Source organism: Ascaphus truei, chromosome 13, assembly GCF_040206685.1.
Source record: "Ascaphus truei isolate aAscTru1 chromosome 13, aAscTru1.hap1, whole genome shotgun sequence".
In the NCBI taxonomy this organism is placed as follows: domain Eukaryota; kingdom Metazoa; phylum Chordata; class Amphibia; order Anura; family Ascaphidae; genus Ascaphus; species Ascaphus truei.
The window spans coordinates 3808986-4065117 of NC_134495.1; the positions used below are offsets into that span (position 1 = coordinate 3808986).

Here is a 256132-nt window from a genome sequence, read left to right on the forward strand (position 1 = left end):
CAGGGGAGGGGGGAGAGGCAGAAGTTGCAGAAGTTGTTGCTGTAGCTGAGAGAAGCTGCAGTGTCTGCTGCTGTGCTGGTGCTGGGCCTGGAGTCCTGTCCCAGGTGGCACTGCATGGAAGGGCAGGGGAAATCTCTGCAAGGAGGTCCCTGCAACTAGGTGTGCAGGGTATCCCCAGTGTTCCCCGTTTGGGGTATGTGTGTGTTGTCTGTTTTATGTCAGCTTGTTCATGGCCCTTGCAGAAGATACAGTAAGGCAAAAATAACACAAAGATATTGTACATCACTAACTATTTCAATATTTATAGCATTGTGGTCCAGCGCCAGAAGGTGTCGTATGCAGAAGGCTGTTCAGTAAAAATGGGCCTATATGGACACAAATGAGATATCCTCAATACAGTTAATGATATTAAAAGGTGCAATATCTGCAGGGGGAGAGGCTCGCTGCAGGGGAAGGGGGGAGAGGCTCCCTGCAGGGGAAGGGGGAGAGGCTCGCTGCAGGGGAGGGGGGTGAGGCTCGCTTCAGGGGAGGGGGGGAGAGGCTCGCTGCAGGGGAAGGGGGGGAGAGGCTCCCTGCAGGGGAAGGGGGAGAGGCTCGCTGCAGGGGAGGGGGGTGAGGCTCGCTTCAGGGGAGGGGGGAGAGGCTCGCTGCAGGGGAAGGGGGAGAGGCTCGCCGCAGAGGAAGGGGGGGAGAGACTCCCTGCAGGGGAAGGGGGTGAGGCTCGCTTCAGGGGAGGGGGGAGAGGCTCACTGCAGGGGAAGGGGGAGAGGTTCGCTGCAGGGGAAGGGGGGGAGAGGCTCGCTTCAGGGGAGGGGGGTGAGGCTCCCTGCAGGGGGAGGGGGGGGTGAGGCTCGCTGCAGGGGAAGGGGGAGAGGCTCGCCGCAGGGGAAGGGGGGGAGAGACTCCCTGCAGGGGAAGGGGGAGAGGCTCGCTGCAGGGGAGGGGGGGAGAGGCTCGCTGCAGGGGAAGGAAGAAAGAGGCTCGCTGCAGGGGAAGGGGGAGAGGCTCGCTGCAGGGGAAGGAAGAGAGAGACTCGCTGCAGGGGAAGGGGGGAGAGGCTCGCTGCAGGGGAAAGGGGAGAGGCTCGCTGCAGGGGAAGGGGGGGGAGAGACTCCTTGCAGGGGAAGGGGGAGAGGCTCGCTGCAGGGGAGGGGGGAGAGGCTCGCTGCAGGGGAAGGAAGAGAGAGGCTCGCTGCAGGGGAATGGGGAGAGGCTCGCTGCAGGGGAAGGGGGGGGAGAGACTCCCTGCAGGGGAAGGGGGAGAGGCTCGCTGCAGGGGAGGGGGGAGAGGCTCGCTGCAGGGGAAGGAAGAGAGAGGCTCGCTGCAGGGGAAGGGGGAGAGGCTCGCTGCAGGGGAAGGGGGGGGAGATACTCCCTGCAGGGGAAGGGGGGAGAGGCTCGCTGCAGGGGAGGGGGGGAGAGGCTCGCTGCAGGGGAAGGAAGAGAGAGGCTCGCTGCAGGGGAGGGGGGAGAGGCTTGCTGCAGGGGAGGGGGGAGAGGCTCGCTGCAGGGGAAGGAAGAGAGAGGCTCGCTGCAGGGGAAGGAAGAGAGAGGCTTGCTGCAGGGGAGGGGGGAGAGGCTCGCTTCAAGGGAGGGGGGGAGAGGCTCGCTGCAGGGGAGGGGGGAGAGGCTCGCTGCAGGGGAAGGGGGGGGAGAGGCTCGCTGCAGGGGAGGGGGGAGAGGCAGAAGTTGCAGAAGTTGTTGCTGTAGCTGAGAGAAGCTGCAGTGTCTGCTGCTGTGCTGGTGCTGGGCCTGGAGTCCTGTCCCAGGTGGCACTGCATGGAAGGGCAGGGGAAATCTCTGCAAGGAGGTCCCTGCAACTAGGTGTGCAGGGTATCCCCAGTGTTCCCCGTTTGGTATGTGTGTGTTGTCTGTTTTATGTCAGTTGTGGATAACTTTTTTCCAAGAAATTAATTTGATAAACTCTTGTGTTTCTGTCTGGTGAGTTGAATCCCTGGTATTAGTCCCGGTCTCCCGTGTCAGCCTGTCCCTCCCGGAACACGGCGAGTTGAATCCCTGGTATTTGTCCCGGTCTCCCGTGACAATCACCCAGATGTGACCCCTTGAACATGTCGTTGGAATGTGTTCTTTTTGGTATGAGGAGGGATTTCCCCTTTTTAGCAGAGATGGATGAAAGCTTTGTCCAATCTCACAAATGTATATATTTGGCCATAATCACCAACTGGCCGAGGTTCAAGTGTGATGATACCAGAGCAGGGCTGGCCAACGCCAGTCCTCAAGTGCCACAAACAGGTCAGGTTTTCAGGATATCCCAGCTTCAGCACAGGTGGCTCAATCAGAGGCTCCGTCTTCGACTAAGCAACTGAATGAGCTATCTGTGCTGAAGCAGGGATATCCTGAAAACCTGACCCATTGGGGGGGCTTGTGGACTGGAGTTGGCCGCCTCTGTACTAGAGGGTATAGGGAGCATTTTTATTTTCATACCCAGAGCACCCCGACTTTTTCATTTACAATCTTACAATTCCATTTGAAATAAAAAGAGCATTATTTTAAAGCCCCAGCCCAAGCTGCCCCCCCCCCCCCCCGTAATATGTGCATCAACACAATGCACACAATGAGAAATAATTCGCTAAATTGCCGATCGATCTGATCTCCTGTGATCGATCGGCGAAGATTCGGCTCGGGGGTTCACTAAATGGCTGCAGAGTGTAGTATTGACTCAGGATCTGTGACTTTGTAAATGGTTGCTATAGAAACAAGAAAAGCTTGTTACATTATAAATGTCATTCAGAGTTTAAAAAAAGCAAGTATTTTCTCATAGCAAAGAACTGATTTATAAAAAAAAGAAACAATACTGCAGCATTAATGTAAGGCTGCGCTTATAGTGCCTTGCGATGGCGACATGACGTCGCTCCGAAACAAATCCATTTACTCCGTCGCAAGCTCTTATAGTAAGCGCGATGGAGCGACGGAGCGACCAAAAATTTTGAAGCCGGGTAAATTTGATTTTTTAGAGACAGTCGCCACGTGACTGTCTCTAAACCAATCACATTGCGCGGCCCCGCCCCTTTTAGTGACGTCACTGGCCTTGTCGCCAGCGACGTCGCTAAAAATCAAATTACAACTTTCGCCAGTGGCGATGGCGACGGTTGACGCCATCGTTCGCGTCTTCATTGCCAGCACTATAAGCGCGGCCTTAGGCTGCGTTCAGACAGGATGCGATGCGCCGCACGTTAACGCCGCTGTACTTGAAAAAGACAACTGAAGTTGTAATTTCAAGCGGCAGAAGCGTCACGTGTACTTCGCCAGCCAATCACAAACACACACACACTTTGTTTCTTTTTTAAAAATTAAATGGCTGACGTGGTCCCGCCTCCAATCGCGTCATTCTGTCTGCTGGGCATGAGCACACATCGCCCAGCAGAGAGGCGCGCGGACGCGCGGTCGTGTAGCAGCCTGTCTGAGCTCAGCCTAAGGCTGCGCTTATAGTGCCGGCGATGGCGACAGCGACGCGACGTCAAAACAAATGCATTGCCGCTATCGCGTGCGCTTATAGTAAGCGCGACGGAGTGACTGCTTGGTCGCGATCGCTGGAAGTCATCTCTATTTGATTTTTCCAGCGGCCGCAGCCTGACGTCGCCGGCGCTATAAGCGCAGCCTTGGTACTCCAAACCCTGCTTGCTAATTTCATGAATGACATTTCTCAACACTATATGTATCCATTCCAAGTAGATGAGTTTTTAAAAAGGCTCTGAGAGTGCAGATGGCTGCTGATACTCAATTTATTTTTCATTATCATAGGTTTTGCTTGTCTGGCAGGCAGACTGAAAAACTAATTATTTTGTTCCTTGGGTATCTGTCTTAATCAGCTTAGCCTGCCTTCTCTGCTGTTCTAGATCTATCTGCATGAAGGCCCCCGTGTCTCCCATTTATTCCGCTTGAACTCTGCGGCACTTCTCAGAAGTCTCCCAAAGTGGGACTTTGCTTTCCATGAGGAGGATGGAACCAACACAGAGATTAACTTCCAACACGAAGTCATCCAACTCCAGTCCTCAAGGGCCACCGACAGGTCGGGTTTTAAGGATATGCCCTGCTTCAGCACAGGTGGTACAGTCATTGACTGAGCCCCTGATTGTGCCACCTGTGCTGAAGCAGGGATGTCTTTAAAACCTGACCTGTCGCTTGCTCTTGAGGACTGGAGTTGGCCGCCCCAGATCTACAGATAGAATAGTGTAGGGGCTTATATAGGGTCCTATTCAAGTGTGTGTGTGTGTGTGTGTGTGTGTGTGTGTGTGTGTGTGTGTGTGTGTGTGTGTGTGTGTGTGTGTGTGTGTGTGTGTGTGTGTGTGTGTGTGTGTGTGCTACCAAATGAGTATGATATGGAATATCAGTATCTGGATAAAGAGACATTGGGGGGTCATTTATCAGTGCCTCCTAGCTGCAAAACGTGGGCAGAAATACTGCACCAGATTTATAAGAGAAACTTGTATTTGGAAAATGCTAATCACTGAAACCAATGGGATTATTTTGCTAGATACATTTGGTGATGTCTTTTGCCCTGGCTGTGCCGCCTCTCTCTCGCCCTCTCTCTCGCTCCCTCTCTCTCGTTTTCTCTCTCGCCCTCTCTCTGGGTGGGGATCACGGCAGAGTTACTGTAGGTATGACTTAAATTAAAGCTTGTCATTTAGAATAAAAAGGGTTAAGCCTTAAGTTTGCTGCATAAATATAAGAATCAATGTTTCATAGCACAATCATAGCACAATCATAGCCCAATCATAGCACAATCATAGCACAATCATAGCACAATCATCCAGCCATCAGCAATGGCCAGTGAATTATCTAGGCCAGTGATTCTCAAACAGTTATCTCCAAGGGCGCACGTGGTGCTCTCTGAGAAACATCAAAATTCCTTTACAGACAGCTCTCTCCTGCAGTCTGTGCACTTCCCATCACTACTAATGGCTGATTTCCTGATCCAGCATTTTATAAATGGCACATGTACCGTACTGTATACAAAATTATATGAATGAACAGAGCAAGTGAAGTGTATGGTGGATCTCCAAATGATTATTAACAATGAAGTGGCCGCAGTATGGAAACGTTTGAGAAACCCTGATCTGGACACTAAAGTCCTGGAGCATCTGACGTTAAAGCTAATAGCTTTCACCCAGCAATTTCATAAATGAGCGCCCTTCACCTGCGTCCCATGGCCCAACCTTGCCTTGCGAGGGGCCTCTAAATGGTCCTTAGGCCATCTCCTTGTAACGCGTTCAGGCAGCGCAGTGCGCTGTTTCACACTGAAGCGCCCTTTTAGTGTAAGGTCCTGTAAATACAGTATACATGGTGCAGATGTTCTAAGTATTCACAATATGTTGACACTGCTATTACAGATGTAGCCAGACTTTGTGTCCCCGCTGCCGAAGAAAGCCGCGGCGGGAATGCTGCAGCGGCGGGAATGCTGCAGCGGTGGGAATGCTGCAGTGGCGGGAATGCTGCAGCGGCGGGAATGCTGCAGCGGCGGGAATGCTGCCGCGGCGGGAATGCTGCCGCAGCATCCTTCAGCATCTCTCGGCTGCAAGGACTAACACAGCGGGAGGTCCCGTACAGGAGTATGGACCCCACACAGGTTACCTCGGCTTTTACCGTCTCCGGAAACGCAGCATTTTGCTTTCTACTGGAGGCTCCAGTACTTATTTACAAATGTTAGAACAGGGGTGTGCAAACTTTTCCCCCTGCAACCCCCTGCATGCTGTCCCCCCCTGCGCCCCCCCCCCCCCCTTACCTTGGCTCCGGCGTGAAAGGACGCCGCAGGGTCACGTGACATCACTTTACCATGGTAACATGACATCATGTGACCCCGCAGCATCATTTGATGCCGCGTTACCATGACGGCGTGTCGCTGGAAGCCAAGGTAAGGTGAAGTTACAGAGGCCTCGCGCGGTTCCCGGCATTTCATTTAAATCCTTTGGAGAAGAGCGTGCGCACCCCTGCTGTAGAATGCACGCAATACGCATCTCGGTACCAATACTGCCCACCACTTTACCCCAGTTTGGAGGCTTGGATTTCAGAATCCCAAATACTCCCGCTAACACCCTGGCTGTTAGAACCATCCTCCTATCTCACAGTATATGAGCTTTTCATTGATCCTCACCGTAAAATTGTTCCAATCTTATGCCAATGCAATGTATGCGTATTACTGGCAGTTCAATCAGAGGTTACTCACGAATGAGCGTGTTATATTGTGAGTGGGCATTATGCCACCTGAACAGATGTGGAGGCTCCGCATACACGATCACACCTTTCATTTGGTGCATCATTAGCTTTTCAACAGAAAATGAGGAATATGGGCTCTGGAATGCACAAGCATACTGTACTTCCAGACCACACTCGTTTGTCTGTGTGTATATATGTATACATTTTCTTTATCAATGTTTTGAATGCAAGACTCGTAAAGACCGGACTGATGTTTTTATATCTAAAAAAAACAGAGAGGAATTTTAAAACACCACAATCTATATCAATTGTAAAATGGACCATGTGGTGTCGCCTGGAATGTCCTTGTGGACTTTTAACCAGACCATTAAAAATGAGGATTTTAGAACATTTATATATACGGAATATTGAAAAAGATTTGGTATCTCCGCGTCCCAAGGCATTTCCAGATTCCCCATGGTTCCAATTCTTCAAAAACTAAGTATATTGGTATCGATCCCGTTCAACCGTGGGGCAAAAAGGTTCAACAATGGTCCCACCATGAGACGTACTGGGGATACATGTTGGGAACTCTCCAAACATCAAGGATTACATAGATATCGACCTGAACTCCTTTATAGAATAATACTCAGTTTCGCTGTTAGAAATATTTCTAGAATAGTTCCGTTTCGGACACAATTTCTGCTTTTAGGTTCTAGTTTTGTTTTTCTTTTAGGGTCTTTTGATTCTCTTTTGTTTCCTCAATATGTTTAATGTAATTTATTATTCATTTTATTTCACTTGTGCATTAGATGGGAAGAGCATTTCTCACTTACAAATAATAATAATAATAGCATGTTCTTGTATAGCGCTACTATTTTTACGTAGCGCTTTACAGAGACATTTTGCAGGCACAGGTCCCTTCCCCATGGAGCTTACAATCTATGTTTTTGGTGCCTGATGCACAGGGAGATAAGGTGACTTGCCCAAGGTGACACGGAGGCTCCCCTGCTTCAAACTCTCAGTTTTTACTCACTGAGCCACTCTCCTTAAATCACACAGTGAATTAAATAAGTATATATATCTTCTGATTCACTGTATATAGATTTATACATTTATGAATTTATTTCCTATGGAAATGTAAATTGATATTTTTGCAATTCTAGTCTTATATGATGGATAGACTCTGTATGAGTTTGACAAAAAAATGATAATACTTTTTTTACATCATTCTTTGATTTTTCTCTAAATGCAATTGCTGCAGACGGATTTTTTACCCTTTGTATGGAGTCTATAGATCAGGGTGCGCAAACGGAGGGGGGGGGGGGATCCCCTGCTTTCGCTGCATGAAGCATAAACACGTGGCCCTTTTTATGTTGTTAATTATAGCAGTAAGAGTAGATCATTGTGGGAGATTTACTGTGGTAAACGTAGCGACGAATGGCTTTTTATTTCAGCGTAGACCCGCCTCCCGCGCACCCCTGAGGAAGCCGTCACAGGAACGGAGAAACGCGCTGGACGCCATCTTGGATCCGGGCGAGCGGTGCCGTCACACACCTAACCTCACGATACCGCCGAGCCCCCTCCCGTGATCTCCTGAAGTGCCGGAGCAGACACTGATGCAGACGCCGGTTGGAGGAAAGTCCCGACAGATCGCGGACCCCCAGCTCTGGATCTTTTCAAAGCTTATTACAAAGCTAACAGATTGTGAGTTTAACCCTTTTCATTCTTCAATCCTGCTTTTAATTATGAAACCTCTTGCGCTATGTTCTTGGGTGTTTTTCTTGCGCTTATTTTTTGTAGCTTTACATTTGAACCACGCGTGGTAAAGAGGACCACGACACTACAAGCAGCACAAAACGTTCCATGGAGATTCCCCACCAGGCCCGCAGACAGGTTTCCTGGGGCCCAGGACTAGGGTTTCATCCGGGCTCCCCCACCCCATGACAGCGGGCTTGCAAGCCCCCCTTTCTTACCTCCTCACGAGCCCCCTCCTCTATCCTCCTCACGAGCCCCCTCCCCTATCCCCCCTCACACCTCCTCACGAGCCCCCTCCCCTATCCCCCCTCACACCTCCTCACGAGCCCCCTCCCCTATCCCCCCTCACAACTCCTCACGAGCCCACTCCCCTATTCCCCCCCTCACACCTCCTCACGAGCCCCCTCCCCTATCCCCCCTCACACCTCCTCGCGAGCCCCCTCCCCTATCCCCCCTCACAACTCCTCACGAGCCCACTCCCCTATTCCCCCCCTCACACCTCCTCTCGAGCCCCCTCCCCTATCCCTCCTCACGAGCCCCCTCCCCTATTCCCCCCTCACACCTCCTCTCGAGCCCCCTCCCCTATTCCCCCCTCACACCTCCTCTCGAGCCCCCTCCTCTATCCCCCCTCACACCTCCTCTCGAGCCCCCTCCTCTATCCCTCCTCACAAGCCCCCTCCCCTATCCCCCTCACACCTCTTCACGAGCCCCCCCCTATCCCCCCTCACACCTCCTCACGAGCCCTCTCCTCTATCCCCCTCACACCTCACGAGCTCCCTCCTCTATCCCTCCTCACGAGCCCCCTCCTCTATCAACCCTCACGAGCCCCCTCCTCTATCCCCCCTCACACCTCCTCATGAGCCCCCTCCTCTATCTCCCTTCTCTATCCTTCCTCTTCTCATGTATTTCTCTTCCCCCCGCACTCTTTCCCGATTTCGTCTTTACTCACTCCCCAACCACACACACACACACACACACACACACACACACACACACACACACACACACACACACACACACACACACACACACACACACACACACACACACACACACACACACTACCCCTAAAAAATACAATACTCCCAACATACAAAATACAATACCCCCCACAAAAAAGAGAATCTTAGCCTGGCAGCGAGGGGCCCACAGCAGCTGTGGAGAGCCGGCGCCTGCAAACCAGAGGCAATACAGTCGGACACAAAACTTCCAGCGCTGGCCGGCCAGGTTTCCAGCAGGCGCCGGGCCCGGGACACTTGTCCCGGCTCTCCCCCCCTGTTGGCGGCCCTGTTCCCCACAATACCAAACAGAGCTTATTACAAGTAACTGGCTCTGTGGCTGGTTCTATGCGAGTAACTGTGAGATTACGCACTGCATGCGCCCGTTGGTGGCGTTTGAGGACTGGAGTTCAGAACCTCGGAATTCTATGTAAAGTGCTGCGTACGCTGTCAGCTCTCTATAAGAAAAAGTATTATAAATATATAAGAACTTGCCAGCCGCCTACATTTAACTTATTACAATGCCTGTGCCATTGTTTCACTTTGGTCTAGAAGGGACTGGACTTTACATTCTTCTGCTCTAATAAATAGCTTATGGCACCAAGTATGACACAAGAGTTGACTAAAGCATGGGAGGTATGTGCTTTAGATCATTACTTTTTACTTACCACAAAAACACAAAATTTCCGGATATCTGGTTTCTTATCTTATTTGGAAATACATAACTCTTATCATAATGAGACCAGATGATGCAGGGAGTTATAGTATATAGATTATAAAATTGATAAAAAAATGTTTTCATATAAATGTATAGATTTATTTATTCTGAAATGAAGAGGTCTCCGATAACGGGATGGTGTATTTTTCGTTTTGTGGCAATATCTGGTGTTCTTGCAAGGTTCTTAGATAATACTGGAAAAACAAAACAAATAAAGTGCGCAAAATTACTATTTCTATTGTTTATACCCTTCACCACCTTTGTGTTAAATATAAAGAATAATTCAACCTCTAAATCGATTGGTGATCTGCAGCTATGTGATTAGGGATATAAACCCTTAGGCAACTGAAACACAAAAAAAGACAACAGCGCAAACACCCATAGTGAAGTTTGTAAACATATATGAATATATATTGTTAGGGTATTATATCTGCGTACATCAGATAAGTAAGTTTACAGCATTTCATGTGCAATACTGCAATATATTGGTAACTCATGTATTGCACATGAAATGCTGTAAACTTACTTATCTGATGTACGCAGATATAATACCCTAACAATATATATTCATATATTTTTACAAACTTCACTATGGGCGTTTGCGCTGTTGTCTTTTTTTGTGTCTTAGATAATACTGTATGAGCTATTGTGGGGGGTGGGAGTGGGTTGTGGGAGTGTAGGGGTATAGTAGTTATTGATAAGTTGTTTTTTTCATGAATTATTGTATTTATATTGTTTCACGTTATTCGAAAACTAATAAAAAGATTTTAAAAAATAGTTTATGGGGGTTTAAACAGAGTCCTTTATGTCTCATTATAACGAATAATGAATGGATTGAAATTATTTTTCTTATATGGTTTTCTTCCTTTAAGCAAGTGGACAATTCCTGGCTTCATTATAAAGGACTCTACACTACTATAAACCATGAGTATGGTTTAAAAGTAGTCTCCCACTTTCTGAATACAAGAGGTAGACGGCACATGACACACAACACCTTTGTCACAGATCTACTCCAGTTTGTACTCACAAGGAACTATTTCCTTTTTAACAACAAGATATACCATCAGATAAGAGGTACCGCAATGGGAACCAAATGTGCCCCTACATATGCGAATCTCTGCCTGGGATGGTGGGAATCCCAGGTAGTCTTCACTGAGGAGATGGAGGAGTACACAGAACACATTGACCTCTGGGTCCGCTACATCCATGATGTGCTCATGTTGTGGCGAGGCCCAGAGGGAATCCTCAACAGATTCATTGACATACTCAATACCAATGTGTATAACCTACACCTAACTCTGGATCATGATAAAAACCATGTATGCTTTCTTGACCTACGTATCTCAAGGGGTGTAGATGGCACCTTAGATACCAGTGTATACAGAAAAGCCACAGCTACTAACAACCTTCTGGAGGCCTCTAGCCATCATCCTAGGTCACAGATCAATGGTATACCCACTGGCCAATTTCTTAGGATTCGGCGCAATTGCAGTACTGATCAAGAATTTGAAAAACAATCTCAGAGCATGACCCAACTATTCCTCGAAAGAGGGTATAGCAAGAAGAGCATTAAGAAGGCCTACAAAAGAGCCAAACATACGACTCGTAGGTCTCTTATAACAGACAAACCACACAAGTGATACGCTTCATTGGCACATTTAATAGAGAATGGCCTAGGGCACGTGCCATTCTCCAAAAGCACTGGCATATTTTGAGGGCAGACGAACTACTGAAAGGAGTCACCAAAGAATACCCATCAATGGCCAGTAGACGGGCACGCAATCTGCGTGACCTATTGGTCCACAGTTATTTTACTGAAAAAACATCAAGGACATGGCTACCACCTAAACCCACAGGGTCCTACACCTGTCAGAGGGGTAAGGCGTGCCAACATACGAAGATTACGAAACAGTTTACAAACTGGAATGATACCCAAACATATCAGTTCCGTACCTTCATTAACTTCCTAAGTGTTGGCGTTATATATCAAGGCATCTGTATCTGTGGGAAAAGCTACGTTGGTAAAACCAGACGCTGCCTAAAACAGCGAGTACCTGAACATATTGGCACAATAAGAATCAAAGCTGATAAACCTTTGTCCAGGCACATCAATTTATGTCATGGAGGGGACATTAGAGCCGTGAAATTTTGTGGGATCGACCATTTCACTAGTGGCCAAAGGATGGGGGACTGGGACACAGCCCCCCTCCAAAAAGAGTCCAAGTGGATCTATAAACTTGGAACATTAGCACCAAGAGTTCTGAATGAGGGGTACCTGTTTACCCCATTCATTTGATCTAGTAGCTAAGAGCATCTTACTTTACTCTATGCCAAGGGAATATGGACAACATACCCCTCTCCACCTCATATGTTCTGCCTATTTCACTAAATCAGAGATATCCACACTCCATGACTATATACTATTCCAGGCTTGGAAGCTTAAATTACCAGGGTGTCTCTGGAACCCTCAGGTTTCAATGAGTTGAACCTATGACCAATACACTGTTATCACCAGTAGTCATATTACTATTGTGTAACAAAGACCATCTACTACCCTTGAATTTTCAGAGGGATATACATGGTTTATTTCCCTCTGAACAACCTGACTGCATAATTCACTAATATACTACAATTATGCACCTAATACGAATAGGAATAGGTATATTATAATCTGTTCCGATCGTGTGCATACATTAGGATTTCTTGGCTGTGAATATAGACACAGGATTCCATACACGTATCTGGCACAGCAAGGGTTAACACTGAAGCTACTTACCTGGAGGACCTATAAATACCTGCTAGCCTGCAGGGTTCCCTCATCATTACTTGCAACTTGCCTTGAAGAAGCGTCTCTCGCGAAACGCGCGTCGGCTCAGTCTCAGACGTGCACGTGCAGGGATCGATCACCACCGCACCTGCCTGTCTCGCACGGCGAGCTGGTGCGGTTTCCTGCTCCTGCTCGATATAGGTTTTAATGTGTTCCGACGGACGTATATAAGCCTCCAATCTGACTAACAGGGACATTATTCTCTAAGATAAATGTACTGTAGCAAGACTGAGACACCATATCTCATCAGCCTGCATTGGGACACACTCCGGCTCCTGCTATTAAAAGTGAAGCGCAAGAGGAGCTTATCTCAATTAGGAGTATATATATGAGCATTTCTTTCCTAGGGGGTGTTGTTTCAAGTACATATTCATCATTGATCATAGCATCCGTTCACTCCAGGATCAGCTTTTATTTTAGCTGACCCACTACCTATGTTAAATGGTGTTCCAAGGACTAAGATATCATTACACCACCTCTGACCTAAAAGGATATTCCCTGCATGTGATACTAACCCCAGGATCCAAAAAAAGGGGGCTGCTATTGACGCTGTGATTACATAGCTAGTATCACTTTTTACAAGTTGTCCTGTAAGAGATTGTATATACTCAAATTGATCTATACCTACGGTGAAAACACACTGAGACACAGTCGGACACTGGCAAAGTATTATAGTTATACAAAGATCTGCCTGGTAACCCTGCTGCACACTCTCTCAGTGTAAGGTTACGCGAGGTCATATCAGCCATTATATTGATTTGTAAAAAACCCACATTAGATATCGCAGCAATTGTAGAACTGCCAGGAAACACCACTGCACACCGCATAAGTGCAAGGTTTATGTGACGTCATATCGGTCACACATTGATGTGAAAATCCTATACCTCATCCTCTCTTTATGGAGGACTCAGACTAGCCCAGATCAATTAAATATATATACTGGTTGAATTGTGATATACTAATTATACTATAAACTAGATACCACACTTATCATACCAGTAACTGTAAATCATTTGATCTACACTGCAGTAGCTTATCAGTACGACTGCTGATTGATTTACCTAAGGCTGAGTCCATGGTGACTCAGCCCGTGCGGAGGCGCGCTGACGCTGAGGGAAAGCGGGTGCTTTCCCTGGCCTTGGTTAGCGCGCCGTCCGGGGGCGTGTCGGGGGCGGGCCAGTGACGTCACGGAGCTGGTTCGCCCTCATTGGGCGAACCGCTCACGTGACCAGCCCTGCGCTCCCTTGAGCGCTTGAATTAAAAAAAATTCTAAGACTTACGCTTCCGCTCGCTTGCGTAGGCGAGCCCCGGCTAAAGCCGCTCTCATTGCGGCTGCAGGGGCTCAGTGCCGAGCAGCAGCGCGCCTCAGTTCGGCGCTGACCATGCCTGAGGCCTTATCCTGCATATAAGCTAGAGAATTCCCCGGACGTCTTAACGGTTGACAGATCCTTTACAAGGACTGTCATTTAGTGTAATTTAGCAATGGTCTACTGATACACGTTGATTTACGGGAGCCTGAGCCAGGCGGCTATCAGTCTTTAGATCCAAGTCACCTCCAGTTCATTCTTTTAACACCCATTATTTTATCCATTGTTTACACAATAAAGAATATTTTAAATACTGCACTCACCACCAGAGGGAGAGCTTGAGTGCTACATTTGGGTCACTTTTCTTTTCACATTATTCCTTATAAAGCACGCATTACATTTTAATTGGAGTAACTGAACAGCAAGGAGTAAGGACGCTTTTGTTATAACTGGGATCGACAGCATAGATATTCTAAGCATTGCACTTTGCTCTCATAATAAATACTGAATTCAGTGATGAACAAATGCAGCAATTGAATAGAAGCCGCCTGCATCATTTCAGTTATTTCTAACACTATTCAAGAATATTATTCTACAATGCCGTCATGCCAACACAAAAGGCAGTTGATACATACGGGCTTTTTTCTTTTGCTGTTTCACCTCTAAAATGTGTCACCATAGAAGATGAATAATGTATTACTGCCCGCAGATAAAAATCTCAAGCACCACTGCATTCTGCAGCAATCAGGATGCTGGAAGTAAGAATACAGTATGAAAATACTGCTGTTACAGGGGCAATCCCTCCTAGGAACCAAGGGAACACATTTCAGTGACATGATTAGTGGGTTTTGTCTGGGTAATTGATTTTTGTTTTTTTACCCAAATATGACACCTATAAATATTTTTCATTTATTTTATTTAGGAGGGGTGTGATTTCCTCTGGCTGCTCCTTTCTGTGTGAGTTCACTGTGTGAGGTCACTGTGTGATCAGCGAGCGCTTGTACAGCCAGCGTCTCCCCTCCCCTTATCTTTATTGAGTCTCTGATAAGGACAGGGTGGGATATGAAGAAAGAAAACACTTGATTGACAAACACTCCCCCATTCAGAGACCCCTAAGAAATTCAACTGGCCGACAAGGTGGGATTGCAGCTTTAATACCTCTCTATTAGAATCCTTCCCCTCTCCTGAAAGTTATAACGCTTATCAAAAAGCAATATTGTTTTCATGATCAAATATCCCATTTTGCAGGTGCATTATACAGCGTATGGTAAAATGAGATTTTCAGTTTGCCTCGGAGTGTATACACGCCTATTTGTACTGAGGCGAATACTTGTACTAGCATAAGTGCCTTATTTCCAATGGGACTACGGATATCAAGTAATGGGAAAATACCGTCCTGTGGACAAAGGCTCCTTATCCCTCACATATGTCCTGATATCCATTGGAATGGTTATAAATAATGATGCTCAAAAAGTTTCTGCTTAAACTAAATATTGGTCCCTTTGAGTCATAAAAAAATGAGCCTCAATTCCACAAAATGACATAGTGTTTGTTATTAATTGTGCCTTTATTTCCCCCCTGGCTCCACGTGAAGCTCTTCCCCGACCAGTCTCTGTTTGTTGGAAAGAATGTGACTACAAACCAAATTCTGCCACGAGTGCCAAAATTCTACTGCTATCCAGATGGTTCCATTATATGCACCCAGACACATTATATATGCACCCAGTCACATTATATATGCACCCAGTCACATTATATATGCACCCAGTCACATTATATATGCACCCAGACTAGATTGGTCATCACTCGAGTCTAGGCGCAAAGTTCACCTTTCCTGTCTTGCCTTCAAATTCTTTATGGGCAAGCTACCCAGCTACCTGAACAAGCTCCTCCCCCTACCACATGCAGCACCTATCACCTGAGATCAGACTCCAAAAGACTGTTCATGGTCCCAAGGCTCAGCAAAGTATCCGGCCGTTCCTCCTCCTATCGTGCACCCCAAAACTGGAACAACCTAGCGGAGACTCTCACATCCAGCACCAGTTTAAGTTCTTTCAAAACTAAAGCTGTCTCACATTTTAATCTGGTCTGTAACTGTTACATACGCCTATAATATATATTATAATTAACTGTGCATACAATGTATTGTATATAATGTATAACCCTGCTCACTCATTGTAACTACAGTAGGGCCCCGCTTCTCGGCGTTCCGCTTTTCACCGAGAAGGGGGCCGCCATGTTGGAGCCTAAGTCGCGCATGTACAGAACGGGCGGTTGCGCCTGGCGCGCATGCGCAGACCGTAGTTTGTGCGCGCAGACCACAGGTCGCACATGAGTAGAACGGAAAAAATGCCGCTTTCCGGCGATTTTCACTATACGGCGGGCCCCTGGAACGGAACCCGCAGTATGCCCGGGGCCCCTGGAACGGAACCCGCAGTATGCCCGGGGCCCCTGGAACGGAACCCGCAGTATGCCCGGGGCCCCTGGAACGGAACCCGCAGTATGCCCGGGGCCCCTGGAACGGAACCCGCAGTATACCCGGGGCCCCTGGAACAGAACCCGCCGTATACCCGGGGCCCCTGGAACGGAACCCGCAGTATACCCGGGGCCCCTGGAACAGAACCCGCCGTATACCCGGGGCCCCTGGAACGGAACCCGCAGTATACCCGGGGCCCCTGGAACGGAACCCGCCGTATACCCGGGGCCCCTGGAACGGAACCCGCAGTATACCCGGGGCCCCTGGAACGGAACCCGCCGTATACCCGGGGCCCCTGGAACGGAACCCGCCGTATACCCGGGGCCCCTGGAACGGAACCCGCCGTATACCCGGGGCCCCTGGAACGGAACCCGCCGTATACCCGGGGCTCTCCTGTATTACTTCCTGGTAACACACGTTATAAATAAATAATTGTCCCTTCTGTGTAAGGAACGCAATGGAAGTCATTTTCAGCCAGCTCCCTCTTATTAAACTGATGGCTTCATTGACACACTTAGGCTGAGTCCCCGCTGGCCCTGAGCGCGCTGATGCTTGGAGAGCTCTCCAAGCATGAGCGCCGGGTGTCCTGGCATTTGCGTGCGCGCGCGGGGGGGGAGGCGGCATTGAGCGCGCTGGAAAGTATAATTTTTTTGTTAACCTGAGCGCGGATGAGCATGTGTGCCCGCGCACGAGCACCGCGCGCACTGCGTGAGCGGGGACTTACATATATCTATATATGTAAGTAACCGCCGCAAGCACCGCCTGCTCAGCGCCAGCGGGGACTCAGCCTTAGGCGTGCAGCCTTATTGATTAAACTGAGATAATGCCATTAGGGGCACTATTGCATGGAAACTCCCATTAATATCAATAGGGGTATCTGAGCACTAGTGACCCGACTGGCACTATTGCAGTTTAATAATAATAATAATAACCCCCCAAACCTCAAGCTATAGATAGGCTAATGTCCGGTCATTCCCTTTACATTAATCACAGTTTGTATAAAACATGGTCCCTAGCATGTGGCATTTGTACAGATGAAGCCTGTATCTCCCCCCCCCCCCCCCCAAACCCCTAAACACGGCGGCTTCATTCTGTGCCGCCGGCACCTTTCCCTGCACTCAGGTTTTGCTATTGTCCTTTTTTCCAAGGCAAATCCCAACCAAGGAGAACATAAGATGGACTATATCGGCCGAGACCCGGGGAGGGTGTATTAAAGATGGCCACAATATGGCCCTAAGTCTTTGTTATGAGGCTTGTAACAATAACAGAGAAGGGAAGAAGAATAGCGTGCTAGAACAAGGACCCCACGTGTGATATAAACGTTGGGAACAGGCTGCATCCGATGCCTCTGTTAGGCCTGGGACCCGCTGAGCCCGGCGGCGCGGGCGGCCGCACGAGCGTTCCCCACCAGCAGGGGAATCCTCCCGAGCCGGTCCCAGTCCCCCCTGGCTGCGTGTGTGTATGTGTGTGTGTGTGTATGTGTGTGCCTGAGTGCGTGAGTGCCTGTCTGTGTGTGTATGTGTGTGCCTGAGTGCGTGAGTGCCTGTCTGTGTGTGTATGTGTGTGCCTGAGTGCGTGAGTGCCTGTCTGTGTGTGTATGTGTGTGCGTGAGTGCCTGTCTGTGTGTGTATGTGTGTGCCTGAGTGCGTGAGTGCCTGTCTGTGTGTGTATGTGTGTGCCTGAGTGCGTGAGTGTGTGTCTGTGTGTGTATGTGTGTGTCTGAGTGCGTGAGTGCCTGCCTGTGTGTGTGTGTGTGTGTGAGTAGGGCAGCCCTCAGCAGCTCCGAGCCCGTGGAGGGGGGGTAGCGGGTCCCTCCGCTAAAACCACGCCCCCTCTGCTTAAACCACGCCCCCCTCTGCTTAAACCACGCCCCCCTCTGCTTAAACCACGCCCCTCCCTCCCACTCCAGCCCCGGCTCCCGGCTCCCTACAGACCGCATATCGCGGTCTGTGTCTGTCAGCGCCCCGGTCTGCAGTGCGGGCGCGCTGACTGAGGGAGCGGGGCCTTAGCCTTAGGAGAAGCACGCCACGCTATCTGCGGTCCATAGGGAGCATTTGTGCGTGCGGGGGGGCGTGGCCAAAACGGGTTGTGGGGGCGTGGCCATGACAGGGGGCGGGGACAAATCAAGCACAACCAAGCAGCTCACACACACACGGGTCGCTGTTACCCCCTCCCCCCCCCCCCGTGGGGATTGGATCTGCCTCTCTTGCCCGTGCTGCCTCTGGAACAATATGTCAGACGGAGGCTTCCGGGGGGGGGGGGGGGGAGCGCGAGGGGGACAAACTAATTAGGGAGGCGCGCAACAGCATTGCTCTATTAACTGCTAAAAAGTGCAACACATCGCTGTTGTTCAATGTTGAAGCAGAGTTCAGTGCAGAGCAGACTTCTCCCCCCGCCCCCGCGACACACAGACCTCAGCAGACTTCCTCATCCCCCCTTCCCTCGCTCCCACTCCCCCGCCTCTCTGATTGGCTCCCTGCCACACCACGTGATGCGTCGCTGCTCGCTGTAGCCCCTGCCAGCTGACGCGTCACAGTGCACAGTGAGCCTGGGAGCGAGGAGGGACTGGGGACAGCCAGGGAGCAGGTAAGGGGCTGGTGAGGCGCGCGCACAGCCGCACGCGCCGCCGGCTGCTCTGGGGACCTAGCTTTAGGCCACGTTTATAGTTGGTGCGCGCACACACGAGACACCGCGGGCGCTGCGAACGAAAGGCTTTACCTCTATGAGGCAGGCCATAAAGCTCGCATGCGCGTGCTGGAGCTGACCCAGCGCGCGATTCTCCACCAGACTTTCAATTTTGTATTTGTGGCGCGGCGGCCGGGTCACGTGCCACGCCTCCCCACGCGCACGTGACATCACGTGCCTCCCCTCCCCACGCGCACGTGACATCCCGTGCCACGCCTCCCCACGCGCACGTGACATCACGTGCCACGCCTCCCCACGCGCATGTGACATCACGTGCCACGCCTCCCCACGCGCACGTGACATCCCGTACCACGCCTCCCCACGCGCACGTGACATCACGTGCCACGCCTCCCCACGCGCAACCACTATACACAGAAATTGCGTGAGCGATAGGCGTGCGTGACGTCGCACGCACGTGCACGAACTATAAACGAAGCCTTACTATTATATAATGTGAGTGTGATACCAGCATATCAGCAATATTACACGATTGGCATTTTGCACTTTTTCTCTTTTTCTTTTCTATGTCATAGTAATGAAACAGCATTGAGTGCGGGAGGGAGGCACGTTCTTGGGCTGTATGGGGGTTTCTGACGCCCAAAAGTGTCCTTTGGCATAGTATTGCTTTGTAAATATGGGCCTTAGTGTTTTCAGCTTTGATCACAGAGATCAAGAGACGGAGGAAAGAAAAGAGGGCAAGAGAGACAACGAGGAAGAGGGAACACATGTAATTACAGACGCCTACCTTACGTGTCCTCGCCCTCTAGATAGATTATTTAATTGACAGTAGGGTCATTATTTGAACTTTACGAAGAAGGGAACGCTAGTGTAGGAATAGTACTCTGCTTGTTAAAGCGTGAGCAATTGCAGCTGTTAGGTGTTCGGTATAGCAACAGTGATCAGACAGTCATTACCTATCACATCTGTTAATATTACTTGTACCATCATTTTATAAATATCCGCACTGTTAGGGACCATTTCTTACCTTCTGCATGTGGTGTGTGAAAGAACAGATAAAGGAATGGTCATTAAAGACGGTGTATACAGAGCAGATACTACAATACATACCTCCCAATCAAATGATCCATCAGGTGTAAGCTCTTGGGCACAGATCCCCAAAGCTCTGCGAAGTCAGGTAACGTGGCATTGACCTAACTTAATGTCACGTTACGACTAACTGTGTATCTTCATGAGACAATAACATTATGTGGGGCCAGAGCTCCTCCCATAAAGGGTAGCGCTTTAACAAGAATGGTCGCTAGTGATAATGACATGCAAATGAGGCGCAAAGCATCACAGATCCACTAAAGTTAATTAGGGTTAATGTGGGGAATTAACATGATGTTATTTAAGTTATACCTACACGTGAAACAACACACAGAACCCCAGCAAACCCTTTTTGGGAACCCTTGAGCCCCCACAAAATATATATGTATACAAGTGTCAAAAAGGAGAGCTATCGAGTGTGGCAAATGTATACAACAAGCGACAGAGAAGCGCAATGCTACATCCTATATGACAAAAATACACAGTAAAATACTAATATATCTCTATTGGGATTAAAATGAGGTATATTATATTTTATCTGGTAGTGTTAGGACCTGTGAACTGGGTCTGCTTTGTCGTGGCTCACAGGCTTACAACGCTTTGGCCAAAGGGTTAAACTAAATTACCCTTTTTCAAGAGAATATATAAGTATTTTACTGTGTATTTTTGTCATATTGGATGTAGCATTGGGCTTCTCTGTCTCTTGTTCTATACCTACACGTGCCGTTATTCCTATTCAGACATTGAAATAGGGCTTTTGCGGGATCTGTATAGGTGTAATGTTAAAGTTTTGCCTCATTTAAATACCATAGCATTATTTCCCATAATGCACAGTTCCTGTTTTAGGTAACGTCACGTTATTAGCGTTAGCCCTTAGTCACTCAGGTTCTGAGCACCTCAGTGATTCATTCTATGGATGTTATATTAAACAATTGTGTCTGTGAAGGTGTAGATTAGTTGCAGTTACATTTGTACCACGCTGTGGTTTTCCTGGTTAGTGAAAGAGTTCAAATATTTCTTGTGCCCTAAACATCTTGAGTGTTCTACAGTATGCCTAATTTATCTGCAGACACCATAGTCTAGATCAGGTGTGGCCAACGCCAGGCCTCAAGGGCCACCAACAGCTCAAGTTTTAAGGATATCTCTGCTTTAGCACAGGTGGCTCAATCAGTGGCTCAGCCATTGACTGCACCTCCTCTGCTGAAGCAGGGATATCCTTAAAAACTGATCTATTGGTGGCTCTTGAGGACTGAAGTTGGCCACTCATGGTCTAGAAAGATGATTGCAAGTGTGCAACACCAATATTATAATGGATAGAACAACACAATGTTGAGAACAAAAACAGGGGATGTTCCCAGCACTCAAAAGAATAAAGGTATAGCAAGATCAGTCACGGTATCAAACAGCAATGCTGACATAAGCAGCAGAGATACGCAGGAACAGGAAACAAGAAATGAAATACATTTAAAGAAACAATGATGATCTCACAACAAAAACTGAAGATAATGTTCCTATCTAATTGAATATAAATTGTGCAACAGAAGTAGAGATACTTATCCTATCCTGAAGGTGGTAGGTACCTATAGGTCCAAAAGGAGGTAAGTGCCCCAGCGGCTGTGACTGGACATCTGTAAAAACCAAGGGGGAAAAAGGGGAAAAAAAGAAAAAAGAGGGAACAGATACAGCAAACACGGGGGGCACAGTTTGGGGGAGAATAGCCACCTTCCAGACCGTTCCCACGCGTGGTCACACACACACGTCGTACTTCCCTTTAAACTCTCGGGAGTGGAGAAAAAAGTCCCCAATAGCACAGGCGCAATAACAGCGACACTTCCTGTGATGCGTCCGACAGTAACACAGCTGTTATTTCATTTCTTGTTTCCTGTTCCTGCTTATCTCTGTTGCTTATGTCAGCATTGCTGTTTGATACTGTGTTTATACACATGTTGCACTTATGTATTAATCATATTTAAAATAGTAAAAATTCATTTTGGCGGATTCTTGTTATACCTCTTTCCTCTGCGTGCTGGGAATATCCCCTGTTTTTGTTCTTTTCATTGAGGGAAATAGGGTTCCCTTAATTGCTCCCGCTGCGCCCCCTTCTTATATTAAAGGGATTGTGCTATTAGGAGTGCTGTTTGACCTCTATACATTTTGTAACACAATGTTGAATACATCATAGAAGCTGAGCATGTGAGCACCATGCTGGACTGGATCACAGGAGAGGCTCAAAGCATTGGGTGAGTATTCTGGTATTTCCCTAACATGATAAGCAAATGACTGGCTGACCACTGACTGCGCAGAAAGGTCTGTACACTTCCCATTGGTCTTCCTCCTCAGCTGAGCTACTGAGCTGCAAGGAGTCAAATAGCCCAGCTGTGCGCAAACTGGGGGGGCGGGAGAATTTGTAGGGGGAGGCATGGGTGGTTGAAGAGGCCCCACGCTCTTCCCCACAGCATTTAAATTAAATGCCGGGGGAGGCGTGAGACCTCTGTAACTCACTTACCTGCTATGCGGGTCTTCGGCGATGCATCGCCATGGCAACATGCGTCAAATGACGCGGCGGGGTCACGTGACATCACATGACCAACGACATCATTTGACGCCGAGTCATTGGGAGGGATGGGGGGGGGGGGGGCGCAGAATGTGATACATCTCATAATCTGTGCACCATGTAACTCCCCCCCCCAACTCCTAATACTGACTCTCCCCAAGGTGCAAGCTGGGGCAGAGACGCAGAATGTGATACATCCCATTATAATCTGTGCACCATGTAACTCCTCCCCAACTCCTCCTACTGACTCTCCCCAAGTTGCAAGCTGGGGCAGAGACGCAGACTGTGATACATCTCATTATAATCTGTGCACCATGTAACTCCCCCAACTCCTACTGACTCTCCCCAAGGTGAATCAGGGGCAGAGACACAGAATGTGATACATCTCATTATAATCTGTGCACCATGTAACTCCCCCCAACTCGTCTGACTCTCCCCAAGGTGCAAGCTGGGGCAGAGACACAGAATGTGATACATCTCATTATAATCTGTGCACCATGTAACTTCCCCCAACTCCTCGTACTGACTCTCCCCAAGGTGCAAGCTGGGACAGAGACGCAGAATGTGATACATCTCATTATAATCTGTGCACCATGTAACTCCCCCCCCCAAACTCATCCTACTGACTCTCCCCAAAGTGCAAGCTGGGACAGAGACGCAGAATGTGATGCATCTCATTATAATCTGTACACCATGCAATTCCCCCCAACTCCTCCTACTGATTTCCCCCAAGGTGCAAACTGGGGGCAGAGACGCAAAATGTGATACATCTCATTATAATTTGTGCACCATGTAACTCCTCCTACTTACTCTCCCTCTACTGACTCTCCCCAAGGTGCAAGCTGAGGCAGAGACGCAGAATGTGATACATCTCATTATAATCTGTGCACCATGTAACTCCCCCCAACTCCTCCTACTGACTCTCCCCAAGGTGCAAGCTGGGACAGAGACGCAGAATGTGATACATCTCATTATAATCTGTGCCCCATGTAACTCCCCCCAACTCCTCCTACTGGCTCTCCCCAAGGTGCAAGCTGGGGCAGAGATGCAGACTGTGATACATCTCATTATAATCTGTGCACCATGTAACTCCCCCAACTCCTACTGACTCTCCCCAAGGTGCAAGCTGGGACAGAGACGCAGACTGTGATACATCTCATTATAATCTGTGCACCATGTAACTCCCCCAACTCCTACTGACTCTCCCCAAGGTGAATCAGGGGCAGAGACACAGAATGTGATACATCTCATTATAATCTGTGCCCCATGTAACTCCCCCCAACTCCTCCTACTGATACTCTCCATGGAGCAAGATAGGGCAAAATTGGAGCAAAATATGATTCAACGGTGCAGCATGAAAATGCCTTGGTTTTGCTACAAAATTGCCTTGATAGGCCCTCTCTGCCTTTTTGTTGTTATTCAGGTGCTGTAGTGATAAACTCAGCTTGTTGCTATCCATGGTACTGCAAAGAGTCCTGACATACTGTACAGTAACTATATGACATACAGTAACTATATGACATACACAGTCAAAATATATATAGAAGCGTTTTCAAGTCGATAGTTAGAAAAGATGTTGAAATCTCATTTAGAGAAGTTCTTCACCCAATTGCTTTTCCTATGTAATAGATGAAGTGAATGTTAACAAACATTTAAAATTGTTTTTTTTAATTATATTACCTGTTTATATTTAAAAACACTTTGTGGCAGATAGAGGGCAATAAGAAATACATATGCATGCAGGTCTATGGGATGGAAATGTACTTAATTACATCATATACAGTAACTCGCCTTTACTAAAACCATTTCTGACTAAGGTGGAAGTCAGTGATGTAATGTGCACTGTTAGCATTACTAAGCAATTCCTGGGATTAAGGTACAGTAATTTGCTTATTGTGCTATCAATAGTGCTAGAGGTGACCTACCAACATAACCATCTATAAGCAAAGAATTCAACACACAATGTAACTGTGCCATGGTCAGAGTATTCTATTTATTTCACATATCATTCGGTGCATTGCATTTTTGGATGGAGCCATTTGCAATCTCTAACATGCAACTGTATTATTCCCAACAACAAAAAAATGGTTATTCCCAAATTCCTGTCTAAGTACAACACATTTCTGAATGAATTCTTATTGTACTGGGTTATCTCTGTTCACACTTGTCTAAATAACTCTTCATTCACAATTCATTGCGAAAATCTCAGTTACATTTCTTAGATAAGATTGGTTTCATTTGTGGTGTTGCTAGAACCTAGAAAGTAGAAGCCATGTGCATGAAACACTTTATTATTGTATATTATGATTGCACTAGCCCTTATACAGTAGCTCACTTAGAATGAAGTCCTGATTAAAGACCTCAGAGCTGTTTGATAGATTTGTGTTACACCAGGATAGAGGTGTATAATAAAGGAATTATACTGGGACAGCTCTTGATTCCAAGATAGCTACAGTATTTACCAAATGTCTAGCCCGACTACAGCACTCCAAGATCAAGCAGCACATTGTGTGCTGCCCTTTCTGGATATTCCAGGAAAGGTAATAAATGTGCAGCTGTAAAGTGCTTGGCCATAACTTCCAACCGATCTCCATTTAATATGCAGTGAATCTGTCTTTTCCTTGCTCCAGAAAATGTAAGCTCTATTCAAGGTGAAGATAGCTTCACATCGCATTGAAGTATTGTTTGAAGACACTCATAGTTGGTCAATTAAAGTTTGGGTCATCACCATGTTTAAAACCTATGCTGGCTCTGATTAAAACCATGGCGAATTCCATGATGCAAACTCTGGCTTCACCTATTGTTATGTGGGACCATCTTTCTGGCTAATCTTCAAAGTATCCAGTGAAGGGCTACAAAGGAAAAATCAGGAGGCCTAAGGTAATTGGAGATACTACCTTAGGAAGTCACACGAGTGACATAAAATCAGGACTTTTTGACTTTTCTCATACTAACTCTGAGCCAACTAGTCATACTGTCTTTAATCTTCTGTTTAATACCTGTTTTGGCTGATTTTCAGATTTTGGAAAATTACACAGACAAGATAACTTGCATACACAGGGACATTGCTACAGTGAGCCATATGTTTGCTATAAATTGTTGTTTATGGTCATTTATGTTTACGCTCCTTGCACTTTATTGCAAAGTAAACAATGTATACAATTTCTATATGCACAATGGGTGCACATATGTTACAGTATGTCTTTGGTTTTTAATTTAAATTATCCAATCACTCATGAAAGGACCTCATCATAATGACAGAAGGCAGACTTCTTGGACTATTCAGTTTAAGCTGTTAAGCTGTTGTGTAACCATGGTTATTTGTACATTGGGACCTAATTTCACATTTCATCTTATATCTTGAAGGTCAGTGTCAATCTACCAGAAGACTGCCTACATTTAAAGTATTAAGAATTACTTGTACAAATACTAAGTACTAAGTTAACTAACTTAGCAATGATAAAATGAACAGCAGTGCGCTTATGAATGTTTCCCATAAAGTGAAGAAAGAACCGCTATTAATGAGAAAATGTGATTTGTTTCTATATATAGTTCAGAGAATAATGAAGGAGAACATGTATTGGACATAAGTACCACGTCATGCATTTACTGCTATTATTCTAACATGTTAATGCTTTACCATTATCAGAATAAAATGAATGTCAGTGTGCTTCTCAATGTATCTAGTGTGCTGCAATCCACGATAACAGATACTCTGCTTAAAGTCATTGTCACAGCTAACTACAGCTATAAATATTGTTGAATCTTCTGCTCTATAAATAAGTTATTACTTCTAGCATTGAAGTCAGGTAGAAAGTTTAGTGTTCAAACCTTACGCAATAAAGGTTACCGCTTCTGCATGTTGGGTTTATCAAATGTTTGTCTAATACTGCTGTTCCAATTGTTTGCTTCCGCAGCTGTACACTCTGTATGGAGAAATACCAAATACAATACTACAAAAGTATGTTCAAGTAAAAATTAGGATAGAGGAAGATAAAATGTTCCTACAGTCATGTTTTTTTCTCCTGGTCCTAAAGGGCAGCACACACACAAATGGGTAATAGAGGGTCTCCCCCTCATGCTAGGACACTGGATGCCTCTTTGTTTATCTGTCCTGGGACCTCTTCTCTTTTCTCTGTACAGACTCTCTCTAGGTGACCTAATAACATCTTTTGGGTTTAATTATCACCTCTATGCTGACGACACACACATTTACTTTATAACACCTGACCTTACACCTGCTGTACAAACCAAAGTTTCTGAATGTCTCTCTGCTATATCATCCTGAATGGCCATCCGCCGCCTTAAACTCAACATGGCTAAAACAGAGCTCCTCATACTTCCTCCCAAACCTGGCCCTACTACCTCCTTCCACATTACTGTTGGAACTACGATCATTCACCCAGTAGCCCAAGCACGCTACCTAGGGGTCACACTCGACTCCTCTCTCACATTCGCCCCTCACATTCAAAACATTTCTAAAACTTGTCGCTTTTTCCTCCGCAATATAACAAAGATACGCCCTTTCCTCTGTTGCTCGACTGCTAAAACTCTGACTCAGGCCCTCATTCTCTCCCGTCTTGATTACTGTAACCTCCAGCTGTCCGGCCTTCCTGCCTCTCACCTGTCTCCCCTACAATCTATCCTAAACGCTGCTGCCAGAATCACCCTACTCTTTCCTAGATCTGTCTCTGAATCTCCCCTCATGAAATCCCTCTCCTGGCTTCCGATCAAATCCCGCATCTCACACTCCATTCTTCTCCTCACTTTTAAAGCTTTACACTCTTCTGCCCCTCCTTACATCTCAGCCCTTATTTCTCGTTATGCACCATCCAGACTCTTGCGTTCTTCTCAAGGATGTCTTCTTTCTACCCCCTTTGTATCTAAAGCCCTCTCCCGCCTTAAACCTTTTTCACTGACTGTCCCACACCTCTGGAATGCCCTTCCCCTCAGTACCCAACTAGCACACTCTCTATCCACTTTTAAGACCCACCTTAAGACACACTTGCTTAAAGAAGCATATGAATAGCACTGTGGATATTCTGGACACGTTACATAAAGCTTGGCCCCCTGCAGACGCACTTACCAGAACTCCCTCCTGTCAATGTATGTTCTCCCTACCTACCAATTAGACTGTAAGCTCCTCGGGGCAGGGACTCCTCTTCCTTAATGTTACTTTTATGTCTAAAGCACTTATTCCCATGATCTGTTATTTATATTATCTGTTATTTGATTACCACATGTATTACTACTGTGAAGCGCTATGTACATTAATGGCGCTATATCAATAAAGACATACCATACCATTAAGAGCTTCCTCCCGTAGCGCTCTACTGTTCTATAAAGCAATACCTAGAATACCCACCACCAAAAACACCTTTACACAGCAAACAAAGGATATTTAGGGATGGGGATCTATGGGTGTGTGCTGCCCTAAGGGCAATGAGAAATAATTATTGACGGTAAGAAAATGTCATCTTTCCTCCATGTCCTGGAAGCACACACCGGTGGGATATCACATAGCAATATAATAAGGGCTGGAAAACCAAGCTACTGCCTTTAGAACCTTCCTACCGAAGGCTGCCTCTGCGGAGACTTCAATATTGCATTTATAATTCTTTACAAATGTAGATAAACTAGCCAATGTATCTGCCCTAATTAGTTCAAAAGGAGGAGCTTGAGAATTCTCTGCCCAAGATGATGCCATCGCCCCAGTGGAATGAGCATGGATTCCTTGTGAGGCTACCTTTGCCTTTCAGGAATATGGTAAGGAAATAGCTTCTCTTAGCCATATGGAAATTGATGATTTAGAAGCAAAAAGACCTTTCCTGTAACCTGAATGCTATATAAAGAAATAATCTAACTTCCTCCATGGCTGCGACATTTGAAGGTAAATTGCAAAGCATCTAATTAAATCCAGATATTGTATTTCTTGTTTATTCCTTGGATTCGCACAAAGTGATGGCTGTACTATCTCTTAGTTCATATGGAACAAAGATATCTTTGTTCTGAATAGTGGTATGGTTAGATTGATAGAAGGATTCAGCTCAGACAGACATATCTGTGTGAAGAACTGAAATCAGAATGTTAGTCCGGGTATTCAGTATGCATGCATGTTTAAAGATATAAAAAGAAAACATCCACAGATGAGAACTCCAGTATTAACTCCACAGATACTTAAGATATTACCAATACTCAGTTTTCTGCTGGATCTCTGTACATAGTATGCAGAAACGAGCTCTGCTTAATCTCAGGGTCTCTTCTTACGGTATAGGACATTGGGTCGCGGACGTTTAGCTGAGACAGAATGGCCACCGCTTCTTACTGCTACTCACCCCACCACCAGAACTTGCTGCCACCAGCCACTTCACTGCTAAGGTAATGTCCTTAAACCCCCTACTCTAAACCCTTACCCTAAAATGCCCTTACCCTAAAACCCGCTACCTTAAGCCCTTACCCTACAATCCCCTACCTTAACCGCTAAACCTCCTTAAACTAACCCCCTACCCAACCCCTAAAACCCCTTTATTGAACCCACTACTCTAAACATTAATAAAACTTACCTTAGAAGCGTCCACTGGCGGAGATTCCAGCGACGGAATGGCTGTGGCGGAAGGCCGTCTTCGGCGAAGAGACAACAGTCATTTGGTCGCGGAGAAACAGCCGTGACCAAAAGTCCCATTCTGCTCTTCTTAACCATAGAAGGCTCTTACCAGCTCCTTGCAGTATCTCCCACCAATAATTTTGTTCCCCAGCACTGGGATGACATCATAGCGTGCGCAGCACTTGCCTTTGCCGCACTACCATGCAAGCATACCTGCATACTACTACTGTGCCATCCCTCTCCCGGCTCCAACCGACCCTTACACACATGGGCAACACCAATTGTATAGTAAGTTTTATTCAAGAAGTAGTTATAATAAATGCAAAGCACTCACAAGATTACAGTGTTATTATGCACATAATCATGGTCCTGTGAAGTCAAGGTCAAGTCAAGGTGTCCCCAGGCATGTGTCTCAGATGGATACCATGGTGTGTCGTTCACCGCCTCACTCCCGCAATTCTGGGTTCTCTTTGTATATTCTATATGGTAAATAAATTCAGCTAGTCCTGAATGTCATTTGAATGAGCACAGGATCGCACAAAGGTGTGTGTTAATAAAATAGACAGACAGAAACAGGTGATAAGAAGAGGGACATTTTATCCTAGAGCCAGAACCAAACCGTTCCAGAAAATGCGGACAAAAATATATGGACCCTATGGGGGACATGCAGTGGCAGGAAGAAAGTATGTCCCCAAGGAGTATGGGGGGACATGCAGTGGCAGGAAGTAACTCTGTCCCTAAGGAGTATGGGGGACATGCAGTGGCAGGAAGTAACTCTGTCCCTAAGGAGTATGGGGGACATGCAGTGGCAGGAAGTAACTCTGTCCCTAAGGAGTATGGGGGACATGCAGTGGCAGGAAGTAACTCTGTCCCTAAGGAGTATGGGGGACATGCAGTGGCAGGAAGTAACTCTGTCCCTAAGGAGTAGGGGGGACATGCAGTGGCAGGAAGTAACTCTGTCCCTAAGGAGTAGGGGGGTGTAGACGGACGTTCACAGAGGTACACAATTGGAGACTTTTTGTAAGGTGAAATTATAACAAGGCTTTATTGTGCCTTTTCCTTTTCATCAGGAAACCATCCAAACACGGGGGGGGGGGGGGGGGACAAAGCTTCTATTCACTTGGGAGTATTTCTAGTGAAACACTATGCAATTAATTCACATCTCCCTTAGTCAAGCATTTCTCCCAGCCCCAAACACATAGCATGAAATAAGCATATATAAGAAGTCTCTTAAGAATGAAAGTCTTATCTGTTAGCTGCTGTAGAGTAAGCTTTTCTGCTCTCCTGGAACCGCACCCGTGTGTGCACAGAAAATGTCAGCATCCAGGTTTAGAAGTCTTATTTGTCAGCTCCAGAGATCTGTGTTCTCTTGGTCAGTCTCTCCTGGGAGACTCAAGAACCACTGCTCTGTCTCCAAAGTTCAGCTCACAAGTGAGCTAAGGATTCACTTCCTGTCTCAACAGACAGGCTTTTGTAAGCAATCTAAATCAGGCAGGTTGTGTTTATTAATTAACTACCAGCAGTTAACCACCACACTGCTAGATTAAAGGCACATTACTTGAACAGGGATTACTCCCCTGTTACATACCTCCCCTGTTTGTGGGAAGCTCGGGCTTGCCACGGCCAAAGCTCTTCCTTCCACTCTTATTCTAGATATCTCTGTGACTTGAATGAGAGTGGATGGAGGAAGAGAACTCCCAGTCCTGCTGGGATTGGAGCCCCTTCTCCAGTTTATTCGTGTCTCCTCCTGAAGGTGTTTGAGATCAGCACCCCTCAGTCGCTCGAGGAGGACTTTTTCCAAGTATAGTCTTTTTTCTACGTGCGTGGTCATGAGATTTCCCTCGTGTCGGGTGCTCGTCTTATTGTAGGCATACTGTATGGCAGCAGTTGCAGAGCGTTTAAAAACAGCCCTTTGAGTTTTCCGCTCTTGAAGCTGTCGCTCTGCCCTTTTCCCACTCAATGGGGTTGCTAGTTCAGCCTCTTTGAGATTAAGTTGCAATTCCACACCCACTTCCAGAGAATGTCCCATCTTTTCAGCTTCATCAGCTAAGGATTCTTCTGGTTTTAATTCAGCACGTGTACCTTCTTTTGTTGCCTGCTGGGTGGCTGAAGGTTTTGCTAGTGCTTGTATAGGTGGTTCAAATTTTGCAACCTTGTCTTTCAGATGAGCGGTATTCCCAGCTCTCACTGTACCCTTGTCTTCATGGGTTTTTGAGGCTGTGGGATACTGACGCTTAGTCAGGGTCAATACTTGTCCTTGTAGGACTGTAATCTCATCCGCGAGAGATCCCTGGTTTTTGAGTGCGTCTTGCAAGTCTCTTCTCAGGGAATTTATCTGCGCACTTTGCTTTCTCTGAGTCTGTATCAGTGTCTCCTTCATATTCTGGAGCTCTGTAATTTTTGTCATTAAGGTTGCCGCTGCGTCTGTTTTCTCCTTGGTATACTGACTCAAGGGAATGGAACAGTCTCTCCAGCTCTTGCTCCAGTTTCTGAGCCTTCTCACGCTCCCTCTCATACAGAGTCACCTGGTATCGAAGCTCCGCCTCCAATGATGCTCTGAAGACATGCAGCGTGGCCTTTAGCTCCTCATACTGCTCTGTGGGGACGTACTGGGTATTCAGACGTCCCTGTAGCGCTTGTACCTCTTTAGCAGCTTGCAGCTTTTCTTCCTGCAGCGTTTGCTGCTTCTCCTCAGCATACTGGAGGTGTGTACACAGACCTTGCAGTTGGTTCTGCAGTCGGTGCTCTGCTTCAAACTTTTCCTTGACTTCTTCTGTCAACTGAAAATTTTCTTCTTTCAGTTTTAAGTTTTCTCTTTTTAATCTTGAATGTTCTCCTTTTTCAGTCTTTGTATTCTTCAGGGCCTCTTTGCAGTCCTCCTTCCATTTACGCACATCTGCTTTGAGAATGACAATCTCCTGGTGTGAGACTTCCTTCTCTAGGTTGAGGGTCTGAAGCTCCTTCTGAGAGACTTTGAGATCTGTATCAAGATTGACAGTAGTTTCTTTAGCAATGTCCAGCTCCTCAGTGAGACTGTGTAGTTCCTTTCTGGAAACTTCCAGGTCTGTGCGGCAGCTGTTGGTCTCATGATGTGAGGTATCCAGTGCTCTACGGAGTGTCTGAACCTCTTTCTGAGATACGTCCACCTCTATCCGGACACTGTTGACCTCCTGTTGTGAGGCATTCAACTCTATGCGAAGAGTGTGAACCTCTTTCTGGAAGACTGTAATCTGCATCAGTGCCTCCTCATACTTCCGCTTTAGCGTAGCCACCATTTCATCAGATTGGCTCTGCTTTTCATCCATGGCAGAAATAGTAGCCTTTGCAGTATCTAGCTCAGTCTTGAGATCGTCCAATTCTGTCCTGGCTAAAGAGTACATTTCGAGCACATATTCCTGTAGCTTCACGTTATTTTTCTGTAGCTCTGTGTAACCATCTTCCTTTGTTTCAATTGTTCACGGAGCATATCACAGTCATGCCTGGCATTTTTCAGGGCATCTTCAGGGCTGGTCAAGAGATCGTCACTCACTGGTTCCGGCTCCACTTCCCTGGGATGGTTGGTTGAGGGTTCCTCACTGTTGACACCGGACAGACACTTATTTGGGGTACACGACTTCTGCCTTGGGCCCTCTGGATATTCGGTTAACCGCGGGACGAATTCTCCATTTTCTCTAGGCTGCAGGGCAACTCGGTCCCCCTTTTCCTCCACCGGATCTGCGGACGTGTCTGTTCCTTCCACGGTAAGTGAAGAACCGCTTTTCTTTTTCCGCCTTTTTGACTTGGATGACACAGTCCCTTCAGGGATATTGGGGTCTCCATCTTCATTTGAAATTTTAGCAGCGTCACTGGATCCACCCGGCTTTTCTTGCAACTGTAATAGCTGACGGAAATATTCGGTGATCCACTGCTCCCGCTCTGTCTCCTGCTGATCATATTCGTCATCAAAGAGAGCGGTCTTTTCTGTTCGTGCCGAGTTCAGGCACCCCCACCATTCTTGGGGTGTTTTGTGGGTGTGACTCGGTTCGGGTTCCCCGTAAGAGATGTCTTCCTCTTTATTGGACTGGAAGGGCCACTCTTCCGTGGGGTAGGGTTCATTACAGGAACGCTGCATCTTGTCCTCCATTTTTAGGCTATCAGGTGTAATTTTCTTCCTGACCTCAGGAGGCGCTATTGCAGCGGTTGCCACTGTATTTGCTAGAACCCCCAATTGTGGTAGTCCTACAGATGGGCATATTTTGCTTGTAGAGGTCGTAGCTCTCACAGGCATCTCTGTAGACTTTTCTTTCTTGGGTAATTTTTTTTTCCAATATCAGCAGTACTGTGCATGCATTTTCTCCCATCAGGTATACAAGATGTGCAGTTGCTAGGTAAAAAAAGTCTATTTGCTTTACATCATTTACTTGCTATTTGTAATCTCTCATTAGGTATGCTGAATGTGTAGTTGCTAGGTAAAAACTTCTGTTTGCATTACACCATTTACTTGCTAGGTGCAATCTCTCTGCTTCAGCAACAGATTTTGGTTTTCTGCCTTAGTTCAGTAATTTTCAGTCTCATCTTTGGGTATTATGGCATTCACACTTCACTTCACTTCACTTCACACTTTTGGTTTTGCTCCTATGATATATATAGGCAGACTTTTTTTACTTGCAGAAAAAAAAACATTCTTTTCAGTGGACTATTTCTTTCATTCCCGGCAGGGTGACTCAACACTCAGCAATTGGCTTGCTAAAAATTCCCCTGCTTCAGCACAGACTTGTATCAATTTTCACACTTTTCTGCATATACTCAATTCACAGCTGGTAGCCCTATGCGGTGTGGCAACCTTTATTTGCAAAATCAGTACCACTCATGGGTAACAATCTGTATTCACTGCTTCAGCGAAACTTTTGAATACAACAAACACCTATCCCTTTTTAAGGGCTGACTCACTTCTTGAACCCTGACTATGGCTGGAAGGCAAAACCCCTATTTCAATGACCATATTACACTTTGTGATAGGCAAATAAGGTTTAGCTGTTTCAGCAGTCTCTCTCCTCTTGGGATTGGGGCAAAGAGTCCATCTGTGGTTTTGTAAGTTTCAGTGGTGTGTATCCCTTTAACTCTGATCTCTGCTGCTTGAGATTTTTTTTTTTTTTTTTTTAAGTTTGCTCAGACTGTTTGTAGGCAAAAAGCATAAAAAAAAAATTCACATAAAAAATCTCCGGTCCTTTTTAACTTCAAAGACACTTCTCGTCCCACTTCTGACACCATATGTAGACGGACGTTCACAGAGGTACACAATTGGAGACTTTTTGTAAGGTGAAATTATAACAAGGCATTATTGTGCCTTTTCCTTTTCATCAGGAAACCATCCAAACACAGGGGGGGGGGCGGACAAAGCTTCTATGCACTTGGGAGTACTTCTAGTGAAACACTATGCAATTAATTCACATATCCCTTAGTCAAGCATTTCTCCCAGCCCCAAACACATAGCATGAAATAAGCATATATAAGAAGTCTCTTAAGAATGAAAGTCTTATCTGTTAGCTGCTGTAGAGTAAGCTTCTCTGCTCTCCTGGAACCACACCCGTGTGTGCACAGAAAATGTCAGCATCCAGGTTTAGAAGTCTTATTTTTAGCTCCAGAGATCTGTGTTCTCTTGGTCAGTCTCTCCTGGGAGACTCAAGAACCACTGCTCTGTCTCCAAAGTTCAGCTCACAAGTGAGCTAAGGAGTCACTTCCTGTCTCAACAGACAGGCTTTTGTAAGCAATCTAAATCAGGCAGGTGGTGTTTATTAATTAACTACCAGCAGTTAACCACCACACTGCTAGATTAAAGGCACATTACTTGAACAGGGATTACTCCCCTGTTACAGGGGGACATGCAGACATGCAGTGGCAGGAAGTAACTCTGTCCCTGCTTGACAGATACATTCAGATGAGATTTATGTTGGACCAGATCATCAACTTCCTCTCTGTATATATTCTGTATGTAAGACTTTGTGACATTTCTAATTTTATGTTTTGTATTCCCAAAACATATATGCATCCACCACAGAGATAGAATCAAGATTTGATGAACACAGGGATAACAGCATGATAATTGGTGTTACCATAGTGGAAAAGGTTGGCATACCCTGCACCACAAGGAGTCCTGAGCCCCTCACCTGGTCGGGACTGCCAAGAGTTGGCAATGATTTTGGCCCTGTACCAAACAGTGTAACAGCTGCCAGATATTTCAACCTAAAACCTCCACACTACAGCCACTCCATCTCGGCCTTTACAACGGTCTGCCATATCTCTGCCATTGTTTTTATTTCAAAGCATATACCGTAATTTCAATAGCCATGTCCAGAAACCTTTGGCCCTCTTTCCACAAATACGTTAATGGTGTCCTTTGTCATTTAATGGCACCTTGATGCCATTACCAGGCATTTCTTGACCCGCACTGCAGAAATTAACTTGCACAGGTATAACCAGGGAGACGTATGTGAGGGAAAGTAACATTGGCTTTTATTTAGCCAGCGGCTTTAAACATTACAGCTTCATGTCAGCATACAAAACAAATACAGGCCTAGCCCTTTGTAAGGCTATCTCACACTTCCCAATCCCTATCTGCAGGGCTGGGAGGATAGACTTTTTACCAACCTCTGACCCCATAGTCCAAAGAGGTCCCTGTAAGCAGGGGCTCTTTACATCTGTCTCTGGGTATAGGTTGGTCCTCGTGGGGTGGGGGGGGGGGCTCCCATGTGGGTTCCAGGGTCCGCTGTGCCCTGGAGTAGAGGGTCTGGTTCCCTGTGATCTCTCTTTGGCAGCACAGTCCTGCTGTGCTAGAGAGATCTGTTCCTTGTGATCTCTCTCTGGCAGCCCAGTCCTGCTGTGCTAGAGAGATCTGTTCCTTGTGATCTCTCTGGCAGCCCAGTCCTCCTGGGCTAGAGAGCCCCATGCAGTTTGTGCAGTACACTGTTGAACCTGCCTGATGAGCCAGGTGGAGACTGGTTAATTGATTCTAACTGCAAGTAACCAGCTCCCTGCTGGACTCATCAGCTGCAGACCGGATTAAAGTGTGCTGCCTTATTAAACCAGGGAAAGGCCCTGTCACAGGTACACACACACACACACACACACAGATTAACACACTGATACACACAGACATTGCTAAACACAAAAAGGCATAATCAGATACACTCAAACTGTATGTACAAATGTTATGCGCATATTTGCACATGGACACTGTCACATACAAAGATACACAGACGCACACGTGCTTACATACCGTTATATACTGCTGAAATTGTGTCTTTTTCCCTGTGCTTATATGGGTGCCACGTCCCTGACTGCAAATTCAGAACATAAAAATTCAACACAAACCTTTTTCATTTCAGCAGAAAAGCGTTTCCCGGCAGACGATGCCTTGACATGAGTTGATGGCAAATAATATAATCTAAACTTGAATTTATTTTGATTTAAAATACGTCTGAATAAGATGAGCGGGCAAGTAAAACAGTGTACAGGCTTCAGAGGATCTAAAAAAGGCAATACAGATTTTTATTGCTACTTCTTCCTTGGAGTCTTATATTTTCTTCTTGGATATACTGCTGCAGTAAGATTCCTTTTTCTTCTTCAAATATTTAATACAAGTTTGGGGTTATATTAAAATATAAAAAATGGAGGAAGACTGCAGTTACGTTTTATATACACAGTAAAATTCGCCTGGCCAGTGAAAGGCTGAAAAGTTGTTTTTTTTCTCAGCGTTTTTTGTGGGTTCAGAAAAAAATATATATACAGTACTTGGTATTTTTCCTATAAGTGTATCCCTCGTGAACATGTCTTTCTGCAGACATGAAACTGAGCCGAGAATTTACCCGTTATACATCAAAAAACGTACCTTCTGGAATAGCTGATGCTACAGCACATACAGTGAATGTTGCTTATGCATTATTCACCAATGCTGTCTAATACAAAACATATGATTTGGTAGCAGCTTTTTCTTAGAAGACAGAGAGCACAATGTATTTCCGACACACTGTTTGCAGTTACACCCTCCACTGTCCTCCTCTGTGTTAGGTGCCCGTATATTATTGATGAGGTTTCATTAATATGTAAATGTTTGCAGGGTGATTGGTTTTTCTGGCTGGTTTCCAGGGTTCCTATAAATGATAATATAAGAGCCGGGCTGACGCAAGAAGGCATTCTGCAGATTAATATTTATATGCTCCATACTCTCTTTTTAACTTCGATCAACACAGACATGACGCCGGCGGGCGCTGGTACTAACACAGACATGACGCCGGCGGGGCGCTGGTACTAACACAGACATGACGCCGGCGGGCGCTGGTACTAACACAGACATGACGCCGGCGGGCGCTGGTACTAACACAGACATGACGCCGGCGGGCGCTGGTACTAACACAGACATGATGCCGGCGGGCGCTGGTACTAACACAGACATGACGCCGACGGGCGCTGGTACTAACACAGACATGACGCCGGCGGGCGCTGGTACTAACACAGACATGACGCCGACGGGCGCTGGTACTAACACAGACATGACGCCGGCGGGCGCTGGTACTAACACAGACATGACGCCGACGGGCGCTGGTACTAACACAGACATGATGCCGGCGGGCGCTGGTACTAACACAGACATGATGCCGGCGGGCGCTGGTACTAACACAGATATGATGCCGGCAGGGCGCTGGTACTAACACAGACATGACGCCGACGGGCGCTGGTACTAACACAGACATGATGCCGACGGGCGCTGGTACTAACACAGACATGACGCCGGCGGATGCTGGTACTAACACAGACATGATGCCGGCGGGCGCTGGTACTAACACAGACATGATGCCGGCGGGCGCTGGTACTAACACAGATATGATGCCGGCAGGGCGCTGGTACTAACACAGACATGACGCCGACGGGCGCTGGTACTAACACAGACATGACACCGGCAGGGCGCTGGTACTAACACAGACATGACGCCGACGGGCGCTGGTACTAACACAGACATGATGCCGGCGGGGCCGGGTACTAACACAGACATGATGCCGACGGGCGCTGGTACTAACACAGACATGACGCCGGCGGGCGCTGGTACTAACACAGACATGACGCCGACGGGCGCTGGTACTAACACAGACATGATGCCGACGGGCGCTGGTACTAACACAGACATGATGCCGGCGGGGCGCTGGTACTAACACAGACATGATGCCGGCAGGCGCTGGTACTAACACAGACATGATGCCGACGGGCGCTGGTACTAACACAGACATGATGCCGGCGGGCGCTGGTACTAACACAGACGATGCCGGCGGGGCGCTGGTACTAACACAGACATGATGCCGACGGGCGCTGGTACTAACACAGACATGATGCCGACGGGCGCTGGTACTAACACAGACATGATGCCGGCAGGCGCTGGTACTAACACAGACATGATGCCGGCGGGCGCTGGTACTAACACAGACATGATGCCGGCGGGCGCTGGTACTAACACAGACATGATGCCGGCGGGCGCTGGTACTAACACAGACATGATGCCGGCAGGCGCTGGTACTAACACAGACATGATGCCGGCGGGGCGCTGGTACTAACACAGACATGATGCCGGCAGGCGCTGGTACTAACACAGACATGATGCCGACGGGCGCTGGTACTAACACAGACATGATGCCGGCGGGCGCTGGTACTAACACAGACATGATGCCGGCGGGCGCTGGTACTAACACAGACATGATGCCGGCGGGCGCTGGTACTTACACAGACATGATGCCGGCGGGCGCTGGTACTAACACAGACATGATGCCGGCGGGCGCTGGTACTAACACAGACATGACGCCGGCGGGCGCTGGTACTAACACAGACATGATGCCGGCGGGGCGCTGGTACTAACACAGACATGATGCCGGCAGGCGCTGGTACTAACACAGACATGATGCCGGCGGGGCGCTGGTACTAACACAGACATGATGCCGGCGGGCGCTGGTACTAACACAGACATGACGCCGGCGGGCGCTGGTACTAACACAGACATGATGCCGGCGGGGCGCTGGTACTAACACAGACATGATGCCGGCGGGGCGCTGGTACTAACACAGACATGACGCCGGCGGGCGCTGGTACTAACACAGACATGATGCCGGCGGGCCCTGGTACTAACACAGACATGATGCCGGCGGGCGCTGGTACTAACACAGACATGATGCCGGCGGGCGCTGGTACTAACACAGACATGATGCCGGCGGGCGCTGGTACTAACACAGACATGATACCGGCGGGCGCTGGTACTAACACAGACATGACGCCGGCGGGCGCTGGTACTAACACAGACATGATACCGGCGGGCGCTGGTACTAACACAAACATGACACCGGCGGGCGCTGGTACTAACACAGACATGATGCCGGCGGGCGCTGGTACTAACACAGACATGATGCCGGCGGGCGCTGGTACTAACACAGACATGACGCCGGCGGGCGCTGGTACTAACACAGACATGACGCCGGCGGGCGCTGGTACTAACACAGACATGACGCCGGCGGGTGCTGGTACTAACACAGACATGACGCCGGCGGGCGCTGGTACTAACACAGACATGATGCCGGCGGGCGCTGGTACTAACACAGATATGATGCCGGCGGGGCGCTGGTACTAACACAGACATGATGCCGGCGGGCGCTGGTACTAACACAGACATGATGCCGGCGGGGCGGGGTACTAACACAGACATGATGCCGGCGGGCGCTGGTACTAACACAGACATGACGCCGGCGGGCGCTGGTACTAACACAGACATGATGCCGGCGGGGCGCTGGTACTAACACAGACATGATGCCGACGGGGCGCTGGTACTAACACAGACATGATGCCGACGGGCGCTGGTACTAACACAGACATGATGCCGGCGGGGCGCTGGTACTAACACAGACATGATGCCGGCGGGCGCTGGTACTAACACAGACATGATGCCGGCGGGCGCTGGTACTAACACAGATATGATGCCGGCGGGCGCTGGTACTAACACAGATATGACGCCGGCGGGCGCTGGTACTAACACAGACATGACGCCGGCGGGCGCTGGTACTAACACAGACATGACGCCGGCGGGCGCTGGTACTAACACAGATATGATGCCGGCGGGCGCTGGTACTAACACAGACATGATGCCGGCGGGCGCTGGTACTAACACAGACATGACACCGGCGGGCGCTGGTACTAACACAGACATGATGCCGGCGGGCGCTGGTACTAACACAGACATGATGCCGGCGGGCGCTGGTACTAACACAGACATGATGCCGGCGGGCGCTGGTACTAACACAGATATGATGCCGGCGGGGCGCTGGTACTAACACAGACATGATGCCGACGGGCGCTGGTACTAACACAGACATGACGCCGGCGGATGCTGGTACTAACACAGACATGATGCCGGCGGGCGCTGGTACTAACACAGACATGATGCCGGCGGGCGCTGGTACTAACACAGATATGATGCCGGCAGGGCGCTGGTACTAACACAGACATGACGCCGACGGGCGCTGGTACTAACACAGACATGATGCCGACGGGCGCTGGTACTAACACAGACATGACGCCGGCGGATGCTGGTACTAACACAGACATGATGCCGGCGGGCGCTGGTACTAACACAGACATGATGCCGGCGGGCGCTGGTACTAACACAGATATGATGCCGGCAGGGCGCTGGTACTAACACAGACATGACGCCGACGGGCGCTGGTACTAACACAGACATGACACCGGCAGGGCGCTGGTACTAACACAGACATGACGCCGACGGGCGCTGGTACTAACACAGACATGATGCCGGCGGGGCCGGGTACTAACACAGACATGATGCCGACGGGCGCTGGTACTAACACAGACATGATGCCGGCGGGCGCTGGTACTAACACAGACATGACGCCGACGGGCGCTGGTACTAACACAGACATGATGCCGACGGGCGCTGGTACTAACACAGACATGATGCCGGCGGGGCGCTGGTACTAACACAGACATGATGCCGGCAGGCGCTGGTACTAACACAGACATGATGCCGGCGGGCGCTGGTACTAACACAGACATGATGCCGGCGGGCGCTGGTACTAACACAGACATGATGCCGGCGGGCGCTGGTACTAACACAGACGATGCCGGCGGGGCGCTGGTACTAACACAGACATGATGCCGACGGGCGCTGGTACTAACACAGACATGATGCCGACGGGCGCTGGTACTAACACAGACATGATGCCGGCAGGCGCTGGTACTAACACAGACATGATGCCGGCGGGCGCTGGTACTAACACAGACATGATGCCGGCGGGCGCTGGTACTAACACAGACATGATGCCGGCGGGCGCTGGTACTAACACAGACATGATGCCGGCAGGCGCTGGTACTAACACAGACATGATGCCGGCGGGGCGCTGGTACTAACACAGACATGATGCCGGCAGGCGCTGGTACTAACACAGACATGATGCCGACGGGCGCTGGTACTAACACAGACATGATGCCGGCGGGCGCTGGTACTAACACAGACATGATGCCGGCGGGCGCTGGTACTAACACAGACATGATGCCGGCGGGCGCTGGTACTTACACAGACATGATGCCGGCGGGCGCTGGTACTAACACAGACATGATGCCGGCGGGCGCTGGTACTAACACAGACATGACGCCGGCGGGCGCTGGTACTAACACAGACATGATGCCGGCGGGGCGCTGGTACTAACACAGACATGATGCCGGCAGGCGCTGGTACTAACACAGACATGATGCCGGCGGGGCGCTGGTACTAACACAGACATGATGCCGGCGGGCGCTGGTACTAACACAGACATGACGCCGGCGGGCGCTGGTACTAACACAGACATGATGCCGGCGGGGCGCTGGTACTAACACAGACATGATGCCGGCGGGGCGCTGGTACTAACACAGACATGACGCCGGCGGGCGCTGGTACTAACACAGACATGATGCCGGCGGGCGCTGGTACTAACACAGACATGATGCCGGCGGGCGCTGGTACTAACACAGACATGATGCCGGCGGGCGCTGGTACTAACACAGACATGATGCCGGCGGGCGCTGGTACTAACACAGACATGATACCGGCGGGCGCTGGTACTAACACAGACATGACGCCGGCGGGCGCTGGTACTAACACAGACATGATACCGGCGGGCGCTGGTACTAACACAAACATGACACCGGCGGGCGCTGGTACTAACACAGACATGATGCCGGCGGGCGCTGGTACTAACACAGACATGATGCCGGCGGGCGCTGGTACTAACACAGACATGATGCCGGCGGGCGCTGGTACTAACACAGACATGACGCCGGCGGGCGCTGGTACTAACACAGACATGACGCCGGCGGGCGCTGGTACTAACACAGACATGACGCCGGCGGGCGCTGGTACTAACACAGACATGATGCCGGCGGGCGCTGGTACTAACACAGATATGATGCCGGCGGGGCGCTGGTACTAACACAGACATGATGCCGGCGGGCGCTGGTACTAACACAGACATGATGCCGGCGGGGCGGGGTACTAACACAGACATGATGCCGGCGGGCGCTGGTACTAACACAGACATGACGCCGGCGGGCGCTGGTACTAACACAGACATGATGCCGGCGGGCGCTGGTACTAACACAGATATGATGCCGGCGGGGCGCTGGTACTAACACAGACATGATGCCGACGGGGCGCTGGTACTAACACAGACATGATGCCGACGGGCGCTGGTACTAACACAGACATGATGCCGGCGGGGCGCTGGTACTAACACAGACATGATGCCGGCGGGCGCTGGTACTAACACAGACATGATGCCGGCGGGCGCTGGTACTAACACAGATATGATGCCGGCGGGCGCTGGTACTAACACAGATATGATGCCGGCGGGCGCTGGTACTAACACAGACATGACGCCGGCGGGCGCTGGTACTAACACAGACATGACGCCGGCGGGCGCTGGTACTAACACAGATATGATGCCGGCGGGCGCTGGTACTAACACAGACATGATGCCGGCGGGCGCTGGTACTAACACAGACATGACACCGGCGGGCGCTGGTACTAACACAGACATGATGCCGGCGGGCGCTGGTACTAACACAGACATGATGCCGGCGGGCGCTGGTACTAACACAGACATGATGCCGGCGGGCGCTGGTACTAACACAGATATGATGCCGGCGGGGCGCTGGTACTAACACAGACATGATGCCGACGGGCGCTGGTACTAACACAGACATGATGCCGGTGGGGCGCTGGTACTAACACAGATATGATGCCGGCGGGGCGCTGGTACTAACACAGATATGATGCCGGCGGGGCGCTGGTACTAACACAGACATGATGCCGACGGGCGCTGGTACTAACACAGACATGATGCCGGCGGGCGCTGGTACTAACACAGACATGATGCCGGCGGGCGCTGGTACTAACACAGACATGACGCCGGCGGGCGCTGGTACTAACACAGACATGATGCCGGCGGGCGCTGGTACTAACACAGACATGACGCCGGCGGGCTCTAGTACTAACACAGACATGACGCCGGCGGGCGCTGGTACTAACACAAACATGATGCCGGCGGGGCGCTGGTACTAACACAGACATGACGCCGGCGGGCCCTGGTACTAACACAGACATGACGCCGGCGGGCGCTGGTACTAACACAGACATGATGCCGGCGGGCGCTGGTACTAACACAGACATGATGCCGGCGGGCGCTGGTACTAACACAGACATGATGCCGGCAGGGCGCTGGTACTAACACAGACATGACGCCGGCGGGCGCTGGTACTAACACAGACATGATGCCGGCGGGCGCTGGTACTAACACAGACATGATGCCGGCGGGCGCTGGTACTAACACAGACATGATGCCGGCGGGGCCGGGTACTAACACAGACATGATGCCGGCGGGGCGCTGGTACTAACACAGATATGATGCCGGCGGGGCGCTGGTACTAACACAGACATGATGCCGGCGGGCGCTGGTACTAACACAGACATGATGCCGGCAGGCACTGGTACTAACACAGACATGACGCCGGCGGGCGCTGGTACTAACACAGACATGACGCCGGCGGGCACTGATACTAACACAGACATGATGCCGGCGGGCGCTGGTACTTACACAGACATGATGCCGGCGGGCGCTGGTACTAACACAGACATGATGCCGGCGGGCGCTGGTACTAACACAGACATGATGCCGGCAGGCGCTGGTACTAACACAGACATGATGCCGGCAGGCGCTGGTACTAACACAGACATGACGCCGGCGGGCGCTGGTACTAACACAGACATGATGCCGGCGGGCCCTGGTACTAACACAGACATGATGCCGGCGGGCCCTGGTACTAACACAGACATGATGCCGGCGGGCGCTGGTACTAACACAGACATGATGCCGGCGGGGCGCTGGTGCTAACACAGACATGACGCCAGCGGGGCGCTGGTACTAACACAGACATGACACCGGCGGGGCCGGGTACTAACACAGACATGATGCCGGCGGGCGCTAGTACTAACACAGACATGATGCCGGCGGGGCGGGGTACTAAACATTGCATGTGTGTGTGTGTGACTATGTATTAAACTAAAATGTCTCCATTTGCGCCAGCTGCGGTATTTGACTTTGGCGCACAGAAAGTGACTGCGCTGGGCGAACGGCATGTACTAAAAACTAATATTTCTGTGGGCCACAAAATCAATTCAAAGTGCTGCTCTAAAGTGGTTACAAACCATGAAAGACTCGAGCACCCGAGTAACGAGGTGGTACTTGGCACTGCAGCCCCCCGCCCTTAAAGTAGGGCACAGAGCTGGTAAGATAAATGGTATGGCCAGTGAGGGCCGTGTCTATCCGCTGTGAGCCTCTCTGTCTGGTGACAAGCCTGGAGAGCGCATGCCGGGGCTCACACCGCGGGACAGATACTAGATTTAGAGAGGGCTGGAGGCCACACATGTCAGTCATGTTTAGACAGCGCATGTAGGCGTAGAGACGTGCAAAGACTCAGACTCATTACTCTGTTTGTAATGCATGTGCTGCAAAAAAGGCTGCTCTGAAGCGTGGCTGTGTTTCAGATACGCCCTGTGCCGTGTCTGCATCTCCCACACAACCCTGAATACATCCCTAAGAGCAGAGTGGATATCCCATCAAGAAGGCTATTTACTAAAGTAAACTCAGAAAAGGGATTTCTCAGTTGTCGGCCCTTTTTTGCATTTGTATTTTTATTTTACACTATTGATATTATCCCATTGTGATTTTTTTGGACTTTGTACCTACTTTTTAATACAAACTTTTAACAAATTGGACAGAGTTTTTCCCTGACTAAATCTTGTGCAGTTCTCTTGCACTAATTTTGCAATCAGACATTTATTGAGATGTAATGTATATTATAATGTCTGTAAATCATTTTGTCTCTGTTTAATTTGAATAAAAAAACCCTCATATTTATTAAGAATTAAATGGAAATAGCCATGTTAGGCCAGTTGAGATAGTGCAGAATAAATTAGCATTTCAGTATTAGGTAATACTTTTTGTTATTTGTTATTTGGACTAACAATTGATAATTAAGGACTGGCTTTTGAGAGAAGTAGAATACTCGAAAACTTAAATATCGATGGTTAGTCCAAATAGAAAGTGTATTACCTAATACTGAAATACTCGTTTATGCTACCATATTTATTAACAATTTTCATACATTTGATTCAAGCACCAAAACCTATATAGTACTTACAAAGCCTTCTTCCATCCTAAAACATTGGCACTGAAAGATAAATGGGGATAAACAGGGGGGCAACGTTTCGGAGACAGATCCCTCCTTCAGGCCCATTCTCTCTTGTCCCCAAAGGGACAAAGAAGTACTTCCCTTACCCCAGTACCCCAACAACAATAAACAGCGCCCCTGATGAATAAGCAAATGAGTAACCTTATAAGCAATAAATGCTACCAGGATCTGAAACAACAGTAGAGAGAATAGCCTATGTAGCAATCCCAAAAATAGTTTAAAGTCAAACCACAGGGTATTAATCAGCAAACGTAGTCTCAAACACTTCTCCTCTCCTGCTGCAAGGGGGGCTGCTTGTCTCCCCCCCCACACTTGCTCTCCACTCCTTATCCCTGGGTTTTTGTCCTTTTGCTACCTATTTTTTCATTGTGTATTTTGTATTATTGTGTCTGTGTCACATAGTCAGTGAGTGCAGGAACTATTATTACTGTTTTGTAATTTTTAGGAGGAATTGGGTCCTTCTTTTGCTCCTCATTTTGCACCCTGCACCTTGCATTTATTATAAGTAATTTTTTTGAGTGCTGTCTATCATTACTTTCTTTCAGATTGTTACAGTGTTTCAAAGCACCATCGTTTTAGCATTGATGCAAAGTTTACTTACACGCAGAGAAGTTAATGTTCCGATTTTTTAGTAACGAAGCCGGCAGCATACGAAGGCCCTCAATGCAAGATTAGATTATGAAACCGAGAGGAAACATAAAAACCTTTTGGAATCTGGTTCTGTCTTTGACAATAGTGATATATTACCGCTAAGGCAAAGCGCTAACATATCAATGAGGAAAATTGGCTTCCAAGGTTCTCATGTATGTAAAAGCATAATTAAACCAGAACCAATTCATCTAGTATTTTCCAGCAGCTTTTGTCAATATCAGCCGTGGCACAGCGTGTACACCTCGAAGATTGTGTCTTGTGAATACTCCTGTAATCACACAGTAAGGAAACTGAGATTACATGCCGCCCTGCCACTATGTATAAAAGATGAGTGAAATGTGTTAGAATCCTAATTACGAGTTGGAAAAAAAGCAATTAAATTGCATAACTACAACCTCCTAGGGTGGATGTTCCACGAAACAACGCATGATACAAGAAACTCACAGAGGCACACTCACATTTTTCTCAGTAATCTGAGGAGAACAACAGACAAGGAAATTGTTTCCTGAACTAATGTTACAGACAGCAGGTGCTTCAGTGTTCTTGCTGGAAGAAGCAGTAAAGAAACAGATATTTAATAATTATCACTCTTCTAGGGCCGCTCTGTTAGGAGAAATTTGCAGTGAAGTGACATGCTGGTATTAGAAACAAGAAGTAGATAATTACCTTACACGTTTAGTTGGCAAATGCTGTTGAATGTCAAAGTTGAAGGAAAGTACAATGCTAGAGAAAATGTTCTAAGACATTGGTTTACGTCCACAGCCGGGTTCCATGAAATGGTCACTCAAATCTCAAACCTCAAACCTCAATCCTCAAACCTCAATCCTCAATCCTCAAACCTCAATCCTCAATCCTCAAATCTCAATCCTCAATCCTCAAACCTCAATCCTCAAACCTCAATCCTCAAACCTCAATCCTCAAATCTCAATCCTCAAACCTCAATCCTCAATCCTCAATCCTCAAATCTCAATCCTCAAACCTCAATCCTCAATCCTCAATCCTCAAATCTCAATCCTCAATCCTCAAACCTCAATCCTCAATCCTGATATTTTATAACAAAAGATGCTGGTCCTTAGTTACTAAGCGGTATTCCATAAGACTCCTTTCTAGCGTGCGCTTAAAGGTGTCTGGGTGGGAAAGTCTCCTCCTGCGCTAGGAGAAGTCACATGAAATATTAGGGATGCTTGGCCGTGTGTTTTTGTTTTGAATCTCAAACTTTTTGAGTTTAAGTTTTGGTTTTACTTAAGGTTGGTTGGTTGGTTTTGGTTCTGGTTTAAGATTATGTCAGAATATATTATTTTTATCATCATAAACTGTGCGTGTGTGTGTGTGTGTGTGTGTGTGTGTGTATGGGTGTTATTATATCAAAATAAATCATGGCCCCAGCACTCGCAGGTCTGATGCAGACATACAAAGGATTTATTTGTGCCGTTTCTATGTATCGTTTCTATGTATCGTTTCTATTTATCGTTTCTATGTATCGTTTCTATGTATCGTTTCTATGTATCGTTTCTATGTATCGTTTCTATTTATCGTTCCTCCCTTGGAACCTTTGCATCAGACCCGGGAATGCCGGCTTCACTATTTGTTTACATTTCAACACTTTGAGGAGCACCCAGTCATAAAACACAACGTCAGGATTATTTATTACTCAGGATTATCAGGAATTATTTTTACTACCGGTATTTAATTAATATCTATAAAGAGTATTTCTAAATAGCAATTCAATCTTGGTTAATTAAATCAGATTCCACTGAGGTCGTATTTAACATATATTTTTATATAAAACAATATTGTATGATTGGCAGGCACTCATGGCTTGCTCAAATAAATACATTATATACACATGCTCAAGTAAATACAATAAATAGTTTGATGCTACTATTTGGGACTATTATAAGGATCTCGATAGTGGTCTTAAATGTCGATATAACATATTAACTCACAAATGTGAGAAGTGAGTACTGCATTTAGTCTTTGATGTTCAAGAGGTAAATACTCTTTCATGAATTTCTTATATTTGATTGGTATGCTTGCTTACTTATTAAAGTGTTCTGCACCCTAGAGGCATGTTATCCTGTGCTTATTTGCTAAGATACATTTTTGACATAACGGAGAAAGGACCATCTCATTCAATCTGCAAAAAAAATCTACATGGACTAAATACTGGACTTAATATCTCTTTTATGGAAGAAGAATTTTCAGCCACAGTGCTCATATATATGTATTCATCTAAAAAGAGATCTTTTAGCATTTGAGTTTAACGTCACACCAAAGCGAAATATTATTTGATTTTAATAACATCACTCAAATGTTGTTATTAGTTAGAAGTACTAATGACATAGAAAAAGCCCCAAAGAGAGAGAGACATTTGCCCAAGAATATGTGCCCAATTAGGTTGTTGTGTGTATTGGGTTACAAGTGCCAGCAATCCCCACTCCCAAAACCAGACAGAAAAAACAATTAATGTCAAGTACACAGTTTCAAAAAATCTCACAGATTTGGTGGACTCCAGGGTCCGCTGTGCCCTGGATGTAGAGGGCCTGGTTTCTGGTTATCTTGCTGGATACAGTCCTTCTGTGCTCAAGACAACTGTTCCTGTGAGTCTCTTCTGGCAACAGCGTCCCTCTGTGCTCAAGAGATCTCCTGCAGTGTAAGCCGGAGGCTTTCCTATTTGTCTGATGAGCGAGGTGGAGACTGGTTAATTGTCTGTAGCTGCTATTAACCATCTCCCATTGCTCAGACCAATACAGGCTTCCTATTGAACCGCTTTTAGGCAGGGGTTAGTGCCCTGTCTGTAACGAGTGCTCACCACAAACAAGGCGGGACCACGAGGCTGAGGTGGGGATATTGATAGCCACCGACCAACAACCGAGCAGACACGTCCGGAGTGCAGAGTGGTAGTCGTGTGGCCGGGTCAGGGTAGGAGAGGTCAGGTTGCTTGAGGTACTTGCCGTGGTGAAGGAGTGGAGATATCGGATAGTTGTTGATGCGGTGCCGGGGTCCAGGGGTAGAGAGAGTAGAATAGTCGAGTCCGTAGCCGTGGTCCAGGGGTCAGAGAAGTCAGGAGTCCGGGTGCAAGCTGAGGTCAAACAACAAGGATCAAACAAGACAAGGCAGGGCAGCAGGAAGCTTGAGGTAAGCACCAGTCACAAGAGATTATGCTTGGCCAGTTTGCAGGCGGGCTGCCTGAGCATTTAAAGGACAGTTAGCCAATGGTGAGGCAGCACACAGGTGCAAGGTAACTGATAGTAGGACCGCCCACAGCTGCAGGGTAATGCAATCACCGTCACAAAGCATGTAGCTTATCACCATAGATCTGACTAGGGGTCGCCATATCCTTCTGCCAGCAAGCATCTATGGTACATAGATGCCAACTTGCAGTTATACATCACTGCCTCTATCCAAGCATATCTGATGTTTGTATCAAATTGAGACTACTGGTCTTGTCTCTCAACAGGACATCTCAAATCAGCAGTAACAACCACACCGGCAATGAGACGACTCTGATGCGGTGTATATATACAGTATAAATAACAACACCACAGGGCAATTATCCCCTAGGGTGGACTAATAACCACCCTCTGACCCCCCATTAAAGATCTATTAGTGTCAATAACTAGAGCTGCTGAGACTTTGAGCACTAGTGTATACAATACCTAATACCAAGCAAGGAAACCATTTTTAACTTTAATCGAGTATAACATATTGTGTAGACATTTGGTCTTAATAAAGTGTAAAATTTTAACAGACTCAATGTGAGCATCATTGGACCTATATAATTTATGGTCTGTTGTGCACCAATAATAGGGATTTCTACTAGTGGCAAGTACTCTCTAGTTACAAACCGCTATTCTCTAATGCAATCACAGGTACGTGCACCGATAGGCAGGGGCGGAGTCTGTAGCAGCTGTGGGATAATGGATGCAGTTAACCCCTTGTTTGCCTATGTCTGTGCGACGTCTGCGCGTAGAGGGTGCGCGCTGTGCGCTGCCTATGTTGTCACAGGGGCGGAGCCTGGAGACTGCCCCTGCAGTGTCTCTGGTCCTAAGAGCGCGGCACATGCGCGCATGTTGCGGCTGACGCACGTCACCCATCAAGTCGCGGGATGAGTGACGGAGGCAGGGTTTCACGGCGATCCTCACACTGTCATACTTTGTATTAAAGTGCAAAATATATGCAGTACATTACGCCTGTTTTTTCACGTGAAAGCTCCGCATACATACTGCTTCCGGGGATGCTTTGGCCGTGGCTTGTTGGAAAGGCGGCTACGGTTCCTGAAAACCCTTCTAGAGAACCTCTCTATGGCCACTGAGTTTCCACTATCTTCTGTTTCTTTAAATCAGCATTGAGTGTCATAGAATAGGGCTGTGAGCGAGTACAGGTATAGCAAGCCAGTGCTTCTATAACGAGAAGGCGTTTACACAAAACCCTGCCCCCAATCATCTAACATGTGCACACAATCCCGCGTTTGCTTTCACCGGTGTCTTGTGGGAACATGAGGTCTCAGAATAAATTAAAGGTTTCCACCATTGCAGTGTAGTTAAACGGTGTTGTTTGCCTAACACAAAGTAGCGATATTTCTGTCACTAATTCGTTTACTGTGAAACATGACTATGTGACTACTGTAGAATTTATTTCATTTGTTATAAATGAAGTTCACACTGGTTAGATCTCTAATAATATAAAATGCTGTTCACAGAATAAGGCTGGGAGAACATTTGGAACAACAAGCCAAGATGAAAGGATATAGTGATATATACAATACATGGAGAGAATAAAGAGAGGAGAAGGGGAGACAAGAACAGAAGAAACAGATGTAGAAAAGATTGCCTGGAAGGACCAAAACGCAATTCAATGTGTCTCCTCATTCTTCTGATACTGCTTTCAGTGACGTTGATTACATTCTTGATATGAAGAATTCTTCTAATTAATTTCCCCATTTTAACGGCTTAAATCATCAAGAATCCTGTGAAGAATAAAGCCACAAGCAAAATCAATCGTCTGTGTTACAGACAATGCAAATGTACTTTACAAAACGGCGACTGAAACAATTACAATATGAAACTGTACAGTATATCATATACATAAATTATGGCAACAAAAAATATAGCATTGTGCCTGTGAGCAGAATTTACGCTTTACTTTTTGGACAAAAGACTTTTCCCTTACTCCAGCTGCCGTGGGCATTATTACAGATGGCACAAAAAAGATGCATAATAGTATGTAGCCACCTCCGGGGATGACCATAAGCAATGTAAGGAGGTAACGGTCATAATGGGTTAACCAGGTCGGATCACGCTGGTATTGCCCCTCCCCATCATGATGTAGGATGACTGTGCAGAAGGGATTGCCATTCCCTTGTATGTTTTGTGACCAGTAATTTCACCATAGGGAGATAGAAGGGTACATGTAGCTCCACCCGATGTTCTAGAAGCAGGTTCCTCGGAGTTCTGGCAGAGCGTCTCACCGTGAGTCCTGTAAATATGTTTAAGTATCCAGTTATGTATGTTAAGAGTGTCCTTTCTCTGTTGATTGTTTTCAGATAAGGAACGTACCCTATATAGTTTGTGCTTATTGTAATGCCCAAGATTGCTCTCATGCAGGAAGAGATGAGCATGGGCTTAGTAGAAGTTTTCAAAGTAGTAACTCTGGATCGGCCCCACCAGGAGGTTCTTAGTAAAGTCCCGATCCAATATGCATGGAGGAGGTATGCAGTACTGATACTGATCCCCGAAAGCAGTCTCTATTCACAACAGGGGCCCACTTCAGATGGGGCACTATTGATGCTATGCAAGAGATTGCCAATCTAATCAATCCCCAGCACAAGAGTGAGAGCTACCAGGGGAAGAAGCACAGAGTAACTCAATAATATAATATGAAGTCTCTCCTTGTATAGTGAGCCTCATAAATAGATGTGAATAAAGTTATTTTTCTACTATAAAAGTTCCTGGCGCCCATCCTTATTCTCTCTGCATATCCACGCCCAACCTGCACTGACCCAGCACCCTGACCAGGTCTGAGAGACTGAGCCCTGCCTGCACTGACCCAGCACCCTGACCAGGTCTGAGAGACTGAGCCCAACCTGCACTGACCCAGCACCCTGACCAGGTCTGAGAGACTGAGCCCTGCCTGCACCCACCCAGCACCCTGACCAGGTCTGAGAGACTGAGCCCAACCTGCACCCACCCAGCACCCTGACCAGGTCTGAGAGACTGATCACTGCCGTCTGCATGAGGTCTGGATCACAGAACTCCCACAGGAGAATCACCCACTGCACACACTCACATACAGGATTTGGGCACACTAAAAAGAAGGTATCACTCATACTGCTGCTCTGAGGATCAAAAAGAACTTCACAAGGAAATACTTGAACTGAGAGAAAGCAACCTAGCAACCCAAATACTGTAAGTAGTTTGGTTTGTGATGCTGTACGTGAGGATGTGAGTGATGCTCCTGGATGAACAGGTACCACCACCTCTGCTGAAGCACAGCATCACTATGGCAGCCCCCTCCTGTTTGAGGAGAAGGAAGAGGAGGAAGACTTTATAACTATAAAGCCACCGTGTACACGTACAGGGGAGCTGAGCGGCTGAAACACAATACTCGGTTTGGTAACTAATTAAGAACTCAATTAAATAAGTAAGTAACATAACATTAATTCTAATATTACATATCATTTTACATCCCCTTTTCTTGTAATTACGTAAGGAATTGCCGCCTACTGGGGGAATCACAACCCGGTATCTGCTCTCTACTTTACATGATACATTGTATCAAGTGATATGGGTAAATGTTAAAGCAGCAATCACCCCCCCCCCCCCCAAAAAAATATATTTTTAACTTACCTGATCCTGTTCCCTAAATATTTGTAGTTTATTTGCCGAATTTGACACCAAAATATGACAAAGGGGGTCACATATAAAAAGTGTCAATGTCCTCTACTGACCCTCTCGTACTTTCCATTGGTCGACCCGAAGCCATTATGTGTTCACTGAGCAAGTATTTGTGCCTAGTGGGCAAACCCTACTCTCCGGTCGTGAACCTGGGGTCCCCGGAGGTCAGGTGACCACCATCGGGTGAGCTACAAAACGAGAAGAATCTGTGAGAACTGCTGCTTTATTGAACGACGTCCTTGGGATGAAAGTCCATTCCCTGCTTTTTCTTACAATCCAAACATTTCTAACGTCAAGGTGAATACGGAATCAAGCTTCGGAAGAAATTGTCAAATCTAAACCAAACTTGAACCAAAACCGGAGAAAGGCTCATCACTGCATGAATTAATCTGCTTAAAAAAACAACATCAGTATGAAGCCAGGGTTACTGCTTCTGCCTGTGCGTCTTGTTGGGACATTCTGTGATATTCTGTGTTTTCACTGCCATTATATACAGTGGAATCTCTGCCATGTTCTGCATTACAATGAGATATTCTGCATTTACTGTAGGTAAAATAAAGCTTGGCATGTCTATAAACCGGGCTAACTTTGGCAGTGACGAATGAAAAAAAACATTCACACCCCACAAGTTTTTATCCCCAGCCTTAAAAAAAAAAAAATCCAAGACTGAAACCTATCAAGTTCTAAAACACAAACTTTCTTGTAGAACCAAGACCAAAACAGGGAACAGGCCTCAGCATAACATACAGATTTAGCCAGTGATATGGGCCCCGCTGGTGTTCCTCTGTTATTGGAATAGTACAGCAGCCCTGCTCCCTTCCTGCACGGGGCTGATTCAAAACAAGGTCCACCTTGCTCACTGGTGCGTTGTGTATGTCCCACTGCAGCGTTTGAAATAGCGTGGCTACATTTCTATATTTCCAAAGTACTGGACCTATATCTGAGAATCAGGCTTTTGTAAAATGCACAGAATATAGGCGAAAGCTGCGTGAGGTTAATTTGAAAGGGCTTCATGGTACAGGCCGCCATTAAAGTCTTCACGGAATCCAGTTTGGAACCATTTGTCTAAACACTGACTGTGTTATCATGTCTACTTAAGGCATTCAAATATATGGGTGGAGGAGGCAAAGCAAAGAGGTCTTTCACCTCACCGACAAAAACTCACTAATGACACCACTATTCCTAAACCCGGATTGTACCCGAGGTCTAAATAGACAAGTATTTATGAGTTGGTGATCAAGGGGGTGACCAGAGGGGTCGATCTCTTGGAAAACTCCACTACTAAAACATTTCAATCCCTAATCTCGGATGAGGGAATTGAATTGTTTAGATTTATTCAGAGGAGGGGATTCATTGAACACTCTGGGGTTAGACCCTCCTTCACTCAGTTCGAGGAGATCTGCCTCAGAGATCCAAATCAAGCTAAAATTACCTATAGGCTATATAAATCCGTATTACTGGATATCCCCCAGGGGAAGACGAAATATGTAGCCCAATGGGAAGATGATATTGGAGAGGTACTGGAGGCCGAGGACCTGGGGGACATATGTGATGTGCATCAAAGAGTTCCATTTATACAACAGTGAGGGAAAATGCTTCCAAATTCTGCACAGGTGGTATATGGCACTGCAGTGACGCCCAAGCAAGGTAATTGGTACCTCCCCAGTGTACCCAAAGAGGTGTAACCAACGAGCAGATCTCTTCCACATGTGGTGGTCCTGCCCCAGGTAGCCCAGTTGTGGTCCAAGGTCCATAGTATGACACAAGGGTCACTTGGTCCTGCCTACTAAACAGAATATGGATAGAGACTCCAATAAGCTAATAGTGCACATGATAACCGAAAACCAAATGTACTATTGCACTATACTGCAAGATAGGGGATATGCCAAATCTGACACAAATTAAGGACAAGATATGGTATAACTATCAGATAGGAAAACTGACTATCTTATTGTAACGGGTATTCCACCCCACCCAATCTCATATGTAGTGTGGGTGAGTAGAACATGTGGTGTTACCGGTGTGGTGCGTATACCTGCAGGCTCACAGGAGGTCTGAGCCTCCGCTAATGAGAGCCTGGGGTGAATCCTCTGGAACGGATCTTCGTTTACAGCGCCTCCACCTATGTAGGATTCTAGGGAAGTGTAGAATGACCCTACATAGGAACCCAATAAGAAACTACACACACAGTGATTATATATAACTAAGGGCTTTACTACGAACATAGAGAATATCATAATCCATTACATAACATCATAACCTGTGTCCCTCTCACGAGGAGACACTACCCTTGGTGACGTCTCGCAGGACGATTCCCCGACACCAGGTGATCCCACCCAGTGTCCCAAGAACCCCACCCAATGTCCCGTACTCCTACAGAGATAGTCACTGGGTGACTGCGCAGTCACTAAAACCTCTAGGCCTGTTGGTGCACATATAATATTGATACCTTCCGAGCACTCCGATGCTCGGGCCTGCAACACTCTTCTCAAAGGGTCAGACGTCCGTCTGATCCTTTCCAGGTACTCTGCCGGTGGACCCCAACGAGGGTCCCACCGCTCCACGGGAACTGCAACCGATCACGGCAACACCAACCGCATGGGAACAGCAACCGCCGTTATCAGCTCCTAGGGCCTGTGGAACATTAACCTGCCCCCCTTCCCCTAGCTACCCAGTCTCAACTGTAACTGCTAATCCTAACAGCCTAACGCACCTGCAGCCAACACTCAGCTCACACTGTCAGCCTGCAGACATTCACACACACTTCACACACACTGCACGCACTGCGCCCAGCACATGCAGCGACACACACACAGACAGCTGCAATCACACACAGCCACCTGGATCCCGTAGCAATCCACTACTAGCACACTGTGCCTATTTGCCAGTGCACACAGCCCTCTCCGCTGTGGCACTGCCAAACCTGCACCTTACACACACTAAGGGCGACCTCCCTATCTAGGGCCGTCCCTTATCAGTTACCCACTAACCTGGTGGGGAGTTGGGGCCTACCTGGAGGGTGAGGGTACCTATCTGGATGCAGGAGCTGCACTCACTCCCTGCATCCTTCCTTCCCCTTCAGCTCCGTTGCTCCAACTGACGTGACTCATGCAAAAGCCCGGGAAATGTATCTCTTTCCTCCAGGGCAGTCCTACAGCCCTATTGGCTCCTATCAAGCACCTGGTGCCTGCCTCGCTATGCCTCATGGGAATTGTAGTCCCGAGGCCCTTACTATAACATTGGGGCCGTGTGCGTTCCTCCCCTCTGCCTACACTAACTCCTAATGGCCGCCTCAAGCTCTCCCTATGCTTCCCTACTCTCGCGCAACCTCCTAAGAGCTGCCTTAGCTCCCTACCCCTATCTGCGCATGCGCGACCTATCTGGGGCTCTCCTGCCCTCGCGCGACTCTTCCCTGCCTCCCGCAGCCTCCCTGCGCATGCGCGAGCTAACTGGGCCGCCGGGGGCTCACTGCGCATGCGCGACTTGAAGCGCAATGGTGGCGCCCTGCTCTGCGGCCGCCGGGACCTTAGAGACGCGATCGCGGCCTTAGCAACGGCCCGATCGCGTCCCCGGCAACCGGCCGCAGGCAGGAGAAGCCGCGCTGCTCCCTGCTCCAGCCCCCACCCTTGGAAGCAGCCGTCGGGTTGTTCAGTACCCGCGATCGAGCTGCGCCAGGGGAGGGGGGTCTCCAGGAGCTGCTGGGGACCAGGGTTACATTATTGAGAGACATGTGCCAAAACTCACAGAATACGGAGCTCCTGGTTAATATATAATAGCTTGAACGCCCCTGGGAGTTCTGGGTAATTAGGTTGGGGACAGCCTAAGTCGGACTGCATGGGCTGCAGTAGAGTTACCCCTGTTACGAGTCGTCACCTTGGGGAGTTGCTGGGTAGGGATGCTAGGGGATTCCCCTGAAGGATTAGACCTATCTCCTTCACAATAATGTGACTATATCTAATATCCCTTCTGTCTTTTGTACCCCCCTCCCCATGAGACATTAAAAAGCAATAGAAACTTATGTGAAATTAAAATATATGGGTTGATTGATTTTGTTAATTGCAATAGGTCAGTGTTACTGGGTGTTAAAAAATATTACATGTATGTCTTGATGTTTTATTATATTGCATGTATTGGTGTAAGAACAATAGCGTATACACCTGTACTATCACAAATACAACGGAAAACAAACATTACCAATACAAGGGTTTTTTTTTAACTTGTTCCATCAAATTCATCCTGTGACAAATTTTGTGAGCTGGCTCTGATTAAACAAATAATATCCTATTTTCTGCAAGGGAGCCTGACACACACGGCAGAGTCTCTGACACAAACAGGGTTGTTTTTTGCTCTATAAAAAAAATCTGTGATGCTGCTAATTACTTGAAATCAGTGGTGTATGTAAGAAATATATAAATGATTGACTCTCTCAGCAGGGTGAGTGCTGAATGTATATATTTATATTCACAGCGGGGTATTGTACTGTATTCTTCCCTTGAAGTTACCAGCTCTTTTCTTATCCTGTCCGCTTCCGTGAATGTCAAAAATAATTAGCTTGTTAATCGAGTTTTTTTGTATTTAATGAAGATCTGTTTGAACTGAGCTCGCCGAGCTGTTTTTTTTTACAGCAAAATGGTAGAAAAATTCTAGCAAAAACGATGCACCACATTGTAATACACTCCATTATAATACACCCCATTATAATACACCCCATTATAATACACCCCATTATAACACACCCCATTATAATACCGCACTGATTAACTCTCCTCCTGCTGCTCTCTCACTGTATATATATATATTATATAGTTCCATCACTATACGCATAGCTTTACCGAAGAGTCACCGGATTACAATAGGTGCAACTAACATAAAGGAAAACATTACAATGGATTGTTATCCCAAGGAGCTTGCAATCTAAGGCCCAGATCCACAGAGTTCCATGATTGCGTTACTGGGGCGTTGACTTACACATGTAGCGCAATTTACTTTCGGCGTGGGCTCACTTTGAAGTGGATTGAGCACAGTCTGATGCGGCCTGTTGGTAGCCCTCGGGGACTGGCGTTCTCCAGCCCTGAACTAAGTGATCGAATCCCCAAAAAATGGTGACACTGGTGGCTCAGGTCCTCCGGCGCGGCTGAAGAACTCAGGTGTTTATTATCCCGATGAAATGATATTGAATATATTGTGCGGTGGACAAGAGCTGGGATTATTTCAATGAAATTCTTCCTGCTGCCAGAAGATGTAATTAACCTCCACAGATGTGTAAGATTAGCATTATATGCAAGTACAGTATGTATTCTGAGCACCAGCTCTGCATACATTACTGCAAAATGGGGACATGCAAAGGTTTTGCTTGTATAATTTCTGCTAGTCTTGCATCGTTTAATTAATTTGCCCAATGTGTTTTGCACTTTGTGATTCCTGGGTGAGGCACACAGCTGCCTAATGCCATTTAGTTTTTAGCATTGATGATTGAATACTTTGAGGACCTTTTAACTAAACAATTTATTTGCACATTAAACATTGTAGCAACTTTGTCCTTCTGACTTAACCCCTATTCAACATACTGCGAAACTGATTGGTTGCGGGAGAAGATTGTGTCCTCTATATTAGAAGGGAGTTGAGCTTTTGTCTATCTGACTGTGTATGGAACAGTGGTCTTCATATTGTATCCCAAAACAATGCAATGCTACATACAGGACACAACATGTGTTACATAAACGTTATTACTGAGCTCCAGTATATGCATCTTTGCCATTGCCAATGTTAGGACATATTTTATAGGCATTTGCCATTATTGTGGTAATGAAAGGTGTGCAAAGTTTTCTAAAAGTTGTCAAATAGCAACAAAATGTGCCGTTTTCTGCAAATGTTTTTAGCACAAGATTTAGAAAAAGCGTTTGCGAGGTCACATGACCAATGTTCACGTTGAATGTTTGGAATATTGGAGTGAAAATGTGTCTAACCGAAGCCTGAATGACATGAATTAATCGTCTTCTTAAAGAAAATCGGAATCGTGTGTGTGGACTGAGGTCTATTAATGCTTTGGGTGCCCTAGGACAGGGGTGAGCAGGGGGTGAGAACAGCAGGGGGGGCGCAGGGAGAAGAGTTTGCGCACCCCTGCCCTCGGACATAGGGCCTCATGCAGTAAGCGTTGATAAGGGAATTATCACCATTTTATAGCCAAAATTGGGTTTGAGATTCAGTAAGCGCCGATAAGTGCTTGATTTCGCCAGGTTTCGGAGCCGATTATTTTGTTATGGCCAGTCGGCTGCCGATAAGCCTGTTTTCGCCACTGATCGCCACTTTTTTAAATCGGCTGGATTCAACAAAAAAAAACAGCTTATCGGGGCTGATCGGCACTACGAAATTGAGATGTTATGGCCGATTTCTCCCGCCAACTAAAGTTGGCAGTTTGGACGGGAGAACGATCGCTAAGGCTGCCGGAACGGCACTTAGAAAAAAAAAATCTTCTGTACATCAATGGAGTCAATGGAGCGGGGACGTATAACAGTATAGTACTGTTTACGTTTCATTGCTCACAATACAAACGTCATTTGCATTACAGTGTGGGGGGCATTCCCTGCATTGTGTCACGGCTGACGTGTATTATTTGCATAACATTATACTTTTACATGTTTGCAGCATTTGCGGGTCACATTACTCATCATGTGATGATGTGGCAAGGGAAAATACTATACTCAACTCTTAAAGGAGAACCTCACATCATAGCACACATTTTACTGAATTGATCGACAATTGTTTACATGATGTTACACATGTCACACATGTCACACATACACCGTATATTCATGTTCCTTTACATTACACAATGCTTGTAATGTGTCACGCATCTTTAAACCTTCATGTACATCTAAATTCTCATGTTTACATCTAGGTTTGGTCCTCCCTATTTTCATGACGTCACTTATTGGACGCGCAATCACATTGCATATTTACATTATAACCGTTGCATTACAAGCACTTCAACCTAACTTATACGCACATGTACAGTAATTCATCATTGGGACACCTTGTAAACTCATTCTATAGCAACTATCCTCATTACAGAAATGCATGCATATGCACACGACTATTCATTGTTGGCAACATGTCACAATAACATGGCTAATTACACATGTTACACAAAACTTTTCCCACATCAATCTCAGCCTTTTTGTCTCATTACATGACTGACTCTTGCGTTCACAAGTTTTACATGCATTGCACATGCAACTATTTATTTGCAAGCAATGTTTGTACAAAGCATCACGTCACATCATTGGCAAATATCATCATTCCCTGCAGAATACACACAACAACTGCACACAGCTTGCCACACAAGTACTTTATTATGTTAATGTAAAACCTTGCATTTTACTATGTCACCTGACATCATCACATACCTATTTAAAGGACGCCCATTACCTGCTCATTCACAGCTACTCATTTCAAAATGTTGAGATTGTTTAGGAGACGGAGGAACATTCTTTTCTATGACATGCTTGATGATGAAGACAATCATATAGGGCAAGGGAGGGACACACCGAGGGACAGTGACAGGGACAGTGACGCGGATACGACAGGGACAGGGAGAGGGACAGGCCGAGGGACAGGGAGAGGGACAGGAGATCAGAGGAGAAGACAGAGGAGACAAGTTGTGCCTCGTCCGCGTCTGTACAGGGAGAGAACCCTGTTAGATGGGATGAGTGAGGAGGAGATTGTAAGTCGCTATCGTTTGAGTTCAGCAGCAATCTTAGCTCTTTATCAGGAGATAAGGGGAGATTTAGATTTTTTCACAGCCAGAGGTCGTGCAGTCCCTGGGCTTGTTAAAATGCTGTGCTCATTACATTATCTTGCTTCCGCGTCATACCAGACAACTGTGGGCATAGTGGGCGGGGTCTCGCAATCTACATTCTCGCGGGCCTTGACCCAGTTTCTCTATGCACTCAATAGACGCGCTAGGAATTATATTCATTTTCCTACAGAGGCGACAGAGTGGCTGGAAGTCAGGACTGGCTTTTCTAATATAGCAGGGATACCATGTGTGCTGGGTGCAATCGATTGCACACATGTTGCTTTGATTGCACCTAGTCAGAGTGAGCATGTGTACCGCAATCGGAAGCACTACCATTCACTCAATGTACAGGTGGTATGTGATGCGACGATGAGGATAATGCATGTGGTACCCAAATTCCCTGGTTCCAGTCACGATTCCTCTATCCTGAGGAACTCTTCAGTCTTCCATGCGTTCGAAGAGGGACATTTTGAACATGGTTGGCTGCTGGGTGAGTACACATTTACATGTTATAACACAAAACACATTTTTATTTAGGAATGTTGGCATTGTACAATTTGATCACTAATGTCAGCTTATGTGTGCTCCATTCATTATAGGTGACTCAGGATACGGAATTAGGCCGTGGCTCTTGACTCCGGTGCTAAACCCTCAAACTGAAGCAGAGGAGAGGTACAATGCAGCCCATATATCTACAAGATCTGTTATAGAGAGGACATTTGGCCTACTCAAGACCAGATTTAGGTGTCTGGACAGAACTGGTGGGGCTCTTCTATACAAGCCTCAAAAAGTCTCTGATATTATCCTTGCCTGTTGCATTTTGCACAATGTTGCACTCAGGCACAATGTACAATCAGACCTAGCTGAGCCTTTGGTAGACGAGCATCCCACCCATGTAGCTGCTGAAAATGAACAAACAGCCAGTGGTGGCCAGACACGCCAGAATCTCATCAATTCATTTTTTTCTTGTAAGTAAAAACATATATGTTCCAAGTTCTACTTTTATACTTACATTATGTTATCTTAACAATAATGTTTTTTTATATAACCTTCTGTTAGGACACAGATGAATATGGGTTGCACACCTTTCTTTTCTCTGCTGTGTGCACAAAGGGATGTGGCACCGGTATGTTATTGTTGCACAGGTTATATAATCCCTCTTCAATTGTACTTTAGTTGTGTGTATGTGAATACAACTGGGGTAACAAAGCACTAATATTTTAGCATTGTGTTGTTCCTTATGCTAACACAATACACATATTATGCCCATACTCATTCATGCTTCTAGTATGCTTACATACAATGTTATTGGTGCAGTGTAACATGTACATCCATATGATGTGTACACCAGGCTCATTTACATTTTGAATGTGATTAAATATACATGGTGTTGCACATTTAACACCAAATACACACTTTGCTGTGTTGTTTACGGTACTGAAGATGGCATGTCAATGTTTGCAATTTATATATTGTTCCTTTGCATTATAGGTATATCTCCAGTATGACTGATCATGGTATGTATATTTGCTGACATCTCTCATAAGATGTGCCTACCTCAATCTTCCTATAATTATTTGAAGTAAAAACACAACATATTGTTTTAAAGACAAATGTAACATACATGTACTTTCTGTATCATGTATATGCATTTAGCTACTCTTGAGCTTTCATGTGCATTGTATTAGAAAATGATTACTCACATTTTATCACATTTTATGTATGTTTCCTTATAAATTCCATTCATGTAATATAGAGCTGTTTGGAGAAAAGGGGATAACTGTACTTATTTGTTTACTTACGGGAGCTCATTCATCACGGATGAAATTGACTGATCATAACACTCCATGCATGAATGCCTGTAATCACAACAATGCGTACTACATCTTATATTTAGCAATGTAGGTGTTTTTTAATGCTAGGAATTAATAGTCAACATGAATTTAAATTTGTGACATGTGTATGTATAAGTCACACGTGTGTGGATGTGTCCTACATGTACCAAGTGTAAAACTGTGAACAGAAAACACAATTTTGTTGCAAATGTTACTGTCATTTAGCATTTCTAATTTACCTATATGACAATGTTGGTAATATTTTTGCTATATAATTCACGTCACTTCATCATTATCATGATGATAATTATCAAGTATTCTCACAATTGTAACGTCAATCACGTGCACATTAGCATAGACACACTTTTTAAGACAACTGTTTGTGTCTGAATCAATTTGTGTAGGATCCATGTATAACACCGACAAATGATAACACCAGCTTTATTATGGTAGCTTATATCATCATATTGACTATACGATGTATTTTTAGAAAGTTTAATAAACACAGTAAACTATAGTTAGTTAGGTTAATGAAATATACACAGAAACGTACTTCATTACATGATGTTGATGTCATATTCAGAACATCATGCATTGTAGGGGACCACAACATCTGGCCAATAACATTAATTGCTACAGTCCCAAACCATTTTATCAACATACCCATGTAACAAGAGATTTTTAACAATAAAGGGCTAGTTGGTTGTAAGTGTCCTTTACATTGGGAGAAGGAGTGGCTCAGTGAGTAAAGACACAAACTGGCACTGAGAGTTTGAAGCAGGGGAGTCTGGTTCAATTCCCGGTGTCGGCTCCTTGTGATCTTGGCCAAATCACTTTATCTCCCTGTGCCTCAGGCGGCCAAAAATAAATTGTAAGTTCCACGGGCCAGGGACCTGAGCCTGAAAAATGTGTCTGTAAAGCGCTGTGTACAACTAGCAGCGCTATACATGAACATGCTCATATTATAATTATTCTTATTATTCTTATTATTATTGTTACATAGTTTCGACAGTCATACTTTCCATTACACAATAGAATACACAAATGTGTTAGCAGAGTGGGAATGGTTGTTATATATAAAACACACCATGCCATAAAATGATAGTAGTCATTAAAGAACACTCAATAAAAATTCATGAGGCACTATTTTGCAACATCATTATGTTAATTAAGTGCTTATGCAATATAGGCATAAGTGTATCACATTTTTAATTGTTTGTTAATAAGCGCTGCAAGCAATATAAAATTAGTTCCATATGTAGTATAGTAGTCGGTGGCTCCTCCTCACAATCATCTCATATAAAGGTAGACTCTTCTGAAATCATACATTGATCCGATTGTATCTTCCCCGACATCTCTGAAATACAGCAAACACATGATGGTCAAAGATGGCACCTTACTATATATGTATCCGTGACAACGCGTTACACAGCTCTATATGATTGTGTACATACACACGTCACTCACTTATATTTTAGAAGTACAAGTGTACATCAGTATGTAATGTTTCCTTAAATTTGTAGCAGGCATAACTATGTATATGATGTGAACGTTGCCTGTATACTGAAAAATGTGCGCGCACATCTTAGTGTGCGCACGCACTTCAGGCTTGGCTGCACTAACTGTTTGCACATGCGCAAAACAAAGCGTACGTTGTGCGTTCAATACAGGTTGAAAATATGATTAAACATACAATCTTTATTTCAAATACAATGAATACGAAACTACATTCGTTCTAAACGAGTACATCTGTATTCTTTTTAAACAGACGTGTTTGGACAGAAAGGACGGCCGATAACACAATGCGCAAATGCAATACGTGTGACGTCATGTTAAACCAGCGTGAAACGCACGCTAACACTCCTCCCACTCAATTAACATTCGGCTAACGCCCAGTGTACGCCCCCACTGTATGACACACTGCAGTTACCGTTACTATAACAAAACATGACAGCCAATAGGCTTTGAGGCGCGCACGTCGCTTGGGGGCGGGACTTACATCCGTAATCCTTTTTAAGGACGCCTTGGGCCATGACAAGGGTCCCACGTCATACGTGGTGGACCCGCTTTTAAATGTTGTAGATGTAGCATGATAACAAAACAGGTATGTGTTAGAGTTATGGTAAAATTTTGCTAATATGTTTAAAGTGATAGGAAAGTACGTATATTTATTCCGTCAGCAATGTGTACTACTCTTTCAGGTTATACTATATTGTATTCGGAAACAATTTGTTTGTGATCGCTACATGTTATGCAGTCTGCTATGTTACGCTGTATCCACGCATTGAAAGGGAAAATGGTGGTTAGACAAAAAAAAAAAATGTAAACGCAGAGTCAACGCATAACGATTGTTATATTTACCATTCTTCTAGAATTAACTCTTCGTCTGCCTGCAACTGGTCACTCCAGAAATGCAAGGCATTTTCATCCACGCTTGACCCAAACGCTGAATCCAGTATGAAACACATCTCCTCCATGAAGCGCTCATAGGAATCGGCACTGCTTTCTTCAAACAATTGGTCGGGAGGTATGTTCATTTCTTCGGGTACCCATTCCAATGCATTTTCAGCTGAAAGGCTTGGTACAGAATCATAGTAGTTATGTTCATGTACAATGTGGGTTTCAGGAATGGAGGGTGCAGATATTGCAGCAGCTATCGATTCACACGGAACAGTAGTAGCGGATCCATTGCTATTGGCATTAGGAATAAATATGCCTTTAACCACAATATATGTGCCTTCTTTCACGGTGAAATGTTTTTCTTTGGCAATCTTCCAGAAACCATAGTTGTGTTCTAGCTTATCCTGCACACGTTCAAAAAAGTCATTTGTTGATAAAGTGAATCTTATTGATGAATTAAAATTGCGCGCATGCCGACGGTTTTGGTAATAAGGATATTTTGCTCGAATCAAATCATAGATTTGGCGTGTGCTTGCTTGATGTCCGCAAGTTGATAAAATAGCTTCTGAAATCATGTATTTATAACCTAAATTCGGATTCATAATTGTCACCAATTCATCAGCCATTGCAGAGTAGCACAAAAGATGTGTGCAGGTATCTGTTCTTTGCTCATCAAAATGAAACTGCTCAGTGGCTAACAAATTGCTGTGTTTCCTTTTCAAGGTCAACAAAAGTATAAACTGTAACTCCTTATTTCAAACGCCAATTGGATTTCTAGTTATAATTGCTTGAACATTTGTGGTTAGTGATAGCCGCATGTGGGACAAACATGTATCCTTTTTTTATCTCGTTTTTGAAAACATTAGTACACTTTTCATTCAGTAACATTGAGTTTTCTTGCAAAATAACAAAGACCACTGTGTGAAAATAGTGCTTAGACAGCCATATCAGTAAATACACACACCTGCAAAAAGAAATGTTTTTTTCCCACATACATTTCTGTGTGTATTTGAAAGTCTGGTTAAGTCCCTGTCTGCATGAGTTTAAATACGTGTGTATCTATATATATATAAATATATCTATCTCATAAATATATATATATATAAAGTGTATATTGTACTATATGTATATTGTGTGTATGTGTATGTGTATGTGTATGTGTATGTGTATATGTATATATATATATATATTATATATAAAAAAAATTTTTTTTTTTTTTTTTATATATATATATATTATATATATATATAAAAAGTAATATTTTTTTTTTTTTTTTAAATATTGCTGGAGTACACACAACATATTGATGGCAGTAAGTAGGCCTTGTATGAAACCTATTTAAATGGTGATAAACATGAGTGAATTAAGTAATAAACATTTGTTTGCGCCCAATAATGTTAGAGGCTCACACTTAGTATAGTTGTCAAACATTAGGCCTGTATTATAAAAATACTGTGTTTTCACAAGGAAGCATGAAGTGTATGTTTTTTGTAAATACATCTATACCAGTTTAGATAGCACTATATATATACACACACACACACACACACACACAGTGTGTGTCTGTGTGTGTGTGTGTGCATATATCAATACATACTACATATATATTAGTATCAATTCAGAGATGTTCTTGAAACAAGAACACATAAATGATTAAAGGACAACATTACAATGGCCAGCAAAGGTAAGTAATATTTAACACAAAATCCTGCTGTACACGTACAAGAAAGATGTTTGCAGTTAAATAGGTGCTTTTATAATTGCATGAAAATAATATGCACATGCAATGATTACATCAATTAACACACCCAAATGCAATGTTTTGCTGCTAAGTCAATGGCAGCTTCTCTAAACTTAGCAACTGGCTCCTGGTGGACCATTACTGAACAGACGATTAAAACATAAATATTTATAACACTATTCATTAATTAGGAGTGTTCACATTTCCAAAACTTCACGTGTACAAGAACATACTTGAAAGTTTGGAAACAACACAGTCTTCAGCATACATACAATAGTAATTAGATAATCTGAAGTCAACAAAACAAGGCCAAAGACATATTTTCTGAATTATAACATTTATTTTTTTTGTTCCTTTTGCGAGCGAGTAACAGGCCTGCTTGTTGTCTCTTGAATTTTCCTTTTTCTTTTGCCACCAACTTTAGGCACAACAGAGCCACTTTGACTGGCCTCTGGCACTTCACGGGCAGGGCTTGTGGCCAGTGACTCACCTACAGGGCTTTTGGGCAGTGACTGTTCACCTACGGGGCTTGTGGCCAGTGACTCACCTACAGGGCTTTTGGGCAGTGATTCACCTACAGGGCTTTTGGGCAGTGATTCACCTACAGGGCTTTTGGGCAGTGATTCACCTACAGGGCTTTTGGGCAGCGATTCACCTACAGGGCTTTTGGCCAGTGACTCACCTACAGGGCTTTTGGGTAGTGACTGTGAGCAAGTTGGTAGACACTGCACAAGTGATGGTTGGTCTGTTTCATGTGTGTCTTTTGTTGTTTTTGACCAAAAACTGGTCAGTAGTAACTGCTTGTGTTTTGTTTTTGTGGGCTCCTTTGTAGGTGTCTGCTGCTGAATTTGTACAGATGGCAGCGGTAGGATGTCATCAGGAACCTGCACAGCAATGTCTGCTACTTGACCGGTAACATTTGGGCCTGGTGAATGAATATCAGATGAATGTGGTGAAAACTGACCTGCATGAACAGATCCTGGCTGGGAGGTGTTGAATTGTGGTACATTAGTCATTCTCCAGTAATTAGCTTGTGTTTGCTGAACAACTAATGCTTCGAATGAGGTGTTGATTTTTTGCAACTGTTTCGGCACTTCAATGAAGACTCTGTGGAGATGTGCCAATTGTGAAACTGTTTCTTCCTGCAGTGCAATCATCCTTTCCAGCACTGTCATGAAGTCAGAATGGCGACGATTTTCTGCTTCCACAATTTTTCCCTCAGAAGCTACAATTGCATCGTATGTCGTATTTGCTGGACGATTTGCCGGTAAAACAGTTTCAATTGGAACGTCTTCATGGTCACTTGCTTCTATTTGTGTGTGTATGGCGGTGGCGTCATCATCATCATCATCATAATCCTCTTCATCATGTTCTACAAATAAATGTACAAATTATTAAATGTCATGTTAATCTCTGCTGTGTTACTATGTAATTGTACTGTGTCATAAGTAACAACTAACATGTTTCCATACGTTTTATAACCTCACATTAAAAACTACCTTGACTTAAGAATAATGTTTGGACTCAGTATGAAATATGAGTGAATGAAAACTTGCTGTAAACTCAAAACTCCTACATGATAGTTAACATCACTAACACAATACAAGTTGCCTTACACTTCATTTTCACTGACACTAAGTAATCCTATTTAAAGAAGATGTGCAAAACAAATAATGAACATGACAACATAACATATAGAAGAGCACATATTATATGGCCACCAGCTGATACACTCACCTTCTAGGTGTGTTGAGCTGGCTGACCCAGGTGAAGACACTTGTTCAGTCTCAGGTGACACATGTCCTTCAGGGGCAACTATATATAACAATAACATAAGTTTTACATTTACATGTGTAAATATTGAACAAACAGTTATTGTATGTTCTGTATTTATGAGTATCTAACAGCATCATTTCCTTAACCCAAAATGTGTGTGTGAAAGTGAACATAAATAGTTGTAATAACAATGTACATGCCTGTGTACTTAGAAGTTTTGAGTTCCCTAACATACAACATACTATGGTTCTGCAGTAATGCGTGAGGAAAAATACATTAAATTTTTACATAAAAATCATATGTTGTGTAGTGATATCAGTATCATAATGTACATAACTATCATGAGATGACCATTCACAATGGTTATCATGAAGGTGGTCATATTGCAAAAAGTGTTGTTTTTGGTAGAGGATATGTGTGGTACATTAATATAAGATGTGGCACACATGAATGTGGCTGTGACTAAACAAGACAACACATGCAGTGTGTGATAATGTGTCGTTGATAGTAGTTCAACTATAGATATGAGTGAACTAATGTGTGACGTACGGTTTGATAAGTAATGAGTTGTTGGGGCATTTAGTAGCTAAAGTGAAGCTTTCAAATGAGTGTGATTAACTTCAGTTGTGCTAGTGAGGTTGTAAGAACGGTTTTCCCTTCCCCAAAAAGCCTAATCAGCCACACCTTTCAATTACTTGAAACAGGTGAAAATGGTGTGAACTAAGTTGCCCCTAAAATGAGGCTGTAATTAGTGTGTGTGCTGAACCCCACCCCCTCTGTTGAAGTGTATGCTGTGATGAGATATTAATTGCAGCTGCTTTAACACAATGGTAGATGAGCTAAATAGTCGTGTGCAGTTTTTAAGTTATGAAAACAATGACATAAAATATGATACGTGTGCCTCATTATGCTGTCTGTATATGACTTAAATCAAAAATGGACCTTTTCATTAACAACTATAGATGTGTTAGTGCAAGTGATGTTTGTAGGCCGTTGCATGCAATATATTTGATGCATGCTTAAAATAGGCAGTAATGTCATGTTTGTCGGAGTAAAATAAATAAAATACACAATAATATTCTACATATTTCTGTTCTGTACCTGTAGCTAGTAATAATTTCTCATTAACATGTGTTACACATGTGTACTACCCTGTTGTTCCCCATCTTCGCCCACCATCAATTGCTTCCACTGCAGCAATGCATTTTGGGAATTCACATGTAAATGAGCACGCAATGGCACGTGCTATATTAGTTACTGCTTTTAGTAGGACTACAACATATATGTCTATTTTGAGATATATATGTATACAGAATCAGACATATACATATATAGATGCAGGTATGCTTATATTGTGAAGACAGTATAAAAAGCAGTGTAACTATGCAAAATAACTGTAAGCAACGACACGCCTAGTACAGTAATATTTCTCACCTGGTGGAAATTGTGAGGGGTAAATTCCTATATCACGGTCACCAGGTAAGCCTTCCACGACGACGGGAAGTAATTTTGCCCGAAGCAGCTCCTCCAATGGACTTAATATGAGACGTTGTGGTGTGGGCCCACCTCCAGTGCCAGTAGCATGCACGCGTTGGTGTTGTATTTTCTTTTTCAATTTGGACCTAATATCATCAAATCTCTTGTGACAATTCCGCTTGTCCCTCACATGATTCCCACACGCATTGACACCAATGACTATTGTGTCCCACATTTCTTTTCTGCTTGCTGAACTTGTCCGCCCTTGAAAAACATATCAAATATATGAGGTAAATGAATAATAATATAAGCACCAGTTTCCTACACTGCTAGCTGTTCCAAGAGATAGCAAACATGCTGTTTTATGTGTAATATGTGAAGCACATGAGCATTCACTACTAAACCTATACATGTAAGCAAGGTTGCATTCATATTGTATGCAGTTATGGCAAATTGACCGCCTGTGTTTAGTTGTCCTTGTAAGGCATGATAAAAAGCTGTGTTTCCAGACTAATTAACATAGAAAGATATTGTGAAGCCATATTTGCATATGAACAAAACTCAGATTACCTAGGATCACATGTATTTGAATAATAAATGTAAATGTACACTTACCTAGTAAATGTCCATATATACTGTCATAGTGCTCCAGAATGCCAGTGACAAGAGCTGTATTTTCCTGGTCATTGAAGCGAGGATTACGTGGCTTCTCCACACGTTTCTTCCGAGCAGGTTTAGGGTCAGAGCTTGGCTGGTGCTGACTGGACTCTCCTTCTTCCAATGGAAGAGCCTCCAAAAGCTGCCCACCAGCAAGCACGCCACCACCATCCACCCCATCAGCAACTGCGCCACCAGCAGCACTCCCAGCACCAGCACTCCCACTCCTAGCACCAGCACTCCCACTCCCAGCAACAGCACTCCCACTCCCAGCACCAGCACTCCCACTCCCAGCAACAGCACTCCCACTCCCAGCAACAGCACTCCCACTCCCAGCAACAGCACTCCCACTCCCAGCAACAGCACTCCCACTCCCAGCAACACCACTCGCAGCACCAGCACTCCCACTCCCTGCAACACCACTCTCACTCTCAGCAACATCACTCCCCTGAACAGTACGTTCACTCCGACGCGTACTCCCACGAGTAGCACTCCCACTCCCACCAGCATCACTCTTCCCACGCTTTGCGGGCATACTTCCAGCACTCACAAAAAACAGACAATAAATGTACAGCCAATCACACGAAACACTTCCACATATAAAACAAGACAAAGATGTAAACAAAACAACAATGGACAAAGCTCACCCAATACACAACAAGTCTCTCAGTCAATATGCAAATGTTCAAACAGCCAGCTCTGTGCGTCTCTCTCTCTCTCACTCCCAACAACACAGAGAATGAATAGCAGTACACGTTGCCTTTAAATATGGCGCGCAATCCAAAACATGCTTGTTTCGCCTGATTCAGCAAGATTTGTGATTGGGCAACCTATCAGCACCCCGCCACGCACGCCGATACACCTGTGTGTGATCGGCTAATCATCGTGAGAGTGGGCGGATTTGTTTTCGGGTTGATTTTGAATGTATTCGGCACTTACTGCATACGGAGAGGAAAAAACGCCAATAACATGACTAATCGGTAAGATTGCCGATTTCACATAATCGACGCTTACTGCATGAGGCCCATAGTCACTACGCCATGGTGACTGGAACTCCGTGGGTGCCATGGCATAGTGACTACATTATGCCCAAAGAGGTTTGGTTTTCCGTGTTAGATCGCGTCCTCCGTTCCCACGGAGTGCAGGGCGCGATCTGCACGGTAGTGAAACAGAAGTCGAGGAGGGACGCTCCGTTTCCTGTGAAATGGCCGCCGCGGTCTTGTTAGTCCTATCTTGCTTGTGTGTACTATGGTTATTATATACATAGGCAGCATGAGCTAAACCAGCATGGAGCCGGTGATAAAACATCACAAAGGACACATGGTACTTAAGTATAACTCTGTAGTAGCCCAAGGGTTCTGGTAGTCACAGGTTTCCATGACTAGCTGACCACTAAGGGCTACTAAGAGGTTTGTATTTAACTCAAACTACACTAAACTCCTTGACTAACTAAGTGGTTGGTAAGGCATAGCATAGCAATGCTTTAATAGTTGATAAGGGAAACAAGGGGTTAACTTCAACCACCACCAATCCCGGGGGCCTAACCTCTGTAGAGCCTCAGTGCATAGGCAGAAGGAAGGACCCACCTGTGAGACAACCGCTTGCACAGCTACCTGCATCACAGGGAGACCAGGTTATGCCACCACCAGTAGTCTAGCCGTGCATAGTCCAGAGGGTCACACCAGCACCACTGCACCCCCCCAGAAGAAGGAGTCACCGCCAGAAATAGGAGCCATATGGCTCAGACAGACAGTCCTCCTCAACCAGTGCTGTTGTTCACATCTACACATTCGGTATCACCATTAGAGATAGGCAAAACATTTTGGGCGGATTTGGATCTCCGCGGATTCCTTTGGTCTGCATATATCCGTGGATCAGTCTCAAAAAGGGTGATTCGCTTTTTCCAGATTTTTATTTTTTAACCGACAATCCAATCCGTGGATTCCGTAATCCAATCCGTGGCTTCCGTAATCCAATCCGTGGATTCCGTAATCCAATCCGTGGCTTCCGTAATCCAATCCGTGGATTCCGTAATCATTGGCGGAAATAATTAAATCTGCGGATTCCGCAAGTATTACAAAACTACATTTATCTGCCTCTGACCTTACACCTGCAGTCCAGTAAGAAAGAACAAATTGCTATCAGAAATCTCTGCTATCAGCAATCTCTGCTCTGCTTTCAGCAATCTCTGCTCTGCTATCAGCAATCTCTGCTCTGCTATCAGCAATCTCTGCTCTGCTATCAGCAATACCTGCTCTGGTATCAGCAATCTCTGCTCTGCTCCTACCTTGAGAAAGCGCCAGCCCCCGAGCACGAAACGTACGTCGGGATGACGTCATCGCGTTGACGTCGGAGGTCACGGGTGAGATCGCTCCTTTACAGGGAAGGGAGGGTGTCAGTTGTTGTACCGCATGCTCTCAACCGCAGCTACTTTGCCAGTTTCTGAGCACTATATCGGCCTTTGCCGCTGCCTGTGAGACAGGAGAGTAGGGGCTGCATAGGCTGCACGGGGTGACATTGTAAACCGACAGAATATTGTGCTACACAGCCACACTGATCTGCAGCTCTCATGACCAACATTGATTGAGGCTCATTCTTCCGGTACTACCATACTATCAGCATAACAGACACCCATTACACCCTCCCAGGCTTCAGGTGTTTCACTAGCATCTATTGCTATCTACATTAGGTATATTTACCTCCACCGCTTACCACCCCTATCGGAGCTATCCAAGGAGGTATTTATTTAAGCAGTGGTATATCTGATATTTATCCTACCACCACCTCCTTATATAACCGTGCCTGTGTTTTAGTTGTTTTTAATACCCACTGATTTATTGCATCGTGACAATGTGCGTCTACATATATGTTGAATAAAAGTTTATTGTTTTGCCCATAGGGCATTTTAGGCTATTGCTCTATCCCAATTCTGGGTGCAATTACCAGGATCCTCCCCTCAGTCCACTCCCTTTAGTAACACAAGCACTTTATTCCTGCTATATATTCTATTAGCCTGTGTGCAGTGACCTGGGATCTGTGGAAGATTAACCTCTTGTCTTCCTGTTTACTTGCTATGTCAGTACCATCCCTTTGCACCGGCTACATTATCTGCTATCTGGTGAGCGGTGTACTACTAGTTAATCTCTGCTCTGCTACCAGCAATCTCTGCTCTGCTACCAGCAATCTCTGCTCTGCTATCAGCAATCTCTGCTCTGCTATCAGCAATCTCTGTTCTGCTATCAGCAATCTCTGTTCTGCCATCAGCAATCTCTGCTCTGCTATCAGCAATCTCTGCTCGGCTATCTGCAATCTCTGCTCTGCTATCAGCAATCTCTGCTCTGCTATCAGCAATCTCTGCTCTGCTATCAGCAATCTCTGCTCTGCCATCAGCAATCTCTGCTCTGCTATCAGCAATCTCTGCTCGGCCATCAGCAATCTCTGCTCTGCTATCAGCAATCTCTGCTCTGCTACCAGCAATCTCTGCTCTGCTACCAGCAATCTCTGCTCTGCTATCAGCAATCTCTGCTCTGCCATCAGCAATCTCTGCTCTGCTATCAGCAATCTCTGCTCGGCCATCAGCAATCTCTGCTCTGCTATCAGCAATCTCTGCTCTGCTATCAGCAATCTCTGATCTGCTATCAGCAATCCCTGCTCTGCTACCAGCAATCTCTGCTCTGCTATCAACAATCTCTGCTCTGGTATCAGCAATCTCTGCTCTGCTATCAGCAATCTCTGCTCTGCTATCAGCAATCTCTGCTCTGCTATCAGCAATCTCTGCTCTGCTACCAGCAATCTCTGCTCTGCTATCAGCAATCTCTGCTCTGCTATCAGCAATCTCTGCTCTGCTATCAGCAATCTCAGTCCCTAACATGCGGTCGCCCGTCTCTACTCTTAGGCTGAGTCCCCAGTCTTCACTGTGGCACACGCGCCCGGCGGGGGGGGCGGCGCGTGCACAGCGCTACACCGCGATCGGCGGTCTGAGGGAAGAGGGAAGGTTTGCTATGGGAGGGAGTGTGGCTATGGGTTTGTGGGGGCGTGGCCATGACAACCCGCGGCTGGTTCGCCCTCATTGGCTGAACCACCGGCGGGGGCGTGGCCACGACTCCGTCGCAAACACTGAACTCAAATTCCCATGCCTGCCTGAAAAAGGTAGGAACAGGGACCGGAGGTACTGGGGGGGCGGGGCTTGATCGCCAGCGCACGCGTAGTAGTTAGTGGGACCGCAGCCTTACCTTCAGACACTAACATGCGGTCGCCCGTCTCTACTCTTACTCTGAGTCCCTAATATGCGGTCGCCCGTCTCTACTCTTACTCTCAGTCCCTAACATGCGGCGCCCGTCTCTACTCTTACTCTCAGTCCCTAACATGCGGTCGCCCGTCTCTACTCTTACTCTGAGTCCCTAATATGCGGTCGCCCGTCTCTACTCTGACTCTCAGTCCCTAACATGTGGTCGCCTGTCCCTACTCTGACTCTCAGACCCTAACATGCGGTCGCCTGTCCCTACTCTTACTCTCAGACCCTAACATGCGGTCGCCTGTCTCTACTCTTACTCTCAGACCCTAAGATGCGGTCGCCTGTCCCTACTCTTACTCTCAGACCTTAACATGCGGTCACCTATCACTACTCTGACTCTCAGTCCCTAACATGCGGTCGCCCGTCCCTACTCTTACTCTCAGTCCCTAACATGCGGTCGCCCGTCCCTACTCTTACTCTCAGTCCCTAACATGCGGTCGCCCGTCCCTACTCTTACTCTCAGTCCCTAACATGCGGTCGCCCGTCTCTACTCTTACTCTCAGTCCCTAACATGCAGTCGCCCGTCTCTACTCTGACTCTCAGTCCCTAACATGTGGTCGCCCGTCTCTACTCTTACTCTCAGTCCGTAACATGCGGTCACCCGTCTCTACTCTTACTCTCAGTCCCTAACATGCAGTCGCCCGTCTCTACTCTGACTCTCAGTCCCTAACATGCGGTCGCCCGTCTCTACTCTTACTCTGAGTCCCTAACATGCGGCGCCCGTCTCTACTCTTACTCTCACACCCTAACATGCGGTCGCCCGTCTCTACTCTTACTCTGAGTCCCTAACATGCGGTCGCCCGTCTCTACTCTTACACTGAGTCCCTAGCATGCGGTCGCCCGTCTCTACTCTTACTCTGAGTCCCTAACATGCGGTCGCCCATCTCTACTCTGACTCTCAGTCCCTAATCTGTGGTCACCCATCTCTACTCTTACTCTCAGTCCCTAACATGCGGTCGCCCGTCCCTACTCTTACTCTCAGTCCCTAACATGCGGTCGCCCGTCTCTACTCTTTCTCTCAGTCCCTAACATGCGGTTTCCCGTCTCTACTCTTACTCTCAGTCCCTAACTTGCGGTCGCCCGTCCCTACTCTTACTCTCAGTCCCTAACATGCGGTCGCCCGTCTCTACTCTTACTCTCAGTCCCTAACATGTGGTCGCCCGTCTCTACTCTTACTCTCAGTCGCTAACATGCGGTCGCCCATCTCTACTCTTACTCTCAGACCCTAACATGCGGTCGCCCGTCTCTACTCTTACTCTGAGTCCCTAACATGCGGTCGCCCGTCTCTACTCTTACTCTGAGTCCCTAGCATGCGGTCGCCCGTCTCTACTCTTTCTCTGAGTCCCTAACATGCGGTCGCCCATCCCTACTCTGACTCTCAGTCCCTAATCTGTGGTCACCCGTCTCTACTCTTACTCTCAGTCCCTAACATGCGGTCGCCCGTCCCTACTCTTACTCTCAGACCCTAAGATGCGGTCGCCTGTCCCTACTCTTACTCTCAGACCTTAACATGCGGTCACCTATCTCTACTCTTACTCTCAGTCCCTAACATGCGGTCGCCCGTCCCTACTCTTACTCTCAGTCCCTAACATGCGGTCGCCCGTCCCTACTCTTACTCTCAGTCCCTAACATGCGGTCGCCCGTCTCTACTCTTACTCTCAGACCCTAACATGCGGTCGCCTGTCCCTACTCTTATTCTGAGTCCCTAACATGCGGTCGCCTGTCTCTACTCTTACTCTCAGTCCCTAACATGTGGTCGCCCGTCTCTACTCTTACTCTCAGTCCGTAACATGCGGTCGCCCGTCTCTACTCTTACTCTCAGTCGCTAACATGCGGTCGCCCGTCTCAACTCTTACTCTCTGACCCTAACATGCAGTCGCCCAACCCTACTCTTACTCTCAGTCCCTAACATGCAGTTGCCCATCTCTACTTTTACTCTCAGTCTCTAACATGCGGTCGCCCGTCCCTACTCTTACTCTCAGTCCCTAACATGCGGTCGCCCGTCTCTACTCTGACTCTCAGTCCCTAATCTGTGGTCACCCGTCTCTACTCTTACTCTCAGTCCCTAACATGCGGTCGCCCGTCCCTACTCTTACTCTCAGTCCCTAACATGCGGTCGCCCGTCTCTACTCTTACTCTCAGTCCCTAACATGCAGTCGCCGGTCTCTACTCTGACTCTCAGTCCCTAACATGTGGTCGCCCGTCTCTACTCTTACTCTCAGTCCGTAACATGCGGTCGCCCGTCTCTACTCTTACTCTCAGTCGCTAACATGCGGTCGCCCGTCTCAACTCTTACTCTCTGACCCTAACATGCAGTCGCCCAACCCTACTCTTACTCTCAGTCCCTAACATGCGGTCGCCCGTCTCTACTCTTACTCTCAGACCCTAACATGCGGTCACCCGTCTCTACTCTGACTCTCAGTCCCTAACATGCGGTCGCCCGTCTCTACTCTTACTCTGAGTCCCTAACATGCGGCGCCCGTCTCTACTCTTACTCTCACACCCTAACATGCGGTCTCCCGTCTCTACTCTTACTCTGAGTCCCTAACATGCGGTCGCCCGTCTCTACTCTTACACTGAGTCCCTAGCATGCGGTCGCCCGTCTCTACTCTTACTCTGAGTCCCTAACATGCGGTCGCCCATCTCTACTCTGACTCTCAGTCCCTAATCTGTGGTCACCCATCTCTACTCTTACTCTCAGTCTCTAACATGCGGTCGCCCGTCCCTACTCTTACTCTCAGTCCCTAACATGCGGTCGCCCGTCTCTACTCTTTCTCTCAGTCCCTAACATGCGGTTTCCCGTCTCTACTCTTACTCTCAGTCCCTAACTTGCGGTCGCCCGTCCCTACTCTTACTCTCAGTCCCTAACATGCGGTCGCCCGTCTCTACTCTTACTCTCAGTCCCTAACATGTGGTCGCCCGTCTCTACTCTTACTCTCAGTCGCTAACATGCGGTCGCCCATCTCTACTCTTACTCTCAGACCCTAACATGCGGTCGCCCGTCTCTACTCTTACTCTGAGTCCCTAACATGCGGTCGCCCGTCTCTACTCTTACTCTGAGTCCCTAGCATGCGGTCGCCCGTCTCTACTCTTACTCTGAGTCCCTAACATGCGGTCGCCCATCTCTACTCTGACTCTCAGTCCCTAATCTGTGGTCACCCGTCTCTACTCTTACTCTCAGTCCCTAACATGCGGTCGCCCGTCCCTACTCTTACTCTCAGACCCTAAGATGCGGTCGCCTGTCCCTACTCTTACTCTCAGACCTTAACATGCGGTCACCTATCTCTACTCTTACTCTCAGTCCCTAACATGCGGTCGCCCGTCCCTACTCTTACTCTCAGTCCCTAACATGCGGTCGCCCGTCCCTACTCTTACTCTCAGTCCCTAACATGCGGTCGCCCGTCTCTACTCTTACTCTCAGTCCCTAACATGCGGTCGCCCGTCTCTACTCTTACTCTCAGACCCTAACATGCGGTCACCCGTCTCTACTCTTACTCTCAGTCCCTAACATGCAGTAGCCCGTCTCTACTCTGACTCTCAGTCCCTAACATGCGGTCGCCCGTCTCTACTCTTACTCTGAGTCCCTAACATGCGGCGCCCGTCTCTACTCTTACTCTCACACCCTAACATGCGGTCGCCCGTCTCTACTCTTACTCTGAGTCCCTAACATGCGGTCGCCCGTCTCTACTCTTACACTGAGTCCCTAGCATGCGGTCGCCCGTCTCTACTCTTACTCTGAGTCCCTAACATGCGGTCGCCCATCTCTACTCTGACTCTCAGTCCCTAATCTGTGGTCACCCATCTCTACTCTTACTCTCAGTCCCTAACATGCGGTCGCCCGTCCCTACTCTTACTCTCAGTCCCTAACATGCGGTCGCCCGTCTCTACTCTTTCTCTTAGTCCCTAACATGCGGTTTCCCGTCTCTACTCTTACTCTCAGTCCCTAACTTGCGGTCGCCCGTCCCTACTCTTACTCTCAGTCCCTAACATGCGGTCGCCCGTCTCTACTCTTACTCTCAGTCCCTAACATGCGGTCGCCCGTCTCTACTCTTACTCTCAGTCGCTAACATGCGGTCGCCCATCTCTACTCTTACTCTCAGACCCTAACATGCGGTCGCCCGTCTCTACTCTTACTCTGAGTCCCTAACATGCGGTCGCCCGTCTCTACTCTTACTCTGAGTCCCTAGCATGCGGTCGCCCGTCTCTACTCTTACTCTGAGTCCCTAACATGCGGTCGCCCATCTCTACTCTGACTCTCAGTCCCTAATCTGTGGTCACCCGTCTCTACTCTTACTCTCAGTCCCTAACATGCGGTCGCCCGTCCCTACTCTTACTCTGAGTCCCTAACATGCGGTCGCCCGTCTCTACTCTTACTCTCAGTCCCTAACATGCGGTTTCCCGTCTCTACTCTTACTCTCAGTCCCTAACATGCGGTCGCCCGTCCCTACTCTTACTCTCAGTCCCTAACATGCGGTCGCCCGTCTCTACTCTTACTCTCAGTCCCTAACATGCGGTCGCCCGTCTCTACTCTTACTCTCAGTCCCTAACATGCGGTTTCCCATCTCTACTCTTACTCTGAGTCCCTAACATGCGGTCGCCCGTCTCTACTCTTACTCTCAGTCCCTTATCTGTGGTCACCCGTCTCTACTCTGACTCTCAGTCCCTAACATGCGGTCGCCCGTCCCTACTCTTACTCTCAGTCCCTAACATGCGGTCGCCCGTCTCTACTCTTACTCTCAGTCCCTAACATGCGGTCGCCCGTCCCTACTCTGACTCTCAGACCCTAACATGTGGTCGCCCGTCTCTACTCTTACTCTCAGTCCCTAACATGCAGTCGCCCGTCTCTACTCTTACTCTCAGTCCCTAACATTCGGTCGCCCGTCTCTACTCTGACTCTCAGTCCCTAACATGCGGTCGCCCGTCCCTACTCTTACTCTCACTCCCTAACATGCGGTCGCCCGTCCCTACTCTTACTCTCAGTCCCTAACATGCGGTCGCCCGTATCTACTCTTACTCTCAGTCCCTAACATGCGATCGCCCGTCTCTACTCTTACTCTCAGACACTAACATGCGGTCGCCCGTCCCTACTCTTACTCTCAGTCCCTAACATGCGGTCGCCCGTCCCTACTCTTACTCTCAGACCCAAACATGCGGTTGCCCGTCTCTACTCTTACTCTGAGTCCCTAATATGCGGTCGCCCGTCTCTACTCTGACTCTCAGTCCCTAACATGTGGTCGCCCGTCCCTACTCTGACTCTCAGACCCTAACATGCGGTCGCCTGTCCCTACTCTTACTCTCAGACCCTAACATGCGGTCGCCTGTCTCTACTCTTACTCTCAGACCCTAAGATGCGGTCGCCCGTCCCTACTCTTACTCTCAGACCCTAACATGCGGTCACCTGTCTCTACTCTTACTCTCAGTCCCTAACATGCGGTCGCCCGTCCCTACTCTTACTCTCAGTTCCTAACATGCGGTCGCCCGTCCCTACTCTAACTCTCAGTCCCTAACATGCGGTCGCCCGTCTCTACTCTTACTCTGAGTCCCTAACATGCGGTCGCCCGTCTCTACTCTTACTCTCAGTCCCTAACATGCGGTCGCCCGTCTCTACTCTTACTCTGAGTCCCTAACATGCGGTCGCCCATCTCTACTCTGACTCTCAGTCCCTAATCTGTGGTCACCCGTCTCTACTCTTACTCTCAGTCCCTAACATGCGGTCGCCCGTCCCTACTCTTACTCTGAGTCCCTAACATGCTGTCGCCCGTCTCTACTCTTTCTCTCAGTCCCTAACATGCGGTTGCCCGTCTCTACTCTTACTCTCAGTCCCTAACATGCGGTCGCCCGTCTCTACTCTTACTCTCAGTCCCTAACATGCGGTCGCCCGTCTCTACTCTTACTCTCAGTCCCTAACATGCGGTCGCCTGTCCCTACTCTGACTCTCAGACCCTAACATGTGGTCGCCCGTCTCTACTCTTACTCTCAGTCCCTAACATGCAGTCGCCGTCTCTACTCTTACTCTCAGTCCCTAACATGCGGTCGCCCGTCTCTACTCTGACTCTCAGTCCCTAACATGCGGTCGCCCGTCCCTACTCTTACTCTCAGTCCCTAACATGCGGTCGCCCGTCCCTACTCTTACTCTCAGTCCCTAACATGCGGTCGCCCGTCTCTACTCTGACTCTCAGTCCCTAACATGCGGTCGCCCATCTCTACTCTTACTCTCAGTCCCTAAAATGCGGTCGCCCGTCCCTACTCTTACTTTGAGTCCCTAACATGCGGTCGCCCATCCCTACTCTGACTCTCAGACCCTAACATGCGGTCGTCCGTCTCTACTCTGACTCTCAGACCCTAACATGCGGTCGCCCGTCTCTATTCTTACTCTCAGTCCCTAATATGCGGTCGCCTGTCTCTACTCTTACTCTCAGTCCCTAACATGTGGTCGCCCGTCTCTACTCTTACTCTCAGTCCGTAACATGCGGTCGCCCGTCTCTACTCTTACTCTCAGTCGCTAACATGCGGTCGCCCGTCTCTACTCTTACTCTCTGACCCTAACATGCAGTCGCCCGTCCCTACTCTTACTCTCAGTCCCTAACATGCAGTCGCCCATCTCTACTCTTACTCTCAGTCCCTAACATGCGGTCGCCCGTCCCTACTCTTACTCTCAGTCCCTAACATGCGGTCGCCCGTCTCTACTCTGACTCTCAGTCCCTAATCTGTGGTCACCCGTCTCTAGTCTTACTCTCAGACACTGACATGCGGTCGCCCGTCCCTACTCTTACTCTCAGTCCCTAACATGCAGTCGTCCGTCTCTACTCTTACTCTGAGTCCCTAACATGCGGTCGCCCGTCTCTACTCTGACTCTCAGACCCTAACATGCGGTCGCCCGTCTCTATTCTTACTCTCAGTCCCTAACATGCGGTCGCCCGTCTCTACTCTTACTCTCAGTCGCTAACATGCGGTCGCCCGTCTCTACTCTTACTCTCAGACGCTAACATGCGGTCGCCCATCTCTACTCTTACTCTCAGTCCCTAACATGCGGTCGCCCGTCTCTACTCTGACTCTCAGTCCCTAACATGCGGTCGCCCGTCCCTACTCTTACTCTGAGTCCCTAACATGCGGTCGCCCGTCTCTACTCTGACTCTAAGACCCTAACATGCGGTCGCCCGTCTCTATTCTTACTCTCAGTCCCTAACATGCGGTCCCCCGTCCCTACTCTTACTCTCAGTCCCTAACATGCGGTCGCCCGTCTCTACTCTTACTCTCAGTCCCTAACATGCGGTCGCCCGTCTCTACTCTTACTCTCAGTCCCTAACATGCGGTCGCCCCTCTCTACTCTTACTCTGAGTCCCTAACATGCGGTCGCCCGTCTCTTCTCTTACTCTCAGTCCCTAACATGCGGTCGCCCGTCTCTACTCTTACTCTCAGTCCCTAACATGCGGTCGTCCGTCTCTACTCTTACTCTCAGTCCCTAACATGCGGTCGCCTGTCTCTACTCTTACTCTCAGTCCCTAACATGCGGTCGCCCGTCCCTACTCTTACTCTCAGTCCCTAACATGCGGTCGCCCGTCTCTACTCTTACTCTCAGTCCCTAACATGCGGTCGCCCGTCTCTACTCTTACTCTCAGTCCCTAACATGCGGTCGCCCGTCCCTACTCTTACTCTGAGTCCCTAACATGCGGTCGCCCGTCTCTACTCTTACTCTCAGTCCCTAACATGCGGTCGCCCGTCTCTACTCTTACTCTCAGTCCCTAACATGCGGTTGCCCGTCCCTACTCTTACTCTCAGTCCCTAACATGCGGTCGCCCGTCTCTACTCTTACTCTCAGTCCCTAACATGCGGTCGCCCGTCTCTACTCTGACTCTCAGTCCCTAACATGCGGTCGCCCGTCCCTACTCTTACTCTCAGTCCCTAACATGCGGTCGCCCGTCCCTACTCTTACTCTCAGTCCCTAACATGCGGTCGCCCGTCTCTACTCTGACTCTCAGTCCCTAACATGCGGTCGCCCGTCCCTACTCTTACTCTGAGTCCCTAACATGCGGTCGCCCGTCTCTACTCTTACTCTCAGTCCCTAACATGCGGTCGCCCGTCTCTACTCTTACTCTCAGTCCCTAACATGCGGTTGCCCGTCCCTACTCTTACTCTCAGTCCCTAACATGCGGTCGCCCGTCTCTACTCTTACTCTCAGTCCCTAACATGCGGTCGCCCGTCTCTACTCTGACTCTCAGTCCCTAACATGCGGTCGCCCGTCCCTACTCTTACTCTCAGTCCCTAACATGCGGTCGCCCGTCCCTACTCTTACTCTCAGTCCCTAACATGCGGTCGCCCGTCTCTACTCTGACTCTCAGTCCCTAACATGCGGTCGCCCATCTCTACTCTTACTCTCAGTCCCTAAAATGCGGTCGCCCGTCCCTACTCTTACTCTGAGTCCCTAACATGTGGTCGCCCATCCCTACTCTGACTCTCAGACCCTAACATGCGGTCGTCCGTCTCTACTCTGACTCTCAGACCCTAACATGCGGTCGCCCGTCTCTATTCTTACTCTCAGTCCCTAATATGCGGTCGCCTGTCTCTACTCTTACTCTCAGTCCCTAACATGTGGTCGCCCGTCTCTACTCTTACTCTCAGTCCGTAACATGCGGTCGCCCGTCTCTACTCTTACTCTCAGTCGCTAACATGCGGTCGCCCGTCTCTACTCTTACTCTCTGACCCTAACATGCAGTCGCCCGTCCCTACTCTTACTCTCAGTCCCTAACATGCAGTCGCCCATCTCTACTCTTACTCTCAGTCCCTAACATGCGGTCGCCCGTCCCTACTCTTACTCTCAGTCCCTAACATGCGGTCGCCCGTCTCTACTCTGACTCTCAGTCCCTAATCTGTGGTCACCCGTCTCTAGTCTTACTCTCAGACACTGACATGCGGTCGCCCGTCCCTACTCTTACTCTCAGTCCCTAACATTCTGTCGTCCGTCTCTACTCTTACTCTGAGTCCCTAACATGCGGTCGCCCGTCTCTACTCTGACTCTCAGACCCTAACATGCGGTCGCCCGTCTCTATTCTTACTCTCAGTCCCTAACATGCGGTCGCCCGTCTCTACTCTTACTCTCAGTCGCTAACATGCGGTCGCCCGTCTCTACTCTTACTCTCAGACGCTAACATGCGGTCGCCCATCTCTACTCTTACTCTCAGTCCCTAACATGCGGTCGCCCGTCTCTACTCTGACTCTCAGTCCCTAACATGCGGTCGCCCATCCCTACTCTTACTCTGAGTCCCTAACATGCGGGCGCCCGTCTCTACTCTGACTCTAAGACCCTAACATGCGGTCGCCCGTCTCTATTCTTACTCTCAGTCCCTAACATGCGGTCCCCCGTCCCTACTCTTACTCTCAGTCCCTAACATGCGGTCGCCCGTCTCTACTCTTACTCTCAGTCCCTAACATGCGGTCGCCCGTCTCTACTCTTACTCTCAGTCCCTAACATGCGGTCGCCCATCTCTACTCTTACTCTGAGTCCCTAACATGCGGTCGCCCGTCTCTACTCTTACTCTCAGTCCCTAACATGCGGTCGCCCGTCTCTACTCTTACTCTCAGTCCCTAACATGCGGTCGTCCGTCTCTACTCTTACTCTCAGTCCCTAACATGCGGTCGCCCGTCTCTACTCTTACTCTCAGTCCCTAACATGCGGTCGCCCGTCCCTACTCTTACTCTCAGTCCCTAACATGCGGTCGCCCGTCTCTACTCTTACTCTCAGTCCCTAACATGCGGTCGCCCGTCTCTACTCTTACTCTCAGTCCCTAACATGCGGTCGCCCGTCCCTACTCTTACTCTCGGTCCCTAACATGCGGTCGCCCGTCTCTACTCTTACTCTCAGTCCCTAACATGCGGTCGCCCGTCTCTACTCTTACTCTCAGTCCCTAACATGCGGTCGCCCGTCCCTACTCTTACTCTCAGTCCCTAACATGCGGTCGCCCGTCCCTACTCTTACTCTCAGTCCCTAACATGCGGTCGCCCGTCTACTCTTACTCTCAGTCACTAACATGCGGCCTTGACTTTTAATACTGTACTTGGCGACAAGTTTTTAATGTTTCCGTTTTATGCAAAATGCTTGAGCTTAGTTAAACATTTGGTATATCTTGAACACGTTAAGGCCTTGCCCCCGCTGCCTACTACTGCACGGACAAGAGCCCACCCCTCAATGGAGCCGGGCCCACTGCGAGGGGGGGCCGCAGCGCTCGGGCGAGAGTTGCTCCTGCTCTCATTAGAATTGAGAGCAGGACTGGCGTCGAGTGATTAGGCACGCCCCCCGGCGGTTCAGCCAATGAGGGTGAACCTGCCGGGTGACGTCACGGCCGCGCCCCGTCACTCCCCCGCCATGCCCCCCCCCCGATCTCTCTGCCTGCAGTGAGCTGCAGACCGGGGAATCGGCTGAACGCGCCGCCAATCTCGGAGGCGCGCGTTACAGCGGCGTTACCGGGGCCTTAGCCTAACAAGTATTAGGTAACCGAAACTGAATAGTGTGATTGCCATTTGCCAACTCTTCTTTCATTGATGATTAGGCCATCATGAATAACATCCAGTAACACCCACTGTACAGTGAATCCCATATATCACTTTGTAAATCCCACACTGCACCTTCTACTGAAGCAGAGCATTTCCCCCCCATTAATCCACTAATCAATTACAGCATGGATCCATGGACTATACGTTGTACTTACCACTGAAAGAAGTATGTAATAGACCCCATATGTCATGCGCAAACGATCACATTTGTCCTGTTATATGCCTGTGGTGTTAATGGAGGTAAAAGCTTTTCTTATGACTCTGTCACTCTGGTGTCTGCGGTTGTGGATCGACTGGCTGTTAAATGCCTCATAAATCTTAATGGTAATGTCCTGGGTGAGCAACAGTGTCTCTGGCCGTGTGTGCTACAGCTTCTCTGTGAAACAGTGACAGTTATGTCTGCTGATGTACAGTATGGGAATTTTAGGGTTGCTATTTTTAAGAACTAACGTATTAAAGCAGCGTTTCCTCCTGGCCGTTATTGTGTGCTCGTTTTAATCACTGCAGCAGTTCCTTACATTTACGGTGAGATAACTCTCTCAGCTGCCGTTCGATCCGTTCTTTCGTGATCGATCGTCGAAGACGCTGCTTCCCAGGGCACGCATATGGCCGCCTGTTTCAAACGAGGAAGGGGGTGTGGTTTCCTAAATGGTTGCTATAGCAGAGGAAGATTAACAGATTAAAAATCATCACAAATGTAATAATGAGTGAAAGAAATGCAGTAAGTATTATCTAATACTACACAACTGATTAATAAAAACACATAGAGGATCTTTTTTTGTAATTTAAAGTTATATTGAGTTTTCACATATTAAACATATGACATAACATCTACATTTTCTGAAATCAACAAATATTGTCAAATAATCACAACAACTCAAAATCCCTGTAGAGGGGGGGGGGGGGGGGTAGAAATGAGGGGGGAAAAGGGGGGGGGTGATTCGTAGGTCCTCTTTTATCTCTTTGGTCCAGGTCATCCATCTTTTGTCATCACTTTGTATCCATCCAGTGCCTTATCCTCTCCTGTGCGGTCTCAATCTCCTATCTCCGTCACTAGGGTCAAGTTTTACTCTCCTAATCTTCAATGTCTTTGAAACTGTGATTCCCTTAGTCAAAGGAGAACACATCTAATTCAATCAGAGCAGAACTGTGGCGCCGTTCACCCATGGGATATCCGTTTGGGCCAGCCACGGTAGCCAAACTTTCTGGAATTTAGCGCCAGTGTCATTAACTAAACTGGTTAATTTTTCCATCTGGCAGACAAACCAAATTCTATTTGAATTTGTAGTAAAAGATGGAATTTCATTTTGCTTCCATAATGCTGCGATCTCGCATCTCATTGCAAAATAAGCAACTAACTTCTTTCCGACCCGGGCTAATCCCTGAGCTGTCTGTTCAGCAGGAAACGTCACGGGTCCATGGGAATGGTGCGGCCTAAGATTATCTGTAGCCAATCGCTAATCTGCTCCCACAGGGGCACAACAAAAAACAAACAAAGATGCCCAAAGCTAATTCCAATGTGACAAAAATACACAGTGCAATACCTATATATTCTCTTGAAAAAGGGTAATTTAGTTTAATCCTTTGGCCAAAGTGTCTTAAACCTGCTGACACTTTCAAGGCCTGACCGTTAGCAGGTCCTAACACTACCTGAGTTAAAATTCTTATTTACCGGTATATAAGGTCTGTATATATCTGCATTGGATCTGTCGTAACCCAGCAAAATGAAACTGACCTGCCAACTTTTTGTTGTTGTATAGATTTAGCCACGCCCACTAGCACTCCTTTTGACAGTTATATACATATATATATTATGTGGTAATGTTTGGGGTTTCCCAGTCAGTCAGAATGCCGCTGGATATAATTTCTGTAGAAAGCCAAACAATACAGTAATGTGCTCAGAAACGTGCGGGAATAATGTATGTGTGTGTGTGTGTGTGTGTGTATGTATGTATGTGTGTGTGTGTGTTTGTGTGTGTGTGTGTGTGTGTGTGTGTATGTATGGATGTGTGTGTGTGTGTGTGTGTGTTTGTGTGTGTGTGTGTGTGTGTGTGTATGGATGTGTGTGTTTGTGTGTGTGTGTGTGTACGTGTGTGTGTGTGTACGTGTGTGTGTGTGTGTGTGTACGTGTGTGTGTACGTGTGTGTACGTGTGTGTACGTGTGTGTACGTGTGTGTACGTGTGTGTGTGTGTATGTGTGTGTATGTGTCTGTATGTGTGTGTGTGTGTGTGTGTGTGTATGTATGTGTATGTATGTGTATGTATGTGTGTGTATGTGTGTGTGTGTGTGTGTGTGTGTGTGTGTGTGTGTATGTTGCAGTTATTATGAATTCTGTTTGCAAATTAAGTTAAAAGCAAATTAATTTGTTTTTTGTATCCACCGTTGGCTTAATGGAAAGATAGCGAAAACATAAAAATGGCCTTATTTCACACAAATTAGACACATTTGTATTACTCAGTTGAGATGTGTGTGTTCTGTTATTACTCTACTTTTTCCATTTAACTTTAATAGGCTTCTGGGTTTGCAAAGTGGAGATACTGTATATATTAACGTAGTGGCTCAAATCCAAATGTATAAGGAAGGCAATAATTATGTGGGCTCACATACACTGAAACTGAAATGTTATTTTACTATAAGAAAGTTATGTAAGACTTGGGGGCTTATTCTGGGAGCAGCAATGGTGCAGATTCAGCCCTATCGCCATGACAAACCCCATTGACTTCATTGGGGCTTTCTATACCTTATTACTGGATCAGCGCTAACGCAGCTTACAGAATAAGCCCCGTGCTGTATGACAGCATCCACTCCTGTGCTTCAGGATAATGAGGATAATGAGAGACTGCCATATACAGTACACTCAATATCCAATGCACTATTTGTGCAGATGCAATGCCATGTTTGCCTCCTGGGGCTTCTTATTAGGGACTCATAGAGCCCAGTACAATCTGATGGCAGTGCTAACACATCACAGCACACACCAGTCCCTCCCTTTCACCATGGAAAAGGAATGTCGACTGTGTCTAGAAATATTGATATCTTAAAGCAGCAATCCCCTCCAGAATCATATATGAGTTTAACTTGATTAACCCAAGATCATGGATGGGAAAGAGAAATGGCAGAGGCCAGGACTCCGCCATAGCCTGAGCTCTTGCAAGTTGTGGAGTGGAGAAGAGGGGGAATGGTGAGGCCGTAGGGCTCTGACATGTTGTAGGCCCTGGGAAATGGGAACAGGGAATGGCAGGCCCAAGGATTCAGCCACATCCTGAGTGGTCTTACAAGTTGTGGACTGGATGAAGAGTGAAAAATGGCAGTGCACAGGCCCCATCACAATTCAACATGGCTACTTGATTAACCCAAGATCATGGATGGGGAATGGAAGAGACCTTGGACAGCCAAAACCTGGGCCTCTATGAGTTGTGTCATGGAGAGGGGGGGGGGGGGGGAGGAGGGGGTGGCAGGACCCAAGCGGCAGCATGCACATGGCAGCCATAGCCTGTGCCACTAAAGTTGTAAAGAACATGGGGTGAGGGAGGGGAATAGCTTGGGCCCCTACAATTTGTGGCGTGCAGGAGGAGGAGAGAATGATGGTGCCCAGGACTCACCACAACCCAATATTATCTCATGATGAGCACAGGATAATGGATGGGGGTGGGGGGGGGGGGAATGGCAGGGTACAAGACTCAGTCATAGTCTGGGCCCGTGTGAGCTGTAAAGTGACAGAGTGAGGGTGAATATCAGTGTAATGTCTGGGCCTAGAATTCATGGCCATGATCTGGGCCCCTGCAATTTTTAGAATGGAGCAGTGGAGGATAGATGGGCCCAAAAAATACACAGCTATGGCTTGGGCCTGGTAGGGTTCCGCCTGCTCCTTCTATAAAGGTAGTGTTTCTCCTGGTTGAGAGGGTAATACTTGAAGGTGTTGGAAAAATCACCCCCCCCCAGGCGGAATATGCCTGGAATTAAACATTATATTGTCAATCTTCAATATCTTCAGTCTACGTTCATATCTCCAGTCTCTTCAATTTTTATATCTTCAGTATGAATTCATATCTTCAGTCATTATCTTCAGTCGTCATATCATACAGGTGTAGAAGTAATGAGACTCGCGGTTACATTTGCAAACATTACACACACCGCCCGGGACCTGACTGATCAAGTGACAATCTGGAGTGGGGTTCATATGGTAATTTCAGATGAATCCAGGGTTATCGCACCTGTCAGCAGTTAGGCCCCAAACCCGTGATTTGAAGTGCATGTCGGCTCCATTGTACTGAATTGTAAATGGCATGATTGCGCATACAAACTCACACTGGTGAAATAATTGGGGCAATAGTGACATCTGTAGGTGTAAACATAATGGTACTCCCCGTTGTATTAGCAAAAATTACAAACTGTTTCCGTGATCTGGTTGGCCAAGAGACAACAATGAACAATGAACACGTGAGAATGCCAGACATCCATGGCTGCAACTTCACCCAGAGGCTTCTGGGACAGAAGGGGAGATGTGTCCTGTGGGACTGTATCCCTGGGAGGTCCCTGCCCTCCTAATTGGCTATCTCCTGGACCATAAGAGAATTGTGGATGTACTAGTCTCTCCATGATCCAAATTTGGGATGGGCGGTGTTTCAATATAACACCCCCTTCCCCCTCACACACACAAACATTGTGTAGGTTCGGTATCAGCGAACCTATTAGATTAAGTGGAAAGCGGGACATCGGAGTTAATAAAGTGGGTCTGAATAGGACTTGAGGGGAGACCAAGGAGCCCCCCCTCCCCACGACTGGGAACCGTGACCCAGGATTACAGCCATTATACACAGGGAGGGGTTTTGTGTCAGCAGGCCCAATAGAGGGAGGTCGTGCCAGGTGACTGTGTAAGGCTGGGTCCATGGTGTGCGCGCTCGCGTCCGTGTGCGTGACGTCGCCCGCTTTTTAGCTCCAGCGATTTGAGGCCAGGGTAGACGCGACTTAATAGAGGCCAAATAGATTGGCAAGGATATATATATGTCTATTATATATAATCTGTTTGGCCTCTATTAAGTCACAATTCTACTTGAATAAATGAAATGTTAGGCAAAATTAGTGGGAGACGTTTGGTGCTATGTTCCACTACTTTTATTTATAGGTTCACAATACCACTACTTTGTGTTGCACTCTATACCAGTACTTTGTGTTGCACTCTATACCAGTACTTTGTGTTGCACTCTATACAAGTACTTTGTGTTGCACTCTATACCAGTACTTTGTGTTGCACTCTATACCAGTACTTTGTGTTGCACTCTATACCACTACTTTGTGTTGCACTCTATAACAGTATTTTGTGTTGCACTCTATACCAGTACTTTGTGTTGCACTCTATACCAGTACTTTGTGTTGCACTCTATACCAGTACTTTGTGTTGCACTCTATACCAGTACTTTGTGTTGCACTCTATACCAGTACTTTGTGTTGCACTCTATACCAGTACTTTGTGTTGCACTCTATACCAGTACTTTGTGTTGCACTCTATACCAGTACTTTGTGTTGCACTCTCACTGTTCCACTTTCTATTGAAAGAATAGCTTTTTCTCCAATGTTTGATGAATTCTGATTTTTTTTTTATGTCAGGCAGTGCCACTCCTTTATTAAGCTCATTTGAACATCGGGAAAAATGTCTGTATTATTTAATACTTCAAAACAAATAGCTAACTGCTGCTATTCTGTGGTATAATACAGAGGAGTATAGGAGTGAGTTAATTATTTGTCATCAGACCAGATTGAGGTTGGGCAGACTTGCACAGGAACACTTAGATAACGTTTTATATAAAATAACATCAAACTATAAAATGCTATTGGAGATAATATAAAATAACAGCAAGTTTATTTACAAATGTATTCAGTTTTGCATATTTGTGATTTAATCATTAAATGTTTAATGGCTCTCGCACACTTATCATGCCGCACGCTGCAGGCACTGCGTGTTATTAGCAGTTATTATAGAGTGATAAGGTTCACTTTTAAACGAAGCAATAAATATCAGTGCAAACAGTAATGAAAGTGTTTATTGTACCTGTAAGCTCTAATAAATAAACACACTGTGATTACCCCGGTGTTATCGGGGTTTAGATGGGGCGGGGAAAAGAAAAGGGGGGAGGAGAGGGGGAATTCAATCAGGAATCCAAACAACAAGACTATTTCCCAGTTATAGATGAGCCAACATTATTGCAACAGATCTCGCACGATAACTCCTTTCTGCTGGTGCGAGAAATAGCCGCGCGGTGCAAAACCGCCTTAGCGCACGATAACTCCTTTCTGCTGGTGCGAGAAATAGCCGCGCGGTACAAAACCGCCTTAGCGCACGAGAACTCCTTTCTGCTGGTGCGAGAAATAGCCGCGCGGTGCAAAACCGCCTTAGCGCACGATAATTCCTTTCTGCTGGTGCGAGAAATAGCCGCGCGGTGCAAAACCGCCTTAGCGCACGATAACTCCTTTCTGCTGGTGCGAGAAATAGCCGCGCGGTACAAAACCGCCTTAGCGCACGAGAACTCCTTTCTGCTGGTGCGAGAAATAGCCGCGCGGTGCAAAACCGCCTTAGCGCACGATAACTCCTTTCTGCTGGCGCGAGAAATAGCCGCGCGGTACAAAACTGCCTTAGCGCACAAGAACTCCTTTCTGCTGGCGCGAGAAATAGCCGCGCGGTGCAAAGCCGCCTTAGCGCACAATAACTCCTTTCTGCTGGCGCGAGAAATAGCCGCGCGGTACAAAACTGCCTTAGCGCACAAGAACTCCTTTCTGCTGGCGCGAGAAATAGCCGCGCGCTACAAAACCGCCTTAGCGCACGATAACTCCTTTCTGCTGGCGCGAGAAATAGCCGCGCGCTACAAAACCGCCTTAGCGCACGATAACGCCTTTCTGCTGGTGCGAGAAAGAGCCGCGCGCTACAAAACCGCCTTAGCGCACGATAACGGGGGCAGGAACGTTGGCTTCATCTGCATATGGCAGCAAATGTATTAAGTTAATGGAGAAGAAAAACTGAATCAATGAAATGGGCTAAGTTAGAATAACGGGGTACAGTAGCTTTGGTGAGAAATATGGAGGTTCTGTGTAAATATCAGTAATAAATCAATGTAGTACTGTTGTAGATGTATCGATTAACCTAGTATGGTTATAAGGGATCATGATTAATTAGGTAGCCAGTGGTGTTACCCAGAGGGACAGAGTGGGTTTCCCACACCTCTATAGAGTCCTAGGGGCTTATTCTCATAGCCCCGAAGCTGTCATTGGCAGACCGGGCTGATCGGCGTGTTCAGAAGTAGTGGAATGAAATGTGAGGGAAAAAAAACTTATTTTCTGTTGCAAATCGCATCTTCTAAACCGTGTGTATAAAAAGGGACAAAGGCGCGTCTGAGATCAGATGCATTGTAAGGAACCCCAACCCTCTCTAATAGCGCATCTGAGATCAAATGCATTGTAAGGAACCCCAACCCTCTCTAATAGCGTGTCTGAGATCAGATGCATTGTAAGAAACTCCAACCCTCTCTAACAGCGCGTCTGAGATCAGATGCATGGTATGGAACCCCAACCCTCTCTAATAACGTGTCTGATATCAGATGCATTGTAAATTCTTCTGTATTTAATCCAATTTTCATATGACCTGACAATTGCAGGGAACCCTTTAGGGATGCCGGAGGAACCCAAGGGTTCCTAGAAAGCCTGGTTAAAAAACACTGTCCTTGGCAGTAATTAGTACAACAGAAGGGAAACTTCTGTACACTTACTACTGTAAATGACTTGTCCTACTGCATGCATCTTTGGTAGCATCTGCTCTGTTTGGGTGATTAACTTTGGCTAAGTAACACCATGACATAAAGTGGTTTAATGTTCTAATCAGGTCTTTCATTGTCAAGTACTGTACTTTCCATGGTACTCTACATTCATTATAGGCACCGCAGACCTTTAGAAGTGACTGTATTAGGAAAAAGATGACACGTTTATAATTAAGGGCCAGAACCCTACATTTATTTAAACACATTACACGGTGCAGTTGGATGCCAATTTAGCAGAAACTGTTTTGTGACATATTATGGATAGATAACTTATTCACACTTCCCTGGGTCTAATGAGGTCAATAGAGCAACTTATATTCACTTCCCTGGGTCTAATGAGGCCAATAGTGAGAGAGGACTGGGAACAATTGGAGAGTTAGAGTATAAAATACTTATTAAAGTTACTCAACATCATCTGTCATGGAATGAAAAGACTTTTGAGCAAGGGTCAAAAATATAAAACAAATGTAAGATGAGAGATGGGAAGCCACAGAATAAAGGGTGGGGGACACGGGCACGACCTTTGGCCAAGAGAGTCTCCCTTGGATGGTTGTCTTATGGTAAGTTTATGGAGGGATGAGAAGTTATAGGACTCAGAGCTGTATAAAGAGGAAAAGAGGGGAAAAAACCTAGTGAAGAAGGAAAGATTCAAAGAGGGAAATGCATAAAAAAACAAATGAATAAATATAATGAATAGTAAAAAAATGGAAAGAGCAGAAAGATCTTGAAATAAGTATGTAATGGATTGGGTAAAATTTGTCACAGATTGGCGGTTGTTTAATAAAAAAAAGGGGCAGCTTTGTCAATGTCCCCAGATTTTCTGTCTGCCTCTCTGATTTTTGGTCCAGTCCTACCGATTTTTAACATGGGCGTCTCATAGAGTTCTGTGAAATCTCCAATAAAATTCAATTTTTTGATCCAGAACTTAGAAATGTTGCTGATGTGTGTTCTTGGAGGTTCGCTGAGACAGGTTGGATTAAGTCCTAAAAAGATGGAAGTTTTGCAGGTGGAGTAAATACCTCAATCCTTCCATTTGGTTAGATTCATTTTGACTTCTCCTGTAACGGGGCAGGTATAACAGGACAGGTGTGGTGAACCCTGGCAGTTTGAAGTTTCTGTACATATTGAGTAAAGTGTGACAAACAGCAAGTGTCGAATGCGTAACACAGACGGCACAATCGGTGTGAAGGTGGCTAAACCAATCTGGCAAAAGTATTGTCGACACAATGTGTGTTCTTCCAATAAAAACTGTGCTCATTCATATACCTTAATGGTTACATTATAACATTCCTTCAAATATGTTGCAATATTGACACATGTTCAAAAGGATTTTTTGGGGCTTCCATTTAGTGACTAAGGAGAAGTATAGCAATTAAAAGTTGATGAAATGAATTATATTTGTGCATGGATAAATGGACCAGTGTTTCGGTCTTCCGAAAGAATCGTCTCTTGGCGGACCTGAAACATTGGTCCATTTTTCTATGCACCGATGTAATTCAGCCACCAAATTATTAAAGGGGAAGGACGATCCAAATTATGCGGAAAGGCTAGCTAAATTAGATTTCTTTACATTAGAAAAGAGGCTTCTAAGACGGGATATGATAACTATATACAAATATATTCGGGCACAATACAAGGAGCTTTCAAAATAACTATTTATCCCAAGAGCAGTACAAAGGACTCGGGGACATTCCTTAAGTTTGGAGGAAAGGAGATTTCACCAGCAACAAAGGAAAGGGTTCTTTACAGTAAGGGCAGTTAAAATGTGTAATTCATTACCCATGGAGACTGTGATGGCAGATACAATAGATTTGTTAAAAAAGGTTGGACATCTTTTTAGATGGGAAAGGTATACAGGGATATACCTAATAAGTATACATGGGAAGGATGTTGATCCAGGGATTAATCCGATTACCAATTCTTGGAGTCAGGAAGGAATTTATTTTCCCCTTATGAGATATCATTGGATGATATGACACTGGGGTTTCTTGTTTGCCTTCCTCTGGGTCAATAAGTAAGTATAGATATAGGATAAAGTATCTGTTGTCTAAGTTAAGTGTAGGTTGAACTTGATGGACGTACGTCTTTTTCAACCTCATCTACTATGTAGGTTTCTGTAGGAGCTCAAATGCTTGGTCCCTTTTAATAAGTTCATACATCCAGAGGTAACCACACAAGGGGAATATAAATGACTAAAGTACAGTTCTCAAATTCCAATTTCGCATATATTGACACAATAATCCCTGGAGATAGCTAGTGAGGGTGTTGTCACTTCTCCTTCTCCTTAGGGTGGCCCATAATTAATGAGAGTACTCACTGTTGTTCCCCTGTGGTTCCTCAGGCATGCAGCCGCATCCAAAGTCCAAAGATATCCAAAATGAAGTATGTGTGGGGGCTGGGGCACAGCAGCAAAGAACAGGTCATGTGGCAATAAAATAATTATTTATTTAGGCTGCATTAAAAAACGGTGGAGGGTACAACACTCCTACGCGTTTGGTGCTGTGAGGCACTTTATCAAGGAGTTACCTGATACTAAGGACATAAAAACAATTTATACACAACCTCGTACCAAAAATTCACGCCAAAACAGTGATGTCATACCCATAATGCATTGCGTTCCAGAGTAGACCAATCGCGCAAACTCGTCAGTAGGTGGGAGGTGGAGCGCGATGCACGTAACCAGGACGCTCAGCCGCCACCAGGTGCCTAGTAACAGAGGCCGACGCCATCGGAGTCCTGCCGCCCATATCTCCGCCCACCTCGGCAACCAATTCGACGCGCATGCACGCACATCTACTATGTAACTATGTAATTATGTAACTCAGTAACTATTGTATTTAACATTAACAAACATTAATTGCTGCATTTCTCTTTATTCCATATCGTTTCATGTGAGCTCGGGTGATTTGCGACAATTCGTACCACTGTGTATTAATTTATTAAGTAGGGGACACATTTTTTATTTCATGTTACTTTTAATGGCAAACACAGTTTTGAGCTTCGCACACGGACCCAGCATATTTGTATTTCTCTGGGTAGATCATTATTATGCAAAAAGCTATTTGTTTTTTTCAATGTTATCTACATACGGCAGCTATTTCTCATTAGCACTGAAAGTGCTTCTGATCGTAGTACAGATATGGCATTTCATAGCACAACTGCCAATTATAATTTGTGTTGCACATAACCAGTATCTTTGATATGTGGAGATTCACAATTTGACTTCCTTCCAGTCCTGCAAACATTTGTTCCATTTATAATCTACAATTAGACGCCCTTGTATTTCTTTGCAGAGTAAAACAAACTAGGTTTTCATATCTATGTTTGATTTCCACTTAATTGAACTTGGAACAAAGATGAAATAGTCTTTACAGGCTGATACATTATAATTATTTCCCTATTATAAATAATTATTTTCAATAAACATGTTGTACAATTACTTATTAGAAGCAGAGTAAAATGATTTAATAATCAGGATGAAGAAAAAGCAATTTACATGTACCCTACCTACATCGTACATATTTCTAAGCTAAAATGTAGTTATACATACTAGCCCATATTATACTCACGATTCCGTTTAATCTGAACCACGAGTTCTGATCTACATAACTGAATCGAAACCGGAAAAAAAATTCCTTACTGGTACCCGCTCAGATGGGACATTGCAGCATCTCCTCCTGCCGTAGTCATGTCACATCGTCCCTGGAAGGGAGTAGGAGGAGAGCTACGCATGGAAACTATCATTTACTTTCTTATAAAAACAAAGAACATTTCAAAAGTTGAGACAGAAAAAACCAAAACAGAAAAGGGACAACAAAGGTTTAGATCAGTGTTTTTTAACAGTGGTTCCTAGAAACCATTGCGTTCCCCGGGCATCCTTAAAGGGTTCCCTGCAATTTTCAGGTTATTTGAAAATTGTACCAAATACAGAAGAATTTACAATGCATCTGATCTCAGACGCGCTATTAGAGAGGGTTGGGGTCCCTTACAATGCATCTGATCTCAGACGCGCTATTAGAGAGTGTTGGGGTCCCTTACAATGCATCAGATCTCAGACGCGCTATTAGAGAGGGTTGGGGTTCCTTACAATGCATCTGATCTCAGACGCGCTATTAGAGAGGGTTGGGGTTCCTTACAATGCATCTGATCTCAGACGCGCTATTAGAGAGGGTTGGGGTTCCTTACAATGCATCTGATCTCAGACGCGCTATTAGAGAGGGTTGGGGTTCCTTACAATGCATCTGATCTCAGACGCGCTATTAGAGAGGGTTGGGGTTCCTTACAATGCATCTGATCTCAGACGCCTTATTAGAGAGGGTTGGGGTTCCTTACAATGCATCTGATCTCAGACGCGCTATTAGAGAGGGTCGGGGTTCCTTACAATGCATCTGATCTCAGACGCGCTATTAGAGAGGGTTGGGGTTCCTTACAATGCATCTGATCTCAGACGCGCTATTAGAGAGGGTCGGGGTTCCTTACAATGCATCTGATCTCAGACGCGCTATTAGAGAGGGTTGGGGTTCCTTACAATGCATCTGATCTCAGGTGCACTATTAGAGAGGGTTGGGGTTCCTTACAATGTATCTGATCTCAGACACGCTATTAGAGAGGGTTGGGGTTCCTTACAATGCATCTGATCTCTGACACTACTAGAGAGGGTTGGGGTTCCTTACAATGTATCTGATCTCAGACACGCTATTACAGAGGGTTGGGGTTCCTTACAATGCATCTGATCTCTGACACTACTAGAGAGGGTTGGGGTTCCTTACAATGTGCTCTAGGTGGTGTTTTAGTCGGCGTTCCCCCTGTGAACATGCGGTTCAGCTCCAAAGACCCCCTACTGCATTATTGTAATGTTTAAAATGAAATAACCCCCCCGCGATCGCCTGTGAGAGGCGCGCAGTTAGTGTGACTGATTCAGCCTATCTCACTGCGCCCCTATTACAGAGAGGCAGACCCCGGTATGACTCACACAGCAGGGACCCCTGACGTTATGGTCAGATCATTTATAAATAACTTGCCTACAGTGATACAGGGCCATGACGAGCAATACTGCACCCCCCTCATCCTCTCACCCGGCCAGTGCTGGTCGGTGCCTCTTGTTGCCGCCCGGCATCTCCCCAGCTGCTGGCACGCCTCCGGCACTGTCCCACGCCGGGCCTCTCTGACGTCGACGCGCACCAGCTTGAAAGAGGCAACAAGAGGCCTGGCCAGCGCACAGCCAGGAACCCCGCAGCCAAGAGCAGCCACATGCGGTTCGGAGCCGCAGCCTGCATACCCCTGCCCAAAAAGGTATCCTAAAACCTAAATATAGATTGGTTAAAGGCTCCGTTTAGGAGACATTCCATTTCTTACTGTACAGCGCTTTAGAAACCCTACAGCCTGTAGGTTTAATGCTGCAATTCTTCTTGGTAATTTAGTTGATTTTAGCAGGCCCCCACTGATTACTGTATTTACTAAATTCAAAGAATGCTTCTACCTCTTCACTTCTTGTACTGTATAGGAAAAAACAGCATTGTTTCTCCGATACATTTCACAGGTGAGTATTCAGGGCAGAAGTACTGTACAAACTAGCAGTTCCTTGGTTCTAAAGGTTACACCAGCCGATGAATTATTCAGGCTGTTGTGCTGTTAGTTTTGTGTTTCTCGAGCTTTGATGGCTGTGCAGACAGTGATATATGAAGCCAGTAAAACACTTGGAGGCTTGCAGGAAATTTCTTAATCATAACTCACTGACAAATGTGGAGGTTATGTATAGTGACACCTTATGCATTTGTCGCATCAACATTCAGGTCTCTGGAGCAATATATATATACTAATGATGCAAAACCTGGATACTGCATATAATTCGTCATTCATTTCTAACATTTACTGGTAAACAAAAGCCTTAAAATACCAACAGATGACAACATTGTGGCGCTTACTCTGACAACAGCACAACATCCAGCCCCAAGGATTCTGTTGGATAATCATAGCTCTGAGTCATATACATGTAGCCAGGTCACCTGATGGCTACTATTCTGCCCTGTACTGGCAGTAAGCCCTGGCACAATCAGGTTGCCAGTAGTTGATATGGGGTTTCCCCCCTCCTTGGTGCGGCACTTGAGTGACAGTGGGAGGCGGTGACATCCGGCCTGGGCATGACCAATCATGAGACAGACCTGGTGCCCTCCTCCTGGCTGTACTTAAGGGCAGTGCCGCCCTAATTTCGGGAGAGCCTCTACCCACTTGAGAGGGGCAGGTCACACAGCCGAGAGCCTGATTATTGGGCCTACTCTAGTCCTTTTCCCACCGGGGGAGAGTGAGTGTGGACCATACTGTAATTGTGATGCACTTTCAGTCCCATTGGGAGAAAGGTGCTATATGACTCAGGAGTCCTGATTCCTACGTCATTAGGAGTTGCCGTGTCCGCAGTGTGAAGCCGTCACGTGAGGTGAAAGACTGAGTGAGGGATTGAACCCGGAAGTCCTGTGGTGTCTCATAGCGGAGGAACCGCCGGCGCAGCTAATCCTCTGCAGCAGCTAACCACCTACAGGTTCCAATCTCCTCACAATGGACACTATTGTGTGTATCACACACTTTGCCCATTAATTGGGGCTTCCCACTGCATCCATTCTCATGTTGTCTGTATGAGCATTATATTCAAGTGTTGCTCTCACTTTTGTGGCTTTTCATTTGTCTCACTGTGCCCCCCACTAGTCTTAGTGGCTTAAGGCTCTCTATTTACTTCGAGATCTTAGTGTCGAGTTGCACTATTATTTGTGTGTTTTGTTCCCACATGCTTCCACTGGTGTACTGCGCTCCCTGACTTCTCGACATCAATACAAATAGAGGATCAACAAGGAAGATCCATTGAAGGTTGAGCTGCGATCCATCACCGGTTGTATATTTTCCTTTTTAATATCGTCTGTTATTTCGTTTATTTTGTTCTTATCTAGGACACAATTAGGAGCGCCTGGTGATTTCTGTGTCTACACTCCCATTTCTAGAACATGATGTATTGAGCAGCACTTCATTCTCTGAAGTGGTCCTCCCCCCCCCAGGACCTTGTTGAAAGGTTTGATGTACAGTATTTGAAGTTTATTTCGTGCCTCCCCTCTTTCCTCCAAGCGGTACATGTTGAGGTCCTCTAGTCTTTCCTTATACAGTAGGTTTTATATTGCAGAATTCATCACTCGCATGGCAAATTAAATATTTAACAAAAGGAAGACAAACCGAGAAAAGAAAAACGCGGAGAATATAATGGTCAAGATTTTAATACAAGGCTTTTGTAAGTGTCACCCTGGGAGTTTTTAACAACCGCTGGAGATAGAACATTTCTAGCGTTCATGCTTTAAAAAAAATCTCTAACAAAGGGTCTGCTGAGGCATTTAATCTTTGCATACTTATTGAAACTATTATATGCTTTCCCCCAACTTCTGACTGATGTCCCAAATTGGAAAAGCTATTTTATATTCACCATCAATCTTCTACAACACAAGTCACTGAGGAGATCCTGTTGAGAGTTCTACAGATTAATTGATTACGGCATTTGTACGCAGCTTATAGCTCATTAGCGAAAAGCTCAAAGCTTTTCGTGAACATATGAGTTTTATTGTTATAGGCTACCACATGGCAAGATCATTTAGGGCATCCCTGCGTGCATGCTTCTGGGTAAAGGCTGCTCCGTTTGGCTTTTTATCCCACTGAAATGTCTGATCTGGCACTGACAGACCAAGTTTGTTCACTGCTTACTTTTTGTTAGGGCTATTACCTCAGGCTATATTACAATTATGTGTATGGCAAATTGTGTACAGGGGTGGAATATGTGAGTACGATAACATAGAGGGGTCATCTAATGATCGCAAACCAAATGTAGAACCATTTTTCCCAGTTTTCCTTTGAGTTGATCGATTGGAGTAAATTGCATCAGATTCGTTTGAACGGACTGTAAAGTATTTTATGGCTTTGCCGCGCTTAGTAAACATGGCCTTACGGAGGCTACGTATAAAGGTACGGAAGTGATCATGTAGAGACAAGACTAGAAGTGTAAGTGTAATTAGATTGTAAGCTCCTCGGAGCAGGGACTCCTCTTCCTTAATGTTACTTTTATGTCTAAAGCACTTATTCCCATGATCTGTTATTTATATTATCTGTTATTTATTCGATTACCACGTGTATTACTACTGTGAAGCGCTATGTACATTAATGGCGCTATATAAATAAAGACATACAATACAATTCAAGTGGCTTACAGGATGCAGCCGGCCCTGGCAAATGAAGCACACACATTGTTAGTATTATTGTGAGCGAGAGGAAGAGGCTGCGGACCAGAGGAGTATATTCCTGAATGTTGACAGGCCCCAACCTCTGGGTGTACAGAACAACCTGTGAGGGAACGGTCAGAGTTAGGTACACTGTAAGTTCATTTAGGATATATAATATATATATTTCCACTTAATTTTTATTAACAATTATTTTTGAGGGGAGGGGTACAGAAAAATTGTGTATTTTTATTTGGGGGGGGGGGGGGTTGGGATACAGTTACCATCTATCTTCATTAGTACAAAGTAATTTGTTGCAAATACATCTTCTATTTACAGTGCATATACATGTTACGTGTGCCGGAAGGGGGACCTTTATGATTGTTTTGTCATATGACCACGGAGTCTATAACCAAGGTCGGTTGTAGGGGTAATTTTCACCATGGTTCCCAAGTTTTGGTAAATGTATGCATTGTGTCCGGTAGGAACCCTGTGATCTTCACTGTTAATGTATATATGAGGGGTAGTGTTAATATATATCAGTAGGTCCTCCATTTTATTATAACAGGCATTTTTGGTATAAAAGGTGTGTCACAAATATATAGTCAGGAACCGAAAGTATTTTTACTTACAGTTGTTTTCTGCATAGAATTGCTTTCGGCTGCTATTTAAATGAAGGTCAACACATGATAGTCAGGAAACTGCCCTGAGACCAAGGATGAAAGGAAAATTAACTCAGTAACTATCAGTGACTGCTATCTATCAAATGCCACGTACTGTTTGAAGTCTTGTGATAATGGACATATGCATTCCAAGAATACGCCCTGAACTAGCTATATAAACAGGCTGTGTTCTATAATAAAATAGAGACGTAACTGAGCAAGACTACTGCGTGTCTGGACTTATTTGCTTCTCTCCGGACGTCTGAGTTTCCTGAAACAGCGCACTAGATATCGTAGGGTGTCCTCCCGGGAGGCTCTCGGACCAAGGGAGAGAGTCGCAACCGTATGGCGGAAAGCGAATAATTTACATTCTCCATGTACATTATTCTCCAGTTCTTGTTGGGAATTGAGGAAAGTTCAGGAGACGGTTGCTTCCAATTGGCCGCTATCCTGCATCTGGTGGCCGAAAATAAAAGTTTTGCTTGGTGTTTGGTCATTTCTGGCATGGATCTGTTTAACAGTACTACCCAGAGTCTAGGGTCAGATGGAATCCTAACATTCTATTTGTGATCTCATCGATTTGGGTCCATAGGTCTTTGACATTGTTACAATCCCACCCGGTGTGCTTTAGGGTTGCCAAGTGTCCAGTATTGAACTGGACTGCCCTGTATTTTGACACTGTCCAGTAAAAAACTAAGAGGTAATACTGGACATGTATGTATACCGGTATTACCTCTCTGGACATAGTGACCTGACCAGCTTGGGGGGGGGGAGGGGCATGGTATTTCCTCAAGCATGGGGAGAGCAGGGATGGTGCTAGGGGACTGGGCAGCTTCATCCACCCTTATTGGCTGCATTACCCAGCAGCAGCCAATCAGGAGGAGGTGTCAGTATGGAGCGGGGAGAGAGGCGTGTGTGTAACGAGCACGTCGCCCCTTTCACTATTGTGTCCAGTATTTTTGGAGAAGTCACCTGACATCCATAAGTGTGTATAAAGGGGTGGGAGGTGGAGTACATTTTGTTTAATCTTGACAGGTTATTGTACCATCGAAAGAGTAGCTTATAGCGATTTTCCTTAACGTGTCCGGGATACCTTTCAGATGGATTCCTTAAGAATCTGCCAACGGGTAGCGGAATCCGCAGAGTGTATTGGTAATAATAAAAAATCCACAAAATGCACACTGCCCTTTTTGACATTGATCCGCTGAAATCCGCGGACCAAAGAATCTGTCCGATCCGCTGCAGATCCAAATTCACAAAAAAGATTCACCCATCTCTACTGAGTTGGCTGTCTGGGAGTCCCATCAGTAGCAGGTCTATCCGCGAGTAGGATTTATGGGGGGCAGTTGGCTGTGTGGGAGTCCCATCAGAAGCAGGTCTATCCGCGAGTAGGATTTATGGGGGGCAGTTGGCTGTGTGGGAGTCCCATCTGTAGCAGGTCTATGCATGTGTAGGATTTATGGGGGGCAGTTGGCTGTGTGGGAGTCCCATCAGTAGCAGGTCTATGCATGAGTAGGATTTATGGGGGGCAGTTGGCTGTGTGGGAGTCCCATCAGTAGCAGGTCTATCCGCGAGTAGGATGTATTGGGGGCAGTTGGCTCTGTGGGAGTCCCATCTGTAGCAGGCCTATCCGCGAGTAGGATTTATGGGGGGCAGTTGGATGTGTGGGAGTCCCATCTGTAGCAGGTCTATCCGCGAGTAGGATTTATGGGGGGCAGTTGGCTGTGTGGGAGTCCCATCAGTAGCAGGTCTATGCATGAGTAGGATTTATGGGGGGCAGTTGGCTGTGTGGGAGTCCCATCTGTAGCAGGTCTATGCGTGAGTAGGATTTATGGGGGGCAGTTGGATGTGTGGGAGTCCCATCAGTAGCAGGTCTATGCGTGAGTAGGATTTATGGGGGGCAATTGGCTGTGTGGGAGTCCCATCTGTAGCAGGCCTATCCGCGAGTAGGATTTATGGGGGGCAGTTGGATGTGTGGGAGTCCCATCAGTAGCAGGTCTATGCGTGAGCAGGATTTATGGGGGGCAGTTGGCTGTGTGGGAGTCCCATCAGTAGCAGGTCTATGTGTGAGTAGGATTTATGGGGGGCAGTTGGCTGTGTGGGAGTCCCATCAGTAGCAGGTCTATGTGTGAGTAGGATTTATGGGGGGCAGTTGGCTCTGTGGGAGTCCCATCAGTAGCAGGTCTATGTGAGTAGGATTTATGGGGGGCAGTTGGCTGTGTGGGAGTCCCATCAGTAGCAGGTCTATCCACGAGTAGGATTTATGGGAGGCAGTTGGCTGTTTGGGAGTCCCATCTGTAGCAGGTCTATCCGCGAGTAGGATTTATGGGAGGCAGTTGGCTGTTTGGGAGTCCCATCTGTAGCAGGCCTATCAGCGAGTAGGATTTATGGGGGGCAGTTGGCTGTGTGGGAGTCCCATCAGTAGCAGGTCTATCCACGAGTAGGATTTATGGGAGGCAGTTGGCTGTTTGGGAGTCCCATCTGTAGCAGGTCTATCCGCGAGTAGGATTTATGGGAGGCAGTTGGCTGTTTGGGAGTCCCATCTGTAGCAGGTCTATCCGCGAGTAGGATTTATGGGGGGCAGTTGGCTGTGTGGGAGTCCCATCAGTAGCAGGTCTATGCATGAGTAGGATTTATGGGGGGCAGTTGGCTGTGTGGGAGTCCCATCTGTAGCAGGTCTATGCGTGAGTAGGATTTATGGGGGGCAGTTGGATGTGTGGGAGTCCCATCAGTAGCAGGTCTATGCGTGAGTAGGATTTATGGGGGGCAATTGGCTGTGTGGGAGTCCCATCTGTAGCAGGCCTATCCGCGAGTAGGATTTATGGGGGGCAGTTGGATGTGTGGGAGTCCCATCAGTAGCAGGTCTATGCGTGAGTAGGATTTATGGGGGGCAGTTGGCTGTGTGGGAGTCCCATCAGTAGCAGGTCTATGTGTGAGTAGGATTTATGGGGGGCAGTTGGCTGTGTGGGAGTCCCATCAGTAGCAGGTCTATGTGTGAGTAGGATTTATGGGGGGCAGTTGGCTCTGTGGGAGTCCCATCAGTAGCAGGTCTATGTGAGTAGGATTTATGGGGGGCAGTTGGCTGTGTGGGAGTCCCATCAGTAGCAGGTCTATCCACGAGTAGGATTTATGGGAGGCAGTTGGCTGTTTGGGAGTCCCATCTGTAGCAGGTCTATCCGCGAGTAGGATTTATGGGAGGCAGTTGGCTGTTTGGGAGTCCCATCTGTAGCAGGCCTATCAGTGAGTAGGATATATGGGGTGCAGAGTAATAGGTGTAGTCTCTGGATGTAGGGTTTAGCATCCTCTGGATATATAATATTTTATTGAACAAATATACAATATATGGTACTGAAATACCACACATCCTGGCAAATACCGGTATAAGAAAAGTAGATACTGTACAAACAATTCTTAATACATTAAAATATATGAACACGATGCACACAGAAGAGGGAAACGTGCACCAAATGTAAGAACATGAATAAGGACATACCGTATGTTGGTATGTCGCTACTGATACGTGTGATTTGACATAATGTACTCTTTCAATTCCATCTTGGCTCATCTTTTAGGCACAGCACATGCTGATAAGGGAGCTGAACTCTGTTCTCATGCAAAGCTATGTATGTAGTAACCCGGTAAGAAAAAGCTGCTAAAAAAAGTGTAGGGGACAAAGTACCGACTTATGGAGCCCCTATCGTGTATATCTTTGTGTCTATCTAGTTAGGGTCTTTGATCCAACCTTTCTCCATCTGCATCAGCTTGTGATTTGGGGAGGTAGATATGAGATTGTAATGAGATGTACAGATGTAGCACAGATGGGTGTGGTCCTGGTACCCGCGTGCAGGCAAATCTCCGCGATGGCAGACTAATGGCAGATCAGGATTAACACAGCGGGGGTCTTTGCTTCTGAATAGGACCCCGGCTGTGTAAATCCTACTGAGCTGCATCAATCTGTAAGAGACCCGCAGTGAGAGTAGATAGAATCGATCCCTCTCTCTGCGCACCTCTAAAAGGAGATCGCGCGGCTTTTATTTTTAATAACCTTATTATTGAAGCAGAGGGTTTCCGGGAACTGAACCGCATTAATTTCAGCCCGGGGGGCCCCCTGCTGCCCAAGTTACAGGCCCCAGTTTGGCGTGCCGGTATCACCTGTATGTTTAAATGTCCCGGTCACGTGACTCGCGAGAATTAAACATACAGGGAAATACCGGCACCTGTAACTTGGGAAGCAGGGGCCCCCGGGGCTAAAATTAATGCGGTTCAGCTTCGGGAGGTTTGTGGCCCCTCCTTCCCAGGGTTTAAGCTCCTCCTTCCCAGGGGTTAAGCTCCTCCTTCCCAGGGTTTAAGCCCCTCCTTCCCAGGGTTTAAGCTCGCCCCTCCCCACTTCCCAAGTCAGCAGGTCCTTTTCATTTTATTGGATATAGATCCAGTGTTGGTCTTTCTCCCTCCTAATAGAGGTAAATGAGAATTTAATCCTAATACAGGTATATTAGTATTTTATCTGGTAGTGTTAGGACCTGTGGCCATGGTCTGCCTTGTCGTGGCTCACAGGCTTACAACGCTTTGGCCAAAGGGTCAAACTAAATAAACCTTTTTCAAGAGAATATATAAGTATATTACTGTGTATTTTTGTCATATTGGATGTAGCATTGGGCTTCTCTGTCACTTGTTGTATACACTTGCCACACTCAATAGCTCTCCTTTTTGACACTTATATACATATATATTTTGTGGGGGCTCAAGGGTTCCCAAAAAGAGCTTGCTGGGGTTCTGTGTGTACTTACATTTGTCCCAGTTGTGCACTGCAGAAACGAGCAATGCATCAAAACACACCTTCTATGTTCTAGACTTGCCTTGGTACACAGTGCCCGAAATATATATATATATAACTCTTTAAAGAGATGTTTCAGTACAGGTTTCCTAGTAACATCTATATACATTCGGAAATGTGGCATTACGGGAGATTTCCTCCGCCAGGAACTCACAGCTGCAATCACGCTGCACTTTGCTGTTTATTACAAAGTCTGCTATATTAGCACCAAGTTGGCTTTGATTTCTGAAGGATAATTGGTGATGTAGAATAGTGAATATGGAGATAACCCGCCAACTGCTACTGCAAATAAAGTCATTGTACAGGATTACTGAAAGACAATCATAACATGAAAGAAATCCTTGTTCTTGTTCTTACTTTTAAACACAGCAGGTAACTCGGCATCAACAGCATCCCGTATTCCTCTTGCAAAGGACTTGGAGAGGTTGGTGTTGTTGTGACTTGAAAGGAAATAATTTAAACTGAAGCATCTCCTCAAGAGTGTATTGAAGATAAATTTGCTGTACACACACACACACACACACACACACACACACACACACACACACACACACACACACACACACACACACACACACACACACACACACACACACACACACACACACACACACGGCCGCCAACAGAAATCATGGGGCCCAGGACAAATGAAAGGAGCAGGCCCACTCACCCATAGCGCACCTACCACGGAAAAAAATTTTTAGCGCACAACTTTTACGTAACTGTTTTCTTCTTATTGTAATACAGACAAAAACATTACAATTTGTTTGCCATATATTCTGGATTTCCAACTATTGGTAAATATTTAGATATGTTTTGTGACAATTTTAAGTGTTTTCTAATTCTACGCCAGGCCACAACCGTGACACTAATAAGAACAATGCTCAGAATATTATTTGTGTTACTCGTGACCTGGGGTAAAGGTGGGATCCTCAGGCAATATGGAACAGCCATCTCTCCTTCCAAGTTAAAATTGGCAAACTGCATTTTCAAACAACCAATCCCTGATGTATCTTGTTAATGCTACTAAGTTAAGTTAAAAATTCCCAACATCTGGAGGATTCAGACCCCATATTCTCTGTCTGTCTGTGCAGTCCGATCATATGCGAGTCATTTCAGAATGATGGCTCTACATAAACATATTTTTACCTTGATTATCCACGGGCAGAGGTTGGAAATTAGGTGACAGCAACCCATTGTAGAAGTTGTATGTGTTGATGAAAGGGGTATGCAGCCCGTAGTTGTTCTACTCCATCATGTAGTTGGAATGAAGGTTCATCTCGTTTTCGGAGTTGGTTGGTCCGTGTTGGTAATGGTATTGGGGCAGGTACTTGGGTGTGGGGCAGGTATTTGGGTGCGGGGCAGGTATTCGGGTGGCAACAGATTGGAGTGATCGGCTCGGAAAGATCTCTTACAATCTTTCTCAATCAAAAGTTGCTATACTCAAACATACTCATCCATGACTTGCGCAATGCGCAGTACCCGACCCTCTTTCCGGGGCGCGCTATTCTAATAAAGCGGTCATTAATGCTTCAGTTGTGTCAAATAGAATTCTTCCAGCCTTTGTTTTTGTAGAATGGGTACTTTGTACCGATAGAGTTGCCCTCTTATCTGTACGGTCTTGAATGGCAGAATAGATCATGTATGCATACATGTAACTGCAGGCCAGTTTAGTAAGTGCCATGTAGAAACTGAGATTAATTAGTTTAATGTGTAGTGATTTGATTAAAGCGTGGTACTACAGGAGCACTTCTGATGAGAAGAATTACAAGGCCATGAAACAAAGAAAGGCAGTGTTTAAAGCGAGACATTTCTACATTGTACAGAACGTCGTATTGAGACACCTGTGGGGTTCCTGTTCTGCAATGACACAGATACTGTAAAATGAGCAGCACGCTATCTGCCGTATGCAATAACAAAAATTCTGAAGCCCTTTTGGAACAGCAGGATACAACCCAAATTCCAGCGTTCGAACAAAAGATGAAAGATTTCTCCGATTCACGAAATGTCGTACGTTAGAATAATTTCAGACTCTATTAAAACCATAATACGGTGCAAATATGATTGTCCAATTGCTAGTCTTGCTGCCAGAAAAACTCATGGACCGTCCAAATTCTTCAATCAATAAATCAAAACATATAGTCCTTCATGGCGCCGGTCTTGGGGTATGCTTGCATATAACATTTGTACAGTAGTTATATAAAAGAAAGAAAACAGTGTAAAATATCAAATATGCAATCGTGCAGTAATGGCTAATAGTGTTGTGCACTCAGATATATAAAGGATACAAATTAAGTATTCTAGTGGGTGCTCACATATCAAATATAAATCTAAAAGCTTATCAGTGATTGTTGATAGTCAAAACAATTATGATAGTGCAGCAAATAAAGTGAATAACATAAGTAATTACGAAGTGCAGATAATAAACCTTACATTGCCTCCAAGTGTTGTGAATGAGACCCAGTGATATAAGTCAGACGGTTTCACGATCTGACTTGACTCATGTCTATACTATGAGCAGTCACAATCTATAGAGAATCAAAGGTTACATTAATCAGAGCACTAGTGGGGGATTATTCAGCGGCCCAGAGCAGTGCAGCTAGGAACCATGCAGGTGTAACTATGCTACCACTGTTATCCCTTGTAACGGATTAGTGACCTAAGGGTTAATCGGTTACAGAAGAAGTTTTTAGTTGATGATGGTGAATAAGTTTTATCGCATCCCTCTGATATCCGTGAGGGTAAAGCAAGGGTTAAAGCAATACTTCTCCTGGTCTTCCTCCTCTGGGTCAGCAGCCTCGGCCAATGGCGTGACGGACCTGAAAATAATGAAATTATAACCAAATACAGTCATACAGAACGTAGGCACATATAAGCACATTGGGAGAGGTTTGGATAGGTATAGTTAGAGTCACCTCTCAATTTCAAGTATGTCCTGGCCAGTAAGTTACGTTAAGTACTTTCAACCTGACTATTTCTAACATGATGAAGAGGCTAGCTAAATTAGATTTATTTACATTAGAAAAGAGGCGTCTAAGAGGTGATATGATAACTATATACAAATATATTCAGGGACAACACAAGGAGCTTTCAAAAGAACTATTCATCCCACGGACAGTACAAAGGACTCGGGGCCATCCCTTAAGGTTGGAGGAAAGGAAATTTCACCAGCAACAAAGGAAAGGGTTCTTTACAGTAAGGGCAGTTACAATGTGGAATTCATTACCCATGGAGACTGTGATGGCAGATACAATAGTTTTGTTCAAAAAAAGGTTGGACATCTTTTTAGATGGGAAAGGTATACAGGGATATACCAAATAAGTATACATGGGAAGGATGTTGATCCAGGGATTAATCCGATTGCCAATTCTTGGAGTCAGGAAGGAATTAATTTTTCCCCTTAATGGGGTTTTTTGTTTGCCTTCCTCTGGATCAATAAGTAAGTATAGATATAGGATAAAGTATCTGTTGTCTAAATTTAGCATAGATTGAACTTGATGGACGTACGTCTTTTTTCAACCTCATCTACTACTGTATGTAACTATGTAACTATGATGGCAATGGCAAACATCAGAAGCTTGGAAGGCATTTAGACAGGAAGGTGATTTGAGGGACGCAGGTAAATAGCTGAAGCAGTGGGGTGATCGTTAGCAGGAGGAAGAGCAAGAAGAATCTTCAGTTAACCGTAAGACTCCAAGCAGGTCGCTGAGGTTGCATCACAGGCGGGAAGTGCTGGGGACAGTGGGTGTTTAGATACCTATTCATAAGTTGATAAATGAGGTTTGACATTAACTCTTTGAGATACTGAGGCTCTTTAACTGTTGATTAAACTAGTGTTATTGTGATTAGTGAGCAGTTATATGATTCTCAAATAGGCAACGGATAACTCTATACTGATTGCTACCTTACTGCAATGTGCAAGGCATGGTCTATAATGTTTTCTAATCCTATGATGGCCGACATCTAAGCATGTCCCATTCGTTATTCAGCGAATTACTGAACACCTGTATGTGTGACTGCACTTAGAATAATGCAGTAACCTTTGTTCTGATCTTCTAGGTTGTGTATAAAGTAACATGTATACGTGAGATTGAAATATAGTGTATAATATATATATATATATATATATATATACACTGTATTTTCACTTACCATGTCTTTCCAGATCTTCAGTGTCCACAAGGCCAGGCAGTCCCATTAAATTGGCGGTGGGAATAACCTCGCTCAGGCGCTATTCAGTAGCGGTCAGATAAAGGGGAGCAGGTGGTCTTCCTGGCATGGGCAGCTTGGTCAGACAGCTTGCGCTTGCTCTCTGCCCTGAGCTTCTCCACCGTGTCCATGGTGCGGACAGTGTTCCCCAGAGCATTGGTAATCTGTGACAGTGCAGGTCACACAGAATTTCCCGTTGACTTGCGTGGGAGTTTTCATGCGATAGTGTCCCAACCATCTCCAACGCTGTTTAATAAACAGACCCCGTGGACTTCTGTGTTTTTTTTCTCTTATTATTGCCCTTCTGAGAAGTTTGGGATCTTGACCTACTGTATGTTTCGTTGGAAAAGAAACAAAACAAAAAAACTGCTTTGCTAGATGCAATGACCGCAATGGATGCAGAAGTGGTTTTATACTTTTGTCAGCTTTTGTAGTTTCACAATTAGAGACGGCTATTTGTAAAAGAAAATATCCCATTTGCAGTAATGGTAAATATATCGCCTGTACCAGGGAAGTGTGTCTGATGACCAAGGGGAATTAATGCTTACTGAGCAAACATGGGCGATATATTAATGCGGGGTACGCATTAAACGGCGAAAGTGTTGAAGCCAATAGGAGTTTCCATGCAATACTCTAGTGCCCAAGTCATCAATATCTCAGTTAAATGAATAATGCACAATGTCTGTAATGTCTGTAATGTCTGTAATGTCTGTAATGTCTGTAATGTCTGTAATGTCTGTAATGTTTGTAATGTTTGTAATGTCTGTAATGTTTGTAATGTTTGTAATGTCTGTAATGTTTGCTGGTGCAATTCCGAAGCAGAAAACTGATCAGAGTTTTTTTTATTCCCACTTAACGCACATGGATATTAGTTATTAGTTTATTTTTTACACACACGTGCGCGCACACACACACACACACACACACACACACACACACACACACACACACACACACACACACACACACACACACACACACACACACACACACACACACACACACACACACCTGTTTCCCCCCCCCTAGAATTGCAGCCAATTTAGGGCTCTATTTACTAAGCAGTGCTACACCGTCCATAAGACACCTTCCAGAACAGCTTCAGAAATATGGTCTTTTCCCATTCAAGCTATAAAGGTGTCTTCCAGCTTTGGAGGTATCTCATGCAGTAGCACCACTTAGTAAATATCGCCCTTTGTTTAAATCGCCTATGGGCTTTATGGGGGGTCATTTATCAAAGTACTTCAAATCTGGGACAAACCAGCACAATAATACGGTGCCAGATTCACCAAATTTGAATTTGGCAAATCTTTTTTGCAGACAGGAGACTTTAATAAATGACAACACCCCCCTCCCCCTCCCAATATCTCAAACTACCCCCCCCCCCCCCCCAAATCTCAAACTCCCCCCCCGCCCCCCAAATCTCAAACTACAACTGGTGCAATATAAATGGGATTTTTCCTGTAAAACATCTTGTGCATAATGACACCATTGTTGCAGTGTTAAAGCATGGTCTGGATGGATGGAAACAGAACATAATCTCCCTCCTGTTTAAATTCGTAATAAGAACACACCTTGAACATGAAATATAGTTCGGCACCTTACTATGTCCAGAATGTACACATCTTTATATAGCGCCATATATGTACGCAGCGCATCACAGCAGTAATACACGCGGCATAATAATACAACACAGAATGGGAATAAGAGCCTGATACAAAGTAACATTTAGAAAAGCAGTCCCTGCCCTGAAGAGCTTACAATCTAAGTGGTACCATGACAAGACATCATGGAGCTGATTAAATTGCAGAGGACAGTCAAGAAATTAATATAGGGGATGAAAAGTTGCGGGAGGGCTGGAGGGGGGGGGGGGAGGGGTGTGCGGGAGGGGTAATTTTGCCAGCAGCAAAGAAAGTTTTTTTTTAATGAGGTCAGAATGTGGTATTTATTATAGAAACCGATAATGGCAGATACAGTAGATATACTTTTTTACATAATTTTTAGTTGGAAATGTATACAGGGGTACACAAATCCACTAATCATTTTAAAACGTAATTGGCAAATGTCTCATTGTAAGTTTTATTTTATTGTTTGCCGTTTCTATTGCTGAAATACAGAGCCCAGAAAATATGAGTTCCATAGATGGATTAATATGGCCATCCGGAGACCGTAAAAGGCAAGCAATAAATACATTAATGACGTCTTCATTTTCACCAATATTCCAGAGGTTAAATAAAAAAAAATGCCTGGGGAAGATTATTGCATAATAATAAGAACTTCATTCTAAATACAAACAAAACATTATTATCTGTTGCCTGAAACCAAGTTACACAGAAACTGCCGTCCTTGTAGTGGTTGAAGAAAGAAAAACATTGCTAATGTGTTAATTATGCACTAGAAATGCCACAGTATTAAACTCTGTCTATAGTTCCAGTTTAATTACATCCTCCCAGCCTTGTGATGGAATTGCCACCTTGTAATCATCACTCTCCCCTGCATTGTTGGTTGTTGGATCTAATACAATTATGGTTCTTACAAAACAAGGCAGAGTGACGAGAGCTCGGGATTATTCCGTTACTTGTAAACTCGTGGGAAATAGATCTTAATAATGACACAATCGTATTTCTTCACCACATTTTGTTTGCATGTTGGGACAGTATAATGTTGCTCGTCTCCGACAGGGAGCGGAGGTAGGGGTATATGATCACCGACCAGAGCCAAGGGACAGAGTCCTGTTAGAGTAGTCGTAGTCGGGATGCGGGCAGAGGTCAAGGCAGGGGGCAAAGGTCCATGGTGGGAGTCACAGGCTTGGGTCAGCAACAGGGAATCCAGGGGAACAGGGCCCAGGAACTAAGGCACTCATGGGGTCCAGGAACATATGAGATAGAATACCATGCTCGGGCTGGGAGTAACTGACAGCTATTTAATGCCCAGAAGAGGTGCAGCCAATTACCAAGTTCCAATGTAGCTAGGTGGTTGAATTGAGTCAGGAAGATTTGGCCCCGGAGGGACACGAGCCCCCCTACCTCAGCGGGATCCATGTATGGCCCGAGCATTATATAATGTTGCTCGTCTCTGACAGGAAGTGGACCTGCATGGCTAAGGTAGGGGTACATGAACACAGACCAGAGCCAGGGGACAGAGGTCCTGTTAGAGTTGTCGTAATTAGGATGCAGTTAGAGGTCAAGGCAGGCGGCAAAGATGCAAGGTAGGGGTTACAGGTTGGGGTCAAGGCAGGCGGCAGAGGGGCACAGTGGGGGTACAGGCTGGGATCGGCAATAGGGAATTGGAACTCAGGCTCTGGATCTCCGGGTCTGGATCTCCGGCTCTGGAACTCCGGCCCTGGATCTCCGGCTCTGGATCTCCAGCTCTGGATCTCCGGCTCTGGAACTCAGTCCCGATATGAAAACATTCCAAAACACTGAAGGAAAGTTCTTTGAACTTCATTTAAAAAAAGGCTTATGCAATATTTATACCCTAAAAATTGTTTTGATAAAAAATATATGCAAGAATACAATTATTGATAGAGTATGTTCATATAATGAAACATTAGTGATATTGATATATATATATATACTCGTCTCCCCTGCTGAAATCCCTCTCCTGGCTTCCTATCAAATCCCGCATCTCACACTCAATTCTCCTCCTCACTTTTAAAGCTTTACATTCTTCTGCTCCTCCTTACATCTCAGCCCTAATTTCTCGCTATGCACCATCCCGACTCTTGCGTTCTGCTCAAGGATGTCTTCTCTCTACCCCTTTTGTATCTAAAGCCTCTCTCGCCTTAAACCTTTCTCACTGACTGCCCCACACCTGGAATGCCCTTCCCCTCAATAACCGACTAGCACCCTCTCTATCCACCTTTAAGACCCACCTTGAAACACACTTGCTTAAGGAACATATGAGTAGCTCCATGGCTGATAATTTACACCTCATACATAAAGCTTGGCCCCCTGCAGTTGCACTTACCAGAACACCCTCCTACTGTCTCTGTACGTTCTTCCTACCTACCAATTAGATTGTAAGCTCCTCGGAGCAGGAACTCCTTTTCCTAAATGCTACATTTATGTCTGAAGCACTTATTCCCATTTTGTGTTATTTGTATTATTTATTATTTATATGATTGGCACATGTACTACTGCTGTAAAGCGCTATGTACATTAATGGCGCTATATAAATAAAGACATACACATACATACATATACATATATACACATACATACGTACATACACACATACATACATAATACAGACGTAGCCCCACTTACCTTCCTCTAAGCCAGGATTTATCAGGAGCAAGGTCTTGAGATCCCATAGTTTGGACTCTCTGAAAAAGGAGCATATAAAAAAAGGTTGATAATACAGAATGCATATTATTTCTTGTCAGGTTACAAAAAATTTACTCCAAGATTATCATGGAAAAGTACTTTAACCTTTTACCATCTCTTATATTTACTGCGAAGTCTCCTGGAAAAAACAACAACTTTGTTTTAATATAACGTAGTATTTGTTTTTAATTGTAATTTGAAGCTCTCCTTGTCCTCACACATACCGTCTGACAACAAACTGAAGATCTAAATATTGTAGAACTAAAAACGTATTTCTAATGTCATACAAATGCTGCATGAATGATACAGCTTTCAACTGAGCTTTGCAAATACATCTGTCTAAATGTTTATCTTCGACTAAAAAATTGCATTGTTTGCCTAGAGTCTCAAGTGCTATATATATCCCTCAAATCAATCTTCCAACCAACCTCTCTCTCGCTCTCTTTGCCTCTCTCTCGCTCTCTTTGCCTCTCTCGCTCTCTTTGCCTGCCTCTCTCGCTCTCTTTGCCTGCCTCTCTCGCTCTCTTTGCCTGCCTCTCTCGCTCTCTTTGCCTGCCTCTCTCGCTCTCTTTGCCTGCCTCTCTCTCTCTCGCTCTCTTTGCCGGCCTCTCTCGCTCTCTCTCTGCCTGCCTCTCTCTCGCTCCCTCTCTCTCTCTCTTTGCCTGCCTCTCTCTCGCTCTCTTTGCTGCCTCTCTCTCTCGCTCTCTTTGCCTGCCTCTCTCTCTCACTCTCTTTGCCTGCCTCTCTCTCTCGCTCTCTTTGCCTCTCTCTCTCTCTTTGCCGGCCTCTCTCTCTCTCTCTGCCTGCCTCTCTCGCGCTGTCTGAATCTGTCTTCTCCCTGCACAGCTCTTACAGGCAATCTCCCTGCACAGAGAGAGCTACATCTCCATACATAGCTCTTACAGACAATCTCCCTGCACGGAGAGAGCTACATCTCCATACATAGCTCTTACAGGCGATCTCCCTGCACAGAGAGAGCTGCATCTACTTGCACAGCTCTTACAGGCAATCTCCCTGCACAGCGAGAAACTGCATCTCCCTGCACAGCTCTTACAGGCGATCTCCCTGTGCAGAGAGAAGCTGCATCTCCCTGCTCAGAGAGAAACTGCATTTCCCTGCACAGAGAGAAGCTGCATCTCCCTGCACAGCTCTTACAGACGATCTCCCTGCACGTAGAGAAGCTGCATCTCCCTGCACAGCTCTTACAGGCGATTGCACTGTTTTTACTTAAATTTTATTACATAGGATGGAAGCAGGGAGTCTCTGGAGCCGGTATTAATGCGTGTCAGCTCCAGAGACACCTGGCTTCAATCCGATGGCGAGATCAGAAGCTGCGTGTCGTCGCCGCCGCCGCCGCAATGTGAATCTCGGAGCTACCTAACTATCTCGATCTGTCATAAAATGCGAGTTTGAGCATTTCGCGAGTTACCGCTCGGTTTAACTGAGCGGGAGTGCGGCCGATCGAGAAGACGCAGTTTGCGAGCGATTTTGGCTATCGGAGCTTTCTGAATAGCTACGTATGCAAACTCGCTTGAAAAGTGCTCAAAACGGTTAGTCACTTGTCGAAGCTAACGGAATAGCCCCGTTGTCTGAATGCCTGGCGAGTCCTCTGTAAATTCTGACAGTCGCAGCCTTTTCCGCGACTAAACATGGCGTTAGAGACGGAGTTATTGGTGGTGCACATATGTAAATGACGAGTTTAAAAAAATTGCAAAATAATTTTTTTGTGGTGGCATCATAGACTAATGCAAGTAGATAAGTACAGCCGCCCGGGACCCTCGGGAGGGGGGGAGGGAGTCGTGCTGAAGGGAGTTGGGACACTCACTTTGGAGTCTTGATGAACTCCCCAAGCGGTTGCAGAGACCCCCACACTCTTCCCCACAGCAATGAAACGGATTCCAGGGGGTGAGATCGGGGCCTCTGTAACAGAGCAGCCCTCCATGACGCTGCGTCACATTGGCGACACAGCATCATATGGCGACGCCTTGCCATGGCCACGCGCCGACACGTGACTTAGCTACGTCATGAAGTCACGCCGGGGGCCCCATAAGACGTAGTTATGCCACTTTACCTCTCGAAAGGCAGTGGGCGTTGTGCGGTTTCGCACAACCCCATTTGGGGCAACATGTTTATGGATCGATACTCTGCCAAGGAGAAGCAAATGTCCTATTTCTAATCTAACTATCATTTCCTCGCAGCTGTGCTGCTCTCATTCCTTGCACAGGTTTCTATTATTGCATCAGGATCCGTTACTGCACATCTGGGAAATCTCTTTCTACGAATTAGCCGTTTCTCACTTAGGATTGTCTACGTTGTGGAAATCAGCAGTTTGTAGAGGGAGTTTATTTAAAAAAACAATAATCTAAAATTAAAGAAGTGTCCATTTTTTTGGAGTAATGTCTAGCTAGTTAATATGGAAATAGGTGGGAATTTGGAATGTTCTACCTTTCCTTTAACTGCACAAGTTATGGCATATTTATTATAATCTATCACATCCTTAACAAGAACGATGCCCCTTTTCTCTGTAGGAGAAACCCATATGGCCATTTAGCCATGGAAGAAAGTTAGTATTATTACAAATACTGTAGGTATTTAGTCAAGCTTGGGTTTCCTTTTAACTTTTATTCCTCTCCGCTTTAGGCGTATCGTTAAACAGGACGTTTTTCTTTCAGGTGCTGGATTTGTGGGCAAAACAGAAATGGTATCGTAGGCGCCAACTCTTCTTCTGTAATGTCGGGAGCCACTAAAACGCTCATTCTCTTTTGCAGTTTGTGACTTGGTGAATCAGAACTAGTTAAATACCTGAGTTATTATTATGCATCATTCTGATGTTTACAAATGGACATCTCTGCTTTTGCCGTCCATGGCTCAGATGTACGAAGCTCCATTAAATCAGGGCAAATAACGTTAGTGACGGATGTAATTTCCCCCGAGTTTAACTCACATCCACTGAGCTAATTATATGCAAAAACAGCAGCTGTTCTTTAACTCCTTAGCACTGGGCTAACCTCAGGATAAATTAGCACTGCCTTCCCTTAGCTTCAAATAACCCAACGTTAACTCATGTGCTACCTAACGATGGCGCGACCGCACTCCTGAGCCTGAAACACACATGTCGCCAGACTTACTGTCCCCGCGTCGCAAACGAAGAAGTCTGCGCTGCCTGGGACAGTGTCTGCCGTGATCCGGATAGAGAGAGAGACCTCTGTTAAAGTGCCAATTGCTATATACTGTATCTATTAACTTATATTATTAATTTATATATATATATATATAGCAATGGGACTCTCTCCCCTTTCCCTTCCCCTCCCCCTATCATTCCCTCTCCCCCTCTTCCTATCTCTCCCCCATTACTCTCCCTCTTTCTCTCCAGCAAACCCCATATTTCAGGGTCTGGAGGGAGATAAAGGTGGTGTTAGGAATGACCTTAAATAACATTATTTCCCTGCGTTACCATGAACGGCCTTCAGTGGATACGCCATGTTAGCGGGAACGCCTCTCTTGCGTACGATCAGCAATCATTATTGAAGGAGCAGCACTGGTTAATCTTTAGGTTATTTGCTATAGGGGAGCGGAGTTATGCTTAACATGACGTTATACACTATGGCCGGATGTTAGGTTACCTGTGCCCATGTGTGTTACTAAGGATGCCATTCTGATACAGTTCTCCAGATAGCGACGAGAAGCACAGCAGGCAGAGAGAGGGGGCTGGCCAGGCAAACAGGAGACTTTTAGAAAAAGCAAAGTTCTCTCCCAAGGGGTAAAGGCTTTCGATATCCTCTGCTTAGCGCGCACATGTGTATCAGCGTGCTGTCTGTCTCACTCACACTCAGCAGGAGAAATACCGAAGAATAATTGAGGTCACTTAATCTGCCACAAGCATCAATAAAGGTATTTGGACCTTTCTCGCCCTTTAATATTACATTGTATTGTATTGTATTGTTTTTTTTTTTTACATCTTATCAAATTTGTATCTCTTCGGACCCCGGGGCTTTTAATGAACTAATTGCTTTTTGCATTACAGTTCCTCAGTACCGATTGGTTTATTTTAGTTTTATATTTGGGAATATTTAACCGTGCGAAGTTTTAATTCTCCCCCAAAGTGTTTATTTCCTATATACGCGCTTCCTTACTAGAGATGGGTGATTTTTGGGGCGGGGTTGGACCCGCAGCGGATCGGCCGGTCCGCGGATTTCAGCGGATCAATGTCAAAAAGGGCGATTTGTTTTGCGTTTGATTATTTTTGTTACCTATACAATTCAGCAATTCTTAAGTATCCGCCAACGGATCGCTGAATCCGCGGATTGGATTCTACAAATCCGTCCTCAGGTTGTATCCAATGGCGGATTTTACACCCCGAAACAGATTTTGGGGGGTATCAACAGCGAAGATCCGGGAAACGGATTTTGGGCGGATTCGCCCGTCTCTATTCCTTACAGGAAAACAAGGATTCATAGAAGCCTTTTAAAGATTTCCATAATGTTTTCACCTTTTCTAAGTAGGATCCATTGGTCGTCTTTTAACTCTTTGACCGCCGGAGTGTTCACATGATCGCGGCGCCGCTGATTCCGGAAGTGGAAGACGGATCGTCCTTCTCTTCCCGCACGATCGCAGTGAGCGCAGAATGACATCACACCCTAGAAACCGAGCAGCAAGCCTACGTTAGGGGGGGGGGGGGCAACTCCAGTCCCCAAGGGCCACCAAACAGGTCAGGTTTTCAGGATATCCCTGCTTCAGCACAGGTGGGACAGTCATTATGGCTGAGCCACCTGTGCTGAAGCAGGGATACCCTTAACACCTGACCTGTTGGTGGCCCTTGAGGACTGGAGTTGACCCCCCCTGCACTGCCTCATGGGGTCCCTATAGTGGCAGATCTCGTGGTGTGGTGGCTACACCGTGGAGCAGACAAAGTATTAACGATGCTAAGAAGGTGGGAAGGGTACCACGCCTGTGACCTTGCGCCACGGACCTTCACTGATTTTATGTCTCCATTTATAAAACCCTTTATTTTTGCAAAGCGCGGGTGTTTCACCCAATTCCCTGCTGCTGCAGCTCACATTCTTCTGCTCCCAATATAGCATTTTATTCTCACTCGCATTTTTTGATTGAAAGTTGGAATATGTCTTTTTTCTTCTGGGCCTGACATTAAGAACAATTTAATTCCTTTCTTCTGTTCGCTGAGTACAAAATAATTTCACCTCTCAAGATCACTTTCGCCGTTTGCCGGAGTAGGCTGTATTCAGACTTCACATTTTGTATTTTATTAAGAGAGTAATTTTTCCAATTTGCCTGTAAAAAGAAACCCTTTCACCTGCTTGGAGTTGGCTAGATATATGGGGGATTTACAAGATCGGATGTCTCCTCGGTGAGTTCTTGGTTCTATTGTAAGCTAAAAGTAATTGGAGCACATCACAAATGATTATAGTCTCAATCTTCACCTCAACAATTCTGTCACAAAGTGAGGACTGTAAGAGACACTAATCTATCCTCAAACATGCTGCAGGGGCCTGGGACAGGCAAGAATACTCCAAACAGGACATACCTGAAAATGAGAGGTGCCTCTCATTAGGGCTGCCAGGTGTCCAGTAGTGAACCGGATGGTCCAGTATTTGGACACTGTCCATTAAAAAAGTAGTAATAATATTGGACATGTACGTGTATACCGGTATTACCTCTCTGGGCGTGTATGTGTATACCGGTATTACCTCTCTGGGCGTGTATGTGTATACCGGTATTACCTCTCTGGGCGTGTATGTGTATACCGGTATTACCTCTCTGGGCGTGTATGTGTATACCGGTATTACCTCTCTGGGTGTGTATGTGTATACCGGTATTACCTCTCTGTGCGTGTATGTGTATACCGGTATTACCTCTCTGGGCGTGTATGTGTATACCGGTATTACCTCTCTGGGCGTGTACGTGTATACCGGTATTACCTCTCTGGGCGTGTATGTGTATACCGGTATTACCTCTCTGGGCGTTTATGTGTATACCGGTATTACCTCTCTGGGCCTGTATGTGTATACCGGTATTACCTCGCTGGGCGTGTATGTGTGTACCGGTATTACCTCTCTGGGCGTGTATGTGTATACCGGTATTACCTCTCTGGGCGTGTATGTGTATACCGGTATTACCTCTCTGGGCGTGTATGTGTATACCGGTATTACCTCTCTGGGCGTGTATGTGTATACCAGTATTACCTCTCTGGGCGTGTATGTGTATACCGGTATTACCTCTCTGGGCCTGTATGTGTATACCGGTATTACCTCTCTGGGCGTGTATGTGTATACCGGTATTACCTCTCTGGGCGTGTATGTGTATACAGGTATTACCTCTCTGGGCGTGTATGGGCATACCGGTATTACCTCTCTGGGCGTGTATGTGTATACCGGTATTACCTCTCTGGGCGTGTATGTGTATACCGGTATTACCTCTCTGGGCATGTATGTGTATAGCGGTATTACCTCTCTGGGCGTGTATGTATATACCGGTATTACCTCTCTGGGCGTGTATGTGTATACCGGTATTACCTCCCTGGGCGTGTATGTGTATACAGGTATTACCTCTCTGGGCGTGTATGTGTATACCGGTATTACCTCTCTGGGCGTGTATGTGTATACCGGTATTACCTCTCTGGGCGTGTATGTGTATACCGGTATTACCTCTCTGGGCGTGTACGTGTATACCGGTATTACCTCTCTGGGCGTGTACGTGTATACCGGTATTACCTCTCTGGGCGTGTATGTGTATACCGGTATTACCTCGCTGGGCGTGTATGTGTGTACCGGTATTACCTCTCTGGGCGTGTATGTGTGTACCGGTATTACCTCTCTGGGCGTGTATGTGTATACCGGTATTACCTCTCTGGGCGTGTATGTGTATACCGGTATTACCTCTCTGGGCGTGTATGTGTATACCGGTATTACCTCTCTGGGCGTGTATGTGTATACCGGTATTACCTCTCTGGGCCTGTATGTGTATACCGGTATTACCTCTCTGGGCGTGTATGTGTATACCGGTATTACCTCTCTGGGCGTGTATGTGTATACAGGTATTACCTCTCTGGGCGTGTATGGGCATACCGGTATTACCTCTCTGGGCGTGTATGTGTATACCGGTATTACCTCTCTGGGCGTGTATGTGTATACCGGTATTAACTCTCTGGGCATGTATGTGTATAGCGGTATTACCTCTCTGGGCGTGTATGTATATACCGGTATTACCTCTCTGGGCGTGTATGTGTATACCGGTATTACCTCCCTGGGCGTGTATGTGTATACAGGTATTACCTCTCTGGGCGTGTATGTGTTTACCGGTATTACCTCTCTGGGCGTGTATGTGTATACCGGTATTACCTCTCTGGGCGTGTATGTGTATACCGGTATTACCTCTCTGGGCATGTACGTGTATACCGGTATTACCTCTCTGGGCGTGTACGTGTATACCGGTATTACCTCTCTGGGCGTGTATGTGTATACCGGTATTACCTCTCTGGGCGTGTATGTGTATACCGGTATTACCTCTCTGGGCGTGTATGTGTATACCGGTATTACCTCTCTGGGCGTGTATGTGTATACCGGTATTACCTCTCTGGGCGTGTATGTGTATACCGGTATTACCTCTCTGGGCGTGTACGTGTATACCGGTATTACCTCTCTGGGCGTGTATGTGTATACCGGTATTACCTCTCTGGGCGTGTATGTGTATACCGGTATTACCTCTCTGGGCGTGTATGTGTATACCGGTATTACCTCTCTGGGCGTGTATGTGTATACCGGTATTACCTCTCTGGGCGTGTATGTGTATACCGGTATTACCTCTCTGGGCCTGTATGTGTATACCGGTATTACCTCTCTGGGCGTGTATGTGTATACCGGTATTACCTCTCTGGGCGTGTATGTGTATACAGGTATTACCTCTCTGGGCGTGTATGGGCATACCGGTATTACCTCTCTGGGCGTGTATGTGTATACCGGTATTACCTCTCTGGGCGTGTATGTGTATACCGGTATTACCTCTCTGGGCATGTATGTGTATAGCGGTATTACCTCTCTGGGCGTGTATGTATATACCGGTATTACCTCTCTGGGCGTGTATGTGTATACCGGTATTACCTCTCTGGGCGTGTATGTGTATACAGGTATTACCTCTCTGGGCGTGTATGTGTATACCGGTATTACCTCTCTGGGCGTGTATGTGTATACCGGTATTACCTCTCTGGGCGTGTATGTGTATACCGGTATTACCTCTCTGGGCGTGTATGTGTATACCGGTATTACCTCTCTGGGCGTGTACGTGTATACCGGTATTACCTCTCTGGGCGTGTATGTGTATACCGGTATTACCTCTCTGGGCGTGTATGTGTATACCGGTATTACCTCTCTGGGCGTGTATGTGTATACCGGTATTACCTCTCTGGGCGTGTATGTGTATACCGGTATTACCTCTCTGGGCGTGTATGTGTATACCGGTATTACCTCTCTGGGCGTGTACGTGTATACCGGTATTACCTCTCTGGGAGTGTTTGTGTACAACGGTATTACCTCTCTGGGCGTGTATGTGTATACCGGTATTACCTTTCCGGGCGTGTATGTGTATACCGCTATTACCTCTCTGGGCGTGTATGTGTGTACCGGTATTACCTCTCTGGGTGTGTATGTGTATACCGGTATTACCTCTCTGGGCGTGTATGTGTATACCGGTATTACCTCTCTGGGCGTGTATGTGTATAGCGGTATTACCTCTCTGTGCGTGTATGTGTATATCGGTATTACCTCTCTGGGCGTGTATGTGTATACCGGTATTACCTCTCTGGGCGTGTATGTGTATGCCGGTATTACCTCTCTGGGCGTGTATGATTATACCGGTATTACCTCTCTGGGCGTGTGTGTATATACCGGTATTACCTCTCTGGGCGTGTATGTGTATACCGGTATTACCTCTCTGGGCGTGTATATGTACACCGGTATTACCTCTCTGGGCGTGTATGTGTATACCGTTATTACCTCTCTGGGCGTGTATGTGTATACCGGTATTACCTCTCTGGGCGTGTATGTGTATACCGGTATTACCTCTCTGGGCGTGTATGTGTATACCGGTATTACCTCTCTGGGCGTGTATGTGTATACCGGTATTACCTCTCTGGGCGTGTACGTGTATACCGGTATTACCTCTCTGGGCGTGTACGTGTATACCGGTATTACCTCTCTGGGCGTGTATGTGTATACCGGTATTACCTCTCTGGGTGTGTATGTGTATACCGGTATTACCTCTCTGGGCGTGTATGTGTATACCGGTATTACCTCTCTGGGCGTGTATGTGTATACCGGTATTACCTCTCTGGGCGTGTATGTGTATACCGGTATTACCTCTCTGGGCGTGTATGTGTATACCGGTATTACCTCTCTGGGCGTGTATGTGTATACCGGTATTACCTCTCTGGGCGTGTATGTGTATACAGGTATTACCTCTCTGGGCGTGTATGGGCATACCGGTATTACCTCTCTGGGCGTGTATGTGTATACCGGTATTACCTCTCTGGGCGTGTATGTGTATACCGGTATTACCTCTCTGGGCATGTATGTGTATAGCGGTATTACCTCTCTGGGCGTGTATGTATATACCAGTATTACCTCTCTGGGCGTGTATGTGTATACCGGTATTACCTCTCTGGGCGTGTATGTGTATACAGGTATTACCTCTCTGGGCGTGTATGTGTATACCGGTATTACCTCTCTGGGCGTGTATGTGTATACCGGTATTACCTCTCTGGGCGTGTATGTGTATACCGGTATTACCTCTCTGGGCGTGTATGTGTATACCGGTATTACCTCTCTGGGCGTGTATGTGTATACCGGTATTACCTCTCTGGGCGTGTACGTGTATACCGGTATTACCTCTCTGGGCATGTATGTGTATACCGGTATTACCTCTCTGGGCGTGTATGTGTATACCGGTATTACCTCTCTGGGCGTGTACGTGTATACCGGTATTACCTCTCTGGGCGTGTATGTGTATACCGGTATTACCTCTCTGGGCGTGTATGTGTATACCGGTATTACCTCTCTGGGCCTGTATGTGTATACCGGTATTACCTCTCTGGGCGTGTATGTGTATACCGGTATTACCTCTCTGGGCGTGTATGTGTATACAGGTATTACCTCTCTGGGCGTGTATGGGCATACCGGTATTACCTCTCTGGGCGTGTATGTGTATACCTGTATTACCTCTCTGGGCGTGTATGTGTATACCGGTATTACCTCTCTGGGCATGTATGTGTATAGCGGTATTACCTCTCTGGGCGTGTATGTATATACCGGTATTACCTCTCTGGGCGTGTATGTGTATACCGGTATTACCTCTCTGGGCGTGTATGTGTATACAGGTATTACCTCTCTGGGCGTGTATGTGTATACCGGTATTACCTCTCTGGGCGTGTATGTGTATACCGGTATTACCTCTCTGGGCGTGCATGTGTATACCGGTATTACCTCTCTGGGCGTGTATGTGTATACCGGTATTACCTCTCTGGGCGTGTACGTGTATACCGGTATTACCTCTCTGGGCGTGTATGTGTATACCGGTATTACCTCTCTGGGCGTGTATGTGTATACCGGTATTACCTCTCTGGGCGTGTATGTGTATACCGGTATTACCTCTCTGGGCGTGTATGTGTATACCGGTATTACCTCTCTGGGCGTGTATGTGTATACCGGTATTACCTCTCTGGGCGTGTACGTGTATACCGGTATTACCTCTCTGGGAGTGTTTGTGTACAACGGTATTACCTCTCTGGGCGTGTATGTGTATACCGGTATTACCTTTCCGGGCGTGTATGTGTATACCGCTATTACCTCTCTGGGCGTGTATGTGTGTACCGGTATTACCTCTCTGGGTGTGTATGTGTATACCGGTATTACCTCTCTGGGCGTGTATGTGTATACCGGTATTACCTCTCTGGGCGTGTATGTGTATAGCGGTATTACCTCTCTGTGCGTGTATGTGTATATCGGTATTACCTCTCTGGGCGTGTATGTGTATACCGGTATTACCTCTCTGGGCGTGTATGTGTATGCCGGTATTACCTCTCTGGGCGTGTATGATTATACCGGTATTACCTCTCTGGGCGTGTGTGTATATACCGGTATTACCTCTCTGGGCGTGTATGTGTATACCGGTATTACCTCTCTGGGCGTGTATATGTACACCGGTATTACCTCTCTGGGCGTGTATGTGTATACCGTTATTACCTCTCTGGGCGTGTATGTGTATACCGGTATTACCTCTCTGGGCGTGTATGTGTATACCGGTATTACCTCTCTGGGCGTGTATGTGTATACCGGTATTACCTCTCTGGGCGTGTATGTGTATACCGGTATTACCTCTCTGGGCGTGTATGTGTATACCGGTATTACCTCTCTGGGCGTGTACGTGTATACCGGTATTACCTCTCTGGGCGTGTATGTGTATACCGGTATTACCTCTCTGGGCGTGTATGTGTATACCGGTATTACCTCTCTGGGCGTGTATGTGTATACCGGTATTACCTCTCTGGGCGTGTATGTGTATACCGGTATTACCTCTCTGGGCGTGTATGTGTATACCGGTATTACCTCTCTGGGCGTGTATGTGTATACCGGTATTACCTCTCTGGGCGTGTATGTGTATACCGGTATTACCTCTCTGGGCGTGTATGTGTATACAGGTATTACCTCTCTGGGTGTGTATGTGTATACCGGTATTACCTCTCTGGGCGTGTATGTGTATACCGGTATTACCTCTCTGGGCGTGTATGTGTATAGCGGTATTACCTCTCTGTGCGTGTATGTGTATAGCGGTATTACCTCTCTGGGCGTGTATGTATATACCAGTATTACCTCTCTGGGCGTGTATGTGTATACCGGTATTACCTCTCTGGGCGTGTATGTGTATACAGGTATTACCTCTCTGGGCGTGTATGTGTATACCGGTATTACCTCTCTGGGCGTGTATGTGTATACCGGTATTACCTCTCTGGGCGTGTATGTGTATACCGGTATTACCTCTCTGGGCGTGTATGTGTATACCGTTATTACCTCTCTGGGCGTGTATGTGTATACCGGTATTACCTCTCTGGGCGTGTATGTGTATACCGGTATTACCTCTCTGGGCGTGTATGTGTATACCGGTATTACCTCTCTGGGCGTGTATGTGTATACCGGTATTACCTCTCTGGGCGTGTACGTGTATACCGGTATTACCTCTCTGGGCGTGTATGTGTATACCGGTATTACCTCTCTGGGCGTGTACGTGTATACCGGTATTACCTCTCTGGGCGTGTATGTGTATACCGGTATTACCTCTCTGGGCGTGTACGTGTATACTGGTATTACCTCTCTGGGCGTGTATGTGTATACCGGTATTACCTCTCTGGGAGTGTTTGTGTACAACGGTATTACCTCTCTGGGCGTGTATGTGTATACCGGTATTACCTTTCCGGGCGTGTATGTGTATACCGCTATTACCTCTCTGGTCGTGTATGTGTGTACCGGTATTACCTCTCTGGGTGTGTATGTGTATACCGGTATTACCTCTCTGGGCGTGTATGTGTATACCGGTATTACCTCTCTGGGCGTGTATGTGTATAGCGGTATTACCTCTCTGTGCGTGTATGTGTATATCGGTATTACCTCTCTGGGCGTGTATGTGTATACCGGTATTACCTCTCTGGGCGTGTATGTGTATGCCGGTATTACCTCTCTGGGCGTGTATGATTATACCGGTATTACCTCTCTGGGCGTGTGTGTATATACCGGTATTACCTCTCTGGGCGTGTATGTGTATACCGGTATTACCTCTCTCGGCGTGTATATGTATACCGGTATTACCTCTCTGGGCGTGTATGTGTATACCGTTATTACCTCTCTGGGCGTGTATGTGTATACCGGTATTACTTCTCTGGGCGTGTATGTGTATACCGGTATTACCTCTCTGGGCGTGTATGTGTATACCGGTATTACCTCTCTGGGCGTGTATGTGTATACCGGTATTACCTCTCTGGGCGTGTATGTGTATACCGGTATTACCTCTCTGGGCGTGTATGTGTATACCGGTATTACCTCTCTGGGCGTGTATGTGTATACCGGTATTACCTCTCTGGGCGTGTATGTGTATACCGGTATTACCTCTCTGGGCGTGTATGTGTCTACCGGTATTACCTCTCTGGATATAGTGACCTGACCGGTTTGGGGGGACGTGGGATTTCCCTGAGCAGGGAGAAAGTGTGACTGGTGCTAGGGCACTGGGCAGCTTCTTCCATCCTGATTGGCTGCTGCTGTATAATACAGTCAATCAGCCAATCAGCAAGCGCGTTGAGTAGCTCCACGTGACCTCAACGCATTTCGCAACAACGTGCTTCGTCAGGAGAGTGGTTCCTCCTCTGTGGATGGCGCTGTCCAGACTTTAACACACCAGCAAAAGGTTCCAGTGTGCACTTTTTGGTCAGTACTGCCCCCCCTCTCAGCCTATTTAATTGTGCAGCAGGGGCATCTTTTCTGTATTAGGTGTTTTGACCTTAGCCTCGCCTATTTAGACGGGGTATCTGCTGTGATTGCAGATATTATTTTTATCCTTATAATATGTTGTTCAGTTCAGTGGTGTTGGAACCCCTGTTCCTGTCTGTTTTTGGTCTGTGTGCAGACCTATTCCGTTATTAAATTATTTTGGCACCTTAGCAGTTATCTGTTCCTACATTTGATTATGTACTAATTCTTGGTGCGCTTGGTGTGTGTTTTTTTCTTGTTGTTTGGGGTCTCCTAAGATCCTTCTAGTACGATTGGGAGGGTCTCCCGCACACCCTGCTGCAAAAGAATTGCCTCATTATTGGAGAAGATTTATGACAGCTCGAGCGCGGAACTTTCACCTACATATATATATATACTAGCTGAGAGACCCGGCGTTGCCCGGGGATGTAATTGCGTGAAATGATCTGATGTAGTTGTTGTCCAAAAATTGTTTGTAAGCTAACAGCAGTACAATGTACATGTAGGGGGGGGGGGGGGGCGACAAACAGCAGTACAATGTACATGTAGGGGGGGGGGCGACAAACAGCAGTACAATGTACATGTAGGGGGGGGGGGGCGACAAACAGCAGTACAATGTACATGTAGGGGGGGGGGCGACAAACAGCAGTACAATGTACATGTAAGGGGGGGGGGGACAAACAGCAGTACAATGTACATGTAAGGGGGAGGGAGGGGGACAAACAGCAGTACAATGTACATGTAAGGGGGAGGGACAAACAGCAGTACAATGTACATGTAGGGGGGGGGACAAACAGCAGTACAATGTACATGTAAGGGAGGGGGGACAAACAGCAATACAATGTACATGTAAGGGGGAGGGGGGGACAAACAGCAGTACTATGTACATGTAGGGGGGGGCGACTAACAGCAGTACAATGTACATGTAAGGGGGGGGGGACAAACAGCAGTACAATGTACATGTAAGGGGGAGGGAGGGGGACAAACAGCAGTACAATGTACATGTAGGGGGGGACAAACAGCAGTACAATGTACATGTAAGGGAGGGGGGACAAACAGCAGTACAATGTACATGTAAGGGGGAGGGGGGGACAAACAGCAGTACAATGTACAAGTAAAGGGGAGGGGGGGACAAACAGCAGTACAATGTACATGTAAGGGGGAGGGGGGGACGACAAACAGCAGTACAATGTACATGTAAGGGGGAGGGGGGGACAAACAGCAGTACAATGTACATGTAGGAGGGAGGGGGGTACAAACAGCAGTACAATGTACATGTAGGGGGGAGGGGGGGACACAAACAGTAGTACAATGTACATGTAAGGGGGAGGGGACGACGACAAACAGCAGTACAATGTACATGTAGGGGGGAGGGGGGGACAAACAGCAGAACAATGTACATGTAGGGGGAGGGGGGGACAACCAGCAGTACAATGTACATGTAGGGGGGAGGGAGGGGACAAACAGCAGTACAATGTACATGTAGGGGGAGGGGGGGGACAAATAGCAGTACAATGTACATGTAGGGGGGAGGGGGGGACAAACAGCAGTACAATGTACATGTAGGGGGGAGGGGGGGACAAATAACAGTACAATGTACATGTAGGGGGGAGGGGGGGACAAACAGCAGTACAATGTACATGTAGGGGGGGGGACAAACAGCAGTACAATGTACATGTAAGGGGGAGGGGGGGACGACAAACAGCAGTACAATGTACATGTAGGGGGGAGGGGGGGGGACAAAAAGCAGTACAATGTACATGTAGGGGGGAGGGGGGGACAAACAGCAGTACAATGTACATGTAGGGGGGAGGGGGGGGGACAAACAGCAGTACAATGTACATGTAGGGGGGAGGGGGGGACAAACAGCAGTACAATGTACATGTAGGGGGGGTGGTGGGGGGGGAGAAGAGGGGAGTGGTGGGGGGGGAGAAGAGGGGGGGTGGTGGGGGGGAGAAGAGGGGGGGTGGTGGGGGGGGAGAAGAGGGGAGGTGGTTGGGGGGGGAGAAGAGGGGGAGGTAGGGGGGGGAGAAGAGGGGGTGGGGGGGGGGGGAAGAAGAGGGGGGGTGGTGGGGGGGGGAAGAAGAGGGGGGTGGTGGGGGGGAAGAAGAGGGGGATGGGGGGAATAAGAAGAGGGGGTGGTGGGGGGGGGAAGAAGAGGGGGTGGGGGGGGGAAGAAGAGGGGGGTGGTGGTGGGGGAAGAAGAGGGGGGTGGTGGGGGGGGAAGAAGAGGGGGGTGGTGGGGGGGGAAGAAGAGGGGGGGTGGTGGGGGGGGGGAAGAAGAGGGGGGGTGGTGGGGGGGGGGAAGAAGAGGGGGTGGTGGAGGGGGAAGAAGAGGGGGGTGGGGGGGGGAAGAAGAGGGCGGGGTGGGGGGAAGAAGAGGGGGTGGTGGGGGGGGAAGAAGAGGGGGTGGTGGGGGGGGAAGAAGAGGGGGGGTGGTGGGGGGGGGAAGAAGAGGGGGGGTGGTGGGGGGGGGAAGAAGAGGGGGTGGTGGAGGGGGAAGAAGAGGGGGTGGGGGGGGGAAGAAGAGGGCGGGGTGGGGGGAAGAAGAGGGGGTGGTAGGGGGGGAAGAAGAGGGGGGTGGGGGGGGAAGAAGAGGGAGGTGGTGGGGGGGAAGAAGAGGGGGGGTGGGGGGGAAGAAGAGGGGGGTGGTGGGGGGGGAATAAGAGGGGGTGGTGGGGGGGGGAAGAAGAGGGGGGTGGTGGGGGGGAAGAAGAGGGGGGTGGTGGGGGGAGAAGAAGAGGGGGGTGGTGGGGGGGAAGAAGAGGGGGGTGGGGGTGGGGGGAAGAAGAGGGGGTGGTGGGGGGGAAGAAGAGGGGGGTGGGGGGGGAAGAAGAGGGGGGTGGTGGGGGGGAAGAAGAGGGGGTGGTGGGGGGGAAGAAGAGGGGGGTGGGGGGGAAGAAGAGGGAGGTGGTGGGGGGGAAGAAGAGGGGGGGGTGGGGGGGAAGAAGAGGGGGGTGGTGGGGGGGAAGAAGAGGGGGGTGGTGGGGGGGGAAGAAGAGGGTGGTGGTGGGGGGGAAGAAGAGGGGGGTGGTGGGGGGCGAAGAAGAGGGGGGGGGTGGGGGGGGGAAGAAGAGGGGGTGGTGGGGGGGAAGAAGAGGGGGGTGGTGGGGGGGAAGAAGAGGGGGGTGGTGGGGGGGAAGAAGAGGGGGGGGGTGGGGGGGGAAGAAGAGGGGGGGTGGGGGGGGGAAGAAGAGGGGGGGGGGGGTGGGGGGGGGAGAAGAGGGGGGAGAAGAGGGGTGGGGGTTGAGCATGTTGAGCATGTTGTGATTTGTGCATTAAGCTGATGGCGTGAGGGCAGGAGTGGTGACAGGGGGAGTGTGCTTTTTGTGATGTTCCACGGCGACCGGAGTGTGAAAGGGGGTTGGTGGTGTGAGAGACCTGTGTGTCGTGTCCCGCGGCGGCCTGTGTGTCGTGGCCGCTCCCCCGCTGTGTCCCGCGGCTGCTCCCCAGCTGTGTCCCATGCGGCCGCTCCCCCGCTGTGTCCCGCGGCGGCCTGTGTGTTGTGGCCGCTCCCCCGCTGTGTCCCGCGGCGGCTCCCCCGCTGTGTCCCGTGCGGCCGCTCCCCCGCTGACTGCAGCGGCCAGGGTGTGAGCTTGGAGGCAATGCGGGAAGGAGGGGCAGAGGCGCTGGGAGGAGAGGCACAGGGGAGGCGGCGGTTTAGTAACTTACCTGGGCGGGAGGTGGTGTGTGTGTGTGTGTGTGTGTGTGTGTCCTTTAGCCCGTCACTCCGCCTCAGGCCAATGAGAGGTGTGCGGGGGCGGGGCGGCCCAAGGGAGCCATCTCATTGGCCTGAGGCGGAGTGACAGGGCAAAGGTCCAATGCGATTTCCTCTAGGGACACAGGGAGACACATACACACAGACAGACAGGCAACGACACATAGGACACTTTGAGAAATATATAGTAGATATATATATATGAAAAAAGAAAAGTAAAGAAACAGGCGCACACCTAGTGCATTAAAGTATAACAAATAGTTTATAGAACAATAAAAACAGTCAAATGCCCAATACATTGCTCCAATACATTTTCTGATTTCATCCTCCCATTTTACTTTTGTCCATTGTCTTGGTATTTTAATCTCTCTTGAAATCCAGTCGAGCACCATCTTTCTCTGAAGGTCATTCCTTCTTGTGATATGTCCAGCCCACCACCATTTTAATTCTCCCCCTAGGGAGGATGTCACAGACATTTGTTTGGTTTCATTCTTTTTCCTGTCTCTATCACCTTAGGCCTTGATTATACCAGATGCCGCCGAGCGGTAGCGCGATTCGGTGACATCACCCTCACGCTGCTGCCGAGCGGCACCTTGGAGGCAGGCGAGAAGACAAGGAGGCATGGCGGAGGCGTGGCCGTGAGTGGTTCGCCCTCATTGGCTGAACCGCTCACGTGACGCGACCGCCCCCGGCCAAAAACAAAATCCTCTGTCTCTTCTCACGTCGTCCGCCCTGCAGCTCCAGGCGGCGCGCACGCAGCTCCAGGCGGCGCGCACGCAGCTCCAGGCGGCGCACACGCAGCTCCAGGCGGCGCACACGCAGCTCCAGGCGGCGCACACGCAGCTCCAGGCGGCGCACACGCAGCTCCAGGTATATTTACTTGGATTGGATTTACGGGTTTTGTTTTTTAGCCGCGCAGTGTCGCGCCACGTTACACCACCGGCGTTTTTCTGTATAATCCCGGCCTTACAGGACTTTAGAACCCTGTTCACAAAGGCAGAATTAAAAGGAAGAGCAAGCGATGCAAACATGAAACCCTGGGGGGGTCACTTTGTCTCCTTGGGCCTATGGCACTAAACAAATTAGAGTGCAAGCTCTTTGGTCAGGGACTCATCAGTGCTAAATAAGAGAACATCTTATGATTATATTGGACACAGATTTGTAACCCAGAGATTCTGGTAATAAAAAGGGACATAGAATGAGATGAGAATTAAAGCTGCAGTTCAGTCAATATCCTGCATGTGTGGTTTTTTTTAATAAATCAGTTCTGTAGTAAGAAAAAATACTTTTAGCATTTTCTGTTTAAAAAACAACAACTTTGAAAGACCAATTTTCTTGTATTCTATTTTAACAGCCATTTGCTAAGGCGCTGCCCCTTCATGTCCTGTCACAAGCCCTGGCACACCCCTTTGTCAGCCCTGCCCTCCCTCTAGCACATGTCAGTGCAGGAGTGCTCATGAATATTAATGAGCTTCCACTGAGTGACAGAAGCAGAAGAAAAACATATGCCAGCTCTAATGATGTCACCAAATTTCGCCGATCAATACATGGAGAACGAATTGACCGGCAGCTATGCAGTTCTTTAGGTAAGTAGAGATTGCACACATAAAACTATTGAAGTAAAAAAATAAAAAATAAAAAAGACTGAACTGCAGCTTTAATGAATTTAATGTTATGTATCCACTTTTAATACAGTGTGGATGGCCTCAGCATGTATCAACTTCCCAACTACTCCATTGAATTCTCTTCAAATCACAAGTTGAGGCAGAACTAGTGCAGAAAATGCCTCTGTTTGCATCTCATTCACTGCAAACGGGATTGCGTTGTTATACACAGACGCCAATGCGTTCACCTTACCTTATTCATTTGGTAGGACAGTGTCTATTCTAAACACAGTGGAGCTAGGTTCGGTTTCATAGGGAAAATATATACAAGGAAAAGCGTTCCAAACACTGTTTATCGATGTGTTGCACGTTGTGGTACCTTCTAGGAACCATCACGGCACTCGTTCACAGATAAAAATACAGGGCCCAGAGCTTCCCAAACCGCGCAGGTTTCTGCAGTGTGCACTGCGCGCTATCGAAAGCTCTGTCCAGATTGGGTTCATTTCAAACAGGCGCTCACTGAGGTTTAAAGGGCATCACGTTCACAACCTAATGTGCAACAAATCAATATTTTTTAGGACCAATATTTCTCAACAGCTACGAGAACTGTGCAATGAAACACCCCTTACACACTCACAATTCTGAATCCTGATACTTGCTCACTCTATGTTTGTATTTGTGGCAATTGAATGACATTGAACTACTTGTTCTTGTGTATTTATGTTGTTACATAGTTGGGCGAGTAGATCAAGTCTGAAAAAAAAATAGATTCCTTAATGATGGCAAATACACTGGTCAAAAGAAGAGTTTTAAAGTTGCAAACGTTATGAACAGAAATATCTATGGAGAATCTGCAATATATCTGGGGTTTACAGAACCACAGACCCCAGTGGGATATAAGGTGTCTTACAGCACTTCAAGGTGCCTTATGGCAGAAGAATGCTAAGGAATGGCCCCCATGTGTTACTGCACAGGAATGGCCCCCATGTGTTACTGCGCAGGAATGGCCCCTATGTGTTACTGCGCAGGAATGGCCCCCGTCCCAACCCTCTTTAATAGCGCGTCTGAGATCAGATACATTGTAAGGAACCCCAACCCTCTCTAATAGCGCGTCTGAGATCAGAAGCATTGTAAGGACCCCAACCCTCTCTAATAGCGCGTCTGAGATCAGATGCATTGTAAGGAACCCCAACCCTCTCTAATAGCGCATCTGAGATCGGATGCATTGTAAGGAACCCCAACCCTCTCTAATAGCGCGTCTGAGATCAGATGCATTGTATGGAACCCCAACCCTCTCTAATAGCGCGTCTGAGATCGGATGCATTGTAAGGAACCCCAACCCTCTCTAATAGCGCGTCTGAGATCGGATGCATTGTAAGGAACCCCAACCCTCTCTAATAGCGCGTCTGAGATCGGATGCATTGTAAATTCTTCTGTGTTAGGCACAATTTTTAAATGACTTGAAAGTTCCAAGGAACCTTTTAGAAAGGAAAGGTATACAGGGATTTACCAAATAGGTAAACACGGAAGGATGTTGATCCAGGGAGTAATCTGATTGCCAATATTTTGAGTCAGGAAGGAATGTCTTTTTTCCCTTATGAGATATCATTAGATGATGTGTCACAGGGATTATATGTTTTCCTTCGTCTGGATCAATATACTGGAAGTACGGAAATAGGATAACGTATCTGTCGTCTAAATTTAGCACAGGTTGAACTTGATGGACGCACGTCTTTTTTCAATCTCATGTACTATGTAACTAATGTATGTAACTATGTAACTACTGTATGTAACTATGTAACTACTGTATGTAACTATGTAACTACTGTATGTAACCCTGGTTGAAAAACTCTGATATAGTAGTTGTGTTAACTATTTTGTTAATAGTAAAGAATTCTACTCCTTGTAAAAAAAGCACGGAAGGCCCGTCTATCTGGGGTTCATTATGGATCAATGACCTGCAGCAGGGATGCGCAAAGTATCCCCCCCGTCTCCTCTCCCCTCCCGGCTCGTGCCCCGTCCCCTCCGGCGTCAAATGACGTCGTGGGGTCATGTGACGTCACATTGCCATGACAGCGTGATGTCATGTGACCCCGCGGCGTCATTTGACGCCGGGTTGCCATGGAGATGTGTTGTTGGAAGGCCAGGCACATATAGTTACATAGGCCTCACGTGATCCCCTGCATTTATTTTAAATGCCTTTGGGGAAGCGCGGGCCCCTGTAACAGCCGCCACCCCCCAAAAAAAATCTCACCCCCCACTTTGCGCACCCCTGACGTACAGTATCGTTAAATGAAATCACAAGGATACTTCAGTGTGTTGTAATCTAAAAAGAAGATAAAAGAGGATGTGATTATCCAAAAAAAAAGTGTAAGCGCTTCAAATGTATCCAACGAGATGACTGCAGAGATTGCTGGGAGTCACGTCTTGTGCCGGTGTCTGAAAAAGGATCTGAAACTTCTGTATGTAGTAACATGAACCTTTAGAATGCGGAACCTTTATAGAAGGCTGACTGGAGACTAACCTCAACATTTCTGCAGGAAAGTTGTAAACATTACAGTTAACTTATGGCTTCTTGTACAGTATTCATATATTATTTTCTACTTGAAACCCCTCAAATGGATATTGCTACTGAGTCTAACATGAATACCCGAGGCAGGAACATAACCAAGGAAAGCTTTTCATTTGAATACATAATGTAAGAATGGCATCTGCTTTTCTTTGTGACCAGGAATCGGTGCAAAAATAATAAAATGAGGAGATGAAAAAACTGCACTAATTTTATCTTCGAAAAGTAAAATTCAGATAAAACGTTCCTTATTAGGGCTTAGTGTGAGTGAGCAGATATAACTGGTGTAGCAATATCAGCAGTGCATGTCGGGCCTGTCACACCTGCTGTTTCTGTCCTCCTAGGACCAGAATAAAAGGAACCAGAGTCAGTGACTTTGGGGTCTAAATTGGGTGATTGATCCTGGGAGCAAACCCCTGTGCTCATTTCTGTGTGTTTTCCGTAGCTTCAGGAAGGGCATCCCTCCACATTCCTGCAGGAGATCCTAAACTGGGAGAGAGTCCCTCTTAAAATCCATGTTGTGTGGGATAGAACAACATGGCTGATAATATCAGGTGAAGCTTTGATTCAGTAGAGGGGCAGAGTCTATAACAGTGAGATGAGACATGCAAGGGATTCTGGGAGAGGAAATAACAGCCTAAAACAGCGGTACATCTTATATCTAAAGTAGTTTGTAAGACCGTTGATTTTGAGACCTGTATGGGAGAAATACACGATGGTGCTTTAGTCCTTGTAATTGTTAACTCTTTCACTGGATGTTTTTAGATCTGTCGATTTTATATTTCACATGAAACAAGGATAATTTGTAGAAAAAAAATATAAACCAAGTTTCAATATAAGCAGGTAAACAAAACATGTAACTGCTTATTATAGTGGCAAAACATGTGAAATCGTACAGTGTTTTTTTTTTTCTTTAAATAAATCAGTTCTGTAGTATTGCAAACTGTAACAATAGATAATGTTACTTGAGTAATATCAGGATACATTGTAGTTGCTGAGATACACTGAAAGAAGGATTGATTGAAACAGAAAGGCAGACATTATGTTAGGCACACAATCAGGATTATTACACATTTATAACAGGAGCACCGAACAATCGCCAGCTCAGGTAATAATGTAGAATGATAAATTGTCACACGCTTTATATATACAAATAATAAAATAAAGTGGGAGGGGGGTGGGGGGGTAGTATTGTTGATTTAAGCAATAATGGGCACAGCCCAATGTCAGGATTCTGATAGAAAGGGAAGTTCTTTGACCTACTAATGTATGCCGTGCTTTCCTGTTACAGCAAAGTAAGAAACCCTCCAGCTATAAATGCTTATTCCATTGTTATTGACAGTCTGTGTACCCGCTGTGGCTTTGTCTACAAACGTGATATTAATAAGTGAAGTGGTAATTTAATTTATAATTAGAACAAACAGCAGTGATATAAGAACAAGCTCCTCAACTTCTAAGTGTTGTAGTCGGAGAAGAATAACTGCCGACCACCTCCTGGTAACGTGGAGAACACAATACGGAAACGTGTTCCTCCGCAGCACCCGGGCACAACAACCCGTACTGCGGCATGACAACTAGCCGCTAACAATAGGGTACAGACGGCGTAACCCTGGAACCTGCTATGGCTGGAGGCATTGCACCATGAGGAGAACATGAGGATCACCAGAAGCCTGTCCTGTTTCCCCTTACCATTGCGGACGCTCATCTCTCCTGAACTCTCACAGGTATTCAGCACCTGTAGCTTTAGCAAGATCTTCAAGCGGGGGGGGGGGGGGGGGCATAGCAGTGCTACATATATATTATATATATATATATATATATATATATATATATATATATATATATCTTCAAGAAATAACCCTGTTCTATAACTACACAGTAAGGATGTTGCAGAAAATCATCACTTGTAAGCAGAAAGACAGTCAAAAGAGCAGTAAAAAGGGGAAAAACTGGAGAAAGGGAAGAAAAGGAGACGACATACACGTTTCATCCAAGATACAGTATAAGGGGTCCCAGCATCACAGATCCCAAGCGAGGGGACAACGGGAAATAGAAGGACGACATGCGGCACAACCAAACACAGTTACAATGGTAATATACAGCCGTCTAGAACAAATGGTAACAAGGAAAACAGTTATTGCAATTGAAAAAAACATTGATCCAGCAGCCCTGTAGCTATCAGTGCGGAGGTCTCCTGACCGGGGGGGGGGGGGGGGTGGGTCTCCTGACCAGGGGACTGGCCTCCTCCTCCCTGGCCTGACCCCACACCATCCTCCCCTAACCTGGGGAGGGGCTACGTAATGCCAATTTAAGGCCCTGCTGGCGGGGAGTGCAGCCTGTTCACTGTCCAACAGCTATTTCCCACCCACCCCCTTACAGAAGAGTAATGCAGGGCAATTATACTACCAATTAGCAGCGACCTGACAGCAGTGTCACCTGTCATGCTTACACGTTTATATTGTGTGTTATCGATGTCTCTCTGTTCTGTTACATTGTGTGTTATTGATGTCTCTCTGTTCTGTTACATTGTGTGTTATCGATGTCTCTCTGTTGTGTTACATTGTGTGTTATTGATGTCTCTCTGTTCTGTTACATTGTATGTTATCGGTGTCTCTCTGTTCTGTTACAGTGTGTGTTATTGATGTCTCTCTGTTCTGTTACATTGTGTGTTATTGATGTCTCTCTGTTCTGTTACATTGTATGTTATCGATGTCTCTCTGTTCTGTTACAGTGTGTGTTATTGATGTCTCTCTGTTCTGTTACATTGTGTGTTATCGATGTCTCTCTGTTCTGTTACATTGTATGTTATCGATGTCTCGCTGTTCTGTTACATTGTGTGTTATTGATGTCTCTCTGTTCTGTTACATTGTGTGTTATTGATTCTCTCTGTTCTGTTACATTGTGTGTTATTGATGTCTCTCTGTTCTGTTACATTGTGTGTTATCGATGTCTCTCTATTCTGTTACATTGTGTGTTATCGATGTCTCTCTGTTCTGATACATTGTGTGTTATCGATGTCTATCTGTTCTGTTACATTGTGTGTTATCGATGTCTCTCTGTTCTGTTACATTGTGTGTTATCGATGTCTCTCTATTCTGTTACATTGTGTGTTATCGATGTCTCTCTGTTCGGTTACATTGTGTGTTATCGATGTCTCTCTGTTCTGTTACAGTGTGTGTTATCGATGTCTCTCTGTTCTGTTACATTGTGTGTTATTGATGTCTCTCTGTTCTGTTACATTGTGTGTTATCGATGTCTCTCGGTTCTGTTACATTGTGTGTTATCGATGTCTCTCTGTTCTGTTACATTGTGTGTTATCGATGTCTCTCTGTTCGGTTACATTGTGTGTTATCGATGTCTCTCTGTTCTGTTACATTGTGTGTTATCGATGTCTCTCTGTTCTGTTACATTGTGTGTTATCGATGTCTCTCTGTTCTGTTACATTGTGTGTTATTGATGTCTCTCTGTTCTGTTACATTGTGTGTTATCGATGTCTCTCTGTTCTGTTACAGTGTGAATGTTGATACTTTGATGAAAATGGAAGGAACGAAGTTCCGAGCAGGAGGGGTCGATGACCATTTTGCCTTTGTCGCGGCGCCTCTTGTTCTTGCCAGACTGGGAGCTGGACTGTTTGAACCCGGAGGCAGGGTCATTTAGACATGAATTCGAGACCCCACTTGCGACAATGACCGGGTCACAGGGGCCCTGCCATTAAGGGGACACAAGGTCAGCGGTTCAAGGGCCGGCTGTCCGTCCCCTCCCCCTCCTGTCAAATGATCACTCTGGCAGGGAGTGGCCTTTACCCCATTATTATTTACCCCATTATTTTTGTAAATAAATAGCTGCAGCCTTTTATACCGCCAGTTCCGGCTCCTGTCGTTATTTGTACGTTCTCACGTGGGTTCGGGGCGGCGGGGGGTGAGAAGGGAACCTCCTTGTAGCCTCCCTAGTCATGTATTTTTCCCCTAACAGTGAATCACTGACTGTATCTCCCCTCTGAACATTAGTGCAAGGGACACAATTTACAGACACACACACAGTTCCTGCACGCTCCAAACCCAAACCCACCACACCATATTTATTTGTGTCGAAAGCAGCGATACTGGGATGGTGACTAGAGACGGACGAATCCGCCAAAATCCGTTTCCTGAGTTTTTCGCTGATGTTACCCCATTTCCCGGATTTGGGCGGCTTCAATCCGCGTGGATCCACCAACTGCCGCCATTGGATACAACCCGTGGACGGATTTGTAGAATCCAATCTGCGGATTCAGCAACCCGTTCTTAAGAATCCGCCCACGGGCGTCGGAATCCGCGGAACGTATTGGTAATAATAATACAACATCCGCAAAACGCGTGTCACCCTTTTTCAGATTGATCCGCTGAAATCTGGGACCAAAGGAATCGTCCGACCCGCTGTGATCCAAATCCGCCCCAAAACTGCGTCTCCAATTGTGACCCCGTACACTTATCTGTTTTTCTTCTCATAAGCGAGAACAATTGAAATAGGGGAAAGAACCGTGTCGTGGAGTTTACAAAAAACACAATATAATTTAAAAAAAAAATTCTTATTGTGTTTTTCATTTACGATAACTGTAAGGTAGGGACGAGAGGACTGGGTATGTACCCAAGTGTGCCTTTTTGGGTGTGAAAACGGCACACGGAAATCTCATATTTAATTGCACTTGTACATACTATTCTGAAATGTTTCAATCTTGCGCCATCAGCGTAAAAACATTTTTTTTTCGAAATGAACTGCGTTAGGCGTACAGATATTTTTTTTTTTTAAGTAGAAAGTGTCAAATTAATCTGCCAAATTGACCCAGGCATAAACACTATAAAGTCGGTCTATATATTACATATTGTAGGTTAACAACATGTATCCCTTTCACAGAATGGCTATTATAAATATTACACTAATCATTAATATTTACTAATACTAGTTATACATTTAAAAAAAAATCTCAGTTCTGTTTTAATTTATATTGTATCGATCAAGTGTTCAAAATGATGCAATGCGTCAAGGTTTATTTCAAACAAAAACTATGCGTCCTATGTATGTATGAAGTCATGTAACAACCTTCATAGATACGACACACATTTTATGAAGGTATGTGTTACTTTTTAGCAGTAACATTTGGAAACACAAGAAAAATACCTCACTATTGTAGAAGTTACTGGGAGTCATTAGAAACCCACATTCGCAGCCTAATCTGAGGCTTGTCGTATATTGTTCTGCTTGTTTAACATACGTACATCTCTTTGGAGTGAGGGGAGGAAGGATTTAAAATGAGAACAGGCATAAATATACCTTTGGGGGTTATTTACTAATGTCTCCCGGCTGCAAAACTGGAGAGAAATCCGTACAAAATAATAGCACCAGGATTCCGCAATCCCCTGATGGATTTTACTAATCAAATTGGCGGATTCGGATTCTTAAAATCCGTCAGGAGATTGATGACCCCCAGATGAAGTCTTTGGATGAAACATGTTGGGCTTTTTGACTCTCTGAGGCCACTACATTAACCCTATACTATCCGGATTGGCTGGGGAGGCTGTGACGTGTTGAAACGGACGGAGGACTCTGAGCGCGGGTGAGAGGCGCTGAAGGAGGAGACCGCAGTTTGCATGTCTCTACATGCCCAGCAGCTGATTTGGGAGCAGTCATTTCGGGAGAAGGGTTGAAGTGCGCCCGAAGTCACTTCTTGCTTATACACCAGCGGGGAGAGTGTGAGTTTCTTTCCTCCTCCCCCCCCTACCCCTGTGTTGTTTGTCATCCTGAGTAAATATTAATACACTATACCCTCTGCATTTGTGTGCTTTTCTTCATATGAGTTAACCACGAGTCCGCGCACCTGAGGAGTGCCGCACATGGAGTAACTGTATTGTGTGTTTTCAGTGCTATACATCACTGGGTTTATGTGCACATTGCACTGTTTATATTTGGTCACTTTGCGCTACGAGCACTTTTTGGTTCAGGACTATGTAATCCGCCAATGGATTGTCAGTGTTTAAAAAAAAAGGGGGGCAAAACGCCATTTTTGAGATTGATCCGCGGAACAGGTCGATCCGCGGCAGACCCAAATCTGCAGAAAAGATTCTGCCATCTCTAATGTGCAGAACACTTCCAATTAAAATAAGTAAAAGCGGCGGCTAAAATAGCGCCCACTCCGAATGCGTCGTTGTCTAAATGGAGAGTGAATTTTGAGATCAATAAAAGGATAACACACTTATATTGCAGTTCAGGTGACATCATGTTTTTAAATTCAATGAGTAACGTGTGTTGCTATGAACAGCAACATTGTAGCAAATGTTTTAGCAATGTTTATACTGGAATACCTAATGTGGGATCGGAATTCTGCTCTTAGTCCCTTTCCAAAATGTAACCTTAAACTGTGGGAATTGGACAGAACATGGAAACATTTTGATGAAGAGTCCAATCCACATTAGCTTCATAAGCCAAATCCCACAGACATTAATCTGTGACCACGCTCCAACTCGTAACGTTCCTTTACTGAGGTATTTACTAAACCCATTCAAATGAATAACCTATAAAGTGCATTCTATCTCAGCATTTAATAAATATAGCCCCTCAGGACAAATTTCTTATGATTTTGCACAAATATTACAAGAATGTTCTTCATGAGATGAGAAAGTAAAATGAGGAGTAATGCAAAATGTGTGGTACTTTCTATCTGACCAACATAACAATTCCTTACAACCAGCGAATGACGTGTTCATGGAGCTGTGCTTTAAGTGGGACCACATACTCAAGAGATGGTGGTCATGTTCTAACCCTCAATGGCTATATCTTCAATATCTCTCTAATTAACATGTAACCAATTACCAACTGCTCATTATCACTAACAGGATCCCCTATAGGATTAACATGGCCAAAGACTGGGCATTACATGGGCACTCGTTAGTTAAGCAGGGAGAGACCTCAGATCTTCAGTGAAGGTTGGCATGGCCCTATCTATCCCTTGCTAGCTGGGCCCATCCATCTCCTGTTAGCAGCCAAGATGACTAAGGCAATTTCACCATGTAAAAAAATCAGCCTAATAAAAGGGACCATTGTGGTCCTGAGAGCTTGCACTCAATTTAACCACAAGTTAGCTATTAAAGGTATTACTTCTACCTTACTTTTCATTGTATATGTATTGCCTTGAACATCTGTTGAGTTTATACTAACCTGGGTTAGTTCTGTTCTGTCTCCTTGGAATCTTGGACACATAAATTCTGCAATGTACAGTACGCAACCATATAAAAATAAAATCATTATACAATAACATTAGAAATCATGGCGTGCGCCCACACATATCCAATTCCTTGTGAAGCGTACAGTATGAACTCCTTCCTCTTGTACGCACGCACTAAAATACAGTAATAAGGAAGCTGCAATAAGATATAGAATGGCCTCTCGTGTCGAGATTTTGGGCCAGGTCCAGAAAGTCCAGTAGATCAGAGCTTATAACGGGACGTTACCTAAATCGGACTGAGGTTAACACATATCCACACCGCTAATTACAATATATAATAACGGCCCTTCTTAATCGCATTCGCATAGACGCAACGCCAGGTTATTGTAGCAAACATTGCATTAGCTCCCAATAATATAACGTTAAGTATGTCTTAGCCTTACTACCAGACCCCGAAAAGGGCTTTATTTTCTCCCTCCGTCCATCCTCCCAAAAAAGCCCCTTTCAGGGTGTGAACGCCAAGTTTAGGTATGACCTAACTAACGTAGCGTTAAGTCTCCCGCGTTAACCTTCCTGCACCTTTGTAGGTAGGTGCTCTTAGGGGGAATCCCTCTTTTGCATATAATTATTACTAACTAATATACTAATTATATGCCACTAATTACTAACTAAACGTTATAGTTAATACAATGCTATTCACGGGAGAAGACAAAACTTAATGTTACTTTATTGGCCTTTCAAGACACACGTTAAGGTATAACGTGGCCGTAACTTAGGACAGGCGTGGCCACCAACAGGTCAGGTTTTAAGATATCACTGCTTCAGCACAGGTGGCTCCATCGGGGGCTCAGTCATTATGACGGCACCCCCTGTGCTGAAGCAGGGATATCCTGAACACATGGCGGTGGCCTTTGAGGACAGGAGATGGCCGCCCCTGGCTTAGCCTAATGCCACGTTAAGTCATTTAACGGAGATTTGTGGATCTGCCCAAACCATGTGGCCCTGTTCTATGCCGTGGCATAAAGTAGCATCGCTTAGCTAAGTAGGGGTTAGCCTTTTAACCGCAATAGTGCCGATTGGGGCACTATTATACAGAAACTACCTTTGGCTTCAATTGGAATCTCGTGTGATAGCCTGATCAGCACTATCGCAGCTGAGTGAACAACCCCCCACCGAATAACCAATTGATGAGTTAATTGCACTTTTATTGTAAGACGGTAAGATGGGGGCTCAGCGTTCCCACGGGAAGTTCTTATATACAGTATATACAGTATGTACAGTATGTACAGTACAGTATATACAGTATGAACACTGCAGGCAGAGCGTAATGCAGTCCTGGAATAACATCTATTTCAAATCTATAGTTGGAGGTCTGTCTGGTCAGGGGTAGGCGTTGGAAACCGAAAGAGGCCACTGGAATTTATTAACGAGGTTATGTGTAATCTATAGTTTGTTTAGATAAGAAAATACTTCTCATTCCAGGTTCTAATTATATTGTAATTAGCACACGGGTATATGCAGTGAAAGTGAGAGTTTCCATGGATATTTCCTGTGCTCCTGAAACTTGCAATCAGGGAATGCCTGCACGGAAAAGTGTGTCACTTAGCTCCCTCTCTAAAGGTTATTCATTAAACTGTGATAGCGCCGATCAGGGCCATATCGCATGAAAACGCCTATTAACTGAAGTTTACGGGTGATAGTGCCCTGAATGGCACTTCTTTTTATATACTTTATAGATTTATATATGCTTTTTTTATTCACAATCTTATAGTAACACTACTTTAAAAAAATTTTTAGAAAATGATGACATTTATTTTCATTTTACGTTATGTTCCAGCACAATATAATATAAACCTTTTTTTTTACACACACTCATGCACGCACACACGCACGCACGCACGCACACATGCACGCACACACACACATGCACACCTCAGTATTACAGTAGGTGATACCTTTTTTTATTTGAACTAACAATTGATTTTATAAGACAACCTTTCGACAGTTCTCCTCTCCTCCTCAGGTCAGCGATACTGATTTACAGAGATTCCGTGAGGTTAACACAGATGTATGTGTGTACAGTATTTATGTATGTATGTATGTATATGTATATATAATTATTATTCTGTCTTATAAAGGCCCCTATTTTCCAGCTCTTAGAATACACCAGTGATTCTGTTTCATATCCGCCTGCATTATTATAAAGTCATGGTGTCAGGCTGCAAACGGAACATATTGTGTATACAATGGAATACAATTTGTTCTGACACCTTGGGACGTCGTGATGCACTTTTACATCTCCCAGTGGTGTGGGAGGAAAAACATCTTGAGACATGGAACTGGCAGCCCTCTCCAAATCGGAAATGCAAACACAAGGCGTTCTGGGGATAAGTGTAACCAGAGCGCATTGCAACAGCTGGATGCAAACTGTGTGCAGTGTTCAGCTCTCAGCTGGATGCAAACTGTGTGCAGTGTTCAGCTCTCAGCTGGGCGCACATGCTATAAATCAATTTGCTGTCTTGCATGATGGAGACGCCGCTGATAATATAAGAGCTATAGATGCTTTTTCTGACATGGAGGGATCCAGAGGAACAATTCTGAGAGACCTTCAGTAATATAAAGGAAGGCAAACATGGGAAGTGTTAACTCCACCTGGGCTTGGTGTGGCTTTAGACTGCAGGATGGTGAGCAGCCTTAAGGTTACGGTACCATCCTACACACTTAATAACATAGGATGTATCGAAGGCGCAAAGCTGTTGTTATTTTGTCGCAACTCGCGCTGAAATATACCTGAACCATTTTTTGGGTTTGTCTGAGACTAGGCGAGTATTTTATGGAGAAAGTGGGAGGAGTTAGGGCGGAGTTACACTTACATATTGGCGCATGACAATACATTAGGAGCTGTGCGGCGTGCGTACAGTACTGCCGGCCTAGGCGCAGAACGTTTGCGCATGTGACACTTTTTTCAACAGTAGAAACACCCCTAGTAAATATGTCACATTTTTGACAGAAGAAATGTTTATTTGTTGATGGAATGCGTCCGCGCGGACCACTTTCTTTATACATAGACGTGACCCCACAATATACATCTAACACCGCTCAATGGGGTCTGTGTATCACTGCAAAGCGGGAACACATCTAGGGCAAAAAAACTGCACCAAATGTATCCAGGGAAGAAATCCTGTAACTTTCAATGCGGCTTTTTTCTTTGATACAAATAGTGCAGTTACTGTATATTGCTCAGTAATTGCCCTGGTTTTGCTTTGATACTTGGTATGCCCGTTTGTAAGTTCTGGCCAGTGGGAATGTGACACTGCCTGTGGTAATACTCAATCTTTGTAACATCTGTATGGCAAGGATTAGGGCAAGTGGTTGTTACTGTATCTGCCGTCAGTATGTATGCTGCGGTGTACGATACTGTATATGTTGTGTCTGCGTCTGTATCAGGACATTTTGTGACTGCACTAAATAAAAGTAACATCACTGATAACGTCTCATACTAATCGTGTACGAGGTTGTTGCATAAATCAAGTTATTGTGACCATATATTTAAAAACGGTACAGGGTAACACAATGCCATACTCGCCAGGACAGTATAGGGTAACGCAATGCCATAATCTCTGGTACAGGGTAACACAATGCCATACTCGCCAGGACAGTATAGGGTAACGCAATGCCATAATCTCTGGTACAGGGTAACACAATGCCATAATCTCTGGTACAGGGTAACACAACGCCATAATCTCCGGTACAGGGTAACATAATGCTATAATCTCCGGTACAGGGTAACACAACGCCATAATCTCTGGTACAGGGTAACACAACGCCATAATCTCCGGTAAAGGGTAACACAACGCCATAATCTCTGGTAAAGGGTAACACAATGCCATAATCTCCGGTAAAGTGTAACACAATGCTATAATCTCTGGTACAAGGTAACACAATGCCATAATCTCTGGTACAGGGTAACACAATACTATAATCTCTGGTACAGGGTAACACAACGCTATAATCTCTGGTACAGGGTAACACAACGCCATAATCTCCGGTAAAGGGTACCACAACGCTATAATTTCCGGTAAAGGGTAACACAACGCTATAATCTCTGGTACAGTGTAACACAACACTATAATCTCTGGTACTGGGTAACACAATGTTATAATCTCTGGTACAGGGTAACACAACGCTATAATTTCCGGTAAAGGGTAACACAATGCTATAATCTCTGGGACAGGGTAACACAACGCTATAATCTCTGGTACTGGGTAACACAATGCTATAATCTCTGGTACAAGGTAACACAGTGCTATAATCTCTGGTACAAGGTAACACAATGCTATAATCTCTGGTACAAGGTAACACAGTGCTATAATCTCTGGTACAAGGTAACACAGTGCTATAATCTCTGGTACAAGGTAACACAATGCTATAATCTATGGTACAAGGTAACACAACGCCATAATCTCCGGCACAGGGTAACACAATGCTATAATCTCTGGTACAGGGTAACACAATGCCATAATCTCTGGTACAAGGTAACACAACGCCATAATCTCCGGTACAGTGTAACACAACGCCATAATCTCCGGTACAGGGTAACACAACGCCATAATCTCCAGTACAGGGTAACACAACGCCATAATCTCTGGTACAGGGTAACACAACGCCATAATCTCTGGTACTGGGTAACACAATGCTATAATCTCTGGTACAAGGTAACACAGTGCTATAATCTCTGGTACAAGGTAACACAATGCTATAATCTCTGGTACAAGGTAACACAGTGCTATAATCTCTGGTACAAGGTAACACAGTGCTATAATCTCTGGTACAAGGTAACACAATGCTATAATCTATGGTACAAGGTAACACAACGCCATAATCTCCGGCACAGGGTAACACAATGCTATAATCTCTGGTACAGGGTAACACAACGCTATAATCTCTGGTACAGGGTAACACAATGCCATAATCTCCGGTAAAGGGTAACACAATGCTATAATCTCTGGTACAGGGTAAAACAATGCTATAATCTCTGGTACTGGCTAACACAATGCTATAATCTCTGGTACAAGGTAACACAGTGCTATAATCTCTGGTACAAGGTAACACAATGCTATAATCTCTGGTACAAGGTAACACAGTGCTGTAATCTCTGGTACAAGGTAAAACAGTGCTATAATCTCTGGTACAAGGTAACACAGTGCTATAATCTATGGTACAAGGTAACACAATGCTATAATCTCTGGTACAGGGTAACACAATGCCATAATCTCTGGTACAAGGTAACACAACGCCATAATCTCCGGTACAGGGTAACACAACGCCATAATCTCCGGTACAGGGTAACACAACGCCATAATCTCCGGTAGAGGGTAACACAACACCATAATCTCTGGTACAGGGTAACACAACGCCATAATCTCCGGTAAAGGGTAACACAATGCTATAATCTCTGGTACAGGGTAACACAACGCTATAATCTCTGGTACAGGGTAACACAATGCCATAATCTCCGGTAAAGGGTAACACAATGCTATAATCTCTGGTACAGGGTAACACAATGCTATAATCTCTGGTACTGTGTAACACAATGCTATAATCTCTGGTACAAGGTAACACAGTGCTATAATCTCTGGTACAAGGTAACACAATGCTATAATCTCTGGTACAAGGTAACACAGTGCTATAATCTCTGGTACAAGGTAACACAGTGCTATAATCTCTGGCACAGGGTAACACAATGCTATAATCTCTGGTACAGGGTAACACAATGCCATAATCTCTGGTACAAGGTAACACAACGCCATAATCTCCGGTACAGGGTAACACAACTCCATAATCTCCGGTACAGGGTAAAACAACGCCATAATCTCCGGTACGGGGTAACACAACGCCATAATCTCTGGTACAGGGTAACACAACGCTATAATCTCTGGTACAGGGTAACACAACGCTATAATCTCTGGTACAGGGTAACACAATGCCATAATCTCCGGTAAAGGGTAACACAATGCTATAATCTCCGGTAAAGGGTAACACAATGCTATAATCTCTGGTACAGGGTAACACAACGCTATAATCTCTGGTACAGGGTAACACAATGCTATAATCTCTGGTACAGGGTAACACAACGCTATAATCTCTGGTACAGGGTAACACAACGCTATAATCTCTGGTACAGGGTAACACAATGCTATAATCTCTGGTACAAGGTAACACAGTGCTATCATCTCTGGTACAGGGTAACACAATGCCATAATCTCTGGTACAAGGTAACACAGTGCTATAATCTCTGGTACAAGGTAACACAATGCTATAATCTCTGGTACAAGGTAACACAGTGCTATAATCTCTGGTACAAGGTAACACAGTGCTATAATCTCTGGTACAAGGTAACACAATGCTATAATCTATGGTACAAGGTAACACAACGCCATAATCTCCGGCACAGGGTAACACAATGCTATAATCTCTGGTACAGGGTAACACAATGCCATAATCTCTGGTACAAGGTAACACAACGCCATAATCTCCGGTACAGTGTAACACAACGCCATAATCTCCGGTACAGGGTAACACAACGCCATAATCTCCAGTACAGGGTAACACAACGCCATAATCTCTGGTACAGGGTAACACAACGCCATAATCTCTGGTACTGGGTAACACAATGCTATAATCTCTGGTACAAGGTAACACAGTGCTATAATCTCTGGTACAAGGTAACACAATGCTATAATCTCTGGTACAAGGTAACACAGTGCTATAATCTCTGGTACAAGGTAACACAGTGCTATAATCTCTGGTACAAGGTAACACAATGCTATAATCTATGGTACAAGGTAACACAACGCCATAATCTCCGGCACAGGGTAACACAATGCTATAATCTCTGGTACAGGGTAACACAACGCTATAATCTCTGGTACAGGGTAACACAATGCCATAATCTCCGGTAAAGGGTAACACAATGCTATAATCTCTGGTACAGGGTAAAACAATGCTATAATCTCTGGTACTGGCTAACACAATGCTATAATCTCTGGTACAAGGTAACACAGTGCTATAATCTCTGGTACAAGGTAACACAATGCTATAATCTCTGGTACAAGGTAACACAGTGCTATAATCTCTGGTACAAGGTAACACAGTGCTATAATCTATGGTACAAGGTAACACAATGCTATAATCTCTGGTACAGGGTAACACAATGCCATAATCTCTGGTACAAGGTAACACAACGCCATAATCTCCGGTACAGGGTAACACAACGCCATAATCTCCGGTACAGGGTAACACAACGCCATAATCTCCGGTAGAGGGTAACACAACACCATAATCTCTGGTACAGGGTAACACAACGCCATAATCTCCGGTAAAGGGTAACACAACGCTATAATCTCTGGTACAGGGTAACACAACGCTATAATCTCTGGTACAGGGTAACACAATGCCATAATCTCCGGTAAAGGGTAACACAATGCTATAATCTCTGGTACAGGGTAACACAATGCTATAATCTCTGGTACTGTGTAACACAATGCTATAATCTCTGGTACAAGGTAACACAGTGCTATAATCTCTGGTACAAGGTAACACAATGCTATAATCTCTGGTACAAGGTAACACAGTGCTATAATCTCTGGTACAAGGTAACACAGTGCTATAATCTCTGGCACAGGGTAACACAATGCTATAATCTCTGGTACAGGGTAACACAATGCCATAATCTCTGGTACAAGGTAACACAACGCCATAATCTCCGGTACAGGGTAACACAACGCCATAATCTCCGGTACAGGGTAAAACAACGCCATAATCTCCGGTACGGGGTAACACAACGCCATAATCTCTGGTACAGGGTAACACAATGCTATAATCTCTGGTACAGGGTAACACAACGCTATAATCTCTGGTACAGGGTAACACAATGCCATAATCTCCGGTAAAGGGTAACACAATGCTATAATCTCCGGTAAAGGGTAACACAATGCTATAATCTCTGGTACAGGGTAACACAACGCTATAATCTCTGGTACAGGGTAACACAATGCTATAATCTCTGGTACAGGGTAACACAACGCTATAATCTCTGGTACAGGGTAACACAACGCTATAATCTCTGGTACAGGGTAACACAATGCTATAATCTCTGGTACAAGGTAACACAGTGCTATCATCTCTGGTACAGGGTAACACAATGCCATAATCTCTGGTACAAGGTAACACAATGCTATCATCTCTGGTACAAGGTAACACAATGCTATAATCTCTGGTACAAGGTAACACAATGCTATAATCTCTGGTACAAGGTAACACAACGCTATAATCTCTGGTACAAGGTAACACAATGCTATAATCTCTGGTACAAGGTAACACAACGCTATAATCTCTGGTACAAGGTAACACAATGCTATAATCTCTGGTACAAGGTATCACAGTGCTATAATCTCTGGTACAAGGTAACACAGTGCTATAATCTCTGGTACAAGGTAACACAATGCTATAATCTCTGGTACAGGGTAACACAATGCTATAATCTCTGGTACAAGGTAACACAACGCTATTCTGCTTTCACTGGCATTTAAGTCACTGGCAGTTAACATAGGATTGCGGAGTATTCATCCGTAGCAGAAGTTAGTGAAACTCTTCTAAAGTTCATTGCTACATTGATACAGGTTCAACGTGTATTTCATAGTCTCAATTTAATTGTAACAATGCAGTTTTAGAGATTTATTCATAAAGTTACTAAACTGAAAAATGACCGACTGGACCTATTAAAGTCAGAAGGGATTTTCAGGCAATTATAGCATGAATTTACTGCAGAGTTTTTAAACCAGGGTTCCCCGGAAATCCCTAAAGGGTTCTCTGCAATTTTCTGGTCATTTGAAAATTGTATCAAATACAGAAGAATTTACAATGCATCTGATCTCAGACGCGCTATTAGAGAGGGTTGGGGTTCCTTACAATGCATCTGATCTCAGACGCGCTATTAGAGAGGGTTGGGGTTCCTTACAATGCATCTGATCTCAGACGCGCTATTAGAGAGGGTTGGGGTTCCTTATAATGCATCTGATCTCAGATGCGCTATTAGAGAGGGTTGGGGTTTCTTACAATTCATCTGATCTCAGACGCACTATTAGAGAGGGTCGGGTTCCTTACAATGCATCTGATCTCAGATGCGCTAATAGAGAGGCTTGGGGTTCCTTACAATGCATCTGATCTCAGACGCGCTAATAGAGAGGGTTGGGGTTCCTTACAATGCATCTGATCTCAGACGCGCTATTAGAGAGGGTTGGGGTTCCTTACAACATACATACCTGCGAGTTTTTTTTATATCAGCGGGTTTTTTATATAATATATTTATTTTATACTCGGCAGCATATGTTCATTCTATAATAAGGACGCAGAAGAAATGTTCCTGTACATAAGATATTTTTGCAGGTATTTGCAGTGAGGAGACACGTTGTAGACCTTCGTGCTGTTACACAGGCAGCTTTTTCTCTCTCGGTTTCCCTCTGAACGAGATCCTGTGTTTGCTGAGGAAAGATAAAGAAATCGCTTGCAGGCAATTCTAAAGTCTGTGTTGATTTTTATCTACATTGTGATTAGATTGTTCTCGGAATAAATACGAGGCAGAGAAACCTGGTTATTATTACTTTTCTGTATCTATGTAACTTGCTCTGGTTCTTCGTTAGCAGTCTAAACATTAAACAAATTGCTTAAAGACAATTAGAAAATATTTGATGATTTTCACATTTACGACGTGATAAATACCAAAGAGAATTGTGAATTCGCTTTATTTCCCTGCAAAGATATCAATGTAACTTCTAGGATTGCCAGGGAACGTCTCAAAAAATACTGTCCAGAATGGTGAAAGGTGCCACGTGCTCGAGACACACATACACACCCCTCTCCGCTCCATGCTGTTTCCTCCTCTCCTTGGCCCCACCCCCAGGCTCCTGATACATTGTCCTGATTGGCTGCATTACCCAGCAGCAGCCAATCAGGATGGAGGAAGCTGCCCAGCCCCCTAGCAACAGCCCTGCTCTCTCCCTGCTCTGGGAAATCCCGCGGCCCCCCCAAGCCGATAACGTCACTATGTCCAGAGAGGTAATACCGGTATACACATACACGCCCAGAGAGGTAATACCGGTATACACATACACGCCCAGAGAGGTAATACCGGTATACACGTACACGCCCAGAGAGGTAATACCGGTATACACGTACACGCCCAGAGAGGTAATACCGGTATACACGCCCAGAGAGGTAATACCGGTATACACGTACACGCCCAGAGAGGTAATACCAGTATACACGCCCAGAGAGGTAATACCAGTATACACGCCCAGAGAGGTAATACCAGTATACACGCCCAGAGAGGTAATACCGGTATACACATACACACCCAGAGAGGTAATACCGGTATACACGCCCAGAGAGGTAATACCAGTATACACGCCCAGAGAGGTAATACCGGTATACACATACACACCCAGAGAGGTAATACCGATATACACATACACACCCAGAGAGGTAATACCGGTATACACATACACGCCCAGAGAGGTAATACCGGTATACACATACACGCCCAGAGAGGTAATACCGGTATATACACACACGCCCAGAGAGGTAATACCGGTATACACATACACTCCCAGAGAGGTAATACCGGTATATCCATACACACCCAGAGAGGTAATACCGGTATACACATACACACCCAGAGAGGTAATACCGGTATACACATACACGCCCAGAGAGGTAATACCGGTATACACATACACGCCCAGAGAGGTAATACCGGTATACACATACACGCCCAGAGAGGTAATACCGGTATACACATACACGCCCAGAGAGGTAATACCGATATACACATACACGCCCAGAGAGGTAATACCGCTATACACATACACACCCAGAGAAGTAATATCGGTATACACATACACGCCCAGAGAGGTAATACCGCTATACACATACACGCCCAGAGAGGTAATACCGGTATACACATACACGCCCAGAGAGGTAATACCGGTATACACATACACGCCCAGAGAGGTAATACCGGTATACACATACACGCCCAGAGAGGTAATACCGGTATACACATACACGCCCGGAGAGGTAATACCGGTATACACATACACGCACAGAGAGGTAATACCGGTATACACATACACGCCCAGAGAGGTAATACCGGTATACACATACACGCCCAGGGAGGTAATACCGGTATACACATACACGCCCAGAGAGGTAATACCGGTATACACATACACGCCCAGAGAGGTAATACCGGTATACACATACACGCCCAGAGAGGTAATACCGGTATACACGTACACGCCCAGAGAGGTAATACCGGTATACACATACACTCCCAGAGAGGTAATACCGGTATACACATACACGCCCAGAGAGGTAATACCGGTATACACATACACGCCCAGAGAGGTAATACCGATATACACATACACGCCCAGAGAGGTAATACCGGTATACACATACACGCCCAGAGAGGTAATACCGGTATACACATACACGCCCAGAGAGGTAATACCGGTATACACATACACTCCCAGAGAGGTAATACCGGTATACACATACACTCCCAGAGAGGTAATACCAGTATACACATACACTCCCAGAGAGGTAATACCGGTATACACATACACGCCCAGAGAGGTAATACCGGTATACACATACACGCCCAGAGAGGTAATACCGGTATACACATACACGCCCAGAGAGGTAATACCGGTATACACATACACGCCCAGAGAGGTAATACCGGTATACACATACACGCCCAGAGAGGTAATACCGGTATACACATACACTCCCAGAGAGGTAATACCGGTATACACATACACTCCCAGAGAGGTAATACCAGTATACACATACACTCCCAGAGAGGTAATACCGGTATACACATACACTCCCAGAGAGGTAATACCGGTATACACATACACTCCCAGAGAGGTAATACCGGTATACACATACATGTCCAGAGAGGTAATACCGGTATACACATACACGCCCAGAGAGGTAATACCGGTATACACATACACTCCCAGAGAGGTAATACCGGTATACACATACACACCCAGAGAGGTAATACCGGTATACACATACACACCCAGAGAGGTAATACCGGTATACACATACACACCCAGAGAGGTAATACCGATATACACATACACGCCCAGAGAGGTAATACCGGTATACACATACACGCCCAGAGAGGTAATACCGGTATACACATACACTCCCAGAGAGGTAATACCGGTATACACATACACTCCCAGAGAGGTAATACCGGTATACACATTGTGACAAACGGCTTACTCCGGGGCTCCGCCGTCTGTCCGGGACTGTTAGAACACGGTCTTTTAGGGTAGGTTAAATGATGAGACGTCACGTACTGTTCCTTTAAACAGGCTATGCCTGGTTTATTCAGTCCCAGGCACTGAGACTGCCACAGTTTAAACAGAAAACAAAGCCAAACAAAAAGCTGCTCGTCTGAGCGATAACTTAAACTTAGATGTCCCTGACTCAGAGTTGGAAGTGGCTTGTCCACTTCCACCAACAAAATAAGTACCTTTGCAGTCTTTAGACAAACTAACAGAATGAATGAAGCGATTTGGGAAAGAGGCTTTCTCACCCCTCTGCAGTTCAGCAGCCTTCCAGGCTCTTGGGCGGGGCCCAGAGGAAACAGGAAACAGGTCTTATATACCTGAACTCTAATCAGCATGACAGGTGACAGAAAACAGGCAGCAGACAAACTGTGGAATGGAGTGCCTGTACCACGAGGCTGCCCTGTTCAGCTTAGACAGGACAGAAACTGTTCAGTATCCTGGGAGCCCTGTATATGGAGTTTATTACCAACCCCTGGTTTCTGTCACATATCCTCCCCCCCAGCTCAGACCTCGAGGGGTGAGCGACCATGGATATTAGGGAGTGCATCCTTGACAACCCGTCGGCATTGCCATGTTTGTGCCCCGACCTGTGTTCCACAGAAAATTTAAAGGGCTGTAGGCTTAGGAACCACCTGGTCACCCTAGCGTTCTTCTCCCTATTTTGACACATCCAGGTAAGGGGTGCATGATCTGTGACCAATCGGAACTTTCTCCCCAACAGATAATACTTGAGTGTCTCTACAGCCCACTTTATTGCGAGACACTCTTTCTCGACTATGGAGTAATTTTTCTCCTGGGGATTTAGTTTCCTACTTAAATAAAGGATGGGGTGCTCCTCCCCTTGAGACTCCTGGGAGAGTACCGCCCCCAGCCCTACCTCAGATGCGTCGGTTTGGACTACGAACTCTTTGGAGAAGTCAGGTGTGACCAACACTGGTTGGGCACAGAGAGCTTCTTTCAGGCTTCTAAAGGCCTGTTCGGCTTCGGGGGACCACTTTACCATTAGCGGTCCTCTTGCTTTTGTGAGGTCGGTTAGTGGGGTTGCCTTAGTTGCAAAATTGGGAATAAACCTCCTATAGTAGCCAATTAACCCCAAAAAGGTCCTTACTTGTTTTTTTGTGACTGGCCTTGGCCAATTTTGTATCGCCTCTACTTTGAGTGTTTGTGGTTTGAGTAACCCTCTACCAATAGAATACCCCAGATACTTGGCCTCCTCCAGACCAATAGTGCATTTAGCGGGGTTAGCAGTTAGTCCAGCAGACCGAACTGCGTCGAGCACAGCTTGGACCTTTGGAAGGTGGGACTGCCAATCTTCACTATGGATTACCACATCATCCAGGTAGGCGGCAGCGTACCGAACATGTGGTTTTAAAATTTTATCCATCATTCTTTGGAATGTGGCGGGAGCTCCATGTAAGCCAAAAGGCAGCACCTTATATTGAAAGAGGCCGTCTGGGGTTGAGAAGGCTGTTTTTTCTTTTGCCCTTTCTGTGAGGGGAACCTGCCAGTACCCTTTTGTTAGGTCTAGGGTTGTGAGATATCGGGCTTTGCCCAGTCTCTCTACAAGTTCATCCACCCTGGGCATAGGATAAGTATCAAATTTTGACACCGCGTTTAGTTTCCGGTAGTCATTACAAAACCTTGTTGTACCGTCTGGCTTTGGGACTAAAACTATAGGGCTGTTCCACCCACTTTGGGATTCCTCAATTACGCCTAGTTTTAGCATTTTTTTAACCTCTAAACTTATAGCCTCTCTCTTGGCCTCTGGGATTCGGTACGGTTTAAGGTTAACTCGGACCCCCGGTTCAGAGACTATGTCATGTTTAATTACGTTAGTTTTACCTGGCTGTGTAGAGAAGATTTCTTTGTTCCTTCTCACTAAACTCTGGACCTCTCGTTTCTGATGCACGGACAGTGTTTCAGCTATGCTAACCTCTGGGTCAGTTTCTTGATTCTCTGACGGACCTGGGGGTACTAGGGTTAACAAGACCTCTCTATCTTTCCAGGGCTTGAGTAGGTTTATATGGTAAATTTGCTCAGGTTTCCTCCTACCTGGCTGCCTTACCCTATAATTTACTTCTCCCACTCTTTCCAAGACCTCATATGGCCCATGCCATTTAGCAAGGAATTTACTCTCCACGGTGGGAACCAGAACTAGTACCCTATCACCTGGAAAAAAAATTCTGACCCTAGCACCCTTATTATACGTATTCCTTTGTGCTTCTTGAGCTTTCTCCATGTGTTCCCTCACTATGGGTAGGACTGCAGCAATGCGGTCCTGCATTTGGGCAACATGCTCTATTACACTTCTGTAAGGGGTAACCTCGTGTTCCCAAGTTTCTTTGGCTATATCCAGTAAGCCCCTTGGATGTCGGCCATACAATAGTTCAAACGGGGAGAAGCCTGTGGATGACTGGGGAACTTCCCTAATGGCAAATAACAGGTATGGTAACAAACAGTCCCAGTTTTTCCCATCCTTATCGACCGCCCGGCGTAACATGCTCTTTAAGGTTTTATTGAACCTTTCCACTAAACCATCTGTTTGTGGATGATAGACTGAGGTTCTGAGATGCTTGATTTTTAGGAGTTTACATAGCTCTTTTGTTACTTGGGACATAAATGGTGTTCCCTGGTCAGATAAGATCTCTTTAGGAATTCCGACCCGGGAAAACAGAAGTACTAACTCTTTTGCTATGTTTTTAGCAGAGGTGCTACGTAGGGGAACTGCCTCCGGATATCGGGTAGCATAATCTAATATTACCAATATATGCTGATGTCCCCTAGCAGACTTTATTAGGGGCCCTACTAGATCCATAGCAATCCGGTCAAATGGTACCTCTATTATGGGAAGGGGTACCAATGGGCTGCGGTATGCTTTGAACGGGGCGGTGATCTGACATTCTGGGCATGAGGAACAATAGTTTGTAATTTCTGCCAGAACCCCAGGCCAATAAAAGCTTCGGAGAACCTTTTCTTTTGTCTTTTCCACCCCTAGGTGTCCCCCCAATGGATGACTATGTGCGAGGTGTAATACTACGTTACGGAATGTCCGTGGTACCAACAATTGTTTAGTTGTAACTGATTTTCTTTTATCAACCCGATATACTAGGTCGTTCTCTACCTCGAAGTAGGGGTAAGCAAGTGACCTATCTGGTTGGCCAGGAGTACTATTCTGGTCCCGTATATTTCCCCTTGCTACCGCTAATGTGGGGTCCTCCCACTGGGCCTTCTTAAAACTCCCAGGACTGACCTCTAGGTCAGCGAGGGTCTTATCCTGTACTGGGGTGGTAAGTGGCTGATCAACATCTTGATTTGGGGTATTCCCTACCAAAGTAGTGATGGGGAAGGGAATTTCACAGCACTCCTCCTTTTCCCCCTTCTTATTTGGGCCCTCGTCAACCTCCATTTCTGAAAAAGGGAAAGGATTTGTTTCTTCTAACACTTCGTTATGGTCTGCTATTGAACTCTGGGCGCTATTCTGAGCTGGGGACCACATTTTTAGAAAATGGGGAAAGTCGGTCCCTATTAACACATCATGTGCCAGTTTGGGTACAACACCCACCTTGAAATCTAAAGAACCAAATTCTGTTTCAAAAAAAACATCAACAGTGGAATATTCATGATTATCCCCATGTATACAACAAATTGCCACTCTTTGTGAACTGTTTACCTGTTTCTTCTTAATGGGCAATAGGTATTCGGACACTAGTGTGACCATACTCCCAGAGTCAAGAAGTGCCCGAACCCTCTTACCATTAACCTTTACAAATGCCCACAGATGGTTATTCAAGGGGTCCTCTGGGCTAGGGCCCATACATTGGGACAACAGCGAATAAGGTTCCACGCTGTTGCATTGCATGGGCTCATCATTTAGTGGGCAGATTTTTGCTGTGTGGCCCCTCTCATGACAATTTACACATTTAGGTACATAGTCTGTGTCCCACTTAGAGCCTTTTCCCGGCTCCCCATGTTGGCTATTGCCCTTAGTGTGCGAACCACTGTTGCTGGAGCGGCGTGAAGGTGGTCGCCGCTCTTCAGCGCCCCTTAACCCCGGTACCCTTTTACCGTCTCTGGAAGAGTCCTGGAACCTCGGATAGTGGGGTTGCTCCACGACTGTGGGTTGCGGGTGCTCTTCTGCTGCACTGTACCTTTCTACAAGGGCCACAAGCTCATCCGCATTGTGGGGGTCACTCCGACTGACCCAACGGCGTAAGGCAGAGGGAAGTTTCCTCAAGAACTGGTCCATGACCAACCGTTCCACGATGTGGCTTGCTGAGTTGATCTCGGGTTGTAGCCACTTCCGGGCGAGGTGGATGAGGTCATACATCTGGCTTCGGGTGGCTTTATCCATCGTGAAGGACCATGCGTGAAACCTTTGGGCACGAACAGCCGTGGTTACGCCGAGGCGGGCGAGGATCTCGAACTTCAATTTTGCATAGACGTTAGCTTCGGCTGGCTCTAGATCAAAGTAAGCCTTCTGGGGTTCGCCGCTTAGGAAGGGTGCGATTAGACCAGCCCACTCAGCTTCTGGCCATCCCTCTCTCTGTGCCGTGCGTTCAAACGTGAGAAGATAGGCTTCCACATCATCCGAGGGTCCCATCTTCTGAAGGTAGTGGCTTGCCCTGGTCATTTTCGGAACTGGGGCTGCCTCTGCCAGTGGAAGGTTACTGATAGTCCCCCTCAGGATCTCGAGTTCCTGCTGTAAGCCCTGAGCGAACCGCTTTTGCTCCTCTCTCAGCAGGCGGTTTGTCTCTTGCTGGTTTGCATTAGTCTCTTGCTGGGCTATTAACAGCTGTCGCTGGGTTTCACTCGCCTGTTGCTGGGCTTCATTCGCGTCTTTCTGGACAGCGACATTGCGTACCAGCGCACTCACCACGTCTTCCATCTTGTTTGGAGAGAGAGAAAAAAAAACCTTCTTTTTTTTTTTTTTTAAAGTTCTTTAACCCCCAGACCTTTCAGTGTTCTGCCCGCATTCTCCACCATATGTGACAAACGGCTTACTCCGGGGCTCCGCCGTCTGTCCGGGACTGTTAGAACACGGTCTTTTAGGGTAGGTTAAATGATGAGACGTCACGTACTGTTCCTTTAAACAGGCTATGCCTGGTTTATTCAGTCCCAGGCACTGAGACTGCCACAGTTTAAACAGAAAACAAAGCCAAACAAAAAGCTGCTCGTCTGAGCGATAACTTAAACTTAGATGTCCCTGACTCAGAGTTGGAAGTGGCTTGTCCACTTCCACCAACAAAATAAGTACCTTTGCAGTCTTTAGACAAACTAACAGAATGAATGAAGCGATTTGGGAAAGAGGCTTTCTCACCCCTCTGCAGTTCAGCAGCCTTCCAGGCTCTTGGGCGGGGCCCAGAGGAAACAGGAAACAGGTCTTATATACCTGAACTCTAATCAGCATGACAGGTGACAGAAAACAGGCAGCAGACAAACTGTGGAATGGAGTGCCTGTACCACGAGGCTGCCCTGTTCAGCTTAGACAGGACAGAAACTGTTCAGTATCCTGGGAGCCCTGTATATGGAGTTTATTACCAACCCCTGGTTTCTGTCACAACATACATGTCCATAGAGGTAATACCGGTATACACATACACGCCCAGAGAGGTAATACCGGTATACACATACACTCCCAGAGAGGTAATACCGGTATACACATACACACCCAGAGAGGTAATACCGGTATACACATACACACCCAGAGAGGTAATACCGGTATACACATACACACCCAGAGAGGTAATACCGATATACACATACACGCCCAGAGAGGTAATACCGGTATACACATACACGCCCAGAGAGGTAATACCGGTATACACATACACGCCCAGAGAGGTAATACCGGTATACACATACACGCCCAGAGAGGTAATACCGGTATACACATACACACCCAGAGAGGTAATACCGGTATACACATACACACCCAGAGAGGTAATACCGATATACACATACACGCCCAGAGAGGTAATACCGGTATACACATACACACCCAGAGAGGTAATACCGGTATACACATACACGCCCAGAAAGGTAATACCGGTATACACATACACACCCAGAGAGGTAATACCGGTATACACATACACGCCCAGAGAGGTAATACCGGCATACACGTACACGCCCAGAGAGGTAATACCGGTATACACGTACACGCCCAGAGAGGTAATACCGGTATACACATACACGCCTAGAGGTAATACCGGTATACACATACACGCCCAGAGAGGTAATACCGGCATACACGTACACGCCCAGAGAGGTAATACCGGCATACACGTACACGCCCAGAGAGGTAATACCGGTATACACATACACGCCCAGAGAGGTAATACCGGCATACACGTACACGCCCAGAGAGGTAATACCGGTATACACATACACGCCCAGAGAGGTAATACCGGTATACACATACACGCCCAGAGAGGTAATACCGGTATACACGTACACGCCCAGAGAGGTAATACCGGTATACACGTACACGCCCAGAGAGGTAATACCGGCATACACGTACACGCCCAGAGAGGTAATACCGGTATACACGTACACGCCCAGAGAGGTAATACCGGTATACACATACACACCCAGAGAGATAATACCGGTATACACGGACACGCTCAGAGAGGTAATACCGGTATACACATACACACCCAGAGAGATAATACCGGTATACACGCCCAGAGAGGTAATACTGGTATACACATACACGCCCAGAGAGGTAATACCGGTATACACATACACGCCCAGAGAGGTAATACCGGTATACACATACACGCCCAGAGAGGTAATACTGGTATACACATACACACCCAGAGAGATAATACCGGTATACACATACACGCCCAGAGAGGTAATACCGGTATACACATACACGCCCAGAGAGGTAATACCGGTATACACATACACACCCAGAGAGATAATACCGGTATACACGCCCAGAGTGGTAATACCGGTATACACATACACGCCCAGAGAGGTAATACCGGTATACACATACACGCCCAGAGAGGTAATACCGGTATACACATACACGCCCAGAGAGGTAATACTGGTATACACATACACGCCCAGAGAGGTAATACCGGTATACACATACACGCCCAGAGAGGTAATACCGGTATACACGTACACGCCCAGAGAGGTAATACCGGTATACACATACACGCCAAGAGAGGTAATACCGATATACACATACACGCCCAGAGAGGTAATACCGGTATACACATACACGCCAAGAGAGGTAATACCGATATACACATACACGCCCAGAGAGGTAATACCGGTATACACATACACACCCAGAGAGGTAATACCGGTATACACATACACGCCCAGAGAGGTAATACTGTATACACATACACGCCCAGAGAGGTAATATCGGTATAAACATACATGCCCAGAGAGGTAATACCGATATACACATACACGCCCAGAGAGGTAATACCGGTATACACATACACGCCAAGAGAGGTAATACCGATATACACATACACGCCCAGAGAGGTAATACCGGTATACACATACACGCCCAGAGAGGTAATACCGGTATACACATACACGCCAAGAGAGGTAATACCGATATACACATACACGCCCAGAGAGGTAATACCGGTATACACATACACGCCAAGAGAGGTAATACCGATATACACATACACGCCCAGAGAGGTAATACCGGTATACACATACACACCCAGAGAGGTAATACCGGTATACACATACACGCCCAGAGAGGTAATACTGTATACACATACACGCCCAGAGAGGTAATATCGGTATAAACATACATGCCCAGAGAGGTAATACCGATATACACATACACGCCCAGAGAGGTAATACCGGTATACACATACACGCCAAGAGAGGTAATACCGATATACACATACACGCCCAGAGAGGTAATACCGGTATACACATACACGCCCAGAGAGGTAATACCGGTATACACATACACGCCAAGAGAGGTAATACCGATATACACATACACGCCCAGAGAGGTAATACCGGTATACACATACACACCCAGAGAGGTAATACCGGTATACACATACACTCCCAGAGAGGTAATACCGGTATACACATACACTCCCAGAGAGGTAATACCGGTATACACATACATGTCCAGAGAGGTAATACCGGTATACACATACACGCCCAGAGAGGTAATACCGGTATACACATACACTCCCAGAGAGGTAATACCGGTATACACATACACACCCAGAGAGGTAATACCGGTATGCACATACACACCCAGAGAGGTAATACCGGTATACACATACACACCCAGAGAGGTAATACCGATATACACATACACGCCCAGAGAGGTAATACCGGTATACACATACACGCCCAGAGAGGTAATACCGGTATACACATACACTCCCAGAGAGGTAATACCGGTATACACATACACTCCCAGAGAGGTAATACCGGTATACACATTGTGACAAACGGCTTACTCCGGGGCTCCGCCGTCTGTCCGGGACTGTTAGAACACGGTCTTTTAGGGTAGGTTAAATGATGAGACGTCACGTACTGTTCCTTTAAACAGGCTATGCCTGGTTTATTCAGTCCCAGGCACTGAGACTGCCACAGTTTAAACAGAAAACAAAGCCAAACAAAAAGCTGCTCGTCTGAGCGATAACTTAAACTTAGATGTCCCTGACTCAGAGTTGGAAGTGGCTTGTCCACTTCCACCAACAAAATAAGTACCTTTGCAGTCTTTAGACAAACTAACAGAATGAATGAAGCGATTTGGGAAAGAGGCTTTCTCACCCCTCTGCAGTTCAGCAGCCTTCCAGGCTCTTGGGCGGGGCCCAGAGGAAACAGGAAACAGGTCTTATATACCTGAACTCTAATCAGCATGACAGGTGACAGAAAACAGGCAGCAGACAAACTGTGGAATGGAGTGCCTGTACCACGAGGCTGCCCTGTTCAGCTTAGACAGGACAGAAACTGTTCAGTATCCTGGGAGCCCTGTATATGGAGTTTATTACCAACCCCTGGTTTCTGTCACATATCCTCCCCCCCCAGCTCAGACCTCGAGGGGTGAGCGACCATGGATATTAGGGAGTGCATCCTTGACAACCCGTCGGCATTGCCATGTTTGTGCCCCGACCTGTGTTCCACAGAAAATTTAAAGGGCTGTAGGCTTAGGAACCACCTGGTCACCCTAGCGTTCTTCTCCCTATTTTGACACATCCAGGTAAGGGGTGCATGATCTGTGACCAATCGGAACTTTCTCCCCAACAGATAATACTTGAGTGTCTCTACAGCCCACTTTATTGCGAGACACTCTTTCTCGACTATGGAGTAATTTTTCTCCTGGGGATTTAGTTTCCTACTTAAATAAAGGATGGGGTGCTCCTCCCCTTGAGACTCCTGGGAGAGTACCGCCCCCAGCCCTACCTCAGATGCGTCGGTTTGGACTACGAACTCTTTGGAGAAGTCAGGTGTGACCAACACTGGTTGGGCACAGAGAGCTTCTTTCAGGCTTCTAAAGGCCTGTTCGGCTTCGGGGGACCACTTTACCATTAGCGGTCCTCTTGCTTTTGTGAGGTCGGTTAGTGGGGTTGCCTTAGTTGCAAAATTGGGAATAAACCTCCTATAGTAGCCAATTAACCCCAAAAAGGTCCTTACTTGTTTTTTTGTGACTGGCCTTGGCCAATTTTGTATCGCCTCTACTTTGAGTGTTTGTGGTTTGAGTAACCCTCTACCAATAGAATACCCCAGATACTTGGCCTCCTCCAGACCAATAGTGCATTTAGCGGGGTTAGCAGTTAGTCCAGCAGACCGAACTGCGTCGAGCACAGCTTGGACCTTTGGAAGGTGGGACTGCCAATCTTCACTATGGATTACCACATCATCCAGGTAGGCGGCAGCGTACCGAACATGTGGTTTTAAAATTTTATCCATCATTCTTTGGAATGTGGCGGGAGCTCCATGTAAGCCAAAAGGCAGCACCTTATATTGAAAGAGGCCGTCTGGGGTTGAGAAGGCTGTTTTTTCTTTTGCCCTTTCTGTGAGGGGAACCTGCCAGTACCCTTTTGTTAGGTCTAGGGTTGTGAGATATCGGGCTTTGCCCAGTCTCTCTACAAGTTCATCCACCCTGGGCATAGGATAAGTATCAAATTTTGACACCGCGTTTAGTTTCCGGTAGTCATTACAAAACCTTGTTGTACCGTCTGGCTTTGGGACTAAAACTATAGGGCTGTTCCACCCACTTTGGGATTCCTCAATTACGCCTAGTTTTAGCATTTTTTTAACCTCTAAACTTATAGCCTCTCTCTTGGCCTCTGGGATTCGGTACGGTTTAAGGTTAACTCGGACCCCCGGTTCAGAGACTATGTCATGTTTAATTACGTTAGTTTTACCTGGCTGTGTAGAGAAGATTTCTTTGTTCCTTCTCACTAAACTCTGGACCTCTCGTTTCTGATGCACGGACAGTGTTTCAGCTATGCTAACCTCTGGGTCAGTTTCTTGATTCTCTGACGGACCTGGGGGTACTAGGGTTAACAAGACCTCTCTATCTTTCCAGGGCTTGAGTAGGTTTATATGGTAAATTTGCTCAGGTTTCCTCCTACCTGGCTGCCTTACCCTATAATTTACTTCTCCCACTCTTTCCAAGACCTCATATGGCCCATGCCATTTAGCAAGGAATTTACTCTCCACGGTGGGAACCAGAACTAGTACCCTATCACCTGGAAAAAAAATTCTGACCCTAGCACCCTTATTATACGTATTCCTTTGTGCTTCTTGAGCTTTCTCCATGTGTTCCCTCACTATGGGTAGGACTGCAGCAATGCGGTCCTGCATTTGGGCAACATGCTCTATTACACTTCTGTAAGGGGTAACCTCGTGTTCCCAAGTTTCTTTGGCTATATCCAGTAAGCCCCTTGGATGTCGGCCATACAATAGTTCAAACGGGGAGAAGCCTGTGGATGACTGGGGAACTTCCCTAATGGCAAATAACAGGTATGGTAACAAACAGTCCCAGTTTTTCCCATCCTTATCGACCGCCCGGCGTAACATGCTCTTTAAGGTTTTATTGAACCTTTCCACTAAACCATCTGTTTGTGGATGATAGACTGAGGTTCTGAGATGCTTGATTTTTAGGAGTTTACATAGCTCTTTTGTTACTTGGGACATAAATGGTGTTCCCTGGTCAGATAAGATCTCTTTAGGAATTCCGACCCGGGAAAACAGAAGTACTAACTCTTTTGCTATGTTTTTAGCAGAGGTGCTACGTAGGGGAACTGCCTCCGGATATCGGGTAGCATAATCTAATATTACCAATATATGCTGATGTCCCCTAGCAGACTTTATTAGGGGCCCTACTAGATCCATAGCAATCCGGTCAAATGGTACCTCTATTATGGGAAGGGGTACCAATGGGCTGCGGTATGCTTTGAACGGGGCGGTGATCTGACATTCTGGGCATGAGGAACAATAGTTTGTAATTTCTGCCAGAACCCCAGGCCAATAAAAGCTTCGGAGAACCTTTTCTTTTGTCTTTTCCACCCCTAGGTGTCCCCCCAATGGATGACTATGTGCGAGGTGTAATACTACGTTACGGAATGTCCGTGGTACCAACAATTGTTTAGTTGTAACTGATTTTCTTTTATCAACCCGATATACTAGGTCGTTCTCTACCTCGAAGTAGGGGTAAGCAAGTGACCTATCTGGTTGGCCAGGAGTACTATTCTGGTCCCGTATATTTCCCCTTGCTACCGCTAATGTGGGGTCCTCCCACTGGGCCTTCTTAAAACTCCCAGGACTGACCTCTAGGTCAGCGAGGGTCTTATCCTGTACTGGGGTGGTAAGTGGCTGATCAACATCTTGATTTGGGGTATTCCCTACCAAAGTAGTGATGGGGAAGGGAATTTCACAGCACTCCTCCTTTTCCCCCTTCTTATTTGGGCCCTCGTCAACCTCCATTTCTGAAAAAGGGAAAGGATTTGTTTCTTCTAACACTTCGTTATGGTCTGCTATTGAACTCTGGGCGCTATTCTGAGCTGGGGACCACATTTTTAGAAAATGGGGAAAGTCGGTCCCTATTAACACATCATGTGCCAGTTTGGGTACAACACCCACCTTGAAATCTAAAGAACCAAATTCTGTTTCAAAAAAAACATCAACAGTGGAATATTCATGATTATCCCCATGTATACAACAAATTGCCACTCTTTGTGAACTGTTTACCTGTTTCTTCTTAATGGGCAATAGGTATTCGGACACTAGTGTGACCATACTCCCAGAGTCAAGAAGTGCCCGAACCCTCTTACCATTAACCTTTACAAATGCCCACAGATGGTTATTCAAGGGGTCCTCTGGGCTAGGGCCCATACATTGGGACAACAGCGAATCAGGTTCCACGCTGTTGCATTGCATGGGCTCATCATTTAGTGGGCAGATTTTTGCTGTGTGGCCCCTCTCATGACAATTTACACATTTAGGTACATAGTCTGTGTCCCACTTAGAGCCTTTTCCCGGCTCCCCATGTTGGCTATTGCCCTTAGTGTGCGAACCACTGTTGCTGGAGCGGCGTGAAGGTGGTCGCCGCTCTTCAGCGCCCCTTAACCCCGGTACCCTTTTACCGTCTCTGGAAGAGTCCTGGAACCTCGGATAGTGGGGTTGCTCCACGACTGTGGGTTGCGGGTGCTCTTCTGCTGCACTGTACCTTTCTACAAGGGCCACAAGCTCATCCGCATTGTGGGGGTCACTCCGACTGACCCAACGGCGTAAGGCAGAGGGAAGTTTCCTCAAGAACTGGTCCATGACCAACCGTTCCACGATGTGGCTTGCTGAGTTGATCTCGGGTTGTAGCCACTTCCGGGCGAGGTGGATGAGGTCATACATCTGGCTTCGGGTGGCTTTATCCATCGTGAAGGACCATGCGTGAAACCTTTGGGCACGAACAGCCGTGGTTACGCCGAGGCGGGCGAGGATCTCGAACTTCAATTTTGCATAGACGTTAGCTTCGGCTGGCTCTAGATCAAAGTAAGCCTTCTGGGGTTCGCCGCTTAGGAAGGGTGCGATTAGACCAGCCCACTCAGCTTCTGGCCATCCCTCTCTCTGTGCCGTGCGTTCAAACGTGAGAAGGTAGGCTTCCACATCATCCGAGGGTCCCATCTTCTGAAGGTAGTGGCTTGCCCTGGTCATTTTCGGAACTGGGGCTGCCTCTGCCAGTGGAAGGTTACTGATAGTCCCCCTCAGGATCTCGAGTTCCTGCTGTAAGCCCTGAGCGAACCGCTTTTGCTCCTCTCTCAGCAGGCGGTTTGTCTCTTGCTGGTTTGCATTAGTCTCTTGCTGGGCTATTAACAGCTGTCGCTGGGTTTCACTCGCCTGTTGCTGGGCTTCATTCGCGTCTTTCTGGACAGCGACATTGCGTACCAGCGCACTCACCACGTCTTCCATCTTGTTTGGAGAGAGAGAAAAAAAAACCTTCTTTTTTTTTTTTTTTTAAAGTTCTTTAACCCCCAGACCTTTCAGTGTTCTGCCCGCATTCTCCACCATATGTGACAAACGGCTTACTCCGGGGCTCCGCCGTCTGTCCGGGACTGTTAGAACACGGTCTTTTAGGGTAGGTTAAATGATGAGACGTCACGTACTGTTCCTTTAAACAGGCTATGCCTGGTTTATTCAGTCCCAGGCACTGAGACTGCCACAGTTTAAACAGAAAACAAAGCCAAACAAAAAGCTGCTCGTCTGAGCGATAACTTAAACTTAGATGTCCCTGACTCAGAGTTGGAAGTGGCTTGTCCACTTCCACCAACAAAATAAGTACCTATGCAGTCTTTAGACAAACTAACAGAATGAATGAAGCGATTTGGGAAAGAGGCTTTCTCACCCCTCTGCAGTTCAGCAGCCTTCCAGGCTCTTGGGCGGGGCCCAGAGGAAACAGGAAACAGGTCTTATATACCTGAACTCTAATCAGCATGACAGGTGACAGAAAACAGGCAGCAGACAAACTGTGGAATGGAGTGCCTGTACCACGAGGCTGCCCTGTTCAGCTTAGACAGGACAGAAACTGTTCAGTATCCTGGGAGCCCTGTATATGGAGTTTATTACCAACCCCTGGTTTCTGTCACAACATACATGTCCAGAGAGGTAATACCGGTATACACATACACGCCCAGAGAGGTAATACCGGTATACACATACACTCCCAGAGAGGTAATACCGGTATACACATACACATCCAGAGAGGTAATACCGGTATACACATACACACCCAGAGAGGTAATACCGGTATACACATACACACCCAGAGAGGTAATACCGATATACACATACACGCCCAGAGAGGTAATACCGGTATACACATACACGCCCAGAGAGGTAATACCGGTATACACATACACGCCCAGAGAGGTAATACCGGTATACACATACACGCCCAGAGAGGTAATACCGGTATACACATACACACCCAGAGAGGTAATACCGGTATACACATACACACCCAGAGAGGTAATACCGATATACACATACACGCCCAGAGAGGTAATACCGGTATACACATACACACCCAGAGAGGTAATACCGGTATACACATACACGCCCAGAAAGGTAATACCGGTATACACATACACACCCAGAGAGGTAATACCGGTATACACATACACGCCCAGAGAGGTAATACCGGCATACACGTACACGCCCAGAGAGGTAATACCGGTATACACGTACACGCCCAGAGAGGTAATACCGGTATACACATACACGCCTAGAGGTAATACCGGTATACACATACACGCCCAGAGAGGTAATACCGGCATACACGTACACGCCCAGAGAGGTAATACCGGCATACACGTACACGCCCAGAGAGGTAATACCGGTATACACATACACGCCCAGAGAGGTAATACCGGCATACACGTACACGCCCAGAGAGGTAATACCGGTATACACATACACGCCCAGAGAGGTAATACCGGTATACACATACACGCCCAGAGAGGTAATACCGGTATACACGTACACGCCCAGAGAGGTAATACCGGTATACACGTACACGCCCAGAGAGGTAATACCGGCATACACGTACACGCCCAGAGAGGTAATACCGGTATACACGTACACGCCCAGAGAGGTAATACCGGTATACACATACACACCCAGAGAGATAATACCGGTATACACGGACACGCTCAGAGAGGTAATACCGGTATACACATACACACCCAGAGAGATAATACCGGTATACACGCCCAGAGAGGTAATACTGGTATACACATACACGCCCAGAGAGGTAATACCGGTATACACATACACGCCCAGAGAGGTAATACCGGTATACACATACACGCCCAGAGAGGTAATACTGGTATACACATACACACCCAGAGAGATAATACCGGTATACACATACACGCCCAGAGAGGTAATACCGGTATACACATACACACCCAGAGAGGTAATACCGGTATACACATACACACCCAGAGAGATAATACCGGTATACACGCCCAGAGTGGTAATACCAGTATACACATACACGCCCAGAGAGGTAATACCGGTATACACATACACGCCCAGAGAGGTAATACCGGTATACACATACACGCCCAGAGAGGTAATACTGGTATACACATACACGCCCAGAGAGGTAATACCGGTATACACATACACGCCCAGAGAGGTAATACCGGTATACACGTACACGCCCAGAGAGGTAATACCGGTATACACATACACGCCAAGAGAGGTAATACCGATATACACATACACGCCCAGAGAGGTAATACCGGTATACACATACACGCCAAGAGAGGTAATACCGATATACACATACACGCCCAGAGAGGTAATACCGGTATACACATACACACCCAGAGAGGTAATACCGGTATACACATACACGCCCAGAGAGGTAATACTGTATACACATACACGCCCAGAGAGGTAATATCGGTATAAACATACATGCCCAGAGAGGTAATACCGATATACACATACACGCCCAGAGAGGTAATACCGGTATACACATACACGCCAAGAGAGGTAATACCGATATACACATACACGCCCAGAGAGGTAATACCGGTATACACATACACGCCCAGAGAGGTAATACCGGTATACACATACACGCCAAGAGAGGTAATACCGATATACACATACACGCCCAGAGAGGTAATACCGGTATACACATACACACCCAGAGAGGTAATACCGGTATACACATACACGCCCAGAGAGGTAATACTGTATACACATACACGCCCAGAGAGGTAATATCGGTATAAACATACATGCCCAGAGAGGTAATACCGATATACACATACACGCCCAGAGAGGTAATACCGGTATACACATACACACCCAGAGAGGTAATACCGGTATACACATACACACCCAGAGAGGTAATACCGGTATACACATACACGCCCAGAGAGGTAATACCGGTATACACATACACGCCCAGAGAGGTAATACCGGTATACACATACACGCCCAGAGAGGTAATACCCGTATACACGTACACGCCCAGAGAGGTAATACCGTTATACACATACACGCCCAGAGAGGTAATACCCGTATACACGTACATGCCCAGAGAGGTAATACCGGTATACACATACACGCCCAGAGAGGTAATACCCGTATACACGTACACGCCCAGAGAGGTAATACCCGTATACACGTACACGCCCAGAGAGGTAATACTGGAATACACATACACGTCCAGAGAGGTAATACCGGTATACACGTACAGGGCCAGAGAGGTTATACCGGCATACACATACACGCCCAGAGAGGTAATACCGGTATACACATACACGCCCAGAGAGGTAATACCGGTATACACATACACGCCCAGAGAGGTAATACCGGTATACACATACACGCCCAGAGAGGTAATACCGGTATGCACATACACGCCCAGAGAGGTAATACCGCTATACACATACACGCCCAGAGAGGTAATACCGGTATACACATACACGCCCAGAGAGGTAACACCGGTATACACGTACACGCCCAGAGAGGTAATACCGTTACACACATACACACCCAGAGAGGTAATACCGGTATACACATACACGCCCAGAGAGGTAATACTGGTATTATACACATACATGCCCAGAGAGGTAATACCGGTATACACATACACGCCCAGAGAGTAATACCAGTCTACACGTACACGCCCAGAGAGGTAATACCGGTATACACATACACGCCCAGAGAAGTAATACCGGTATACACATACACGCCCAGAGAGGTAATACCGGTATACACATACACGCCCAGAGAGGTAATACCGTTACACACATACACACCCAGAGAGGTAATATTATACATATACATGTCCAGTATTATCTCTACTTTTTTACATGACAATGGGACGTCATGTGGTAGCACGTTGCCACGGGACAATGCAGCGTCATTTGGCACCGCGGTGGTGCAGGAGGAGGGGCGACCTGGCCAGGGCACGCTGCTCCCAGTCCGGTACGGCTGCCAGTAGCACACTTTGGTCCTAGAAGGGACTGCCCCTTTAACTGTTGGATTGTATCAATAAACAAGGAAATATACCTATACAAAGTAACACAAAACAGAACCAGTGCTAAATTCCTTGCCCAAATCTCACAACTCATATTGGTACCAGATCCATAAGAAAAGAAAATGACTTTGTCAAGACTGCATGGAACTACGACCGACCTTCAGTCCGAGAGATCTCCGTTCCCTAATTTCTATGTTAATAGTATGATTGGTTTGCCTATCTTACATAATCCACACTGCCCCTTCAATAGATTTTACACAAGGCCCATGACACATGTTGATTGAGGGCAGCCGTGTGCTTAATAACTGGAAAGTCATTTGAAGATAAAGTTCCAATGCATAATTTATCTTAAATTCTGCATCAGCAGGACCTGGGACGTTGAGCTACACAACAGCTAAATCAGTGTAAGTAATCAGAAGATAGGGGGACTTACAGTATGCAGAAGGCTTTTCAAGAAGTAATTATCCTTCTTCATGGAGACACACAAGGATAGCCACAAGGCAACTGAAATTAATGGGAAATGTATCACTGCTTAGAGATAAAGAATTGGGTTACCTGTAGTTTACAAAAGAAGAAAACAAATGTTGAAGAAAAAGTATTTTATATACTGTATGTATATATATATATATATATATATATATATATATATATATATATATATATATATATATATATATATATAAAAAGTAGATAGATGATAAATACAGTATATAATGAGAGAAAAGATACAAAGATAGATAGATAGAGATACATTATTTGATCTGTAGGTACATACTGTATATATACTGATATATATATATATATCTCATGGATAGAAAAATAGATCGATAGATGTATACAGAAAGAGATTAGAGATACTGTATTAGAGATTAGATTATACATATAGATAGACAGAGATATAGGTAGACAGACAGATAAATAAATTAGATGATTGTTTCTCTATCTGACTCCCTCCTCTTTAATTCATCCCCAACACCAACTCCCTCACACATTACCTGCTCTCACAGCTCTACCTCTGCACACTCCCACTTACTGCTTCCCCAACTCCATCACACATTACCTGCTCTCACTGCACTACCTCCGCACACTCCCACTTACTGCTTCCCCAACACCAACTCCCTCACACATTACCTGCCCTCACTGCTCTACCTCCGCACACTCCTACTTACTGCTTCCCCAACCCCAACTCCATCACACATTACCTGCTCTCACAGCTCTACCTCTGCACACTTCCACTTACTGCTTCCCCAACTCCCTCACACATTACCTGCTCTCACAGCTCTACCTCCTCACACTCTCACTTACTGCTTCCCCATCTCCCTCACACATTACCTGCTCTCACAGCTCTACCTCCTCACACTCTCACTTACTGCTTCCCCATCTCCCTCACACATTACCTGCTCTCACAGCTCTACCTCCGCACACCCCCACTTACTGCTTCCCCAACACCAACTCCCTCACACATTACCTGCTCTCGCAGCTCTACCTCCGCACACTCCCACTTACTGCTTCCCCAACTCCCTCACACATTACCTGCTCTCACAGCTCTACCTCTGCACACTCCCACTTACTGCTTCCCCAACTCCCTCACACATTACCTGCTCTGACAGCTCTACCTCCGCACTCTCCCACTTACTGCTTCCCCAGCGCCAACTCCCTCACACATTACCTGCTCTCACAGCTCTACCACCACAAACTCCCACTTACTGCTTCCCGAACACCAACTCCCTCACACATTACCTGCTCTCACAGCTCTACCTCCTTTTAATCCCTTTTACTGCTTCCCCAACATCAACTCCCTCACACATTACCTGATCTCACAGCTCTACCTCCGCACACTCCCACTTACTGCTTCCCCAACTCCCTCACACATTACCTGCTCTCACAGCTCTACCCCCGCACACTCCCACTTACTGCTTCCCTAACTCCCTCACACATTACCTGCTCTCACAGCTCTACCTCCGCACACTCCCACTTACTGCTTACCCAACACCAACTCCCTCACACATTACCTGCTCTCACAGCTCTACCTCCTCACGCTCCCACTTACTGCTTCCCCAACGCCAACTCCCTCACACATTACCTGCTCTCACAGCTCTACCTCCGCACACTCCCACTTACTGCTTCCCCAACTCCCTCACACATTACCTGCTCTCACAGCTCTACCTCCGCACACTCCCACTTACTGCTTCCCCAACTCCCTCACACATTACCTGCTCTCACAGCTCTACCTCCGCACACTCCCTCTTACTGCTTCCCCAACACCAACTCCCTCACACATTACCTGCTCTCACAGCTCTACCTCCGCACACTCCCCTTACTGCTTCCCCAACTCCCTCACACATTACCTGCTCTCACAGCTCTACCTCCTCACGCTCCCACTTACTGCTTCCCCAACACCAACTCCCTCACACATTACCTGCTCTCACAGCTCTACCTCCTCACGCTCCCACTTACTGCTTCCCCAACACCTACTCCTTCACATAACAAGCAGCTGTCCAAGACACCCCAACCTTCTCATCCTCTGTACTTTATGTTTCTAATTACTATTCCTTATTGAATGCAAGTTCTTTGGGGCAGGGCCGTTCTTATCTACTGTAACAATGTATGTTAATGTTTGTTGTGTATTGTTTTCTCTTCCTCCAACCTTATTGTACTGCTCTATGGAATATGTTTGTTCTTTTTAAGATGATGATGATGATGATGATGATGATGATGATGATGATGATGATGATGATGATGATGATGATGATGATGATGATGATGATGATGATGATGATGATGATGATGATTATTACAGTATAATTATTATATAGACAGATAGATGTAGCTTACAGGATTACTCTTTTTAATGAGAGGTATTGAGATATGGTATATTGGGATATACGGTACAAACACTGGCTTTGGAGCCTATAGAAATCTATCTGATCCAAATCCGGCAAAACATTTCACTCATCTCTACCGATAACCAATATTTTGCCATGAAAACATGTGAATCTTCTTTACCTCCAAAACACCAAACGTACCACGCTTACCATCTTTACTACACAGTATTTGGCCCAAGCAAGAGATTTCTTAATACACAGAACAATGTTGCCTTTAAAAGAATAGAACAATTCCTGTTTCACTGCACTGCAGCAGAAGTTAGTCTGTCATTGTGGGAGCAGATACCCATTTATCATGTTACTCTCCTGAAAGGATTGCATTGCGTTATTACTGTATGTACTGGCACTGCGCACAGCATGGTATATGTACTTCACAGAAGCAAGCAAATCTCAAAAGTCAAACCACCTTAGAAATGAAATGAGTCAGATTCTGACAAATGAACCCGCAATGGCCTAACAGACGTCTCATTTGCATGTTTACATAGCTATGGGATTATGAGTCAATGGGGCATATTCTATAAACTTCAATAACTAACTCATCGAGACTCTCAACCAGCGAGCAACTCGCAGATCTCATCTCTCCCCCCTTGGAGTTGCGGTAGGATTTAGATGAAAATTTTTATTTTTACTGCATCGGATCATCGAAGCTGGGAGTGTCCGGAGCTGCCCCGCATTAATACCAGCTCCGGAGACCCCCGCATTAATACCAGCTCCGGAGACCCCCGCATTAATACCAGCTTCGGAGACCCCCGCATTAATACCAGCTCCGGAGACCCCCGCATTAATACCAGCTCCGGAGACCCCCGCATTAATACCAGCTCCGGAGACCCCTGCATTAATATCAGCTCCGGAGACCCCCGCATTAATACCAGCTCCGGAGACCCCCGCATTAATACCAGCTCCGGAGACCCCCGCATTAATACTAGCTCCGGAGACCCCGGCATTAATACTAGCTCCGGAGACCCCGGCATTAATACCAGCTCCGGAGCTGCCCCGCATTAATACCAGCTCCGGAGACCCCCGCATTAATACCAGCTCCGGAGACCCCCGCATTAATACCAACTCCGGAGACCCCCACATTAATACCAGCTCCGGAGACCCCCACATTAATACCAGCTCCGGAGACCCCCACATTAATACCAGCTCCGGAGACCCCCGCATTAATACCAGCTCCGGAGACCCCTGCATTAATATCAGCTCCGGAGACCCCCGCATTAATACCAGCTCCGGAGCTGCCCCGCATTAATACTAGCTCCGGAGACCCCCACATTAATACCAGCTCTGGAGCTGCCCCGCATTAATACCAGCTCCGGAGACCCCGGCATTAATACCAGCTCCGGACACCCCCGCATTAATACCAGCTCCGGAGAGCCCGGCATTAATACCAGCTCCGGAGACCCCCGCATTAATACCAGCTCCGGAGACCCCCGCATTAATACTAGCTCCGGAGACCCCGGCATTAATACTAGCTCCGGAGACCCCGGCATTAATACCAGCTCCGGAGCTGCCCCGCATTAATACCAGCTCCGGAGACCCCAGCATTAATACCAGCTCCGGAGACCCCCGCATTAATACCAGCTCCGGAGACCCCCGCATTAATACCAGATCCGGAGACCCGTGCATTAATATCAGCTCCGGAGACCCCCGCATTAATACCAGCTCCGGAGCTGCCCCGCATTAATACTAGCTCTGGAGACCCCCACATTAATACCAGCTCTGGAGCTGCCCCGCATTAATACCAGCTCCGGAGACCCCCACATTAATACCAGCTCCGGACACCCCCGCATTAATACCAGCTCCGGAGCTGCCCCGCATTAATACCAGCTCCGGAGACCGCCCGCATTAATACCAGCTCCGGAGACCCCGGCATTAATACCAGCTCCGGAGACCCCCCACATTAATACCAGCTCCGGAGACCCCCGCATTAATACCAGCTCTGGAGACCCCCGCATTAATACCAGCTCTGGAGCTGTCCCGCATTAATACCAGCTCCGGAGACCCCCGGCATTAATACCAGCTCCGGAGACCCCCACATTAATACAAGCTCCGGAGACCCCCACATTAATACCAGCTCCGGAGACCCCCGCATTAATACTAGCTCCGGAGACCCCCGCATTAATACCAGCTCCGGAGCTGCCCCGCATTAATACCAGCTCCGGAGACCCCCGCATTAATACCAGCTCCGGAGACCCCCGCATTAATACCAGCTCCGGAACTGCCCCGCATTAATACCAGCTCCGGAGACCCCCGCATTAATACCAGCTCCGGAGACCCCCGCATTAATACCAGCTCCGGAGACCCCCGCATTAATACCAGCTCCGGAGACCCCGGCATTAATACCAGCTCCGGAGACCCCGGCATTAATACCAGCTCCGGAGACCCCCCCGCATTAATACCAGCTCCGGAGACCCCCCCGCATTAATACCAGCTCCGGAGACCCCCGCATTAATACCAGCTCCGGAGACCCCCTGCTTCCATCCGATGTAATAAAAATACATTTGTAGGCAGCTTCATTACCTTAGCGGCCAACTGCTAAGGTAATGAAGGGGTTAAATAACAATGCCCAGATTATTGGGGGTAACGGGTGTGGGTGAAGGTGGCATTTGGTCCATGGTGGGTGTTTAGGCCTTGCGGAAGGGTTAACCCTTTCATTACCTTAGCGGTCCCATCCTTTCTTCTGCTCTCAGTATCTCCATTAATACACAACACTGTTGTAATGCAGAGCAGGTCAACGCCTTATATCCAACAGCGGGGCATCTCGTATACATTAATGTATACTTAGGGGCAATACAATAGAATTTCCCAGGCAACCTTCCCCAAAGACCTTACAATCTAACTTAGGTGACTGAGGCACAGGGAGATAAAGTGACTTGCCCAAGGTTACAAGGAGAGATGACACTAACATTTGACCTACTTAAAGGCAGTAACGTAACCACTGAGCGACTACTTGTGCCCAATCTTTGCGTTTGTTCCTAATGACTTGATACTAGAAAGCTCTTTGCAGAAGAGATAATAGTAACATCTGAGTGGAGTTCCTTTGCTAAGCAGTATTTTCTGCACCCTGCCCTAGTACAGCTGTTCCTGTTTTGTTTTTTGTTTTTTCATGTGAGAAGCCTCCTGGTAGGATGTAATAGGGAAATGAAATTGACAGAAATGTGAATTCCCAATTACAACACATCCACATTCGTTAGGAAACAAAACCAAGCACTGTCCTACGCAAACTTCCAGTATTAGATTAAATTGCACGAAGTTCTAAGAAGTGCCAGGATTCTCTCTCTGACATGTCCAGATACAGTATGTACGTCGGGCTTGGAAGCAGAAGACTTTAAGAGACATTTAAAAAGGATACTAACCAAGAGACAGCCAAATAAGGTAAATCATATCATTCCTTGTGTCTGCCTACATTGTGAGCTGTTTTAACGCATTTGAATACAAATCAGTAACAGTTATTGGATGTTTATTTAAGAGTATGAACTCAATGGTCAACGTTGGTTCTCTTGGGTGCAGTCCTCCAATCCGGGGAATATGCAGAGAAAAAGAAGAAAGAAAAGAGTGTAATTCTCCATTTACCATATGTTAGAAATGGAGACATTCAGAATGTATTGTACTGTATATCTTTAAAAAGAACTTCATTGGAAAGCAGGGAGAGAGGGAGAGAGGGAGAGGAAGAGAGGAAGAGGGAGAGGGAGAGAGAGAGTGTAAGAGAGAGAGAGAGTGAGAGAGAGAGAGAGAGAGTGTGAGAGAGAGAGTGTGAGAGAGAGAGAGTGTGAGAGAGAGAGTGTGAGAGAGAGAGTGTGAGAGAGAGAGTGTGAGAGCGAGAGTGTGAGAGCGAGAGTGTAAGAGAGGTTTTGAGAGGTTTTGAGAGGACCTGGTTTTTTTTAGGCAGCGAGCATTTTTGATTAATTATTCACTCGAGATGTTTTTTGATATTTGTCCTAATATCTATATATTCACTGTTTTCACATTTTTATTCACTATTGTCACATCATCACTGATTATTAGATTACTATTTAGTTATATCACTGGGTTAGTGAATAGTTTTAGCGCTATTGTGTATGCTTTATTCTGAAGAGTCTGAGCGGACCTATTCTCTTGCACGTCCTTATTCCCAATACTGTACACGGCACACCTCCCCGCACAGGTCCGCACAGGGCACTCATAGGTTCAAATCCCAGCACGCCCCAATATAAATGTGTACAAGCTGAATTTGGATTATTATTTTTTTAATCTTGTAATATACTGAGTGTATGTATTATCAAGTAATATTACAGATGTAGACCATGGTTTTGCTTCGGCAAATAACACATCATATTCACTATACTGCGTATGTGGCAGCAGGAGGGGGCGCGCATTGTGCGAGGAATCAGTTGAAACTGATTTCTTGGCGCGGCGGGCAGGTCACGTGAGCGGATCGCCCAATGAGGGCGAACCAGCTCCGTGATGTCACTGGCCCGCCCCAAGACACGCCCCGTGATGGCGCGTCTAGCATGTCCAGAAAACACACCCGCTCCACGCGGGGGATGTTACGGACGCGCACGCCTCCGCGCTGGCAAAGGCAGTATGGACCTGCCCATAGGCCGCGCTCACGGTGGCGGCGTCGCTACGTGTGTGTGCTTGCGTCCGCGTGCACTTCAAGGACTCCATGATTGTGTAAGGTAGTTCCTCAAGTGCCCGCGGCGCTGCACGCGCCAACGCAGCTACATTTTGCCGCCACAACAGAAATTTAAATTGCGGGCAGCAGTCACGTGACGTCAGCGTCACATGAGCTGGTTCAGCCAATGAGGGCGAACCAGCTCGGTGAGGCGTTCATCACGCCCCCTGCCACACCCCCGATCACCGAGACCCATCTCCTGCAGCTAGCGCACGCATCACTGGGGCTGCAGGAGTATGCACATGGAAGCGCCGGCGCCGCCACCGTCAGCTCGGCCTTGTCTGCCACGGTCATGCTGTGGGGGGGGGGGAAGCAAGTGTCTGCCACAGTCACGCTGGGTGGGGGGAGGGCAGTGTCTGCCACAATCACGCTGTGGGGGGGGGGGGGGGGCAGTGTCTGCCACGGTCACGCTGGGTGGGGGGAGGGCAGTGTCTGCCACAATCACGCTGTGGGGGGGAGGGCAGTGTCTGCCACGGTCACGCTGTGGGGGGGGGGGCAGTGTCTGCCACGGTCACGCTGTGGGGGGGGAGGGCAGTGTCTGCCACGGTCACGCTGTGGGGGGGAGGGCAGTGTCTGCCACGGTCACGCTGTGGGGGGGGCAGTGTCTGCCACGGTCACGTTGTGGGGGAAGGGGGGAGGGCAGTGTCTGCCACAGTCATGTTGTGGGGTGGGGGGTGGGGCAGAAACAGTGTCATATTTTATATTTATGACAATTAGCTCACTTTAATGTAAGGCCATATTTACACAGAAGAGGTAACTCCATAGCTGTCCCCTGAATTTGTCTTCTGGGACGAAAACCAGCGCAGTCTCCCGACCTCCCTGCAGGTTGGCCAATCTCCTGCACTTGGGCAGATCTGTGTCTTCCTCTCTTGTGTAATTCTCCTTCCCTTGCCTCCAGGGGGCAGCAGAGAGTAGGAAGGGAAACCTCGCTAACTGCGTAGTAATTCTGGGCTACTTGCTGCTACACTCACTCATGTGCGTACTCTGACTTGCCGAGCTCATGGTGGTGGCGGCGCTACGTGCGCACACTGGTGTCCACGCGCACTTCCAGGACTCTTACCTTATTGCCTATTGGATTTCTTCAAGTTCACGCGGCGCTGCGTTGCGCGCGTCGACGCTGCTACATTTTGACGCTACAACTGAAATTGAGATTTGGGGCTGCAGTAGTGTGTCGTCAGCGTCACTTTAGCTGGTTCAGCCAATGAGGGTGAACCAGTTCAGTCACGCATCTGTGACGCATTCTCCACGACCCCCACCCCGTCCCCGATCGCCGCCACCGATCTCCTGCAGCTAGCGCACACCGCTGGGGCTGCAGGAGCGCACGTGGGGGCGTCCGAACCACAACCATGAGCGTGGCAAGTCAGAGCACGCCGGCTAGGCGATTAACTGGGTGTCCGGGTACAGTCTCACCAGAAAGGAGGCAAGGAAAGTTACATTGGTCAGATTACGAATGAATAAAGTGAGGGATTATTTATTTTACACCTTTTAAAAATGTTTGCCTGTTCTATTTTATTTTTAGTGGTTTTTTCCTAGCTCTTGATTTGCCGTGTTGATGGTGACGGAAAGTAAATTAAGCAGTACTTTTTAATTAAATCAATAATTTTTTATAGCCAGCTGCTGCTGTGAAAACAGCCTGTGTGTTGACAGCTCTTGTCTCGTATAAAAAACATGGCATGCCACGGACATGCCACAGAACAAGTAAATCAGCAGCTATGAAAAGAAGCTTCAATGCAGATAGGAACAGACTCAGCACAGTTTAATGGCTGATGATAAAGCTGTCCTCGCCATGCTGGAGAAGAGTCATTCCTGAAAAACTACGATATTTACTGTTTGTTTGCAAAAAAACTTTTTGCAAGGTCACCACCAACCAATGCTCAGATAACATGGCTGTGTAACACCTTAAGTGTCACAATTTAAGTGTCTGGCAGAGTTAATTTTGGAGTTGAAATTGGAGGTGAAGATTTGAGGAAGATCTGGACTCTGCACAACAACAACTCTGCAGCTGTGAGAACGTGACTTTCTAAATGCTGTGATTATTTGTACTTTTCCTATCCTCCAACACCTGGGAACTCTCTCCTCCTGCATCTCACTATGCCCTCCCTACTGCTTTTTCTGTTTACCGTTTCCTCACTCCTTTGTGAACGTCTCTGTTCTCTCCAACTTCCCCACTCCCCACTGCACCATTATTTATACACCTCTCTCCCAACAACTTCTTTACCCCTCAATAAAAAAACACCCACACAAATCCTCTATTCACACCCTCTATCTACTCCTTCCCGCTGCCGGGGATCTCCCCTAAGCCTGAACCCAGACATACACACCTGATCTCACCCACGCCTCCCTGCCATCTCTTCCCCTGTAAATGGTGTTAACCTTCAGATTTTATACTGACTAACCTTAAAACTAGACCCAAAAATCAAGCATCCCAATAGCCTGCACTCATGGCTACTGTCCCACACTCACAGTCACTCCTACCACCCATTGTGCCCAAGCACTGCCATCTACAGCATTTACTCCCTCACCTGCTGTCTCTGTAACTCTCCCATCATTCCACTTAGATTGTAAGCTCTTCGGGGCAGGGATTTCCTTTCCCATTGTCTGATTTTGCTGCACTTATTGTATTATTATAATTCCCTGTACTGTTTTCTTTGTGAAGCGCTAAGTACACTTTTAGTGCTATATAAATAAAGCCATACAATACAATACAACATTGGCCATATGACCATTGGTATTTTTAACGGAAGTTTAAAAATGATATATATATATACACTGTATATACACACACACACACACACACACACACACACACACACACACACACACACACACACACACACACACACACACACACACACACACACGTGTGTATACATGCATATATATATATTAAAACAAAAAAATCACTGTTTGCCATTTACATTGAATTTAACAACATTTATTACTTTTCTTGCAAAACTATTTTAGAGATAATATTGTGAAATTGCAAATTTATTGAAATGGGACAAGTTTGTACATCACTAGGAAAGTTTTCAGCTGCATCCGTTTGAATAGGTGTCCAGGACTTGACTTATTCTGTCCCACTCATGTTGAAGCACACACCATGCTTTTCTAATCCTTGATACCTTCTATGCCAGTAGTTCAGGAGGCAACATGATCTAGTGCCAGCATGAGCCTCTAAAAGGACCACACACTGCTTCTCTCTGCAGGGACGTTGCAGCCACTGGAAGAAGCTTCTCCCATAGCCCTCCGGTCAGTTGCCTAATGCCTGAGTGCTGATGTGTGCTGTGCTGAAAAGGACAGTGTTAATCAAATGCTGCTGAAGACATCGGTTAAAGGGGCCGAAGGTCAAGCCATCATGGGCAAAATGCAGCCCACCAATGTTTTACAGATGTAGCAGCAATTATTCCTCCCGTATTGTAGCGGGACACACACAACGCTCCCGCGGAAGCAGACACCATTGTGCAACCGCTAGCCGCGCACAAAAAAGGGCGGACTAACATGTGGACGAGGTTTCTGCGCTCGTGCTGTCAATCAATGCAGATGATAAAATCCGTTTGCAGCTACACGTGAGGAGCCACTCCTCAAATCACCAATATTTATTGGGAATTCCCAGAAGGGAACTCCCAAAATAACAAAAATGCACACCGAGCGCACCACGGATTAGTAATAAAATGATATTTTAATACAATAAATATAGTCCAATAGACCACAGAACAGTGTCACTAAATAATATATACAGTCCAATAAAGACCATAAAAAACAAAGTGCACAAAATAAAATGCAATACAATAAAATAAACACAGTCCCACGCCAGAGGGAAAAAACCCACAGGTGGGAAAAACTCCACAGAGGTCTAAATAAGAACAAAGCAACAGGGCACACAGGTGGCAGAACGTGCAGCTAAAACAGTCACAGTGAGAGCTCTAAAAGCCCCCTGGTAAAGAAGCACAATGAGGGGAATAGATACTGACCACAAGTGGTAGCGGATGGCGCGTGTGATCACGGAAATGTACAGACAGCGTGAACGCACTGCAGATCTCTCCTCCACTCGCACTTCCTGATAGTCCCCTTCCAGCCAATGACCGGACATTTCCGTGATGCTCTGCGTGCATTTTTGTTTTTGTAGGGCTAACATGTTATCACACCTGCAGGCACACGCTAAGGGTTTGATTAAGCCTTCTACATCTGTATATCAATCGTTTTTTTTGCAAAAGTTAGACTATTAATTTGTTTGCATATAGGGGTAATTTGAACACGCAATGGCAAACTAATTGCTGGCGATCCAATACTGTATATACAGTATCATGATATATATCTCCTGATCCAGGATCCCCCCAAAGTTACTGTACGAAAGGATCAGTCCTGCACCGGGAGGCCTGACAAAACAAACTTGTACAGAGGGATGTGGTAAAGTGATCCAAGGCCACACTCTTATGATGCACCAATTAATACTTCCACATAATAATTCATGAGGAAGAGAAACCTGAGGAGACACTAGTCTAGGTAATGCCTAATGGTATGAAGGCTGTCACATACACGGATTAAATCCTGAGGAAATAGTAACTGCAATAAATAATGCAATACTACAGTATTTTCTGAAATAACTGATAGGGTATTGTAGTACCTAATACCAGTACTGAATCCAAAAGGATATAATCAATAACAAAAAGTATATACCAAAATTGGCAGACCTATGATTCTAGACTAGTGTGTCGTGAAGGTACAAATGTAGTACGGCGTATGGTCACTAAGCGAACTCAGATTGGTGAGAAATAATCACCTACACATATAATAATAACGCAACTGATGAATGGGTAAAAAACATCCTAAAAGGAAGGGATCCTATAAAGGGCTAGCATAAAATATGCAGAGAAGAAGCCCTGAGGCACGGTTCAGTCACCGTATCCAGTTATAGCCTCCTGTCTATTGTGAGCAATATATAATTGACAATACATATGGATCACCATGGATATATCCCCAAAAAAACAGACTGAAATGCTGTGCAGTCTGTATAGCAACAAGAGGTAGCTTCAAGGTAGGCAACATAGTAGCTGTGGGCTTTCTAACAGCTTCAATATATCTTAATAGATATCGGTTGCATGGTATTAACTAACTATATATCCATCCATGCAGGGCTTTTTCTCTGCATGTTTTATTTTCACTTACCTCCGCTTTATCTTTTTGAGTGCATTCATTGGGGAATCTTTCTGTTTGTTTTGTCAGTAGTCCCTTCATCCCTATTTGCACCATAAGATTTGCCTCATTGTTCTTTACTACTTCATTGTCACTTAAGCTGATGTGGGAGCTTTCCCCTCTTTCACCCCTCACCCCGTTTTATGAACTGCTCCGGGAGGCCCCAGATTTAGGTAAGGGGCCAGGGGCATGTACTTTAGGACAGGGATTGATCAAAATCAAGACCCTTTAACAAATACATACTGTACGTCTGGCAATGCTTCAATAGAAGGGCAACAAACCTGAAACAAATGACTATTCATACTACAGTACTGTATGGGGAAGACATTTTATTGATATCCTTACATTTTGACCACCTCATATTACAGTCAATGGGAGTTTCCTGAGCGTACTGAGTAAGCCCTTTGCTGATGAAGATCTGGACAGACTGAAATGTTGGCGCACTGTGTCAATATTTCAGTTACCATCCCCGTGCCGCCAGTCTTTTGAATGACTGTAATTCCTTCTGAGATGAAAGTAGTTTAATACCCACTGGTTTCTCTTGCAGTTTATTTTAGATTAAGACCTTTGGCCGTTGGCCCTCCATGCTCTTCATAAACTTTGGGGAGCGAGTCATTAGATCTGCATTTAATTAAACGTGTCCATCAAACATTTTATTGCCAATTAAAGAAGTTACTTACTTGTTACTGCTATTTTATCAGGCACTGGATTTATTTGACAGAATTCTGCTTCTGATGCACATTTTTGATAAATTATTAAGAATTCCCATTAATTTCTTTCAAATAGGACTCAGTCTATTACACAATTTCTTTATCATTTAATTACAGGACATCCTTGACTTATAAAATATGCAAGTGCAATAATTAAAGCTACTTTTTGAAAAGTAAGGCTAAGATATCTAAAAGTAATTTAAAGTATGCAATTTGTATAGTGGAATCTTTTCTCATGCTGACACAATACAGACCTCTTTTCTAATCAATGTACTTAGATTGTAAATGGGTATACTCCAGAGGTTCTAAACTCCAGTCTTCAAGCCCCCCCAAATAGGTCAGGTTTTAAGGATATCCCAGCTTCAGCACAGGTGGCTCAATCACTGGCTCAGTCGAAGACTTGTTAGGGGGTCATGAGGGCTGGAGTAGAGGACCCCTGGGTTACTCGATACTGTACTTTAGACGCCTTCTCTCCATCTCTGCTGATGACCTTTCAGAGAAAACCCTATTTCCCTCTTGCTCTGCTCCTTCATACATACCACAGGCCTTCCAAACTACAACCCAATGTCCATATGTAACATGTGAATGAGTAAAGCAGTTATAGAAGTACTAATGCTGTAGCTATGGACATGTAACTTGAAAGGAGGTCGATTTAGTAGAGGAGGTGTTGGTCTTGAATACACACATTTAGTGGTTCAATTCCTGTTTGGGAAACTTACACTTTACTGATTGGGCAAATACGTATTTATTTCAGTGCCTTCCAAGGACATTCTTAAAAAAAAGATGCATATTTCCCAGTAGGTGGGATGGCATGGACTAGTGCAGTGCAGAAGTTCTCAAACTGTGGTCTCTGGACCAATGTTGGTCGCCAAAAGACTTAAGTAGTGGTTCCTGGAGCATTTTAAAATTCACCCTCACTCTCTTTTCTAACGTCTGAGCATTTAATTTCACTACTATATATTAGATACAGATCTAGTGTTTTTTTTAATTGTTATACAGATGCAGTATATAGTGATGAACAAAGTATAGTATAATTATGGAGGTCCAATGATTATTAACACAACACTATACACAAGAAGACTACATCCGCTTCTCCCATTTACCCATGATAACTATATCCTCCCCTTCCCTACATTCCCCCGAATTAACCACAGCACAACCAGGATTTGGCTAAACCGACCACAACATTTATTTGAACAAGATTTCCCAATAATCCAAATCGGTCCTGGTGGCACCCCCATACATAGACTGCCTTATGCCCACCACCAGTAATACCAACTCGATGGACATCCCCCACTACCACCTAACCACCGCCTACTGGCAACTGGACAGTAATCAAACCCCCAACACTGCCATACGAGAGCAGCACACCAACCAACTCCATCCTCAGGAGTCCCTCACTAACCGGGATCACCGGCCCTTGTTATGACCATTCAAAGATACCCATCCCTTCTTTTCCTCCCCCAACACGGAACGCCTCTTTTTAACCTCGCTCTTTGTATTCCCATCCCGCTCTGCTATTTTTATTTCCACAATACACATTTATACTTGACTGCTAAGGGGGTTGGGTGGGTAGATTCAGCACGTTGTTCCTTCCAACTGCTATTCCTAGCCTACTTCCACTCCCCAAAACTCTGCCGTCCCCCTCCTTGCTAACCCAATAACCAGCACTCACCCTTCCCCATATAAATATCACCACAGAAACCAACCACGCCTCCCCCAATCCTGTCATGCACTCTTTCCATCCTATTTGTCAGGTACGTCTTCCAGGGAAACACGGGCTGACTTACACGTGGTTTGCGATATGTGACAGTTTGAGGACGGCGGCCCTTGTGAGAAGGTCACTGTCTTTGAAGTGGCTGAATCAGGTTGGAATCTCAGTGTCGGTTTATAATGCTTTGCCTCAGGCCCTGAAATGAGATATAGGGGGCAGGGAGACTAAGGCCGGGGCCCCGGTACCTGCTGAAGCCCGGTTTTGGTCAAAAAGGTTAGAAGGAAATTTTTCACGAATTTTTAGACGTTTTTGAAAATGTCGCGGGAAGCGAATCTCGGCGGCGATGTATATCTCTGACTGTAACTTGCGATGACCTGATGTTAAGAGGAGAATATTGGGGTAAGGTCGGAGCTCCCTTTTATATTCAATATATCTGTGCTGCGTAGGGTAGCAGGGTTATTATTTATTACATTTATATGTATTGCACGGGAAAGCGGAAAGCCATAAAAAAGCGAGGAGGGTCTCTGGAGATGAACCCCATTCATTTCAGCTCCGGGAACCCCCCGTTTCCGGAGATACGTACGTAGTGGGGGCGCCGGTAGCCACTGCCGGGTTCACATTATGGCGGATTTTCAAAGCTCCGTATCCTGTGACATCAACTGGTGCGGCTTCCTATTGGTCCATGTGACCGGGGGCTTTAAACTGCAGGAGATACCAGCACCCCCTATGGAGGGTAGTATCTCCAGAATAAGGGGGTTCCTGGAGCTAAAATTGTCGGGGTTCAGCCAATTGGCCCCTGCTTCAAACAAAAAAACACTTCATGTATTGCTCCTTTAAGTGATGTGTGTCACTGTGTGTGTCACTGTGTGTGTCACTGTGTGTGTCACTGTGTGTGTATCTGTGTGTGTCACTGTGTGTGTCACTGTGTGTGTCACTGTGTGTGTATCTGTGTGTGTCACTGTGTGTGCCACTGTGTGTGTCTCTGTGTGTCTCTGTGTGTGTCTCTGTGTGTGTCTCTGTGTGTGTCTCTGTGTCTGTCTCTGTGTGTGTCACTGTGTGTGTCACTGTGTGTGTCTTGTTAAATAATTGAATAAACTACATTCATAAATTATTGAAAATAATTTTGTGTTCGGGTGTCATTAGTGTCTCAGAGGAACAGAAACGAGGGGGTTACATATTTCCAATTACATTTCTTTTGAGTTCCAAATCACACTTCTTTACCCCACATTATACAAGTTATAGTGGGTAAAACAGTGACAACCCCCCCCCCCACACACACACACACACGTACAGTGTACAGCAAATTAAAATCCCCCGTGTGAGCACATTCACAACACGTCTCAGGCAGAAACAATAATACTTATAGTATAAGAAAAAGCACCCGTTATCACGATTTAACCCATTAAAGCTGCAGTATTACGGGGATAGATACTCAATGGGTTGGCACCTATAAATTCAGCAGAAACCGCTTTCCTTTGGGTTCATTTCGTTCAATGCCACTTCCCACAAATAAAGCGGTTTGTCAGGAGCATGTTGGAATAGTAATGACTTCCAAATAAGCTGGAATAGCGGTGGTGCTAATGACTTTACAAAAAGAGGTATTACCATCAGTGACTGTTGTATCACTGACACCGTACACACCACATCGTTTCCCGTGGTCAGCACACACATCACACCGGACACTACCGTATGTAACTGGCGTAAAGGCATCTAGAATAGCGAAGTGAAGATATCAGTGAATGTTCTGTATTGGCATGAACTGAGATAGTCTTTACCGAGTCCTCAGAGGCAATAAAGTTCTTATAAAACATTATGGGTCATATTTACCGTGTCCATAAAAAACACATTTTGCAGCCAGACGGTGGCTTTTGGTATAGCACTGCTTAGAAAATATGGGCCAGTGTGTTGATAGTGGATAGTTTGAGAACTTTTGATATAACTTTTGTTGCCAAACGTTCTATCAAAAAGTTTGCGAGTTTTGCAAGCGAAACTGCACCCGAGCGAATCCTGGCCGGTGCGAGTCCTGGCCGGTGCGAATCCTGGCCGGTGCGAATCCTGGCCGGTGCGAATCCTGGCCGGTGCGAATCCTGGCCGGTGCGAATCCTGGCCGGTGCGAATCCTGGCCGGTGCGAATCCTGGCCGGTGCGAATCCTGGCCGGTGCGAGTCCTGGCCGGTGCGAGTCCTGGCCGGTGCGAGTCCTGGCCGGTGCGAGTCCTGGCCGGTGCGAATCCTGGCCGGTGCGAATCCTGGCCGGTGCGAATCCTGGCCGGTGCGAATCCTGGCCGGTGCGAATCCTGGCCGGTGCGAATCCTGGCCATGGAGGTTCACGTGACGTCACAACGCAGGTGTTGTCAGACACACTTGTGAAGAACGTGGTTAACAGAGGGATTCGTGTTCAACTGTTTGTTATAAAACATAAACAAACGGTGTACATGCGGTGTGCATGCGGTGTACATGCGGTGTGCATGCGGTGTACATGCGGTGTGCATGCGGTGTGCATGCGGTGTGCAAACCGGGCTAGGGGGAGCAGAATACATGACCCAGAGCGGAGGTTACAAGTAAAGCATGGTACAGAGCAGGGGGGCTCAACTCCGGGCTGCAAGACCTCCCAACAGGTCAGGTTTTAAGGCTATCACTGCTTCAGCACAGGTGGCTCAATCAGTCCCTGCTTCAGCACAGGTGGCTCAATCAGTGGCTCAATCTTCAACTGAGCCACTGATTGAGCCACCTGTGCTGAAGCTGGGATATCCTTAAAACCTGACCTGTTGGGGGGGTCTTGAGGACTGGCGGTGAGTCCCCCTGCGATAGAGGGCGGGCTAGCGGTAGAGGACGGGCCAGCGGTAGAGGGCGGGCCGGCAGTAGAGGGCGGGCCGGCGGTAGAGGGCGGGCCAGCGTTAGAGGGTGGGCCGGCGGTAGAGGGCTTGCTAGTGGTAGAGGCCGGGCCAGTGGTACAGGGCGGGCTAGCGGTAGAGGGCGGGCTAGTGGTAGAGTGGGCTAGCGGTAGAGGGCGGGCCAGCGGTACAGGGCGGGCCAGCGGTAGAGGGCGGGCTAGTGGTAGAGGGCGGGCCAGCGGTACAGGGCGGGCCAGCGGTAGAGGGCGGGCCAGCGGTAGAGGGCGGGCCAGCGGTAGAGGGCGGGCTAGCGGTAGAGGGCGGGCCAGCGGTACAGGGCGGGCCAGCGGTAGAGGGCGGGCCAGCGGTAGAGGGCGGGCCAGCGGTAGAGGGCGGGCCAGCGGTAGAGGGCGGGCCAGCGGTAGAGGGCGGGCCAGCGGTACAGGGCGGGCCGGCGGTAGAGGGCGGGCCGGCGGTAGAGGGCGGGCCGGCGGTAGAGGGCGGGCCGGCGGTAGAGGGCGGGCCAGCGGTAGAGGGCGGGCCAGCGGTAGAGGGCGGGCCAGCGGTAGAGGGCGGGCCGGCATTCTGATTTTGCAGCTAGCACAGAAGGCTGGAAATGCTTCATATTTAAAGGCAAAGTAAAAACAGGACAGTAAAAACAGGACAGTAAAAACATTGTACCAGACTTAACAAGGAAAAATGACCCCAAGGGTACAATGGGATGCCCGGCTTTGATAAACACAGGGCAGCAGATAACTTTCATCCTCAGAGCTTATAACCTAAAAGGAAGAAGATATCGTGGAAATGCAAAGGTAGGCGGTGTGTGAGAGCGGTTACTCCCACCGAATGGCACACGGCAAAGTGACCAAATAAGTGAGACTTGGTGGAAGAGGCGGTAAATTACTTTGAATGCCTGACCTTGGAAACCTTCCTTGTGTGAGGGAGAAATTAAAGTCGATGATCCAATGAAAGAGACAATATCAGCAGATCCGGTCTGTTATACAGCTGACGTCCAGTGTTTCTGTTTAATGACCCTTTGTAAATGGTTCTGTTTATGAAAGAGCGTTTTTTTCACATTGTTTCCTTGCAAAAAAAAGGCATCGCCGCCACTGTCCGAAGAAAAACGTACTGCATTTTACTTCAGCATTTTATTTTTTAGTAGAGAAACTTCCTTTATGTCGTTACCCGCAGGCTGCGGTGTGCATTATATGTGACGGGGTTTGTGGAGTTGACACGTATCCTGGTAATGCACAGATGCAATGAAAAGGATAACTTACCATTTCTTATGCGTACTTGTGAAAACATCTGAATAAGGAAGAGATGGAGCTGTTAACAACGGTCGGTTACAAAGTATAATATGTAGCCTGCGATTGTTACTACCCCAATGGAGTGCTAGGTCTAACTGAAACGTCCCAAATAAGAAAAGGCCGGTTTCACTTCCCCCCCAATTATTTTTTGGCCCTTAAACATGGCATTGTGGTGGGTAACAAAGTATCGCTTCACATTTCTAATCCCACAACATTATATATGAGTACGCCAGTACTATATATAGCCGCGTAACATTATATATGAGTACGCCAGTGCTATATATAGCCGCGTAACATTATATATGAGTACTTCAGTACTATATATAGCCGCGTAACTTATATATGAGTACTTCAGTACTATATATAGCCGCGTAACATTATATATGAGTACGTCAGTACTATATATAGCCGCGTAACATTATACTGTATATGAGTACGCCAGTGCTATATATAGCCACGTAACATTATATATGAGTACGCCAGTGCTATATATAGCCGCGTAACATTATATATGAGTACTTCAGTACTATATATAGCCGCGTAACATTATATATGAGTACTTCAGTACTATATATAGCCGCGTAACATTATTTATGAGTACGTCAGTACTATATATAGCCGCGTAACATTATATATGAGTACTTCAGTGCTATATATAGCCGCGTAACATTATATATGAGTACGCCAGTACTATATATAGCCGCGTAACATTATTTATGAGTATGCCAGTACTATATATAGCCGCGTAACATTATATATGAGTACGTCAGTACTATATATAGCCGCGTAACATTATTTATGAGTACTTTAGTACTATATATAGCCGCGTAACATTATATATGAGTACTTCAGTACTATATATAGCCGCGTAACATTATATATGAGTACTTCAGTCCTATATATAGCTGCGTAACATTATAACTAATTTAGTAATCTGATTGCCAATATTTGGAGTCAGGAAGGAATTTATTTTCCCCTTATCATTAGGTGATATTTCACTGGGGTTTTTGCCTGCCTTGATCTGGATCAATATACTATAAATTCAAATATAGGATAAAGCAAGGGTGCGCAAACTTTTGAGTCTGCACCCTCTGCCTGCTCTCCCGCCTCCCCTTGTCACCGGCGTTTATGATGTCACGACATCAGCAACGTGTCGTCACGTGACACTGCGTTGCCATGGCGACGCGACACCTGAAGCCGCCGAAAGTCTAGAACTTACAGAGACCTTGTGCGCTCCCCCGGCATTTAATTTAAAATTGTGCCAGGCCTATGTAAGCACCCCCCCCCCCCCGTAAATCTCACACCCCTCCAGTTTGCACACCCCTGGAATAAAGTATCTATTGTCTAAATTCAGCATAGGTTGAACTTGATGTGGACATATTTCTTTTCTCAACCTCACCTAATGTGTAACTAGATGCAACAGAGCACAGTAACATATTTTTGAAGGCATTGTGGGTCCATTGTGGGAGCTTTACATATCCCAACAATTGTTGTTGTAAATACAAAAACCCTTACAAAAAAGAAATGTATTTTTAAAGTAGCTGAACAGTGTAGTATCAAGATTGGTCCAGCAGAAGTAGATCCATTATATAGTAAGTTGAGATACCAACAGATCTTCATAATGAAGATGGAATTATAGTGTCCAGAGCTATTGCTACTTCACAGTGTACACATTTGAAGAAGAAACATGTGGATTAGAAAGTTCAGTCTGTACACTGCTGTATAATTTCATCTATGAATAACTCTAATGTTGGTCCCGTCAAAGCCGGTGACAAATCTACATTTCTTTTTACGATAACCAACGTGATATTGAACGTGTAGATTATTTTCCCTCTTTCCCTGCTGTAAAAGCCTATTTCCCACATTAGTGCAGCATTTCATTTGCGTTAGTAAGCAAATGCAATTACAGAGGAGAAGGTGAACAGCTGTGTATGACCAAACCTAGATAAAACTTGAGAGTAATTAGATCCGATAGCAGCTCGCAATTACATAGAAAGGGAACCTGTTAAATGTTCTCATTTCTGATCGTCATGCAATTAGAACATTAGTTGCTAGATAATTAACTTCCATATTCAGGGGACGTACCAGTAACTGGCTCATTTTTTAGAACTGGCTCACCATAGCAGACGGTTTCCTTCCTTCCTATTTAACACCTCTCTGCTCCATCACACTACGCTGAACATTGTTTTCCTGTCCACTGAAGCCCTTCAATCACACATTTAGCATTCTTGTTAAAGGGCTGCTGACTTGTCAGGAACATCGCCCATTAGCCATACACATCCCAATAAATCATACTCACTGTTGACATAGGAGGGTTAAAATAAGGCAACGTTAACAACACGGAAATCCCAATAATATACAGATGTAGCCAGACACTGTTTTCTGTGCCGTGCGAAACCACGTCTAAATCCCCAACATTTATTTGCGTGTTGCGGCCCCAGGACTGCGCTGCAGCTGTAAAATTGAGTTTTTTTGCGGCGGTGTACAGTAGTACTCTGCAGTAACGATAGGTGGTGATAGTGTGTCTTTAATCTAAATACAATGTAACCCCCCCTTATGGCCATAAAAACTTCAGGTGACTAAAAAGTATTTTTAAAGTATGACATTATTATCAGAGTAAATTAGAGCTTAGAGATAAATAACAAAGACTTTGTAAAATAATGCAGTGCTCTTACAATAAAACAATCTTCTTCAACCGACATCTTCTTCTGTCTGTCTCTTGTACAGTTTCACCTGTAAAATAATTGTGAGATTGTTATTTATTAATAATCAAGAAGAAATAGATGCATTAATTACAACGTGCTGCGGTGTGTGTGCGCATGCGTGCTCTCTGTGAACTGTATGGAACGCATATGCATTTAATTGAATTTGTACACGTGCGTGGTACAGGTCTTCATAATGGAATGAAACGCATACATTACCTTAATTATCTATTATCGCTGGATGTGTTTCCTACACGAACAAGGTATTGACGTTGATCAGCCTGCCGAATCTGCAAAAAAAGGATGAAAACAAGGATTAAACAATGACAAAAAATAAATTACTGTATTAAAAACTGTATGTATTCAACATTTTCATTTTTTAGTCATCAGTTTAATAACTGATTAGTCCAGCCCACAGTCCACTGATGCCATAAAAGTCCATTGATTGTGTCTTTCATGGTATTGAACTCTACAGTAGTGCATTTATACTGCTTCCCAAGTTCATCTAATCCTGCAGCAGGTACCTGTACCCTAATAACCATCACACACAGCTCATCTCACCTCAAACCCAGCGCATCCCACTCCAAACCCTGCCCACTTCGCCCCGGACCCATCTAAGCCCAACTCAGACTGAGAGCCACCCCCCACAAAGTACAGAACTCTAGTTTAGGTATAACTGGTGCCTTAATCAGACATGATAAAGGATGTTAACAAGATGTAAAGAGTTGACCAAGCGCTTGCATGGATTGATACTGGAGATAAGTATCTTTGGGTAAAGCGCTATAAGCCTGCATGCAAATGTCAATGCATAACCAAGTATGCAGGTCCTAACACTACAATGTGAACCTTGTGTTAATTACATTTCTATCTGGCAGCAGTTGTTTGGACGTAGGTGCCCCCTCCTCCCAGAGCTCGCCCCTCCCCACCTTTTTAACTTGGGATGTTTTTTTCATTTTGCTGTATGGACAAGGCTCACATACAGAGGTAAAAGGGAAGGTTCACAGTGTAGTGTTAGGACCTGCATATTTGGTTATACCTGGACGTTGGCATGCATGCTTATAGCACTTTGGCCAAAGGGTTTAAATACTTATTACCATATATATTGTACATGCTCAGTAGCACTCCTTTTGACATATATATATTTGTGATATGGTGGGTGTTGGGGTTGGAGCTTGCTTGGAATGTCTGTGTTATTAAGAGACCGACAAATAGATACAACCAGAGACCAAGGGAGTCTTTGTTTGTTTAAAGCTGCTGCCGCGTCTTGGTGCTGGGGGAGGGTAATGTCTCTAGTCTTTTTTTAAGCCTTCTTCGGTATGCAACAGTTTGCGAGGTTTGCAATGCTCTAACTGCTGTAAAACCCTCCCCTCCCATAGAGTGACAGCAGGAACCTTAGGTCAGGATGGGAACATTATCCCTTGCATTTATTTATGTGAAACACCGATAATTTAGTAATTTGCTGGAACATTATAGTAGGAAAGTGTTGTAAATTATCTTTTTAATGTCGCTGTTTACCTAAAAGCCATTCAAATTGACTGAAATCATTAAAAGCTGTGATTATTTGTACTTTTCCTATCCTCCAACACCTGGGAAGTCTCTCCTCCTGCATCTCACTATGCCCTCCCTATTGCTTTTTCAGTTTACTGTTTCCTCACTCATTTGTGAACGTCTCTGTTCTCTACAACTTCCCCGCTCCCCACTGCACCATTATTTATACACCTCTCTCCCAACAACTTCTTTACCCCTCAATAAAAAACACCCCCACAAATCCTCTATTCACACCCTCTATCTACTCCTTCCTGCTGCTGGGGATCTCCCCCAAGCCTGAACTAAGACATACACACCTGATCTCACCCACGCCTCCCAGCCATCTCTTCCCAGTAAATGGTGTTAACCTTCTGAATTAATACTGACCAACCTTAAAACTCGCCACACAAATTAAGCATCCCAACAGTCTGCACTCTTGGCTACTGTCCCACAGTCACTCCTACCACCCATTGTGACCAAGCACTGCCATCTACAGCACTTACTCCCTCACCTGCAGTCTCTGTAAGTTTCCCCTCAAACCTCTTAGATTGTAAGCTCTTCGGGGCAGGGATTTCCTTTCCTATTGTCTGATTTTGCTGCACTTAATGTATTTTAATTCCCTGTACTGTATTCTTTGTGAAGCGCTGAGTACACTTTTGGCGCTATATAAATAAAGACATACAATACAATTAATAAAAACTTTTCTTTATTTATTTAAAAAAATGTACAAAAAAAAAAGCTACTCACAAGTAGCATGGTTACTATGCGGAAACAATAAAAAAAACTTTCAATTACACCGATGTATGACTTATTCTCAGAAGCAACTTATTATTCTGAAGACAAAGCATGAAAACAGTAACCTTTGGCCAATATGGTAAATTATCAATGCATCTACTATAATGTTTGAATGCACAACATACTGTTTGCAAATACTGTTTGCTGCCATTGTTACAAGCCTGCTGCCTTAACCACAGGTGTCTGTATTTACTTAAAGCTACAGCCGCGTCTTGGTTCTGTCACGGCTTCGTGTTGGGCCAGAGGGTCCTGGAGCTTTGAAAAAGGGCCATAATTCTGAACCCTGGAGCAGCTACTGGTACCTACTATGGAGGTAAGTATCTCAGGAAGCAGGGGGACACCGGAGATGAAATGAATGGGGGTCCGCTCCGGAGACCCCCTGCTTCAAGCGTGTATTTAAAAAAAAAAATAAGAGACAAAATGAAAGAAATATACCCGGCTTGGATTGCATCTTAACAAGGTTTCACAAGCAGTAACAGAATGACAGCAGCCTGTAAGATGTGCTGTATACATTCCAGAAAAGTCTTCAAACAGAACACAGCAGGGAATGTGTACAGATAATCACTGCTGCTTTTGATTGGAGTGCATGTATGTAATGCATTAAATACAATTACAGTGATTCCACTTACACAGGGATTTTAAACAGGTCTGAGAAAATGGATAATATTTTTGGGGGTGTTGCTGAAATAGGTCATTACTGGGGGATTTGAATTTGCACTGTGCTATTCAGAATGGAAAAGGAAATAAATGATAAAGCATTTTTTTACAGTTAAAGTACAATATAGCAAAGAAAATGTCTTAATATGCCTTCTAACTGGTCTGGTTTTTTAAATATGAATTTCTTGAAATCACCAGCTTGCAGGCATGAGACACACATATTGTCAATTTGCAAGAGTGCAGAAATAGAATAAATCGTTGATGCCTAATTTCATGCCCTCTAAAAATCAAGCTCCCAATGCATTAAATCTGATGTGATAGGAGGTGTGTGTGTGTGTGTGTGTGTGTGTGTGTGTGTGTGTGTGTGTGTGTGTGTGTGTGTGTGTGTGTGTGTGTGTGTGTGTGTGTGTGTGTGTGTGTGTGTGTGTGTGTGTGTGTGTGTGTGTGTGTGTGTGTGTGTGTGTGTGTGTCTTTCATGGGAGGTCAAGCAAAACAGAAGCCCAGATAAAGGTTATTTTACTCCTAGATAACAATTACGTTTAGCTGGCCAGTGTGTTTGGGACATTTACCTAAATAATTCTTTGCAGTCGGAGCTGTCAGAGTATTGCATGCACTTCTCTTTATCTTGGGATGCATGGCGATTGTAATTGACAGATTACCTGTGTAGCACAATACGACAACTTTTATCTTCTGTACCAACATAAGAACTGAAAATACGTTACTGTTCAAAGTCTTAATAATAATACTCACAAAACTACAAAAAGTTTTTGCAGAGTTGGAGCACAGGACTAGGGCCTAACAGATTCATAATATGTAGGGATACTGTACGTCCACATTTTCCAGGACATGTGAGGCTTTTTAATATAAAGTCGCCGCTCTGGAGGAGGCTTTAGGAGGAGGTGTCCTGTTGTATAGGTCTCCCCAGCGGGGGACGATCGCTGTGAACCTGAGGCAGTTACATAAATCCAGTGAGTGCGCCTAATTCTTTCTTCCATCATCAAAATATTTACAGCTTTGCTCAAATTAACCAAAATATTAGGAAAACACATTTATTTGGCTGTGTACATCATCAGATAGTCTTCACTTGAACATTTGACAATTACTTTTCACAAAGCAAAACAATATCGCACATCTCTATCTACAGGAAACTGTACACTTTACATTGAGTTTTTTTTTGGTGTTTTTCAACTTTTTCTGCCTAATGTGTGAAGCAGAAGTCCTTGTCACACGCCTCCACAATCTGCTGTGAAGCTGTCTCTCTCGTGCTGGAGGAGATGTGAGTCACTTTAATTTAAATAGGGCTAACCTGTCCTGCAGCACAGGGAAGACAGCTTCACGGCACATTGTTATAGCGGCAGACGATGAAGTTAGAGTTCACGTGACATTATTTGGTTCAGAGCCCTGAGTTCTCACTCACTTGGATCCTTGGACCTTAGCAGTTATGTTCTGTATGTATATTTCCAGATATATTTAAAACCAGAGACAGAACATAAAACACAGACTGAGCTCAGTTTTAGCACATCCAGTGAAACTCATACACGGTACAGTGCCTAAATATATATGTATAAATATCTATTAAGTAAAATGGTCTTTTAGTTTAACATTTTTGGCAGACCACAATTCAGGGGTCCCTAACGCTAATATAAATTCTTAATAACCTGTGTAATAACAGGAAGAATGATTTATAGTAAATCTGTCAATATTAGTTGCAAAGTTCTAAGTCTGATTGAGTGCGCCAATCCCATCGGAACCGGCTCTTCAGAAGCGTTTTCGCACACTTTGAGGCTATGAGAATTGCCCCTGAGTGTGCTAACACGAGTTTGTGAAAGATTCTTTTTAGCATTTACGTGACAAGTTAATATCAAATACAATTTGGAGGTCAGAAGATGAAAGAATGAGGTATATGTCTTCATTATACTGCAATATAAATAATAGCTTTATGCCTAACGTGAGATAAATAGGCTGTCCCTTTCTTACCTACTGCCTCTTTCATCCTTCACTGGCTTTTCGCCTCGTGAATTTTATTTTTCCAAGGACACAATTTTCCAATTCTGTGTAATTTTACAAATCATAAAAAGGGAGAAACATTTCTCAATATAGAAAAATATTATATGTCAGGGGAAGTGACAAGCAGAAGGGCAAAATGTAATCAATACACTATGGACTGTGTTTAAAGGTTACACTACTTGAGCATCTTAATTAACTTGGTTCCATGGATTTCATATGGAAAGTACAATAGCTTGCAGTCAACACGTGAAGTGATGGTAACCAGGGCTCTTATTGTATGCCAGCGAAGGCTGCACAAGTCACCCATGAGCTACTCATCAAAAGACAAAGCACAAAAGGATGTGTATTATTATTAGGTACACTTACTGGGTTAACAGGTCTGGAATGGATACAACTCATTTGTATTGGTTTCAGACGAACAAAGATGGCAGCACTCAAAAGAACCAGGATTTACAGATGCAGCGTCCGTTATTCGAACATTTCACGTGTTGTATACCTCGGAATACCCATGTCATGGCGCGTCATTACCGCGTGTTGTATACCTCGGAATACCCATGTCATGGCGCGTCATTACCGCGTGTTGTATACCCCGGAATACCCATGTCATGGCGCGTCATTACGGCGTGTTGTATACCTGGGAATACCCATGTCATGGCGCATCATTACTGTGTGTTGTATACCTGGGAATACCCATGTCATGGCGCATCATTACCGCGTGTTGTATACCTCGGAATACCCATGTCATGGCGTGTCATTACCGCGTGTTGTATACCCCGGAATACCCATGTCATGGCGCGTCATTACGGCGTGTTGTATACCTGGGAATACCCATGTCATGGCGCATCATTACTGTGTGTTGTATACCTGGGAATACCCATGTCATGGCGCATCATTACCGCGTGTTGTATACCTCGGAATACCCATGTCGTGGCGCGTCATTACCGCGTGTTGTATACCTGGGAATACCCATGTCATGGCGCGTCATTACCGTGTGTTGTATACCTCGGAATACCCATGTCATGGCACGTCATTACCGCGTGTTGTATACCTGGGAATACCCATGTCATGGCGCGTCATTACCGCGTGTTGTATACCTCGGAATACCCATGTCATGGCACGTCATTACCGTGTGTTGTATACCTCGGAATACCCATGTCAGGGCGCGTCATTACCGCGTGTTGTATACCTGGGAATACCCATGTCATGGCGCGTCATTACCGCGTGTTGTATACCTGGGAATACCCATGTCATGGCGCGTCATTACCGCGTGTTGTATACCTGGGAATACCCATGTCATGGCGCGTCATTACCGCGTGTTGTATACCTCGGAATACCCATGTCATGGCGCGTCATTACCGCGTGTTGTATACCTCGGAATACCCATGTCATGGCGCGTCATTACCGCGTGTTGTATACCTGGGAATTCCCATGTCATGGCGCGTCATTACCACGTGTTGTATACCTCGGAATACCCATGTCATGGCGCGTCATTACCGCGTGTTGTATACCTCGGAATACCCATGTCATGGCGCGTCATTACCGCGTGTTGTATACCTCAGAATACCCATGTCATGGCGCGTCATTACCGCGTGTTGTATACCTCGGAATACCCATGTCATGGCGCGTCATTACCGCGTGTTGTATACCTCGGAATACCCATGTCATGGCGCGTCATTACCGCGTGTTGTATACCCCGGAATACCCATGTAATGGCGCGTCATTACAGTGTGTTATATACCTCGGAATACTCATGTCATGGCGCGTCATTACAGTGTGTTATATACCTCGGAATACCCATGTCATGGCGCGTCATTACCGTGTGTTATATACCTCGGAATACCCATGTCATGGCGCGTCATTACCGCGTGTTGTATACCTCAGAATACCAATGTCATGGCGCGTCATTACCGCGTGTTGTATGCCTCAGAATACCCATGTCATGGTGCATCATTACCGCGTGTTGTATACCCCGGAATACCCATGTCATGGCACGTCATTACCACGTGTTATATACCTGGGAATACCCATGTCATGGCGTGTCATTACCGCGTGTTGTATACCTCGGAATACTCATATCATGGCGCATCATTACAGCGTGTTGTATACCTGGGAATACCCATGTCATGGCGCGTCATTACCGCGTGTTGTATACCTCGGAATACCCATGTCATGGCGCGTCATTACCGCGTGTTGTATACCTCAGAATACCAATGTCATGGCGCGTCATTACCGCGTGTTGTATGCCTCAGAATACCAATGTCATGGCGCGTCATTACCGCGTGTTGTATACCTCAGAATACCAATGTCATGGCGCGTCATTACCGCGTGTTGTATGCCTCAGAATACCCATGTCATGGTGCGTCATTACCGCATGTTGTATACCCCGGAATACCCATGTCATGGCGTGTCATTACCGCGTGTTGTATACCTCGGAATACTCATATCATGGCGCATCATTACAGCGTGTTGTATACCTGGGAATACCCATGTCATGGCGCGTCATTACCGCGTGTTGTATACCTCGGAATACCCATGTCATGGCGTGTCATTACCGCGTGTTGTATACCCCGGAATACCCATGTCATGGCGTGTCATTACCGCGTGTTGTATACCTCGGAATACTCATATCATGGCGCATCATTACAGCGTGTTGTATACCTGGGAATACCCATGTCATGGCGCGTCATTACCGCGTGTTGTATACCTCGGAATACCCATGTCATGGCGCGTCATTACCGCGTGTTGTATACCTGGGAATACCCATGTCATGGCGTGTCATTACCGCGTGTTGTATACCTGGGAATACCCATGTCATGGCGCGTCATTACCGCGTGTTGTATACCTCGGAATACTCATGTCATGGCGCGTCATTACCACGTGTTGTATACCTGGGAATACCCATGTCATGGCGCGTCATTACCGCATGTTATATACCTGGGAATACCCATGTCATGGCGCGTCATTACCGCATGTTATATACCTGGGAATACCCATGTCATGGCGCGTCATTACCGCGTGTTGTATACCTCGGAATACCCATGTCATGGCGCGTCATTACCGCGTGTTGTATACCTCGGAATACCCATGTCATGGCACGTCATTACCGCGTGTTGTATGCCTGGGCATACCCATGTTATGGCGCGTCATTACCGCGTGTTGTATACCTCGGAATACCCATGTCATGGTGCGTCATTACCGCGTGTTGTATACCCCGGAATACCCATGTTATGGCGCGTCATTACCACGTGTTGTATACCTGGGAATACCCATGTCATGGCGCGTCATTACCGCATGTTATATACCTGGGAATACCCATGTCATGGCGCGTCATTACCGCGTGTTGTATACCTCGGAATACCCATGTCATGGCGCGTCATTACCGCATGTTATATACCTGGGAATACCCATGTCATGGCGCGTCATTACCGCGTGTTGTATACCTCGGAATACCCATGTCATGGCGCATCATTACCGCGTGTTGTATACCTCGGAATACCCATGTCATGGCGCGTCATTACCGCGTGTTGTATACCTCGGAATACCCATGTCAGGGCACGTCATTACCGCGTGTTGTATGCCTGGGCATACCCATGTCATGGCGCGTCATTACTGCGTGTTGTATGCCTGGGCATACCCATGCCATGGCGCGTCATTACCGCGTGTTGTATACCTCGGAATACCCATGTCATGGTGCGTCATTACCACGTGTTGTATACCTCGGAATACCGATGTCATTGCGCGTCATTATCGCGTGTTGACTCGTGTTTTATCGAGTGCAGAAAATGGCGTTTTAGTGTTCTAGTTTTTAAACACCTGCAAAGTGACACAGTAGCACAGTACTGTACACATTACAATTCATTCATTTCTGCCACGGAAACGCGAAGAATTGCACCCGAAGAAATCGGGATCCATGAAATTCAAACAAATCAACCGCGTGATTGGCCGCGTAGAGTACAGCAGCGCACACAAAAACGGCTCCGTGATATGTTTGAATAACGGCCGCTGCATCTGTAGGACTTGTCCATGCACAGTAAATAAGTCAAGTCCATAGAAAAGAGAAGTATCCCCGGGGGTCCTGGAAATACCTGCACCGGATACATGTAGGGGCTTATTCTATATCAACCCAGGCAGCCAAAGTCAATAGAGAATTTTGGCCGAAGCGAGCCCAATCGCCACTGTCCCTGACATAGAATAAGTCCCATGTTACTGAACATGACCATATATATATATTACACACAGTATATATATCATCATCATAATCTCCACCAGTGTCTCCCCACCGCTGGATGAAGCCCCCCCAATGATCTTCCAGGTCCTGCGATCTTCTGATCTCATCCTCCCATATTACTTTTGGTCATCGTCTTGGTCTTTTACTTTCCCTTGGAATCCAGTTGAGTGCAATCATTGTCCAACGATGGTCATTTTCTTCTTGTTCAGCCAGCTGTCATTTTAATTTCTTTACCCATCTGATGATGTCACAGACTTTTGTTGAGTTTCAAACCTATTCATTATTTTTATTGTCTCTTCAGGTAATACCCAGCATGCATCTCTCCATACTCCGGGTAATACCCTGCATGCATCTCTCCATACTCCGGGTAATACCCAGCATTATCTCTCCATACTCCGGGTAATACCCAGCATGCATCTCTCCATACTCCGGGTAATACCCAGCATGCATCTCTCCATACTCCGGGTAATACCCAGCATGCATCTCTCCATACTCCGGGTAATACCCAGCATGCATCTCTCCATACTCCGGGTAATACCCAGCATTATCTCTCCATACTCCGGGTAATACCCAGCATGCATCTCTCCATACTCCGGGTAATACCCAGCATGCATCTCTCCATACTCCGGGTAATACCCAGCATGCATCTCTCCATACTCCGGGTAATACCCAGCATGCATCTCTCCATACTCCGGGTAATACCCAGCATGCATCTCTCCATACTCCGGGTAATACCCAGCATGCATCTCTCCATACTCCGGGTAATACCCAACATTATCTCTCCAAACTTCATTGAGTTTTCTGAAACTTCTGAACTATCTTTGCAGTTAGGGACTACATTTCACGTATCCCTACGTGCGCACGGGCAGAATACACGAATCAAACACTTTCTTCTTGCGGCACAATGGAAAGTTCCCTGAAAGATTGTCTTGTTTCGTCCAAATGCTCCATCCCATGGTTTTCCTACTGATTTCATTCAAATGGTTCCCATCCACTGTTATTTGCCGGCCAAGGTAGACATTTGTCCTTGACTTCTTCTAGTTCTAATCCATTTATGAAGCAGGGATATACTTACAGCCGGACCTGTTTGTGGCCCTTGAGGACTGGAGTTGGTGACCCCTGATCTAAACCAACTTTAGATCTTGTTAGTAAGTTGCTGGTTGCTCATGCAGATATAGGGCTTACAGGTAAAGAAACCCCGGAGAACGTCTTGGTTTCCTCCACTATAACAAGTCCAAAACATGCACATGGAGGAGAAGAAGAAGGCGGTACCGGTACTTCCAAATACTACAAGCAATTAACAGCAGTAACTGACCAGTTATTTTATTACCCCACGACAAATGAATACACTGTAACCAATGTCTTTGTTTTTTGTATGGGGGGGAGCAATGAGTTCTTACACTCAGGAAGTGGTCATACCCTCCTTATTAAATGGAAAACTAATGTGAGCTGAGTGAATAAAGCAGACCTCAGCACCGGGGTTAGCACAGTATCTCCTTCACGGGTACGTACAAGTACACTTCATTCTTGTAGAAAGTAATTTTCATATTGCATATTTAAAACTCTTTATAACATTGGGCTAATTTGGAATTTAGGGCAAATATATCAAGCGTTGCTAATGTATGTGGGATTGTGTAAAAAATAGAAAGTTAAATATATGTTTATGATTGCAAGAGCTTTTTTCCTACAGATATTTGTTCAGCTTCCTACTGTACTTTGTTACTCTTCCTGGTAATATTATTATTTGTATAATACTGTACAGTATGTAGCATGTTTATTATGTAGAAAAATAACCAAGGTACCAAGCAGTACTTAACCCACAGAGACTTTGGGAAAACAATGCATGCAAATAACTGGGTTGCAGCCATAGCTCTTACTAAACAACTGGGTAATTAGTCTTGTATCTTAATTTAAAACCAATTAATGAGTTGGTGGCATTTGTTAATATGACTAGAAAATATTGCTCTTTCTTTAGCTCCCTCCTGGCTAGGGCCAGGCTAGTGTTGCATTCAACAAAGGCACTTGGTAAGTTGCTATCACTGAATGATGAGGTCACGTGTTGTACTATAATGCTGCAAAGTGCTGCATTGTTTCATCGAAATGTTTCAGTACTCACCACATGCTGTATACTGTGATCTCCTTAGGGCTGTTATACACAGCATGCGGCCATGCGTGCCTATGCGAACGCGCGTGCACGTGCCGCATGCTTTTCATGTTTATAGAGCAGGGAGCTGTGTATGTGTGTGAATGTGTGTATGTGTGTGTATGTGTGTGTATGTGCGTGTATATGTGTGTGCATGGGTTGTGTGAGTGACAGGAAGACCCAAGCGAGATTTTTTAAAGAAAATAAAAGTTTAATAAATATTTTTTTCTGTTCCGCAATCATTGACACACACACACACACACACACACACACACACACACACACACACACACACACACACACACACACACACACACACACACACACACACACACACACACACACACCCATACAAACACACACATACACACACACATACACACATTTCAGAGCCGGTAGCGGCGTGAAAAGATGAATTTCTTCATCTTCGCCGCCGTCTGTCGCCTCCCCGCTCCCTGCCGTGCGCGTGTGCGGCCCTTCTATAGAAAGGCTGACTGACGTCAGCCAACTACAATTCCGCGCGCACGGCGTAGCGCGAGCGCACTGCACTATAGAACGTGCCTTACTTACCAACACAACAGAGAGAAAAACAACATGTCTGCCCTTACTGGCGCTATCATCATATCCCACAAACAGCATACACTGTATATCATTCGTATCTGAATGTGACTCACCATGAGGTCACTAAGTTAACTAGTCTTTCGTACTGTATATAGGTGACTTTGTTGTGCTTGTTTGCATGTAATTTCCCAGAATCCCTTGCTGCAGTGGAAGCACTGTATGCTAAGAGATAATGGGGAAAGATGGGGCTGCAGACCAGAGACGTGTGAATGTGCTCACACGAGATATTTGTCTTTGCCATACTCTATATAAGAAGTCAGGGACTACATGTACTGTATACAGAGTTGCTCTCAATGTGCCTCTCCTCTCGCTTCCTCTCCGAATGAGACTGAATTGCTCCCCCTCAAGGAGTACGCTTTTAAAGCATATGGAATATGGACCCAAGAGAGTGAGGTATATGCTATTGCGACACAGTATAGTTTGAATAATGTTGCTATCGCCTGTATGTAAAAGTGACCATACTGGTGTTAACATTCGCATCCGCTTATGTGGGGCGGAGTGATTATTTAATCCTGGTTTCTCATTGTTCCTTAGGGAAAAGACGGTCTGTTGTCAAGATCAACCCTCTGTGTTCTTTTCTGGAGACCTTTACGTTGCATGATACTGTAAGTAAGCTCTTTGGAACATTGCTGACAAAGCCGTTAACCAATCAATGATCTAATCTCACTGTCATATCAATAATTTTAAGGTGGTTCGTAAACATTAAATACAAACAGTAAATTAACGGAATTAAAAGTGGTGAAATAAACTTTAAATGTATTTTCTTTTTACATATTGATAACACCATTGTATAAATAAATAGTACAATTAATGTTAAATGCCTTGTAAATGGAAGTTATTATACTACTGTAGCATAATTCTGTATGCACTCAGAGCAACAGCTATTGTATAGTTAAAGGTTTCTATCCCTACTGGCTATTGATTACAACCAAGGGCTATTAATCTTTATGTTTCACTGTAACAAAAACAATTAACAGTCGGAGAATGATCACAGGGAGGAATATTCATCGAGCACATCAGATAATGCATTTGGCCTTTGTGAATGCGTGACCACGGCGAGAAAACGAACAGTTTTCCATGCGCAAATAAAACGCCATTCTACATGTAACACTGCTCTCAATAAGCTAATACTTTCTTACGTGTGCAGCTGCTTGTAAGGACTGAGCATTTCTAATTTAAATGGACTTGTATCACACCGTGTATGAGGAGTGCTCAACTCCAGTCCTCAAGATGGTCGGCATGATGTCGGTGCCACCGCACGAGCCCCGCGGTAACAGGGGCCCCCACAACAATACAACTGATTTGCGGGGGAGAGCGTGGGGCCTCTGTAACTCTCTTACCTTCTACGGCAGCCCCTCCTCCTGGAGAGGCCCGGCTCACACCCGCGTCAGAGAGACGCCCAGCTCGCACCCACACCAGAGAGACGCCCAGCTCGCACCCACACCAGAGAGAGGCCCAGCTCGCACCCACACCAGAGAGAGGCCCAGCTCACACCCGCGTCAGAGAGACGCCCAGCTCGCACCCACACCAGAGAGACGCCCAGCTCGCACCCACACCAAAGAGAGGCCCAGCTCGCACCCACACCAAAGAGAGGCCCAGCTCGCACCCACACCAGAGAGATGCCCAGCTGGCACCCACACCAGAGAGACGCCCAGCTCGCACCCACACCAGAGAGACGCCCAGCTCGCACCCACACCAGAGAGACGCCCAGCTCGCACCCACACCAGAGAGAGGCCCAGCTCGCACCCACACCAGAGAGAGGCCCAGCTCGCACCCACACCAGAGAGGCCCAGCTCGCACCCACACCAGAGAGACGCCCAGCTCGCACCCACACCAGAGAGAGGCCCAGCTCGCACCCACACCAGAGAGGCCCAGCTCGCACCCACACCAGAGACGCCCAGCTCGCATCCACAACAGAGAGACGCCCAGCTCGCACCCACACCAGAGAGACACCCAGCTCGCACCCACACCAGAGAGACACCCAGCTCGCACCCACACCAAAGAGAGGCCCAGCTCGCACCCACACCAGAGAGATGCCCAGCTCGCACCCACACCAAAGAGAGGCCCAGCTCGCACCCACACCAGAGAGAGGCCCAGCTCGCACCCACACCAGAGAGACACCCAGCTCGCACCCACACCAGAGAGACGCCCAGCTCGCACCCACACCAGAGAGACACCCAGCTCGCACCCACACCAGAGAGACGCCCAGCTCGCACCCACACCAGAGAGACACCCAGCTCGCACCCACACCAGAGAGATGCCCAGCTCGCACCCACACCAGAGAGACACCCAGCTCGCACCCACACCAGAGAGACACCCAGCTCGCACCCACACCAGAGAGAGGCCCAGCTCGCACCCACACCAGAGAGGCCCAGCTCGCACCCACACCAGAGAGAGGCCCAGCTCGCACCCACACCAGAGAGACGCCCAGCTCGCACCCACACCAGAGAGGCCCAGCTCGCACCCACACCAGAGAGAGGCCCAGCTCGCACCCACACCAGAGAGGCCCAGCTCGCACCCACACCAGAGAGAGGCCCAGCTCGCACCCACACCAGAGAGAGGCCCAGCTCGCACCCACACCAGAGAGAGGCCCAGCTCGCACCCACACCAGAGAGACACCCAGCTCGGACCCACACCAGAGAGACGCCCAGCTCGCACCCACACCAGAGAGACGCCCAGCTCGCACCCACACCAGAGAGAGGCCCAGCTCGCACCCACAGCAGAGAGAGGCCCAGCTTGCACCCACACCAGAGAGGCCCAGCTCGCACCCACACCAGAGAGAGGCCCAGCTCGCACCCACACCAGAGAGAGGCCCAGCTCGCACCCACACCAGAGAGAGGCCCAGCTCGCACCCACAACAGAGAGACGCCCAGCTCGCACCCACACCAGAGAGACACCCAGCTCGCACCCACACCAGAGAGACGCCCAGCTCGCACCCACACCAGAGAGAGGCCCAGCTCGCACCCACACCAGAGAGAGGCCCAGCTCGCACCCACACCAGAGAGACGCCCAGCTCGCACCCGCACCAGAGAGACGCCCAGCTCGCAACCACACCAGAGAGACGCCCAGCTCGCACCCACACCAGAGAGAGGCCCAGCTCGCACCCACACCAGAGAGAGGCCCAGCTCGCACCCACACCAGAGAGACGCCCAGCTCACACCCACACCAGAGAGAGGCCCAGCTCGCACCCACACCAGAGAGACGCCCAGCTCGCACCCACAGCAGAGAGAGGCCCAGCTCGCACCCACACCAGAGAGAGGCCCAGCTTGCACCCACACCAGAGAGAGGCCCAGCTCGCACCCACACCAGAGAGACACCCAGCTCGCACCCACACCAGAGAGACACCCAGCTCGCACCCACACCAGAGACACCCAGCTCGCACCCACACCAGAGAGACGCCCAGCTCACACCCGCGTCAGAGAGACGCCCAGCTCGCACCCACACCAGAGAGACGCCCAGCTCGCACCCACACCAGAGAGACGCCCAGCTCACACCCGCGTCAGAGAGACGCCCAGCTCGCACCCACACCAGAGAGACGCCCAGCTCGCACCCACACCAGAGAGACGCCCAGCTCGCACCCACACCAGAGAGACGCCCAGCTCGCACCCACACCAGAGACACCCAGCTCGCACCCACACCAGAGAGACACCCAGCTCGCACCCACACCAGAGAGATGCCCAGCTCGCACCCACACCAAAGAGAGGCCCAGCTCGCACCCACACCAGAGAGAGGCCCAGCTCGCACCCACACCAGAGAGGCCCAGCTCGCACCCGCGTCAGAGAGACGCCCAGCTCGCACCCACACCAGAGAGACGCCCAGCTCGCACCCACACCAGAGAGAGGCCCAGCTCGCACCCACACCAGAGAGAGGCCCAGCTCACACCCGCGTCAGAGAGACGCCCAGCTCGCACCCACACCAGAGAGACGCCCAGCTCGCACCCACACCAAAGAGAGGCCCAGCTCGCACCCACACCAAAGAGAGGCCCAGCTTGCACCCACACCAGAGAGATGCCCAGCTGGCACCCACACCAGAGAGACGCCCAGCTCGCACCCACAACAGAGAGACGCCCAGCTCGCACCCACACCAGAGAGACGCCCAGCTCGCACCCACACCAGAGAGAGGCCCAGCTCGCACCCACACTAGAGAGAGGCCCAGCTCGCACCCACACCAGAGAGGCCCAGCTCGCACCCACACCAGAGAGACACCCAGCTCGCACCCACACCAGAGAGACGCCCAGCTCGCACCCACACCAGAGACGCCCAGCTCGCATCCACACCAGAGAGACGCCCAGCTCGCACCCACACCAGAGAGACACCCAGCTCGCACCCACACCAGAGAGACACCCAGCTCGCACCCACACCAAAGAGAGGCCCAGCTCGCACCCACACCAGAGAGATGCCCAGCTCGCACCCACACCAAAGAGAGGCCCAGCTCGCACCCACACCAGAGAGAGGCCCAGCTCGCACCCACACCAGAGAGACACCCAGCTCGCACCCACACCAGAGAGACGCCCAGCTCGCACCCACACCAGAGAGACACCCAGCTCGCACCCACACCAGAGAGACGCCCAGCTCGCACCCACACCAGAGAGACACCCAGCTCGCACCCACACCAGAGAGATGCCCAGCTTGCACCCACACCAGAGAGACACCCAGCTCGCACCCACACCAGAGAGACACCCAGCTCGCACCCACACCAGAGAGAGGCCCAGCTCGCACCCACACCAGAGAGGCCCAGCTCGCACCCACACCAGAGAGAGGCCCAGCTCGCACCCACACCAGAGAGACGCCCAGCTCGCACCCACACCAGAGAGGCCCAGCTCGCACCCACACCAGAGAGAGGCCCAGCTCGCACCCACACCAGAGAGGCCCAGCTCGCACCCACACCAGAGAGAGGCCCAGCTCGCACCCACACCAGAGAGAGGCCCAGCTCGCACCCACACCAGAGAGACACCCAGCTCGCACCCACACCAGAGAGACGCCCAGCTCGCACCCACACCAGAGAGACGCCCAGCTCGCACCCACACCAGAGAGAGGCCCAGCTCGCACCCACAGCAGAGAGAGGCCCAGCTCGCACCCACACCAGAGAGAGGCCCAGCTCGCACCCACACCAGAGAGAGGCCCAGCTCGCACCCACACCAGAGAGAGGCCCAGCTCGCACCCACACCAGAGAGAGGCCCAGCTCGCACCCACACCAGAGAGACGCCCAGCTCGCACCCACACCAGAGAGACACCCAGCTCGCACCCACACCAGAGAGACGCCCAGCTCGCACCCACACCAGAGAGAGGCCCAGCTCGCACCCACACCAGAGAGAGGCCCAGCTCGCACCCACACCAGAGAGACGCCCAGCTCGCACCCGCACCAGAGAGACGCCCAGCTCGCACCCACACCAGAGAGACGCCCAGCTCGCACCCACACCAGAGAGAGGCCCAGCTCGCACCCACACCAGAGAGAGGCCCAGCTCGCACCCACACCAGAGAGACGCCCAGCTCACACCCACACCAGAGAGAGGCCCAGCTCGCACCCACACCAGAGAGACGCCCAGCTCGCACCCACAGCAGAGAGAGGCCCAGCTCGCACCCACACCAGAGAGAGGCCCAGCTTGCACCCACACCAGAGAGAGGCCCAGCTCGCACCCACACCAGAGAGACACCCAGCTCGCACCCACACCAGAGAGACACCCAGCTCGCACCCACACCAGAGACACCCAGCTCGCACCCACACCAGAGAGACGCCCAGCTCGCACCCACACCAGAGAGACGCCCAGCTCACACCCGCGTCAGAGAGACGCCCAGCTCGCACCCACACCAGAGAGACGCCCAGCTCGCACCCACACCAGAGAGACGCCCAGCTCACACCCGCGTCAGAGAGACGCCCAGCTCGCACCCACACCAGAGAGACGCCCAGCTCGCACCCACACCAGAGAGACGCCCAGCTCGCACCCACACCAGAGAGACGCCCAGCTCGCACCCACACCAGAGACACCCAGCTCGCACCCACACCAGAGAGACGCCCAGCTCGCACCCACACCAGAGAGACGCCCAGCTCACACCCGCGTCAGAGACGCCCAGCTCGCACCCACACCAGAGAGACGCCCAGCTCGCACCCACACCAGAGAGACGCCCAGCTCGCACCCACACCAGAGAGACGCCCAGCTCGCACCCACACCAGAGAGAGGCCCAGCTCGCACCCACACCAGAGAGAGGCCCAGCTCGCACCCACACCAGAGAGACGCCCAGCTCGCACCCACACCAGAGAGACACCCAGCTCGCACCCACACCAGAGAGACGCCCAGCTCGCACCCACACCAGAGAGAGGCCCAGCTCGCACCCACACCAGAGAGAGGCCCAGCTCGCACCCACACCAGAGAGACGCCCAGCTCGCACCCGCACCAGAGACGCCCAGCTCGCACCCACACCAGAGAGACGCCCAGCTCGCACCCACACCAGAGAGAGGCCCAGCTCGCACCCACACCAGAGAGAGGCCCAGCTCGCACCCACACCAGAGAGACGCCCAGCTCACACCCACACCAGAGAGAGGCCCAGCTCGCACCCACACCAGAGAGACGCCCAGCTCGCACCCACAGCAGAGAGAGGCCCAGCTCGCACCCACACCAGAGAGAGGCCCAGCTTGCACCCACACCAGAGAGAGGCCCAGCTCGCACCCACACCAGAGAGACACCCAGCTCGCACCCACACCAGAGAGACACCCAGCTCGCACCCACACCAGAGACACCCAGCTCGCACCCACACCAGAGAGACGCCCAGCTCGCACCCACACCAGAGAGACGCCCAGCTCACACCCGCGTCAGAGAGACGCCCAGCTCGCACCCACACCAGAGAGACGCCCAGCTCGCACCCACACCAGAGAGACGCCCAGCTCACACCCGCGTCAGAGAGACGCCCAGCTCGCACCCACACCAGAGAGACGCCCAGCTCGCACCCACACCAGAGAGACGCCCAGCTCGCACCCACACCAAAGAGACGCCCAGCTCGCACCCACACCAGAGACACCCAGCTCGCACCCACACCAGAGAGACACCCAGCTCGCACCCACACCAGAGAGATGCCCAGCTCGCACCCACACCAAAGAGAGGCCCAGCTCGCACCCACACCAGAGAGAGGCCCAGCTCGCACCCACACCAGAGAGGCCCAGCTCGCACCCACACCAGAGAGAGGCCCAGCTCGCACCCACACTAGAGAGAGGCCCAGCTCGCACCCACACCAGAGAGGCCCAGCTCGCACCCACACCAGAGAGACACCCAGCTCGCACCCACACCAGAGAGACGCCCAGCTCGCACCCACACCAGAGACGCCCAGCTCGCATCCACACCAGAGAGACGCCCAGCTCGCACCCACACCAGAGAGACACCCAGCTCGCACCCACACCAGAGAGACACCCAGCTCGCACCCACACCAAAGAGAGGCCCAGCTCGCACCCACACCAGAGATGCCCAGCTCGCACCCACACCAAAGAGAGGCCCAGCTCGCACCCACACCAGAGAGAGGCCCAGCTCGCACCCACACCAGAGAGACACCCAGCTCGCACCCACACCAGAGAGACGCCCAGCTCGCACCCACACCAGAGAGACACCCAGCTCGCACCCACACCAGAGAGACGCCCAGCTCGCACCCACACCAGAGAGACACCCAGCTCGCACCCACACCAGAGAGATGCCCAGCTTGCACCCACACCAGAGAGACACCCAGCTCGCACCCACACCAGAGAGACACCCAGCTCGCACCCACACCAGAGAGAGGCCCAGCTCGCACCCACACCAGAGAGGCCCAGCTCGCACCCACACCAGAGAGAGGCCCAGCCCGCACCCACACCAGAGAGACGCCCAGCTCGCACCCACACCAGAGAGGCCCAGCTCGCACCCACACCAGAGAGAGGCCCAGCTCGCACCCACACCAGAGAGGCCCAGCTCGCACCCACACCAGAGAGAGGCCCAGCTCGCACCCACACCAGAGAGAGGCCCAGCTCGCACCCACACCAGAGAGACACCCAGCTCGCACCCACACCAGAGAGACGCCCAGCTCGCACCCACACCAGAGAGACGCCCAGCTCGCACCCACACCAGAGAGAGGCCCAGCTCGCACCCACAGCAGAGAGAGGCCCAGCTCGCACCCACACCAGAGAGAGGCCCAGCTCGCACCCACACCAGAGAGAGGCCCAGCTCGCACCCACACCAGAGAGAGGCCCAGCTCGCACCCACACCAGAGAGAGGCCCAGCTCGCACCCACACCAGAGAGACGCCCAGCTCGCACCCACACCAGAGAGACACCCAGCTCGCACCCACACCAGAGAGACGCCCAGCTCGCACCCACACCAGAGAGAGGCCCAGCTCGCACCCACACCAGAGAGAGGCCCAGCTCGCACCCACACCAGAGAGACGCCCAGCTCGCACCCGCACCAGAGAGACGCCCAGCTCGCACCCACACCAGAGAGACGCCCAGCTCGCACCCACACCAGAGAGAGGCCCAGCTCGCACCCACACCAGAGAGAGGCCCAGCTCGCACCCACACCAGAGAGACGCCCAGCTCACACCCACACCAGAGAGAGGCCCAGCTCGCACCCACACCAGAGAGACGCCCAGCTCGCACCCACAGCAGAGAGAGGCCCAGCTCGCACCCACACCAGAGAGAGGCCCAGCTTGCACCCACACCAGAGAGAGGCCCAGCTCGCACCCACACCAGAGAGACACCCAGCTCGCACCCACACCAGAGAGACACCCAGCTCGCACCCACACCAGAGACACCCAGCTCGCACCCACACCAGAGAGACGCCCAGCTCGCACCCACACCAGAGAGACGCCCAGCTCACACCCGCGTCAGAGAGACGCCCAGCTCGCACCCACACCAGAGAGACGCCCAGCTCGCACCCACACCAGAGAGACGCCCAGCTCACACCCGCGTCAGAGAGACGCCCAGCTCGCACCCACACCAGAGAGACGCCCAGCTCGCACCCACACCAGAGAGACGCCCAGCTCGCACCCACACCAGAGAGACGCCCAGCTCGCACCCACACCAGAGACACCCAGCTCGCACCCACACCAGAGAGACGCCCAGCTCGCACCCACACCAGAGAGACGCCCAGCTCACACCCGCGTCAGAGAGACGCCCAGCTCGCACCCACACCAGAGAGACGCCCAGCTCGCACCCACACCAGAGAGACGCCCAGCTCGCACCCACACCAGAGAGACGCCCAGCTCGCACCCACACCAGAGAGAGGCCCAGCTCGCACCCACACCAGAGAGAGGCCCAGCTCGCACCCACACCAGAGAGACGCCCAGCTCGCACCCACACCAGAGAGACACCCAGCTCGCACCCACACCAGAGAGACGCCCAGCTCGCACCCACACCAGAGAGAGGCCCAGCTCGCACCCACACCAGAGAGAGGCCCAGCTCGCACCCACACCAGAGAGACGCCCAGCTCGCACCCGCACCAGAGACGCCCAGCTCGCACCCACACCAGAGAGACGCCCAGCTCGCACCCACACCAGAGAGAGGCCCAGCTCGCACCCACACCAGAGAGAGGCCCAGCTCGCACCCACACCAGAGAGACGCCCAGCTCACACCCACACCAGAGAGAGGCCCAGCTCGCACCCACACCAGAGAGACGCCCAGCTCGCACCCACAGCAGAGAGAGGCCCAGCTCGCACCCACACCAGAGAGAGGCCCAGCTTGCACCCACACCAGAGAGAGGCCCAGCTCGCACCCACACCAGAGAGACACCCAGCTCGCACCCACACCAGAGAGACACCCAGCTCGCACCCACACCAGAGACACCCAGCTCGCACCCACACCAGAGAGACGCCCAGCTCGCACCCACACCAGAGAGACGCCCAGCTCACACCCGCGTCAGAGAGACGCCCAGCTCGCACCCACACCAGAGAGACGCCCAGCTCGCACCCACACCAGAGAGACGCCCAGCTCACACCCGCGTCAGAGAGACGCCCAGCTCGCACCCACACCAGAGAGACGCCCAGCTCGCACCCACACCAGAGAGACGCCCAGCTCGCACCCACACCAGAGAGACGCCCAGCTCGCACCCACACCAGAGACACCCAGCTCGCACCCACACCAGAGAGACACCCAGCTCGCACCCACACCAGAGAGATGCCCAGCTCGCACCCACACCAAAGAGAGGCCCAGCTCGCACCCACACCAGAGAGAGGCCCAGCTCGCACCCACACCAGAGAGGCCCAGCTCGCACCCACACCAGAGAGAGGCCCAGCTCGCACCCACACCAGAGAGACGCCCAGCTCGCACCCACACCAGAGAGACACCCAGCTCGCACCCACACCAGAGACACCCAGCTCGCACCCACACCAGAGAGAGGCCCAGCTCGCACCCACACCAGAGAGAGGCTCAGCTCGCACCCACACCAGAGAGACACCCAGCTCGCACCCACACCAGAGAGACGCCCAGCTCGCACCCACACCAGAGAGACGCCCAGCTCGCACCCACACCAGAGAGAGGCCCAGCTCGCACCCACACCAGAGAGATGCCCAGCTGGCACCCACACCAGAGAGACGCCCAGCTCGCACCCACACCAGAGAGGCCCAGCTCGCACCCACACCAGAGAGGCCCAGCTCGCACCCACAGCAGAGAGAGGCCCAGCTCGCACCCACACCAGAGAGAGGCCCAGCTCGCACCCACACCAGAGAGAGGCCCAGCTCGCACCCACACCAGAGAGACGCCCAGCTCGCACCCACAGCAGAGAGACGCCCAGCTCGCACCCACAGCAGAGAGACGCCCAGCTCGCACCCACACCAGAGAGAGGCCCAGCTCGCACCCACACCAGAGAGAGGCCCAGCTCGCACCCACACCAGAGAGAGGCCCAGCTCGCACCCACACAAGAGAGAGGCCCAGCTCGCACCCACACCAGAGAGAGGCCCAGCTCGCACCCACACCAGTGAGAGGCCCAGCTCGCACCCACACCAGAGAGAGGCCCAGCTCGCACCCACACCAGAGAGACGCCCAGCTCGCACCCACACCAGTGAGAGGCCCAGCTCGCACCCACACCAGAGAGAGGCCCAGCTTGCATCCACACAAGAGAGAGGCCCAGCTCGCACCCACACCAGTGAGAGGCCCAGCTCGCACCCACACCAGAGAGAGGCCCAGCTCGCACCCACACCAGAGAGAGGCCCAGCTCGCACCCACACCAGAGAGAGGCCCAGCTCGCACCCACACCAGAGAGACGCCCAGATCGCACCCACACCAGAGAGAGGCCCAGCTCGCACCCACACCAGAGAGAGGCCCAGCTCGCACCCACACCAGAGAGAGGCCCAGCTCGCACCCACACCAGAGAGATGCCCAGCTCGCACCCACACCAGAGAGACGCCCAGCTCGCACCCACACCAGAGAGAGGCCCAGCTCGCACCCACACCAGAGAGGCCCAGCTCGCACCCACACCAGAGAGACACCCAGCTCGCACCCACACCAGAGAGAGGCCCAGCTCGCACCCACACCAGAGGCCCAGCTCGCACCCACACCAGAGAGAGGCCCAGCTCGCACCCACACCAGAGAGACGCCCAGCTCGCACCCACACCAGAGAGAGGCCCAGCTCGCACCCACACCAGAGAGAGGCCCAGCTCGCACCCACACCAGAGAGACACCCAGCTCGCACCCACACCAGAGAGACGCCCAGCTCGCACCCACACCAGAGAGACGCCCAGCTCGCACCCACAGCAGAGAAAGGCCCAGCTTGCACCCACACCAGAGAGAGGCCCAGCTTGCACCCACACCAGAGAGAGGCCCAGCTCGCACCCACACCAGAGAGAGGCCCAGCTCGCACCCACACCAGAGAGACGCCCAGCTCGCACCCACACCAGAGAGACGCCCAGCTCGCACCCACAGCAGAGAGAGGCCCAGCTTGCACCCACACCAGAGAGAGGCCCAGCTTGCACCCACACCAGAGAGAGGCCCAGCTCGCACCCACACCAGAGAGACGCCCAGCTCGCACCCACACCAGAGAGACGCCCAGCTCGCACCCACACCAGAGAGAGGCCCAGCTCGCACCCACACCAGAGAGAGGCCCAGCTCGCACCCACACCAGAGAGACGCCCAGCTCGCACCCACACCAGAGAGACACCCAGCTCGCACCCACACCAGAGAGACGCCCAGCTCGCACCCACACCAGAGAGAGGCCCAGCTCGCACCCACACCAGAGAGATGCCCAGCTGGCACCCACACCAGAGAGACGCCCAGCTCGCACCCACACCAGAGAGACGCCCAGCTCGCACCCACACCAGAGAGGCCCAGCTCGCACCCACAGCAGAGAGAGGCCCAGCTCGCACCCACACCAGATAGAGGCCCAGCTCACACCCACACCAGAGAGAGGCCCAGCTCGCACCCACACCAGAGAGACGCCCAGCTCGCACCCACAGCAGAGAGACGCCCAGCTCGCACCCACAGCAGAGAGACGCCCAGCTCGCACCCACACCAGAGAGAGGCCCAGCTCGCACCCACACCAGAGAGAGGCCCAGCTCGCACCCACACCAGAGAGAGGCCCAGCTCGCACCCACACCAGAGAGAGGCCCAGCTCGCACCCACACCAGAGAGAGGCCCAGCTCGCACCCACACCAGAGAGAGGCCCAGCTCGCACCCACAGCAGAGAGACGCCCAGCTCGCACCCACACAAGAGAGACGCCCAGCTCGCACCCACACCAGAGAGAGGCCCAGCTCGCACCCACACCAGAGAGAGGCCCAGCTCGCACCCACACCAGAGAGAGGCCCAGCTCGCACCCACACCAGAGAGAGGCCCAGCTCGCACCCACACCAGAGAGAGGCCCAGCTCGCACCCACACAAGAGAGAGGCCCAGCTCGCACCCACACCAGAGAGAGGCCCAGCTCGCACCCACACCAGTGAGAGGCCCAGCTCGCACCCACACCAGAGAGAGGCCCAGCTCGCACCCACACCAGAGAGACGCCCAGCTCGCACCCACACCAGTGAGAGGCCCAGCTCGCACCCACACCAGAGAGAGGCCCAGCTTGCATCCACACAAGAGAGAGGCCCAGCTCGCACCCACACCAGTGAGAGGCCCAGCTCGCACCCACACCAGAGAGAGGCCCAGCTCGCACCCACACCAGAGAGAGGCCCAGCTCGCACCCACACCAGAGAGACGCCCAGCTCGCACCCACACCAGAGAGACGCCCAGCTCGCACCCACACCAGAGAGAGGCCCAGCTCGCACCCACACCAGAGAGAGGCCCAGCTCGCACCCACACCAGAGAGAGGCCCAGCTCGCACCCACACCAGAGAGATGCCCAGCTCGCACCCACACCAGAGAGACGCCCAGCTCGCACCCACACCAGAGAGAGGCCCAGCTCGCACCCACACCAGAGAGGCCCAGCTCGCACCCACACCAGAGAGACACCCAGCTCGCACCCACACCAGAGAGAGGCCCAGCTCGCACCCACACCAGAGGCCCAGCTCGCACCCACACCAGAGAGAGGCCCAGCTCGCACCCACACCAGAGAGACGCCCAGCTCGCACCCACACCAGAGAGAGGCCCAGCTCGCACCCACACCAGAGAGAGGCCCAGCTCGCACCCACACCAGAGAGAGGCCCAGCTCGCACCCACACCAGAGAGAGGCCCAGCTCGCACCCACACCAGAGAGAGGCCCAGCTCGCACCCACACCAGAGAGAGGCCCAGCTCGCACCCACAGCAGAGAGACGCCCAGCTTGCACCCACACAAGAGAGACGCCCAGCTCGCACCCACACCAGAGAGAGGCCCAGCTCGCACCCACACCAGAGAGAGGCCCAGCTCGCACCCACACCAGAGAGAGGCCCAGCTCGCACCCACACCAGAGAGAGGCCCAGCTCGCACCCACACCAGAGAGAGGCCCAGCTCGCACCCACACAAGAGAGAGGCCCAGCTCGCACCCACACCAGAGAGAGGCCCAGCTCGCACCCACACCAGTGAGAGGCCCAGCTCGCACCCACACCAGAGAGAGGCCCAGCTCGCACCCACACCAGAGAGACGCCCAGCTCGCACCCACACCAGTGAGAGGCCCAGCTCGCACCCACACCAGAGAGAGGCCCAGCTTGCATCCACACAAGAGAGAGGCCCAGCTCGCACCCACACCAGTGAGAGGCCCAGCTCGCACCCACACCAGAGAGAGGCCCAGCTCGCACCCACACCAGAGAGAGGCCCAGCTCGCACCCACACCAGAGAGACGCCCAGCTCGCACCCACACCAGAGAGACGCCCAGCTCGCACCCACACCAGAGAGAGGCCCAGCTCGCACCCACACCAGAGAGAGGCCCAGCTCGCACCCACACCAGAGAGATGCCCAGCTCGCACCCACACCAGAGAGACGCCCAGCTCGCACCCACACCAGAGAGAGGCCCAGCTCGCACCCACACCAGAGAGGCCCAGCTCGCACCCACACCAGAGAGACACCCAGCTCGCACCCACACCAGAGAGAGGCCCAGCTCGCACCCACACCAGAGGCCCAGCTCGCACCCACACCAGAGAGAGGCCCAGCTCGCACCCACACCAGAGAGACGCCCAGCTCGCACCCACACCAGAGAGAGGCCCAGCTCGCACCCACACCAGAGAGAGGCCCAGCTCGCACCCACACCAGAGAGACACCCAGCTCGCACCCACACCAGAGAGACGCCCAGCTCGCACCCACACCAGAGAGACGCCCAGCTCGCACCCACAGCAGAGAAAGGCCCAGCTTGCACCCACACCAGAGAGAGGCCCAGCTTGCACCCACACCAGAGAGAGGCCCAGCTCGCACCCACACCAGAGAGAGGCCCAGCTCGCACCCACACCAGAGAGACGCCCAGCTCGCACCCACACCAGAGAGACGCCCAGCTCGCACCCACAGCAGAGAGAGGCCCAGCTTGCACCCACACCAGAGAGAGGCCCAGCTTGCACCCACACCAGAGAGAGGCCCAGCTCGCACCCACACCAGAGAGACGCCCAGCTCGCACCCACACCAGAGAGACGCCCAGCTCGCACCCACACCAGAGAGAGGCCCAGCTCGCACCCACACCAGAGAGAGGCCCAGCTCGCACCCACACCAGAGAGACACCCAGCTCGCACCCACACCAGAGAGACGCCCAGCTCGCACCCACACCAGAGAGACACCCAGCTCGCACCCACACCAGAGAGATGCCCAGCTTGCACCCACACCAGAGAGACACCCAGCTCGCACCCACACCAGAGAGACACCCAGCTCGCACCCACACCAGAGAGAGGCCCAGCTCGCACCCACACCAGAGAGGCCCAGCTCGCACCCACACCAGAGAGAGGCCCAGCTCGCACCCACACCAGAGAGACGCCCAGCTCGCACCCACACCAGAGAGGCCCAGCTCGCACCCACACCAGAGAGAGGCCCAGCTCGCACCCACACCAGAGAGGCCCAGCTCGCACCCACACCAGAGAGAGGCCCAGCTCGCACCCACACCAGAGAGAGGCCCAGCTCGCACCCACACCAGAGAGACACCCAGCTCGCACCCACACCAGAGAGACGCCCAGCTCGCACCCACACCAGAGAGACGCCCAGCTCGCACCCACACCAGAGAGAGGCCCAGCTCGCACCCACAGCAGAGAGAGGCCCAGCTCGCACCCACACCAGAGAGAGGCCCAGCTCGCACCCACACCAGAGAGAGGCCCAGCTCGCACCCACACCAGAGAGAGGCCCAGCTCGCACCCACACCAGAGAGAGGCCCAGCTCGCACCCACACCAGAGAGACGCCCAGCTCGCACCCACACCAGAGAGACACCCAGCTCGCACCCACACCAGAGAGACGCCCAGCTCGCACCCACACCAGAGAGAGGCCCAGCTCGCACCCACACCAGAGAGAGGCCCAGCTCGCACCCACACCAGAGAGACGCCCAGCTCGCACCCGCACCAGAGAGACGCCCAGCTCGCACCCGCACCAGAGAGACGCCCAGCTCGCACCCACACCAGAGAGAGGCCCAGCTCGCACCCACACCAGAGAGAGGCCCAGCTCGCACCCACACCAGAGAGACGCCCAGCTCACACCCACACCAGAGAGAGGCCCAGCTCGCACCCACACCAGAGAGACGCCCAGCTCGCACCCACAGCAGAGAGAGGCCCAGCTCGCACCCACACCAGAGAGAGGCCCAGCTCGCACCCACACCAGAGAGAGGCCCAGCTCGCACCCACACCAGAGAGACACCCAGCTCGCACCCACACCAGAGAGACACCCAGCTCGCACCCACACCAGAGACACCCAGCTCGCACCCACACCAGAGAGACGCCCAGCTCGCACCCACACCAGAGAGACGCCCAGCTCACACCCGCGTCAGAGAGACGCCCAGCTCGCACCCACACCAGAGAGACGCCCAGCTCGCACCCACACCAGAGAGACGCCCAGCTCACACCCGCGTCAGAGAGACGCCCAGCTCGCACCCACACCAGAGAGACGCCCAGCTCGCACCCACACCAGAGAGACGCCCAGCTCGCACCCACACCAGAGAGACGCCCAGCTCGCACCCACACCAGAGACACCCAGCTCGCACCCACACCAGAGAGACGCCCAGCTCGCACCCACACCAGAGAGACGCCCAGCTCACACCCGCGTCAGAGAGACGCCCAGCTCGCACCCACACCAGAGAGACGCCCAGCTCGCACCCACACCAGAGAGACGCCCAGCTCGCACCCACACCAGAGAGACGCCCAGCTCGCACCCACACCAGAGAGAGGCCCAGCTCGCACCCACACCAGAGAGAGGCCCAGCTCGCACCCACACCAGAGAGACGCCCAGCTCGCACCCACACCAGAGAGACACCCAGCTCGCACCCACACCAGAGAGACGCCCAGCTCGCACCCACACCAGAGAGAGGCCCAGCTCGCACCCACACCAGAGAGAGGCCCAGCTCGCACCCACACCAGAGAGACGCCCAGCTCGCACCCGCACCAGAGACGCCCAGCTCGCACCCACACCAGAGAGACGCCCAGCTCGCACCCACACCAGAGAGAGGCCCAGCTCGCACCCACACCAGAGAGAGGCCCAGCTCGCACCCACACCAGAGAGACGCCCAGCTCACACCCACACCAGAGAGAGGCCCAGCTCGCACCCACACCAGAGAGACGCCCAGCTCGCACCCACAGCAGAGAGAGGCCCAGCTCGCACCCACACCAGAGAGAGGCCCAGCTTGCACCCACACCAGAGAGAGGCCCAGCTCGCACCCACACCAGAGAGACACCCAGCTCGCACCCACACCAGAGAGACACCCAGCTCGCACCCACACCAGAGACACCCAGCTCGCACCCACACCAGAGAGACGCCCAGCTCGCACCCACACCAGAGAGACGCCCAGCTCACACCCGCGTCAGAGAGACGCCCAGCTCGCACCCACACCAGAGAGACGCCCAGCTCGCACCCACACCAGAGAGACGCCCAGCTCACACCCGCGTCAGAGAGACGCCCAGCTCGCACCCACACCAGAGAGACGCCCAGCTCGCACCCACACCAGAGAGACGCCCAGATCGCACCCACACCAGAGAGACGCCCAGCTCGCACCCACACCAGAGACACCCAGCTCGCACCCACACCAGAGAGACACCCAGCTCGCACCCACACCAGAGAGATGCCCAGCTCGCACCCACACCAAAGAGAGGCCCAGCTCGCACCCACACCAGAGAGAGGCCCAGCTCGCACCCACACCAGAGAGGCCCAGCTCGCACCCACACCAGAGAGAGGCCCAGCTCGCACCCACACCAGAGAGACGCCCAGCTCGCACCCACACCAGAGAGACACCCAGCTCGCACCCACACCAGAGACACCCAGCTCGCACCCACACCAGAGAGAGGCCCAGCTCGCACCCACACCAGAGAGAGGCTCAGCTCGCACCCACACCAGAGAGACACCCAGCTCGCACCCACACCAGAGAGACGCCCAGCTCGCACCCACACCAGAGAGACGCCCAGCTCGCACCCACACCAGAGAGAGGCCCAGCTCGCACCCACACCAGAGAGATGCCCAGCTGGCACCCACACCAGAGAGACGCCCAGCTCGCACCCACACCAGAGAGGCCCAGCTCGCACCCACACCAGAGAGGCCCAGCTCGCACCCACAGCAGAGAGAGGCCCAGCTCGCACCCACACCAGAGAGAGGCCCAGCTCGCACCCACACCAGAGAGAGGCCCAGCTCGCACCCACACCAGAGAGACGCCCAGCTCGCACCCACAGCAGAGAGACGCCCAGCTCGCACCCACAGCAGAGAGACGCCCAGCTCGCACCCACACCAGAGAGAGGCCCAGCTCGCACCCACACCAGAGAGAGGCCCAGCTCGCACCCACACCAGAGAGAGGCCCAGCTCGCACCCACACAAGAGAGAGGCCCAGCTCGCACCCACACCAGAGAGAGGCCCAGCTCGCACCCACACCAGTGAGAGGCCCAGCTCGCACCCACACCAGAGAGAGGCCCAGCTCGCACCCACACCAGAGAGACGCCCAGCTCGCACCCACACCAGTGAGAGGCCCAGCTCGCACCCACACCAGAGAGAGGCCCAGCTTGCATCCACACAAGAGAGAGGCCCAGCTCGCACCCACACCAGTGAGAGGCCCAGCTCGCACCCACACCAGAGAGAGGCCCAGCTCGCACCCACACCAGAGAGAGGCCCAGCTCGCACCCACACCAGAGAGAGGCCCAGCTCGCACCCACACCAGAGAGACGCCCAGCTCGCACCCACACCAGAGAGAGGCCCAGCTCGCACCCACACCAGAGAGAGGCCCAGCTCGCACCCACACCAGAGAGAGGCCCAGCTCGCACCCACACCAGAGAGATGCCCAGCTCGCACCCACACCAGAGAGACGCCCAGCTCGCACCCACACCAGAGAGAGGCCCAGCTCGCACCCACACCAGAGAGGCCCAGCTCGCACCCACACCAGAGAGACACCCAGCTCGCACCCACACCAGAGAGAGGCCCAGCTCGCACCCACACCAGAGGCCCAGCTCGCACCCACACCAGAGAGAGGCCCAGCTCGCACCCACACCAGAGAGACGCCCAGCTCGCACCCACACCAGAGAGAGGCCCAGCTCGCACCCACACCAGAGAGAGGCCCAGCTCGCACCCACACCAGAGAGACACCCAGCTCGCACCCACACCAGAGAGACGCCCAGCTCGCACCCACACCAGAGAGACGCCCAGCTCGCACCCACAGCAGAGAAAGGCCCAGCTTGCACCCACACCAGAGAGAGGCCAAGCTTGCACCCACACCAGAGAGAGGCCCAGCTCGCACCCACACCAGAGAGAGGCCCAGCTCGCACCCACACCAGAGAGACGCCCAGCTCGCACCCACACCAGAGAGACGCCCAGCTCGCACCCACAGCAGAGAGAGGCCCAGCTTGCACCCACACCAGAGAGAGGCCCAGCTTGCACCCACACCAGAGAGAGGCCCAGCTCGCACCCACACCAGAGAGACGCCCAGCTCGCACCCACACCAGAGAGACGCCCAGCTCGCACCCACACCAGAGAGAGGCCCAGCTCGCACCCACACCAGAGAGAGGCCCAGCTCGCACCCACACCAGAGAGACGCCCAGCTCGCACCCACACCAGAGAGACACCCAGCTCGCACCCACACCAGAGAGACGCCCAGCTCGCACCCACACCAGAGAGAGGCCCAGCTCGCACCCACACCAGAGAGATGCCCAGCTGGCACCCACACCAGAGAGACGCCCAGCTCGCACCCACACCAGAGAGACGCCCAGCTCGCACCCACACCAGAGAGGCCCAGCTCGCACCCACAGCAGAGAGAGGCCCAGCTCGCACCCACACCAGATAGAGGCCCAGCTCACACCCACACCAGAGAGAGGCCCAGCTCGCACCCACACCAGAGAGACGCCCAGCTCGCACCCACAGCAGAGAGACGCCCAGCTCGCACCCACAGCAGAGAGACGCCCAGCTCGCACCCACACCAGAGAGAGGCCCAGCTCGCACCCACACCAGAGAGAGGCCCAGCTCGCACCCACACCAGAGAGAGGCCCAGCTCGCACCCACACCAGAGAGAGGCCCAGCTCGCACCCACACCAGAGAGAGGCCCAGCTCGCACCCACACCAGAGAGAGGCCCAGCTCGCACCCACACCAGAGAGAGGCCCAGCTCGCACCCACACAAGAGAGAGGCCCAGCTCGCACCCACACCAGAGAGAGGCCCAGCTCGCACCCACACCAGTGAGAGGCCCAGCTCGCACCCACACCAGAGAGAGGCCCAGCTCGCACCCACACCAGAGAGACGCCCAGCTCGCACCCACACCAGTGAGAGGCCCAGCTCGCACCCACACCAGAGAGAGGCCCAGCTCGCATCCACACAAGAGAGAGGCCCAGCTCGCACCCACACCAGTGAGAGGCCCAGCTCGCACCCACACCAGAGAGAGGCCCAGCTCGCACCCACACCAGAGAGAGGCCCAGCTCGCACCCACACCAGAGAGACGCCCAGCTCGCACCCACACCAGAGAGACGCCCAGCTCGCACCCACACCAGAGAGAGGCCCAGCTCGCACCCACACCAGAGAGAGGCCCAGCTCGCACCCACACCAGAGAGAGGCCCAGCTCGCACCCACACCAGAGAGATGCCCAGCTCGCACCCACACCAGAGAGACGCCCAGCTCGCACCCACACCAGAGAGAGGCCCAGCTCGCACCCACACCAGAGAGGCCCAGCTCGCACCCACACCAGAGAGACACCCAGCTCGCACCCACACCAGAGAGAGGCCCAGCTCGCACCCACACCAGAGGCCCAGCTCGCACCCACACCAGAGAGGCCCAGCTCGCACCCACACCAGAGAGACGCCCAGCTCGCACCCACACCAGAGAGAGGCCCAGCTCGCACCCACACCAGAGAGAGGCCCAGCTCGCACCCACACCAGAGAGAGGCCCAGCTCGCACCCACACCAGAGAGAGGCCCAGCTCGCACCCACACCAGAGAGAGGCCCAGCTCGCACCCACACCAGAGAGAGGCCCAGCTCGCACCCACAGCAGAGAGACGCCCAGCTTGCACCCACACAAGAGAGACGCCCAGCTCGCACCCACACCAGAGAGAGGCCCAGCTCGCACCCACACCAGAGAGAGGCCCAGCTCGCACCCACACCAGAGAGAGGCCCAGCTCGCACCCACACCAGAGAGAGGCCCAGCTCGCACCCACACCAGAGAGAGGCCCAGCTCGCACCCACACAAGAGAGAGGCCCAGCTCGCACCCACACCAGAGAGAGGCCCAGCTCGCACCCACACCAGTGAGAGGCCCAGCTCGCACCCACACCAGAGAGAGGCCCAGCTCGCACCCACACCAGAGAGACGCCCAGCTCGCACCCACACCAGTGAGAGGCCCAGCTCGCACCCACACCAGAGAGAGGCCCAGCTTGCATCCACACAAGAGAGAGGCCCAGCTCGCACCCACACCAGTGAGAGGCCCAGCTCGCACCCACACCAGAGAGAGGCCCAGCTCGCACCCACACCAGAGAGAGGCCCAGCTCGCACCCACACCAGAGAGACGCCCAGCTCGCACCCACACCAGAGAGACGCCCAGCTCGCACCCACACCAGAGAGAGGCCCAGCTCGCACCCACACCAGAGAGAGGCCCAGCTCGCACCCACACCAGAGAGAGGCCCAGCTCGCACCCACACCAGAGAGATGCCCAGCTCGCACCCACACCAGAGAGACGCCCAGCTCGCACCCACACCAGAGAGAGGCCCAGCTCGCACCCACACCAGAGAGGCCCAGCTCGCACCCACACCAGAGAGACACCCAGCTCGCACCCACACCAGAGAGAGGCCCAGCTCGCACCCACACCAGAGGCCCAGCTCGCACCCACACCAGAGAGAGGCCCAGCTCGCACCCACACCAGAGAGACGCCCAGCTCGCACCCACACCAGAGAGAGGCCCAGCTCGCACCCACACCAGAGAGAGGCCCAGCTCGCACCCACACCAGAGAGACACCCAGCTCGCACCCACACCAGAGAGACGCCCAGCTCGCACCCACACCAGAGAGACGCCCAGCTCGCACCCACAGCAGAGAAAGGCCCAGCTTGCACCCACACCAGAGAGAGGCCCAGCTTGCACCCACACCAGAGAGAGGCCCAGCTCGCACCCACACCAGAGAGAGGCCCAGCTCGCACCCACACCAGAGAGACGCCCAGCTCGCACCCACACCAGAGAGACGCCCAGCTCGCACCCACAGCAGAGAGAGGCCCAGCTTGCACCCACACCAGAGAGAGGCCCAGCTTGCACCCACACCAGAGAGAGGCCCAGCTCGCACCCACACCAGAGAGACGCCCAGCTCGCACCCACACCAGAGAGACGCCCAGCTCGCACCCACACCAGAGAGAGGCCCAGCTCGCACCCACACCAGAGAGAGGCCCAGCTCGCACCCACACCAGAGAGACACCCAGCTCGCACCCACACCAGAGAGACGCCCAGCTCGCACCCACACCAGAGAGACGCCCAGCTCGCACCCACACCAGAGAGAGGCCCAGCTCGCACCCACACCAGAGAGAGGCCCAGCTCGCACCCACACCAGAGAGACACCCAGCTCGCACCCACACCAGAGAGACGCCCAGCTCGCACCCACACCAGAGAGACGCCCAGCTCGCACCCACACCAGAGAGAGGCCCAGCTCGCACCCACACCAGAGAGATGCCCAGCTGGCACCCACACCAGAGAGACGCCCAGCTCGCACCCACACCAGAGAGGCCCAGCTCGCACCCACACCAGAGAGGCCCAGCTCGCACCCACAGCAGAGAGAGGCCCAGCTCGCACCCACACCAGAGAGAGGCCCAGCTCACACCCACACCAGAGAGAGGCCCAGCTCGCACCCACACCAGAGAGACGCCCAGCTCGCACCCACAGCAGAGAGACGCCCAGCTCGCACCCACAGCAGAGAGACGCCCAGCTCGCACCCACACCAGAGAGAGGCCCAGCTCGCACCCACACCAGAGAGAGGCCCAGCTCGCACCCACACCAGAGAGAGGCCCAGCTCGCACCCACACCAGAGAGAGGCCCAGCTCGCACCCACACCAGAGAGAGGCCCAGCTCGCACCCACACCAGAGAGAGGCCCAGCTCGCACCCACAGCAGAGAGACGCCCAGCTCGCACCCACACCAGAGAGACGCCCAGCTCGCACCCACACCAGAGAGACACCCAGCTCGCACCCACACCAGAGAGAGGCCCAGCTCGCACCCACACCAGAGAGAGGCCCAGCTCGCACCCACACCAGAGAGAGGCCCAGCTCGCACCCACACCAGAGAGACGCCCAGCTCGCACCCACACCAGAGAGAGGCCCAGCGTGCACCCACATCAGAGAGAGGCCCGGTGTACACCCGTGTCAGAGAGAGGCACGCACCCGCGTAAGAGAGAGGCCCAGCATGCACACACATTAGAGAGAGGCCCGGCGCGTACCCATGTCAGAGAGAGGCTGGCGGGGGAGAAGGGGTGAGAGAGGCCCGGCGCACACCCGCGTCAGAGAGAGGCCAGCATAGGAGATAGGGTGAGAGAGGCCTGCAGCTGCGAGGAGCCGGGGCCCGGAAGCGGCAACCGGAGGACCAGAAGCCGGACAAAGAAATTGGGCCAGACCCAAATTCCAGCACCGGCTGGCCGGGCCCCCCGCAGCCATCGGCCCCCCGCAGCCATCGGGCCCGGGAGACTTGCCCCAGCTTTCCCCCCTGTAGGAGCCACATGTGCTGAAGCTGGGATATCCTTAAAACCTGACCTGTTGGGGCGGTTTAAGGACTGGAGCTGATAATCACTTCTTTATATGACACGAAGGAACAGGAATGGCATATTTAACATAGTTTTACCAAATTGTCTTTTACTTCTTTTTTCATTATGATCTGATCACTATTACATTATCCAGTAGTTTTTAAACCCATGCAAAATCTGAAATGTAAACATTTTATTAAGTAATTTGTTCTAGAGTTAAAAATAAAAAAGTGGTCACCTTCAATTGTATAAAACAAATATATTATAGCGCTCGTGTGAGTTACCTCCTATGCATTAAGGATACAAATATTTAGAGAGGGCAAGTTTAAGTGGCTCGAATATCTACAAATTCCCCTTTATCACATAAGAGGTAGGTTTCTTTCGTAATTAAGAGAATATTTGAGAGCTCCTGACATATTACACAGTACAATATACAACAAAACCCTTACACCAGGCTCAGTCTATAGCATTAAATATTGGTTTAAAATATAACCTTTAATATATCATATAATAAAACTAGCTTTTTTCAAACAGCAACATCCCAATGCTGCAGTACTTATCACTGGTGCTGGGCCCGTTTGGGTTATTTGTCTCTGATCCTTGTACAGTATTTTCTAGAACTTTGTTACTTTGAAATGCTTTTCGTTTCTTACATACTGTACAGATTCCCAACAAGCTCTGAGAAACCCCAACCATTACCACATAATATATATATATATATATATATATAGGAATGATGTCTTGTTGATTTAATACATTATTTTTGACAACCTTCTGGAGTGCTGCCTTTTATATTCGTCTACACACGGTATCGTATTGCCTATATATATATATAGTGCTAGTGGGCGTGGCTAAATGTATACAACAAAAAACAGAAATGCCCAAAGCTACTTCCAATGTGACAAAAATACACAGTGCAACACCTATATATCTCTTGTTAAAAGGGTCATTTAGTTTAACCCTTTGGCCAAAGCGTCTTAAGCCTGCTGCCAATTACAAGGCGTGTAAGGCTATGATGTCACAGATTTTTATTGGGTGATTCCAGAGGAGATTTGTTTTTTCAGCGCCGGGAAGTTTGAGTCTTGGAGCTCAGCACAGCCGAGTTCAGCTCTAAGGTCCCGGTGGTGACGGCGGCGCTTGCGGAGGTGGCGTGGGCTCCGCACACCAGTCACTAATTTCAATTAGGCGGGCCCCCCTGTCTTCCTGCGCATTGGCTCAGTTCGGAGCAGACGCAAATAACAATCAAATCTATTGTTTGGGGATTGCTGCTTTAAATTCCTCAACAATTGCTAAGAAATGTTTATAATACGGTAATACAATATCTTCCTTGTTTCTAACAGGGAAATGCCCAGTTAGATGTTTACACCTATCTCACTGTCACAGATTTATTACATGGAGCTAATACAGCATGCACTAAGGATTTATTTAATAGGCTTTTTGGTCCTTTGACCTTTTTTCTTATTTATTTTGCGCAATGGTTTGAGATACTAATGAGCCTATGTTAGATTGCACAATTAGCTCATGCATGATAGAACAGAGTCAGAAGGTAATGTTCTGTGTGACGCAGTTTGTCTTCCAGCCAGAATTACCGCTGTGTAATAGAGAAATGAAACGAATGGTTTCTTAATTAAAAGGTATTGTAATGACCATGCTCAAGAATTTGCGTTAAGCTCCTCTGTAATATCTCCACTTTGGTTTTTCAGGCAATGAACTCCAGCACGTTTTATTATGATTATGAGGGGTATGATGGAACTTATGCCCCTTCAGAAATTGTATTCAACCACAACTTGGCTCCAATTAATACAAGAAAGTTGGCATTTCGATTCGCTTCTGTTGTACTTTACAGTGCAGTTTGTCTCTTGGGAACTGTTGGAAATGGCCTTGTTATCGGCATGATCGCGTTCAAGCTGAAGAAGTCGGTCAATACCATTTGGCTTTTTAACCTGGCTATTGCGGACTTTTTGTTCACCTTTTTCTTACCTGTCACTGTGGTCTACGCTGCAATGGATTATAACTGGATATTTGGAAAAGCCGCGTGCAAACTGAATTCATTCATTCTCACCCTGAACATGTTCACCAGCATTCTTCTGCTGACAATTATTAGTTTGGATCGCTGTATTTCGGTTGTGCTTCCCGTATGGTCCCAAAATCATCGATCTACTAAATTAGCCAGTTTCGTGTCTGCTGCTGCCTGGGGCTTTGGATTTTTCCTAAGCTCCACTTCTTTGATTTTCCGAGACACTGAATATATAAATGGTAAAACTGTTTGTTTCAACAACTTTTCCCTATGGAAGGAAAACGGCGACGGGGAGAAAATACATCTTGCCATTTCTTTATCGCGGTTTGTGTTTGGATTTCTCCTTCCACTTACAGTCATAATATCCAGCTACACTGTTATTGTGTGCAAACTTAAGAAAAACAAGATTGCCAAATCCAGAAAACCCTTTAAAATCATATTAACCATCATTGTGGCTTTCTTCATATGCTGGACACCTTTCCACGTGCTGAGCATTCTGGAAATAAAGCATCACGTATTTCCACACATCATATTTCAGATTGGCATGCCTATCGCCAGTGCCCTCGCTACTGCCAACAGCTGCATTAATCCAATACTGTATGTGTTTATGGGCCAGGATTTTAAGAAGTTTAAGATGAGCATTTTATCTAGACTTGACAATGCATTAAGTGAGGATACTGCACACTCGCGTCTCACCTACAGGAGCTTCTCGCGAGCTTCCTCAATGACTGAAAAAGAGACAATATTGGTTTAATTTTTTCAGTATTTATTAAGGATAATTTGGATGTTTGTTCGCATTAACTCTTTTGCATTGGCACATTTTACAATGTTGAGGCTGTTGTTATTTTAATGTCTTTCCACCATAGTAGCTCCATACTATGTTAAAAAAAAATTATAAGTGAGATTCATTTGACAGAAATAACACATGGATTCTATGAGAATTAGAATATAGAGGGAAGGTTTAATCGCAAATCTATAGGCTGTAGTGGGATTATATCCTGTAAATAAAGAGATAAGTGATGCCAATGATGCCAATGAGGTTTGGGGGACAGATTATAGAGAACCTCCATAAAGGTGGCCAACTCCAGTCCTCAAGGGCCACCAACAGGTCAGGTTTTAAGGATATCCCTGCTTCAGCATAGGTGGCTCAATCAGTGTCTCAGTCATTGACTCAGCCACCTGTGCTGAAGCAGGGATAACCTTAAAAGCTGATCTGTTGGTGGCCCTTGAGGACTGGAGTTGGCCACTCCTGCTCTATAGGGCCATACCAAGCAAAAACTGTATACTAGGGCTGGTACTCATATGTACATACATGTATACATTTATACAAGCATGTCCCCGCAGATACATTCATACACATATACCTATAGGGTTAGATGCAGAGCAAACTGACTCAGACAGAGACAAACAGGCATTGACTAATATAGTATCTCTCACTGCATCCACACTCACAGACAGCCACCTCGGGAGATTCAGTGAGGGTGAACCCGAGCGAGTAATCTGGATGTAGAAGGGGCGCCATCAGTAGCACCTTACAGTATAACAGTGCAATACATGAACATCCAGTGCTTTTTTGTGTTAACTATTCACATAGAGATGGGGAAATCAACCTACAGCAATGCTGACAGTTTGGTCAAATCAGATGTTGAGTGTGTGTGGTGTGTGGTGTGTGGTGTGTGGTGTGTGGTGTGTGGTGTGTGGTGTGTGTGTGTGTGTGTGTGTGTGTGTGTGTGTGTGTGTGTGTGTGTGTGTGTGTGTGTGTGTGTGTGTGTGTGTGTGTGTGTGTGTGTGTGAAACCTGGCTCAAACAATTCTTATATCTATGTTTTTATTCAGTTATTTATGACATCATGTATAAAATTACTAATAACGCCTGAAACAGGTTCCAATTACAAGACATTATTTACATGCTAGGAATATATCTCTGCGTTCAACTGTTATAGTGATCAGAATAATCTTTTAAAGTATATACGTTTTTATTTACAATAAATAAATTAGTGGTCTGAAACTTTTCAGCTGAGATGCTTGTTGTGTAAATAATTACCTGTCATTCTCAGTGGTCGGGTATGTTAGGATAATGGTACTGATAATGGTACTGATGCAGCCACGAGTATCCGAATTCTGTACATATCTCCCAATACAGTGCCGTTTACTGGCATTGTAAATCCATGTTCATTTTAAGACTTGTTGAAAAGGATAGAGCAAAATGTATAATAGAAGCAAAGGCTCAAACTGAGCACTGGTATTTGAACTGACATTTTGGTTGTATAGTCAAGAAATATTTTAGGTTCTTCAGACAACGGAGGTTGCCGTGCTTTGTATGTAATACAGCACCTTGCCTCCCCCCATAAAAGGGTTAAAATCCCAGTGATTAAATGAAGACTGCAGTGATTATTCTTTTACAACCAATATTATTCTTTTGTATTAGGATAGACGTTGCTATATTTGTAGAGAATCTTTGAGATTAACACACCTGGTATACTGTATACATCTAGGGATCATCACTAAAAGAAAATATATAAGACAGATATGAACATTACCTTGCAGACTACATAGTAACTAAGTCTGCTGTAGCCTATTACATTTGTTATTGTCAAACAAACTGGAAGCGCAGAACACGTGGTCACAATAGGTGGAGGATGATGTCTCGGGGTCTTGTGTGCCTCATGGTCATTCCCAATCTATACTTATAATGTAACCAAACTGTGTTCCGTTTGTAGACACATCCGCTCAGTTTGAAACAACAAAGCACCCTGATGCGTAGGAAGGACTTATAAAAAATAGTTCTGACCTCAACAAAGAGGGCATCATGTGCCATTAACGGTTGTGGGACTTTGGACTGTAAGACCCCCATAAGAGAGGCAGAGTAAAATGATGAAACGGTTCAAGCATGAACCAGCAAGGTATGGGTTAAAGTTTGAATGCACAATAGGGTTAGTTTGAAGAAGATCAGCAAATTATCTTATCACATTACAGGCAAATATAGCTGCAGGTAACTTTAAAGAATTGCATAAGGTCGATGGACAATTGACCTTCTCTGAAGATAAGACTTTTGCTACAGAATTACCTTGACAAACCAAAACAAGCTAAACACATAAACACCCGCCTACACTAAGCTGCACAAAGGAAAGTGCTGGAAGGAGATGCAGGTCTGGCGTGGGGGACAATGTATATGTGTGAGTAACAATGACGAAGGAATGGAGTAGGGAGACTGTTGTTCTTCATGGATATGTACTAGTGTTTTAGGAATGATCACTTGCCCAGACCGCGTGTTTACTGAGACAACACTGTACTATTATTCCAATTGTGTGCTGTGATATTAAACGAAATCTACTTTGAGAAACGTCTCTGTGTCAGACTCACTTTCCTTCAGTGGTGCTAGGTAAGCATTAACTCTGTATATGTCAGGAAGCCTCAATACACATGTATGCAGATGACACAATTCTATATGCACCCAACCATTGCCTCTCTGACCTTCAACACATACTTCAGTCTGACTTTTTGAGACTCGAAAACTGGATTTCCCAAAACAAACTGTTTTTAAACACTGACAAGACTGTAACAATGGTATTTGGGACCAAGACTAAATTTTTAAAGCTTCCAGCAACTGAGCTCCAGATTAGAACCAACGCTAACACCACCCTAACACCTGTCACTAGTTTTAAATACCTGGGCATATGGTTTGCCTCCCACTTAACATTCGGGATGCACATTGATACCCTGACAACCAAGACCTATACAAAACTATGGGTACTTTACAGGAACAAATCCTCCCTAAGTCTCCTGGTCAGAAAGCTATCGCACAGCAGATGCTAATGCCAATTATTGACTATGGAGACATAGTATATGGCTCCGCACCTCAAACCCACCTTAGTAAACTTGACACCCTCTACAATTCAATTTGTCGTTTTGTTCTCCCATGCAACTACAACACACATCACTGCGAAATGCTCAAAGAACTAGATTGGTCATCACTCGAGTCTAGGCGCAAAGTTCACCTTTCCTGTCTTGCCTTCAAATTCTTTATGGGCAAGCTACCCAGCTACCTGAACAAGCTCCTCACCCCTACCACATGCAGCACTTATCACCTGAGATCAGACTCCAAAAGACTGTTCATGGTCCCAAGGCTCAACAAAGTATGCGGCTGCTCCTCCTTCTCTTACCGTGCACCCCAAAACTGGAACAACCTACCAGAGACTCTCACATCCACCACCAGTTTAAGTTCTTTCAAATCTAAGGCTGTCTCACATTTTAATCTGGTCTGTAACTGTTTCATACGCCCATAATATATATTTTCGTTAACTGTGCATGCAATGTCTTGTATATAATGTATACCCTGTTCATTTATGTAACTGTATTTGTAACCATGTATTATTTGTCTTAACTCTGTGCCCAGGACATACTTGAAAACGAGAGGAAACTCTCAATGAATTAATTGAGAGTAAAATATTTTATAAATAAATAAATATGGGCGCCGGGCACCATAGGGAAGTGAGGCATACAGTATTAGCCCCATTCTTTCACCTTCTTCTTTCACTTCTTCTTTGCCCTGTGAGACATGAATATGTTTTAATAGGAAAAGCGTACGCTTTATCTTACCCATCATTTATTGTTCTTCACCCATGACAGTCTCGCCAATGATGCCAGCAAAATAACTTCAAGGAACAGAAAGATAATACTCAGGGAGTGGCACTTTGTTTATTGATTGTTCTCCTTGAAGCGGAATATTCTTAGATGATTAGAGTTGGTGTGTAGGTGAATACACTTTTGTCTGGCTCCTCATGCGTGAGGAAGAGATAGAAAAAGAAGAAAACACATTTCCAATGCTAATGTGACCCCCAATACAATCCCCGATTCCCCCCACTCACAATTTCTGTGTCTTTAAAGTCAGCATGTAGAAATATATTTATAGTGAATTTTCTTGAAGGGGATACGGGAACTTGTCTTACTTGCTTGCAGATATACTCCGCATACATTTAAAATAAACGTGTCATATGTTCCAAAATGTATAGCACAACAAACCGGTATCGCACGCACTGCCAGTTCTTTTGGGCGTTTGGCGTTATGGTTGTACACCGCAGCGTTCAGGGCTGAGTATGCGACTGTCTATATTGTGTATTTCCCTATGCACCAGGCCATTCTATAGTGAGTACCCGGCGAGTCTGATTCTGGTCAGCTGGCCGGCGAGTCTGATTCTGGTCAGATAGCGGGGTCTGCCTTTAGCCCTCTGCTTTGGCATTTCTAGAATAGAGATTTCTTTCTATCAAGCCGATTCTGAAAATGTCTTTGCTTCCATTATCTTTAACTTTACTCCTAACATTTAGTTACAACAATTACACGTGTCCAAACGTTTATAAAGGGGCCTTTCCTATCTTTCCTCTTCTTTAATGGTTTCTGATGTCTTTTCTACAAAGAGGATAAAATACTATAGTTAGCCCGGTCTTAGGCTTTGCAGGGCCTCCCTGTAAAAAAAGGGGGGCTTACCTTGATGAGCAGTCCTCCTCCGGCAGAATCTCGGTGTCATGATGTCCCGGCGTCATGTGATATCACGTTGCCATGGCAACACGGTCACAGCATCATGTGTCGTCGCGTTGCCAGGCGCTACAGGAGGGGGCTCGCTGCGGAAAAGGTGAGGCGAAAAAACACACACACACCCCAGCCCCCCCCCCCCCACCTCACTGCCGGTTCGGCCCTGCGTGTCCTTCTCTCCCTCCACGTGTCGGCACCGGGACTCTTCCGACCGGAGGGGGGAGCTGGACGAGGGGGAGCTGGGGAAGGGGGGAGCTGGAGGATGGGAGGACCCTGCGCTCCCTCCTCTCCCCTCCGGTCGAGAGGTGTGGGGCCCAAGGTGGCCGCCATGCTCGCCTTGCCCTAAGATACCAAACATCATCCACCGTTTGCAATCAAATTTAACGTCACAGGAAAGTGTGAACCACGGTTTTTGGTAATGGTAAAATAACACTGAGTTGTTACACTATAACACATATCTGAGGGACGATTCACATGTCAGCCAAGCAGGGTGAATATTTGCTCCTTAGGTCTGAAGAGCCGCGCCGTCCCGACTTTGTCCTCCTTATACTTGCCGTCTCCGTCTCCAATGGCTAGTAGTTGCGCGCCCGAAGGGATACCCTCAGCGGGGGAGAAGGGGAAATCGCACAGGATTCCAGGGGCAGCAGAGTGGTTATGTGGCGAATCACCCGAACAAGCGCGCCATTCCAATGTCGTTCTCCTCGTATTTAACGGCTCCGCCTCAACTGGCTGATGGTCGCGCACCCAGATGGATGACGTCAGCGGAGAGGAAAAAATCAACCGGCTTCACGGAGTTCAGGGACAGCAAAGGTGTAGCAGAGCTCCTTCCTTAGAAAATCACCCTACGCATTTCACTCAGGTGTGAGCTTCCTCAAGGCTGTAATGATCATAATTCACACACCTGCGGTACATGACCACACTCGTGGTACATGGCGTGGTACGTGACCTTTGTCTCAGTTACCAAGCCTCTCTCACCCTTCCATTTCTGGTGGGTAATGATGCAGAATATGCTAAATCCCCTTAATATCTGTGCAGCAGGTAATTCCGCTTATGGAAACTTCTCAAGCTAATACATGAAGCAGTAAAGCAGTTAAAGCAAACACAAAGTTCCGCACCTTAATACACTGATGTTCCAAATTGTATTTTTAGTGTCCAAGCTGCCGTTTTATTTTGTATTTAATTTTTTCCCTTTAATCTGTGCATCAATACAATCTGCACAATGATCAGTAATTAGATAAATTGACGATCGTTCTCTTCTCCTGTGATCGATCAGTGAAGATTCGGCACAGAGGTTCAATAAATGGCTGTCAGCGCAGCAGAAGAGGACCAAAGATGTAAAGTTCTGTGTGGAAGATCATGTGACCAGGCAATCACTACCTACAATTGGTGCACTGCTAGAGAGAGGGTGGGGCTAAAAAAGGGGTGTGCCAGAGCCCGTTTCAGAAGAGAAAGGGGACGTGACTTTTTAAATGGTTGCTATAGAAACAAAAAATGCTTGTTACATTATAATACATAAAAATGTAATTCAGAATAGTTTTTTCAACAAAAAAAATGCTACAAGTATTTTCTCATTCTCATTGAACAGAACTGATTTTTACACACACACACACACACACACACACACACACACACACACACACACACACACACACACACACACACACACACACACACACACACACACACACACACACACACACACACACACACACACACACACACACACACACACACACACACTACAGCTTTAATATTACGAATAATATAAGTTATGGTGGGTAAAAAAGTGACAAAAACCCTCCACGTACAGTGTACCGCAAATAAAAACACCCTGTGTGAGCACATTCTCAACACGTCTCACACAGGTCTGCCGCTCCCTTATGCATGCTAAGAGATAATGGGGAAGCGCAGGGTTGCAGACCTGTGTGGGACGTGAATGTGCTCACACGTGATGTTTATATGTGCTGTTCATTTAATACCAAAAATCCAGTGTTAATTACATATTAGTTCACACAATGTTGCCTCACAGAAATAGTCGTATCTTTGTCTCAGCAGTTACATAAATATTACAATGCCTGATTCGCTGACTTGTTTAACCTTTGCTTTACACCGAATAAACACGACTTGTAACTAGAACATGAGAGATGCAGACGTGTCAAGGAAACGGAATCCTTTTAGTCAACTGAAATGTGGAGTGGGGCAATACTCAAACATTTACATAACACAAATGGATTTAGGTTGTGTCACAATCTTGCTCCTCGGTTTCCTGCATGAAATACAGTGACGGTGCCACAATGTGTTGCCCTGGGCAGTGTTTGGACACATTCAGCAAGATGATGGAATCTCTCTGAAGAAATTATAGCAACATTGTCTCCGCTCAAGACATGGAGCTGAAGTTTGAAAATGTTTGTATTCAAAAAGCAATATGTTTACTTGACTTCTTGATTTAGTGCTTTACTATACTCTGCTCTTCTAAATACACTCACAGCTTTCCTGCAGACTAGGCAGCAATAAAGTACATGTTTGGGGTTTTACATATCCCGTATTGTATTGTATTGTATGTCTTTATTTATATAGCGCCATTAATGTACATAGCGCTTCACAGTAGTAATACATGTGGTAATCGAATAAATAACAGATAATATAAATAACTGTATTCAATGTGGAGGAGTCGTCTTCCCTTTGCTGATGGAGATTGAAGCTCTGTTTATTGGAATGTCCCCTTAAAATAAAATCATTTCTGACTTCCTCACAATGTATTGAAAATGGGGACAACACAATAAAGACAAAAAGGTTAATATCTCTTAATATGATTAGTTATTATTAGTAAGACTTACTTTATTATTGTTTGAGCTGATCCGGTTAGAAATGTGCGAGCCACGTTTAGAGAGCACTGGGCTAGATCCCCAGGCGTCCGGTAAATGAGGGGTTATAACGTGACTTTACCTAATTAGGTAACGGATGTTCTTTGTAATGGCTAACGGGTATACCCAAAGCTAATTATATGCAAAAATAACGTCAGTTTATCAAAGTATTAACTGTGATTTTCATGTCTCAGAGACGCGTCTCCAATACACGGCGCATGTGCACTGGTCAAACTTCAAGGCGCGTTATCAAGGCAGCGCAATTAACGGAAATCTTCATGGGCGTTTCCAAAAGCTAGTGCAAATCTTGTTATAATATTGAGAAATGTATCGTTTTTACACTTATTAACTTTTTCACTTAATTATATGATATATTATGTAATAAAGCATGTATAAAGTATGGGTGTACAATAATGTATATCCATACAGTACATATCTAAACAATAGTAATGAACACATCATTTTTATTAATGTACAATTAAAATAAAAAGAAATGCTTTATTTATTGAAGTTGTACATTAATAAAAAATGAAATATCAATTTATATTGTTGAGGTATGTATGGATATACATTATTGTACACCCATACTGAATACAGTCATTATTACATTATATACCATATTAGTTCACACAAAAATATCACTTTAATCACTAAAAACCATAACATACTTTATGATGTGTTTCAGACATTTATAAGATCCTTAATATATATCTTTGCATGGCACGTGTAACTTTTTGTAATGAAAGGGTTAAGTCCTATACTCATTACATGGCTTTTCGGCTATTCCCAGAAATAACTTAATGATAATCTGGATTTGGATGTGAGTAATGGCAGCTTTTGGAAGGTGCTAAATATCGTTGGGTTATTAGCATCACATTAACGTGAACAGAGGTCTCAGGATGTCCGTAGTTAGGCAAACTGCTCATTACCATATGATTTGGATATGAGGAAGCCGAATGTCCGTTAAAATGTACCGTTCCATTCTCTTAACGGCAAATGGCAGAACATTGTATCACTACGCGCCTTTGGGGACTTGCGTTACATAAAATTGACATTTACAGAACTTTAAAAAATTTGTGACCTTCTGAGGATCTACCCCATAGTACATACCAGCCGCTGGCGCAGCGGAAGGACAGCTAAAGGGTGTGAACCATTTGCTGCCGTTCTCTGATGTTAAAGCTGCTCTATTTCAATCTGAAACTCCCCAGCCCTTTATCCACTGCACCCAATTTCCCTACTCTATCTGTCCATGAAATGCCTGTGTGTGACGGTGTAACCCTGCTCTTTTAATGTAACCACGTATTGTTATAACTCTGTGCCCGGAACATGCGTGAAAACGAGGCAACTCTCAATGTATTACTTCCTGGTAACACGTTTTATAAAAAAATAATCATTTAGGCGCAACAAATGGTGTGAAAAAACACAAAGGAAACAATATCCGGTAATGTTGAATTTCTATGTGAATTTGGAACACAATAAGTTATAGTGATTGCACTCACAAACATTTAACTTAAATTGTGGCCAAATGTAACGCCCAGTGTGGGTGATCCTCCTGGGATCCTGCAATGTAACGCCCAGTGTGGGTGATCCTCCTGGGATCCTGCAATGTAACGCCCAGTGTGGATGATCCTCCTGGGATCCAGTAATGTAATGCCCAGAGTGGGCGATCCTCCCGGCATCCCGTAATGTAATGCCCAGTGTGGGTGATCCTCCTGGGATCCTGCAATGTAACGCCCAGTGTGGGTGATCCTCCTGGGATCCCGTAATGTAACGCCCAGAGTGGGTGATCCTCCCGGCATCCCGCAATGTAACGCTCAGTGTGGATGATCCTCCTGGGATCCCGTAATGTAACGCCCAGTGTGGGTGATCCTCCTGGGATCCCGTAATGTAACGCCCAGAGTGGGCGATCCTCCCGGCATCCCGTAATGTAATGCCCAGTGTGGGTGATCCTCCTGGGATCCCGCAATGTAATGCACAGTGTGGGTGATCCTCCCGGGATCCCGCAATGTAATGCCCAGTGTGGGTGATCCTTCTGGGATCCCGCAATGTAATGCCCAGTGTGGGTGATCCTTCTGGGATCCCGCAATGTAATGCCCAGTGTGGGTGATCCTCCTGGGATCCCGCAATGTAACGCCCAGTGTGGGTGATCCTTCTGGGATCCCGCAATATAATGCCCAGTGTGGGTGATCCTCCTGGCATCCCGCAATGTAACGCCCAGTGTGGGTGATCCTCCCGGCATCCCACGATGTAATGCCCAGTGTGGGTGATCCTCCCGAGATCCCGCAATGTAATGCCCAGTCTGGGTGATCGTCCTGGGATCCGCAATGTAATGCCCAGTGTGGGTGATCCTCCTGGGATCTCGCAATGTAACTCCCAGTGTGGGTGATCCTCCTGTCATCCCGTAATGTAACGCCCAGTGTGGGTGATCGTCCTGGGATCCGCAATGTAATGCCCAGTGTGGGTGATCCTCCTGGGATCCCGTAATGTAACGCCCAGTGTGGGTGATCCTCCCGGCATCCCGTAATGTAACGCCCAGTGTGGGTGATCCTCCTGGCATCCCGTAATGTAACGCCCAGTGTGGGTGATCGTCCTGGATCCGCAATGTAACGCCCAGAGTGGGTGATCCTCCCGGCATCCCGCAATGTAACGCTCAGTGTGGATGATCCTCCTGGGATCCCGTAATGTAACGCCCAGTGTGGGTGATCCTCCTGGGATCCTGTAATGTAACGCCCAGAGTGGGCGATCCTCCCGGCATCCCGTAATGTAATGCCCAGTGTGGGTGATCCTTCTGGGATCCCGCAATGTAATGCACAGTGTGGGTGATCCTCCTGGGATCCCGCAATGTAATGCCCAGTGTGGGTGATCCTTCTGGGATCCCGCAATGTAATGCACAGTGTGGGTGATCCTCCCGAGATCCCGCAATGTAATGCCCAGTCTGGGTGATCGTCCTGGGATCCGCAATGTAACGCCCAGTGTGGGTGATCCTCCTGGCATCCCGTAATGTAATGCCCAGTGTGGGTGATCGTCCTGACATCCGTAATGTAATGCCCAGAGTGGGTGATCCTCCCGGCATCCCGACAGCCCTGGTACCACTTATCCTAGAACCTCTTAGGCATGGGAAATAAAGTGCAATAGGGAGCAACATTGTGCCACACGCATATTTCTAAAAATGTATCTATGTGATGTAGCATTCACATGAAATACAAGTCTTATTGCTTTCCTGCCTTACATTCAATAAGGCGGAGCTGGGAGGCTGGGTGTGGGGCGTTGCCAGCGTCCGTCCGCACTGCAGAGTTTCTGCCCTCCTGTGATGACTTCGGGGGATCCCCGTGCCTCTCATCGCCAGTATCCCCCTCTGTAGAGATCATGACATTTGCTCTGCTGGGGTCTTGCTGCAGTAGACCCTCATACATTTAACATAACGAAAGCTCTGACTTCCGGTGGTCCTCAGACAGTGAACCATCCTCAGCTTTTGGCATTTTCCTGGAGGAATATTGGCTGTTGAAAATCTTAAATCTAAAAATTGGCATGGTGACCAGTATCCTTTTGTGTTCCTCTATGGCAGCAACTGTTCTAATTACAGGTATAATATGATTGCAAAAGTAACTGTGATCATTATTATATTGTTTGTACATCGCACAAACATATTTTGTAGCGCAGTACAATGGTGGATGGAGGACAATAACATACAAGAATAGTACATCAGTAACTTGACAACGATTTTAAACAATAGGAAATTGGGTCTCTGCCCCAAAGGGTTCCCAAAAACCAGCACAATGTTTCGGGTGGATATAATCTCCCTCCCTCCCAGGCACTTGATAAATTTATTTTTATTTATAAAATGTGTTACCAGGAAGTAATACAGTGAGAGTCACCTCTCGTTTCAAGTATGTCCCGGGCACAGAGTTATAATGACAAATACATGGTTACAAATACATGGTTACATTAAGTAAACAGGGTTATACATCTTATACTATATTAGTGAAAGCACTGTATGTTTGCCTGCCTGGATGTCCGGTGTCCCTAGCGGCAATCTCATTGGTTCCTTGGGCCGCCCGCCCCCGCACACCTCTCATTGGCCTCACACACTCACACCACCCCCTTGGCCCGCCCCCCACACCTCTCATTGGCCTGAGGCGGAGTGACGGGCCAAAGATCCAAAAAAAAAAATCACACACACACACACACACACACACACACACACACACACACACACACACACACACACACACACACACACACACACACACACACACACACACACACACACACACACACACACACACACACACACACACACACACACACACACACACACACACAGTGTTACATACATTAGCGGGGCTCACAGTGTTAGCAGCACATCTCTGCTCTCTTCCCCACCGGTCCCGGAGGCTCCGCCTCTTCCTCCGCCTCTCCCTGTTTCCCGCGATTTCACCCCCCCCCCTCCACGTGGGAGCTGCCGGACGGGTGAGTGAGTGGCCGGACGGGTGAGTGAGCGGTCTTCACGTCCCCTCACCCCCCTTCACCTCCCCTCACTCACTTCCCCTCCACCCCCCCCGGCGCCGTTACACTCAGCGGGGGAGCGGAGTGATCACCTCCCCTCACTCACTTACCCTCCACCCCCCCCGGCGCCGCTACAGTCAGCGGGGGAGCGGAGTGATCACCTCCCCTCACTCACTTCCCCTCCACCCCCCCCCCCGGCGCCGCTACAGTCAGCGGGGGAGCGGAGTGATCACCTCCCCTCACTCACTTCCCCTCCACCCCCCCCGGCGCCGCTACACTCAGCGGGGGGAGCGGAGTGATCACCTCCCCCTCACTCACTTCCCCTCACTCACTTCCCCTCCACCCCCCCCCCCCCGGCGCCGCTACACTCAGCGGGGGAGCGGAGTGATCACCTCCCCTCACTCACTTCCCCTCACTCACTTCCCCTCCACCCCCCCCCCGGCGCCGCTACAGTCAGCGGGGGAGCGGAGTGATCACCTCCCCTCACTCACTTCCCCTCCACCCCCCCCCCCCCGGCGCTGTTACAGTCAGCGGGGGAGCGGAGTGATCACCTCCCCTCACTCACTTCCCCTCCACCCCCCCCCCCCGGCGCCGCTACAGTCAGCGGGGGAGCGGAGTGATCACCTCCCCTCACTCACTTCCCCTCCACCCCCCCCCCCCGGCGCCGTTACAGTCAGCGGGGGAGCGGCCACAAGACGCTGCCTCCCGCCTCAGATCCACGTGGGACGGGTGAGTGAGCGGCCTTCACCCAACCCTCACCCACCCCTCACTACACTTCCCCTCCCTTCCACATCCCCTCCACCTCCCCTCCACCCCTCCTCCACCCCCCCTCCACCCCCCCACCTCCCCTCCACCCCCCCTCCACCTCCCCTCACCCACCCCTCACTACACTTCCCCTCCCTTCCACCTCCCCTCCACCTCCCCTTCACCCCCCCTTAACCTTCCCTCCACCCCCCCCTTAACCTCCCCTCCACCCCCCCCTTCACCTCTGCTCCACCCCCCCCCCCCTTCACCTCCGCTCCACCCCCCCTTCACCTCCCCTCCACCCCCCCCCCTTCACCTCCCCTCCACCCCACCTTCACCCCCACCTTCACCCCCCTTCACTCCCCCTTACAACCTCCCACCACCTCCCCCCCCTTCCCACCTTCCCACCACCTCCCCCCTCTTCCCACCACCTCCCCCCCCTTTCCACCGCCCCCCCTTCCCACCTCCCACCTTCCCACCACCTCCCCCCCCTTCCCACCACCTCCCCCCCTTCCCACCTCCCCCCCCCTTCCCACCACCTCCCCCCCCTTCCCACCTCCCCGCTCCTCCCCCCTTCCCACTACCTCCCCCCTCCTCCCCCCTTCCCACCACCTCCCCCTTCCTCCCCCCTTCCCACCACCTCCCCCCTCTTCCCCCCTTCCCACCACCTCCCCCCTTCCCCTCCTCCATCTCCCCCCTTCCCCTCCTCCATCTCCCCCCTTCCCCTCCTCCACCTCCCCCCTCCTCCACCTCCCCCCTTCCCTTCCTACACCTCCCCCCTTCCCCTCCTCCCTCCTCCACCTCCCCCCTTCCCCTCCTACACCTCCCCCTTCCCCTCCTCCACCTCCCCCCTTCCCCTCCTCCACCTCCCCCCATCCCCTCCTCCACCTCCCCCCTTACCCTCCTCACCTCCCCCCTTACCCTCCTCACCTCCCACCTTACCCTCCTCACCTCCCCACTTCCCCTCCTCCACCTCCCCCCTCTCCCCTCCACCCCCTTCCCCCTCCACCCCCTCTTTCCCCCCCTTTCCCTCCTCCCCCACCTTTCCCCCCCTTTTCCCCTCCCCCACCTTTACCCCCTTTCCCCCTTCACCCCTCCCCCTTCACCCTTTCCCCCACCTCCCACCTTCACCCTTTCCCCCACCTCCCCCCCCTCCCCCCTTCTCCTCCCCCCTTCCCCTCCTCCCCCACCTCCCTCTTCCCCCTTCCTCTCCTCCACCTCCCCCCCCCCCCCCCCCCCCCCCCCCCCCCCCCCCCCCCCCCCCCCCCCCCCCCCCCCCCCCCCCCCCCCCCCCCCCCCCCCCCCCCCCCCCCCCCCCCCCCCCCCCCCCCCCCCCCCCCCCCCCCCCCCCCCCCCCCCCCCCCCCCCCCCCCCCCCCCCCCCCCCCCCCCCCCCCCCCCCCCCCCCCCCCCCCCCCCCCCCCCCCCCCCCCCCCCCCCCCCCCCCCCCCCCCCCTCCCCCCCCCCCCCCCCCCCCCCCCCCCCCCCCCCCCCCCCCCCCCCCCCCCCCCCCCCCCCCCCCCCCCTCCCTTCACCTCCTGTCACCACCCCCCCCCTTCGCCTCCTGTCACCCCCCTCCTGTCACCCCCCCCCTCCCTTCACCTCCTGGCAACCCCCTCCACCTCCCGTCACCCCCCCTTCACCTCTCCCCCTTCACCTCCCCTCACCCCCCCTTCACCTCCCCTCCGCCCCCCCTTCACTTCATACAATAAACCATTTTTATACAACATCGTATTACATTTTCTTCCATCTTTCTTTTCAACATTATTATCCAACCTTTCCAACAAATAGTCACCTATTGTTCCACCATTTATAAATAATACTACCTGTTACGCATTTACATCCCGGGCAACGCCGGGTCTCTCAGCTAGTAATATATAAAAACATAGCATGCACAGTTAGAGATAATATATATTATAGGCGTATGTAACAGTTACAGACCAGATTAAATGCGAGACCACTTTAGTTTTGAAAGAACTTAGACTGGTGGCGGCTGTGAGAGTCTCCGTAGATTGCTCCAGGTGTGAGGTGCGCGGTGTGAGGTGCGCGGTGTGAGGTGCGCGGTGAGAGGTGCGCGGTGTGAGGTGCGCGGTGAGAGGTGCGCGGTGTGAGGTGCGCGGTGTGAGGTGCGAGGTGTGAGGTGCGCGGTGTGAGGTGCGCGGTGTGAGGTGCGCGGTGTGAGGTGCGCGGTGAGAGGTGCGCGGTGAGAGGTGCGCGGTGTGAGGTGCGCGGTGAGAGGTGCGCGGTGAGAGGTGCGCGGTGTGAGGTGCGCGGTGTGAAGTGCGCGGTGTGTGAGGTGCGCGGTGTGAGGTGAGCGGTGAGAGGTGCACGGTGTGGAGGTGCGCGGTGTGAGGTGCGCGGTGAGAGGTGCGCGGTGTGAGGTGCGCGGTGTGAGGTGCGCGGTGTGAGGTGCGCGGTGTGAGGTGCGCGGTGAGAGGTGTGAGGTGCGCGGTGTGAGGTGCGCGGTGTGAGGGTGCGCGGTGTGAGGTGCGCGGTGAGAGGTGCGCGGTGTGAGGTGCGCGGTGTGAGGTGCGCGGTGTGAGGTGCGCGGTGAGAGGTGCGCGGTGTGAGGTGCGCGGTGCGCGGTGCGAGGTGCGCGGTGCGAGGTGAGAGGTGCGCAGTGAGAGGTGCGCGGGTGAGAGGGTGCGCGGTGTGAGGTGCGCGGTGTGAGGTGCGCGGTGAGAGGTGCACGGTGTGAGGTGCGCGGTGTGAGGTGCGCGGTGTGAGGTGCGCGGTGTGAGGTGCGCGGTGTGAGGTGCGCGGTGTGAGGTGCGCGGTGTGAGGTGCGCGGTGAGAGGTGCGCGGTGAGAGGTGCGCGGTGTGAGGTGCACGGTAAGAGAAGGAAGTGCGGCCGGATACTTTGTTGAACCTCAGGACCGCGAACAATCGTGATGAAGGTAAGCCTGAATAGGAAGCAGAAATTATGTTTTGTCTCATCCCTGCCTTTGACACATTGGGCCGATCCACTGTCTGGATGAATCCAAACTGCGGGAGTACGAACTTGCCCATTCCAACAATACTTTAACACACATTCCCAGCTAGCTCAAACTCCCACACCCACCACATAATCTATCTATCTATCTTATACTATATTAGTGAAAGCACTGTATGTTTGCCTGCCTGGATGTCCGGTGTCCCTAGCGGCAATCTCATTGGTCCCTTGGGCCGCCCGCCCCCGCACACCTCTCATTGGCCTCACACACTCACACCACCCCCCTTGGCCCGCCCCCCACACCTCTCATTGGCCTGAGGCGGAGTGACGGGCCAAAGATCCAAAAAAAAAAAACACACACACACACACACACACACAGTGTTACATACATTAGCGGGGCTCACAGTGTTAGCAGCACATCTCCTGCTCTCTTCCCCACCGGTCCCGGAGGCTCCGCCTCTTCCTCCGCCTCTCCCTGTTTCCCGCGATTTCACCCCCCCCCCCTCCACGTGGGAGCTGCCGGACGGGTGAGTGAGCGGCCGGACGGGTGAGTGAGCGGTCTTCACGTCCCCTCACCCCCCTTCACCTCCCCTCACTCACTTCCCCTCCACCCCCCCCGGCGCCGTTACACTCAGCGGGGGAGCGGAGTGATCACCCTCCCCTCACTCACTTACCCTCCACCCCCCCCCGGCGCCGCTACAGTCAGCGGGGGAGCGGAGTGATCACCTCCCTCACTCACTTCCCCTCCACCCCCCCCCCCCCGGCGCCGCTACAGTCAGCGGGGGGAGCGGAGTGATCACCTCCCCTCACTCACTTCCCCTCCACCCCCCCCCCCGGCGCCGCTACAGTCAGCGGGGGAGCGGAGTGATCACCTCCCCTCACTCACTTTCCCTCCCACCCCCCCCCCCCCCCGGCGCCGCTACAGTCAGCGGGGGGAGCGGAGTGATCACCTCCCCTCACTCACTTCCCCTCCACCCCCCCGGCGCCGCTACACTCAGCGGGGGAGCGGAGTGATCACCTCCCTTCACTCACTTCCCCTCACTCACTTCCCCTCCACCCCCCCCCCCCCGGCGCCGCTACACTCAGCAGGGGAGCGGAGTGATCACCTCCCCTCACTCACTTCCCCTCACTCACTTCCCCTCCACCCCCCCCGGCGCCGCTACAGTCAGCGGGGGAGCAGAGTGATCACCTCCCTCACTCACTTCCCCTCCACCCCCCCCCGGCACCGTTACAGTCAGCGGGGGAGCGGAGTGATCACCTCCCCTCACTCACTTCCCCTCCACCCCCCCCCCCCGGCACCGCTACAGTCAGCGGGGGAGCGGAGTGATCACCTCCCCTCACTCACTTCCCCTCCACCCCCCCCCCGGCGCCGCTACAGTCAGCGGGGGAGCGGAGTGATCACCTCCCCTCACTCACTTCCCTCACTCACTTCCCCTCCACCCCCCCCGGCGCCGCTACAGTCAGCGGGGAGCGGAGTGATCACCTCCCCTCACTCACCTTCCCCTCCACCCCCCCGGCGCCGTTACAGTCAGCGGGGGAGCGGCCACAAGACGCTGCCTCCCGCCTCAGATCCACGTGGGACGGGTGAGTGAGCGGCCTTCACCCAACCCTCACCCACCCCTCACTACACTTCCCCTCCCTTCCACATCCCCTCCACCCCCCCCTCCACCTCCCCTCCACCCCCCCTCCACCTCCCCTTCACCCCCCCACCCCCCCACCTCCCCTCCACCCCCCCTCCACCTCCCCTCACCCACCCCTCACTACACTTCCCCTCCCTTCCACCTCCCCTCCACCTTCACCTCCCCTTCACCCCCCCCTTAACCTTCCCTCCACCCCCCCCTTAACCTCCCCTCCACCCCCCCCCTTCACCTCTGCTCCACCCCCCCCCCCTTCACCTCCCCTCCACCCCCCCCTTCACCTCTGCTCCACCCCCCCCCTTCACCTCCCCTCCTTCACCTCCCCTCCACCCCACCTTCACCCCCACCTTCACCCCCCTTCACCTTCCCTTCACTCCCCCTTACAACCTCCCACCACCTCCCCCCCTTCCCACCTTCCACCACCTCCCCCCTCTTCCCACCACCTCCCCCCCTTCCCACCTCCCACCTTCCCACCCCCCTTCCCACCACCTCCCCCCCTTCCCACCACCTCCCCCCTTCCCACCTCCCCCCCCTTCCCACCACCTCCCCCCCCTTCCCACCTCCCCGCTCCTCCCCCCTTCCCACTACCTCCCCCCTCCTCCCCCCTTCCCACTACCCTCCCCCCTCCTCCCCCCTTCCCACCACCTCCCCCCTCCTCCCCCCTTCCCACCACCTCCCCCCTCTTCCCCCCTTCCCACCACCTCCCCCCTTCCCCTCCTCCATCTCCCCCCTTCCCCTCCTCCATCTCCCCTTCCCTCCTCCACCTCCCCCCTCCTCCACCTCCCCCCTTCCTTCCTACACCTCCCCCCTTCCCCTCCTCCCTCCTCCACCTCCCCCCCCTTCCCCTCCTACCACCTCCCCCCTTCCCCTCCTCCACCTCCCCCCTTCCCCTCCTCCACCTCCCCCCTTCCACCTCCCCCCTTACCCTCCTCACCTCCCCCCTTACCCTCCTCACCTCCCACCTTACCCTCCTCACCTCCCCACTTCCCCTCCTCCACCTCCCCCCTCTCCCCTCCACCCCCTTCCCCCCTCCACCCCTCTTTCCCCCTTTCCCTCCTCCCCCACCTTTCCCCCCTTTTCCCCTCCCCCACCTTTACCCCCCCTTTCCCCCTTCACCCCTCCCCCTTCACCCTTTCCCCCACCTCCCACCTTCACCCTTTCCCCCACCTCCCCCCCCCTCCCCCTTCTCCTCCCCCCTTCCCCTCCTCCCCCACCTCCCTCTTCCCCCTTCCTCTCCTCCACCTCCCCCTTCCTCCCTTCACCTCCTGTCACCACCCCCCCCCCCCTTCGTCTCCTGTCACCCCCCTCCTGTCACCCCCCCCCTCCCTTCACCTCCTGGCAACCCCCTCCACCTCCCGTCACCCCCCCCTTCACCTCTCCCTCTTCACCTCCCCTCACCCCCCCCTTCACCTCCCCTCCGCCCCCCCTTCACCTCCCCCTCACCATCCCCCCACCACCCCCCCTCACCACCCATCCTCACCTCCCCTCCGACCTCCCCTCCGCCCCCCTTTCACCTCCCCTCACCACCCCTCCGACCTCACCTCCCCTCCTTCAACGCCTTTCATCCGCCCTCCCGCCTCTGCCTTTCGCCCACCCACACTTCTGCCTTTCACCCGCCCACCGCTCACATCCCCGCGCCACACAGCCGCCGCACGCACTAAACAGACCTGCCACACTCGACACACACCCGCCGCCCTCTCACCCACCCCACACACTCGACACACACATGCCGCATCCTGCCCCTACGCAACAATATCACTGACCAGCTGTCACCTGCACTCGCCACACACCCGCCGTCTCACACCCTAGCAGGACCCCGACCCACAGCCAGCACTCACTACCCACGCGCCACCCGTACTGAACACCCACCCGCCGCCTCACACACGCTCACACCCTAGCAGGACACATGCCTCACATTTTCACATCACTTATGTCACCAAAATATACATTGTACTGTGGTGTGTTTACAATAAACCATTTTTATACAACATCGTATTACATTTTCTTCCATCTTTCTTTTCAACATTATTATCCAACCTTTACAACAAACAGTCACCTATTGTTCCACCATTTATAAATAATACTACCTATTACGCATTTACATCCCGGGCAACGCCGGGTCTCTCAGCTAGTAGGGATATATTTCTCAAACTGTCGTATGTGTGTTTGCCTGACTGTCCTGTCCCTAGGCAATCACATTTGACCTTTGGCCCGTCACTCCGCCTCAGGCCAATGAGATGGCTCCCTGGGCCTACCCGCCCCCGCACACCTCTCATTGGCCTGAGGCGGAGTGACGGGCCAAAGGTCCAACACACACACACACACACACACACACACACACACACACACACACACACACACACACACACACACACACACACACACACACACACAAACCCGTGTCTCTGCCCTCCCTTCCCGCATTGCCTCCAAGCTCACACCCCGGCCGCTACAGTCAGCGGCGCCCGGGACAAAGCGGGGGAGTGGACAGCCGGCCGGGGAAGCGGCCAAAACACGCTGCCTCCCGCCTCAGATCCACGTGGGAGCGGCCGGGACGGGTGAGGGAGCGAGCGGGCGGACGGGTGAGGGACGCGAGCGACGCATGCACGCGCCCCCTTCTGCAGACGTCCACAACAGACGGAAGGTTTGGGGGGGGAGGGCAGACGGAAAGTTTCAGGGGGGGGGTAGAAGGAAGGTTTCGGGGGGGGGGGCAGACGGGAGGTTTTGGGGGGGGGGGCAGACGGAAGGTTTCGGGGGGGGCAGACGGGAAGGTTTCGGGGGGGGGTCAGACGGAAGGTTTCGGGGGGGGGGGCAGATGGAAGGTTTCGGGGGGGGGGGGGCGACCGGCAGACACTGGGGGAAGGGGGAGAAAGCGGCCACATGATACATTGTCACTTACCTCCCCCCCCTCACCTCCCGCACCCCCCCCCACACCTCCCGCACCCCCTCCTCTTCCCCCCATCCCTTCCCCCCAACTCCCCTCCCCCCACTTCCCTTCCTCCCCCTTCACCTCCCCCCATCCCCCTCCCCTCCCCCTTCACCTCCCCCCTCCACTTCCCCTCCCCCCTTCACCTCCTGTCACCCCCCCCTTCACCTCCCGTCACCCCCCCCCCACTTCCCCTCCCCTCACCGCCCCCCTTCACCTCCCCTCACCTCCCCTCCGCCTCCCCTCACCACCCCCCTTCACCTCCCCTCACCCCCCCCTCACCCCCCCCTTCACCTCCCTCACCCCCCCTTCACCTCCCTTCCTTCCCCCTTCACCTCCCCTCCTTCAACGCCTTTCGGCCGCCCTCCCGCCTCTGCCTTTCGCCCACCCGCCCTTCTGCCTTTCACCCGCCCACCGCTCACACCCCTGCGCCACACAGCCGCCGCACGCACTGAACAGACCTGCCACACTCGACACACACCTGCCGCCTCCTGCCCCCTACGCAACAACATCACTGACCAGCTGTCGCCCGCACTCGCCACATACCCGCCGCCTCACACCCTAGCAGGACCCCGACCCACAGCCAGCACTCACTACCCCACGCGCCACCCGTACTGAACACCCACCCGCCGCCTACACACGCTCACACCCTAGCAGGACACACACCTCACATTT

General features: G+C 48.5%; 1 protein-coding gene and 1 long non-coding RNA gene across 5 annotated transcripts; one reads left to right on the forward strand and one right to left on the reverse strand.

The window, feature by feature from the left end:
* Positions 1–109248: 109248 nt before the first annotated feature.
* LOC142464495 (uncharacterized) lies at positions 109249–112090 on the reverse strand. The gene is made up of 2 exons (XR_012787670.1): positions 111709–112090; positions 109249–110375 (listed from the first exon to the last, which is right to left on the reverse strand). It is a non-coding gene; the product is annotated as an uncharacterized LOC142464495 (long non-coding RNA).
* A 7780-nt stretch (positions 112091–119870) lies between these two features.
* On the forward strand, positions 119871–237663 carry LOC142464706 (chemerin-like receptor 1). 4 transcript variants are annotated; one of them, XM_075568125.1, is made up of 3 exons: positions 119871–119984; positions 209158–209228; positions 234008–237663. In XM_075568125.1, the coding sequence occupies exon 3, from the start codon at positions 234011–234013 to the stop codon at positions 235073–235075; it is 1065 nt and encodes a 354-aa protein (XP_075424240.1). In that variant the 5' UTR covers positions 119871–119984; positions 209158–209228; positions 234008–234010; the 3' UTR covers positions 235076–237663. The 4 variants fall into 4 exon arrangements, 3 of the variants coding, with proteins under 3 accessions (XP_075424240.1, XP_075424241.1, XP_075424239.1); XM_075568124.1 differs by lacking the exon at positions 119871–119984 and adding an exon at positions 180589–180908; XR_012787700.1 differs by lacking the exons at positions 119871–119984; positions 209158–209228; positions 234008–237663 and adding exons at positions 180564–180908; positions 186515–186577.
* Positions 237664–256132: the final 18469 nt, after the last annotated feature.

Excerpts from the sequence above, each read along its gene's own strand:
- LOC142464706 (XM_075568125.1), top strand. The coding sequence starts at position 234,011 with ATGAACTCCAGCACGTTTTATTATGATTATGAGGGGTATGATGGAACT.